We start from the raw sequence: 288,358 nt of genomic DNA, 5'->3' as shown, positions 1-288,358 counted from the left end.
AAGAATTATTAATAATGTTTACTAGAGGTTTTAGGCAAATAGGAATGCAAGCTTTTAACATTTTTATAGAGATCTTATCTACCCCAATAGCATTACCTCTAATACTGTTTATTGTTTTATAAACTTCATTTTTAGAGACTAGTTTAAAATGAAACGGCTCCCCATTGATTGAGGAATTAAGAAATGTATCCAAATAATCTGGATCAATCTGTAATTGAGGCACACTATCCAGAAAATGATTATTAACAAGTGTTGGCTTCCATAGATTAGGAGGAATTTCTGCAGGTGCATTGTTATTGACTTTCCAATTAGAGATTTTTTTCCAAAAGTCCTTAGTTTTATGTTGTCCTTGATACTTGTTAATTTCATGAGAATAATATACCTTTTTTTCTGCCTGTACTGCCACATTTATATAATTTTTAAGATCGATGTAGTACTTTCTATTATTATTAGCCTTTAGATAAAGATTTTTTTTAAAAGCTCTATGTTTTAACTCTATCATTTTTTCAAAATTATGTGTTAACTACAATGGTTTAGACCCTCTCTGTTTTAGTGGTTTTAAGGGACAATAAACATCAAACAGGATATTTTCATTGAATAATTGAACTATATTTATATCATTAGAATAGTATAGGTTATGCCAATCTACCTATTGTAAACTTGCCCTAAACTCATCAGAATATGCCAGTCTTAGATCTCTACCTTTTATCACAGAATTGTTACTTATGTTCAATTTATCACACCTTAATATACAAAATACTGCTTTATGATCTGTTGAAACTGGATCACATGTTACAACACCATGACTTTTGACTAGATTAGATAGATTATTTAAAATTATGAGATCAATTAAAGTTTCATTGTTGGGTGTTATTCGGGTTGATTCCTGAATTAGCTGAGTTAGACCAAAACTTTTTAAAATATCATTAAAAAACTTAAATTCTACAGATTTGTCTTATAAAACGTTACATTAAAATATCTACAGTACATACCAAAACATTACAATTACAAACAACCACAGCATCATTAGGCAACTGAGAGCAGAGTATGGCACAGAAGGTGGTCTCTACACAACCCCCATTGTTAGTAATTTTTTTATTATATTTAAAATGTATCCAAAGTTGGTCAGTTCCATTATTAAAATTGAGATATCAATGAGTGTTGATTTGAGTTTAGACTTATCATATATTGCAACTCCACCTCCTCTACCATCTCAGCCTTTCCGGAAAAAATCAAAACCATTAATTAAATAAATATCTGACACTAAATTACAATTTTTCCAGGTTTCTGACAATGCAACATAGTCAGATGTCTCAATCAAGTACCTGATGTCTGAAAATTTATTGCACGTAGACCAGAGATTTATATGCACCACTTTTAATGTGTCCTGGCCAATTGATATCACCTTTGGATTTACTTTCGATTTGGTCGCTGAGGGTCCCTGTGGAAATTTCGACTTCTAAGCATTTCTCGGGCTTTACTGTTACCATCATGTGTACAAGGCTTAAACTGATCGACATAACATCCATCAGGCCAAAACCCATCAGACAGATAATGTTGTTCCAGCTCTTGAGGTATACCAAGCTTAAATGCTGAACTACTGGGATTTCAATATTTAGATGGAAGTTTTGTGCAGTGATATGTATTAGCATACTTTGGATCCAATACTGCAATTATATCCTCAGGCTTGGTATTAACATCCAAATTTGAAAGATAAATCCATGCCAACTTAGCTAAGCTCTCTCCAATATTCTTGTTGGCATTTTTCAGCTTTGGTCGTTCAGGTCCAGAACATATTTTACCTGAAGAACTATTAGCAGCATTTATGCTTTTCTGTATCTGGTCTACATTACTAAGCAAGCTGAAAATTTTAAAGGCTTTTGGCTGTTTTTATTAGCTGTACCTGACAGCGACGCTTTCACTGAATTCAAATAAAAAAAAATCCTTTTTATTTGTCCAAAATATACACATAAAATACAGTAAGTAATACAGAAATAATCTTATCAATTCTTCGAAAAAGAACAAATGAGGAAAGCATCGCGATTATAAAAAACCGATACACAGATACATGCAACACCACAAAGATGTCGATATATTTGCGGGATGCTATTCGTTAAAAGTATAAATATCCTATTTTCAGCAATATAAAAGTGTCTAATACAAAAATCTTATATTTATGTAAATTAAAACCTAAGACTATATAAAACCTAAACCTAAACCTAGATTTACAATAAAACAAAATAAAATAAAATCCTAAAAACTTTTATGTATGAACACACAGAGTAATCAGTTCTCTTAAATTATTTCACTTAAAAAGCTAAAAGAAACCGTAGAGGCACGCAATTCATATTGTATTAATTAGTAATCTATAATAGATTTAATCAAAGCAATAACCTGTGATACACAGATCAATTCAATCACATACACATTCAATTAAAAAATAATGGAGGGATTCAATTTTTATTTTTTGTAAAACAACTATTTGTACTTATAATCATGTAACAAAAAATACAAAAAAAAAATTAAAATATATAAATCACAAGATCCTTGTCCTTTTTTGTATAAAGTCCTTTTTTGGTCAATAAGTTACTTTTAACACTCTTTATAAATGTATGTATATATGTATATGTTTGTATTTTTATTTCGTCCGCTAGTTCATTCCATAACTTAATAGCTACGTAACTGAATAATTTTTGGAAATTCGCAGTTTTATGTTGCGGAATTAAGAAATTATTTATATGCCTTGTATCATGGTAATGTCGACTACAGTAAAATAACTGCCTCAAATAAGGTGGCTGACCAGTTTTTAAAACTCTATGCACAAAACTCAGTGAATGACATTTTCGCCTGTTAGTCATTGGTAAAATGGAAAACCTATTCAAGTGAGGCGTAATGTCTTGTCTGTATGTTATATTAAAAGAAAAATGTAAACAGGAGTTCTGTAATTTTTAAATTGAATTTGCCGTTTCCGCTGTTAGTGAACTTCCGTAAACAACATCTCCATAATCCATAAAAAACAAGACCAAACTGTTACAGAGAAATAATTTTGTCTTTGACGGTATATATTTTTTAATGCTCCAGAGTTTCTTCAAACGCATATAGGCAATACCTAGTTTTCGCTTCACATGTGCATTAAAAGATCCAGAATCAAATCCAGAAAGAAATCCAGATAAATACCTAAATTTTTAACTTCCTCCACTATTGGAAGGCGTGTATCATTTATTTTAGGAACAAAATTCTCGGACACTCTCTTAAGTTTTAGTTTGGTACCACCAAGAAATATTACAGACGATTTAGAAGGGTTAAGTTTTAAATTGTGATTTTTGGCAAAATTATTAATATGATCCCAAGTCAATATTAAAACAGTTTTGTGCAGTTTGCACCTGACTTTCAGGGAATGATATATATATTTGCGGATCGTCCGCATACTGTTGTATCTTACAATATTGTAGATGCTTATCCATATTCCTGTGGCATAATCGAGTAATCTGATTTAGCTAGAAGGTAGTCACTAGTACGTATTGCAACACAGTGGGAACGGTTGCTAAGATAAGACGAAAAGAAATCCATCCAGGTTCTTGAAAGTCCAAAATATTGCACTTTTGCTAGAAGCAGCTAGAAATAGTTTTTACTGATACTGGCAGATTTTGGTGTACCTGTAAATACCTGTATCAGTTCAAGATTTTACATTTTATTTTATTGTACATTTAAAGTCAGTTTTATTAATATCCGGAAGGTGCTAAAAATGGGACCAAAACATGTGTAGAGGGTAAATATAAATAATTTTGGTTAGTAGCAAAACTGTTTTGTGTTTTAATAACTCTATAGTAAGGGTCTGATTTAGAATAAGTAGAGTTATGAGAAAGCCTATTAAATTTTCTCTTCTTTTTGTAGTTATTGACGTGTATTATTTTAAATCAGTATTAGTTTTTAAACATTTTATTGTTGCGATAATTTTGTCTAATACTCACTATACATACTGCACATGAAATGATCTTTACTTATCTTTGCATTAGGGATACCTCACTGGAAGTAATATTTTTGATAATTTTTTTTATGATTGTTTTTTAAAATTTGTTTTCTTGATAAATCATAATGTAATAGCAAATACTGTGAAACTAATGTTAGTTCAAATTGAATTTCCAGTGAATGAAATGAAGGCTATGCACAATTTTGCATTGATTTTTTGCAGCGCCTGGTTTATTAAATATTCTTAAAACCCTTTAGACTTTGGGATTTTTAGGATTTGGCTTGATAATTATGATGGTTTTGATGATAATTAATTTATCATAAAAACCACTTGACATATAAATGGTGGTTCAGGTAAGACATCAATAATTTTGATAGGTGACAGAATAACAAAAAAATAGTAGAGATTAAAATCATTCGTTGAAAATCCCCAATAGCGAAGATATAGGTGGTTGGCACTTTATCTTTATTCCCATTCTTTAGTATTACCGGCTATTTTATCGAAAGAAAATCGAATAAAATTTAAAACTACAAATTCACCACACATTTTTCCTAACGTCTCGCTACCTTATTAAAGATGGGGTTCTATAGAGGATAAAGCTTGAGAGTTTCTTCTTTCCTATTGAAATTGTCCGTTTATCTGGATTTCTATTGCTTTTTGTGACTATCTGCCAGTTCTAGTACCAATTTGTCGTAAGTTCCTTTGGTGTTCCTTGTTCTTAGTATCCATGGGTCACGGATCTCTTTGTGGGTATATACATCTTTTCACCTGAACTTGATGAACTTGATAGATGATAAACCCAGCTGATTGGAAACTGGGCTATTTTTGACTTATCGCTGGGAATTCTATCCCTAGAACTGAACGACCTTTTTAGTTGTTCTCTTTGTTGGTTTAGCTGATGAGAGAACGCTTGCACAAATTTAAAAGTATTTATTTAGTTAAAATATTTAAAAAAAACGTTTATGACTGTTTTATGTTTCTTGATTTCTAATACATATAAAAAGTAAACGACCAAAAAAAGGTAACTAAAAAAGGTAAAGTGTAAAAAATCTTAAGTAATTACATGATGTATTTACAGACGTAAATTATATATAGTTTTTAAGCACTTGAATATTAAATGTCAACAACTGGTTGGTTTTTCCTGGTTACCGTTAATAGAAATTAAACCATTATAGGTTATCAGAAATATTATGAAAGATGTAGAGAAGAGCCTCAGGGAAATTGTGATTGTTTTACAAGTTATTCACAGCGAAAATAATTGTGAATATAGTATGTATTAATAATAAGAGCTTAATTAAATTTAGTAACATAATCTTTTATAGTTCACCAAGCAATATTAAAAGCCAGAGAACTTTTTAAGGATGTTCAAACTGGATTTGACGCTTTGGATAAAGTCGTGCCTCCTGGGCAATATTACCGATTTAATGATCACTGGAGGTACTCTACACAGAGGCTGTGTTTTTTAGCAGCCCTTATAGTATTTTTAGAAAAGGGCATTTTAATTGATCAGCTTACTGCTGCACAGATTTTGGGAGGTAATTTAAAAATTTACTTGTTTGTTTAAATTATTATTTTATGTAATTTATTCTTTATTAGATATTTTAAAATTGGTTAAAATATAAATCAGTAGAAATCAGATGTACAATTACGACCAAATTTAGCATTGGTTCAGCACATGTCAAGGTTTTTTATGCTGTATACAGGATTTTAACTTAAATTAGGCACCCAATTGACCCTTCTTTGGAGGGTGATCCAAATTTTGTGATCATTACGATTTTATACACGGTAAGAGATACTCGGAGAACTAGCATTCTGTCTCCTTTTAATTACTTTGAACATGTACAAATCCAGGAATTTCCTGAGATTTTCCACCTAGTTTACTTAGGAGATTCAGAAAAGGTTGTAGGTAGGTACTACTGGGTTTTTACGATATAATTTTTACATAGGAAGACATACATGCTTTTTCATAATAAAAGTTTGACACAAATAATATGAATAATGTACGACGCGACTTACTGACAATAAAGTTACAAGTTGACTGACCATTATGATATTTCTATAGAATTATTTACATATTACAATAACGACACTGTCAAATCACGACTAGTTTTAAAAATTTTATTTTCCGTGTTTTACGAATAACCATGTAAAAAAATATCAGTATTCAATGTCCATATTGCTGCCAGTTTTTAGAATATTGTTAATGTTTAAGACAATACAAGTTCGACAAAGTCCGATTTTGTCATTTGCCATTGCATAATAATAGGTTACTCCCTTCTTATTAAAAGTTCAATACATAAAACCAAAAGATTTCCTTAGACCCTTACATCACAGCAGTGGCGGCTGGTGACTTTAGGAAGAGGGGAAGCGCAAAACCCAAAATATACCATAAGCAACAAAAACAAAATTTTATTATGCAAATTGGGTCATATAACGGCAACATTTTATAAAAAAAAATCCCGAACGCGATGGAATTTACTTCCGATAAACAAGAACTAAGTCAATAGAATAAGAACCTTGCTGTTGCTGGCAGCGGCATGCATACGCCGCGCCGTTCTGTAAATTACCCCGCGTGTTTGTCCGTCCGTTACCATAGCAACCGTCGTAAGCGCGGGGAGAGGTGTTGCATCGGATTATTGTTTTTGCTAATTGTGCTGCATTGACACATGCGGTGGTGGTCGCCGCTGCTCTTATAAGAATATGCTTAGCGCGCTCGGGTTTCTGAATACTTTTACAAATATATTCTTTATAGGATTACACTTATTTTGATAAATCAGATAAAATAAAGAATTAATTTGTTATAAAATATAAAACAAACTAAATTGTAAACGTAAAGATGTCGATTTTAAAACTCTTAAATTTTTTAAGATTTGTGGTGAAGCGGCGCTTCACCCGCGTCCCCTGACGAGCCGCTACTGCATCACAGATACAGTTTCTGCGTTAAAAAACTCGTCTCAATTTTATTTGGTAGTAGATCTGTCACTAAGGCTAACACGGCCGATAAAGTCACGGTGCGCTACACTGCAGCTGTTTTGGCCAAGAAATTTTGAAGCTGGAAAAGGGGCAAATTGGTTGTCGAAACGTTGCTCAATTAAATAAATATTCTTCTTCAGTCCTTTCTTTCCTGCTATCCTTTTTTCATTTTTGTTTTTATTATTTTTGAAGTTCCTGACAAGAATTATGATCTCCTGAAATTAAAGAAAGTTCATTGGCATTATTTCTCAAAGACTGCTTAAGTGTCGTGCTTAAACCCAAATTATTTCGTGCTGCAGTGAATTCCAACTCGAGTTTAGAACCGAGACTAGGTTAGTAACCTTAGTTGTTTATCGGATCTCTTCATATAGGGCAATATCATTGTTACCAAGGTTGCACGCATGCATCTCTTGAGCATAAGATTGTATCCAGTAATATTTGTGTTAAAAATGAGTCAATTAAGTTCAGGTGCTGGATAAATTAAAATCAAGTTTGTATGTTTAAACTCAATCAGTTTTTTGGACAATTCTTTTTCACTACCGAAGAAGCTTTTTGAAAAGGTTTTTTGAAATGATTAGTAGTTATCAAACGTATATGAATTTGACCTTTTTATCTTCACTCTTATTTTCTTAGAAAATTATCATGATAAAGAATGGATGAAATACAGAATGTTTTTTTGTCAGTCCTTTTTTTACCACTACCTGAGGACAGATACATTGAGATATGGAGTATATGAAAAATTTCAAACTAATATTTAAATCTCATTGAATTGAATTAACATAAAACAGATAACCCAAAGCCGACATTATGAGAAGTGGTAACAAGATATCCGTATTTGTAAAGTAAATTTTTATGAGTAAAATAACGTGTCTTTTTGAATCCCTACCGAAAACTTACGCAAATTGGACAATAGTTATAGCATACGTTAAAAGACAAATATGCCCAACCAATGAGAGCATTCTGGCACCACAGAGGCGTGGCTTGCGTACCGCCAAAATTCAAAATACGAATTTTTTAATGCATGTAGTTGAACAGCGAGGTTTGGCATTTCTGACCTATAAATATATTTGCTAATATAGGACTTGTTTTAAATTTGCAAAATATAAATGCCTCACGGATTTATATTTTAGATGGAAAAAGAAATGTGATATGCATATAAAAGACGTTCAATAAAGAAATATTTGTAGCTGTTATAGATTAGTAAATTAATGATTTTTTTATATATATTTACAGCGTGATAAAGATTTTTAAGAATATGAAAATAGGTAATTTATTAATAGCTGCCAAATTTGATTTTTATAGATATCTATGTAGTACCTTATTGAAATCATTTTATTATGATAGCGATAGAGGTATGAAAGCCATATCCAGTATTACTGGAGATAGTTGATGGATGAGGTCAGAAATAAAAAAAATACAGAAACCAGTCATCCTCAGGACACTTAGGCTAAAAACACACGAGGCGGTTTGCAAGCGGTTTGCGCCGCGACGGCGACCGGTGGACCGCCGCTCGACTTAAAACACACGCGACGGCTTTCGCAACTACGAACGGCACGAAAAATTACAAGATCAGTTTGATGTTGCCAAGCTTTGCGTACAGTTCACAGTTTTTTATTTACCGTGAGCAAAATGGACTCCGACAGTAAAGATGATTTTTTATTTTTGTTGGCGGCATCGGCACTGGCATTACGCAAAAAACCAAAAAAAAAAAAATAGAACTAAACGTAAGCTATGGATACATCCCATAGTTATGGAAAGAAACAAGAAGGGATATTTTAATACCATCTATAAGGAGATTTGTGAAGATCCGGAAAATTTAATTTAATTTCACCAGAATGTCAAAGGAATCATACCAGGAGTTACTTTTATTGATCCAAGAGCCATGTACAAAAGCTAATACCAAAGGAAAAATTATCATCACGGATATCCCAAATCGCTGGCCTCAATTGAACCTCAGTAATTAATTTTTCTATGTTGAATCCCTGGTTTCCATAATAAATGAACAATTTTCAACACTGCACAAAAAAAAACGCACCAAAAAGCCCTACGTGTGGTTTGCAACACAGAAGATAAGTAAATGATGTGCCGCGGTAGTGCCGCTAAAGCAATAAAAACCAAGCGGCGTGCCGGCGGCCCATGGTATCGAGCAGGGTACGCGCGACGGACGCCGCGTTTTATGGGATTAGGCGGCGCCGTCTGTTTCAAAGCTCACAAGTCCCATAAACGAGGCGTCGAGCTCGACCACGGCGCGACAACCGTCGCGGCGCAAACCGCTTGCAAACCGCCTCGTGTGTTTTTAGCCTTAAGTATTTATAGGGTTTTTTAGTTAAAGTTTAAACTTGGAAATAGGGAACCGAGTACTTCAAAGTTTGGTATTTTAGCTTGTTTTAAAGATGTTTTTTATGGTATTATATTAAAATGTAGTGTGAAAAAACCTCTTACATGTCATATACCTATGATAGGTACCTATAATTTATAATTTTCATAATATAATAATTGACAATGAACGTTTGAAGTTTATTTAAATAGCCCATTATACATTACTTAGGAAATTTAAACATGTGGATCAGAGAATATCAAGTGGGTAGATGATAAATATTGCTAGGCAATGAATCTATAAGTATATGAAATGCCAAAAAAACCATATAAATAACATATAAACTTTTATTTAACCACAATTAAAATCAAAATATATATTTCGAATCCTAAAAAAAAAGTGTGTTTATTTTAATTTTTGTATAATTGTTTTGATAAAATCCCATGGGTGTGATGCACTATGATGCATCATCATAGTCACCATAAGAAGTAAATATTCCATACATATTTTGAGGGAGCTTACTTGCTGAATAGTTTTCAAAGACGGCCAGAAAATTATTTTTCTATTTTTATTTTTTATTGTGATGACAGTGATATTACTTTAAAATTAAAAATTTCCCATCATATTTATCAAATATCTTAATGCCGACTAGCTTACTGAAATGTTTTAAATTTTAGCAAATATAGTAAATATACTTTAAATTTTATAATAACATATTTTATAATAATAATTTTTAAAGTAAACTGTATTATGGACTTTATATTATATTAAGATTGGTCAAAATGTATTATATTATATAATATCAACAACTTAAAACTAAAATCGTAGAGAAGAAACTAAATTCATCATGCTTGGTCTGTAGATTAGCACTTCTTTAGCTAGCATTGTCATCTCTGCTGGTCACGTACAGCCCAACCTTCCATTCAACAGATTTTTTTATAGTACCATGAAAGAAAAAGAAATGTTTTTTATACATTTTCATAAATAAATATATTCACAGAGGGTCTGTCCCTCATCACTCCATCTCCGTTTTAAAGCAATTCAGTTAGGTTTTCGGCGCTCTAAAAATATACTTATACAGGGTGTTTCAGAACTATGGGATCAAACTTCTAGGGGTTGTTCAGTGCAACAGTAGAATTCGTAGACTAAAGACTTTACATGTCCCCACAAGAAAAAATCGAGCGAACGTAAATCGGGTGACCTAGAAGGCCAATAAACTGCTCCACCTCTAGCAATCCAACGGTGCCCAAACCGCTGAGCCAAATACTCGCGTACTTGTACAGCAAAGTGAGCTGGCGCTCCATCATGCTGAAACCACATTTGCTGTCTAACGTTTAGTGGAACATTTTCAAGGAGTTCTGTGAGAACTTCCTCCAAGAAACGCAGATAAATAGGTCCTGTTAACCGTTCCGATAGAAGGTATGGCCCAATTAAATAATCATCAACAATGCCTGCCCATACGATTCTGATGTTTTCTTGGAAAAATTGCATAAGGATTTTCTTCGTCCCAAACATGGCTATTCCTACTATTAAAAATACCGTCTCTTGTGAAAGAGGCTTTATCGGTCCACGAAACATATCGTAAAAAATTTGGTTGTGCAATGATGTGATCCAGAAGCCATCGACAAAATTGAACTCTAGGATGATAATCGGCTGCAGTCATACCTTGAACTTTCTGGAAGTGGTAAGGATGGAGTTGTTGCTCGTGTAGTACCCACCAGACAGAAGCGTTACTCGTATTCATATTCTTAGCGACGTCACGTGTGCTATTTGATGGTTCATCGGCAACTCGCTGAAGTACCTCTTCTTCAAATTCGACCGTTCTTACGGTTCGAGCAACACCAGTATCATGCATCTTGGTCTTAAACATGCCTAGCCTCAGCGAGCCGCCGATGAACCGCAATAAACTTTTTGTATCCAGGATGCTGTCGTTCGAGATAACGTTCATGATACAACCGCGATGCAGCTCGTGCATTGCAGTTTATTGCTCCGTATGCCAAATGCATATCCGCCAATTCGTGATTGGTAAAGTTTTCCATTAGCAATAAATGTTTAAAAATTGTAAGCTATAACATTTTTAAACATGAAATTGAGAATTGACATTGATAAGCGTTGATTTTAAACAATTATTGTTGTTATGGTATCATGTACAAAAGGTAAAAATAAATGCAGCAGATCCTATTTAGGCAACTAATGTTTTTTTATAAATTTTAACGCGTCGTAGTGGCGCATCTCCGGACATGGGTTTCTATACTCAAATGGATTCTTCTGTTGCACTGAACAACGCCAGAAGTTTGATCCCATAGTTCTGAAACACCTTGTATAGCAATCCACATTTAAGTTACATTTGAAAATTGAAATAGAAAATAAGTAAAATACCAATAAGCTAAAATAGTCTCAAGATAAAAGATATGTACACCTATATACGTAGAAACCAATCTCAACACCTAATCTCAAACTCCTTAAAATTGATATTTACGATATTGCTTAAAAATTGATATCTACTGACCCTGCACCAAAACCGTTAAAGACTATATTTAAATAGAAACCCAAAATACTGAATAATACACAATCATATTTTAGTTACATACATACCTAGATAAAATATAGCCATAAAAGCAATTCATATTTGTTCCATCTATACAAATAATCCTTTTAAATTCTTCTAATTTCTTCTCCATAATTCCATTCATGTAGTCCACAGCAAAATTGTTATCATTCAGTCCCGGATAAGAATCCCCTACAAATGAATGCTTAATGAACAAGAAGTTCAATCAAAGTTGGTACAAGCTGATTCGTTTGACTAGTTGCTATATTTATTGCAAAAAAATCACTTTAAAAACTGCCACATCAATTTGTAAATGGAATTTTTAAAAAGACAACATACATGAAAATAATTTTTTATGCAATTATTTTTATGTAGTAATTTTTTAATTCTGAAAAATTAAAATAAATGTATGAAATTGGACAGAAAATCAGATGTCTTTCATTGATGGATCACCCCCCATATACATGAGCACTTTCATTATTTACATCATTATTAAAACACCCAAAACACTCTAATTTGTTATAAGTATTAATTGTAATTTTTAGACATATACACATATAAATTCTCTTGAAAACAAATGCATAATTTTTCCCTTGGCTATTCCATTCATTAAATTTCAAAGCTGTGGCTACCATATTATAACCATCTCTTTTCTTGTCAACATTATATTTCCTTATCAAATATGCCAGGTCACCTCTTGTTAGCATGTTTAGCCTTTTTATTGTGCCATTCTGAATTTTTCTAGCGCATCTTGAATTATTCGTTCATTTGTCAGACCTGCAAACTTGTCTACATGTCCTACATATGTTTCAAAAAATGTCCCATCAACTGATCCTCCAAAGGATTAAAATTATGAATTAGTCTAGGAATATAAAAATTAATGCAATATTATTACCATTCTTTAAAAGCTTAACTAAAATGCTTGAGAGGCATGTTTCTTGAATGCATATGTTTCCCCCAGACTTAACGCTTCTCTTTTTACATGAGCTATTGAATCCTAAAATTAAACAACAAAATATACAATTATATCTGATGACTAAGAGTTTATACTACTTTTGATGTTGCTCCTGTTACAATTGTATAATATATGTTCTTCTCCATTCTTAAATTTATTTCGGGTCTGACAATCATAATCGATCTTCCTATTACTTTGCGCCCTCCAAGAGATATATTATTCCTAAAATTTAAAAATGATTGTTAAATCGTTCTAATGTGTGTGTGAATATCAAGCAAATGTCTACTTTAACTATTAAAATAAGAAAATGCCTGGGTAATGTTGGTAGACATTGGACATGTAATGTGTTTCTTGTATTGCTGGCCAACAAATTCTGGGTGAAACTTCTTAAGAGGTCTGTTTCTTATCGATGTGCTTGAAAATTCCTTCTCACAGACTTTGCAGATTGCATTTTGTTGACTAGAAAATACATAATAATTATACCATTCGCGCGCGAAATTTCACGGACGTAAACGAAGGGATAAATCGGTTTTCGGTCCCGTCTTCGATTCTCATTGGCTGGGCATATTCGTCTTTTAACGTATGCTAACAGTTATTCGTCGGAAGAAACAGTCGGTTCTCCTTCACTTTCAATTCAACTGAAAATGACACTGACTTTCTTTTTTAAGTGACACCATCATCCAGAGAAGATAGTATTCTGACGAAAATGATAAAATTTTAAATCAAGGTGCCACGAATGCGTTAAAAAAATTTAAACGCGGAAAAACAGTTTTCATTGTGTTTTATTACTTTAATCTTTTACACGCCTATTTAAAATATCCAAAAGAATATTTTTGAAATTTACTTAATTTTTTTTAAATAGCACGTTATTAGAAACAAGTACTTTTGAAATGCAGTTTTTTTCCCAATAATTTTATATCTTTTAAAAATTGGTTGATAAATAAGCATGTAAGAAGAAAAAAAAATATTTAATAAATTAAAGTTAATAAAAACGCACAGGAATTGACGGAGAATAACGGAATATATCAAAATTAGCACCTCTTATAACGATACTATCGATATACCAAAATTCTATTTGTTTATCTTGAAAAGTAAAAAAGTTAATAAGAATATTTTTTTCCACACACTATACCGCGGCAAAACATCCTGGATATTTGATGTTAATTTTCATGGCATTTATGGTTTGAAAATCCTTAATTAAATTTTATTCTTTTAGTTCATGGAAAACAAAACATTCAGCTAGACCTAGATGACTACTTAATGGGATTGTTAAACCTTGCTACCGAACTGGTAAGCTATTTGTTCTGTTTATAAAAAATTGAGTTTTCAAATCTGATGGCATTTAAATTTTCAGTCTAGATTTGCAGTAAACGCTGTTACTTTAGGCGACTATCAGCGTCCTCTACAAATTTCTAAATTCGTTGCTGAATTAAACGCAGGATTTCGCTTGTTGAATCTTAAAAACGACTCATTGAGAAAACGTTTTGACGTATTGAAGTACGATGTTAAAAAAATTGAGGAGGTGGTTTATGACTTGACCATCAGAGGTTTGACTACTTCCGGCACCCAAGAGGGTAATGGAGAATCTCCGAAAGTGGAATAGAGATTTTTTTTAGTAAACCTGCGATTGATTTTTATTTTATTTTTATATACAAAAGAAACAGCTTGAAAAATCTGTTACTAAAGGTGATATTTGTTTATTTTTAAGTTCAAGTTCAGTACAAAATGTTTACAACCTTTGAATAAAGTTTTCCCTTTTTATGATTTTATCTTTAAAAATATAGATTGTTGCGGTAAATGCGCCAAGTGATTGTAGTTGGAATTACAGGATCTCCCTAATAATCAAACTTGCTTATCATCTAAAAATAACTATCTTTTCTTTTTAAGATACAGAATGACATCAGTTTAAAAGGTGATTAGTATTTTGAGCCTAATATATAAATAAAAATATGCCGGGTGACAATTTGAAAACGAGCAGCATTTAATATTGCCTCTACTAATGATAGTATGAAAATTAGGCGAAACACGTCAATTTACATATCAAGGGGGACCATTTTTAAGACATTCGTTGTGTTACTTTCAACCCTCTGACCCCCAGTGCACCTACCCCTAAAATTTTAAATGGCAACCCCTATTTCTTTTACCATTCTTGTGTTCCTTATAAAATTCTAAAGAAACTGCATTTTTTTTCAAAATCCTGACTTAACCTCCCAATGAGTGACATGTATTTTATGTACGTTTAAATAATGTAACTCCTTAAATTATTAATAAATTTACCTAAAAATTATGATAATGATAATAAAAAACTGAAAACCTTACCTTCACTACTTTATGAATTGTTCAAAATGGGTTCCACTCTTCTCCAAGCACAAGTCCAGCCGGTATTCAAACTGTTCTCGGACGTTTTGAAGAGTTTCAGGTAAAATACTTATACACTCCTGTACAATTCTTTGTTACAATTGTTGAATTGAATCAGCTTAAGTTTTAAATACCACCAATCCACTGCTCTGGGTAGTGATTATCCAACCAGTCTCTTACTGGTACATATTGCGGAGGCGCTCCGTCCTGTTGGCGGCTTTGATTTTTCTCCTCATGAACTATAAGAGGCTCTATAGTTGTGTCTCGCATTTCCGCATACATTTCACCGTGTAGAGTTCCATTGATGATGAGAGGACCGATGATGTTACTGCTTAATATACCCGCCCAAACATTTAATTTTTGAGGGTATTGCGTATGTCCCTCTCTCTAACAATATGAGAATTCAAGTCGCTCTAATAACGACAGGTTTGTGTGTTGACTTTGCCATTAAGTAAAAAGTGCATTCGTCACTGAAACAGATATACTTTATTAACTACTATTATTCTTCATAATGCCGCAAAACTCAATACGTCGGTGTGAGTCATCCCCTAATTCTTGAGTAATTAGGAGTTTGTATGGATGAAATTTCTGAAGCTTCAATACTTTCCTGACTGACTCACGGGACAGTCCAGTTTGATCTGCAACTTTACGAAGGGACGTAGTGGGAGGAGTCATAGTAACTTCACCAAGAATCAATCTGAGCGGCCTCATTGAGCGGTCTTGGCCCATTCCCTTTCTTATTGCCAACAGATCTTGTTTCCTTAAATTTGGCTACTAACTCACGGATGTACTTGCGTTCAGCATTTCTTTCATGATGTTTTTCGTTGATTATATGGGTGCCGTTCTTGCAAAGCACGATTAAAAAAAAAAGCAGTTTATGTATGTTCAGAATTTTATAAGGAATACAAAAATGGTAAAAGAAATAGGGGTTGCCATTTAAAATTTTAGGGGTAGGTGCACTGGTAGTCAGTGGGTTGAAATTTGATCCCTTGCTATATAAATGACGTGTTTCGCCTAATTTTCATACTATCATTGGTAGAGGCAATATTAAATGCTGTTCGTTTTTAAATTGTCGCCCTGTATATATTTTAAACTTCTTATTCGTACATGAAAATGGTCTATAGGATAAAACACCTGTTTTATTTTGAAACGAAAAAAATAGTTTCGAAGATAAATTGTATTTATTATTTGTTGGACATTCCTTTGAACATACCTTATCACATTCATCATAGTAAGTTCTTTTTGTTGATATTAAATAAATAGTTTAAATTCATATAATTTGTAAAAATAACAAATTTTGAATAAAAATATGCAATGTAAAATAATAAAAAAGCACAGGCATGTTGCACAATAATAATTTGGTTTTAAGGATTCGTAAACTTTTGGCTTTCTATACCTCGACGTCGGTATCAATTTTCTTGCAGAACTATTTTTGCAAGGATTATATTCAATACTTGCTAAAACTGAACTTTTATTCTGCATCATTTTGATGGTCTTAGCTTTGAAAACGAGCCATTGCCAATTAACTTGACTTTTATGAGAAAAATTGCGTTCCGAGAAAAAAGGTTGCTCTAGATATTTATATAGATAATAGAGTAGCTCTAAAGGAAGAAAATAATTTAAGTATGTCGTATATTATTTAGCAACAACAACAAAAATCCGATGCTCTATGACTATTTGCATGGTATTCAATCTAACGAACCAGCAATATTTTTCTTCATTATATGGTGGCACAGGAAAGATTTTCCATTTCCGGTATTTCGTAAAAAAATAAAAGATGCTCGAACCCGTCGATTTTTGATTTTCGTACAAGAAAATAATTCTTCATTTATAAACCTATAACATGACATCCTACGCGGGGGTGATAACTAACCTTAAAAATCTAAATAGAGTCTAGTGATACTTCGTTTTAAAGATCCTTTCATCCTGATTCTAATGCCCACGTTTTAACTCGCTATCTTTAGATTCCTTAAAATTATTCCTATATCATCCCGGTTATTGTTATTTTCAGAGATGTTGATATTTTTTAAAATGAAGAGAATAAGCTACTTTAAATTTAAAAAAAAAATGTTTTCTTTAAAATGTTTAGCTATTATTTCGTTCGTGGTCTGAGTTGAGTCAGTTGAAATAACTATTGTACTATTTCTAGAGCGACTACATTGGCTTATAGTAAATTACATCCAAATACGTACCGAGTTAGAGTAGGCCCATATTAACAATAGTCATTTAACTTTATTTTTTTGAGAAGTGATCTTTTTGTCTTTAATAGTAAGTACTAAAAGAGAGCAGTTTTCCCAAAATTTTGGACAGAGCCCGAACAAGACAAATCAAACTTCTATGTATATCTGCATCCGAAAATATATTAAAATAATGTGTTCTTATGCCACATTTTAATGATAAATTAAATATTATCTATATGAGTTATTATTGTTGTTTATTTGTTGTTACCAGTTTGATTAATCTAGTTTTACTTTAAATTCTCAAATAAAAATACGGACAATGTTTTCAAGCAGACTGTACCCCTTTCGCGTTGCTGAGAGATGTTGAGCGGCATACAATGAGGAGTGTAGTGTATTTAAAATAGGTAGGTAGTAATAAAATGATTAATTATCGAGAATTTTTTCTCGGGCTATTAATAAGAACACTGCATTAAAATATAAAAAATGGATCAGACGTTTACTCCAATGAAAAAAGTTCGAATAATAGATTACTACTCGTACTTCTTTATTATCGGTCAATGAAAAAGGTATGGTTTTAAATGTGCATGATTGCTTAAAACACGACGGCCCTTGTTGCGGTAGATGAAGTACAGGAATGTTACCGAATAACCCGAATAGAAAAATCCACCATTTATCGACTCGCGGGAAATAAAGACAGATTTTATTTCTTTACGATGCAGAGCAAGGATTAATTAAGGTCGAAAACCCTTAGAACTAGCTAGAAAATTATGGCCGGAAGAAGAAATCAAAGATCACTACAGGAATTAAACAACGTCATTGTAAAATTTTTATTTTTCAAACTTGACGATGTGTCTTTTTTATTACATTACATTATGCGGAATTTATTTCTTTGGATTGTAAATTTAGGAATGTAGTAACAACTTTCGGCAGTACTACTACTTAAAAAGATTACACAAGAAACTTAAAAACTCTTAAAAGTCTAAAAGTAAGACTCTTAAAAACGAATACATAACTTCACTTAGACTCAGATTAATAGAAAAGTCCATTCTTTAAAAAGTTTCACAAACCTAAAATATTTTCTAATTCAACAAAACAAAAACTATATCCCATGAACACTAAAACACCTCTATTGTATAAGTTTCCAAAAGTCCATAAATCTAACATGCCAATTAGACCTGAAGTTTCCTTTGTTGACTACCCTTATTACCAGTTATCATCATAGCTTAATAAAGTTCTTAGAAATGTTTCAAACTTTAAAGCCTCATATCCAATAACAGATTCAGTGAATTTTGCTAAGAGAATTCACAATGTTCACGCTCCAGATACAGCCCAACTTATATCCCTAGACGTGAAAAACTTGCTTCCAAGCATTCCACTGGCTGATTGTGCTGTCTTAGTCAAAGAGCTCAGGAGGAAACTTTATTCACTATTCGTAGAAAATATATTCTTACTTCTTTCTACTGTGTTCAGATCAATTTTATTTCTAATTTAAGAACCGTTTTTTAAACAGAAAGAAGGACTGCCAATGGGCTCTTACTTATCGCCATTTTATGATAACAAAAATAATGAACAGTAATTAAAAATTACATCATATTTTATAAACGGTATGTGGATGATATCTGTGTGATTTGGAATAGCAATGAGGTAGAGCTTACAAATTTCTCTAATTATGTCAATAAAAGGTTTCCAAAAATACAGCCTCAATTTCTCTGTACTTTTATTTTGTTGACTTGACAATACGAACCTAGGATACAAACAAACACTTCATACAGAGTAACAATTACAGAACTTAAAACATTTAGCAACAAATACGAAGTTGACCGGACATATAAATCGTTAAACTTAAAAAAACTATAGTATCAGTATCGACATTTATCAATTATGTATATTGTACCTACATAAAGAACAAAAACATGACCCACAGATGTAAATAGCTCCTCACGAGAGCTACGAGTGCACTACTACACACGAGTGCGGAGCTATTTACATCTGTGCATGACCTTCTGTGATGTTGGGGAAAGGTTCGGGTTAAGTCATCGTAAATCGAAGGCGTTAGAGTGGTGTTTACTTGCTTTATTGATGTCAAAATTACAACTAACTAATATCACTTCTAGAAGGGTATTCTAAGATTGTTAGTTAAGATCCCTTAACTAACTAACTACTCAGCATCTACGTGCTGGGTTTATGTGGTAATAATAACATAATTTATAAATATATTTGCTGTTGAATTGATAATCTAAAACAACTTACTAACCTACATACCTTGGGCTGATTTACTTACTAAAGACTAAATAATAATTATGTCCTACTTATTACATCTCACTACAAGACAGAAAAATTTTTCTAAATCAAATACTTAAAGCCTGCAACATTTTTGTATTTGTTTATATGACACGAATCTAGAAGTAATTTTTTATAAAGGTTATGAAGGATCATAACAATTCTGAAGTTGAACCTATGCCCTGTGGTTGTGGTATGTTCACAAAGGCTAGAATGATTATCGTTTAGATTTTTTAAACGATATTCGTAGGTTAAGCCTTTTCTGCAGTTACTAAGATGTTTGACCAATAGAAGAGGTATTTGACAAGAAACACAATCAACTTTATAAACCACATTACTTTGTTCATAAAAGGAATACAATCTTTAATGTTAAAAAATTACGTTGGTTTGGTTAGAAAACCAAGTCGCTGTAATATATAAGTGGTTTGAGAATATTACTCATTTCATTTTCTAAGAAAAAGGCAATTTTAAGTAGATTAATGCTACAAGGGTAGATTTAATTAATTTAATACCTTACCATTTTTAGATTTATTACTTAAGAGAGAAAACAATATCTCTTGAAATATTCCGTAAACAAGCCGCAGTAGATATTATACAACATAATTCAACATCACTACGCAATAACTTCATCCTTCTAAATCCTATATATAACATGTATTTTAAATATGTGAAATTAAGTAGGTATAAATTATTAAGTAATAATTATTAAATTATTATAAGTTTATTCCAGCAACAAACTCTATTAATAATTTTAAGTGGTTTACTTATTTTGGAGCAATCTCGTCAGAACTATCCCGCTTCTTTTCTCCCTTTGGCATAACCGCAGCTTTTAAAAATATTAATTCATTAAAAAGCTATTTAATTAAAACTATAGATAAACTACTCCTCCTATCTTTTCTGGGAGTTTATAATATTAAATTGTTTGTAAAAAATGACTTACTGACACCAAAAAATTTACTTGTTTTCACCGTCGTTGCTCTCGTACCAGTGCTTCGACCTTGCAAATCGTCCTCAGATAATTGGAGAAAAATGTCGTAGATATTCCGCGCGAAATGGGAGTAAATTTTGAAATGAGGCATTAACAATATGCGTAACTTTGCTTTCTTATAAAGTTGTACCCTTCACTTAAAATTATGTTAACAATAATGTTTATATGCCGATTACCATGAGATTAGATGCGGTTTATGTCGTCCAGTCTGGTAGGAAGATTTCTAATAGGATTAGTGAATACACGGCCTAATATAACAAATTTAAAAATACAGATATTCAGTGACATCGGCTTTTGCTAATTATCTCCTTGACTCGCAGCATAATTTTTCCGACAACGAAAATATCAAAATACTTCATCAATAAAGGTAAAAAGCTAGACTTGCTAGAGACAATGCAAACTAGTAAAACTATTGAAAGTCCAAATCTCTCCTGCGTTAATGAAAGATTCGAATTTGATTGCCTGATTGTTAAAAACTAAACAACCTAAAATAATTTTAGACACTCAAATGATTTGTTAGATTTCTGGAATGTATTAAGTATTTTAATTATTTAGTTAATTTCTTTATTAACTTCACGTCGATTTTTATTTTTTGTCCCGGTTTTTTTGATGATGAATTCATGTATACAGGGTGAACCAAAAATAAGCAAAGACTATCAACATCAATTTTTTAAATGGAAACACCTATTTTTTCATTCCATTTTTGAATTCTGCATAGAATTTCAAGTATATTTGGTATACCATATATACCTAATACTAACATTATTAATAAATTTGCAACTGTTTGGGTCATTTGAGCATAGTCAAACATGTTTTTTCATAGTTTTTTTAACAGGAATATTTGATTGTTGGCACCTTGTCACCATTTAATCGCATGGAAACAGTATGTATGACTTTACGTAAATGTCAGTAAGTGTCAAGTGAAGTTGCAAAGTTTATAAGTATGGCGCGTTTAACTGAAAAACAAATAATTGAAATTTTGATGATGTAGGATATGGCATCAAGTCTCGAACATAAGCCGAAGTTTTCTCTCTGTTTAACAATAAGTACCCGGAAAGGCCTATTACACGTTGGGTAGTAAGCAAAATTGAAAAAAAGTTTAGAGATTTTGGTCATGTTAGAGACAAATATGGACCGTACCGCGCTTCCAGAAAACAGTTAGGCAATTAGATATTTTGACTCGACTATATTCAACTCGACAAGTTGCTGCAGATCAGTCGGTTAGTAAATGTGTTTTAAAATATTTGCATAGGAATAAATGGCATCTATATAAAATTAATTTAATTCAGGAGCTTATTGAAAACTATCACATCCGCAGAATAGAGTTTTGCGAAATAATGATGAATAAATGTAATGCAAACCCACAATTTTTAAGTAAGATAATTTTTTTCCGATGAGGCAAAATTTTCGTTTTGGGTACCACAAAATCCACACTGGACTATGGAAAGTCACACACAATTTTCCAAGAAGTATACTTACCTCTGAAAAATATTTAGATTTGCTTCAAAATCAGATAGTACCTAGTTTAGTTGCACTTTATCCAAATGGTGAAAACCCACAGTACGAGATTACCTTAGTAACATTTTTCCAAATAGATGGATTGGGAGGAGGGGTTTTATTAAATGGCCAGCAAGGTCGCCAGATTTAACCCCATTGGATTTTTATCTATGGGTTTATCTAAAGTTTATTATTGAATATTTATAAAATATTTATTAAATGTTTTACGTGATGCTGTAGAGTTTGTGTTTTGTGTTATTGCTTTTTATAAAACGACTCATCAGCATCTTTGTGATAATGGATGAATTTTGTCGATTTAAGAAAGGCAGGACAAGTAGAACCTCCAAAGCATAGGGAGACCAGCCAGAGTTCTTGATGAAGATACTAAGCGTGCAGTTAAAAGAAAAGTTCATTTTTTTTATTTCAAAAAAGAAATATTAACTTTGGACAAAATTTTAATAAAGCTTGGCGAGACAGTAGTAGTATTGATTGTTGAGTTTATTGGTTGTCGAGCTGCGATTATTGTGTAATCGCAAATCAGTTCTACCTAAAGGCGATGAAATTCTTTGCTGGAGAAGAAAATGCCTAAGAACCATCAAGCAGCACCGCATTGAGCAAAAGAATTTTTTTTATCTTGATTAAACTTGGTTTAACGAAGAATATATTGTTCAAAAAATATAGCAAGATAAAAAGATAGCCAGTGCCCGCCAAGCACACATGGAAGGCTGGTCAACGGGCATCAAGTGCCATCGGGAAAAGGGAAAAGACTCATAATTACACACATTGGAAATGAATGTTTTGCAAAAGAAGATTTTGAGTCGTGCTGGACGACAGGTTATCCAAACAGCCCTATTTTCGCAAGTCCAGACAATCGTTAAGTGCCATGGGTGTTCAAAAGTTGGACATATAAAACAGCCAATACAATAGGGGGAGTACGAGAAGATAAACCAGGTCAAAAGTTTTGATTGTAAGAAAACGGGTCACTTGTTTTAGGCATGCTATTTTAGAAAAGCAAAACCCCGTGATAAAAGCAAAGGAAATATGAATGTACCGAGACATGATGAAAGTAATTCAAATGCTTTTATGATGCTATCAGATAGCAGTAAAAAGACCAATGATTGGTATTTGGACTCTGGATTTATAGTTCAACCTGTTTTCAGCAGGATGCGCTATGGACAAGGGATACTACATGTCTTGAGACAATCTTAAGTGCGAAATTATAGATAAAACCGGGAAAGTTTGAGCTGTGTTTTCTCGTGATGGCAAACTGTTTAAAATGGACTTTGTAAACCAAAAGACTTTTAAATCAGCCTTTTAAATCAGAACCGTGCAATGTACTGGACAATAGCAGTTTATAAGTGATGATGAGGAAGATGGTATCATAGGTGAGTGTATGCATGTTACTCATTAAAAGTTTCGCACTGTAAGCTTGCGCATCAAAATGTTAGGCATGTAAGAGAGTTTTTAAAAAGAAACAACATTAGTCATACCGGGTGGTGCGGGGCCAAGCGGAAGATAGGAAACCCATGTAAATTTTAAGGGTGTCAATTATTGGCTTCCCTGTACATTTTATAGAAAAAATGTAAGATAACTTTTTGAAGAGACCAATCTGGCAAACCCTTGTGCAAAGTTTCAAAAAATTTTAATAAGCGAATCTTGAATTATTCAATTAAATGTAATTGCAAAATTAGCAAATTTTCGGTTCAGGTAAAACCAAACGGGCACCAGTAAAATGAATATTGTCACTGACGTGGGGAAAAGTGTCAATAAATCAATGAAAGTCGATATTTGAAAACAAATATGAATTATTCAATCGACGAAAAAATAGCCATAATTAAGTGGCATTATGCGGAAAATAGATGAAAATAGAATATAGAAAATAGATTCCTGAAATCTTTTTAGTTATTTCCCCACCAAGCCCATTCCGTCCATTTCAACTATTTATTCGGCTGTACGTCAGATTTGACAAAGCCTTATAACAAATTGTTTGCTGGTGGCTGGTTTTACCGAAAATTTGGTAATTTTGCAATTACATTTAATTGAATAATTCAAGATTCGCTTAGTGAAACTTTGCACGAGGGTTTGGCAGATTGGTCTCTTCAAAAAGTTATCTTACATTTTTTCTGTAAAATGTACAGGGAAACCAATAATTGACCCCCTTAAAATTTACATGGGATTTCCTATGTTCCGCTCGGCGACGCACCACCCGGTATAGGCAATAATTCAGTTTGTGTGGGAATCATGTTTAGCTGGAAAACAGCATAAGATATTTTTCTAGAAAAGCTACTTCAGAGCAACTTGACTACTTGTACGCGCAGACGTCTGCGGACCCATGGAAAATCAGTCTTTAGGGGGAGCTCATTATTTCTTATTATTGAAGGATGATTATTCATCATATAGATATGTATACTTCATGAAGTTTAAATCGGAAGTTAAATCACTGTTACAAAAGTACATATGTTTGGCAGAACGAGAAACTGGTTGCAAGATGAAATCCCTGAGGACTGATAATGGCTTAGAGCACACAAATAAAGAGATACACGAAGTGGTTGAAAGTAAAAGGATAACACATCAGCGTACAGTGGTGTACACTCCACAGCAAAATGGATGAGCTGAACGGGAGAATCGAGCACTGGTGGAAGGAGCTAGAACATTGACGAATGGAAAAGAGAAACTAGATAAAATTTTCTGGGCAGAGGCCAGACCCAACGTAGCCATTTTATAGGCTATGGCGAAAACGTTAAAGGTTATAGGATCTACGTAAAAGATAAAAATAAAATGGTATTACACCGGGACGTTATCTTCCTTCCAGAAAAATCACAAACTGTTGTAGAAAACGCTGAATTACAAGTACCTGAAAAAGATCCAGAAGGTGTCTGTATTAATTTAGAGGGTACTCAAGAAGAGAAGGAATTATAAGAAGATTTGGAAACGTTAAGGGAAATATCAAGAGAAGAGATAGTGATTCAAGTTATGATTCTATTGATTCTGAATAAAACTTTAGTGAATCAAATTATAATCTAAGAAGGGAGCGCACCAGAAACAAAAGGTTTGATGACTATGAAATGGACTTGGATAAAATACTGTGAGACTGATAATGAGCCAAATTCTTATGAAGAGGCTATGGCAAGCAGTGAAGCCGCAAAATGGTTTGAGGCTTTGATAGAGCGGATAGAGGCCTTTGAAAAACGAAACAGGGTTAGTAGTGAATAAGGATCCGAGAAGTGTTACAGATTGTAAGTGGGTTTTTAAAAGAAAAAAGGATGAAAAAGGAAAAGTTTGTTAATACAAAGCAACAGTTGTAGCTAGAGTTTCAAGCAAACAGGTATTTATAACTGTGATTTATATAACCCTGCTGCCAAGCTAAGAATATCCTTATAGACGGTAATATAAGGATATTCTTAGCTCTGGGCAATAATTTTTAATACAAAATTTTTTATCTTGAAGTATGCAGTAGTTTTTTAAATGGAGATATAACTGATAAAATATTTATAACTTTACCAAAGGGGATAAATTTGAAGGCAAAATTCTGCAGCTAAGAAAATAATAAAATTTTAAATGAACATTTTAGAATGATAGATTTAGGGCTTATTAAATATTTTCTAGGGATGCTTATCACACAAAATTTGGGACAAAATTAAATAAAAATAAATCAACATACCTAAAAAGTATCTTGAAACCTTTCAATCTAGAAGAATGTAAACCTCTAAATATACCTAGAGAAATAAATTTTAAATTTGATGAGTTACATAGCGAGAAATCAGAGAATCAGGAAATAGAGAAAAGCTATAGGTTCACTTATGTATGATATGCTACATATGTTCCAGACCAGACTTATGTATATCCATTTCAATTTTAAGCAGATATCATTCTAAAGCAAGTTCACAGTTGTGGCATTGTATAAAAAGAGTACTAAGATACATTCGTGGAACAGTTGATGTGAGTCTAATATCTAGTCTAGATTGAGCCGATGAAGCGTGTGGCGTAGCTACTGAGGCAAATGCGACATGCGAGATTCATACACTTGTTGATTATCAAGTTGGTTAATTATTATGGCTTTTGTTCTTTTTTTTTGTCCAATATTCTTATTTTCTTCCTGTATTTTTCGTATTCTATTTTAATTTAATCTAGGAGGGTCTGAAATTGGTGAAATGGAAAAAGTGTGATAAAATAATAGCATATTTGTTTTATTTTTGTTTGTTATTCGCGGTATTATGACATAAAATATGTGTGTATTTATATGTATACGTGTTGACAAAAATAATAAAATTGTGAATATGATCTTATTATATTACTTTCAGTTTGAGATTTAAAAAAATTGGTAAAATTTTTTTAACCGTTTTTATGAGGAACTCGTTAGCATAAAACAGACAGAGTGCAAGTTGTTTAATACATAATTTTAAAAAGTTGCCATAATATGATAAGGATGGCTGATTAATCAAATGTAGAAAGCCGATTTTGACTGATTTGTACTTGTCCGATTGACATGAAATTTTCTATTTAATTTATTATTAATAATATTTCCTCTGCTAAAGAACCTAATTTTTCCATTCTTATTAGGAATTATAAAATTTCTTTTAATGAATTATTGGGTTAGAAATAAGGCTACATTATATAAAAGGGAAAAAATAATAGAAGTTAGACTATATTAAAAAAAGTACATTAAAAATATATTTTAAAAAACTATATTATAATAGAAACATATTTAAATATGAGCTTGAGAATAAATATTTTAAAAGTTTTCATAAAGGCAAAGGCTTATGACTTTTTCTCTGTCGTTTATTAAAAAGAAACATATATAAAAGAATCATAACATTTAATATTTGAAATCTACGAAATATCGCATTTAGATATTTTTAACAAATAAGAGATAATAGAAATAGAAAAAGATTTCAGTTTGTAAGTGCACTTAAGACAGGTGTTGCTTCTACCAAGTCATAATTTTTTCAGACAGCACACAAACACAACTGTTTAAATATTAAAATGTAGTATTTTCCTAAATTCTTAAAGAATGAAAAAGAGCTGAGATAATAATAAAAAAAATACTAAATTTTACCAATCGAACACTTTTTTGTGCTTTCTGTAAAATTATATTGCCTACTTGCGAGATGGGGTTACGAATGGGGTCAAATATTGCTTTCACTAAATATTTGAGAAAAAAAGTTTGTTTCAATAAATCAAAAAGCTGAGTTATTGCTAATGAACTTCTCAAAAATACTAATCCTTCATCTCCTCCTATTTACGGGTATCAATCAAAGTTTTTAACATAACAAGTACACTGTCAAATAAAACTTTCAATTTAAGTTTACTCTCTAATAGCCATTTAATATTTCTATTAATACCTTTTTTGAGAATGATATTGGCAACTTTCAAACGGATACAAGAAAAACATCTTGTCTCATTGGGTGCAGATTTTAGTGCTTAATTTAAGTGTTTTTTTTTTAATAATTAGCAGAGCTAAATTTGTCTTTATCCAAATTTTCATGTGATTTTCTATATTTCACTTAGTAATAGTATAGCACTGTAGAAGACTACCATGTACGATTTTGCAAAAAGCGCTTTTGCGAAAAATCTTGTACAGACTATAAGACGATAAAAAAACATTATTTAAAAAGCAATGCTGTTGTAATATTTTTAAATTGAAGAAACTGATAATCGACTTAAATTGCAAACTTCTACCAAAACATAAGTAAACTTAGCAAGAAATCATCTTTCTTTGCATAGCACTGTCACACATCATCATATCATTTACTGATGTTGTCAGTAAAAAGTTGCGGTTTGAAGAACTGGAAAAGAAACAATCTTAATTTTATTAACGACATTATTGAACTGCCCTATGACACCACAAAAAAGTAAAATGAAGGTGCATATAAAAACTCAAATGTTTAAAATAAAAAAACCAAAAAAAGCGAATATTAAAATTGCAAAAAAAACTTTATTGTCAAATGTGTTGTTATTTTTAACTAAACCAACGTAGCAAGAATTTTTGTTTTAATGCGATTGTAAGGAAAGTCTTAAACAGCAAGGTACTCACCAGAAAAAGAGCTTTGTTTATAAACCTTTAAATAATCTTAACTACGAAAGGCCTGTGTCGTCACTCAAGGCGGATATTCTAATCTGCCCCGGAGCGATACGGTACCCGTATCCTGCGTCTTGTCCCGTACCTCCCACTCTTGAGAGCCCGTGCCTTCTCTTAATATTCCGTTAACGTAGCCAAATTTTTAGAAAATGCTAACATGTATTAGAAATCAGCAGGAGCAGATTAATTTTTACGAGAAAAAGTTTTTATATTACCTTCAGTATCTTCTATACGAAGATGGATAGAACAACATCTATTTAAAACTGGGTCGAATGATGGAATAAGAAAAAAATCTTAAACTCAATTATTCAGCAATGTAAGAGAATGATAGAAAATGAGTCTTAGCTTTTGACGAAATGAGCATTAAAGAACTATTCATGCTTCGCTAAAGCACTTAAACTATCAAGGCACTCCTTTGAAAAGATTTCCTGTGAATTAGCGTTGCAGACATTTTTTAACGCCATGGCAGCTGCGATTAAATCATGCGAGCAGTTTCATCATCAGATTATAACGCCGAAGTATTATCAAACAAATAGCTTGCAATAATGGTTATAACCCAAACTTTATTTATAAAAAGGTTAAAATAAGAAAATATCAGATAAGGTGTCAAGTGTTATAAAATATATTTGTATCCCATTTTTAAATAATATTCTCACTAAAAATATTTCCCAACTAATTAAAGAACAAGTCCCTACTTCCCTACTATAAAAGTCTCCCACAACATAAATAATAATTTAAGCAAAATTTTAGTAAATTCAAAGTTAATAAAAGTTTAATGTATGTATGTTGGAAGAAACTCTTTTCCCTAAAATATAAAAATATAATTTTTGCACACATAAGTGGCTTCCATATTTGTTTAAAAAAATTATCTCTGCTTGCGCCAGGGATTAAATTTTTATAATACGTAGGTAAATATTCATATGATTTTTCGTATTTTATAGAAATAATAAATATCAACAGAAAAAAAGGGTCTGGTAAGGATTATGAACCCACAATTTTTAGGATGTTTTAATTTTTAATCGATAGTCTGTGCTTTATAGAGTAGATTAAAAGTGAAATTTCATTGCGAAACCCTGTTTTAAAGAAAAAAAAACATTAAAAAAGATCAAATTTTTCACTACTATTCAATGCAAAAACTCTCTATTACAATAAGATTGTTATGAACAGGTTTGCAGTGTTGCCAAACTGAAATATATTTCATGGTTCAAGGGCAAAATAAAAACAATTATTATCATTGTATAAAAGTGCATCACAAAGCAACAACATATAAAAAAAGTAAAAAAATCGTAAAAGGAAAAAAAAACAAATTATTTTTATTAAAAAATATTACAAAATAATCACATAATGAAAAAAAAAGTACATTATATATTCTTAAAAAAATTACTAAACAAAACATAGATCCTTTCTATAAAAATATATAAAATATTAATTGTTTACAAAAATTAAGAAGATTCTTAGAAGTAACTAAAACAAATCCTTTCAATAAAAATAAATCATAAAATAATTTTTAACAAAAACAAAAAAAAATCCAGAAAAAAACAAAATAAGTAAGAAAAAAAAAAAAAAAATTGTATTTTTCAGTAATTTGAAAAAAAATTTTTAAAGAATGAAACAATACACATATTCTTTTTACATAAAAAAAATTAAAGAAAACTTATTTCTAAGAACAAAAAAAAATCATAAAAATAAACAAAACAGATCCTTTCTATAAAAATATATAAAATATTAATTATTTACAAAAATTAAGAAGATTCTTAGAAGTAAATAAAACAAATCTTTTCAATAAAAATAAATCAAAATAAATCATAAAATAATTATTAACAAAAACAAAAAAAAAAACAAAATAAATAAGAAAAAAAAACTAAAAAATATATTTTTCAGTTATTTGACGAATTAAATTGCGAAAGCGCGTGGGTGCCATATTGCCATATACCTGCCACATAAACTGGTCAATGTACTCCGCAATATATATAGACTGCATGGCACCCAAGCACCTTATAAACTTCTTTAGCTGGGACTAATATCCTTCTACTTGATTGGTGCAGACCCCTGTTTGGGAATCTACAAAATTCCTAGCATGGTTTACTGTCTTATGACTATAAGGGGACACACCTGCCAAATTGGCAAGCCCCTTATAGCCTCTCCAACAGTCAGTCCAGATCTCCGTCCTGACAAGACATGGTTAGTTATTATTCCCTCCAGCGTTTCCGCCGATCTGTTGGGAATAAACCCAACATATCCTCGCCTTGCAGTCACATCATAAATGCCGAGCACCCACTTTTCAAAAGTGACTCGACCAACATTATATTTCCGCTTGGTTATGACGGAATCATCGATTTGAACTACATGATTTTCTCTACCTAAAAAGTTAAAATTAATAACCAGAGTAAAATTTAATATAAGTTAAGAACACGCAGAATCAAACAATTTTAAATCGGTGAGTATATTTTTTCATTCTGAATCCAACCCAACCCAACCCAAACCCAACCCTAACCCAACCCAAACCTGTGTAAGTCACAGAATACTGTTTGACTGTGTAAGTCACAGAATACTGCTGCAAAAGCTAGAAACCTATGGATTCAGAGGAGTTGCTCTCGACTGGTTTCGTTCTTACCTATCTGGAAGAACACAAAGGGTATTCTTTGACAATGATATGTCATCAGGTCTGGATATGGACTGGTGTACCCCAGGGTTCTGTTCTTGGACCAATATTGTTCCTGCTATATGTCAATGATATCTTTCAAATTCCAATTAGGGGCAAATTTACTATCTTTGCGGATGATACAACATTACTTTGGCATTACACTGACACCAAGAGATTAAGGAATATCGTTGATGAAGATTTAATTCTTGTAAAGTCATGGTGTAAATCTAATAGATTAACTTTTAATATTTCTAAAACTAATATTTTAACTTTTAAATGTAACCTTGGAACTGTCACTTTGCAAAATGAAACAATAAGTCCTTCTGAAACATGCAAACTTTTGGGCCTGACGATTGATAAGCAATTAAAATTTGAAAATCATATCTCCTCTTTATTAGGGAAGTTATCATCCAACTGTTATGCTATTAGAGTAATAACACATTCTCTGGGACTTGATGTGGCCAAAATTGCATACCATGCTCTTATTGAGTCTTATCTGAGATACGGTATTGTGTTTTGGGGTGTATTCTCTCAGTATTTGTTCAGCTCTCTATTTATTTTGCAAAAAAGAGCCAGCCATACGCTACATGTGTGCAGCTCCCTTTCGTAGCCCCTGTAGGCCATTATTTTTAAAACACTCTGTCCTGACATTTCCATGCCTTTTTATTTTAGAGACTGTCTTATCCACAAAAAATATCGCCATCAGCTTGCCGCCCCCTCCTCGGGTTACAATCTCCGAACAACCTTTCCTTTACCTCTGCCTATCCCAAAAAGTGAGCAGATTAAGTCCTCTTTTGTGTACGGGGGGAGAAGGCTTTTTAACCACCTATCCCTTTATATAAGGCTAATAAATTGTGAAAAACGTTTTAAGAAAAATATAAAGAAACTCTTGCTTGCTAAAGCATTTTATTCTGTAGACGAGTTTTTAAATACAATTTTTTGACAGTGAAGAGTTTTGCGCAGCGTAATGTGAATTCTTACTACCCTTTCTTTGGGTGTGTTCTATATTCTATGTATGTAAGAATTGTTAAAATTTTTATATTTTTGTAAAAGATTATGTTGTCAACTATCTTTAAGTATTTATATAATGCTTTGTTAACAACAGATGATGTTACTTAACAATAAAGCTATTTTTGACTTTGACTTTGAAAAACCCAACTCACTCCTAAACCAATCCATCACATCCAATCCCATCGGTAAGTGTATTTTTTCATTCTGAATCCAACCCAAACCCAACCAAATCTGAAACCAACCCAAAACCAATCCAATCCCATCGGTAAGTCTATTTTTCTAATCTGAACCCAAGCCACTCTGAAACTAACTCATGCTATCTGATGAGTGAGTATTTTCTTTCTACCTTATTTAGTTCCGGAACTAAAGAATCACAGAAAAATTGTTAGATTCCAGTGGGCCTAAATTGCAAACAAAGTCATTAATAAATTCTTACCAAATAAAAACAAATCATCCCTCCTCAGTAACTCCCAGAAACAAATATCTCGAAAATATCTGTATTGCTGGATGACAGCGGCTTTCGAACACCCAACAGACGTTGAGACACAACCAGCCCTTATCTCACAAGACCATTCCCACATTATGTATAAAATAGAGCGTACCTCCAATCTGCATTGCTCAAAAGGTGAACCTTTCAAAACCGAATATCGGCGACGACATCCAGGGCAGCGAAACGCCATACTCAATAGATAATGGTTATATTTTTGCAATGAGCAATTCCGCCGACAACCATTAACTGGGCAGGAAAGTCTCCTTCTCAACAGGTTACATTCCTGTAAGCGCTTCATTACAGAGGGACAGAATAAGCGTTAATTCAAAAACATTTGAAACATTTTTAGAGTTTAGAGGGGTTTTGAGTGAAGGCGTGAGGAACACGCAACTTGATGCCTTCTGTTAAGTGCACTCCGCCCGAGATCCACTATGAGTCTCGCGCGGGTGGCCGCTTTTGTGCTACACTGTGGAGATGGAATTAACAACAACCCCGAACATGAGATTAGGGTTTTTATTCACTTCTTTACAACTTTTCTGGCTAAAACTAAATTAACAAAAACAGAATTTCTCGAGATAAAACAAACATGACCGACTGACTTGCTCACTTCCTCACTTGCACTTTTTTGACAATCCTCACCATTGACGTCTACGTGACATCGGCAAGGAGAAGAGAAGAGACGGCAAGACGGCTAGAACTCGGGTCGCGGAACAAGCACTTGCTTGCGTTGGCGACGACTTGGTAGGGTGGCGCTGCTAGGCAGTGGCGCCACACATTCATCATTATGAAAAAATTTAAAAACGCGGGAAAAAAATAACAATACAAACCAACATCCAACTGCAAATTCAATTGAAAATAGAGTAGAGGCAGCACAAGCATGCGAGGATAGAGATGTGCGATTTAAAACGATCTTTTGAACAATCGATTATTTTAGTTGCGATTTCTGATATTTCGAATCGATTTTTTTTAACGAAATCAAATTTGTGATCTTCATTTCTTAGCAAAAATCGAAGCCGCCACGAATCCTCTTCTCAACCATCTATATAAATCAATTATTGGTCAATGGTTGCATCTAATTAAAAAATAAGTCTGGCAACACTGCGTCATGTTTAAAACTCCTGGGCATCATCCATAGAGAAATGAATATTAAAAGATTTTTCGAAAGGTAGCCTAACCTGATCATCAAGTTCTAAAACTTAACCTAACAAATTTAGTTCGGTTAGACCACATCGAGGGCCAAGTTCTGTCATAATTGTCATTAGATTATCGATTTTCTTTTGTTCCTTGCCACCACCCACCTTCGCATCATCGATCGTCGCGGCAGACGTCGCCATTGCTTATTCCTTTTTATTTTGGCGTCCATTGGGTTTGTCCTTTTGTTTTTTTTCTCAACAAAAAATAGTTCAAAATGTAGCTTAAAGTGATTAAAGTGTAATTTCATCATTGAACCTTTTTTGTTGTTTTATTGGGTGGTTTTAGATCCCTAGGATGGGGTAAGTGCAATTTTTTTTTATCAAATAGTTTTCACCATGTTGTAGGTCACCTAAAATTGTTGTTTACCATTTTAAAACTGCCCTAATAATGTTATCACCAGGAAAATTCATTTTTAAATGCAAGGCACCTACTTGTTCTAATACATACTATTGGCCTATTGAGGATTCATACAAAAATAAAATGTTCTTTAAATTTCCTGAAAGTGACATTATTAGGAGGTCCGAATGGTTTAAAATACTTGGTTTAAGCCCAACCTCAACAAGGTGTTATTTATGTCAAGACCATTTTGATGATATTTCATTTACTAGTACTATACATACTCATTCAAGAAAGTGTGCTTTTCCAATTGCTGGCTCAAGTATTATTCAAAATGCCCCAGTACTGGTTGAGGCACAAGTACCTTGGGAAGATACATTGACTTTATTACCTGCTATCATAATCCAGCAATCTCAATATAATGTTCAGAATGAACATAATTATGCTAGACCACTTTTTACTAGGTCTGACAAAAGGTATCATCAGTGCTTTGCTGCTAGGAAGTACCAAAAGCACAATAAGTGAAACAACTTCCATTCTACCAGATCACTACTCAAAGAGGTACCTCACCTCGATAAGGTGGGAGTAAGATCCAGGGATTCTCCTTGAATATTTAAGAAAAAGGACCTATGACATCTAGAATTTAGGGTATACATCAGTGTTAACTAATTTTTAATATCATACTCTCCATAAAGAATATTTTAATTACAGGGTTAGTTTTTACATATTACCACTCCCCTATCATTTTTGGGTACCCTCTGTACAAAAAAGTAGGTAGTAAACGTAAAATTTTTAGGGCATATTTTTGAGAAATATAGTTCTTATGTCTATAAATAATTAATTTATAAATTTGATAAATTGTAATTTTTGTATCATATCCTCAAAATGTAGAAAAAGCAAAATACATACCATGGACAGTGTTGTGCTAAAGCAGCACAAAAACAAATTGTATCAGGATCCCTTTTAAGACAATAAATTATAAACTTACTTGAGTTTAATTCTACCCCTACCCTTGTTAATTTGTTGATAACAGTGAAATTAACATTGTAAGTATCAAGCATTTAATTCTCAAAATAGGACTTAATATATTATACTTAAATCTCTAAAATATTGTCTTACATAATTGACCCATTAAATCTTTTTTTGATAGCGTATTGGGCTATAAAATCTCTTTCACATTCTCTTAAAAATCAATGAAAAAGTGCATTATTAACAATTTATTTTTTTGAAGGGCATTAATGCATTAACTTAACAGCTTAAAAGCAAATTTGATAAATTTAATGTCAAAAAACTAACGAATTCAATTAAAAAATGTAAAAAATAAACTTAAATTACATACATTATCACTCTTAGCCTCTTCAAAAATTAAATTAATACACTTGCACTATTTCATAATTTTTTAGAGTTTGTGATCGAGATTCACAGCCTTTACGCTGTTAAAAATTGATTTAATGGGTCAATATTTTAAATTTCGCGCCATTCTAAAATTTTGAATGGCACGCCTTTCATTTCTATGACGGATCGGTATTACAGTAGACTATTTTACCGACTGTGATAAATGTCAATTATTTCAGTTCGGTTAGACCGCAACCGTACGCTGCAATCGAGTTTAGGGAAAGATGGTACCTACTTGTCACTATAGGATTGAACCCTCTCATACTTTTAATTACTCTATGGCATCATCTCAATCATCTGTCAAACTACAATGAACAAAGGGGAGGAGAAAGTAAACTCAAAGTTCAACTCATAATTATGATATGTAATCATAATTATGAGACTTGGACTTTGAGTTTACTTTCTCCTCCCCTTTGTTCATATACTTAAGTCTCTTTGAGAATAATGGATGATTATTTTGGGAAACAACAATGATTCATCGAGAATTCGCGGATAGAAGTAATGGCATTTAAAGTTGTTTTTATATGTTTTTGGTGATTTTTTGCAAAAAAAAAACGGCCTTTTTGGTTATAGTTTGATCTCAAAGGGTTCAGTTATCAATACCCCCCAAGGAAATATCAAAAAAACGTAAGTTTTCTTATAATATTTACCTTCAGAATAATGGAATTTATAGGAGTTTTTAACCAAGTTTTTACTTCATTATTATAAAAAAAAACTACTCTTTCATAGTTAAATAGGTTTAGAAACATCTAATCTTTAATAATATTGCCAAATAATACAAAAAAACTGTAAATTGTATGGGTTCATAATCCTTACCTCAACCGAAAAAAGTTATATTTTCTTGATCCTATATGTATAATTCTTTATATATTGACTTTATAGCCGACGTTTATTTAGTACAAATTTGTTGATTATTAATAGCGTTGATTGAGAATATGCGAAGATGCGCAACTGTACGGGCAAAATCGTACCACTAAAAGCGGCCGGCGGATAGATGGCGCAACAAGAAGCGCGCCCCAGTCTCGTTTAAAAATCTCGTGCATCATTTCATTGCCTGGAGAGCGGACGAACAGGTTTAGGAGTTTTCGCACACACCTAAATTATTAAATTTGAATTTCCTTTATGATTTTTTAATACTTTTAATTAAGCACATTTACTTTGCTTGTTCTTCAGGGCCGAGCCTAGGGTATTTGCCGCCCGGGTGCAAGAGCTAATTTTGCCGCCCCTTCTGCAGTGATTTTTATAGAAAGTGTTTTAAAAAATGCTCTTACCAAAATACAACTTAAAAAAAAAGGATGTAATAAAAAAATAAAAAAATCATATTGAATTAAATTCCAAACACACATATATTAATCAATATATCAATATTATCTATACAAAAAAATATACATAAAAGCATATATTATTTACTTATATAAGTATTTCTATATTATTATGTAATTACATCGATATAAACACCTAAATACCTACCTACTTACATTCTAATTTAAAGAAATTAAAAAAAAGTAATTAGAACCCTGGTTTAAATGCTAACATTTACTTTTCTTGCCTTTTTATATGCAAATTCCCTAATTAGATCGGTAACATCTAAATTAGAAACAATGTCTTCCTCAATACTTATTATTGATAAATTTGATAGTCTTGATTGGCTCATTGTGGATCTTAAGTAGTTTTTTATTAATTTTAGTTTGGAAAATGAGTTACAGTGACTGGCATTGTTAAAAATATTCTTAAAGCTACGAATAAATTTGGAAATATGCCTTTCAAATCGTTAGCAACCAGATATATTAATATTTCTTTGGCCGAGAAAATGTTTCTATCATTAATGTAAATTGATAATATGTCGATTTCATTATAGAGGTCCAATCCATTTATGTCCATATTTTTTGTTTCAGGGTCAGTTAATTTAGCTTCTAAATTCTTACAATAGGTCATTATTTCGGGTTTGGAAAATGCTTTCAAATTGTTTAAAAAACCAAATAATTCAATATGTTTTTGTAAATCGTGAAATCTCTCATCCAATTTTGAGGTTGAAATATCGAGAATATTAAAAAAAAATTTACTTTAAAATTTATTTCTGGAGATTGGATTGGCTCATCCTTGTGTTCATAATCAAAAAACGTTTTTTTTTTCCTTGGTCTTATTGAGTGAATGGCTGGAAAGGAAATTTCGGCGTCTACTTCTTCCGCAATTTTCTTAGATTCATTTATCATGTCTAAAAACCCGTCTTCCGATCTCATTTGTGTCAAAAATAATTTGATTTATTTCAGCATCTGTACAGCTTCTGGTAAAATAACATTAGACTTTTGCAGTGTTTTGCTTACTATATTAATTTTTGCCAAAATGTTGTACCAAATAACTAACGAACAAATAAATTTAAATGATTTTATTTTATTTTATTTATTAGGGACATTGCAATATTCTTTGTTTCATTATCTCTGCTTTCATCATTCAAAAGCGTAAACAGAGCATCATACACTTTTTCTAACTTAAATCTAAGAGTTTTTACGGCTTTCCCAATTCGGCAATACGACTTTCCCAGCGGGTATCCGATAAGGGCATTAGTGTTAGTCTGGGCAGCTCTTTTAAGAGAGCATTCCATCTGTAAGTTGAGGCCGAAAAAAAGACATATATTTCCTGAATAATGCTAGATTAGAGATTAGATTAGATTAAAATAAGGGTGAAGTTTCACTGCGACCTAAAAGATCTATTGTGTGCCCCTTTCTAATTACTGCTTGATGTTATTCTCAAGTCAAATTACTTCGTACAATCCTATGGGTTTAATAAAGGCTAGTAGTTGTGACGGTTCCAGTAATGAGATATTTCCTTCTGGAATTTCATAATTACCGAGGTGCATGGCACGACTTTCGGCAACTGTTTCGCATGTAGTTACTAAGTGTTCTGGGGTCTCTTCCTCTTCCCCACAGAATCTGCATTCACCTGTCTGTTCTAGTTTTAGTTTCCTGCGGTGTTCTCGAAGGTGACAGTGCCCTGTTAGGAATCTTGTTACAATCCGTAGTTTAGTTTTAGTTAAACTTACTAGAGCTTTAGATTTTTTTGGGTCGAGGGTTCCAAGGAACATCTTGGAGTGTCTCAACCCTGGATGATCATCCCAGAGGCTTTCTCTGAGTTGATCCTCCATTTTTGTAAGCTCATATAGGTAAGTATTCTTTCCTATGCCGCAGAAAGGTTCCGGTCCTACAAATTGAGAACCAGATCCCTTTTTTGCCAGAATATTGGCTTCTTCGTTACCTTGCACGCCTGTATGTCCAGGTACCCACAATATTGTGACTTTATTTCTCTTTCCTACCTCATTAAGTTTGCCCAAACAGTCTCTTACCATTTTAGAACTGATGACATGTGAACTCAGTGCTGCTATGGCTGCTTGACTGTCGGTGAAGATTGCGATGTCCTGCTTGAGGTAGTCTTTGTTCAGGATTAATTGAGCGCATCTTTCTATAGCGTGTATTTTCACTTGAAAGACACTTACTCTCACTAACAAAGTGATATTCCCGAGTTATATCGTCCTTGGGAAGATCGAACAGGGGAATGGATCTTGTTTGAGATACCCAGGCTCTCTGATCAATGTCCCTACTGTTCGTTCTATCCCTTGCTAATCTGAACATGGCCCTTTTAGCAGCTCCCTCTACTGCCAGGAGAAGAGGTGCCAGGTCAACTATGACCTCCAGTGCTGCTGTGGGGCATGTTTTCATAGCTCCTGTGATGCATACGCATGCAAGTCTTTGAACCTTGTCAAGTTTACGCCTTACTATACTTAACTTTGTAGTGTCATGCCACACCACTGCCCCATATGTGATTATGGGTTTAACCATCATGGTGTACATCCATCGCAGTATTTTTGGGGAGCATCCCCAGTTTTTACCCGCTAGGTTCCTACAAATCATAATGGCTTTAGTGGCCTTGTTTACTGTGAATTCTAGATGCTTGTTCCAACTAAGCTTACTATCCAGTGTCACTCCTAGATATTTTACTTCATCCGATGTATGTACAACTTGTCCGCCCAGGTGGATGTCCCTGGTGGGTTGCATTTTCCTTTTACGAGTGAATGGTACGATAGTAGTTTTCGCTGAATTTATGCTCAGCCCCACTGATGTGCACCATTCTTCCGTGATGCTTAGGCTTCTTTGTATGAGGTCGTATAAAGTGCCCTTATACCTGCCTTTGACTATAATAACGATATCATCAGCATATCCTATGCAGGTGAAACCGAGATTTGTCAATATCTCAAGTAGTTCATCGACTACTAGACTCCATAGTAAGGGTGAAGTTACCCCTCCTTGAGGCGTGCCACGAGTAGTTTTGATGCCTGTGGTCTGTTCGCCCACAGTAGTCTCAGCCGTACGCGTGGCAAGCATTTGACAAATCCATCGGATTATGGTTTTGTTCAAATTTCTTTTTTCCAGGGCATTTTTTACCGCTACATGTGACGTGTTATCAAATGCCCCAGATATATCTAGAAAGGCGCAGATGGCTGTTTCTTTCTCATTTAGGCTTTTCTGGATGATTTGTGTCAGTTGATATAGTGCGATTTCTGTGAATCTGCCCGCTCTATAAGCATGTTGACACTGATGTAGAGGTGCTCTCTCCAGAATGTCATTCCTGATATGGTTGTCTACAATTTTTTCTATTGTTTTCAGAATGAAAGACGTAAGGCTGATAGGTCTAAAAGATTTGGGGTCAGTCCCATCTTTTTTTCCTATTTTCGGTATGAAGGTGACTTTTGCCCTTCGCCAGCTACTGGGAATGTATCCCGACGCTAAGCTCGTCCTTGCTATTCTACTCAGGTGAGGAAGGACTTTCTCTTGTCCGTTTTGTAGGAGAGCAGGAAAAATTCCATCCACTCCCGGTGACTTGTACGGTTGAAAGGTGTTTATTGCCCATTTCAACCTTTCTGTCGTAAAGACGGTCCTTGCAGCTTCCCAGTCCTCTTTTTTAGGATTGGTGTACTTTATTGGGACCGTTTCTATAGGTTCGCACCCTGGAAAGTGTGTTTGAAGTAATAGGATGGCTTGCTCCTCTTCTCCCTTCGTGTAGGTGCCATCTGGCTTTTTGAGGGCCATTATTGGGTATGTGCCTCCCTTAGCCATTGTTTTGTGCAGTCTAGCCGCAGTCGGAGTGTTAGCGATTTCTGCACAGAAAGTTCTGAAGTGCTGTCTTTTGATTTTTCTTATCTCTTTGTTATAAAGAGTAAGCACTTCGGCATATACCTGCCAGTTACTGTCTCTTTTCGCTGTATTGAAAAGATGACGCACTTTTGACCTTAGTTTTGACAGGTGTGTATTCCACCACGGGGCGTCTTTAACGGGTCTCTCACTGGTCACTGGGCAACTTGAGTCGAACGCCTCATTTATTGCACGTGTGACAGCTTGTGAGTCCTGCTCTAAGTCTAGATGGTGCGGTTTCCCATTTAAGCTTAGATAATTTAAGTTGTTTTCCAGATTGGTGTTGTATAATTCCCAGTCTGTTTTTCCTGGGACCCTCCTTTCGGGTCGATTGTATTTAATGCTGTCCAGCTTGAATTCGATAATCCTGTGGTCGGACAGTGATGGTTCAGGTGATACTCCCCAGTCCTTGATGTGGTCTCTGAGACTGGAGCTGACTAAAGTAATATCTAATACTTCCGATCTTGATTTAGTTACGAATGTTGGTGTAGTTCCCACATTCAGAACCTCGAGATCGGTTGTCGTTAGATATTCAAGCAGACACTCACCTCTAAAGTTAATATCTGTGCTTCCCCATGTGATATGGTGATCATTTGCGTCGCAGCCTAGAAGGAGTGGTAGACGCAATCTGCTACAGTATTGAATCAGCTCTTGCACTTCTGCTGGTGGTGTCATAGGCCCATCTCCAGCAAAATATGCTGACGCAATTACTATGATCCTGTTGGTGTCCCCAATGTCGAGATTTACGACAATAGGTGTTAGGTTCCGTGTCATGAGTTCTGAAATACATATGTAATTGATGTTATTTCTTATGAGAATGCAGGCTCTGGATGAGTCCTGCCTGGTATCATATATTACTTTTGACGTTTTGCTTGACAGACCCTTGATCTGCCCCTGATTGATCCAGGGTTCTTGGATCAAGACTAGTCCCAGATCTTGCTTGACAAACATCCGTGCAATCACATCGGAGGATGCTCGTTTGTGTTGCAGGTTTATTTGTGCTAATTTGCTGAATTTAAAGACTTCTGGTTTGGCAGAGTGAAGTCCTCTTATGATTTGTCAGGGCCATCCGGTCCGTCCCCCTGATGGTCTACATTAGGTCCCAGAAGCCTATCTTCTTCTTCGCTGCTGATGACATTCTCCTCAGCGGAAGTGGTCGGGTTGACATTGAGATCGAGGTCCATGCCCTCGGTCTCTTGTGTTTCAGTCGCCGTAGAGGTGTTCTCATTGGCGACTGGCTCGGAGGAGGTAGAGGCTGAAGTGGATGGATCAAGCTCCATCTTTTTGTCCTTTGCCTTCTCCTGCTTTCTGAGGCCAGATACGGGGATTTGCCCAAACCTGTAGTGGATAGTGAATCCCTTTGCCTGGATGCTATCCGCAGATTTGGTGTCGATCCCAACAGAAAGCACTTGACCGTGGCCATTTCCTTTGGCGCTTATTACTTTCCAGGTCTCGGTGGAGATCTCTGGATTCTGTACTCCAATGAGTTTCAGGAGAGCTGTGGTGTCTTGCCCTTTGCTCCGTGGAAGAAAAAGGCTGATGGTATGCGCTTTTGGGATGTCCTCTCCTCTTTTCGCTACCAGCGCTGGCCCTTTCCATTCCTTCAACCTAGGTGCCATCTGAGCCAGCCATTCTGCTGTCTGCTCCGACTCGCAGTCCACAAGTATCATTCCCGAGCGAAAATGAATACCTGAGAACTGCAGGCCCTTTGTTGTGCTGTTGATCATTTCTGATACGATTGCTTCCTCCACTTCTGTGAGTTGTTCGGAGGTTAGAGTTGCCTCAGGGTAGTCCTCCGGCAATACTCCGATTCTGATGAGCTTTGCCGCTTTTGCATAGCTGGTGGCTTGCCCTGCTATGTTTGCAGACTTGCTCGTCTTCATTACCCGGGGATCGTCACCGGTTCTTTGCTTCTTTTCCCCCTTTTTTTTGTTGGGGTGAGATGAAGTCACTTCCCCTCTTACCTTGGGGGTTTTTCTTAGGCGATGCCTTGGAAGTTTGAGGAGGTTGTTCTTCCTTTCTTTTTTCCTTGTCGTCTAGGACTTTTTTCCTCGCTTCTTCGGGTGACATGCCGTCGTGAAGAAAGCGTAGGTTTTTCCTGACGCCTGCACCACTAAGTCCACGCCTTAGTGGATCGTCCCTTCCCCCAGGCTTTCCCAGTTCTGGAAGAGAAAAGGAAAATCTCCTTTGAGATTTTGAAGCAGTTTCTTTTCCCGCTTGCTTTGTGGTGGAGGGTGTTGCCCCTGCCATCTGAAAGGAGGAGGTTGTTGCTCCTGCCACTTGCTTTGAGGAGGAGGATGTTTCTCCTGCCTTACTGTTATGTTCGGAGGATTGTCTCCGTTCTTTTGTTTTTTTTGTTTTCTTGCTCATGTCCATAATGTTCCCACGAGTAGCAAGGAAATGTAGGTCCGTCCCAGCAGAGCCCCGCATGCTGGGATAAGGGGTATATACAATGGGGTGCCCCCCGGTGCCCCAAGGTTGAAACCAGTTGCGGCTAGTCCTCTATCTAGCCACGCATCCTTCGACCTGGCTCCCCATCTTGGATTTAGGTTTTTGATGAGGTTGTCTCCTCTTGGTCCGGGCGGCAAAGCCAAGACTAATAATGAAAAAAAAGAATAATGCTAAAAAAATTAGTTACTTCTAGAGAGCTTTTTGCTGCATAATTAACTACTAAATTTAAACTATGGGTGGCACAGGGTACAAAAAAGGCTCTAGGATTAATATTAAAAATTTTTTTTTGTAGGCCATTGTGCTTGCCTTTCATGTTTGCTCCGTTGTCATAGCCCTGACCTCTCATATCGGCAATATCAATATCCAGTTCTTTTAAATAATTTAATAAAAAATCTGTTAACCCCTGACCAGTAGTGTTTGTAACTTTACAAAATCCTAAAAAATGTTCTCGAATTTCTATACTTTTAGAAGAATCATCAATAAAAACGAATCTAACAATTTGTTTGTAACTTTACAAAATCCTAAAAAATGTTCTCGAATTTCTATACTTTTAGAAGAATCATCAATAAAAACGAATCTAACAATAATGGTAATTTGTTCTTGGTGACTAACGTCAGGTGTACAGTCAAGAATGATTGAGAAATATTTGCATAATTTTAAACATTCAACAATACACTTTTTTACTTTTTCTCCTATTAAAAAAATCAATTCATTTTGTATTTTATCTCCCAAATAATGCGGCATTTTGTTCCCATCTTTTTGGACTCTATCAATATGTTCGGCCATTACAGAATCAAAATTTTGCAATCGTCTCAATTAATTTCAGAAAATTACCGTTACCCTGATCAAATAGTTTTTGACTATTACCCCTAAAAGCTAAATTTTGTCCAGGTAAAAACTGGATAACAGATATTATTCTCTCTAAAATCGAAGTCCATCTTTTTTTTTCCATTTGAAATAAATTTTGATTGATAGAGTCCACAGTTAAACCTTTTTCTATTGATTTTTTTAATTCAAGCCATTTCCTAACACTTTCAAAATGCCCCTTACTAGTTTCGTGTCTTTTTAAAGTCCGAGATAAATGTCGCCAGTCACTATAGCCATTCCCCTCAATAAAACTATTATCAGAAACTTTAAATAATTTACAAGGAAAACAGTACACTGAATCTTTAGATTTTGAGTAAATAAGCCAGATTCTAGGTTCAGGTTCAGGTTTAGGTTCAACTTCTTCATTGTTAGTTAATTTTTTTTCAAAGTAAGCAGCGCTAAAACGTCTAAATAAATTATTAATGGGATAATTAATATTTTTAATTTGAACAGGTCCTATTCCTAAAATCAATAATCTAATATTATCCGTTAATATTTCGGGCCAATATGCTAGATCTTTAAAACGTTCTTCATTTACCTGAATAGCTTCAATGTTCTCAGTTTACGTATTTGCTGGCGTATTCGTCGAGTGATCATCTTGTTTCAGTTCATCTCCTGATGGTTGTTGATCTCCATCATTTGGTTGTTCTACATCGGCATCGGCTTCAGTTGACGTCAAAGATTGAACATCCGGCCTTTAGCTTGTTGAAAGTTGAGGTTGTGCTGGTTGTGGGTTCGTTGATGACGCAAAAAACTTTTTTAACGAACCTGCTAACCGCCTGTCATCTTCCTCCTTTTCTAGCTTCCTTTTTCGGTATTGGGAACCAGAACGCCTCTTTCGACCATCAGCCATCTAAATCAACAAATATTTTTTTTAGAATTGGCACAAAAATCAGACATTACTTTTTTCAATGAAAAATTGCTTAAGGAACTTCATTTCTAAATATTTGGAAGATATTAATAAAATATTTTAAACTTACCGTTAACAACACAAACACAATTTTTATATAAAATGTATTAAAAATAAACACTAATCGACAAGTCGCTTTAAAACTCTCAAATTAAAATAAATTAAAAACAAAAGGGTGGGAATTTCTAAACATTACACCCCCGCTTATTTCTGCAGCTCCAAAATACATATTATTTATTACCCAAAAGTATTGAAATTCCGCAAGAAATAAATTTCGAGAAATTACTATTGGTGGTACTTTACGCGGCTCTTTTAATTACGCCGCTCTTATAACATCATCAGCACCTGGCTGAACCCACCATAATTGCGGTGCTATTGTGTTTATTACCTGGTCCTGGTACCTATTTATTTATCTATATAGATTATTATTATTATAGCAACGATTCGGCGAACAATGCTCGGTTTCAGTAAACATTGTATTCTGTTGGCGCCTTAATTATAAGTTTTAAATTTTATAAATTTTTGTTATTCATAATTTTTTTTTCATTACTTGGCACTTTTTTATTTTATTTTTCGGATATTTTGCCGCCCCAAATGAGCGCCGCCCGGGTGCGGCGCACCCCTTGCACTCGGCCCTGTTGTTCTTAAATAAAACTTGTTAATAGTTCGTCACTTAAAAAATGAATATTTGCGTTTTTCGTGGATGCAGTACCGTAAAGAAAAGGACAAACAATATTATAAGTTTTTTTAAGTTCCCTTTAAAAAAGCCAGAAATACTCGCTGCGTGGATAAATAATTGTGGAAACCATATTCAAAAAACAATGATACCCCATTTGCTACTTTTTTGTATTATAATCATAGAAAAATGTTTTTTTTTTAAATTTTAAATAGGGTGCCATGAATGAGATATTAAGTCTTAATTTTCAATTAAGTAATCACGCAAAAATAGTTTTCACTGTATTTTATTACTTAGATCTGTTATGAGTTACTTATTTTATTGGGTATTACGTCACTTATAGCAAAAATCAATTTAGAAAATACTATCTCACAAATTGAAAAAGAAGTCAGAAATTGAAAAGAAGAAGAAAATAGACTTATTCACGTATTTAAAAAAAATATGAACGTAAATCTTTAATGATATCTTTCGTTATACTTAATTTAATATAAGTTCAATAGGTTTTAAATACAATAATTTACTTAAGGTATAATAGATTTTTTTTATATACCTAGGAGCTGAGCTTTAATCTTTTATTCTCTGAGCTCGTTTTTTCCTTTCCCAGCTAACTTTGTTATGAATAATAAAATTAAAAACGATAAAGACAACGAAAAGACCTACTTTTTAAATAAAAATACCTAATTTGAACCAACGTTTCAGTAGTTATATCTACTACCGTTATCAAGGTAAATAAAGTTAAATTAAATTAAATTAAAGGTATGAACAAAATATATCTATCTTTTAAAATTCTCGTTAATACTTCCTTTACAAGTCCTCCCTTTAAATACTTTTAATAATTACTTTAAATATCTTCATAAAATGATTGCGTATCTTCCTAAATATTCAATCAACGTTAATATTAGCATTTACATACCTACATGTATTACAGTTCTAAACAAAAAACAATAGGTAAGTAATAAAAAACTAACTATTATACTTAATACTTAACCCAAACTCACCTATCCATCTATTTTATTCTAATATATTTAAACACAAATAAAGTTAATAAATCAACAAATTACATCAATAATACAAACCAAGACGGCTCAAAAAATGCAAACGACGAAAAACGAAACGATAAACTCTTTGAAAGAAATCCGTAGAACAGACCTGTGAATCCCACACGCGTAACGCAATATTTTTGTACAAATATTACTTAATTATATCAAATTCGTATAATTGTACCAACTCTGGCAACGTTGGCAGGCACGCAGCAACTGGCACATAACTTTGGCGAAATTCTCGGGCTCATCGAAAGTGATGCGACGGACCGACGGTGTCGCCATCCGATTGTCAAGTACATTTGAAGTTACATTTTCGACTGTAAGGTTACGCATCTTTCCATCTTTTAATCTGTCAATCACGCTATGAGTTTATAGGTCTTGAACTCAAGAAGACTGAAGAGAGGAGAGATATCTCCTATGAGTACCCCGCGTATTGCGCTGGAGCTATCTCACGGGAACCATCGTCTCTTTCCCTTCCTCGTTTTTCTGTCGCTTCCGCCGTCACATGTTTTCCCTATGTATGTTTCGCGTACTACGCTACCGTTCAAACGCTAGAGATGTGTAGTTCATGAACGAACTAGTTCGCAACAACCTTAAAGGCTCGTTCACTGCGAACTAGATAGGCGATCGCGATCGATGTGACAAGGATATAGGAGCAGAACCAAGAACGACTGAACGTAAAATCAAATGACTCATTTTGCATTTGCGCCGATCTTTCGTATTCGGTTCATTTCAGCTATTAGCTTGGTTTGTTTTGGTGGTTCCCCGATATTTAAAGGTTATGTTTTCAATTTTGTCCAGTTTATAGATTTCAGTTTAATATTTAATTATTATCAGCGACTAGTAATAGTATATTTGACTTTTTTTCTTTTCAAAAAAGTAGTCCATTTTTCTCAAGGAGACCTCTTGATAATAAAAATTCAGAGATTAGAGGGATACAAAGTCAATGGTCTCAAAAGATGTTTATTTTTTAAAAAATGATTACACGTGTTTCGCCCTAAGGCATCGTCAGATCTAAAAGAAAATAGAAAGCAACCCTAGTACAAAAACAACAATGCATAGACACAAATTACAATATAGAGATTTGACTTAAAACCGGTAAAGCTATTGGATTAACACCACAAACATTCAAGTTAAAACAAAAATAAATACATACAAAATAAAAATAATGTTGACGTTCACATTAATTTCGGTGTCAAAACTAATTAAATAAAAGTAAACAAAACAGAGTGAGGTTAAGTTGAACGGGAGAACGGAAAAAAAGCAAAAAATAAAATAAAAAATAAAAAGTGAAATATGACTTGGTCGAGAAATGAACCAGCGACCATCGGGTTCGTAGGCAAGCGCTTAACTTACGTGCTATCCAGGTCGTGATAAATATTGTTGAAAATTAAATGCGGTTCGAAGGTAAAAACATCATTCACGCAAGACAGTACAGGACTCCTTTTTGCCCTTGTGATTTCCATCTTCTCTAATAGGACAAGCTTCTTTCCCTTGGGGCACTCATGAAGCATTTTTACATTTTCCGGGATGGAAGGAAAGTGTTGAAAAAGGAAAAAGTTTGAGCACAATAAATGACTTGCAAAAGCCGATTTAGTCTCGATGATTTCGGTATCTTTGTGTTTATTATATTCTCTTAAGTGTTCCTGCACTCTCGTTTTTATTTTCCTTCCAGATGACCAATGTAAACGGCATTACATTCCCCGCAGTTAAGTGAGTAAACTCCCGATTGGGTTAAGGGTTCTCTTTTATCTTTAATGTTTACGAGCTTTTAAATAATGTGTTGGAAGTTTTGAATGATATCTGTAAATTATAGTTTTTAAAAAATTTAGCAAATCGGGAGGAGATACTACCAAAGTAAGTGAGGCAATGAATTCTAGAATTTTTAATGCTGGTGTTTTTCTTTTGTTAAGACCGTGGAAGTGTACAGTGAACTGAAAAGTTTATAATTGTATATAATAATTTTACATTATATAACATCGAAAAATGTCTAAGAAACGAAGTGATGCATGGACGCATTTTGACGTTGTGCCTGAAAATAGTAATAAGGCGAAGTGTTGCTACTGTAAGCAAATTTTATCAATTTCGGGGGGATCGGTTGGAAACTTGACCAGATATATAAAAGAGATTCACCCTACTATACCCGCTACAAGCTCTGAGCCATCGCCACATGTTTCGAACACTGATACTTCAGCTTCCTCTCAGTTAACTATGTCTAAAATCACAGAAGGACAAACACAAAACGGTAAGTTATATTTAATATAACTGGAACTGCGTATAATATGTTAACTTTAAAGTTTGAAAATAATAAATAATAATGTGTCAAGTAAAAACAAAATAACTGGAAAAATAAAAATAGATATTCAAAATAATTTGTTTTTAAAACGATTTTAAGAAAAATTAACTATACTTTTTAATCCGGACTAATTTTAAGTTCGTTAATTTAATATTGATAATTAATTATATTTGTAGATCATGACTATGACCCTGGACCCAGCGAGATCCACAATACTCAGAGTAAAAAATTTAAGGTGAGTCAACTGCAATCTGATATTTCAACATACTTACGAAGTACAAAGCCGATAGCTCTTTCTAAAAGCAAAGAACTAGATTTTCAGTTATTAAGGATGATTGTCAAAAGATACTACCCTTTTAGTATGGTGGAAGATCCGGAATTTATCAAATTAATGGAACTTGCTGTTCCTAGATACAAGGTACCTAGCCGAAAAATAATAAGCGAGAGTCTTATGTCAAAAAGTTATGAAAAAATAAAAGAAAAAATTGAAGCACAACTTTTTTCCGTCGAATATGTAAGTGTAACTACAGACTCCTGGAATTCAATAAATAATGATAATTTTACTGCACTGACAGCACATTATTTATTGGAAGAAAATGGCTTATTAACTCTTAAATCACATTTAGTTGATTGTTTCCAGTATAATAAAAGGAATACCGCTGAAAACCTAAAAGAATTATTAAGATCAAAATTTGAACAATTTCAAATAGATAATAAAATTGTCTGCGTTGTTAGTGACAATGCAGCAAATATTCTGGCGGCTGTGAGAAATGGTGGGTGGAAGTCCAAAGGTTGTTTTGCTCATTCAATTAACCTTCTAGTCCAAAATGGTTTGAAGGAAATTTCAGACCTTTTAAATAAAATGAAGGCGATAGTAACGTTTTTCAAACAAAGTTCTTCGGCTTAGCAAAGCTAAAAGAAATTCAGAAGCAAATAGGGCTTCCTGAACTTAAATTAAAGCAAGACGTGGTAACCCGATGGAATTCCACTCTAGATATGGTAGAAAGGGCGGTTACTATAAAAAATGCCCGGATTTCCACTTTAGCCCTTGTAAACGCAGAATTAAATACAGTTTCCGCCACAGATTGGGCTATGTTAGAAAAGTTGACAGACATATTGCGAATTTTTCAAGAAATCACAGAAGAAATTAGTGCTGAGAAAAACGTTACTATTTCAAAAAATCTAGTCCTTGTTTATGCAATGTATCAGCATATGTAGCAAACCTTTTACACGCAGAAAGATATAGAGGCAGAACTTAGGGCGGTACTTCACGTTTTCCGCGAAAATTTTTTTAAAAGATTTGGAAATATTGAAGACATGGACATATTAGCCGAGTCAATCGTTTTAGATCCTCGGTTTAAATAATTTGGATTTAAAGATGAAAGAAAATATGCCAACACAGTTGCAAATCTTCGAAAAAAATTGCCTCATATTTAGTTTCCTCTAAAAATGTCTTCAACCCATAGAAAATCAGGAAGCACCTTCAACAACTCCATCAGAAAAAAAATCATCCGTGTGGTCCATGTTTGATGAAACTGTTGAAAAATTGGCACCGGAAAAAAATCCAACTTTGGCCGTTATTATCGAACTCGACAGATATTTAGGCGAACCCCTTCTCAACCAAAAGGAAGACCCATTAAAGTGGTGGTATGAACGTCGCCATGTATATCCCACGATTTATCGATTTATGAAAAGGCGACTATGTATTCCTGCAACGTCAGTTCCGTGCAAACGTATTTTTTCAAAAGCAGGACAAGTCTTAAAAGAAAAACGTGTACAGCTGAAATCTAAAAAAGTTTCCCAAATTTTATTTCTTAACAGCAATCTTTAGTAGTTTTAATATTAGTTATTACTTAGGTTAGTTATTCATGTGTTTGAATAACAACTTAGTTGTTCAAACAACTATGACTCATAATTAAGTTTTGAAAAAACTTTATTTTTTTGTCTTAAAATTTAAAAAGCCTTTTAAGTTGTTTTAATAAAAAATTTTATTCACTTTTTGGATAAATAAAAACCGTTTTATTTGTCCTTTTTTAATTGTATTAGGTTTATTTATTCAGTTGTTTAAATTTATTTGAATTGACGAATTAAACATCTAAAAGTCTGAACTTTTTCATTCGAATAATTTTTAGAAGGTTAAAATTGTACATTCTAGTTATTCTACTATAAAAGTAAACGTGATCTACTGTGAACTAGTGAACTAGTTCAATGAACTATTCTGGATTATGAACGAGACCGAGTGAACTAGTTCACGTAAATGAACTAAAAATCCCATCTCTATCAAACGCCGCGCCGGTCCGAGAACAGCTTTGTGGTGGTAGCGAACTTGCCTCTTGCCTGATAGGATTTGGCCCACACAGCACAGGTAAGATATTTCTCCTCCCTCCGGTCTTCTTGCTTGATCTTTACCATCCACAAAGCAACCACAAATTTGTGGTTGCTTTGTGTTACCATCCCTAAGCTTGACTTTAATCAGCTGAGTGTTGTTTACAAGCAAACTATTTGGCCGTTCGGGACGTTAGGGTTATGTAATGTATTTTTCATTTGTCAACCTCATAGAGAAATGAATATTAAAATAATGAATGAATATAATAAGAAATGAATATTAATACTTTTAATTACTCTATGGTCAACCTGTTTGGTTTTGGTGCATGATCCAAAAACTCAAACTTGTAAATAATCAAACATTTATCCATATTATGCAAGGGATCTAAATAAGAATGGATGAAGATTTACCTCCTCTTGAATGTGAAACCTGTGGAGGCACAGATTTCTACAAAGAAGCTGGATATTTTTATTGCTATGAGTGCCAAACTCAATCCCAACAAGTTCGAGAACATGTGTTTGAACAGGAAGATGGTGCATTTAATAAGAAATCAACAAAAAAGATACAGGTAAGATGTATGTTTTACAATTTGGCAGTGACTATTCTGCAAACTTCTAAACATAGTTATACATGTTTAGAAGATGTTGAGTTATCTCATTGAAGTACATCACTCTTAAAACAATATTGGTATTTTGTTTTGTGGAGAACTTCCTTTTAAGAAAATATCTTCCTTATTATAACCATTCACTCTATTTTCAAAATGGAATTCTTCAATAAAAAAAATATGATCTTTGTGAGACACATTTTTAAAATTTTTTACACTGAAACAACTTAATAATAAAAAATTAATAATTTATTAATTTGTCTGATGAAATGGGTCATGAAATGTATCCGTCCATGTCTGTACTCTATTTCAGAAGTGTATAGAGCAATAAACTGGGGAATTCCGTTCTGTTTGGCTACATTTCATGGTAGTTCATAGGCGCAGGTACTTATAATATTTATGAATTTAATTTTCACGGATTAAATGCCTTTATTTTGAAAGAGATTAAATACTAAATAAATACTTTTAATCCTTTTGTATAGGTACCTATCTTTTAACGCTTTGTAACATGCAAAAATGGGGTCAGGTAATATATACAGACTATATTGTGTAGATCATGGAATACTGCTGTCTAAGCTCAATAATTATGGCTTTAGAGGTGTGGCATTGCAATGGCTGGAATCCTATCTGTCTAATCGTACCCAAAGAGTTACAGTATCTGGATGTTTATCCGATTCCAGATCCCTTAAAACTGGAGTACCTCAGGGTTCAGTGTTAGGACCACTATTATTTTTGCTCTATGTAAATGATTTGTGTTCATTAAAACTGCCGGGCAAAGTGGTTCAGTTTGCTGATGATACCACCATTTTATGGAATCATAGAGATTCTGATAATGTTAGAGCCCAGGTTTTTAAGGATCTTAAGATTTTATCGGAGTGGTGTGCTGCAAACAGGCTTGTATTTAATGTGGGCAAAACCTTTATTATGGGATTTAAGTGTGACGTTCAGGGCCTTATGTTTAGTGAAAACTCCCCCTTGCAAAACAAAGAAAGCTGTAAGTTCCTTGGTATTACCATTGATGGTCGCCTTCGCTTCGAAGATCATATCCTAAATCTTGCATCAAAATTATCCTCTGGATGCTTTGCAGTAAGAATGGCAGGGCATGAGCTGGGAGGGGTCTTTGCACGTTCAGTGTACTTTTCTCTTATTGAGTCGCACCTTCATTTTGGCTTGCCTTTTTGGGGTTTAAGCAACAAGGGATTATTAAACATAATTTTTGTGATTCAAAAAAAGGCAGTTAGATACCTATGTTCCGCTGGGTTAAGAGATTCTTGTAAACCTCTCTTTATATCCCAAAAAATCCTAACTCTTTTTATCTTAGAAACAGCTACTCTTATTCATAAATGTCCTAAACCTCCCTCTAACACTGGTCATATGACTCGCCAGGTTAACGATTTTCCCTTACCAATCCCTACATCCTCCCTCACCAAGAACTCACTTATATACCTTAGCAAAAAAATTTACAACCATGTTCCTCTATGTATCAGACAAATTTTAGAAGTTAAGAGATTCAAAAAGGAATTAAAATCACTTTTATTATCCAGGGCATATTATAGCCTTGACGATTTTTTCAATGATACCTTTTAACCTGTGCTCTGACATCATTTTAGTGTTTTAGTTTTGTTTCCTGTTAAATAATTTAATTTACTTCTTCTAAATTCTGTTTTATTGAGAGCTTTACTTATTTTTTAATGAAATTTATCAAAAAGAAGCTTTTTTTTTCTCAATCTGTTTTGTTATGATTAATTTTGGTAATGTGTGTAAATGTTATGGTAAAGTGTTTTAGATGTTATGTTTGTTTGAAATTTGAAATTTAAAGTAAATTTGGAATTTTTTAGTTTTTAGGATGCTTGTACACAAGATTTTGTTGTCTTATGTAATATAGCACATTTTCTTTCTTCTTTCTTTCTATAAATACTTTTAAATCATATTTTAAACGTTAGTAGTGACTGCTACGCTGTAGTGTAATCACAATATTATTATCCCAATATTTATAAATGGAGGTATTCAGTCCAATGAAAAGATGTACTAAAAATTCTCCACTATCGCTGAGTGAAATAGTATATTGTATACCTAGTAGGAAAAGCTTAACATTCCCGGGCGATCGTAAAAATTGCCAGTCGAGGCGCAAGCTGAGACTGGCAATACGGAGTCCGGGAATGTGGCTTTTCCTACGAGGTCTACATACTATTTTTCCGAAAATCGGGAATCATTAAAATTACGGTAAATTATTACTAATCAGTTTTCAATACTTGTACTAATTGTCAAATAACAGTAAATATAACAAATAATAAGTAATAATTTTAAAATATAATGTTAACCTTGCTTGTGCTGAAAGTTTTAAAAATAAAATTGTTTAGGAAAAAACCTGTTCGCATTTATGTTCTAAAGTTTACTGTATGGAAATAACATTTCCTTACAGTACAGAAATGAATATTTCCTTACTGTTATTTTCGGTTGCCAGGCAACCATCAAGTTGGAGGAAATATTGAATGTTTCTGTCAAATATGTTGTCAAAAATGTTATTATTTCTTATTGATTTTCGGAAAAAGTTATTATTTTAAATGTACATGATTGCATAAAACACGATTACCCTAGTTTTACTGTGCAAGAAATTGTTGAAAAATGTTCTTGAATGAGTGGAATTGGAAAGTCCACCATTTTCAAATTGTTGCGGGAAAGAAAAGTAGCAGGTCAAGTGGAATCTCCCAAGCAAAAGCCAGGACGACCTACAAAAGTCCTTGATGAAAATGCTAAATGTATAATTCGAAGAAAAGTTCACTCTTTTTATTTTAAAAAGGAAATACCCACCCTAGACAAAATTTTAATGGAGCTTGGCCGAGATGACAGTATTCCGTTGATAAGTAGAAAACTTTTATGGAAAACTTTAAAAAATATGGATTTTGCCTGGGAAAAGCATAACCGCAAAGCACTTTTACCGGAGAGCGACGAAATTGTTTGTTGGAGACGACAATACTTGAGAAGTATCAAGCAGTACCGCAGGGAGCAAAAGAAAGTTTTTTATCTTGATGAGACGTGGATTAACGAAGGTTATATAGCCAAAAAATGTGGCAAGACAAAAATATAACCAGTGCTCGCCAAGCTTGCATAAAAGGCCTGTCTACGGGTATTAAAGTACCTTCGGGAAAAGGAAAAAGACTTATAATCACACATATTGGAAGCGAAGAGGGATTTTTAAAAGAAGGTCTGCTAACCTTTGAGTCGACTCGCACAGGAGATTACCATGAAGACATGAACTCAGACGTTTTCGAGGACTATTTTGGTGAAATAATAAAATTTCTTCCGGCTAATTCGGTGGTGGTTATGGATAACGCAAGCTATCATTCACGGCGAATAGAGAAGACGCCAACTTCAAGTTGGAGAAAGCAAGAAATTATCGATTGGATGACTGCAAAAGGTATTGCGTTTGAAGCAAATTTGATAAAAAAAGAACTGCTGGCAATAGCAAACTTACACAACACTGAACCGTTTTCAATGTTTATCAGTGCGTAACAATGGGCAAAACTCATAAATTGACCCAAAACCGGGTGGCACTACCTGCAATCAACCAAAAGAAAGAATTTTACATTGAAACTAATACCCAACTAAGGTAGTGGCATAAAATATTGGTGGATCACCAGGTACCACTTTTGCATACCTAATGAGGTTTTATTGCTCTACACACTTCTGAAATAGAGTATAAACTATAGAATTAGTTCATTCTCAGGACAAGGGACTTTTGTCTTTTATTCCAATTTTCTTTGTTGAAAAAAAAAGGCATAAGAAATATTTCACCAGAATAAACTCAATTAATGAATATTATTACATTTATACTCTATTTCAGAAGTGTGTAGAGCAATAAAACCTCATTAGGAATGCAAAAGTGGTACCTGGTGATCCACCAATATTTTATGCCATTACCTTAGTTGGGTATTAGTTTCAATGTAAAATTCTTTCTTTTCGTTGATTGCAGGTAGTGCCACCCGGTTTTGGGTCAATTTATGAGTTTTGCCCATTGTTACCCACTGATAAACATTGAAAACGGTTCGCCAAAGGCGTGCAACTGGGACTTGTTTTTTACCTTATAATTAATGTACTTAAATGCTATTTTATTTTAGAAAGTTACTTTTGTTTAAATGGAATAATATATTTTTTTCACATATTTATTGAACATAATATGTAGTGTAAAACAGTTGAAAATGTCACTTTTGGCTCTGGCACTTTTTGAACAGTGTATAACAATTTTAAATTATAATAGATTGTAGTCTTCTTCGTCATCTGACGAACTGTCATTACCTCTTGACATTATAATTAAAGGATCGACTGTCTGATCGATGAGGTTGTCAAGATCCCACATTTTGTCCTCTTGCTTAATTACATGCTGGACTGCTTTTCGCAAATTCTCTGGTGTCGCTTCCGTAATGGCTTGATCAAACAGTAGCTTAACATCTTTCATTTTAAAAGTCGTGTTTTGTCTTGCTACAAATCCTTTTACCTGCGCCCATATCAGTTCTATAGGATTTAGTTCGCAATGATATGGCGGTAAGCGCAGTACAGTTATATTATATTTTTCGGCTATATCTTCCACGGCGTATTTCATGAAACGAGTTTTGTGTAAGTTTGCTATTGCCAGCAGTTCTTTTTTTATCAAATTTGCTTCAAACGCAATACCTTTTGCAGTCATCCAATCGATAATTTCTTGCTTTCTCCAACTTGAAGTTGGCGTCTTCTCTATTCGCCGTGAATGATAGCTTGCGTTATCCATAACCACCACCGAATTAGCCGGAAGAAATTTTATTATTTCACCAAAATAGTCCTCGAAAACGTCTGAGTTCATGTCTTCATGGTAATCTCCTGTGCGAGTCGACTCAAAGGTTAGCAGACCTTCTTTTAAAAATCCCTCTTCGCTTCCAATATGTGTGATTATAAGTCTTTTTCCTTTTCCCGAAGGTACTTTAATACCCGTAGACAGGCCTTCTATGAAAGCTTGGCGAGCACTGGTTATATTTTTGTCTTGCCACATTTTTTGGACTATATAACCTTCGTTAATCCACGTCTGATCAAGATAAAAAACTTTCTTTTGCTCCCTGCGGTACTGCTTGATACTTCTCAAGTATTGTCGTCTCCAACAAACAATTTCGTCGCTCTCCAGTAAAAGTGCTTTGCGGTTATGCTTTTCCCAGGCAAAATCCATATTTTTTAAAGTTTTCCATAAAAGTTTTCTACTTATCAACGGAATACTGTCATCTCGGCCAAGCTCCATTAAAATTTTGTCTAGGGTGGGTATTTCCTTTTTAAAATAAAAAGAGTGAACTTTTCTTCTAATTATACATTTAGCATTTTCATCAAGAACTTTTGTAGGTCGTCCTGGCTTTTGCTTGGGAGATTCCACTTGACCTGCTACTTTTCTTTCCCGCAACAATTATAAATGGTGGACTTTCCAATTCCACTCATTCGAGAACATTTTTCAACAATTTCTTGCACAGTAAAACTAGGGTAATCGTGTTTTATGCAATCATGTACATTTAAAATAATAACTTTTTCACTCAGCGATAGTGGAGAATTTTTAGTACATCTTTTCATTGGACTGAATACCTCCATTTTTTAAATATTGGGATAATAATATTGTGATTACACTACAGCGTAGCAGTGACTACTAACGTTTAAAATAAGATTTAAAAGTATTTATAGTCTGTATATATTACCTGACCCCATTTTTGCATGTTACAAAGCGTTAAAAGATAGGTACCTATACAAAAGGATTAAAAGTATTTATTTAGTATTTAATCTCTTTCAAAATAAAGGGATTTAATCCGTGAAAATTAAATTGATAAATATTATAAGTACCTGCGCCTATGAACTACCACGACATGTAGCCAAACAGAACGGAATTCCCCAGTTTATTGCTCTATACACTTCTGAAATAGAGTATAGTTATATTATTAAATGTATTTTTATTAATCATGGATTCTTTATGGTATTCAGTAGTACACATAAATATGATTTTTTTAGAAGGATAAAACAAAACCAGTTGACATGCTTACAAGTTGGGAATGTTACAATAATATTTTAAAAGGCCTAACTGAGGAATTAATACATATAGGAGTAAAGCCTGAAATAAAAGCTGTAGTGCAATGTTTGTGGCTAAAATACTTGCATAAAAATGAAGTATTTGATATTAAAAGTGATAGGGCGCCAAAAGTGTCTGTATTAGGTAAAAAATATTGCAATACCCTTACTAAAAACTTAATGATTAGTTTCTCAAAAAAATATTTTTTTTGCAAATAGGACCAAAAAAAGACATATTAATACTCTACAATGTAAAAAGACGCAAAAGAAAGAGAAGCAGAGCCTCATCAACTTCAACATTAAGTGCCAAGAGACAAAGATCAACTAAGAAGAGAGCACTGATTCACAGTGAGTTTGAGGAGTTATCTCAATCACAAACTTTAACTCAGGTAATTATGGTTGAAACTTTTTTTTATGTACTGAATGAAATGGTTCAAATAATAGGTGTCTTTTCGCAAGCATAATCCAAGTAGGTCTGCTAATCTTTTATGTCATTATATAGCTAAATTATACAGTGCTTTCATTTCAAAACAATCCACCCTTAATAACTTTCTTCCTAAAAAAAAAAAAAAAAAAAAACATGTCAAATTAGATATACAGGAGGTTGTTTAATTATGCATTTACTGAAGTTCAATCACCTCCTCACCTCCAGCTAACCTCACTTTAATATGTCAAATGGGAACCTCCATCATGTGATACATCATAGTAAGGAGCGTAACATTCTCTATTCAACGGTACCAAAAAAAATGAAATCAGTAAATGTGTAAGCAAATAGTTAGCGAAAACGTCTAGAAATAATGAATATTTTGTTTACACCAAACTTTGGTATGTCAAATGGCTACCCCAGGGTGTGATACATTATTTTAAAGGGCATTCATTATGCTATCAATGATTATAAAAAAAAATAAAATTGATTGACCAAGAAGCAATTAAAGTGTAAATCGGTAGGGTAGAAAAACAAATTTAATTAGTTTAATAAATTTATTTTATTAAATGTTCAAAATGCGCACTGTTATTAGCAAGACAATAAAAAAGCCTATTTTCAAACTCCTTACGAACATTGGCAAGGGTCTGCCTGCTAATTTCTCTGCATTTTTGAAATATTCTATTTTTTAAATTCTCAATACTCTCAGGTGGGGTTTTATAAACTTTGTTTTTTAAGTAGCCCTAAAGAAAAAAGTCTAGTGGGGTTAGGTCCGGAGACCGCGCAGGCCATTCGATTGCACCACGTCTGCCAACTTTTCTCGAAAATTTTCATCAAGCCACTCTCGAACTACCAAAGTGTAGTGCGCGGGAGCTCCATCCTGCTGAAAATGTATATTATTTTCATTCAATAATATAGCACCATGTTGATCTAGTTGATTTTCCATAGATTGGACGATGGAAGGGTATATTGCATTTTCTAAAAGGTTTAAATTAATTTCGCCAGTCAAATTTTCTTCCAAAAAAAAATGGCCCGATTATTTCATTCCCATAAATTCCTGCCCAAACATTAATTTTTTGGGGATATTGGGTATGGCCTTCCCGAAAAATATGTGGATTTTCATTATCCCAATATCTACAGTTATGTCTGTTCACCAGGCCATTTAAAAAAAAGGTCGATTCGTCACTGAAGCAAATGTTCTTCAATAAATGGGGATCGTCGTCAATTCGCTGGCACATCATTTCACAAAATTGAATTCTCAAATCAAAATCATCTTCTCCAAGTTCATGAAGAATATGAATTTTATAAGGAAAGAACTTTTTTTTTTTAAACTTTATGTATGGAACCAGTGGAAATATTTGTTAGTTTTGCGGCCTTTGGTATAGACAAAGTTGGATCCATAGCAAATTGTCCTAGTACAACTTGGCATGCTTCATCGACAACTCTATTTTCAAATTTTTTCTTATTGCAAATCGATCCCGTCTCTTCAAATGTTCGTATCAATTCTAATACGTATTTATGGCTCACGTTTTTATCTTGATACCTTTCATTAAATGCTCTGGCGGTTCTGCGAGTACAACGATCTTGAGCTCCATAAAGGAAAATTATTTCTATTTTTTTCCGCTAGTGTATACATTATTTTATTTATTAACTCACTGTTTTAACTAAAATTGAAAAATTGCACGCGTCAAACTGACAGTTTTAACAATAATAAATCGCCTGCTTTTTAAACGCCTTAAAAATATAAGGTATTGCAGTGTTTTTTTGTACCTATTAAGTAGGTTTCGCAAAAAATATAAGTGAAATAAATACACATACAAAGTTATAAGACTGCAAAGATTTTTGCAAAAAATTTGAAGACACTCTTTTTTCTCGCAAATAACGGTACACATTCTTTACTTAAAAAGATAAATAATTTTCTTGAACTAAATGTACTGTTTGTTACCACACATTTTAACTTTTAAATTGCTTGTATTTTTTTTTGATGATCTATTATAAAAAATGTAAGAATTTTAAAATGATGTAGGTACCACACTAAAAGTATTTATTTAAAATACCAAAGTTTGGCGTAAATAAAATATTCATTATTTCTAGACATTTTCGCTAACTATTTGCTTACACATTTACCGATTTCATTTTTTTTGGTACCGTTGAATAGAGAATTTTACGCTCCTTACTATGATGTATCATACGATGGGGGTTGCCATTTGACATATTAAAGTGAGGTTAGCTGGAGGTGAGAAGGTGATTGACAGAACTTCAGTAAATGCATAATTAAACGTCCCCCTGTATATCTAATCTAATGTGTAATTTTTTTTTTTTTTTTTTTTTTTAAGAAAGTTATTAAGGGTGGGTCGTTTTAAAATAAAAGCACTGTATGTGATAATTGCCCAGTGAAGTGACTCAATTTTTGGGTTTTTAAAGAAATTCTGTTGCAAGTTTTTCCTCTATAACTTTAGAGAACTTCTTGAATCCTATTTTTCTGAATAATCTCAAAAGCTTTAATTGAGAATGAGGTGATTCTCATGAGGCTCATGTTCTAGGTCAAGTTTTGTTTTTGATTTTCACAATCACTATCATAAAATCATGGTGTAATTTGAAACTCTTTATTAATATTTGAAGAAAATTTATGTTTTTGTAGCTCAATGTGACTCATAAAATGTTCTCTTTTAAGAATTGTTTGCATATAAGTTGTAAGTACCTAGTATCTTGGATTAAAAATTGTTAAAAAAAGTTTTGAAGGACACATTCATGTTATGAAGCTTTATATAAGATCCATGAATCTGAATAATAATTGTAATGAAATTTTGACAGTATTAATGAATAAATCTGCTGTAGTATCTACACATCTAGATAGTTCTATCATTGTTCTACCACTTACTAATTATTTTATTACTTTTAACTTGTTCTTCACTGATTTGTTTGAGATAAAAACTTCAAATGAAAGTTAAAATCTATAATCATTATTATATTTATTTATTTTTATTTATTTAATAATGATGGATAATATAATAATAGTAATTTACAAGCTAATTTAAAGTTATCCAATCTAAGTACCAAAAGTAGTAATCCAAAAATATAATAATAATCCTTCATAAATAATATAACAAAATGAAATCAAAAAATCATACAAAAGATATAATATATAAACCAAGATATAAACTTCAGAAGGTTCAAACAATAAACTAAATAACAGAATTGACCCATTGTTTCTGAAATAAATTCACTGACAGGTCAAACACTTCAGTGTTGGTTGCAACACTGAAGTGTTTAGAGTTTACAGTAACAATATATGAGAGAATTTTGACCAAAATTCTTTTAATTTTGACTCTAATCCTAGTTGGTAAATCTAAGTTTATCCACTCCAACAAACTGCTACAGTCTATACAACCATTAATTAGTCTCTGTACAAACATCATACCCGAAATATTCTGTCTACATTTGAAAGTAACCAGATCAAACTACTCTCAATTAATGCATATCCATTTTATCTTATAGTAGAAGGGATTCGAGATCTTCAGTTTTTATTAACTCAGATTTATGATAAATAACTGGGTTTTAATTGATCATTCTTTTTTTAATTTGATAGTCCTTATAGATTTAATTGATGTTCTTTATACGGTCTCTATAGAAAAGGCAAAGTGAGAACAATCAAATAAATGAAACTAATTAGAAATAGAATTTACTGTTTTTTACTCAGATCTTTAAATCTTAGAAAGACACTGTAAGCGATTTTATTTACCCTGACTTCACTGAATAATGTACTGGAATATTAATAGTTTTGATGATCAAAGCTATTTAAGTTCCACAATCATTATATGTACTTTTTTATGCTCTACACAAGCATTAGAAAACAAGTATTTTGAAGCTTGGTTTAACCCTTTCGCAACGACTTTATTTTTTTAAAAATGGTTTTGATTTTACTAATGGGATATATATGTCCCACACGAGCTGATGCATTCAAAATACGAGTTTTAAATTTTAATTTTTTTAAATAAAAAAATCTTGTTATAGGATAAGGTAACAAAAAATTGCTTTTTATCTATTTATATAAGCGTATAAAAGAAATACAACCTGGGACACGGGTGTCCCACTAGTAATGAAAACTAAGTAAACATCAGGACAAATGTGTACCACCAGATAAACATAATACATAAAATTTAATTATAGAAACCATAAACGCGCAAACTATTTATGGTATATCGAAAAACAGTCCGCGCATAACGGAACTTTGCAACCTGAACACATAATTTTTGTACGTTTTTCGATTTTTTTGACGAGCACGAATGGCATCTACGTTGAGTGGTTCCCTGAATAGGTAAATGATCGCCAACATTTACCATATTTCTTGACGAACTTGAAGGTCTGCCAGTACAACGTTTCCTTACCATGCCTGCATTTTCTCTTCCCAAATTAATAAGCGATTCAGCTAAGTTAACTAAAAAAACTATAAATGGAACATCACGATTGTGAGCTTCTTTGAAAAGTATCCACGCATTTGTGGCTGAAGTAAGAAAAAGTTTATAGAACACCTTTCTCCACCATTTCTGTGACTTCCGGTCTATATCATAAAGGCCGGAGAGTTGATCTGAGAGATCCGCTCCTCCCATATAGGAGTTATAATCTTTGATTGCTTTGGGGCACGGCACTGTAGCCTTAGTTCCATCCTTCTGTCGCCGTTCTACAGTTTCCATCTCAGAACTGTGGCAGTTTGAGAGAACAATTACTTCTTTTGAATCTTTCCATAAGTATGCAGCAACACCTACGTTGCTAAATAAAGAGCAAGAATCGCCTTTCTTCATGTTTTGTTTAGCGACAAAATCTTCAAATTTTGGAACATTTTTTCGTTTTGGCATACTCACTGCAGCAAATTTTATGGAAGACATCAATGAAACAGAAGCAAAAAATCTATCAAAGCATACCATTACCTCCGGGTCTCTAATAGACTTACATAAGGTCTTTACAACCCGTTCACCTAATCCTTGGCCAAGAGTGCTATCTGGAGTATCAACTTCTTTCCCGCAATATATGTTCATATCATATACGTAACCAGACTGTGAATCACACCTTTCCCAAACCTTGATGCCCCTTTTTATTGGTTTTAGAGGAAGATACTGTTTAAGAGCTGAACGGCCTTTGAATTTTACCATAGACTCATCTATGCTTTGAAATGTGCTCTCCGAACGCGCTTTTGAAAACGTATGCTTTAAACAGGACATAACTTCTTCAATGTAATAAAGCTTTCCTGAATTTTCTGGACGACTTGGATTATTATAATACATCTTAGATGTAAGAAGAAGAAAACGATCGCGTGATATGGCTTCTTTTATAGCTTCATTTCCAAGTGACTTATTAGAGGACCAGTAGTTTGCCATGGACGGTACTTTGTTATATGCCATAAGAATATAACACCCCAAAACTATCATGATCTCATAATGATCAGTTGGAGCATATGCTTTTTTTGTTTTGACTTCGAGAATTTGTAATCTCTGGTTGGTGCATTGGGAAATAAACATAAACAGGCTTTTAGGAAACAGTTTGAAAAAATACTTCCGTTCAGACGATTTATGAGTTATGTCGGAATACAAAATGCTAGGGATTTTTATTTTTGGTATGGTTTTTGCTGGCTGGAATAAGCTGCTACTGGTGGTCCAATGAATGTTTGTAGTGTCACAAATTGCATTTTCAGAATTCTCCTGGTTTTCTTCAATTACTTCAGGTTCAATAAGGCTTTCAGGGCTTTCGTTTTCAATGTTGGAAGTATTGTCGGTACTACAAATAATTGCCAATTCATCCTGGGAGACTCGTTTTGGCTTCTTCTTTTTAGGTGAATCCATTTCAATATCACTTTCAGATGAAGGCTGGTACTCAGAGCCGGAATCTTGAAAAGGATCTTCCATATCTGAATCATTGGATAATCCATACTGGTCAATACTCATAGCCATTTCTTGTAATTCTTTAGGTTTTAGCGGTTTTCTACTGCAAGCACAAAAAAGTAAGCATCAGCTGATGGGTTTTTAAAAATATATATCATGTAGGTCTTCACCAAACATAACGACTATAAATGCTGTAATTATTATTTTTTAAACGTACGTACTGTAAACTGTAATAAACGTATTATACAGTATTATTTTTATTATATTAATTTGAATTCTAAATACCTATTGGAACTTTTTATAAAATTATTATGTTCAAATTTTTACGAGGTGTAGAGGCATAAATTCCAACCGAAAAATATCAAAAAAATATTCACATATTCAAAAGGCTTACTAACTTTTTGTAATTTTCAATGATTTTTTGCCTTATAAATTGACGTTATAAGAAACATACAGCTAATGCCTAAATTTCCACTTTAATCTTAATTTTACGACTGGGACATATACGTCCCTAAATCTAAATATCTGGGTCTTATTTTATTCAAATACAACATACAATATTTTACCTTAACTAAAACTTACCTTGTCATAGTTTTAATTCACTTTTAAAGACAAAAAAACATCTTTAATAACCACAAAAACAAGAGCGCCACTTAACCGCTTGTTTACATTTCAAAATTTACTATCCAATCTAACCTCAAAATAAAGCCCACGAGTTATATTTAATTTCAAAAACTGGATAATACTACTGGGACAACAGCCGATATAAAAATAATACATTTTTGACCCACCCGTTTGTAAAAAGAATTGCCTGGGACATATATGACCCACTAGTATTTTTTAAACATTTAATTTAAAAATAAATGCGTATATTAAAAACAGTTTTTTTGGTGGGACACATATCACCCGTTAGTATCGAAAGGGTTAATAGATAATATTTAATAGTATATGCCAGGTGCCTTTTGTCCAACAGTCGAAAAATATGTTTCATCTCCCAGATAATTTATAGTTATAATGATTAATACTTAATTTATTAACTAATTAATATTGTACTAAATGATTTTGAACAGGACAGCTCCCTACAAAATGATTCTTTGTCGAGCCTAAGAACTGGATCAGAGTCATCAGAAAACTCAAGAATTGAATTTAATAAGCAAGTAGTCCCTGTTTTTTAATAATTACATTTTTCTAAGTCTTTTCATATTTCAGGTACAGCAATAAAGAGCTAAAGAAAGTTATGTCGAAAAAACATCGATTGGAACACAACGAAGATCTGTACAGAGACTTGAGTTGCCATAAATTAAAAACATCAAATTTCAAAGCAAGTTTTTTTATGGGGCCAAATAATTTAACATTATTCACTCTGTACAGCATTTTATATCTTGCCATGCTTATAACTGGAGATTCTGTTCAATTAGGTGACTTTTTGAGATTTATCAGGGAAGGACATGTAAGCTTTGGATGTTTTAGACACTTTTTTGATCAAGACATTGATGAAAGAAGCCTTAATTTACCCAAAAGACATGAAAGGTTGTTTTCACATGGATTTTTTAGGAAAAGAGCTGCTCAGTTGGCCCATTTTTTAAAAGTAGAGTCCTACTTAGTTCAGCCGGACCTCATTGCCTTGTGTGAGAGGTATTGTCATGAGTTAAACCTTCCTAAAGACATTTTTCAATGTTGTGAAAAACTAATAACACATGTGAAGCCTAAGCTGCGCTTCAAAAGACAAGGAAAAATTTTACCTAACTATGAAGGCAGAGCAATCTCTTTTATACTATTTGTACTTAAAATGTTGTATGGATTGGACGGAAAAACTGAACAAAACTTTTCTGAATATGCTTCCTTGATTAGAGGTTCTAAGATATTTTTTAATTTTGAGCACTGGTTAGAGTATATTCAGTATAGATCTCATATAGTACAAATTCATCATTTACCAACAAATATTAGCTTTGGTAAGGATTTTAGCAGTGAACTTTACTTATCTTACCTGAAAAACCAAAATATACAATTTAAAGGCTCTAACAGACGTATACATGGAGAAGTAAAAGACTATCTAACTATTTTAGAAAAAGTTCTAGATACTACTGAGTATGAGAAACATGGGGAGATGGTGTTTGAACCAAGTCTGATTCCATTTACAAATTATGTAGGGAAAATTTTAGAGCATCAAAACGTACCATGTAATGATATTTTGTTACATGACTTTCAAACGGAATCCGTTGAACATATCTTAAAGCCTCTAAAATATTTGGAAGCAGTTAATTGCATGGAAACAAAAAATGGTGGAGCCAATGATGATATAACTGTAAAAGAACTCATGTATCTCTACAAGGGCTCAATTCTTGAAAGAAAACATTCAAGGAAAATCGTGGCTGTAAAAATAACTAGCAAACAGAAAAGTGATAGTCATTTAGAGGAGTATCTTTCCTCTACGAAAAATAAGACTGATGTAAAAAGGGAAGCGGGAGTCTTACTATCAAATTGGCAACAGGGGAATAGTAAAAAGTTTTTACAAAATAAGGAATTATTAAAAATAGCCTCGTGTGAGGTTAAATTAGAAAATTATAATCAGTCTCTAAAACAGAATTACAAAAAGCATTATAACCCATATGAGCGTTATTGGTTAAACATTTTTACCAATCCTTTAAGTTATTATTTAGCCAATAAAGATGCTCAGGTAATCTTGAAAAAACTACCTTATAGTTTTCGGGTAGTATTTTTGGAATGCGCCAGGATAGTTGAACAAGATGTGGCAACATTTTATTCTGAGTTTTTGGTTACTGAGATGTACTTAGTTTATTTAGCTGAGTTTGGCAAAGGTAGAAAGGAAAGGGTGAAGCATGCAGCAGATTTTAAAAAGACTTTAGACTGTTGTATGGAGTATTGGTAAAATCTTTTTTTTACCAGTATCCATATACATTTTTGTTACTAAATTTTTTTAGCTTTTATAGTTTTTGTTCCTAGACCATAAAAAAACTTACAGTATAGTTTAGGTGAAGTTACTTGGTAAAGCTCCAAAATTTAGTATATACAAAATACAATCAACGATATGTAGTATACATATCGTCGACGTTCTGGCAAAAATCACAAAGTCCAAAATGATAGTTTCGAGAAAAATGAGATTTAATGTTATAATTGAAAGCAAAATTTCATTTTATAGAAAAGACTCATACTATAGAGAATATATTTTATATAGTATGATATAACAAGTAGCGACATGCAGACTTTTTAGAAATGACTAGATTGATTTTTGATGTCTGATTTTTGAGTGAGTTTTCTTGGATAAAAAAATTAAAAAAATCCTAACTAGTAAAATATTTTATTTCATCAAAATTAATTTTAAAGTACATTCTAGTTGTTGAAAAATGCATTTAGCTTATCACTAATAATAATTGATCTTAAAAAATCATAGCAAACCCAAAAAAAAACTAATCTTCTTCGCTTTCACTTTCTATGCTGGGCTTAGCATTTCTGTTCTGACAAGCTGCCGGTGTTGGTAGTGATACCAGTTATGAAATTCCACGGGGATTACTTCACTGTGCATAACTTCTTCAAGTCGTTATATTTCTGGACAGAAATAGGTAACATCTCAGTATATGTGGTATTTACGTGGTGAACGAAATAGTACAGCATAGCACTTTCACACATTTTTCACTTTTAGCATTTCTATTCTGCCCACCACATGTATCGGAAAATAATGAGACCTCTGTAACATGATTGGGAAGACTACTAAGGTATTCGTAAAGGCATGTTGCTATTTCTAAACTACCCCGTGCTCCATTAACTTCAGTCCATGTGTAACAGTATGCGTTGTTGGGTGGAGCTCCTTCATACACAGTTAAATTATAAGCGCATAATTTCCTACTGTAATACAATGGCGAAACGTCACTGCTTGGTATTTGGAGGACACTTTGAAGATCAAACGTCGCTGTAACAAAGTGGGGGTCATTGCATGCCTTTTCTTCATCAGACCTTTTCGACTCGTTTGCATCAGCTTCTCGCCTCTTATGTTCAATGTAGGTTGACTCAAGAGTAATCTTTTGTTCCCCATTTGATGATTGGTACTTCATACAAAGCGCACACTGATCTTTTCGTGGTTTGAAAAATGAGTAATTATATTCATTACTAAACACTCGTTTGTATGTTGTCAAACTTTTGGGAATATGGCCTTTCTCCTGACATAGTTCCTTGTAGAGGTAGTGCAATTTAGCTATCGACAATTTTGCATCTAAATATTTTCTATGAGATGACTTTCTGCAATAGTGTGACTCGGTTAAAGGGAAACTCCCGATGTGATTTGTAATAAGTTTTTTTTCTTCTTCAGTGATTTTGTTGGAGGGATTATGCCTACCTCGCATGTCATCTCCGTTATACAATCCTGTGGATTCACTTTTGTTTGCAAAAGCTTTATTTAGTGGTCCGTTACTTATAGAAAGAGTCTTTAAAAAAAACTTTTGGCAAACTCTCGTTGGTTTATCATTTTTCAAAAAATAAAACTCTTTGCAATTACTTCTTGTCTTGGCGGTCTCTTTTCGAAATCTTTGTCTTTGTGGAGTTTTACTTTTAACATTTTGAAGAATAAAATCTTTTTTTCGAGAGTATACTTCTAACTGCCAATAACTAGAACACAACTGAAATCTCTCCTGTTCACTAAATTCTTCGGAACATCTAAATTTACATTTACTGCAATCGACAGACTGTGGAATTTTAGCTGACGTTGGTCCTTTTTTTGTAACGTAGGGTTGACCAAGATTTCTACATTTTTTTTGTAATATTTCGAGCTCATTTTTGTTTATTTGCTTTATTCCAACGGCTTTTTTTCTTGCCATTTAGAGACGAATCTAGAAATTAAGACACAAAACTTCAGTATTGCTGTTCACAAAAAAACCGTTGACTTACCTTCAATTTCCTCATCAGTTGCAGAGCAGTTTTCATTAATTGGCTCGTAATTTTTATCTTCATCATCACTACATGCAAAAGGGTCACTACTTTCATCTTCTTCACTGATCTATAAATATTAACGTCAATCAAAATTCTTGTATAAAGTTAAAGGATGTAGGTTTTACGTGATTTTGATCATCAGTTATTTCAATATAGGACAATGATTGGACTGGACCTATCTTGGAATCTATTGCCTTTATTTGCATTGCCTTGAACAAAAATCAACTGCTAAATCAAAAGTTTCAACATCTGGTAGTTTTTTTACATACCTGATTATCTTAAATAATGTCTAGCTGTGAATTTTGAGGAATTGTTGATGAACAATGTGGTGAGGGATACTCATTACAGCTCCCGTCGCGGTTCGTAATAATCTAAAAGAACAAATCAATATTTACGAAATAAACTACAGAAGTGCTTAAAGTTTCTTACCTGTTGTTTCAGAGTTTCTTCTAAATTTCGGGGTGCTAACGTTACAACTGATTCCACAATTACTTTCGGTTTTTTATTGTTATATGCATCTTTACCAAGTTCTAATATACGCTTGCCCCTACAGTCTTGCATTTTTAAGCTCGTTTTTTGTAAATATAATCAAAACTCACGAATATTTACTAAACAATAACATTATTGTGATTAAAATGATAATCGTAAACTCAAAATCAAATGTCAAATAAATCACTAGGTCCAGGCTTAACAGTTGTTGGAGATAGGCCAAAAGTCTATTTAACGACTTTTGCCTGTCATAAAAAGGTTCGTATGTGACTTGATGATTAAATCGTAGGTATGCAACCAGCAATACATATTGAAATGGACTTAATTAGGTTTGCCTGTCGAAAATTGTTATTTTTTGAGAATGTTTGGTTTCATTAAGTCAAAAATACTAAAAATGGACTTAGTGACTTGAACGCCGACGATATACGCATTAAAATAAACTGCAAAATATATTACGATATTTAGTGATCGATTCCCGTATATATTTACGGTCGATTCGAGTCTTTCCACGGCACCCCGGCCCGTTCAACAATCAATATTTGTCAGATAAAGAAGATACGACATTCTCTCGATACTGCTGGGATTGAATTGTGAACGGGCCAGGAATATTAGCCAGAGTCGCGCGGTCAAAAATAGGAAATACAAATTATTTTTTACGTTTTATGATTGTTATTTTAAATTTTTCTTTAAATAAACGAATATAAGTAAACTAACTTGTATTGCGTTCTATTGTTTATACACGTAGTTTTTTACTAGATATATTATACGACGAGTTATAAATTCCTAGCTCACTATTGGGATCTCGGTAAATATAAGAGATATGAAGATGGTTAAATTTAGCGCAAAGTTTCGCATTTTTGAGCCTAAAAATGTGCCATTTGAAAATTTGTATAAAAAATATTTAAATATATAGTTCTTGTTAGGGCGCTATTGGACCACCCCTTTTGTACGTTGAAATAATGTTTCGAAGAATCAACCATTTCTTAAGTTGCATGCCATAATATATAGGTCTGTATATGGTAATAATTAAAACAATTTTAAATTTGGTCAGTATGTTAAAATTAGCATGGTGCAGACTTGGCTCACCCTAAAATCGGTTTTGCGTTTATACTATATAGTGTAGTTCTTGTTGTTATTCTATTTTTTATATACTGTTGATGTTTTGTTTTATTTACTTTCGTCTCAACTTTTAAACAAAAATGTCATTTTGGCGGCCTTTTGATACTAGGGATAATAAATCGAATAGTTGTAAATATTTTTAGGCATTTTATAATGTGTTTTGATCGTTTTACCGATAAAATTATAAGAGAGTATCAATTTCTTAACACGTGGCATTTTAATAAATATATTTTAAACCTGAATTATAATTTTTTAAATACAATATACGTTAAAAGATATATCGTTAATATTTTCTTAATATTTTAATACAGTACCGTTTTTTAAGATAAAAATTCAAGGTTAAATTGAATTTTTGACATTAAAATTAATGAGTCACTTATTTTGGGTATTATGTCACTTTTATTAAATATCAATTTAGAAAATACTATCTCATACACTCAAACATTGAAAAGAAGAAGAAAAAAGACTTATTCACTTATCGAAACCTTTCGAGCCATGTTTCCTTTAATGTAAGTCAATAAGTCTTAAATACAATTATTTAATTGAGGTATAATAGTTACCGCGAAGGAATCCAATTATAATTCATGCCAATGACGAATCCAGTTCTGAAGCAATAGATAGTGATGCTGAATAGGTAAATATTTTTGGACGTAAAAAATGTGGGTGCAAAATTATGAATATGTAGTTAACTTCACTTATATTTTTTCGAATTTATTTGCATTTTTGCTCAATTTAATTTAATTTTTTTGACAATTTTTGTAATAAAAAAAAATTGTGTAAAAAATATGTTAATAAATCTAACCATGAGTTTTGCGTGACTTGATAAATGTTTTTGTTGGTTGTAAAAAAACATATTATTTACTATTTATATTAAGCCAGAGAAACAAATTATATGCACGCCAATACCTTATAAAGAAAACGCCGGGTGCTAAACCTTTTTAGTTTTTATACTTGTCCAAGTAACTTCACCTAAACTATACTAGAACAGTTTTAGTAGTCTGTAAAAAAAAGTGATGAATTTTTAAGATTTGATTTATTAAAAGTATTAAATAAAGCTAATATTGTAAAATAAAATGAATTTAATTTATTTAATAAAACTAAGTTATTTTTAAAAATAAAAGTATTGCTTTTGAGCTTCTAACTTGCCCCTCTTAACTGTACAAGATGGGCTAATAAAGCAAAATAAGCGGTTGTATCTCAGGACGTGTTCATCTGGCAACAATGGCATTATTTAAAAATGATAAAACGGTGATTCTTTTCAAGTTCCTTATTTTACTGCTAGAGGGCGCAATCGAGTAATGACATTTCTCACAAAATTCCTATACCATGTGTTAATAAATAAGTGCGACAAGTTTCAGGGGTGACCACAGTTGGCTATATTAACTTACGTCCGCAAATGTTTCGTTCTCCGAGAAATAAGGTTTTTAAATTTTTTGTTAAAAACTGACTGATTTATTGCTTTAGAAAGTTAATTATTTCTCAATTTTTTTATATACAATTACGAATTTTATGTTCATTATTATTTTTTTGTAGAAAATAATGGTATAGTCCTTTTATTCTCACTTGAATGACGATAAAAACGATGAAAGCGTACCGACGAAAGACCGATAGACCGGGGCCAGTTTTAAACCTACTTTTTTTCCCGGAATTATCTTGAGATCGCGGTACACCGGCAGCATACTCTGCCCCGGCGGATTTGCAAAGAGAGACCGCCCGATGCAGGTTTGCGTCGGCATCGGTCCTCAATAGCAGATCAATGCCCATGCCGCCGTAAAAAAATTGCCTCTAATATTTTAATATTTAGATTATTTTAAAACAGTGGCGTGGGATTAAGTTATATCGTGAATTAAATAGACATAATAATATATTTAGATGAGACGTGGTTTTACGCATGACGTAATCAAATACCATTGGCTTGGGTTGGATTATTATGGTGATTAGGTATTATGAATTATATATTGGGACGTATTCACAAAACCACGTATTGTGTTTTGAATACTCTATGCTCAAGAGGTGCTCAAGTTATGCTGGCAGTACAGAAGGATTTCTTAAAAATGCGTTACTTTTTGTGCTAAAGATATTTCTCAATCTTCTGAAAAGAGTCTTTTAGAATATGAAATATTGGTAAGTATATATGTAAGTGTTTTATATTAATACAAGGTGTCTCAGAGGGTTACTACTTTGAGTACAAAGCAGGCCATCTCGTGAAAGATACTACTAGTTAATAAGTTCTGATGATGCTTTATTTTAAGCGAAACATGTAACCTTCGGGACATAAAAATATTTTGAGACCGAGACTTAGTATTTTATTTTGTCTCGACTAACGTAGGTCTCTTTGAGATAATGGACGAGTTCTTTCAAAAACTATGGACACAAATTGCACGTTATTGTGCATCAAACCGATTCATTATTGCATCTGTCAAATCCGACAATAAATTTCAACAGCCTTATAAGTTATAAATAAAATAAAAGTGCAAAACTCTAAGACATCTTGTATATTATGTGAATTTTTAAACCACATTGTATATTAAATTAAACTTTATGTCCGGAGAAGGATCTCTATTTTAAAAATAGCTGATTTTTGGTCTCCTAACTTAAAACATTGTATAACGTCAAAACCATAACCCATGTAAGCTTTACAATAATAAACATTTTGGTAGTATTGATTCCAAATCTGTTCAAAACTAAAAACAGATTTAGAAATGATAATAATTCAGCAACAGTTGAAGTGAATTTTTTTAGTAAAACTATTTTTATAAAAAAAAACTGAATTGGAAATATTAAGATTATCTTATTATATTACCCACTCGCTTTATTTTAATGGCACGCCTCTGACGGCGGCAGAGTTCAATATATTTTTTTGCGTTCGCTTAATATTTAGCTTCGTCAAGTAAGAATAAAAGGACTATTATATGCCACTAAAATATCTCAAATTAAAAGTAATTTTTAAAATTCCTTGTTGAATTTGCGACATATTGTAATATCTATTAGCATTTTTTTCATATCAAGGGCCGTCTTTATGCAGAAAGAGAAAACATTTAAACGCGTATTTTTCTTTTCATTAATACATCAAGAACTATCTAACACAACAAATTACCAACTAATTACACAAGTAAACCAGAACAAATTTTCAAAAAACCCAGTTTATTAACGGAGCTTAATTAAAGAAATAGGTATCATATTTATCCTTAGATATGTAAAGATTTCTTCCATAGAGAAATGAATATTAAATACTTTTAATATACATACAACTACAATAACATAACATACTTTTAATTACTCTATGATTTCTTCTAAGAAAGTATCATAGAGTAATTAAAAGTATGTATTTAATATTCATTTCTCTATGAAAAGTATCTTCCTTATTGATCGTTCTTCAATAAATGACTTCCTCAATAAAATATGTATTAGACAAGGTCATAGTTCATCCCCATACAGGTTGGGGAATTGAAAATTACGCATTGTGCAAAATAATGGCAACACCGCTTCCCCTCCTCGATGAGCGGCCGCCTCCGATCATCTGAAGGTATTTGGTGTTTTTATTTTTTACAGAATAATATTAATATCGGCATGCCTAATTTGGCTGTGTGACTGCAAGCTGCACTGTTGAATTTTAAAGAGCTATAATTTTTTTTTCAACCTATGGCTGTTTGTACTCACGATGCGACCGTGTATGGTCTCAGGTTCGAATCCTGGCACGGGCATGGTAGTTTGTGCTTGTCTTACAAAAATAAACACTGGTGGTTCGGAACACACGTTAAATTGTACATATTGGTTCATAATAAATAACAAAATTGGGCGGCCGTCGAAATACGACGCGAGTCCATTGTAAATGAGGAAAAAAATGGTTTTATGGAGGCAATTTGGCAGTAGCAGTTTACGATATAGGGATTTGTTTTCATGTGCATTTAAAAAATAGGCCGATTTTTTTTAAGTACGTATTAATAATTGAGAATAATTTTAAGTAAGAGCTATAATACTAATAAACTATACTTGGCCAACCTTAATCTAAAGAGTGAAGCTATGGTACTATCCCAAAGTAGTTTCCCTAGCTAAAGACTTAAATTTATTTAAAGAAGTACCAAAAAAATCAAGATCTTTTGCAAATCGATTCACTATAGAAGCTATTCTGTTAATAGGAGTGGATATTTAGTACATAGGTTGTTCTGCAAAAGGGAATATGCGGAGAAGGATCTGACTTCCATTCAGAACGTTAAATGCTTAATTAGCAATTAATACTCAGATAGGACATAGTCTCGGTGCAGGCTTAGGTCCGACTTCATAACACTGGCAAAAAACATTCATAACACTCGCTTCATAAATCTGGCAAACCTGATGATATTGCGCTGAACATTTTAAAGCCTTTCAATGTGCACTAGAAGATGAGGTGACTAAATTATATTGCAGTCAGTCAAGCAGAGATCTCACTAGATAAAAAACTATTTTGACATTTTCTCAGCGCTATCATTTCACCGCCTACTAGACAAAATCGTTAGGAATTTAATCAAAACCCATTTTTTAAATTTAAATATTGCAGAATCATTTATCGTTGTATTCAAAAATTTGCCATTTAATACAGGGTATATGTTTTACGCGCCATATAAAAAATAAAGTTGATGATGGTTTCTTCGAACGAAACGCCACACGGAAAATCTCTCAACGTGTTTTGTACCCATGAGAAAGCGCCTTTTGTTTTGTCAGAGAAAATCTCTTTGAATAACGTCAGAGAAAAATGTGTATATCGCATGTGTATGTGTACCATAACTATCGCCAAAGGCTTTAAAGATATAGTTGCTAAAAAGAAACATTATTTGCTGAATTTTTATTCTCAAATTTAAAAATAGGACATGTATTATGAAATAACTTTCAGTCATCTGGAAAAGTTCCAGAAGTTAGAAACAGATTGAAAATATGAAAAAGCAGCAGAAAAAAGGAATGTTAGCACTTTTTTAAAAACCTGTTTGGATTTCCATATTCCTCCCTTCCTGTTATCCAGTTTAGATAATAGCTATTTCGATTGCAGTAGTGCTATAAGGGCGCGTTTTGCTATCGTTTTATATGGTATTTTCAGCCCTCTCAATATAATGTCTATAGCATTCCCTAGATAATGAGCGACAATGTTGCTTCTCAAGGTATTTTGGTATTTGCTGCATTCACGAACTTAATAAATATACCTGGACTGCTAATGCATATGACCCCCATACCTAAAAATGACCACTGCCTGGTGGTCGCCATTTTTATAGTGGTTGTGACCTTTTGATGTTGGTCACTCTGAACATTTTCAGTGTTGCCAACAAAAAATATATTAAATAACGGTAATGAAGATGACGTTTGACCTAATTTTTTTTTGTTAGGAACTAATTTTTTTTTATTGTCATTGTTTTTAAACCATCATTGGGATTCTAAAATCACGACTCGACACGATCACTCGATATGACTGATTCTAAATAACAATTGTATAGCGGATTGCCTAATTCTTGACGATTTGTAAACGACACGCTTGGGTATATGGTCTGCATCAGGCGATATAGCTTCCTCCTTATTTAATACATGAATAATGTATCAGCATCCTTATTTAAACGTATTTAGTTCACTGTTTCTCAAAACCGAATTATTGTGAATTTTCTGTCTGTGTTGTTTATATATAGAGTTTATTTTTAATATATAAACCTTTGCTAATTACAAACCCTCATAAAATCATTTATATTTTGATTTTTATAGATGGTTGTATCTATTAATCTGAAAACTCTGTTTATAGAAAGAAAGTAGAAGCAGTAAAGTAAAAATAGAAAGAAAATCAAAGTGTTCTTAACTAAATTTGTTAAGTAAACACAAACAAAAATTTAAATGAAGATCATCATTTTCATGGTATTAGGATTTATAAGATTCAAATTTATCAGAATAATAAAACAAATATTTTAAAGTGCATGATGCATATATCCCAAGTTAATTGAAACTTCATTTTAGGTGAGGATTACTTTCTTTAATAAATTTTAACAAAATTCTTAAAGAACTACAAGAAAAATACTCAGATCTAAGAACGCAACTATCTTATCGCATATATTCTTAACTAAATGTAAATTTTTATTATGTTTTTTTAAACATAACTTCCTAAAAACATTAATTGTTTTATTTCTCTACAATTGGCACACCTGAAATTTGTCAGAGTGGCGAACATCGAAAGGACACAATCACGGAAAATGGCGGCCACCATTAAGTTCGTGGCTGCATTGCATCTGCCCGAGGACATCCACTGATGTATATCAGCTGCTTTTAGTGAAGAAGCTTCAGAAGAAGTCCCAATGATGACAGTTTGTGTGCTGGGGTAGTTCGATTGATTCGAGTCAAGTGGATAACTTTTTTGAGGATATTTTTTTCGCAACCTGGGTTAATCTTTTGAAAACTAGGGTAGTTGGAGGCATAATGGACACTGATCCAGTAATGAACATGTCCGTCTTTAAAAACGCCTAAATCTTCAAACCGTAACTTTAAATTATTTGATTTTCTACTAATTATGTTCGCTTGGATACGTCTCTGCCTCTCCTAAAAAATTAGGTAACCAGTATTACTCGCCTCTCAAATGCCAAAAAAAATTTAAATGGCCACACATAAATTACCTGCTAAAAGTTATCAGAAAGTTTTTGTACGTTTTGCTTAATAATTCTGTATAATTGGTATATTAGTGCAAAAAATAATTATTTGTATATTATTGGCAAGCAGTTAAGTGAAACTTTAAGAGTTTTGGTGGTTGTTATCACATTTGTTGATTACAAAGGTGTTATTGGGGTTGACCATTACGGCTTCAAACGTTTTTGTAAATGTTCTAATAATGGACACAGTGGCTATCCATTACTAATCAAGTAAATTTCAATAATGGTTATCTTATTTTATAACAAGAAAAGATTAGGGCGAACAGTAAAAAATACGGTAAATTATGCCAAATCCGAATTTTTTTATTCTAGTGTTTTTTTAAATAATCATGGACTGGACACGTAGTACTGGGTCTATTTTTTTGTTAAAGTTAATTAAAAAAAAAAGAGAGTTGACGTTTGATGTGGCCCTTAGTTTGGTCTTTTCAGAAAAAAACATAATTTAAATTAATTTAGCAAAAAAGTCAGTCACTACCTCAATGCTTTAGCCCCTGTAGATAGTGAGTAGGACTACGCAACTATGTAAATATTTTTCTTAAAGCACTTTTGTCACCATTACCAAAAATACAAAGGGGATCATCTGGTAGGTAGAACCGCTAAGCGAAACAGAACACCAACACTACAAGTTATTCTGCTTCACTTAGCAGATCTACGTGACCTCCCTTATATTCTTAATAACCCTTTGGAAATATTTTAGGGTTAACATGGGAAAATTTTCAAGAAAAATAAAGGCCAGGAAACGATTTTTTTTCATATCCTGAAGAAAACGTGCATAAAGCAATAGAGGCTGTAAAAAATGGAATGACCAAGAAGAAAGCTTCAATAGAATTTTCTGTTCCTCGCACCACCCTTATAAGAAAATTGTCAGGAAATTTTCCAATTCGAAGAAAAATGGGACTCTCAACTGAGCTTTCCGAGGCAGAGGAAACTGTCTTTGTAGATTAGATATTAGCAATGGGTAAAAAAGCGTTCCTAGTCCAAAAAGAAAATTTAATACAGTCCATTAAAAATTATTTGCTAGAACACAATAAAAGTTTACGATTTTTTAATCAAGAGACTCTTTAACTCCAGGCAGAGCCTGGTTTGAAGGTTTTTTTAAGACGCCATCCAAATATTAAAGTGCGGCAGTAACCAAAGACAGGATTCAAAACTGGTTCGATGAAATACATGATTATATAAAAGCCAACCATCTAGAACACGTTCTTACTATACCGAGTAGAATATTTAATGCGAACGAAGCTGGGTTTGCTTTATGTCCAAAAACTGGAAAAGTTTTAGGTCCATCGAAAGAAGATTTCTATGAAAGAGTTTGCAATCAAAAAGAAAATATAACAGTAATGGTAACGTTTTCTGCGGATAGCAAAGTTCCACCACCAATGTTAATATTTCCCTACAAAAAGATGCCAAAAGCTATAGTGGAGTCTGTTCCTATAAACTGGGCACTTGGGCGTTCAGATTCTGACTGGATAAACTCGGAGGTGTTCTTTAAATATATTTCCAATCATTTTTTACCTTATTTGAGAGACAATAATATTACTAAACCCGTTATCCTTTTCGTTGATGGGCAAAGATCTCATCTTGATATAATTGATAATGGAATAGTTCTAATGGCTCTGTTCCAAATACGACACACATAACACAACCTGCCAATGTTTCAGTGTTCAAACCTTTAAAATCTGGATGAAATTCTGCTGTCAGAGATTGGAAATTTGAACATTTTCCAAAAGAGGTAACTAGATACACATTTGGTCAAATCCTTAAAGGTGTTTTTGATAAATATGCCACAGCTACAACAATAGTGAATGGCTTCAGGAAATGCGGTTTGTACCCTTTTAATAAAAATAATGTTGACTATTCAAAGTGTATTCCGAGTCGAAATAACATTTTCTAAGGAAAAAATCTTCCGAAAGACTTTAACCTTAAAGTTCTTGAAAGAGTAGAAAGTAAAATTGACGAACATGAGATTTACCAATTTCTGGAAACTTATAAAAGCTAAACCACCTGACAAGGATGTTCTAAGTCACGCAAATTATACACACTGTGGTATCCTCTAAAGGAGGATTTGGTTCCAAGGCCCCCTATTACAGCTAAAGATAAAATTGGTTTGCTTGAAATACATTCACCTACTCCAAATATTAAGGAAGATGAAGCACAAGAAATGCCAGAACAAACTAATGGTTTTTCACAAATTTCGAATTCTCCAATAGCATCCACAAGTAAAATCCCAGTTCATGTTTCCCCGACTAAGTTTTTACCTACCATGAAAACCGTAGAATGGAATACACCAGAAGATAACGCCTAAAAGAAAGGTCACTATTTTTCCTGCTGTGGTATCAATTGCGGCATATCGAGACTTTTATGAAAAAGAAGAAGTTTAAAAAAAATGTGCTAAAAACTAAAGGAAAATAAGGAGCTATACCAGAAAATGATAGTTCTGAGTCAGACATTGAAGTGCCCTAAAAAGTAGTAGAGGGCATTACAGCGTGCGGGAAATCGCTAATTTTGAATAAAATGCAATGCCTTATATTTTATATTCAAAAATGCAATAAAAATTTATATTTTTTCTAAGTGTCCATTACTGCCTCCAAATAATTTCTCCATTACTTCAATTATGTCCATTACCCCAACATTTGTCATTACTTAAATTTTTATTTTTTTTTGAAACCCTTAATAAAAGTTACTAATAATACTGTATCCTCCAGTTAGGACACTAATAACCGTAATACCTGCTGTATCAAGGCAGCTGATATCTTAATTCATATCTCAATAGAAGGAAATTAAATTAAAAAATCGCTCCCTATTGTCCATTACTCCCTCAACTACCCTATAACTTTTTCTTACAAAAAACGGTACTTTTGTTTTACATCGCCCAGAGCGATGTTGAGAAAATTGAAGGTAAAGAGTTTGCTCTGACGGATTGATAACTGGATAATCAATATACACTTATGAAATTTATGGCATTTAAAAAGTAGTTATAAAATAATTATTTGAAAAATCAAAATTTGATTATTTTTTAAAACACCTGAGCTTTAAAAAATGAAAAAAACCAAATACCAAAATTCTGGTTCACAAGTATTTTTGTCGAAGTGTGCGTAAACGTAAAATTTGACAAATTATGGAATACACTGTGCGTGAAGTGCAGATATGCATTTTATGGAAGAGCGAACGGAAAGGGTCTTTGGGCTAAACGCTTGTTAGTCCAACAATATCCAAATCGCAGGCCAACTTTTCACCTGATATTTGCGAAGATTCATCAGCCCCTAACCTGTGTCTCGGTTCATTTGAACCCAGAAGCCAAGATCGTCACTGTAATTTAACAACACGTACACCTGACGTTGAGAAACGTATTTTAGCACATGTAGAGGAAGATCCGGAGATACCTGTAAGGAAAATTGCAGCGCGGGAAAACATAAGTGGCCATTCTGTGTAGATGACTCTTTATAGACATGTATATTATATGACTCTGTGTAGACAACTCGTGCATCCATATCACATCCTAAGGGTACAAGCTCTTGCTCCGGCAGACTATACCACGCAAGTCATCTTCTGTCGTTGGTTATTAAGAAAATCGATAGAAAGAAGAAAGAAAATGTGCTATATTACGTAAGAATAATCTTGTGACAAGCATCCTGCAAGCTAAAAAAACAAAATACAAATACAATTTCAAAAATTGACAAAACAATGAACAAAATTAAACACAAGAAGACAAAACTTTTTGAACATACTTAAATTAAAGATAACTAAATAAAACAATCAATTACTAAATAAAGGTAAACTTGTTGACAAAACTAGAGAAGAAATGTCCAAGGTTAAAACCTATCATTAAAAAAGTCATCTAGGTTATAATATGCCTTAGCCAATAAAAGCGACTTTAATTCTCTTTTAAATTTCTTCCATCAAACATCCGATATATGTCACACACAGAGGAACATGATTGTAAATTTTTTTACTTATGTAAATTAATGAGTTTTTGGTAAGGGAAGACGTAGGAATAGGTAGGGGAACATCATTTACACGACGAGTCAAATGGCCAGTGTCAGAGGGTAGTTTGGGAATTTTGTGAATAAGAGCAGCTGTTTCTAAGATAAAGAGTGAAAAAAGAGTTAGGATTTTTTCAGAAATGAAGAGGGGTTTGCAAGAATCTCTTAACTTAGCAGAACACAGGTATCTAACTGCTTTTTTTTGAATAACAAAGATAATGTTAAGTAGCCCCTTATTGGTTAAACCCCAAAAAGGCAAGCCATACCGAATATGAGATTCAATAAGTGAAAAGTACACTGAACGTGCAACCACCCCTCCCAGCTCTTGTTTTGCCATTCTTACTGCGAAACATCCAGAAGATAATTTCCCAGCTAAATGTAAAATATGATCTTGAAACCGAAGGCGACCATCAATGGTAATTCCTAGGAACTTGCAGCACTCTTTATTCTGCAAGAGGGAATTTTCGTCAAACATCAGACCCTGAACATCGCACTTAAACCCCATAATAGACGTCTTTCTTACATTAAACACGAGCCTGTTGGAAGCACACCACCCTGATAAAATCTGAAGGTCTTCAAGGATACAAGTCTTAATATAGTCAGAATTTGTATGGCTCCATAGTATGGTGGTATCATCAGCAAACTGAACCACCTTGCCCTGCAGTTTCAATGAACTCAAGTCATCCACATACAGTAAAAATAACAGTGGTCCCAACACTGATAGAAGAAACCCTTTTTTGGCAAATGTTTTATACAGGGTCCGATGAAAACCCTCATACTGTTGTGAAAACCAAATTAGATCTTTACTTTGGGCGAACGTTTGGGCGGGAATTCTTGGCGATATACTTATTGGACAATTTTTTCTACTCTTGAGGTTAATTTCACTTATTCTTACTTCTTATAATAATAAACATTTTAGGCTGAATGGTCAAAGTTACCTTAATTTTCTATTACCTACATGGCTTACCAGCACTTTTGGAGAAAATTTCCATGGAGGCAGATCATGTATTTTATGCATGATGGTGCACAAGCTCATTTTCTGTTAGCGGTGAGAAATCATTTAAAGCAAGTTTTTCAGAGGCATTGGATAGAGCGTGGTGGTCTACAAGCTTGGCCAGCAAGATCACCAGATCTTAATCTACTGGATTTCCACCTCTGGGACCACTTAAAAACTTTGGCTTACTCAGTGCCGATTAATGCTGAAGAGCAACTATGGCAACGCATTATTGACGGTTCCAACGAAACTCGTACAACACTAGGGGATATTCCACAGGGTACACAGATCGTGGAGAAGAAGAGCAGATGTCTGCATTGAAATGAAAGGTGGTCACTTTGAACATCTATTATGAATAAATTAAGGAATGCATTATTTTAATAAGGAATTTTGGTAATTCGTTTATTTCGTTTTTTAAAGCAATAAGATGCTTTAAAAATCATGAAATTTTGATTTTTCAATTTATTATTTAATATCTACTTGTTTATTTTTGAAACGCCATAACCTTCATAAGTTTATGTTAATTAACCAGTTAAAAACCCATCAGAGTAAACTCTTTGCCTTTGATTTTCTCGAAAACCATCGCTCTGGGCGATGTGCAACAAGAGTACCTTTTCTACCCGTTTGTAGGAACAAGTATATAGTTTTAAAAAAATGATGCCACGTTGCAAAAAAAATTACTTTAAAAAAGTTATTCACAAGTTTGTTACCTTAAATAAAATACGCACTATTGTTTTATTCAAGGACTTTGTCCATTTCGAGCTATATATAGACATTCTTTCAGTCAGTGCTGGCTGAACTGCCTGCCCAGCATCTGCTTGCACAGCAGGTGAGAGCCTTGTTGCTGTATAGCCTTCATATGGTTCTCGGAATTAAAGTGAGTTGTAGCTTCTTGCATGACAGATGTCCCTCCTCAGCACCAGATATTAGCAGATTTTCAGCGTGGAATGGTTCTTAGTTGGTATATACCATTGCGTTTCTGCGATTCTGGTTTTAACCAAAATAGGGGAAATCGTGACGTCACGGATCAGCTGTTTCGCGTTTGGTATTTACCAATTAATACCCGGTTTTGAGACTTGGATTACGGGTTATTTTTTCGGTTATACAGTCCAGAAGAAGGCTATGCTTCGATTGTAAAAAATTGTTTGGGGAACGATATGGTGTGTGCCCTTTATAAATTAAGAAAAATAAATACCAATGAATTTTAATTAATTTTAAAGAACAAGTAGTAGTTAAGGTTGAAGACCTGGAAACGACAATCAATTTGCTTGATGGTACCTATTTAAAAAAAAATATTATTATGTTATATTTGTTACGCATACATATTTTATATATTTTTTCAATTATTTCATAGTAAAGTATTAATACGCTACTTAGTAAAAAAAAGTTAAATTAAAGGAGAGAACTTTTAAAATTAATTCCGGTAATAAGGTGTTGAATTGACGAAACAGTGGGCTGCCAAGGCAGTTGTGCATATAGGTCTCCTGATGGACCCGTCATGCCCCACCGGGGGTTACCAGAGCCCAACGGCCTTAGAGAAACCTATAAGGCTCTCTGGTCTGAAGGACTTAAAGTCGCTCGGTACACTGAAAGTGTTACCCAAGTATTTGAACCTGGCGCGCGTGAGTGCTGGGCACTCCCCGACTACATGGTCAACGGTTTCATCCTCCTCACAGCACCATCGGCATTCCGGGTTGTCCGCAATACCGATAGTATGGAGATGGCTTCTTAAGTGCCAGTGACCGGTTAAAAGACCGGTCACTAGCCGAATTTCGCGTCTTTTTAGGCGTAGTAGATTTTTGGTGAGAAAGGCAGAGGGCCCACCTATGTGCGCTTTGGCCTGTCTCATACCAGGGGACTCAGTCCATCTTCGGTGAGTCTACTTGTCCAGCAGACCGTTCATTGATGCGACCGCAACGCATTTGGCGATACCAACTATGGGTTCCGGCCCCATCGGCACATTCGCGGATCCCAGTCTGGCAAGAGAGTCCGCTTGTTCATTACCTGCATGGCCAGGTATCCAGACGAGCTGGACCCTGCATCCAACCTGTACCAGTTTTTTCAGGACTTTTACGCACTAGTACAAGCTTGGAGCTTACCTTTGCGGCCGTGATAGCCTTAATGGCAGCTCTGCTGTCCGAGCATATTGATACGACTGTATTGCGGTGTCCGCAGCTTAGGATTTTCTGTCCGCATTTTAATACAGCGAATACTTCGGCCTGGAAGACAGTGGCGTGCTCCCCCAGCGAGTATGCCCTACTGGTATGTGGGATCCCACCAATAAGCCCTGATCCAGCTCTGTTATTCATTCTGGAGCCATCTGTGTACCAGATGGTCCCCCTGTTTAGCAATGCAGGTCTGTTGGAATGCTGCCACTCCTCTCTGCCTGCAATATGCGTCACGAATCCCTCGCAGTCCACAGTCACTGGAGCCATGCAGTCACTGCCCATCAGAAGGAGAAGACATTCCTGTATGGCCCGTGACCAAATTTTTGCGTGACCGGTTTCGCCAGCACGTAGTTCGCCGAGGACGTATAGCCTGTACGCAGTCGTCATTGCCTCGAATTGCACAACAAGGTCCAGAGGCGGAAGGCTCAGCAGACTCTCAAGCGCTCTAGTTGGCGCCGTCCGCATGGAACCCGTGTTGCTGAGACATGCAAGACGTTGGACTCTGTCCAGTTGTGCGCGAATTTTCGCTTTCTCAGTACATGGCCACCAAACGATAGCCCCGTATGTGAGAAGAGGTCTCACAATGCGCGAGTAGATCCAGTGGAGGATCTTAGGAGACAGACCCCAGGTATTGCCGAAAGCCCGCCTGCAGGCCCATAGCGCGCAGGTGGCCTTCTTCATTCTGGTGTCTGCATGATCGTGCCAGGAGAGTTTGGGATCCAACTTGATTCCCAGAAATCGAACTGTCCTGGAGTAATGCAGCTGCTCGCCACCCAGAGATATAACAGGGGGCGTGCCAGAGTTACGTCTCCTCGTGAATAGTAGGAGCTCTGCCTTTTTGGGGTTAATCCTGAGACCTCCCGAGAGGCACCATGTGTCCACCATACGCAGGGCTCTCATCATAGGGCCCCGCATTGAGACGGCGTCTTTCCCTGGGCCAAGGATTACCAGATTATCAGCGTAGGCCTGTGTGTATAGGCCAGCATTGTTTAGAAGATTTATCAGGCTGTCGACCACAAGGCACCACAAGGTAGGGGACAATACTCCTCTCTGCGGGCAGCCCCTAGCCGCCAACGTTTCGACAATCTCGTTGTTGAGCTGGGCAGATACATGACGTTTTGAGAGCATGGCCTCTATCCAGCTAACCAAACAGGGTTCTGAGCCGCGGCTCTCGAGTGCTTGGCAGATTAATGCAAAAGGGGTGTTGTCGAACGCCCCTTCAATGTCTAAAAACGCACCCAGACAGGCCTTGCCACTACCCAGAGCGCCCTCCACCTTCCTAACGAGGTGGTGTAGGGCCAGATCCGTGGATTTGCCCGCCTGATAGGCGTATTGGTGCACATGTAGTGGTTTGTTGACCAGGATGCTTTCCTTAAGGTATCGATCAATCAGCCTCTCCATCGCCTTCAGCATAAAGCTGGTAAGGCTGATAGGTCGGTACGATTTGGGGTCTGTAAAATCGCTTTTTCCGGGTTTCGGAATGAAGACGACTTTCACTTGACGCCATGACTTTGGGACGTAGCCCTGAGCAAGGGACGACCTGAATAGTCTGACTATGTGTGGGGTTAGTATTTCTAACCCGTTTTGCAAAAGGCATGGATATAATCCATCCATGCCCGGAGATTTGAAGGGAGGGAATGTCTTGATTGCCCATTTCACCCTCTCGTAGGTAATTATTCTTCTAGCAGTCTCGAACTCTAAGCGAATTGGAGCCCGAGAACAGCTAGGAGGATCGCGAGTTGAGTTGGAGTCTGGGAAGTGAGTGCGCAGCATGACCTCCAGTGACTCCCGCTCATTGGTAGTAAAGCCGCCATCTGGAAGTGACAGCGACCCCAATTTAGTTCCAGGTTCCTTGGACAGTACTTTGCACAGTCGTGCTGCGGATGGTGTGTTTTCAACATCATCGCAGAACCGCCTCCAGCACTGTCTTTTGGAGCCCCTGAATAAGGTGTTTATGGCTTCACCACGAACTTACTAGATATACCTGGAATGTCAATACAATGAAAAGTAAATGGCTACTACTAGCGGGCCGCCATTTTACGTGATTGTGTCCTTTAGATGTTGGTCACTCAGACAATTTTCAGTTGTGCCAATTGTAGAGAAACGAAACAATTCAAGTTTTTAAGAAGTTACGTTTGCTAAAATACAAAATAGAAAGTTATATTTAGTTAAGAATTTAAGAGAGTTGCCTTAAATTCCTAAAATGTGATTTTTCTTGTACTTCTTTAAGAATTTCGTTAAAATTTATGAAGGAAAGTAATCCTAACCTAAAATGAGACAAACTTTTAATTAACTTGGGATAGATGCATGCATTTTAAAATATTTGTTTTATTTTCTGATACTCTTGAATCTTATAAATCTAAACTTAAACTCGAATCATATAAATCCTAATACCATGAGTGATGAAAAATTTTAATAAGCGAATCTTAAATTATTCAATTTAATGTAATTGCAAAATTACCAAATTTTCGGTTCAGGTAAAACCAAAATTTACATGGGATTTCCTATGTTCCGCTCGGCGACGCACCACCCGGTATAGTAAAAATAAAAAACTCTATATATTATTCTATCATAAACAACATAGACGGACAATTCCCTATAATTCGGTTTTGAGAAACAGTGACGTTTAAGTAAGGATGGTAATACATTATCCACGTATTAAATAAGGAAGAAGCTACATTGCCTATTGTAGACGATATACCAAAGTGTCATTTAAAAATCGCCGAAAACTAGGCAATCCGCTATACACACGTCAAATGTCAGCGTCGTCAACTTCATTACCGTTATTTAATATATTTTTTGTTGGCAACACTGAAAATGTTCAGAGTGACCAACATCAAAAGTACACAACCACTAATAAAAATGGCGGCCACCAGGCATGGGTCATTTTTGGGTATCGTGGCCATATGCATTGGTAGTCCAGATATATTTATTAAGTTCGTGGGCTTCACCCATGCAAATTTACATGACCATTATACATAATTTATTTTAGATCCAATAAAAGCACAATAGTTTATTCGAGAGAAAAGAGTGGCTAAGGCTCTAGAAAATAAAAAAAATCGAGTTCCTAATAACTAATTCATTTCAGCGACTGTTTCTTTAGATCAAAGGGACAATACGTCATACTTACCTGTCAAAGTTGTAAACCAAAAGAGTAACCGCGATTCTTACTAAGTCAACCATATATGTATAAATTACCTATATATATGTATATATATTATATATATATATAAATATGTATGTATTTATACATATATGAAGTCAACGCTGAAAATCGGCTATGATTGGCTTTTCCCAGGCAGATCTTCTCCGATGCTTTATATCTCCTTTTTCATGGGGTTACCAGCGTTTATTCCCGGTAGCCCAAATTGATATTTTAGTCGCCTTTTAAGACAGACAGGGCTTACCAGAGGGCTGTTCTTTTCCGACATCCTTAAAGGTATGGTTCCTTCCATGCGTCTGCCGCACTGCGACAGCCGCAGCATACCGGTACCCGTATTTTTAAAGGTCGGAGCACACATATCCGTACCGAGACCGCACCGTGCCCGCAGCGTAGCTCGGCCGTGTCTCGGTGCGTTATCTCCCAAAACACACATCTCCGACACACGGCCGCATCCCGCATCGCATTGGACGGTCACGACGCACTTCAAAGTATTCAGTTTGGATCGAAACTTAATTGGGTTGGTACATTAAATTTATTTCAAAGAAAAATGTTCTCGAAATTTGGTAATGATCAACAAATACAGCATTCGCAATACGAGAACAACTAAAAGATTTCTTTAGTTCTGTAGAGGGCAGCGTAGATTGGCAGGAAAATATAGCCCTGGCAATTTAAATAATTTCATTAATGGATCATATTTGCCAGTTTTTTTAGATGTTGCATCTTGTTCGCTAAAATGTAGTAAATAAAATCTAGATCGTATCAAATTCATGTTTTTTTACTAGTTATTTGGTTTCTTCGCCGTAAAAAAATATTTTCTAAGACGAAAATCCCAAACAACTAATGTATAATCTAGTGGTAAAAATATTGGTAATTAAACTTTGTAACCTTTTCTTATGTAAATTTAAAACCTAAATTTTGGAATTTGCGTATACAACTATCGTTACGAGTTATTTAAGTAAAAATCAAATTAAAATTTTTGAATAAAAACTTTAACTTGAAGAAGTTTTATTTCGAAAAATTAATTAATATTTTTTTATGCATATAGAAGTACCAACCTTAGTTAATTTTAGTACTAAATAGTACTATATTTCATTGTCTCCGGAATTACGTATATGTTCCCAATTTCACCAAAATCGGACAACTAGAAGTTGGTCAAATTTGAGTTTCAAGATTTGCACCGAACATACATAGTTAGTTACATATGTACATACATACATACATACATAGATTGCAAGTTAAATAAAAGCTTTCAAAAAACTGCATGTCTCCTATCCTAAAATATGAATTAGAACATTTTCTAGGTCATTTTTTTACACCTGATCTTACACACCACTTCAAATATCAACCTCAATCTTCGTTTGGTTTTTGTAAAATGGGCTGTAATGCATTTTAAAAAAAAGAATCAATTTCACGGTGTATAAAATAATTACAACTGGAACAAACTATAATAGCCGCTTACTAAAACAAATTCGCTCATCTAGACAACCGGATGTTGCCAAAATCTACCTAATATACTACAAATTATTAAACAATTTTTCGATTTAAATTTATTAAAAATATGGTTTATAAATTTAGACCCACCTTTTATGTTCAATTCCAAAGAAATTTTCTTCCACACTCTGTCCTTATAATCTGTATTCCTATATTTTTCATTTTTTTAATCATACAGTGATAGAAACTTCCTTACTTCCTCTATTAACCTTTCAATTTCCATTTTGAATAGCTAAATTTTATTGCTCGTTCGAGACCGTCACCGTTGAAAATTAAACAAAACTATTCCCACTCGTCACGGATGCGGTGCGTGCTACATGTTTCTTTCCACGCGGCCGCCACGAGCGTCAGTCGTGAAGGACTGCGATCGTTGCGGCTGCACAAGCCAAGAAGCAGTGTAGCCGCAGCCGCGAGAGCATGATAGTGTTGTCTTCTTTTCAGTGGGTTTGTTTCTTAATATTATGTTCAATTTTCACTTTTTTTAATAAAACTTGTTTTTACAGTTCATCAAAATGTCAAAGTGTTATTTACCGTCACTGAAGACGAAATATTGGTGGATTTAGTAGCAAAACACCCAGCTTTGTATGATCTAGCCCATAGTTTATATAAAGATCAAATTGTCAAAGATAACACCTGGAAAGAAATAAGCGAAACATTGAGCAGTTAAATAATATAACATTTAATGTTTAAAAATTCATTTATTATTAATGAGTAAAAAAAACCATTAGCCTTGATCGGTTCTTCTGACAGACGTTGTTTGCCAAGGTATGCTTCCCTGAGCACTACTAAAATATTCTTTAAACATGTCTCTTACATAAAATCCATCACCATCAGCGAATCCACCTCCTCTAGCAAATGGAATAAAATATTTTGTGGGTGGCAACTGCTGGTCGACTTCATAGAAAGGTTTATAGGTGGCCTCAAGAAATGCATCTCGAAGAAGGTTATGTAGACAACATGCCACTATAATTAAATTGTCCACGGTTGATGAACTTAAATCAATCGTTATATAAAAAACTCTTTGGCTGAGTAAAGCAAAGGCATTTTCTGAAACACGTCGTGCCCTAGAGAGCCGATAATTAAAAATTGCCTTTCGGTCATCAACGCTGGCTAGTGGTTGGGAAAAAGGTTTCATCATATGTGTACTTAGTCTACAAGCTTCATCACCTACTAAAACGTCCGGAAGAACGTTTTAGTAAAAAATAAATTTATAATTAGCGTCGACTACAGCCAGCAAGACAATAGAAAAAAAATCCTTATAGTTATGGAATAGTGAGCCACTACGCGAAGGGCATCGAATGCGTACGTGTTTGCCGTCTACAGCTCCCAAACAGTTAGGAAAATTCCACTTGTCCACTGATCAAACTCCTTAGCCCTTTCATCCGATGACAAAGTCGGTATATACATTGGAACAAGTATATACTATATTGGAACAAGGTAATTTCTCAATGATGCAAATGACTTTTTCACAATTCTACTGACATAGCTAGTTATGCGATACTCTAAACGTAAACGCTTGAGAGCGGAATGTTTCACCAGTTGTCCTAAATAAACCTAAAAAAAAAACATTTTTTTTAATAAACTATTTTTTTTAAATGAGATATTTTGGTAAAATAAATACATTTTATTGTGCAAACGGTAAGTAGTTAGAACGCAATCTTTATTTATTTTCTATTTTATTTTAGTTGAGGACTGCAAAAAACGTTGGCGAAACATTAAAGACACATATAATAGAAGAAAGAAAAAAGGGAAAAGTACAGGTTCTGCTGCATTCCCCAAACAAACGAAATGGGCTTTAGCAGACAGTTTGTCATTTCTTGATCAAACAGAGCATAAACGTTTGTAAGTTGCTTTTTAATAAATACTATAAACAGATTGAATGTCTTATTTTTCTTCGTAGGAGTACATCTATCGGAACTGATGAGCTTGAAGAGGTGAACCAAAGTGAAGACGAAACTGAAAATAATCTTGATTCTGGTGAAGTTTCTAAGGAATCTCGTCCAAGCAGTTCAGCATCTGTCCTGACAGCAGGCCTTAACACAACACTAAGCGATGGAGCCAGGAATATAGCAGCTATGGAGAAAATACAATTTTCTTAATCAAATCGTAACAGCAAAAGGGAGAAAACCAATAATGACATAGTTGCTTTAATTAGGGAACGAAGTGTTAAACGCAATAAAATTTAAAAAAAAAATTGGTCTAAGCAAACCAGATTCCGTAGACTTATTTTTCCAAAGTATCGCAGCTTCGGTAAAATCTTTAAGGCCAGATCTAATCAACGAAGCCAAGTTGAGAAACTTGCACCTGGTATTTGAACTGGAACAGCGAAATACTTGCGAACCTTCGCTATGTTCAGCACCTCCTCCTCGTCCTGCCACATCGAGTTCAGTTGATACCGATATCACTACCAGTTATACCTCCCCAGAACATAATAGTCATGTTAATACCGATCCCCCTAGCAGGTACAACCTATTGGATCTAGACAATTACTTAATTACTTAAGTTAAAATTGTTCATTTATTTGAAATTTAAAACTAGGTGTATTTTATTACATTTTTACTTTATGTATAATAAACATTTTCTTCACATTAATTAAAGGCATGAACAGAATTAGTAAATTTTGTTTATTAATACCGTAGTCTGGTAAAATGACATTTTATTTAATACACACTTACCTTAGTGTATAATAGCTAATTTTTCATCTGGTGTTAATGGATATTGAACTCGGTTGTATGGCTCAGATTTTATATCGTCTTTTATTAAGTCCAGAATAAAGTTAAACAGTGCTTTATTCAACCTAAAATATTCTCTAAATTTCACTTCATCCTGAATCAGATGTCGATTTATCAGTGTATTATAACATCCCTCAGAACGCCTTTGTTTAAATATTGGATTTACAGGAGCATTGCTATTTTTCTCGTTGGCCAAATATGATAATATTTCGTCATCGTCTTTTTCTTCCAACAATCAATAAAGCACGAGATCATCCATCTTGCACCTAGCACCTTAAACCTTGAACTGATCTTTGCTGTCGCGTATAGAGTAATTAAAAGTATGTATTTAATATTCATTTCTCTATGCTGTCGCGTAGCATCCGAAGGATCCACCCGATTGACCGGCCGCGTGCGGCAGACGTATGAAAGGAACCATACCTTTACAAAGTCCGAGTTGGCAACACGTTACGCATCACGTGTCACCTTGCAAGGACAATGTCAAGTCAAGAATTGCAGTTTGTAGGTTATAAACTTATACATTTTCCTTTCAAAAACATTCCAAACATTCAAAAGCGGCTTTTCCTTTTCCCTAGAAAAAAATGAAACTACTTACTCTACTGTTTCTATCAATATTAACCCTTCAAGTCCGTTCACAACTAGAACTTATTCAAGACGACGAGCTGGTAAACTTAATAAGAAGTGAAAAATATGTAGTGGCACTTTTCACCAAAAAATACTGTGAGGAATGTGAAAATTACGAAAATGAACTGACGGGCTTGCGAGAGGATCTTGTGGAAACCTTAAATGCCTGGGTTGTAAAGCTGGTTGACAGTTCTATGTTAAGGCTCTACACCCCCAGTAAGGTAGGTCCTCATTAAATCTTATATGTCACATCATTTCATTAAACTGTTTTTAGGAGCCCCAAATAGTTTTTTTCCGTCATGGCATACCACTTCTCTATGATGGTCCTCTAAATGATGAATTAATACTACACACTTTCACTAATAATAAGGAGCCAGCTGTTAAGGAACTAAATGATGATAATTTTGAGCATTTAACACAAGCAGCCTCTGGGGCTACCACAGGTAAAAAACAACATCTAAAGTCAAGTCCAAATAATATAAATTTAACTATTAGGTGATTGGTTTGTCCAGTTTTACACAACAGATTGTGTAGATTGTCAAAGACTTCAAGCAAGATGGGAGGCTGTTGGGGCACATTTAAAATCTCGTATGAATGTTGCCCGAGTGAATAGGGCAACAACTGGTGCTAAAACTGCAAGAAGATTTGACATCTTCGAAGTGCCCACTTTTGTGTTATTTAAACAAGGGAAAATGTACCGATACCATAACCAGGACTTTGAAATTAAGAGTTTTGTGGCTTTTGCACAGGATTGGTAAGTTTTGTAGGGCTATGGTGGGGTGTATATTAAGAAATAACAGGATGAGTTCTGAGGTAGAGTAAATTAGAGAAAGTCCATATGTTCGAAGAGTTGACATGTTAAAAAATACAAATGGCTTTAACTCCTAAAGGAAAAGTTTTATCCATATCATTGTTAATATCTGGACAAAAAATTATTAAAATTCCTTGGGAATTCCAGGAGATATGGGCATTATATTGATTAAATAACAATGGGTGCAGACTACAAATAAGTTGCTGGTAAACAACATATGCTGCATTCTTGATTTTGGTTTCTGGATACAACCGTACACCAGCTTCACACATATTCTGTTTATAATCTATAAGGATGACACCTAACTCTCCTGTGAAAGGAACCATTTGAATTTCCCTTTTCCCAATATATATGACCCACTTCAGACTTCTTTATCATTTTTCAGCAAAAAGGAAGTTTTTAACTTTATTATTAATTAAAAAAATGCACTGAAATAAAATAAAAAAAGTGCTTTAACCGATTTACGGCCAAGGATAGAAATAAAACTTAAAATTTTTAAATTATATATGTTAATTATGAAAACACATATGTGAAATCAAAAAAGAAATAAATCTGCTACTTTCTGAAATAAGTGGTGTTCTATCGGCCTATAGTGTTAAGTGATATTGCCAAAAACAGCAGAGTTTCCAGGAATTGACAAGAGTACTGTCTATTGAATTTTTAAATAGTGGCCTCCATCATTTCTTACCCATCACACCGATTCTATAATTTGCCACGCCATTATCATGCAAATCTACTGCTCCCATGTATTTATTATATCTTGAAATTATAGCTGGTTGTGGAATTGACACTTCTTTTTTTGATTTTCTATTATATCTTTTAGCAAAAGTAAGAGGTTCTACATGATAATGGGTACTAAATGCTAGACTTGTCTAGACACATTTGTGACAGGCAATTTTAGTTATTCGGCCGGTGATGCGAGAATGCAACAGCATAATTTATGACCTAATTAGGAAAACCCTGGTTCAACTAGGCCCCAGTTTTCAAATTTATGGTGTAGTTTGGAATGTAATTAGTGTTAAAAAAAATACAAAACTTTGAAAATAAAAACATTAAATAGGAGTATATGATTTTTAAAAATGTGCGGCCATATATAAGAAAAAATCCGGCTTTTTAAAAAATTCGTACAAGAAAGCAAATGAAAAAAATTGTTCAAATTTAATTTTGTTACTTTTGTTCAACCTTGCGTCAATGGTGCCAGCCCATATTTCAGGCGAAAAAAGCACTATTTTTTTGTAAATAAATCATTGTTGTGTATATGCATCACTGGCCATAAATGGGTTAATACTAATACTATATGAAATGTACACTGTGTCCCATTTTGGATGAGATTGCAGGGTATCTCTGTCATTTTTTAAGATATAAGTTTGTGGTTTTCGCGACCCTGTATCATTTTTTTGTAAAACTTTTAAAGCGACAAACAGAAATATTCCAACTACTTTTGTTCCTGAAATACAGAGTGAAATTCAAAATGTTTACTTTTTGACATTTTATTATTTCTCAGGCCCTGTATCAGTTAGAAAAAAAATAATACTGCTTATAACAGATATTTTTACATAAAATTCAGTGGCGTATTTAAAAATCTTTTTTAGAATACCATTTGGTTATTTTACTGTATCGTAGTTGGCGGAGAAAACTGAAATGCTTCTAAATGTATATATGTCTGAAGCATGCAACAAAAAAATAATTATTATATTTCTCACTTTAATGTACGTTCACTTTGTTCACAGTTTGACAGCTTTTACGAGTTTGTGGACGCCGAGGAATATGATATAATTGGACTATCCGAAACTTGGTTAAACAATTCGATTAAAAATAGTGGTATTAATCTTTCTAATTACAATATTATTCGTAAAGATAGAAATGGACGTGGCGTGCCGGTGGTGTCGCTTTTTATATACGTAGTTCTTTAAAATTTGAAGTTTTAGACGTCCCACCACAAATTAGTGCTTTAGAGCAAATATGGTTCCGCGCAAAAATTAATGGCAAAGTTATAATCTTTGATTCACTTTACCGATTCCCATCTATTAATCTTGGTTCTTGTTTCGACGATTTGGAAAATTCTATAGTTAGTTTTTTAACTCATTCTGATAATGTTGTTTTTGGGGGAGATTTGAATGTAGATATGTTGGATACTGGCAGCCCTGGGTATATTTGTGTTAACAGTCTTTTAAATAAATATAATTTAACCCAAGTGGTTCAGTCTCCAACTCGAATTTCAAGTATTGGAGCCAAGTTAATTGATGTTCTTTTTGCTCCTGGCTTAATCACGGATGTGCAGGTTATTAATATGGATGACATATCCGATCATTGTTTAGTATTAAGTAAATTAAAACTTGAAAAAACCCGTACACCAAAGTCTTTACGTACTTACAGGGGCTATTCAAATTTTGTTTTCATAGATTTTCTTAATGACATTTTAAAAATTAACTGGCAAAATATATTTAACTTTACTGATATTGATGAAATGGTAACTTTTTTCCAAAAAAACGTAATTGATGTATTTGATATTCATGCGCCCTTTAAAACCTCCAAGTTCACTAAAAGTAAAGCTCCATGGATTATTGACAATATACGATTTATGATGAAACTTAGACAAAAAGCCCTCACGAAGTATAAAAAATTAAAAACTGATGCTGCGCTTAATGAATACAAACAAATTAGGAATTTTGTAATGGGTGGAGTACGTAGCGAAAAGAAAGCCTACTTGAATGAACAATTTAAATCAAACCCTACTTGTTTTTGGAAAACATTGAACTCTCTTAACATAACATCTAAAGTTTCTCCTTCCACAATTATTAGCGATTCTCGAAACGCACCTGATGGACTTAAAACTAAGTGTACCAATAAAGTACACCCTAATGTTAAGAAACTATTTCAATTTAAAGAAATTTCTGAAAAGCAAGTTGAAAAAATAATTTGTAGTATAAAATCTACTGCAACTGGTTCTGATGGCATGGGCATTAAAATGATTTCACTTTTAGGCACTTGTATTATCAAAATTTCCATCTGAATGGAAGAATGCTGATTTACTGCCCATCCCAAAAAATAATACCCCTACGGAATTTTCTCATTATCGACCTATAAGTATATTGCCAACCCTTTCTAAAATATTGGAAAAGGCCATGTATATGCAATTAAATTATTTTTTAAGAGTTAATTCCATAATTCCTATTACTCAGTCAGGGTTTCGATCGCAGCATGGTACCACGACAGCACTATTGCATGTATGTGATGATATTTTTAGTGCTTTGGATAATAGAGAGGTTATTGCATTAGTGCTGCTGGACTATAGCAAAGCGTTTGATACTCTGGATCACTCTCTTCTTCTTACCAAACTAAAATATTTTGGATTACACGAGTCGGCGCTGAGTCTACTTTGTGATTACTTAAGTAATAGAAAGCAAAGAGTGCGCTTAAATTCCATCTTTTCAGAATATTTAAATATTAGTCAGGGAGTTCCTCAAGGCAGCATTTTGGGGCCACTACTATTTTCGATTTATACTTGTGATTTTTCTGAATTCCTGCAACCAATATGCAATATGCACCATATTCTCACCAATATGCAGATGACGTCCAACTCTACTCAGCTTTTCCGATAATTGAACTGAATACTGGCTTAGCACGCATTAATACCGATTTAAATCAAATTGTACAGGTGTCTAATTTTCATGGGCTGGCTCTCAACGGTACTAAATCTAAACTATTACTTTTTGGAATGCCTAAATCTTATCATTTGAATTTAAATGTATTATCGATGAAAATATTATACAACCATCTGACTGCGAAAGAAACCTAGGCATTCTTCTTGATAATCAGCTTAATTTTGTAAATCATATTTCCAGTATTTTACAAAAAGCCTATTATAAATTGAAAATTCTATACATGCATAAAGATATTTTATCTTCTGATGTTAAACTCAAATTAAGTTATTCGTTGGTTCTCTCTTTAATTAGCTATGTTAGTGTACTCTTCTGGCCAGCTCTTGCTCAAAAGGACAAGTTAAGCCTACAAAAGCTACAAAATGCTTGCCTAAAGTTTTGCTACGATAGAAGAAAATTTGATCACGTTACCCCGTTATTTCTTGCCTCTGGCTGGTTGAATTTGGATGAACGTTATAAAATCAATATGGCTGTTTATAAGGTACTCCATAATAAACTTCCCCAATATCTATATGACAAATTATCCAGTCATAACAGCATACATGGCCGTGAAATGCGCCACTCTGCAAACCTTTTGATACCAAATCATAGAACTTCCAAATTCCAGGAGTCTTTCAGTTACAGTGTGGTTAAGGTATAATATAATTCATTACCAAATAACCTTAAAGCTAAAACCTCGGCTGTCTTATTTCGAAAAGCTGTCAAATCTTACTTTTCTAACACTGCGAACTAATAACTAAAATATGAAAAATATATTTCATTTAATTTTAAGTTATATCACTAATTACTTTTTTCTTTTTTTTTTCTTTCTTTTATAAACTAGATATAATTATAATTATTTTAATAATTAATTACGTCATGTGATGTAAGCAAAATTCTATTTTAGGTTTCTTATAATTTTAGGCTTCTCTTCTTATTTTTTTTTTCTGTATGTTTTTCATAATGTTTAAAACTTATTCAATTTATTTATTATTTACATTGTTATGCTTTCGTATGTTAAGTTAGCAGTGCGGTTAGATAGAGTAGCCCTAGGCTAGATCTCGCCGCATTTTTGGTTAATAACTTTTGTAACTATTTTCGTAATATAAAGGCATTTTATTATTATTATTTTAAAATTGGGCAAAAACTTGTTATTTTTTAAATGGAACAGTCTTTATATTTTAAAGTCAAGTTTTTGCATTTTTTTTTCTGAATACATTTATGTATCATAACCTATTCTTTAATAAATTTATACCTTCAAAAATCAGAAAAAAAAAGCATATTTTAATTTTTTTTTTAATTTTTGGTTTTTTAATAGTTTTTTAATAGTAGGCCATGAATTATTTCACACATGCATAAAAATGTTTTGTTTATTGCATTCATGGAAAACAGATCAATACAAATCAATAATGATGGTTGAGGCGAAACATGGAATTTCAAAATTTTTAAGAGTATAAAATGAAAATATACAAAAAAGATATTGATGTAAAAATTAAATGTTTAAAACTTTCTACCCAAAATCTGGAAGCAGTACTGCAATTATGTTTAAACAGGTAAAGAATCGGCTTATTTTATTTTGTTACAAAATTCAAAAAATAAAAAAGATCTTATTAATCAATCATTTTTCCGTCGTGTGTGTGCAACGGCGTGTTCTAAATCTCTGTGTGATTCTTTTGCTGTTTTCATGTGCTATATAAGACTAATATAGTTGTGCTGTGTATCAACAGTTCTGTTGAATGACAAACTACGTGATACAAGTGATTACAACATATAATTTAAAGTAGTTTTCGCGTAAAAGCGATTTATACAAACAACAATATCACCCATTGTATTAGACAATAGATACATTTTTAAGCTTTAGTCAGAAAATTCTTGGTTCCATTGTATCGTGTCGCATGTCGATAAATTTTGAACGTTCGTGAGCTACGGAAAAATAGTGTTAGCGTTAACGTTAAGATACTGCCTCACTTAAATTTCCTTTAAAGCGTCAAAATGGGAACTTCTTCCAAATGTCAAATGGATTGTGTGCCTAAAGAGGAAAAAAACGAGTTGTTCGGTTTTCCATGTGACCGATGCCGGCAACTCATCTGCAGGAACTGCTCAGGTGTAAGAGTCACTGAAATAAGGGTTCTTATCCTAAAAGGAAGGTGCCTTCGATTCTTTTGCGCTGATTGTCTTAATAGCAAGTGATCAGATGATCAAATTTCTGGCACTCTGGTGTGCCATTCATCCTGATAATGTGGAACCAATTATTAATGACATAACTACCAAATTACTTTCTAATTTTGACCAGGTAAAAGTAGACTTAGAAAACACTCTCAAGACTTCTTTATCTAGTATGTGTGACTCTATAAAATACTCTTATGACAAATTTTGATAAGCAATTTACCGGAAAGCCAGACTGAGTTTCCCCCAGAAAGAAGGAAGCCTTCTCTGTCTACATCTGCTTTGTCCGGTATTACGGTATTCCGGTTAAAATCCAATCTAGCGGGTTGGGAAGGTGACTGACATGAAAAACAATAATCATAATAATGAGGATCGGACACTTGCATTGTATTATTATAATTATTGTTTTTCATGAAAAAATCACAGTTATGTAGTGCTAGAGTCTGATGAGGATGAGTGAACTCATCGAAATGCATAACTCTTTGCTTGTCGAAACAGTGGGCTGCCAAGGCAGTTGTGCACATAGGTCTCCTGATGGACCCGTCATGCCCCACCGGGGGTCCAACGGCCTTAGAGAAACCGATAAGGCTCTCTGCGAGCGAACTCTCTAACTCGATAGAAAGAAAATTTCTTTTTATTATAGGAAAAAAGTCTAAACTCTACTCACAATCTCAACTGGCTTCGATCGGGTAGAGTTCGGGTTGCCGTCGGCAACCTTCGGAATAGAAATATAGAAAGAGGTTGTATGGTCTTGCTATTACTTTCGTCTCTTTTTAGTACATTGAAAAAAAGATGTATTTATCTTTGTTGTGGGGATGTTTTTGTAGCAGATTTGAAAATCAACGAATTATCATATTCTCATATTAGACCATTAAGCCTTATTGTGCAAGGACCAACGTTTTTAAGAAGTGATAAAGGGAATAGGGTCGGCTTGAAAGTGATTCTAAATGAAACTTACTAATTAAATAAAGAATAGTATTTTATTAGAAAATGTTAAACCATAAAAGTCCACAAAAAATAACTTACTTAAATCCCTTGGTTACAACAAATAATTAGGGTTTTATTGCGGTCAAAAGATCAACGGTATATCTTTGAGTGAACTATAATTTGTTAACTACTTTTTTCAGATTTAAAAGGATCATTAAGTTTATAAGGTCATATCCACGCTTATTTACGCCTCGAAATTGGGAAATGTCCAGTGATTCCACAGAAGGGAATAAAATGGGTTTTATTACTCTTCATAAATTTTGAAAATTCTATATATATATATATATATATATATATATATATATATATATATTATATATATAATCCTTTTATCCTTAATTCAATCGTCTGTTCTTTTACTTCCATTTCTAAGGCAAAATTAATAATATTATTATCTTAAATCTATATTTTAAGACAAATATTAAACTATCAATTTAATAGTAAATATATTTAAATAAAAAAAAAAGAAAATATATTAAGCTATTATAAATACACACTAGGAAAGAGATAAGATAAAATTAGGAGGATACATCATAAAATTCGCCGTCTTATTGATACTTAAAATTACTTCAAAAATCTATAAGAAAACTTTTCCCTTATCGGCATCCCTTATGGATATAGGATGAAAACAATAACAAAGCATACTTATTACCTCAAAGATCGATAATGTCGAATGACTATAAAAATAGGCTAATGTTTGTAGATTAGGTAGTATAAGAATGCCGAGTGACATAGAGAAAAGGTTAGCGAGTGCTAATCGCGCATAGAAAGATATTTTCTTTCTATATTTCTTCTTGTCTATTTCTATGTTTATCGAGTTAGAGAGTACCGCTGCTGGTCTGAAGGACTTGAAGTCACTCGGTGCACTGAAAGTGTTGACCGGTCTCGCCAGCACGTAGTTCGCCGAGGACGTATAGCCTGTACGCATTCCTCATTGCCTCGAATTGCATAACGTGGTTCAGAGGCGGAAGGCTCAGCAGAGTCTCAAGCGCTCTAGTCCGCGCCGTGCGCATGGAACACGTTACTCTTGACAAAAGATTGGCATTTTCATTTGTGGAGAAAAGTCTTCCCGAACTTCCCAACCCGCTATATTATAGCCACTCCACTTTGGATTTCTACTTACAATAAAATCCAATCTTTTAAATTAGGGCTGCTATTCAAAACCTAGGCAACCTCACAGAAATGAAGCTGGCGAAATAATTGTTTTAACGTGTGTGGAAGCAGGACCCCAAATTTCCTGTAGGAAAATAGAGGAAGAGAGGAGCTTCAAAAACAAAAGTGCAAAAAATTTAAAAAAGGCAACTTTAAACTATATAAAGTAAATATTGTTCGAGAATTGTATCCTGACGGTCCATGTGAACGATTGGAATTTTCTAATTGGTATTTAACTAAAACTAATGAAGATCCGAATTTTGCAAAAAAGGTAATATGATCTGACGAATTCCATATAAGAAGGAGCGGCATATTCAATATATTATTTTAGACTTCTTCGTAGGGTCACATTTGAAAAATAAAATGTATGCAAATCGGCATATAGAATAATATAGAACTCCGAGCCTCAACTGAAGAATCAGACAGAAACTTACAAAGGCAACCTTTTATAAATTTAAATGCCTTAAGGCGAATTGAAACTGTATGTCGTAATTACAGTTTTTAATGTTAAATCTTCTTTTTTGTTTTCAACATTTTTAAGTTTATGTTAAAGAGTAATATTTGAATTTCTGATGAGTTTATGTCTAAAATATTATTAAAGAAATAGGTTTAAATCACATGGTAGCCTAAAAAAATAATAATTAAATGCATAAAGTGAAAGATTTCATGGCCTATAAGCAGTTTTAATTGGTTTTCTATCTTATACAGGGAGTGAGAAATGATAACATTTCCAAAAGTGAACATTTTCGTTTTCGCCCTGTATTTCAGGAACAAAAGTAGTTGGAATATTTCTGTTTGTGGCATTAAAAGTTTTACAAAAAAGTGAAATAGGGTCGCGAAAACCGCAAAGCTATATCTTAAAAAATGACAGAGATACTTTGCAATCCTAGCCAAAATGGGTCACAGTGTATACCATCCAAACGTAAAAAACGAGCCCAGTTGTCATATACCTTTCTCAAGAGAATATTTCCGGTTGAAATTTAGAGCGTTGCCGTTCTGTGTGGAAATTTGGCGATTTAAATAATCCAAACTAAAAATATTAATTATTATTAGTGGTTATATTTAAGTGTAGTAGTTTAGTGATTATAATAACCATGTGTGGCAACAAAATATTCCCTCTGCTCACTGTGTAGATGTTGCGTTCAATCCAAAACAGCCAATGTTTATTCTAGTGTATTCGATGTTCTAAGGGTATGGGGAGGTATGATTAAAAATGACTCAAAACGAAACAGGGAATCAAAATATCGAAAAATATATAGAGTATTCCATTAGAAAAGTTAAAGGTGTCGCCATTTTTCTATATTTATAAGCGGCCGCAGTGCTGGAAATATTTTAGACCGATAGAGCATTATTTGTTACCATGGTTACAAAATGTTCAGAAAAATGCTACGTTCCGTTTTCCATATATGGCTAACGTACCATCAGTCGTCAATCATCCTGTATTTATATTTTGTATGGATTGAACCATGTTTCTCAAACATATTTTCAATATCTTTGTCAATTATATTTTGCTATTTGAGTTCTTTATTATTTTTATTTTGTAATTTTGCTTTTTAAATTTAATTTTTTTCTTTTGTAAATTGGTTAGTATCAATCACTCAGCAGCTTCCTCCACTGTCTGAAGCTTCTCCGTACATGCCACCTAGTATGGATACTGTTTTAACTGAAGTCAACGATAGAGCACTGAGGGCTAACAATATTATAGTATACAATGTACCTGAATCTAATTGTAATAAAATTCAAGACAGAATCCAAGATGATCAGCAGAAGGTATCTGAATTCTGTTATCTATAAACAAAGAATCGACTGTAGACAAAAGACAAGGTGATTAGATTGGGAAAGCAAAGAGATAATTATGTTCGGCCACTTAAGGTAGTGTTTTCCGAGAGCAGGATAGTTAAGGATATACTGTCGGCTGGACGAAAGGTGCCTGGGAATCATACATATAAAATTAAAGGTGATTTAACCATGATGCAGAGAGAGTGCATCAAACGGGTGGTCACTGAACTCATAGAAGGAAGAATAGTGGTGAAACAAATCTTTCAATTAAATATAAAAATGATGCACCATATATCGCTACGACTACTGATACTTATAAATCTGAGAATACAAGAAAAAACACTGTTTAGCCCCATTACAAGTATTTTGTTATAATGTTGGTGGTTTGAGGACTAAAATTGAAGAACTCCGTAAACTAGTTTTATGTTCTCAATACAGTGTGTTGGTGTTTGTGGAGAGTTGGCTCTCTGATAGATTCTCGGATGCTGAGTTGGCTGTAAAATCATTTAACCTGTTCCGCTGTGATAGATCTCGTGTCACTAGCAGTAAGAACCGAGGTGGGGGAGTATTAATATATACAGGGTGTCCCAAAAGTGATGGATCAAACTCAAACAGGAGATAGAGGGAGTCATTTACAATCAAAATCACCCCCTATGTTGTTATGCAATTGTGAATAGGTTAAAAGTTATAGCCATATATGTGTATTTTTTTAATTCCAGCACCTTTGTCAAATAAAAGCTTTTAAAAAAATCATACAGTTGATTAAACAATCTGTTTTTTTTATTGTACCTAGAAATGATGTGCGTCTCCAACAAAAATATGTTTCTTAAACATTACTTTTTAAGAGCACGAGAAAAACAATTTTTTTGGACTTTTTACAACTTTAAAAATAAGTACTTAACTTTGATGCCATTTTTTTGCGAAGAAAATATAAGACATGCGAGTGACCCTGAACCTTAAAAACTTCTTTAAATCATACTGATTCCAGCAAAGTACAACTTGAATAGATTATTAAAATTTCTTATTGTCTAATTAAATTTTACTTTTTTTAAGAAATAAGCAAAAAAATATTCCATGGCTAAATCAATATTTTGCTTTATTATTTTACGAAAAAATAATAAAATTAAGATAGTAAAGTGTCTCAAAAATGTTTAAAAATACATAAGTATGTCGACTTCTAATACTGACCAATTTATCTGCGGTTATTTTGAAGAATGTTGATTTGTCGTGTTTTTTGTCGTAAACAAAATTTAAAAATAATTTAAAATAGGTAGTGTTGTGTTGTCCAGGTGCTGGCTAAGTACATACAATTTGGTATTATTTATACAACTGAACACATAATGCCTTATACCGTCCGTGAGTATGCAGAAATGCATTTATGTTTATGGATTTTGTAATGGAAACACTCGAGCGGCTGAAAGGGAATATCGTGAACGATTTCCTGATCGTGAACGATATCCTGACTACAGGGTGTTTCAACGAGTGCATAACGCATACGTGGAGGGGCAGATTCCTGGAAATCCTCGCAGAATAGGAAGACCTGATGAAAATGCTGAGGCAGAAGATGACATCATTGAAATGGCATTAGAGGAACCTTCAACTAGTGTTCGCCGCATATCAAGACGGTCTGGTATTCCGAGAACAACAGTACACCGCATTCTACGAAGAAACCAGTTGCATCCCTATCATGTACAACGGGTTCAATTCTATCTATTACCGGGTGATTATGACAAGAGGGTGGAATTTTGTAGAGAAATGCTTCATTGTAATAGGCAGGATCCACAATTTTTTAACAAAATTTTATGGTCAGACGAATCTAGTTTTCAGAGGGCGGGAATATTTAATATTCACAATTTACACCACTGGGCATATTTTAACCCCAGAATTGTTAGAAATGACCGCTTTCAACATCAATTTAGTGTGAACATGTGGAGTGGCATTCTTAACGGTTCATTAATTCAGCCGTTTAAACTCCCAGCCAGATTAAATGGTGAAATCTATAGGAGATTTTTGGAAGAAAACTTACCTGTTTTACTTCAGAATATTCCATTAAATATTCGTCAATCAATGTGGCTGCAGCACGATGGAGCGCCCGCCCATTACAGCCTTCAGGTGAGACAGTTTTTAAATGAGGCCTACCTTGGTCGTTGGATTGGACGGGGAAGTACAAGCGCGGCGTTGTTGCGGTCGTTGGCCACCGCGCTCTCCCGACCTCAATCCAATTGATTTTTTTTTCTATGGGGGTGTGGCGGTTATGTTCCACAATAATTTTAGCGCTCTACTGCACGGAGCAGAGACCCTCCTAATTTCTTGAGGGATTTTTATTATATTTCCAATCACTGGTTTGCCCAAGGGTTCGCCTTACTTTGGGAAATAAATCAAGCACCTTTTGGTTCAACACAACTTTATTAAACCCGATTAATTCATAAAATGGTCCAAAATATAGTGTACAAAACTATACGTTGTACAAATCACTACTAAAAACATAACTAGACATCTAAAAGCTTAGTTAAAACAAACCGGGGAAGTACCGCCGCGAGCTATAAATAGCACATAAAAGATACCGATCGGCTATTGCGCGCCAAAACCGGGAGCATAGTTCAAGACGGAGACCGACCTTGCGAAGGGCGACCGCGACCTACTTTTTACTTGATCGAGCGATGACTTCATACTGCATACTTATTGATTGATTTGGGGTGGACGACGGACGGCGACGCGCGTTATTAATACGTCACAGTTATATTATTTAAGTCCAAAGTTAGATGGCGTCACTATAATTGTTTTTAAGCATTTTTCTGTTATTGTCCTTATTACTAAAGTTGTGTTGGTCACAACATACTCCCCCGCGTTGAAGTAACTAAGTTACTTAAATAAGAACAGAAAGAAATAAATCTAACCTAAACTAAGGTACAAGTATAACGTAGAAGTAACTTAGCCTAACACATGGAGAGGTTCAAATTAACAGTGTCTAATTTAGGTTAAAACGTTATTCGAGTCGATGGGTAAAGGACAAATCTTAGATATAGACCTAGTAAACTCTGCCTCCTCAGTTCTGAGTTTTACAACTTTTTGCAAATCTGATACAGTAAGCTAAAGAACGCTGTAGTTTAGAAAACACAGAACATCTTTGAACTAAGTTATTATAAAAATCAGAGCCTTCCTGAAGATTCAAATTGACTATCTTCCTTTGTTCAGGAGGATCTATGACTTGAGGTTTTTCTGGAGAATTATTTACATTAAAATTTGGGTCCTTTAGGAATCGGGGCCTTGCCACCATAATTCCGAAGTTATTAGATCTGAAGGTAATATTCCACGCGATAGAATATCGGCGGGATTTTCCTTTGACTTTATATACCTCCATTTAAAATCTTTGGAAATATTTTGTATTTCAGAAACTCTGTTTGAGACAAATTCTGACCAGCGTGATGGATGTGAGCGCAACCAGGCTAAAACTATCTCCGAATCACACCAGAAATTTACAGAGCGAAAGGCAATACTTTCTTTTAAGATAGCTAAAACTCGTTGAGTAAGTTTGCTACTAAGAATAGCTCCCATGAGCTCCAAACGGGGCAAAGTTATCTTTTTTAAGGGAGCAACACGGCTTTTTGAGGTTACCAGTGTGCAGGAAACCACACCAGATTTATAAATGACTCGAAGATAGGCACAAGCAGCATAGGCCTTTAGACTGGCGTCTGAAAAGGCATGTAGCTCTATAAACAATATCTCATTCCCATTAAAATAGGACCTGGGAATCTGAAGATCTTTAAGATTTTGAAGGTTATTTAGAAAACTTAACCATTCCTTTAATGTGTCGTAGCTCAGATTATCATCCCAATCAATTTTTTCAAGCCAAATTTTTTGCATTAATAATTTGGCTGTTACTGTTACTGGATTTATTAACCCAAGGGGGTCAAAAATCTGAGATATTAAGGAGAGGACTTCTCTTTTGTTAAAAGTTTCTTTAATAGAAAAATTAGGAATTGATATGGCAAATATATCGAGTTGAGAATTCCAAAGAAGGCCTAAAACTTTGGTATTATTTTCGGGCAATATCACATAATTTTTATCAGAGGAATCTGCTGATATTTCCTTTATAAATTCAGGGGAATTGGAACACCACTTATGTAATGACATTCCTACCTTATTAAGGAGAGTAGTAAGCTGCTTTTGGGCAAGCAATAATGCATTGTTGTCATTAACTCCATATAAAATGTCATCAGCGTAACATGACTGAAGTAAAGCTTCAGATGCAAGGGGTAGGTTATTTTTATGTAATTCTGCTAATTGTTTTAGGCAACGAGAACTCAAATAAGGGGCACAGTTTGTTCCATAAGTAACTGTCTGCAATTCAAGGCATTTTAGTTCTTCATCATGTGAATCACGCCATAAAATATTTAAAAGAAACGTTTGATCGGGGTTTATTCTAATTTGCCTAAACATTTTTTGAATATCTACTGTAAAAACCCATTTGAATAGTCTGAACCGTAATAAAATGTCAAAAAGCTCAGGCTGTGTGGTAAAACCCTTTAACATGATATTGTTTAGGGAGACACCAGTTGAAGTCTTCATTGACCCATCAAACACAACCCTTAGTTTTGTGGTGAGGCTATCTTCTCTTAACACACAATGATGGGGTAAAAAATATTTAAGGTCAAATTTATCATTACAAAGCTTTAAAGGGACATATTTTGCATGTCCAAGAGAGATATATTCATGTATAAAATCTTTGTACTGCTCATAAAGGGAACTGTTTTTTATAAGCTTCGACTCTAAATTCAAAAATCTTTTATGAGCAGTGTAAAAAGAGTCACCCAACCTTTTGTGCTCAGTGGGTGTTATAAGTGGTAAATCTACTTGAAATCTACCAGAAGGTAAAATCTTTGTAGTATTTAGAAAAATTGCCTCTGCTAACTCATCAGGCGGAGAGAGTTGGTCATTTTTAGGAAGTTCTTCTATTTTCCAAAATCGTTCAATTAACATGTTTAAATCATTTTCAACACAGTTTGACTGAACAAATAAAGACACTTGATGTGGAAAATTACTTGTCAATGAATGTGTTGTAACAACAGGGATGCCATTTAATACATTTTCTTTTTTATTTAAGGGTAAACGACCGGAGATTATATAACCTAAATGGGTGTTTTGTAAAGTAGGAAGTCCATTTCCTAATTTAATAATACCATCGAGCAGTATATCACAGTAGATATCTGCACCTAAAAGGATATCTATCTTTCCTGGAACTGAATAGGAAGGGTCAGCAAGAGTTATATGTGAAGGAATAACAATTTTACTTCTATCTACAAAAGTCTGAGGTAGTTTACAAGTTATATTTTCTAAAACAGCACAAGAAGCTGAAAACCTTTTAATTTTAGCTTTTAGAGGGGAAAAGTTAATATCTACCATTTGATTTGACATAGAGCAAATTTCAGATAGAGTAGATATTTCTAAATTCTGCTGATAGGGAGTTAAATTGAGTTTAACTAAGAGCTCCTTGGTAATGAACGAGCTTTGGCTGCCATTATCCAGTAAAGCTCTAGCATGAACAGGTTGATTGTCTTTAGAATAAATAGTTATTAGTGCTGTAGCTAGCAGTATTTCATTTTTCATTTGAAGGGCAGACAAATGTGTGGTTGTATTACTTGTACTCTGAGTTTCTTGAGCAAAATCCATATTTCTTGACAGAGACTCAGTTGGGGTAGGTAATTCTGTCACCTGGGAACACGAATCATTGCGAACAACAATATGGGTTTGAGGTCTTTGCTGTACACTAGGTGGTACAGTAGGTTGCATACTGGGTGTGGCTCTAGAGAGGGTACTAGGTTCGACATCATGCGTAAAGCTATGACCAGGGAGGTTTTGAGCACTATTTGGCAAAATATGCAAAAGAGAGTGGTGTCTTTTGTGGCAATATCTACAATTTAATTTAGAGCGACATTGGTCAGCAGAATGTTGGCTACCTAGACAATTTCTACAAACCTGGTTTCTCTGTACAAATGCAAACCTTTGAGGCTGTGACAAATTTTGAAACTCATTGCATTTATAAATTTTATGTGAAGTTTGACCGCAGTACTCACATTTTATTGTGGTGCTATCCTTAGAACGAGCTGAACTTTGAGAGACAAAATGTGAAGTCTTAGCAACTGGCTTATTATAAGCCTTGGATTCTGATATGTTTAGTTTCTCCAGAACATCACACCTTTTCTCTAAAAAGTCAAAGAATCTTTTAAGAGTGGGAAAAGTTTTAGGGCTAATTTCATATTCGAATGCTTTATGAGAGGCAAAATCTAGTTTTTCTAAGAATAATTCGATTAGTATGAGATCCCAGTGCTCAACTGGTACTTCCATATTATGAAGAGCTTGTATACTTTGTTTAGATTTTGTGATAAAATCTCTTAGAGTTTGCACATTGCATTTAGCTAAGGAGGGAGAATTTACAAGACGTTTAATCAACAGGCTAATTATTCTAGGTTTATTTTCATACCTATCTCTTAAAGTGTCAAGAGCTATATTTAAGTTATTTTCTATAACTTCTATATTGTCAATTATATTAAGAGGCTCACCCTTTAGAAAAGATTTTAAATAAATAAACTTCTGCAGCTGATTAAGATCATTATTTTTTAAAATCAGAGTATCAAATAGTTGGAAAAAGGAATTCCATTCAGAAAAATTACCTGTAAAGGGGCTGATGGACAGCTCTGGCAATTTTACAGGTGTCGCTACAGTATGGTGAGGGGAAGGCGAGAGCAACTGGGGCACAGGTGTAGATGAGATACTTATGTGAGATTGAGGCTCCTTTAACTCATTTATTTTTCTTTTTAGACTTGACAAAGCAGAACAATATTTTGTCTCAGTCTCATCTACATCCGTGTTGATTAAACTTTCATCTATAACTTCAATTTCCTGTCTAAGTAATTCATAGTCTTTAAAGACAGAGGTGAGTTGTTCATACTTAATTTCAAACTGATACAAATCATTTTCTACATTAATATTAGTGTGAACCCAGTTATAAATTCTAGTTACTCTAGATTTACATGACTTAATTTTCTTTTGCAAAGTAATAAACAGAGACCGAGAGTCAACTTGCTGCTCGACTTGCTGGGTTCTTTCTTCAGTGTCTGACATTTTAGAATATAAATTGAAATGCTTAATTTAGAGAAAAGAAAATCTGCATAAAGAGATTTATGAAAGTATTTAGTCTTTTTCTGTAATATGTAGGATAATACCGTACATTGGAGACCAAATTTCCTACTATAAAGTAGATACAAGTATACATCTAACTATAAGAAACTAAAACCTATAGTTGCCAAGAAAAATTCTAGAGATAAGAGATATAGATGAAAAGTTAAATAAACTAAATCTAAACACACGAATTATAGATAAACATGCACATAAGAGTTACATAGTTAAATTGGAATAAGCTCACCAAATTATCAGCTTAATGTTGTGGCAGATCTTTTTTGCACAAAGACAGCACATAGCACAAATTCACTTTATAGTTCACTGCTACGCGAGAATGGTAGAAACAAACTGGAGAAAGCAGGGCACTGGAAAGGCACTACTGGAACTAGAGAGGCACAAACTGGCAATGGAGAGGCGCTAATGGCACTAAAGAAGCACAAACTGGCATTGGAGCGGCGCTAATGGCACTAAAGAGGCACAAACTGGCACTGGAGAGGAACTATATTTTCCAAAGCAGGCTTGTAAACATCTGGGGGCGAAAGACGTATCGGGCACGAAGGACCAACTTAGTGTGGCGGTTATGTTCCACAATAATTTTAGCGCTCTACTGCACGGAGCAGAGACCCTCCTAATTTCTTGAGGGATTTTTATTATATTTCCAATCACTGGTTTGCCCAAGGGTTCGCCTTACTTTGGGAAATAAATCAAGCACCTTTTGGTTCAACACAACTTTATTAAACCCGATTAATTCATAAAATGGTCCAAAATATAGTCTACAAAACTATACGTTGTACAAATCACTACTAAAAACATAACTAGACATCTAAAAGCTTAGTTAAAACAAACCGGGGAAGTACCGCCGCGAGCTATAAATAGCACATAAAAGATACCGATCGGCTATTGCGCGCCAAAACCGGGAGCATAGTTCAAGACGGAGACCGACCTTGCGAAGGGCGACCGCGACCTACTTTTTACTTGATCGAGCGATGACTTCATACTGCATACTTATTGATTGATTTGGGGTGGACGACGGACGGCGACGCGCGTTATTAATACGTCACAGTTATATTATTTAAGTCCAAAGTTAGATGGCGTCACTATAATTGTTTTTAAGCATTTTTCTGTTATTGTCCTTATTACTAAAGTTGTGTTGGTCACAACAGGGGGTACTTTAAGGAGTTGGTATACGCCAGGGCAAATCGTAATGAGGAAGAGCTACGCCACCAAATAATTACAGCAACTAGATTAATTACCCACAATGAACGTTCATTCAGAATGATTAAGAGAAATTTTATACGCCGATGTAGGTTATGCATTAGATTTTGCGGCAGACATTTTGAACACTTATTGTAAATGATAGCAAAACTATCATGTAAAACAATAAACCATTTTCTAATGTTTTTTGTACCTTATTGCAATCCACCAACTCAACAAAACACAATTATTTATTTTAAAAAATTGGTAAATATTGATTTAGCCATAAAATTTTTTTTTGCCTCTTTTTTGAATAACTCAAAATTTAATTAGCCAATAAGAAATAATGTATTTAAGTCATGCCTTGCTGGGATCGGTATGAAACGTAGAAGTTTTTAAGCTACAGGGTCACTCTTATGTCTTACATTTTTGAGAAAAAAATGGCATCAAAGTTAAGGGTACTTATTTTTAAAGTTGTAAAAAGTCCAAAAAGAAATTTTTTTTTAGTTCTTTCGAAAAGTAATATTTAAAAAAATATTTTTATTAGAAAGGTACATCACTTCTAGGTAAAAACAAATAAAAAAACGCATTGTTTAATCCACTGTATAATTTTATTATAAGCTTTTATTTGACAGTGTGCTTGAATTTAAAAAATATGTAAAGTGGGTAACAATAATCTTATTATTGGAGGGGTTTATATTCCCCCTAATTCTGAAATCAGTTTGTATGAAAGCCATTGCCACTCGATAGATATTCTCCGGCAGGAGTATTCTGAATACGATTTTTATGTCTTCGGTGATTTTAATGTACCAGATGCTTGCTGGGGGAGTGACAATCTTGGCGCTGTGGTTGAGTGCAGTCCTAACTCTCCAGGTTTAACTTTATGTCAGTTTTATGCTTATTTGAATTTTTTTCAAAAAATAATAATACCTAATGATAGATTGGTTTATTTGGATCTGATCTTCACTAATAAAAGTAATCTTGTGGTAACAGAAGCAATCGACTACCTTTTTGATAAATCTCAAAACCACAAAGCGTACAACTTTCAATTAGATTTGTGTGGTGAATTCAAGCCAAATGTAGAGTATGTAGAATTTCATTATGATTTTAAGCTTGCAGATTATGATGGCATTAATAATTACTTATCTGGAATTGACTGGACTACAATACTGAACGCGACTGATATTAACATAGCTGTCTCTCAATTCTATCACATTTTAAACATGGCAATAGCCCTTTTTGTTCCTCTCAAAAGATATAAGACATCTGATTTTCCCATGTGGTTCTCGGGTGAACTTAAATATCTAGTTACACAGAAGAAGATTGCTCACAAGAATTACATCAGTACTCATGATCAATCTGATTATGTCACTTTTTCTAATGTCAGGGCAAGGTGCAAAACTTTAACGAATATTTGCTACCGTGATTATATTTCAAATTTAGACCAATTACTGTGTACTGACCCTAAAAGCTTTTGGTATCACCTCAACAGTAGGAAGGCAGTAAAAAAAAATTTCAAATTCAGTGTATTATGGTGATAATGAATTTTCTGGTTGCGAACAGATAGCGGAGGGTTTTGCCCAGTTTTTTTCAACTGTCTACAATACTAATAAAAATAAAAATAACAATTATTATATGGGTCAACAGGTAGGAGAAAATATGACAATTCCTAATACCCAACTGTCTGTTGGTTTGATTTTTGATAAAATTTTAAAATTAAAGGCCAAAGTTAGTTCAGGTCCTGATGGGATACCAAACTATTTTTTACAAAAATGTGTCTGTACAGTTTCTCGCCCTCTATTCTTCCTTTTTCAGAAATCCCTTGGCTCAGCACTCTTTCCGTCATTATGGAAGCATAGTTTTGTGGTACCAAATTTAAATCAGATGATAATGACCAAATAGGCAACTATAGGGGCGTTTGCATCCAGTCGGCCATTACAAAACTGTTGGACAGTCTTATCTACGACCAAATTTATTTCTATTGCAAGGAGCCGTTGCTCAATCAGCAGCATGGGTTTAGTTCGGGCAGATCTACGATCACTAACTTGTTGATCTATCAGCAGGATCTGTTGGATGCCTTGGAGAGAGGATGTCAGATGGATGTGATTTATACAGACTTCTTCAAGGCTTTTGATAGAGTCGATCACAGAATCTTGCAGGAGAAACTTAGAGTGTTTGGTTTCTCCAATCATATAGTTGCCTGGTTCACAAGCTTCTTGTCAGGCCGGACTCAGCAGGTTAGATTGGGTAGTGCTAGATCTAGCAATATCAATGTATGTTCTGGTGTACCTCAGGGTGGACACTTCTCACCATTGCTCTTTAACATTTTCATTAATGATATAGCTATATGTTTTGAAAATAGTGCCTTTTTATTGTTTGCAGATGACCTGAAATTTTATAGAGTAATCCAGACTCCCAAAGGCCAAATTTTGTTACAGAATGACCTCAATAGGCTAAATGATTGGTGTGTCAACAATATCTTATTCTTTAACATAAAGAAATGTAATTATATTAGTTTTCACAAAAGAAGTAAAAAAGTTGTAACATCATACAATATAGAGGGAAGCCCTGTTCAGTATTCTGATACAATCAAGGATCTTGGCATTTATTTTGACGATCATTTAAAATTTAATATACACATAAATAATATAGTGGTTAGGTCCTTCAGGGTTCTGGGTTTTGTTCTGCGTAACTGTAGAGAGCATCAGTCGAGACCTGTAAGAGAGTGTACATGTCTTTGGTGGTTTCTTTATTGGAGTATGGCTCAATGATATGGCCCCCTATTACATGAACAGCTGTCTGGCCCTTGAAAGGATTCAGAATAAGTTTTTAAGATTTTGTCTATTTAAATTAAATTTGGAAATACCGAATGATCATGTTTATGATGATGCACGGGAAGCGCTGGCTATCACAATATTGAGAGAAAGACGTATTCGTGGTGATTTAACCTTTGTATTAAGGCTTCTTAACGGTCTGATTGTATGCCCCGACCTTCTCGGTACAATTAACTTCAATGGCCCCTCAAGACTCTTGAGGCGAAACCGACTATTTGCTTTGCCTTTTCACAGTACCAACTATGCCACTCACTCCCCTATCGAAAGAACCTTAAATATTATCAACCATGAGGATATTGAAGTTGCGGGCATTGGCTTGTCTAGTTGTAGGAATCAAATTAGAGAGATTGTGTAAACTCTTCTGTTGATTTTATGTTGGTTTGCCTGTAAAAACATATTTGTATTTTAGCTATTTTAAGTTATGGTTAGGTGTAACTATTGAACTTTGTACTATTTTTTTTTGTAATGGGGTTGATCCCGTCTATTAAATAAATAAATAAATAAAGATAATTTATTGATACAATTTATTCTTGGTCTACTTTTATTTTGTCTATTTCCATTTTTTATTGTTTACTTGAATTTTTTTGATGATTTCTTTGGTTTTGCTATTAATTTAATATAGTTAATTTTATGATTTGATATGTGATCAAATCATAAAATCTCATTATAGTTGTAAATAACTCAGAAGCGCGGCTATTACCAGAACTGGATTCTGAAGTTCAACACGTCAATTTTTTGTATTCCCTTGGAGAAGCTTCAAATCAGTTGAAAAACTTAAAGCTTATTTGCATAAATCACGATAATGCACTAAATTAACCCTAAATTAAATTGTTAGAAGTAAAGATACCAAAAATGAACAAATATGTCATATTCCTGTAATTTAACCTTTGACTGCGTAGGTCTTAAAGTTTTCATTCAAAACCGGCACCTTTAGATATTCAGAATTTGCAAATATTTTTTTTTGATTATAGGTATAAAAATATGAAGTCTGAACGTGTTCCGGTACCAAAATCCCCATTTGATGATTTGGTAGCTGCCACAGTAACCTTCATGAAGGAAAACCCCTACCTCTGGCAAGTAGGCTTTGGAAGTTTGTTACTAGGCATTTTACTCCCAACTATAATGAAATTCTTTAAAAAATCAACGAAAGAAGAAAAATCCAGTAATAAATCTAGTCAGAAAAAGGCTAGTACTAAGAAACCTGTTAAAAAAGAGTAGAGGCTAGTTGGCGAAATATATACGGTTTAAAAAATTCCTAGACAATATTTTTTACAAAAAAAAAAATGAAAACACACTTCAGTTTGGTAAGAAGTGTGTGTCTACTAGAAACTAGCAAAAATTATAATTGTTTATAAATATTGACTTTTTTTTTAAGTCAATATTCTCTTACTTTGATTGTTGCCGGGCAACAAAAAATAACTGTTAAGGAAGTATTTATTATTGTACATTTAGTATAGTATATCCCTTGTAGGCAGTTCCACATTTCCAGACTTTTTTGCATTTACTTAAACTTTATTTTAAGCAAACTTAAAATTATAGAAACACATCTTTTATTACATAAATATTGGTTCCCAAAGAGTGATAACCTACAGTGTTCTGTAATATTTTTTTGTCAGAATAAAATGTTTTGTGATAGAAAATCAAAACTTTTTGATCTACCTTTTGATAACCTGAAACTAAAAATATTTTCCATTTCCAAGTCTATCAAAAATTCGGTTAAACCTTAAAAGAAAATTTTACGATTTTGTTTTTTTGTAGAAATGAATAATAACCGGTTAGGGATATGTATAAATTATTTAATTTTAAACTGATTTTCAGCCGAAAAAATTGGTGAGCTCTTGGTTAACTTAAAAATAAATTATTCCAGAATATAGAGAATTAAATAATGTGATTTTTGTTGATAAAAATAGGTTACTGCTCATAAATATGCTAATATTATAATTGAATCGTTCATTTCAAAAACGACTTAAGTCAATAATTTTGCTTTTTGACATTTCACTACCAAACATTTCTTCGACCATAGACGCACATTCTGTGTTAAAACGACACAAGTCTGACGCTTCCGTATATATAATTCACAAGTAGATTTTCTACGTTCGCTGCAAAAACATCCTGAGTCGTCGACTTGGGTCGTTTTAACACCGAACAGAAATGAAACAAAAACTGGTGGAGGGACATTTTGTTCATCATAGAATGCCGTGTTTGGGATTGACTACAGTTTATATAGTTTATTTTACAAGCTCAATCACGCGTGGCTAGTCGATTATTGCAGTGTCTGTTGAACTAGAAACGTTAAAATATCAGGCTCTAGTAAAGGTGTTAATCCTGACCCGTTTAAAAAAAGGAAACCACATCCTGAATTGTATAAAAAAAATATTATAAAACATGCAAATGTCAAAGGGGACCAACACGTAAACTGGAAAGTTAGTTCTGTCTCCACACGTAGTACAGGTCCCGATTGCAAGTAAGTTGATTTTTTAAATACTTTTGTTGAGGATAAGTCTTACAATATTTTTTTATTTTCAGCTGTAAGTGCACTGTTTTCGCACGTTACTTCAAGCCGACTTCAGTAACTGCATAACAAAACTAAACGGTTTTAATACAAAGGCCAACCTGCAACAGGTAATAGAAAAAAAATCTGTAAAATCATACAGACCTCGTAAAGGTGACTTAAGCATTCCCCGTGAGTACTCGTTTAAATATTTTATTGACTTGTCCTCGAAAAAACAAGTTGTTTGCAAGAAAGCTTTTTGTTCAATCTATGGCATTACGATTGCCCGTGTAAAGCGTCTACTTAAACTAAAATCCCAGTCAGTAACACCACACGATAGACGTGGTAAGCACCCCAAGAAGAACACCATACCTCCAAATATCCTACAAAAAATTAATGATCATATTATGTCTTTCCCAAGGAAATAAACCCACTACTCTGGGCGTCATATGGAATATCTAGACGCACGGTTGGACGTCAAGTCTATGTATTTACTTTTTAAATCGAAATACCCCGACCTGAGTATAAAGTACAAGTTTTATATTAAGTATTTTAAGAAAAACTTCTCACTTCGTTTTGGCAGGCCCCAGGTTGACACATGTATAACATGCGAAGAACTTATGGTGAAAATTGAAAGTTCTAACTTGGAAGATCATGCAAAAAGGGCAGCTGAAGCCGAGCTAGCAGTCCACAAACGATGAAGTAAGAAGTTCCATAATAAAATATCCGAGGTCCAAGAGCTTAAATAAATCCCGGGATGACGTCGCGGCAATCACATTCGATTTCATGCAAAACTTGCCCCTCCCGAATATTCCCATTCAAGAAATATTTTACCTACCACAGCTTTGGGTGAATTGCTTCGGAATAAAAGATCTCAAAAGCGGCAAGTCGGTATTTTATGTGTATCATGAAGGTATAGAAAAAAAATTGAAAACATCCGACAAGTGCAGAACAGTATTTTAGAGGAACATAAGGGCTTCTACGAAAACATTCTGCGTTGGCCAACCGATGAAGATAATATAGAAGAGGCTAAAAATGACCTTAAATTAGACTATGTGCCCTAATTTTTTTTTTAATTTGGTTTATTTATTTTTATAATGCGGAACTACAATGTTTTTTTTATGTTCATACTTAAATTTTACATTAAAATATATTTTTCTTCTAATATTTGTTTTTGTTCCTTGCAATAATGACTTAAGTAATTTTTTGTATCGTTTAAAAAAAAACGGTTGATTTTTTTTTCTGGGTGGTAAGTGTTTTTCAAATAGCTTAGTATACAGGGTGACAATTTCAAGAGTAGCCATGGCTTATAATTTTTAAACCGTAAAAGATATAAAAAAATGTTATATATTGTATAATGTTATATATATAAAAACCTATTGAGTGGCCGCCAAGATCGCCAGATCTCACCCCCCTCGATTTTTTTCTTTGGGGTCACCTAAAATCGGTCGTTTTCAAAACGCAGCCTGCCACCATTGAGGAGCTAAAACAAAGATATACACAAGAGTGCCGATTATTAACAACTGAAGTTTTTAGAAATGTTCGTCAAGAGTTTGAAAACAGATTGTACTTTTGCTTGCAAAATAATGGAAGCCACTTTGAGCATTTAATAAAATAATTAAAGTTCAATGCAGATTTTTATTGTTTTAAAAATAGAATAAACGCAATATTGCAGAGTGTTTTCCTAGTTCTTAACCATTTGTACTAATGTTCAAATGTTAAATATTTTATGACATTTTCAAAATATGTTAATTTTATAAGAAATTAAAAAACACTTAAATAAACTTTAATAAAATATTAAAATTGGCATAACTCTAAAATAAATGCATTGATTATTATAAGTAGGGTCGCATAATATAGGGAATTAATAGACCTTTCAAACAAGGTATCACTCGACTACCCTTCCAATTTAAAATTTTTAAGGGGGTGGCTCTGGGGGTTAGGGGGATATCCCTAAAAAAATCATCATTTTGGTTCCCCCTTGTTACTATAGAAACGGTTTTAAGCATTTTTTTATATCTTTTACGGTTTAAAAATTATAAGCCATGGCTACTCTTGAAATTGTCACCCTGTATATACTATGTTTTTCCGCAATGCGTTTTTATTAAAAATTAATTTATTCTGTGTAGTATTAGTTTTTTGCTTCTCCTGTAAAATCTACTTTTCTGACTTAAGTCGTTTTTGAAATGACCGATTCAATTATAAAATATATAAATATCATTTTGTGCCTAGTAAAGAATTCAAAACTGGTTTCAAAAAGGTTTTCCGACCTTATGTTATTTTATATTTATGTTAAAGTGCAAAATAGTTTTACTACTAACCAAAACTCTTTATTTTATTTTCGAATCGTTAGCGAAACACGTGTCGAGAATAAAATAAAGAGTTTTGGCTAATGGTAAAACTGTTTATGATTTGAATGTCACCCAAGTTCCAACCATAGTACTATGACCTTTTACGTGTATAATTTTTTTCTATATATAAAAGAGTTTGTCCTGACTGACTGACTCATCATCGCAGAGCCCAAACTACAATAGCTAAAAACGTGCAATTTTGCCAACGGGTTTCTTTTATAATGTAGGCACCGGATAAGAACGGATTTTTCGAAATTCCACCGATAAGGGGTAAAAAATGGGGAAATTGTTACCCGTGACCTCGAGAACTAAGGGGGCGTGGCTTCGGAGTGGCGTTGACTTTCGGAGCGATTAGCATGAAGCATCAACTTAAGAAAAAAAAATTAACTGCAACAATGTTTTTTTATAATGTAGGCCCCGAATACGAACGAACTTTTTGAAAATTCCACCGATAAGGGGTGTTAGCGATATGATAAATATTTCTGTATTATTTATATTTTTGGTAGACATAACAACAAGGCGGGTCCATGCGAGACTGATACCCGAGAGGTGACTCGACTCAGTCTTAACGCTCGCTCTGCATCTAACGAATCATTTTTTAAGATTATTTGTGTCTTGGTTTTATAATAATTATATTATATTAATCGCGCCCCTTGACCTCAAGAAAAACGGCGTGGCAATTGTGGGTTGCATGTACTATTATTGGAGGCCTTCTTCGACTTTTCTTTTATTTTCACGCGGGCATTCAGCTAGTTATACCATAATTGCTGCCCTTCAAAAGCAGCTGTAAACTATTAAAAAAAAGCTAACAATTACAAAATCAAATTAAATGTAGCTTTATTAACCAAAGAAATATATAGGGTGGCCCAGTGAAAAGGTCGCACTCCTATTTGTGACTCTCCTGGTATATTTTCGGAAAAACGCTTGGACACTTCAATTTTGATTTCTAGGGACACATCTGTTCATCTATAGCCGTATAACATCGGGTGATCCAAAAATAGAATATTGCATTACACTTTAGATTTTTAAATGCAAATCCCTATTTTTTTTTTAATTTTTAAATTCTTCATGAAGTTATTAGTAACTCACCTTCAATCAGATAAAAACAGATCAGCCATTCTTTCTCCAAGAGAAAAAAGTTAAACAAAACAAAAGTAAAAACTCCAAAAGTCAGGGTCGCATTAAATATGTATATAATTTTTAAAAAGCTACACATGATTCCATCCTATCGGAGCACCATCAGGCATTAGTCGTTTATATGTTTACATTTATAAATTTTTACTTTTGTTTCATCTTCAATCGTTGTGAAGATATTTGTGTTAATAACATTCAACTAACTTAACTTACTTAATACTGCTAATAATGGATTGCAAACAATTCTAATCTTGGATACCAGCAAGAACATTTAGTATCAGTCAGTGTCATTATATGTCATCAAGAAACCTTTGGCTTTGATATCAAATTATTAAGGTACCTTTCTAGTTCTGATAAATATCGAACAATGATTTATACAATTTAAGAATCGAAAGAAGCCTCAAAACTCTCTTACCAAAACTAAAATGAGAGTGTCGCAAGGGCTACTGCCTGATTGTTTCATGCGTTGCATCAATACATCAGTTTAATGCGTTGCTAAGTTAATAAGAAAATTTGAAGAATCTGGATCTGTGTCTAATATTCGCCGTAACCGCAATCGAGAAAATCGACCAGTTAGAAATGAAGTCGGAAAAATCGCAGCTTTGGGACACGTAGCACTTGACAATATTCAAAGCACTCTGGATTTATTCTTCAGGATTTACACGCTCAACGGTACAGAGATTTTAAAAGAGATTTCACCCGTACAAGATAAAACTTGTCCATGGGCTTCATAAAGACGATTTTGGTAAAGGGTTGTAGTTTTGCTAACTAATATCCAATCTGTTAATTAATATTTGTTTCTTGGATAACTGTACGTTCCATTTACATAGTGATATAAAATAGACATAAATGTTCTGACTCGAATTTACATTTGTTTCGAAGTTTTTTTCGGATATCATATTGTAGAACTTTTTTTTATTCCTCAAAACCTGACAGGCGAGACGTACTTGTGTTAAAAAATACAATGCAGAGCCGAGAAAATACGAATTATCAAAATAATATAAAATTACTTTCATTTTAATGAAAATGACATTCACTATATTGACCGCCGGAGTTAGTCCTTAAAATTTACTTTTTTTGGGGACATTTGAAGTTTTTAGTACGAAGCCAGGTTCCATTCAAGATATTTGGGAATGGAGTGCGGTTAAATATAGACAAATAAGTAAAGACACGCTTGAAAATGTTATTATATGGAGGTAAATGGATACCACTTTCATACATTCACCACGTACATACATAGTATGTACGTGGACATAGTATGTATGCACGTCTTTATAGCAAATTAATGTTCACTTTCCCTTTATGTACGTGTGGACCCTAAGCTGTTATTCGTTTTTTTAATATTTGAAAAGTTGTTTAACTTTAGAGTAAAGTTTTGTTACTATATGGGAATTATATTGATTATTACTTTTAGAATATAATCCTTTATTATCACAATTCTAGAATTTTATTATAAAATCAAATAGGTCTTAGTATCTTATCATATTTTTATACTAGCCAAAATAAAAATTAAAGTTTCTAAATAAAAATAAAATTTATTAAAATTAGGGCCGTCAAGAATTTTTTTTTTCAAGTAAAAGTGCTAAAAATATATTGCAGAGTAAAATTTCTAATGTGTGTAATGATATAAAGCAAAAAATTCAGATAGATTTCCACCCAACCATAAACATAAAACAAGAACAATTTTGTAAATTTCACAGGTTAATAAAAATTATGGTTGGGATCCTATGGTATAGAAGCTACAATTTGCTTATATCGCCTTTCTTTCGTGGTCGACTATTTTTTCGCCGCAAGAGTACATCTTCCAAAATTAGAGAGTTTCATTGTGACCAAGATGACTTAACATTGGGAGAATACTTGGAAATTCTCTTCACAAGCTGGCTTTTCCCCTTCCTTTATCCAGGTTAGGACTATCTGGATATTAGGATCTTTCTTCTGGTCTCACAATTGAGTATCTTTCTTCTCTTCGCGCTGACAACGTTTGCAGTTCTCTGAAGAGGGTCTTCTTGATAGAGATTTTCTTCTTCTAAATTATTACTAAAGGAGTGGTGGTTAGACATGTTGTTGGTGCCATAATAAATTGAGTTTTTATCAAGGCAGATAAGCATATAGGTTTTTTTTACATATGACCTTCTTATGTTTGTCTGATGACTAGATATTATGGCACTATATTTTCTGAATTTTATGTGTCCCAAAAATTGCTATACATATATGCCAGACACCTCCCCGATAAAATGCAGACTAGTGTAAGAATTCAGTTTCAACATGTGGTCAACATGTAGTTTACGTGACTGACAAGGTCGTAGTCCACATAAATAGATTACTGCTCTCTTTTGAGTTATGAAAAATTGTTCCAAGCGGTAAGCCGCGTAAGATTTCCAGAAACAAATGCCATATCTATAGCATAGTATTTTGGTAATCGGCTTATTTAAATTGTCACTCAAACTTAAGCCGGGAGTAGGCCAAACATAAGAAGTAATAATATAATAATAAATCAGTTTATTTACACCAATGGAAAAATATTACAAAAATTCAATTTACCAGTTAATAAACAATAATCACAGAAATAGTAGTATACTCCTTGTACGTGTGAACTTATGAAACCTAAGCATATACGTAATAATAAACGTAGATAAAAATATATAATAATAATAACAATTGTTTTTTTGTCTTGGATAGTAGCTACAGGTAATTTAGATTTTGAAGAGTTTAGTATTTAATGTCTCTTTTCGGGATGTGGGTCATGTCCGAAAATTAATAAATAATTTGCTTTGTCAAAAAAAAAATTAGAAATTTTGTAGACAAAAACAGTTTTGAAAAAAAAAACAATACAAAAAGCACATAAAATATAAATGCATAATAAAATACAAAATTTAATTATAGTACATAGTCGTAGTACAAATAAATAAAGGTCAAACATTTAAATAAAAGAATATTTATAACGTTCAATAAAATTATTAAAAAAGTGGTTTAGTGTGAATAACGAACAGGTCTCTTTTGTAGTTTAAAAATTCGGTCAAATTGTGTGGCACTTTTGCACAGGCGCACTCATTTCGAAAAGATGATTTTCCGAAGTGAATGATGACCTAGTAAAGCTAGAAAACTCAGCATCGACATCATCAGAGAAGTGAATCCAATTAGTTGTTTGACATAAGCATTTAAAGAGTAGAAAATATTTATCTGCAGAAATACGCATAGAAGAGAAATAGCATAGTTTTCGCGTGTTATTTGTATTATTAAATTTTATAGAATATTCAGTACTGCTTCATGATGAGAGAAACCAGCATGACAAATAGTAGAGTTAGCGAATTCCGGATTAAAAGATGACGACTTAGGCTATACTCGTAGAGCTAGTTTTAGCTATTTTCGTACGACAATTAGTATAAATAACTGTATCATTAACAGCTTCCTTACATCTTTATGATAGTGAGATGGATCAACATGTTTATTTACAATATAAACAAGGTAATTGATATTTATTATACTTTTTATTATAACATTTTTCATAGTGGAGGTATCAATGGTAGATTAACCTTCATATGGCTAGTTTTACCTATATTACTAAAATGTTCATATAAACAATTTAAGAAACTAAAGTGCATATTCCAACAGCATGCATGGTCCCAAAAAATGCTAATTATAGCCTTTATTTAAATTTCAGGCGTGGTTTTTCTGGGAAGCTACAAATTGCTTTCGTATTCTTCACCTCCCTTGTCACATTCCCCATATATATTTAATTGGAAATTGTATTTCTACCTAGAGAAATTAAGAAAACCACTGTTATAATAACCATATGTTTTTTTCACTACTCTCTATCTCTTTTCTTTAATTTTCAACTAGGGCTTCTAGATCTTCCTCTTCTTCTTTATTCTTGAAGTCAGTCCCTATTACGCTGGAAGAAGCATAATAGCGACTGACTTCCGTTTCCTTCAATTCTCTTAATTATCCGGTAATAATCTTAATAACCTAAATCCTGTAATATTACAACTTTTATGAATTAAGATAAATATGATTAAATTGTAACATATTTGCATAAGGAGAATGTGATTTTTTCATGTACCATTGCGGACATCCTGTCTACTGTATAAGGGAGTAAAATCCTCACATCGGGTCAGGAAAAGTTGCTCTTTAGCAAGTTTAGGATTCTCTCTGGATACCTACAACCAGTAGCGTAGCTACGAATTTTAAGGCCCACGCAATTTTTGCCATAAGGTTCCCCATATTTTCACATTACAATAAGGGGAAAGAAATTTGAATTTATGTAGTAAATTTTAATTGATCCCCTATTCAATTAATTTTTTAGTCTCTTTCAAAACTCTCAGCAATTCAAGGTATTTTTAAGCGTTTAAAGTATCATTAATAAAAAAATGGTCTATAATATGATCGCCCAAAAAATTCAATTTTTGAGGATACCTACTGAGTACCGAATTGAAAACTTTTGTGCTCGTTTTCCCGAGACCAATATCGAATAACGAAAGGATTGTTTTCCATGTAATGGAAAAGAAGATAAATCTGAAAACAGAATATTTCGTAAAGAAAAATTGATATTTTGTAAAACTGTTCTATTCACCTATAATTGATATGCTGAAAAAAATAAAAACCGCAAATATCTATGCTATATCTATCGATGCGGTGTGGCCATTATTTTGGACAATGCGTAATCATCATTTCCCCAACCTGTATAGATTTTGGTTGGTTGCACACAGCACACGATGATAGACGAGTAGTAATGGTGGAAAAAAACGCAGTCAAAATTGGAACTGCTAAACATCATGAAGTATTGCTTGCAAACAAAAAAGGAATTCTGAAAGGGAAAAAAAAGGTTAGTCACATAACCTTATTTCTGTATCTTAATTGTTTTAAAAACAATTAAGATTACATTTTGTAATAATGAAAATGGCAAAGTACAAATATTTTAAATAGGAATGGATCCAAATTTTTATGAATTTTTGATAGTTTATTTTGTATAAATATAGAACTGATTAACGGAATATTAGCAACAGAAAAAAATATTAAAAAAGCCTTTATAAAGCAAGTGTTGTTGATGAAAATTGTGGCATAGGAGCCTAAGGTCATACAAATTTAAAATTATCCAATAAAATCCAATTTAAAAAAATTAGGATTAATAGTTATTTAATTTAGATATTTTTAGTATTATATAGAAGGTGAAAGCACTCGAAGAAGTACAAGTATTGGTCAGTTGATACACTCTGATGTGGAAGTCCGGTATCACCAACACCTGAAGGTTCTAAATATTTCCAAGTTTATTAAATGATTTTTCTTATTTTTTAGTAGATAAATTACTAAAGAATAAACATAAGGCATTTAAAACAATCTTGATTTCAATAAATTAATTAAAACAGGGCATAATTAATACAAAAATAATTGGTAACTAGTAGAGTTGATAATGGTGGGTAATTTTTATCCAAGATTTTTAAAGATTTTTGTTGAACTAAAGGTATTAATTTGAAATATACGATGCCTTACTCTCCACAGAAAAATTAAATTTAAGAGAGGATAAACAAAAACTTGGTTTAATTCAGGCAAATAATGGATAAATACCTGCTACAAGATGGTATAAGAGAAATTACATATCAAAAATGAGTTTTTGGAAGTGAAGTCTGGGCAGTCAATTAACCAAGGCAAAATAAATGTCATAGAAATTGAATTTCAAATTATATCATCTCAAATGAGGGTAGTAATGATATATCAGAAATCACTCGTGATGGATTTTAATGAGTGTTTTCTATAAGTATAATAAACTGAAAAACACTTAAAGGAGTATGAGACCTACATCATATCGCTTAATATCAGCAGAAGAAAATGATCCTATAACTTGAAGATGCAATAAATGATAAATAATGGTTAAAAACCACAAGAACATATTTAATATTTGAGGCGGTCCATTCCAAAACTCTTTCAATCCATGCTTGGTATTGTGTGCTTTTTATAGAAAAAAAAAGGTTAAAAGTAATTAATTTATATGACATTTTACTAATTAAATATTAAATAGTTATTTAAAAAAATAATACGGATTTAATAAGTTTTGTTTCCGGACTATTGAACTAAAAAGTTCTGCTTACTTAAAATTAAAAAAAAAACAAGTACACTTTATTTTCTTATGAATACAGGTTTATGAAACTTAAATTCTAAGATCATCGCCTTATTACATATACTCAATCTCTACATCTGAACATTCAATCATATTGACAATAGCTTTTTTTATAAAAAGAAAAATCAATACCTTCAATCTTGTTTCTCAACCAAAAAGCTCCTGTAACAATAAATCTACATCTTTTAATTTTGCTGGTTTCACAACACATTGCTTTAGGATAGGATTCAAATTCAAAAAAGCTTTTCCTTTTTTTAAAACGGATTTGTACACACCGATGTCATTGACTTTACGAATATTGCAGTTGTTCTTTTTGAATTCCATTTCTTTGATATCAAAATTTTTTTGCTTGCTGCAAATCGAAAATGCCATTGACCAGGAGGCTTTATAATTGACTCGATAGCCTTTTTCCACTGAAAAACTTCAAAATCTGTTTCTAAGTTAAGAACAGTTGAACACTCCGAAAATATCAATCTATACTCATCAGGATGAACTATGACCTCTTTTTTCTTAACTTTTTGTTCGATACGTCCAAAAACACGATCTGCTGGTAGAAATGAATGCCCTACTATGGGATAAGTTACCGCAATTTCATTTACTGCAGAGTTTGTGTGATACAACCAATACACAAGCATACCCATCATTGTTACATTTTTATTTTGACCCGGACATCCATCGCAATATAGTTTTATTGATGTTCTATTAGCCAAGTCTAGCATCGGAAGCTTGTAACATACCATTGACGATATTTCGTTGGATCCCTTAGCGCACATATTTTTTGTCCATGTATAAGCAGCAGTCCTGGATTTACACTAGGGGCAGTCGGGGCAAGTGCCCAGGGCGGCAGAATTTTGAGGGGCGGTAAATCTCAATAAAGAAAAGAAAATATTTTCAACGGTTATACTTTTGTTTGTTGTTTATACTTACTACAAAACTTTTGTACCATGGGGAATGTTTACATGTCAAATATTAAGAGTAAAATTTGCTTTAATGAAGTAAATGGAAGGACTGATAAATACTTTAAAACGTAAACTAACAACTGGCAACATCTTTTTGACGTTTTTTGACCCAAATATCTATTTTTGCTTCTGAATGCAAATCCATATTGATAGTAAATAATGAACTTTTTCAATATAATCTAAATTACTTATTGAAAAGTTCATGCATACATAAAAAGCAGACGCGTCTTTTGATGAAAACGACACGCTCATATACATCTTTAGATTTCTATAGCTGTCAGATCGTTTTTCGAAACAGTTATCGAAACAATAATATTTTCATTGTCTACATGATTAAACAAGTCTGTAATTAAAAATCCGTCTCCATTTTGCAATTGTACTAAATGACAGAACATTTTACATCTTTCAATTCTTAATAAAAAGTATTTTTCTCCTGTTATTTTATATATTTTTTTTCTTAACCTCCCTCGTGATAAAAAAAAAAGACGAAAGCAAATTATATTTAATTGGATACAAATTAATTTCTAAAATAAGGATTTTACCAGTATTTCAATATGATAGTTTTAGATAATATGCAATCTAATATTCAAATTGATCTAGCAACCGCACTCGTCAGGACAATAAAACATATATAAACACCTTAAAAAAAAAAGAATGATAAGCTAGGATGTTGTATTACCATAGAGGTCAGATACTGAGTTTTCCTTCAACTACAGTAGTACGGCACGTTATTATATAAGTAGTGTTACAGATTTGTGAATTCTTCTTTCAAGTTCTTCAAAAGTTATGTTAGTTTTTTTCTTAAAGTTAACTTAGGTCAAAAAAGGAACGTTTGACTCTTAAAAGTGTAAAAAAAAGATGGAATAAAAATTTATTCATTCAGCTTATTACAGATCGTATGAAGCAAGAGATAGATCGAACGATAAAATATAAGTTTCTTTACATACAAGTATTTTTATATGTAGAAACTTGAATAGAATTTGCTACTTCTAGATCGTTATTGATAAGGCACAGTTCACAGGCCAGATATAATCTTGTCACTTTTTACTGTTTATTTTGCTATTCCTGTTTTGCACAAAACACAATAATATGTACATCTGTGATATAAACGTAAATGTACAAAATAAATCAATTGACCAGAAACAAGTAACAAACCTCAGCATACGATTTTACCTACCCTAGTTTCGCAAGCTAAAATCACCTCAAAAAAAGGGCGGCATTTTTTGTAAATCCGGGCCTGATATTGAAATTGAAAAGGTAAAGTTACCGAGAAGAATAACCTGATTGATCTGAAACACGAGGCAAGACCATATTTTTTTTGGCAATCAAGTGGATAATTTCAATGTGTTTTCTTCAGGTCTTTTCAGAGGTTTGTCAAACCCCTTAGCTTTTAATTTGTGCACTCGCAACGTGCATATTAATTTAGCTTTATGATTGGTATTTTTCTCAGTAGTAATTCTGCTTTTTAATCTAATTCATTCGGAGAATGCATCGGTAGCAGGACTCTTGAAGCTTATGTTAACATCTTTAGTAAATATTTCCCTGAAGTAGCCATACTTAACTACCAAGTTTTGATTTTCATCACAATATATTTTCTATAGTTGCCATGCAGAGGTCACACGTTCTGACTTGTTCCTAGTATAATGTGATTGGACGTATTTTAGTTTTAGAAAACGCCTTTACTTTTTCTTTCTTATCCATGTATTTTCACTTATACTATCTCCTCCTCTATTTTCTCTGGGTATTAAACTATGCGACAGGTAACGTTTTGCTATGTTCTGAACCTAAAGTTCCCAAAATTGTTGAAAAGGGCTTACTGCAAATTGCCAAAGTTGCATCTTTAGTTTTAATAAAATATGTCAGTGAAACCGTATTATTACGAGTTCCTTTTATACGACGTGGTCTTTTTGAAATATTTTTTTATGTTGTATGTTTAAGGATAAAGTTATCTTTCTCAATTTTAGTAGTATTTTCGTAAATTTTTTAATGGAATCTTCGAATATACTGCATAGACAAGTTCTCGCATGCAATTTTTTTTTATGGCTACATCTTGGATAGCTAGGTTAAGTTTTAGGCCTATACCTATGACAAAGACTATACTTCTTAAAGTATATTCTTTGTCATATTTTACAAAGTCAAGTGTCAAATCTACAAACATGCATCAAGCACATTACCTTTCTAGTTGATTTCTGGTTTTGGTCCAGTTCGAAGGATTTCGTAACTTTTTTCGACCTTCGCCAGGTGTAGTAAGGTTAATAGTATTTTAAATATCACAAAAATTTCAAAAGTTGATTTAAAAATAGCTTAAAATATAATACTTCAAGGAGAACAACACACTAGGCATTTAATTAAACGGTGGGCTAAACTAGACTAAAATAGTTTTTTTTACAAGAATAATGTGCTCTCGAAGAAAAGAGTTTTGATTACGTCTATTATTACAATGACACTTATTGTATTGGATGGAAACAGTTTTGAAACAATATTTACGTTGGATTTAATAAGTTTTGCACCTGTTATTACTTTTCTTAGCTTATTTTTTTAGGGATTTAAAAAGTTTTGTGGCGATATAGTTACGAAATCATACGCACGTTGTTTTAAAGAAGTTAGCAGCACCAATATGTCAAAAGTGAAAAGTTTTTGACAAAAAGTTAATTTAAGCAGTTTTGTAACCGCACATCTCATTTGTTTCTCCCCATAGAGCAAAATTTAAAATATATATCTAGGCGGTCGATTTAGCGTCATCCATATGCCGTAAGAGTATTACGCATATATTCGTTTATAATAATTCGTTTCGTAAATATAATTCGTTTCATCGAAGTCGCCGATAAGTTCATTTTTGCAATGAAGTTAAATATTCGAATTAAATGTTGTCAAATTTTAATTTTTATTTACGAGTCGATTAGTTTAGGTTCCGAAAGACCGCCCCGTCACTAATAAATAAAGCTAAATATTTTACTGATTTTTGATTTATATAAAAAACAACTTAGCAACATAATTTACTTAATAATAAATTTTACTTGGTAAAAACATTTTTCTTAAGGCTGCCTACAAAAAACTTTTACATGAAGAAACTCTTATTATAGTTTAAAGCCTAAGCTACTTAAGTAAATTTCTCTTCCCCTTACAGACTCGTACATGCGCCTCCAAGTCTTTGTTGGACATTATAACACAATCACATATTTGACAAGATATCCTTTGAGTGTATACTGCTTGCGGAAACATTTCTTCTCCACAGGTTGCAGCATGTTCCTTTAAAAAAAGAGGAAATATAATAACTTATAATATAAAGGAAAGAAATATAATAACTTTAAATGTAGTTTGAAATTTGATTATCATTTTTATGTTTCTCAAAAGTATACCGGATAATATTTAGTATTGGGAATTTTTGGGAATTTGGGGTTTTCGGACCCGTTGTCTCTGGGTATGCTTTGGAATTTAAGAACTAGATTCTTATAGTCCTATGGTTGGAACCTTTGGTGTGACACTCAAATCACAAAAAAAAAACTAAAATTAAACTACTTACAAGTTGTCTTATATACTGAAGATGTAACTAATAGCGCGAAAAATGCAATGAAGCATGATCGAACAAATCTTAAAAGGGATTGGACCTGTACCCCATAACAGAAGTCAATGAAATTAGCTATTATTTACAACTGCGTCATCCCGACCAATAACCAGAAACCTAAGCGTTAGAAAATTTTACAAAATAGTCTGCAGAGCAAGCTAATCCTTACTAACTCTTGTAATAATTCAATTCAATTCAATTAACACTACCAGTAAACTACATCCCGTTATTCATTAATCCCAACTGGGCAAATAAATTTTACGCAAAGGATATAAAAGAGATATAAGACTGCTTTCGGCCAATAGGAGACGGGATACAATCCCGTAAAAAATAAATATCAGCTCATATATATAGTACTCTTATACCACCACAGATCTTCAGGAATTTTTTCTAAAAGTTTAAAAACAAATTTAAATGGCAAGAGTACTTATGTATGTACAGGGTGGGCCAATTTAGACGTTTTCTTATGGGAAGTCATGTCCCTGTTAGAGATAAAAAAATTTTGACCTACATTTTCCGGGCTCAAATTTTAAAAGAAGTTTATTGAAGCAAATGAAATTTTGCTATGGCAAACAGTTTGGCCGCTAGAGGGCGTTTCTGAAATTTGGTCATTTTCGTTTTTCGGCTATGGCTGTTGTGTTTTTAAAGATAAATGATTTCTGTAAAGACTTTCTTATAGCACTTTTGAGCGCTTAACATGCTCACGATATTTAAATTTATACAGAGTGCTTCATTATTAAAATTTTTTTTTTTTTTTTAAATGGAATGCATATTATTTTTTTGCATTTTCTTGTAGCCCTTAAAATTCCCTTTTCAAATATATATAAAACTAATAATCTAAATTTAATAGTTTACGATATATAAATAAATTTCTTAAATATTAAAAACACGTAGGTAATGACCCGCCATTTTAATCGCGTAAACGGAAGAGTAGGCGTGTTTTAAACTGCTATAAGTGAAGCTTAATATTTACATAAACAAACTTGTTTTTATAATCTATGTTTTCCTTTGTATTTATATTTTGATATTAGAATCCAAAAACGTATCAATTTTTCAACAAATTCCATATGATTAGATGTTTTATCAAATATAATGAGAATTTAAGGGCCTGCGATATCAACGTCCTTATTAATAATAAGTGCAGTTATTTAAGACACTCAAAGATTAAAAAAGGACGTTATAGGTTCTGTATTTTTTATTTGTGATACTTCAGTAAGCGCTTTTAAAAATCAAAAGTAAATTAAACAATAGCTCCTGTTTTATTAAATATTAATTATATTAATGGACAAATACAGTTATAAAAACAAAATAATACTGTAAAAAAATTAAAAAAAAAAAGTATTTATTTATTTATTTATTTTAAACTTAGAATATGAACTAACAAACAAAAAGTAAAAACCAGATTTTATTTTTTTATTGATATTTTAACTAAAACTGCAACTCTATATATTACGTACTTATAACAAGTGTTCAAACTGAGCTCCTTCCTGATCAATGCACCAGCGGCTACGTTTTTCAACATTATCAACAGCGTTTCTTAATTCAATATTTGTTATTGTTGCAAATGCATTATGTAAAGCTTCTTCCAACATTACTCTTGAAGTAATTGGCTGTTGGTATACCAAGTCTTTTATTCTTCCCCAAAGATAAAAATCTAAGGGTGTTAAGTCAGGGAATCTAGGCGGCCAACGTATTGGACCTTGATTTCCTATCCACTGCTCACCAAACTGCTCATTTAAATAATTACTGACCATTCTAGAATTGTGCGGTGGCGCACCATCCTGCTGGAAAAATATAGGATGCCTCTGCTGGGCTAGAGGCAATTCCTCTAGGAAGCGCTCAACTTGCGTTTGCAGAATTTGTAAATATCGCTCTGAATTTAACTGTCCATCATAAATATAGGGACCAATAAATCTACCACGAAATATGCCTACCCATACACTAAAACTGTAACGGCCTTGATTTCTTACAGCCACCGTTGCGTGAGGATTTGCTCGAGCCCAGGTATACCTATTATACCTATTAAAAATGCCTGCACTACTAATCGATGCTTCATCCGTCCAAATACAATTGTAGCCAAATGTTGTATCTTGACCACACTTTTGCAAATACCACCGACAGAATTCCAATCTTCTATCACGATCCGCAGGAAAGAGATGATGAATTTTTCGGGTTCGATAAGCTTTATACCTATATTTTTTTTAAATCCGTCTTGCAGAGGTCCTTGGCACACCAGTTTCTACTTCCAATTTCCGGGTGGATAGATTAGAGTTATTTTCAATTGCGCCCAAAACTGTTATATCCAATAGTTCTTGATCGTCATTTATATTATTATTAGCATTTCTTCGCGGTTTAGCAAAAGAACCAAAATTAATAAAGTTTCTTTTTAATTTCTCAAACAGCGTACTATGTGGCTGCCCCCGTTCTGGATATCGTCGTTGATATAAATTACAGGCCTCTCTTGCATTTTCATTACATTCAATAAAACATTTAATCATATCGAATTTTTCATAGTTTTGATACATTGTGATTATCACATAAAAGAAATACAAAGCAAAACAGATTATGAAAATAAGCTTGTTTATGTCAAAATGACGTATTACTCAAAGCAGTTTGACAACCGCCTACTCAACCCTTTACGCAATTGTTTCACCCGCAATTGTGTCACCCGCCTACTCTGTTTTTTAGGCGTTTTAAATGGCACGGCATTATAATTTATTGATACTTAAGAAATCTATTTATATCTCCTAAACTAATGAATTTAGATTATAAGTGTTATATATATTTGAAAAGGGAATTTTAAGGGCTACAAGAAAATGCAAAAAAATAATATGCATTCCATTAAAAAAAAAAAAAAAAAAAAAAAAAAAAATAATAATAAAGCACCCTGTATAAATTTAAATATCATGAGCATGTTAAGCGCTTAAAACTGCTATAAGAAAGTCTTTACAGAAATCATTTATCTTTAAAAACACAACAGCCATAGCCAAAAAACGAAAATGACCAAATTTCAGAAACGCCCTCTAGCGGCCAAACTGTTTGCCATAGCAAAATTTCATTTGCTTCAATAAACTTCTTTTAAAATTTGAGCCCGGAGAATGGAGGTCAAAATTTTTTTATCTCTAACGGGGACATGACTTCCCATAAGAAAACGTCTAAATTGGCCCACCCTGTACTGTTTTAGTCATGTTGACTTCAAGGCCATTGCCCATATTCCGCTATTAGCTTCCTTCTCATATACTGTAGGTGGTCATATTCTTGGGCCACCATTATTTCATCATCTGCGAAGCATAGGGTATATAGTGTAGTTCTATTTAATGGGATGCCCATGGCGTTACATTTTCTTTTTCATGATTTAAGTGCCTGTTCTAAATATATCTTGAATAATGTACTTTCTGTTGGAATCAGCTAAGAAGCAAATTAAGTGGTCTGTACCTGATATTCCCGCCCGGAATCCTGCCTGTTCTTTAGCCTCCATTTTACGATATTCCAGCTCGATCTTTTTGTTTACAATTTTTACGTATATTCGGCCAAACGTACTAGTAACGGTAATCGCTCTATAATTATCGTAATCATCCACGTTCCCTTTGTATGGATTGTTGATATTAATTATGTTTTCCATTCTTTGCGGTCATTCCATTTATGCATTTTTGAAATAGGATTGCAACATGTTGATACAGTTTGTTAGTTCCATTCTGCCGAGATGTTTCCAGGCCATGGAATTTTTTCCATTTTTCAAACATTTGCATACTATTTTAACTTCGTTTACAGTTAATCTAATTGGGCATGTTGGATCACTTGGACATTTTGCCGTTACTGTTCTTGGAACTAGGCCCTGTCGCCCTAGTAGTTTAGAAAAATACTCATCTCTTTTCTTTTTTCTCTTAGACACTTATAATTTTCTAGCTCTCTGCCCACCTAGAAAAGCGTTCACCCTGATACACCTGGCTTCCCATGTTTCGTTTTTTTTCTGGGTTATATTTCTCCGTACTTTTGTTAGGGATTTCTTGTATTTTGTTTTATCTTCATCGGATTTTAAGTTGCAGAAATGGGTAAAATCCATTTATTCGTAGCTCGTTTTGCAAACTGTTATTAGTCGCATTCCATTGTCATGGACCACTTCTTCGCCGAATGGGCCAATGGTCTTGTCCTTTTGGTTCTTTCCTGTTCTTTAGATCGCCGTCTAGATCTCCCAGCAAGACTATTTCTCTTGCGTTTCCAACTGTTGTTATTACTCGGTTAAGTTACTCAAAAAATTCATCTCCTTCCCAGAGACTACACAGTCGTGTACATAAACACATAGTGTTTATCCTTTCCTTCACCAATAAAGAATTGATCATAGACTCTCCGAGCCTTTCTTATCTCTATCTCTTTCTGTTTGATTCTGTTAGCACCACTAGATCCAAGTTTTGTTCTTTAATCTCAGATTCAGTATTTCGTTCATTTTCTGGGAGATAAAATAGTTGCTTCCATATCCACCATTCTGCGTATCAATGAATCCAATCAGTCTCTTGGAATTCTTCCCAACAAGGAGATTTTTCAATTTCAATTGCAATAATCAAATTAAGTCAGTTCGTTTAAAAGGCAGTTTCCTCTTTAACGTACATCAAAATTGTGAAATTGTCACCAATCAAGAAAAGATCCGGACCGATGAACCTATTAAGCAGCCAAGCAATGATTTTTAAAAAAATTATGACCTGATCGAAGAAAAATCTTCAAGCTTCAAGATTCACCTTCAAGCTGGATAAACTTCATGCTGTAAAACATTATATGTTGCAAAATTCGCCGTTTTATATTTAAGTGCTAATAAAAAAATATATGTACAGTTTTTATATTAAATAATAAAAATAATTTCAACCTTTGTTGAATTAGGAATATAGCATAATTCTTAAATACTCCTTTCATCCTCTTAAATAATTTATTACAACTTACCTCAATTTCTCTCGATGGAAACGAAACTGAACAGAGAGGACAAGGCGTCATATTAGCATTTCTTTTAGAAATTGCCGCTTTTGGTGAATGTGCAGGCCTGAAAAATATATTTAAATTAACACATTAGTTATTATTAAAATACCTTCTTTAAAATATAATTAATATCAAGATATTAATAAACGCTTTTTTATAAATATTGAAAACACTTGTTTCTGCTTTAATTTTGTATAATTTTTATGAATTAATTAATAAAAATATATTTCAAAAAATAATATTGCTGAATAAAAAAATAGAAAAAGTTTGCTCTGTAATATTTAAATAGAATCTCTTTAATATTTAAATAGAAGAATCTTATTTTACAAATAGTAGATTGGCTAATGAGACTTTAGCATTCCTCTCTTAGACTCTGACGCCCTAAGAAAGATTATTTTTAACTTAAAGTCTAACGGCAACCGGTTCGGATGGAATATCAATGAGAGATCTAAAGTTGTGTCCATTTCCATTGAGCTTGGTCATTTTGCAGAAGTCCATAAAATTCTTTCAGAATGCCAGTCAGGATTTCGCTTGGGGTATAGCACAAGTACTTGTCTTACAAAAATATTAAATGATGTTCGCTCCAATGAGTAACAGAAATCTGGCACCTGCATGGCTCTACTCGACTTTAGTAAGGCCTCTGACATGGTAATCACTTGTTCCTAGCGAAATTGCATTATTTTGGCCTCTCAGTAAACGCTGTAAAATTTTTAATAAATTATTTTAACAGTCGAGTTTCAAGTGGCCATTCCCAGAGGTGCGGGCATCACAAAACGCAAGTTATAGTGCTAGGAAGTAAAAACATCAGAAGAGATGTTAAACATAATTTAAATATTAGCATTTCATGTAATAAAAAGTCCAGCTGTCAACCAAGCAAAAAATCTCGGTATTATTATAGATAATACTGTTACTTTTGAGCCTCATATTAAAATAAAATTAAAACCTGCCTATTTGCGTCTTAAAAATCTATATAAGCTGAAAAAATATATTCCCTCTAGGCAAAGTATTTGTTGTGTGACACTTTAGGTCTGTCTCTTTTTGATTATGGTGACACTGTATACAATAATTATTTGCTGTCATACGTAAAAAAAATGATACAAAAGGTACAAAATACCTGTCTAAGACTTTCTTTTAATATAAATTTTAGAGAAAACATTACACCGCATATGAATAGAGCAAATATTTTAAATATGAAAAACCGGAGAAAACTTCAGATGTATAATTTTATTTGCTGCATTATAAATAATAAGACTCCCTATTTAAGAAATATTTTAAGACTTGCCAGTCATATTCGCAACAATAGGTTTAATCACAAATTTTTAATCCCTCAGCATCATACGGCATCATTTCAACGCTCATTCTCTTTTGTTGCTGCGCACTTGTGAACCAACTGCCGGAACAGATCAAAACACGTAGCAAAAAAGGTTTCTCAAAGCATATCAGATTAAAGTTACTCTATGAACAAGGTTTTCAGGCTTAGTAGAATCATACATATCATTAATAACACGACATGCTGACTTCAGCGTCATATTATATTATATTATAATAATCTTTTTTTTTTCTTCGCTTTTCCCGCGGCCAGGCTACCCTTATTGTCGCCCCTCGCTTCTGCCTCTCTAATTGCTCATTTTTTTTCATAACTTAACATTATATTTCTTGTAATTGTTTTAAATTCTTTCATAGAGTAAATACTAATGATAGTGCTTGCATCGGCCATGCATTGATTCTTCTTTTAGGTTAGTTTTTATTTAGAATTATTTAGCTGTTTTGTTTGTTATGTATAGGATAGTTCACATATGCCTTTCTTAATATAAGGAGCATGTGAAGGTTTTTTTTTTAATCGATGAACTGTCCTTTTTGTCATGCTGCCTTCTTTTTTCATAAAATTTATTTTTTTTTTCTTTTGACAAATAAGCGATTTTGTATTATATTGTTATTGTAACAACTATACTCTATAGAATTTTTTACACATCACTCATAACACTCCTCTCCTCTCAAATTTTAACGTCCCTCTAAGGCTAATTGTCACCTTAAGATAAGGCGCCAGTCGGATGATATTTACAATTTTCATCTTCGTTGTCGGACGTCGCTGGACCTGGTACCTTTGGTATCTTTATGGAGCTTGCTTACTTTGCTCTTTGTCCGTCGTGGATTATATAACCTGACTCTACCTTCAAGATTAAAACCAGTAGACATCTCCTTTATGTGATCATAACGTAATTCCATTGTGTTACTTTCCGCCTGAAGTTTGTTTCATCACGCCTCTTCATGAACCATTTGCAAACGCTGTTATAGATAGATGTTCGACATACTGGTTAAGGATTTTAGCCTTGTCAGGTCTCCCAGTAATACTGTCCAAAGGTAAACGAAGATCATATCCCGAGGTTTTTTCTGAGTTTTTTTCAATTGACTCATGGATAGAAGACAAATACGCTAATAAGAATGATTGTATCCCAGTTAGTTTCATAGAGTTTACAACAATTTTCCCAATAACTGGCATATTTGTTGGAATACTTGAGACTGAAAGATTTTTCATCCATGGTAATTCGTTCAAAGGTGCGCAACACTGCATTACTTTTCCTTCAGGTTCGAGTTCTCGGACCCTTAGCTAAAGAATATTCCTCGCACTGTCTTCACTAACGTTCAACATTTTCATCGTTCAGCATTCTTAGGTCTAAAATTTCCTATGCATTTTACCACCAACAGCTGCTAACTTCTGAAAACCACATTCAAAGAAGGTGTTCACATCTGTTAAGATGTGAAGGTGTTCACACATGTTATCTGCCGCTTTACCAGACCTTTTCTTAATATGCCAATTTTTCTAACCAAAGAATTCCATTAAGCCTAGTAAGCTTTGAATTTTGTAGATTTGTCAGGCCATGATCATAGATTGGAAATGGCCATGATCATGGATTATACTAGTCTACGTCTCACTCCTGTTTTCAAATTTTATGAGAGGACAGCTCCAATTCTAACATTGCTCGTATCTGTATCCAAAATAAACATTTGTCCAGGAACTGAATACGTTAAAATTAAAGATGTGCACTACTCCTTTTGGTTCTTGGAACGCTTCTTCAGAATCTGCTGACTAATTAAATACTATTTTGCCGTTGGCGACATTTTGTAGAGGTTTTGCAAGGTAAGCGAAATTTCATACAAATCTTCTCCAATATTTATAAAGGTCCATAAAGTTTCTTAACGGATGTTTGTCACTGGATCGTGACAAATCTGTTTTTGATTGATTCTACTTAATTTGGAATAGTTTCGACACCGTTTTCTGATATACAGTGAGGACGCGCAAGTTGGAACAAATTCATTTAAAATTCAGGAGTGTGTTCGAAAAAAAAAGAGCGATTTTTTCTCTCTTTTAATTCTTCTAAACTTTCAGGTTTATCAAAATAAACTTTAGATTTTAGATAGCCCCATAGATAAAAATCCAATGGGGTTAAATCTGGCGACCTTGCTGACTATTCAATAAAACCCTCCCTTCCAATCCATCTATTTGAGAAAATGTTGGTAAGGTAATCTCGTACTGTTCGCGAATAGTGTGGGGGGCGCCACATCCTGTTGAAACCGTATCGAATCTGCCGGTATAAATAGGTTTTCACCATTTTGATAAAGTGCAATTAAACTAGGTACTATCTGATTTTGAAGCAACTTTAAATATTTTCCAGAGGTAAGTGCGCCCTCAATAAAATAGGGACGAACAATTGACGTGCCCATACGTTTAACTTCTTGGGATATTGTGTGTGACTTTCCATACTCCAGTGTGGAGTTTCTGGTGCCCAATAACGAAAATTTTGCCTATTTACAGAACCATTAAAAAAAAACTTGCCTAGTCGGAAAAAAACAATCTTACTTAAAAATTGTAGGTTTACATTACATTTATTCATCATTATTTCGCAAAACTCTATTCTGCGGATGTAATCATTTTCAATAAGGTTCTGAATTAAATGAATTTTATATAGATGCCATTTATTCCTATGCAAATATTTTAGAATAGAACACATGATTTACTAACCGACTTATTTGCAGCAACTTGTCGAGTTGATTTATGTAGATTTTCTTATAAATGGAGTAAAATATCTAATTTTCTGTTTTTTTGGAAGCGTGGGACGGTCCAGGTCATATTTGTCTCTAACATGACCAAAATCTCTAAACTTTTTTTCAATTTTGCTTACTACCGAACGTGTAATAGGCCTCTCCGAGTACTTGTTGTTAAGCAGATCGCAAACTTCGGCCTGTGTTCGGGTCTTGTCGCCATATCTTACCATCATCAAAATTTCAATTCTTTGTTTTTCAGTTAAACGCGCCATACTTTTAAACTTTGCAATTGCACTTGACACTTACTGACATTTACGTGAAGCAATACATACTGTTTCCATGCGATTAAATGGTGGCAAGGTGTTAACAATCAAATATACCTGTTAAAAAACTATGAAAAAACATGTTTGAATATGCTCAAATGTCCCAAACAGTTTATTAATAATGTTAGTATTAGGTATAAGACATGGTATACAAAATATACTTAAAATTCTATGCAGAATTCAAAAATGGAATAAAAAATTGGTGTTTCCATTTAAACAATAGAAGTTTATGGTCCTTGCTTATTTTTGGTTCACTCTGTATATTAAAAAATCGCAAGTTCATCAAAATTCATCGACAAAAAATAAAAATTGACCTGTCCGACCGTTTTTTTTTCGAACACACACCTGAATTTTAAATAAATTTATTCCAACTTGCTCGTCCTCACTGTAACGAAAAACTTTATTCAAAAGATTAGATACAGAACGCAAGAGAGTAAAATAAAAAAAGAATAATTTATTTAAAATTTATCTAGACCATAAAAACTATTAACTGATCGACAGCAGCAATATATCAAGTAATGCTTTACTCCAAAAATACTAAAAATAAATCCTTCCCCATAAAACTATTGTATAAGCAACTGAGCACCGAGCGAACACTAAATCAGTCGGGTCAAAGTCCAGTGGAAGCCAACTTTTCAGAATTCCCTTACTTTTTTAGTAGGTACATCTTTTTAATGCATTGGAGTATGTATCTGTTTGTCTCAATATACGTGTTAATATGTAAAGATGTTGACAAATATTGAAAATTATGTACTTTTATACTTTAATATTTTAATTTCAGAGCTGTGAGAAGGTCTCCAAAACGTTAGCTGTTATGTTAACGATGTTGTAACGATATTTAAACACAAATTTAATATCAGAAAGTCATGATATTAATATTTTACAGTTTTTTCCAATATTTTTACTTACTTTTTTACTGAAGCTGCCTTTTTTGCGGACCCGTTCACACTTGTAACCTTTGATACGTCTGATATGTTTAGATGCGGCTTTTTAGTAACTATGTTTAAACTTTCTAATGGATTTACCGCACTATCTAAAAAGAATCAGTGCCCTCCGAATAAACTACTAAATCGGCAAAAATGTTGGTTCTCTTACCCGCATTTCTTTTTCTTCCATTAACAGGTCTTCTTCCCGGCAGGGGTGGTATTATTCTTCTTTTTTCAACAACATTTTCATCATTAACAAATTGATCAGGTTCAGTTTCCAACGATTGCACTTCTACTTCTAATGAATTCTTAAACCTTTCTATTTCATTTTCCTGTCGCTTTTGCTTCTCAGTAACTTGTTTTGCTGAAAAAATCAAACGAAAATATTTTTGTAAAAAAGTAAAACTAATACGGATTTCATGATTTACCAGCATTTAAAAGAGCATTTGTCCTGCTATTTCTAGGACTACCTTTCAGCAGGGGACTTCCGCTTATACTTTCATTATTAGATACTCTCTTTTTTTGTTGTGGTTTCGGGCTTTCTATTATGGAGCCTATAGAATCTCCCATAGGCTTGTCAAAAGCATCTGGATCTATGAATACGATTGAAAAATTTAAAAGAACAAAAAGTACCCAGTTTACCTTTTTTATCCAAAAAACCTCGAAGCGTAAGTTCTTCGCTGCTTACTGTACTTTCTGGAGACTCACTTCTCTTAGTTTTCAGTTTCTGACTCCGATTAGTACAATTTTCCTTATTATTTTCGCCAAAGTTACATTTTTTATTAGAGGGTTTTGTTATCTTAACATTTCCTTTGATAAGCCACTCTTCATTATTTTTGTCGTGATTCGCGGAAGAAATTGAATCTTGGCTTGAGTCATCTTGTTCTTCATACGAGAATATCTACAAAATTGCGAAATATATTCCAATATTTAGACAAGGTAAAATGTCGATCAGATGCAGTCAATCCGGTTCGTTTTTACGCAGAACGATTTTTCAAAAGACTTAGGTTGAAGCGTTGAAGAAAACATCGGGTTATTTGGTTTTCCTTTTTATAATGTACAGTGCATTCGTAAAGTGGTAACTCAATAGAAATTAAATGGAACGTTTCTGAAAAAAATGTCCGAACCCGTCAAATTTTAATTTTAATTCCGATGTCAACAATATATCGTATTATTAAAGCGCGAGATGTTGTGTAGATCATTCCTTAAAACGGAAAAAATGTAACCAAAAGTTCCTTAAAGTTTATTATTCAACTAAAGATGTTATTCGGCGAGTCGTTTACGATTTTTACAAAGCAAATTTAGTGCCAACATCAGAAATGATTCGTGATAAATTAAGTATGTACCCAAAAATTCATACAAAAGTTTGGAGACACTTCGAGGCATTTTAATAGAGTGTGGATTTAGGCACAAAAAGTTGGACAATAGAATGATAATTATAGAATCTCGTCATATAATTGATTTGCGACAAGAGTATTTAATGAGTATAAAATAATATAGAGAATCAAATCAAAACATTTATTTGGGCCATTATATGAGCCTTGGTTTAATGCCCATGATGTGGTAAAATATGGTTGGGTAAATAATTTAAAAAAATGCGTCTTAGATACTCCATGTTCCAGGGGAAGAGTCATTATTTTGCACCTACCAGCGTGCATAAAGATGGTTTTATACAAAATGCACTTCTTGTAAAAATAATTGCCAAAAATATTTCTCAGTCATCTGCCGATTACCACGAAGACATGACTGCGGATTTGTTTGAAAAGTGGTTTTCTGAACAGCTTCTGCTTAATATTCCACAAAATTCAATTATTGTAATGGATCATACCGCTCCAGAATCCCGAACAAAATTTCTAATACAGCGACTAAAAAACAGGATATACTACATTTTATGAGAATTAAAACATGGAAATCCCAGCAAAACATACCCATAAAAAAAATTATTAACCATTACTAAGAGACATAATTTAAAAAGCGAATACGTAGTTGACAATATTGGCAGATCATATGGGCACACAATATTAAGATTGCCACCGTATTACTGCGTATTCAGTTCAATTGAAATGGTATGGGGAACTATTAAAAAACGCTTAAGAAAGTGCAACAGTTCCCCAACGTTAAGTATGGTAGTGATCGACAATATTCGCAGTCATTAGTGGACTAGACAAAGATGTATGGAGAAATTGTGTAGAACGTGTAATAAAAAAGGAAAATGAATATTTAGTTTTGCCACCGATACCTCCAGCGATAATTGAGCCTGACCAATATTGTAACTCGTTCTGAAATTTCGCAAGGAAAATAGTTTCTATAAAGCGAAGGGGGAACAAAAATAATCATATTATCTCACCCTTATCTGCAACCTCTTGGACAGGGTGAGATACACCCTTAAAATCCGAAATAAAAAGGAGGGTCGAGTGATACATTATCTTGAAGCTCTTAAAAAATGATAGTATAATTAGAAGCGGCCGTAGGTAAACATTGAACTAAATTTAAAAGTATCTCTTTCAGATTAGAAGTTCAATTCGAAAAATTTTCAATAGGCGGTACTGGTGGATTTGTGTGAACCAAATTTTCGAAAAATGCTGCACCGTTCTTAATACGTTTTTTTATCCTTAAATTTAATCAACTTAGTTTTTGGCAAATTTACTTGGCTCATTCACTGAAAAGGGTTCGTAAGATTTAAATGAGGATTGCACATATTTGTATCTGATGACGAGAAAGGAAGAAATATTTCATTGAATAAAACTTTATTATCATTATATATAGACCAAATTATAAGCAAATATTTCGTGGCACTAATAGTTACTTGAATAAATTATACAGATTTATATTATGTGTTTAAAACTTGTTGTATATTTTAATGTTATTCTCATTCAACAGTTTTATATTAAAAGCATCTTTAGGATATCAAATTTATTTTTTATTATCAAATTAAACTATAATTTAACTCTTAAATTATAGTTAATGTATTTGTAGGTTAATATTAGCCAAAGGTATAATAAGTCAATATAAGGCTACCGCTCTGAGTATGCAAATGCGTGGAAACATAAACTTACCTTTCTTTTCGTTATTCTACCAGACCTAGAAATATATGTAGGAAGCTTAGAAGCATCCTCATTTGGGTTTTCAACCATATCCGTTGATGTTTCAGAATCTAAGCTAGAATCGAACCCTTGAAACACAGTGGGCTTGCCTAGAGGAGCTCTTATACTAGATAATCTAAAATAATAAATAATCAATGTATGCTTAAACTTGAATATTCAATCCATTACCTTGCATATTGGGCTTTCACTTTTTCAACGTTTCTATGGTAGTCCCTGATAATATTTATTTTCATTTCGGTACTTCCTATTATAAAACTTTTAGTGTTTTGAATCGCTATATACTTAAGGTTGTGACAGGTGATTTTTAACGTGTTTTTATTAGACTTATCACTTTCTGGCATATCGTTAAAACCGATTTTATTGATATCCTTTAGGAGGTCAGCTTTCAATTTTGTTTTTATTTCTAAATTAATAAAACATTTCTTTTAAGTATAAGTATGTTAATATAAGCCCCAGGGTATAATATTTTAAATACATAACGATTTTAAATAAACCTCTCAGGTTTTGATTATTTAAAATAAAATTAAAAACTAAATTAAATTTAAAATTAGATAAAAAAAATTAAAAACGTTTATGAAAAAAATGAGAAAATTTAAAGAGTTTAAAATTAAGAGTTAGGCCGTCGTCCCACCAAAGATACGCGACGGCGACGCGAAGGCGATACGATTTCGCCTGGACACATTCAGACGACATGCAGTGGCCCCACCAAAGATACGCGTTTCGTGTTTCCTACGTTTAGTTGTTCAGTTTAGTTCAAAATGTCATCGGAGTGAAGACGAGGATGTGGTTGCAATGTATTGGTATTTGCGGAATAGAAAAAAAAAATAAAATGGCAAAAAAAAGAAAATGGTGTGTGCATCCTTTTATTGAGAAAAAAAAAAGTTTGTTGCTGCTAAGGAGCTGCACAGACAAATCCAGTTTAGCATTTTGTTGTGCCATCATAAACAAAAAAACAAAACTTCGATAAATGAAAAAAAACGCCAACACACACAGCTTGATTGTTGCTTCGCAACTGACACGTCCAGTCTCCCGGCAACACGAAGGCGACACGCTTTTGGATGTGTCTTCGGCGCAGCGTTGGTGGGGACAAAATGATTTTAAAGCATGGGTTCGACACGAAAGATACACGCTGGCGACATCGCAGAGATATGGCGTCGCTGTCGTGTATCTTTGGTGGGACGACGGCCTTAGATATTAAATAACTAAGAAAGGCAAATTAGTAAAAATTCTGAAGTAATACTAAAAGAATAGTAGTCCAGTTGGTATATTCAAAACCTAACAAATTGTTGTTTTTAAATAAATTATGCCATTTATCTTCAAAAATCAATATCTCTTTAATAAATTAAAATAAAAAAAACCATTTAAGAAGTTGTTCAAAAAGGCAGTATGCTCATGGTATTATCATTAAGATATATACCAAGTGGCAGTAACAGACTCTTATTTTTTTAGGTTTTGAATTTTTTTCCTGACATCTTGGATATGACGTGTATAAGGCATGATTCTGCTTAAGTTACATAAAAAATATTGTAATATATTTTTTTAACTTCCTGTTTAACCGGAAGTAGCCACACCATACCTATTTTTTTATGAAACCCTGCATATTTTTAACGCATTTCGCTATGCATTAAAATTCTCTTTTCAGTGATATTTCACAAGTTGACATTTAATTGACAAGTGACAGTTAAAAGTGATTTTAATATAAACTATCTATATGGCTATAGACACCGAGTTAGCACTTCTTTTAGCTAAGTGTGCTGGTATTTAGAAATTGTGAATTACGGATTCAGAATGATGGACAGGCTATTAACGTATCGCAAATGTCAAAAAAGCAGTCGTAGAGCCGTTCAATTATATGCCGAAAGATATCCCGAAAGAAATTTCCTAGCAAAAAATTATATTAAGAGACTTGAAGAGCAATTTAGGAGAAGCCTACAGCCATCCAGAATCGGTTTAATGGACGCGAAGAACAAGAAGTGACAGCCTCGGCATTTGTTCAAACTGATCTAACAATTTCGCTGAGACAAATACAACGTGAAATTCTAGTAAACCATAAGATAGTTCGCCGCATTTTAAGAAATAATAAATTTAAACCCTGCAAATATCACACACACTTATAGGAAAACTACCATGTAAGATGGTTAAATTATTATAATTTATTTGTTATTATCTTGATCATTTTAATGGAAAAAAATTATTTCCATTTTAATATTCTTTTTTCTGGCAAATCAAGATTTACAAAATTCACATTATTTAACCGACATTATTTTAAATAATACACAGTATTTCGCATGAAAATCCCAGAATTATGAGAGGACGTGGTTTTCAACAACGATTTGGGTTTAACGTGTGGTTGGGTGTACATGGAAAAAAATGAGTGGCCTCATTATATTTGCGAGTATATTGAATGGCGAAAAATATTTAAATTTTCTCCAAAATGAATAAATTTGACAATTTATTCGATGAACTGTTATGTTTGGAATATGGGCCACTTAGCTGTCTGAAATATGAGCCAGGCCCATATTTAGAAAACTTTTTCCAAGGGTAAATGGAAGTCCCAGCCAAAACTTCCAAAACAAAAAGATCGAGAGTCAGACGATTCAAGTCTGACTCTGAGACTGAAGACGATGAAATATTCATTCCTGATGATGAACATAACGCCTTTGAATTCGAAACTCCTCCTGAGAACGAAGATGCAACGTGTATTTATTGTCAAGGACTTCTATCTGAAAATGTCAAGGGCGAGTCGTGGGTGCGCAGTTTGATGGCTAATATGTGGTCACATGAGGCTTGTGCGGACACAGAACGCGGCGAATATATTTGCGAATTTAGTAAATGAGTATTTTTATATCTTGTTTTTTGAAAATACATATTTTCTTACGATTAAATACGACTTCCAAATTACAGGTTAATTTGTCCAATGACACCATTAATATTTTCAAAACACAAATTGGGGCCCATATTCAAACCTTCTCCTCTAATATTGTTATAAAATTTATGAATTACAATCTTAAAGTTCTTTGAAACGTATTAAAACATTTTATTAAATAAAGTGGTTCAGTTCCTAGTTTATGAAATATCTTAAAGAAATAAAAAACCTTATTTGCAAAAATAACATTTGAGTAAAAACGGTAAATGAGTTTTGACAAGAAAAAAAATGGTAATTAAATACATGCATGTCCACAAATTCTAAATACCAGCACTCTCTTTTGCCCTACTCGTATTGAAAGCTGTCAAAAGATTTATTTGCTACTTTCCTAAAATCGGAGATGGACACTCAGCAGCATGATCCGGGGTCAGTTACAAGCTGAGCAAAGTCATGTTTGGAAGACCATAACTTTTGAACTATAATAAATCCTATAATATAGGGTGTTACAAAATTCGGTGCCAATATTTGAAAAGCGTATTTTGGAATCAAAATAAGACTTTTTTTTCTTATAAACATGTGTCCTAAAATGCTCCCTCTCAGACATACCGGGTGGTGCGTCGCAGAGCGGAACATAGGAAATCCCATGTAAATTTTAAAGGGGTCAATTATTGGCTTCCCTGTAGATTTTATAGAAAAAATTTAAGATAACTTTTTGAAGAGACCAATCTAACAAACCCTTGTGCAAAGTTTCAAAAAATTTTAATAAGCGAATCTTGAATTATTCAATTAAATGTAACTGCAAAATTACCAAATTTTCGGTTCAGGTAAAACCAGACACCAGCCATCAGGAAACAATTTGTTATAAGGCTTTGTCAAATCTGACGTACAGCCGAATACAAGAAATGTTTTTTTTTTTTCGTTTTATCAATGTCACAACCATACATTCAAAGTAACACACGTTAACATTACTTTTTTATCTAAACTTTTATTTAATATAACTATGAAGTTAAACCAATAACAATTATTATTATCGATTATTAAAAAAATAATTTTATTATACTTCCATCAAGCCTATCTGGTCCATTTCAACCATTAAACCGATTGTTAGTAAATTCATAGAGTCCAAAGACATTGCAATAAATAATTGTAAATGTTTAACTCAGAAGATCGAAAATAGATCGAAAAAGAGAGAACAGAACTCTTAAATGACCCCACAAAAAGAAGTAATTCGGTGAAAGATCAGGTGACCTGCCTGGCCAAAGTATCAGGTACCGTGGACCAATAATATTGCCGTTAAAAGCATTTTCCAAGCACTCTCTAACCATACGGGCATTATGGGCCGAGCAACCATCCATTTGGTACCAGATCATTTGATCTTCCTGAACAACTTCTTCCAAGGCGGGTCCAATTTGATTCTGAAATAAGTCCAAATAGGTTTCAGCTGTTAGGTTATAGTCCATAAAAAAGGGTCCAATGATATGGTGTCGGATAATTCCCACGAATACATTTTGTTTTTTGGGGATATTGTGTTCGAGTATGAACGAAGCGATGTTCATTTTCTTGGCTCCAATAACGGCAATTCTGAATATTTGGTTCATTGTTGAGGGTAAATGTACATTCATCGGTAAAACAAATATTTCTTTAAAAATTCCTATTATTATTATTTGCTCTTTCCATCATTTCAAAACAAAATGCCATTCTTCGCTCTTCATCTCCTTCCTGCAGCTCTTGAGGTTTTTCGAATTTATACGAATAATATTTGTGTTTTTTTAAAGTGCGCAATACCGTTGTATGATGTTCATTTACCTCTTGCCCAAGAACCCTCGTACTAACCATCTTGTTTTCCTCCACACTCAGTAGAATATTATGATCTCTGTTCTCTCTTTCTTCGGCTCTATTTTCGATATCCTGAGTTGAACATTTACAATTATTTATTAAGGTACCTTTGGACTCGAACTTATTGACAATACGTTTAATAGTTGAAATGGACGGAATGGGCTTGGTAGGGAAATAAAATGAAAACATTTCAGATACTGCTCCAAAACTGTTTCCCGCATAATGCCACTTAATTATAGCTATTTTTTCGTCGATTGAATAATTCATACTTGTTTTCAAATATCGACTGTCACTGATTTATTGACACTTTTCCTCACGTCAGTGACAATATTCATTTTACTAGTGCCCGTTTGGTTTTACCTGAACCGAAAATTTGCTAATTTTGCAATTACATTTAATTGAATAATTCAAGAATCGCTTATTAAAATTTTTTGAAACTTTGCACAAGGATTTGCCAGCTTGGTCTCTTCAAAAAGTTATCTTAAATTTTTTCTATAAAATGTACAGGGACGCCAATAATTGACCGCCTTAAAATTTACATGGGTTTTCCTATGTTCAACTAGGCGACGCACCACCCGGTATAGCCCGCGCAAATTGCTTGAAGAAAATGGAGTATTTGGAACACTGTTTATAATTATACGTAAAATCTTAAAAATTTGCAAGACAGTTTTTTTTGGGTTTTTTTGAGTGCTTTTCACATTTTCCGTCTCAAAAATGCTATAAACCAGATTCAGGGTGGCTTACCCCTAAGATGGACAATATCTTAGGTTTCCGATAAGAATTTTGAAAATCGCAGAATTTTAGGAGACTTGACGTATTACTGTAGCCACGGTTCCAAATAATCGATTTTCATCAATCTGAAAGAAATCATTTTACTCTGAAGAGAAGCATTTTACGACATGTTTATAGGAAAAAAAAGGCTTATTTTGACCCCAACAATATACTCTTAAAATATTTGCACCGAATGTTGTAACACCTTGTATAATGAGTCCTATTAAGGGCTTATTTTCAAGTCACAATTAAACAGAAAGAGCGACAAAAAAAAACGACTTTTTCAAATCTTAACCTCTATTGTACACATATAATAAGTGTTTTGTAACTCCTGATAAAGTGTACTGGGAGAACCACAAGGAAAAAAAATGACTAAGAAAATGTTCCTAACATGTGTCTCCCAAAATGTGTGTGTATATAGAAAAATAATAATGCAAATAAAACTCACCCTTTTCGACACTCTTCTTACTAATATCAATATTATTATTATTGCTTTCCTCTTTCATCATGAACTGTTCCCTTTTTGATTCCGTCGGAGATGCACGATCCGGAATAAGATCAAACTCAACCAAAGTCCCACTATTTTCAATTCTACTTTTCTGCCTTTTTTGTGTTGGAGCTATAGATTCAGAGTTGTTAATAGCTTCCAACAGTTCGTTCGCACTGTCATTTAAACTTTTTTCTGCTTCATTATCAAAACTGGATTGTCTTATGGACTCTTCATGCATTGAATTCTCTGAATCTTTTATAGCCTTATAATATTGAGCCATAATTTCGTTTGACATGTTTTCCTCATACAGATTTGCATCTAAAAAATTTAAACAATTTAGTACTAAAGTAAGTTTAATTTTGCATTACCTAAAATGTTGTTATTTATTGCTTACAACTAAGTCAAAATCAAAAGGCTGAAGAGGCAACTTTGACATAAATATGCCTCTTATATGATTTTTAATATGCAAATCTCCTTTTTTAAATAAATGTAATTGTTTGAATTTGAGTTTGAACAAAACTAATTGTATCCATATAGCATATGGAATTGTTATATTTTACACACAAACGATTTTTTTTTGAGAACAATCTAAAAAATATCAGTACTTATATATAGATATAAATCTTACTAAATTTGACAATTGCATTTAATAACTTTTAAACAGTTTTAAAGATACATTGTCAATAAATATGTATAATCTTAACTTCATAAGAGCTGATGTTCGTTATCTGTCAACCACCCTAATCATTATTTAGAAATAGCATTAGTACATAAAAAAAAAATTATATTATTATTGTTATTTTTCATTCTTAGTACTGGATATTATTTTTAATATTCAATAAAGAGGGCAACAAAAATATATTAATGCATTTTTTCTGAAAAATTGTTTTTGTACCTATCTCAAAAAATTATGGGTTTCATAAATAACAGTTCATTTCATAAACTGTATAAATAATAATACAAATATCAGAAGTGTGCCGTGGTTAAATTAAATTGACAATTCAAGTTTGCAATAGTTTTGAGATTATAACAGGCATGCCTGATTGATGTCATCATGTATTCGCATATTGATGTATTTAAAATCTTGTTTTCATAGCAACCAGTGTTTGTTTGGTATAATAGTAAATTTTATAATTTGTTATAAATCAAAGATTAAAACGTGTAATTTCATTAAATTCGAATAGTACAAATAATGTTTTTGAGAAAATACATGAAAATTGAAATATAGATATTTGATAATGGGTTTGTAGACAGCTAAAGGTTAAAAAAACACATCTTTCATCATAAACAGTTCCAAGAATCTTAAATTATCCCAGTAAAGTATCATTTTAATCTAGTACACAAGTTATTAGAGGGAATTTGGAAATAAGGGTGGAATTTTATGAACAGATAATCACCTTAGTGAACAAAATCGAGTGAATGTTTAAAATAATTAAAAAAAAAATATTTAAAATCCAGAGATATTTTAGTATAATTGTTACAAAGGATATTTCACAAAAAACGGAAATGTAATAGTCATATGGGGCTTAACCTTATTTTCTTCTCTGAGCTGTCTCTTCACAAACAAAATATCCTTTGTTGCTATTATTACTACTAAGTATTCCTACATACTACTAAATTTTATAATAATATATTAAAACAGCTTGATTAAAGTAATTAATTAAACAGCTGTTAATATAAGTAAAATTAAACACACAATAAAATTAAATCAAATCGTTTATTTCCATCGACATCATAACAATGTATAGAAATTGTCAATAAAAAACTACAATACTAATAAAAATAGAATAAAATTACAAGATATGAAAGGAAACAAATTTAACTAAATTTAGTCAATAAATCTACAGTTAAAGAACTCTGTCAATGAGTAAAAAGGACAGTCAGCTAACATGGTCCTAAGAGCTTTCTTAAAAGTTGGAAAAGTCTTAGCTCTCTTTATTCTATACAGGAGAATAAAAATTTTGAAATATGTAATTTCTGGACTATCCTGTAAACAATTAAATTGATTTTCAAACTATTCAAAAAAGACCATTTCTCTAGCACCACAATATCAGCTATACACTTGGTGGCTTTTGAGTGGATAGTCAGTACCTGAGAGAACTGCTGGTGTATCGTCGGCAAAAAGTGTTATGAAGCTGTCATTAACCAGGAGAGGCAAGTCATTAATAAAAAGTAAAAACAAAATGGGCCCAAGAACACTACCCTGTGGAACCCCAGTGATGACAGTTGCCAATCAGATATGGTCACCTGACCACTAACTTTCAATCTAACAGCCTGGGTTCTACCTGTCAAATATGATTCAAGCCATTTATAAGCCGGACCTCTTATATCATAATGAAAGATCTTATTTAATATAAAGCATGATTATTGGTATCAAATGCTTTAGTAAGATCAAAAAATATACCAACAGATTTTAACTTCAATTCAAAATTATTCAATATATTTGTATAAAGAGATATTATAGCATCTGATGTAGAGAGTCCTGACCTGAATCCAAACTGATGACATGGAGTAAGAGATATATATCTCTTATTATTTCATTACTATACCAAGGAGGATGTTTCCACACTTGGAGTACTTGGGAACCCATTTATTTAATATTGTAAAAAGACATTTATAGCATTTTAATGCATCACAAGTGGGGTCTATATCTGTGGAACTATAAAGGGGAGACCGATCAATATAGAGTAAGTCACTATATAGATCATGATAATTTGCTCTTTTGAAGTTGAAAATGGGTGATTTCAGGAATTCAATATTTTTGGGTTCAGGCAAGGAGTCTTTTCTCAATCAAGCTGATCAAGTCAATAGATCTCACTGTTGGGTTATGTAGGTTGCAGAGTAAAAATATAATGCGTGAAAAAACTTAAGGATTGGACTAATTTTTTAAAAGAGAAAACCCCAGTCTTCGATTAGCCACGTGCAAGTGGCGTGAGGCTAGTAAAAAAATAGGTTAGATTACAGTAACAATGACGCGTGGTCTTCCTACGCCGCTAATCGTCTCTCTCCTCTCTTCACTGTCGCGAGGGGAATCATTCTCCGACGCAGGCGAACCAGTCAGGAGATAGCGTTCTAACTCGCGGCGCCCTCAACAACCGGGTACGAAACTACGCGTTACGGGGTGCGCACAACAACTGTTTATTTACGGGGAACATTTGCAAAGTTCGCTAACACTCATAACATCACAGTGACCCGCATTAAATAAGACAAGGTCTAAGAGCTGATTATTTTCATTTCTGATTCTGTTGTATTGTGTAAAGTCAAAGGTACTGAAGATGTTAGTAAGAGAGTTTATCTTGCTACTTACCAGAGAACTGTTATCAAGATAATTGGCATAATCAGTCACATTAAACTTTAAAGTCACCCAGTAACAAGACATTTTTACCATGTATATATTCTTGTGATATAAGCTAGTCACACACCAATTCAAGATCAGTGGATTGGCTAGGAGAAGGAATGTAGATAACAAACATATAGATACTCCTATGTTTTAGTGATAATTTAGCACTAGTGATATCTATTATATATGAGACAATCAACTGTAAGTTATTTAACTTTAGAGGAGTGAAAGCTATTTTTTGGTTTACTGCCAAAACCACAAACCAAAAACACCTCTGTCTCTTTCCAGGTCAGTTGCTATTTGAGCTTTGTCTTGCCTATAGACATCAAAGATGGCAAAGGAGATAAATTAACTAGTACAAATTGATTGACCAAGCCATGACTCAATGACAGCCAAAATGTCATAGTCACAATTAGTTGATGTGTGAAGAAAATTTGTCAGTTTAGATCGCATTCCACCTGTATTTTCATAGTAGATATTAAGTAGGTTTTATATACTGGAGCTGTGAGAAATGTTACCAGCAGATGGTGAGACTATATTATTATTAACATTATTAATGATTAATTCTGTTGGTGATTAATTATTCATGGTTTTGCAGCTTTCAGAGATGAATTATGTTTTTTAGTTCCTTCTACACATTGGTCTTATTTTTGGATCAATGGTTTTCTTTTTGTTTCACAAATAAACTACTTGAGAGTTTAGATAAACTCTTTAGATAAACTACTTGTTTAAAACCATCACCGCCAACATCCGTTTGTTGTTTTGATTGGTTTGGGCTGGGGCACAATGGTTTGTTCCACTGTTCCTTCCAATTATATTTACATAAGAATTTAATATCAAATAACAGTATTCATTGGTAAAAATACATGAATGAATGAATGAAACTGTTAATGTTTTCTAGTTCCAAAACATAAATCTAATAAATTTTAGTTCTTCTTTAGTTATCATAGGTGTATCTTTTTTTTTGTTTGTGGCACTACTTTAATTTTAGTTATACAGTTAGAGATAGTCTTATGATAATCTATTCATGTTTTATTCACTTCTGTGCCAATAGTTTATTAATTTTCTAATTCACTTCTTAAACTTATCAAAAAGCAGTTATTAATAGATTTCCCAATACAACCAACAACACAATTCAATACTGATGGATGTTTGAGACCCAACAATTTAATACACAACAACTTTCCAAACATTTTAATTTAGTAGAAAGGACATGGTCTATAGAACAATTCAAAACAAAAAAACTTTTTGGATGAATCATATCTTTTACTAGAAAATCAAAAAAACTTTTTAATAAATGACACATTTTCAAAACATTTGAAAAACCTCCCCAATTCATCAGTTTTTCACAAGGATATTCGGCAGTGTTGCTGTATGTAACAAAAGTCTATAAGGTTTAAGTGAAAGCCCGCAGTTATTAACAAACTCTATGAGTAATTCTGGTTTTCAATTGGAATTTCTTGTAGTGAATTTCTAATGTTCATATTGCTAATATTAAAGTATTGAAATTATTACTTAATTTAACAAAAAACATACACTACCTAACTATTTCTATTATTTTTTGAATTAGAAATGGTAAGGATTCCTGAGTGGATTTGTAAAATTTAAGAGTGTATGGACACATATGTATTCAACCCGACCCTCACATTCTGGCTTTAGTTATTAATTTGATTATCTTGAATAGGTTTTGTTAATAATTTGACAATTAATTATAAGATTCAACATTCCTAAATTAAATAAGGCAATTTGGTAAGTGACTTTAAAAAGTAGTGTTTTTTTATCCTAAAATTTTATTTATTTAATATAAAGTAAAAATATTTTAAATGAATATAAATGTGATTAGCCCTAATGTCTATAGTATAAATTTAATATTTGTGTCCAGAAGTAAATAGAAGCAGAGGAAACTCAATGTCCATATACAACCTTGTTTTTTTCTCCCTTTGTTTTTGTAAGCGATTTAATTTATATGTTCTTTGTGTTTATAGACCACCCACAGGAGATATTGGTATGTTCCTGGACAAACTTGATTCTCTATTATCCCAATTGTCTCTACACTCCATAGTTATATTGGCTGGTGACTTTAATATTAACTTCACTGATGTAAGCTTGCCATCATATCATACATCTCTTTTAAGCATATTGGAATCTTATGACTTGAAGATTCATGTTCTTTCACCCACACGTATAACATCCTCATCTGCAACTACTATTGATTATTTGTGTACAAATTTAAATGATGTGTCATGTAGAATACTCTCATCTGGTATTTCTGACCATGAAGCCATTCTCGCTAGGATTCCATGCAACACTGTATTTCCTTCATCTCATTATATAGGAAGAATTTTCAGCAGAGCAAATTTTAATGCTTTTTCTTCTACTACAGCTTTGGTTAATTGGAATGCAGTTGAAATGGCTCCTGACCCGTTTACTTTGTTTTTTTATGTGCTATGTGACAAGATCAATCAGTGTTTTCCTAAAAAGAGGCTTAAAATGAAAAATAGAAAACCATGGGTCACAGCAGGCCTCAGAACTTCAGCTAAAAACCTCCGTTTTTTGGCTAAGCTGTGCAAGTTTACAACTAATGCAAACATTATTCTTTATCATCAGAAATATCGTAGTCTATACAGAAAGACGATAAAAGCAGCTAAGGTTAAATATTATAGTGACCACTTGAATATGTCCTCAAATAGGCAGAGAGAATGTTGGTCAATTATAAATGACTTCAGGCATTCTTACAAGAAAGTTTCAGAACCAGAAGTAAGACCAAATAGTTTAAATGATTATTACTGTAATATTCCTCATTTATTGCTCAAGAATGTGAATACTAATATTGATCCTTTGCATTATATTCAACAAGTGTCAGTTCAAAATTCTTTTTTCTTTTATCCTGTTAGCCTTACTGATGTAAGAGATGCAATTAAAAGCTTAAAAAACCATAAATCAGCTGGAATATCATCAAAATTACTACTCCTTTTGCCTGACTCAGCATTGAATGCCTTAGCTTCTGCCATAAAAAATTCCTTTCATAATAGCATCTTTCCAGCATGTTTGAAGGAGGCAGTGGTTATCCCTCTTTATAAGGGTGGAGATGTGAGTGAGCCTTGTAATTTCCGTCCAATTTCTATATTATCTACCCTCTCCAAGATAGTTGAAAAACTTGCAAAAATCAGAATTTTATCTTTTTTGCAACAAAATTGCATTTTATCTGCAAATCAGTTTGGATTTCAAACGGGAAAAGGGACTCATGACGCTGTTTTCGGCTTTTTGGAGAGTGTCTATGTGTCCTTAAATGCGATTTATCCAAGGCATTTGATTGTGTAGATCATGGAATACTGCTGTCTAAGCTCAACAAGTATGGCTTTAGAGGTGTGGCATTGCAATGGCTGGAATTCTATCTGTCTAATCGTACCCAAAGAGTTACAGTATCTGGATGTTTATCCGATTCCAGATCCCTTAAAACTGGAGTACCTCAGGGTTCAGTGTTAGGACCACTATTATTTTGGCTCTATGTAAATGATTTGAGTTCATTAAAACTGCAGGGCAAAGTGGTTCAGTTTGCTGATGATACCACCATTTTATGGAATCATAAAGATTCTGATAATGTTAGAGCCCAGGTTTTTAAGGATCTTAAGATTTTATTGGAGTGGTGTGCTGCAAACAGGCTTGTATTTAATGTGGGCAAAACCTTTATTATGGGATTTAAGTGTGACGTTCAGGGCCTTATGTTTAGTGAAAACTCCCCCTTGCAAAACAAAGAAAGCTGTAAGTTCCTTGGTATTACCATTGATGGTCGCCTTCGCTTCCAAGATCATATCCTAAATCTTGCATCAAAATTATCCTCTGGATGCTTTGCAGTAAGAATGGCGGGGCATGAGCTGGGAGGGATAGTTGCATGTTCAGTGTACTTTTCTCTTATTGAGTCCCACCTTCGTTATGGCTTGCCTTTCTGGGGTTTAAGCAACAAGGGATTATTAAACATAATTTTTGTGATTCAAAAAAAGGCAGTTAGATACCTATGTTCCGCTGGGTTAAGAGATTCTTGTAAACCTCTCTTTATATCTCAAAAAATCCTAACTCTTTTTTCTCTTTTTATCTTAGAAACAGCTACTCTTATTCATAAATGTCCTAAACCTCCCTCCAACACTGGTCATATGACTCGCCAGGTTAACGATTTTCCCTTACCAATCCCTACATCCTCCTTCACCAAGAACTCACTTATATACCTTAGCAAAAAAATTTACAACCATGTTCCTCTATGTCAGACAAATTTTAGAAGTTAAGAGATTCAAAAAGGAATTAAAATCACTTTTATTATCCAGGGCATATTATAGCCTTGACGATTTTTTAATGATACCTTTTAACCTGTGCTCTGACATCATTTTAGTGTTTTAGTTTTGTTTCCTGTTAAATAATTTAACTTACTTCCTCTAAATTCTGTTTTATTGACAGCTTTCCTTATTTTTTAATGAAATTTATCAAAAAGATGCTTTTTTTTTCTCAATCTGTTTTGATATGATTAATTTTGGTAATGTGTGTAAATTTTATGGTAAAGTGTTTTAGATGTTATGTTTGTTTGAATTTTGAAATTTAAGTAAATTTGGAATTTTTTAGTTTTTAGGATGCTTGTACACAAGATTTTGTTGTCTTACGTAATATAGCACATTTTCTTTCTTCCTTTCTTTCAACATAAATATTTGTATTTTTTGTCAAAAAATAGCTCAAGGGATTTTTTTGTTTTGATATAATGGATTTATGGTAAGCTACCTAAACATACCAAAAAAAATCTAAAAATTATTAGGTTATAAATTGCTCAATCACCCTGTGAACAATGTGTAGTGCCAAAACAAAAATCTGCTAAATTTCATAGCCCTTCAGTTATAATGGATCCATGATATACAGCTCATTACTTTAGGAAATTACCTATAGTGCATAATAATTTTTAAACAATTATTATAATTTTATCATATTTGAGGAGCAATCAAACAAAAACCGATAAATCCATTTTTTGGCTAAAACGAGTTTACCATTGAATCCTATTACATTCGATTTTGATACATCGACTGACCATATCAGATTCAAGAAAACCCGTTATATCCTATTTAAAATCGGCACCAAAGGCAACCAAATCAAGCAAAACACGTTAAATCCATGAAAAAAGATATTTTTACCCTGTTTCATGCAAAATACAATAAATCCATGTGCAGCATATTTTTATTTTTAAAAGGTAGTTTTCTATTCTTGGCTCGAATAATAAATATTATTCACAGGTTACATTAGGTTTCTTGTCAAGACTAGTTTAGCGGGGAGAACTTTTTTTTACCTAAGATCGGTTTGTTCGTCACATAGTCAGTATTTCAAGGATTCTATTTTAAGGAATGTTGTGGTAGCAACATTACTGATTTTGGTATCAGTATTGTATCATATATCAATATCAGTATTGTACTATGCATTAATTTAGTCTTCGTTGCTTGTTTAATAGGGTGGGCGTTTAATAAGTATTTACTTGGGTGGTTGTTAGGTTCGGTAGTTAGTTTTAGTAGTTTACTAGTTAAATTTAGCAGCTTCCTGAAAAAAATATGGGAGATGAGGAAAGGGAGATAGATATACCTGCATGGAAAGAAGAAGCAGACCTGACCTGGTACCTAAACTTATTATGCAAGCCCAACAAAATCAATGCTGAAGAAAATGATAATGGAGAATTTCATTGTGACTGTCTAGAGGATGACGCCGGAATGCTGATTTAAAGTTTGTTGTTAAATTTAAAAGGACTGTATTAAGGTATCATTTATTTTTCTTTGCTAAACGCATTACAGGGTAGTAGCATTTATTTTTGTTTATTTAACATTTTCTAAAATTATGGAAAAAACTTTTAGGTAAAAAACATTTTCATTAAATATGTTTGCGCAATGTATTTATTTTTTTTTTTAATAATTTTTAGAAGATAATATAAAAAATCTAAGTTTGATTAGACTTATTTTGGTTAGTACTGGGCAAGCAAAAGTAGACAAATCTGTTTCATTCAAGCAAAAACCGATAAATCCATTTTTTAAATTGCAATAACTTTTTTATTAATAAACTGAAAAACTTACAATTTTCTATTATAAAATGTTTATTATAGCACCTATTCAAAGCAAATTTAAATTACCAAAAAAACAGTTCGGATTTAGCACCATCGGTTTTTCGCGAATATCTCAAAATCATTTTAAATGGATTTATCGGGTTTTGTCTGATTGCTCCTCATTTATTTTATTAATTTTGTATGTTTGAGGCACTAGTTAACTTTTAAAGCTGGAGTAGCCTCCTTAGGCGAGATCTCCATCATTTTTTACCCTCTAAAAATGTAATGAGTATTAAAAACTCATTTATTATAATGATAATTATTATTATTATGGTTGTTACCATGAAATAAAGATTAGAGAAGACTTTGCTATACTCTAATAAATAAAATCAAATACCTTTAAGACATTTTCGCATTTTTTCTTTATCCACTTCCATGGCAATGTTCCTTTAAGCTTCCGATTCAATTATTAAATTTTTAGAACTTATTAATAAATTGCCCCTTACAACATAATTCAGCACTAACTCCAGAACTCCAGAAAACTCCACAAAACAAATCAAATTTCAATGAACTTAGACACAGACAACGAAAAATCAAAACACAACTTTAGGTTAATCAAATGTTTGACACCTGACATTTACTCATTTGCGCGCTAAACATATACTGATTTCCATTTGCATGTCTGGCGTGCTTAATGCGCCGTTAACCGACACAGCCGCCGTATTCAGTATTCTCAAGGCTGCTGCACAATTGCCCGTGAACTAGATCGAGAACCGGAAGAAAGTTAAAAGACATAATTTTCATAATATGCATGCACAACGACTTTCCGATAACGTGAAGAATCCCTGGAACGGGAACGAGATGTTTCAGCTTACCCGGGTCCAATAAAAACGCTGCATTTCTCTTTTTAGGCTCCGATGTCTACCCATGTAAATTTATAATCTGCATCACCACATGTAAATAATAAATAAATAAACAAATAAATAACGTCTTTATTCAAGTATTGTTTTATTAGTTATTTTATTAGTTAGTTATTTGTACATACAATGCAAAAAACATATGAAAATGTACACTCACATCATATGCACAAGAATAGCGCAACTGGCGAAGTTTAGCCTCCTGGCCATTCTTCCACTCAACCAATTCTCCGGATATTAAGTTCACCATCTTTAAATGTTAACAGAGAAAGTCCAATAGAATGCTTTTAAGAGATAACACTGAGGATAAAACAGTTTTAACCAACCATAACAATATAATAATGCAGTACATACAGTGAGAGCCAAAAGTCCGGAATAAATTCATTTAACATTCAGGGGTATGTTAAAAAAAAACGCTCGGACACGTCGACTTTTATTTTTAACTGCGGGTTTTCTTACTATAATTTTATGTATACAGGGTGGTCCAAAAATTAGTTACGACCATCAACTTCAATTTTTAAAATATAAATCCCTAGTTTTTATTCTGTATTCCTAAAGAACAGAAAATTCTAGACATATTTCATGTACAATGTCCTATACCTATCTTCATTTATTTTTGAGTTATTGACAGTTGAAGATCGGCATATTTGCACTTTTGACATGTTATAAAATCCAAACGGTTAGACATATACAAATGCGGTTTGCACTTTTTATCGAAGCTTTTTTAAAACCATCTCTTAACACTAGCTAGTTAGTGTCAACAGGTACTGAGAAATTTACGGTTGAATTTCTGAACATACAATAATTCATGCAACTATGTAACACCCTTACTAAGGTAACCTTGTTTTTTTGTGTTTTTTCATCCATTGTTGCAATGATGTTCTCATCATTTTTTGAAGTGACAGGTATCAAGCAGTCTTATCCTTGTTTATTGTAAAATTTAATATTGCCTGAAAAGATGAATAAGTTAAGTGAGAGAATAGAAATACTAATTATGATAGGATGTGGTGATCGCATTAGGACCCAACACCAGGTTTGTAAAATGTTTAATACCAAGTATCCTGACAAGACAATATCTCAGTCTACCGTTAGCAAACTAGAAAGAAAATTTATGGAATTAGGTCACATCAGAGATCGACCCAGATCGGTTCGTCCCTCAATTTCCGAAGAAAAGAAGTTAAATGTTGTTTTGTCCATTGAAGAAAATCCTCATACACCGACTAGACAGGCAGCACTAGATAACGATGTTGGAAAAACATCTTTAAGAAGGATTTTGAAAAAGGCAAAATATCATCCCTATAAATTAAAATTAATCCACGAACTTAACGAAGATGATACAGATCGTCAATTAGAGTTTTGCGAAACTATAATGAATTTCTGCCATAACTACCGTCTTTTTACTCGTAGAATAATTTTTTCTGACGAGTCGACCTTCTGCCTCAATGGTACAATGAACAGACAGAACTGCCGTTACTGGTCTTCCTCCAAACTAAATTGGGTGAATGAAGCTCATACCCAATATCCTCAATCTGTGAATGTTTGGGCCGGCATTATCAATGACAGAGTCATAGGTCCATTTTTCTTCGAAGGTACCTTAACAGGTCAACGTTATTTGGAATTCTTAAGGAACGAACTGATTCCCGCTTTATGTTTGATGTTTCCAAATGCAAATAATCTCAATATTCCAGAAGCTTCAATTTGGTTCCAGCAAGATGGCGCGCCGCCACACTTCAGCAGAGCCGTGCGCCAATATTTAAGTGAGGTATTTCCGGGTCGATGGATTGGGCGAAGGGGTCAATTGGAGTGGCCTGCTAGGTCCGCCGACTTGACTCCTTTGGACTTCTTTTTGTGGGGTTATTTAAAGCATAGAGTGTATGTAAATAAACCCAACAATTTAGAAGAATTGAGAAATAATATAAGAAATGAGATTCAACGAATACCTCAAGAAATGATACGTAACGTTCTGAGAGAATTCGAATCAAGACTCGCTTACTGTGAAGAAGTTAATGGGGCTCAATTTGAACATTTAATTTGGTCTAGATTAGAATAGTTTCTTTTTGTTCAACGTTTATACAATACTTTTGATTAAATACATTAATATTTTGAATGTTTTTTTAGAAATTCAACTGTAAATTTCTCAGTACCTGTTGACACTAGCTAGTAAGTGTCAACAGATGGTTTTAAAAAAGCTTCGATTAAAAGTGCAAACCGTATTTGTCTATGTCTAACCGTTTGGATTTTATAACATGTCAAAAGTGCAAATATGCCGATCTTTAACTGTCAATAACTCAAAAACAAATGAAGATAGGTATAGAATATTGTACATGAAATATGTCTAGAATTTTCTGTTCTTTAAGAATACAGAATAAAAAATTGGTATTTCCATTTCAAAAATTGAAGTTGATGGTCGTAACTTATTTTTGGGCCACCCTGTATACATAAAATTATAGTAAGAAAACCCGTAGTTAAAAATAAAAATCGACGTGTCCGACCGTTTTTTTTTTGAATATACCCCTGAATTTTAAATAAATTTATTCCGGACTTTTGGCTCTCACTGTATATACATACAATATACCTGTCACTAAAAAAGTTATAAAAATCTACTGCACATCTAATACATTCCTTTTGTACTTCTTAAATAACCAGTATTGCATACCTTAAATTGAAAAGGTAAGTTATTATATAAGTTAACAGTGTTAACACAATTATAACTGAAGCTCTTTTTAAAAAAAGAAGTTCAATGTTGTGGCATTGTTAAATAATTTTTATCTCGCTAAAAGCGATTAGGCACAGCCTCCCTATAAATTAGTTTTTTAAACAAATATACTGGTTGTTGACACATATTTAGTTTTCTAGAAAATAGAGTCAAGTTAAAATTATACCAGTTATCACACTTAAGCCAACCCAACTCTTTTATATTTTCTGAGATCAAATTTTCTTAATTTATAAACAAATATACAGCATGCATTCTGAACATATTGTATCCGTTTTTTATTTACAATATGTAAGAATGGATAATATACTATGAAACAATACGAATAAATAGACATAATAAGTGCTTCACAATTTTTTTTTCTGTTTTAAAATTTAAAAGGTGTCTGCTAGCATATAAAAGCTTCATTCTCACATAACTTATTTTAAGTAAAGATTTTAAATGTTGTTCAAAATTAAGCTGTACATCTATGCACAAACCCAAATTTTTACCGCAGTTAGCAAAAGTCAACCGAGTATTTTCAATCTGAATATTAAGTTGATTTATGAGTATGCCCCTTTTCTTTTCAGAACAAAACAGTAACATTGTAGTTTTTGCAGGATTAATTGTCAGATTATGTTCCGTTGAGTATTGCAAAATATTGGATAAATCTGAATGTAAGATCTTAGCAGCATTATCAGGACAGTCTGGATTAAACTGAAATAATAATTGTGTATCATCTGCATATGCTTGCATGTGCGTTGATACAATAGAAAACATATCTGCAGTATAAATAACATACAACAAAGGGCCAAGTATGGAGGCTTGTGGCACTCCCAAAATAAAAAGCTATTTGTATTAATCAGTGATCTGAACATAAACTCTTTCCAGAACCTTTGATATTACAGGAAGCAGACTAACAGGCCTCAAATCCGTAAAACTGACAGATCATGTTTTTTATCATCCATGGATATGTCTGTGGGTTTTATGTTGATAATCTTAAGCTTCGGTTTTCTTTTAACTTGTTGATCAATCTCGTACTTATTACCTAATTCTTTTTCCATTCTATTTTTTAAACAATTAATTTCGTCTTCACTCTCACAAGCAATTAGTACGGCTTCATCTCTAGCAAGTTGAAACCTTGACACACTAACCCCGACAGGACTAATTTTCTGTTGAATAAACTTTTTGGTTAATAAACTTTCTTGAGTTTGCTTAGGATTTATTACTATTACAGATTCTGATTTTTGGCTTTTAAGTTTTTCTACAAAAGTCTTTTTCTGAGTGGCACATGGTATGTTGTTTACCTTTTGATCTTTTAGTTCATTATATTTCTTACGAAATATATCCAATTCACTTTTTAACTTTACAGTCTAACTGCTAAGTACCTCCCCTTTCTCCTGTAGTTGCTGTACTAGCATTTTTAACAAAAAAATTTCCATATCAGCTCCTTTTAGTTTGTTTACATCAGAATTGTAGGTTATGTTTTTGGCACAGCAAACAACTCTAATATTATCGATTATTCCACCCTTTTTTTCTTTGGAAACAACTTTGATGATAAATAGCACCACAAACTACACAAATTACATTTCCATTTATTGCAGCAGCTTTTTTTTTTACACAGCATTTAAAGAAAACGTCGGGAGGTTCGGCATCAACAACTACTTCGCCCGCCATTTTTTCTCATCCTTATTTGAACTTTAATTTTATAATACTATACTAAAATTAAAGTTCAAATTATATACAGGGTGTACCACATAAAATCGATATAAGCCAGTATGTTGGTGGTTTGTTGAGCGATTTTTTCATTTTTGGTAAGAGGCTGTATGGCTATAAGAGGCATATTTTGCAGTGGTAAGAAATGCAATATCTCTAAGACGTACGGCTTAATGGGGTTTGATATTTTTTGATTCAGCAGTAAACTACCTTTAGGACACTTTATTTTAAATCTGTTAAATTATATTGAATTATCCTTATATAAGTTCTAATTTTCATAAATATTGATACATGGTGTGTCATTAAAATAAGAAATTTTTATTTTTATTATTATTTTTTTAAGTACATACTTATGATGCTACTGGATAAAAAACTGGTTTATCTCAATATAATAATCGATTTAAGTTTCCAGATAGCTTTCTTAGTTTTCAATTCTTCTAATGTACCTAAATGGACGGATTAAACTTTATTTCTGATAGAACCCCACAAAAAAAATCTAGACCTAGAAGGTCATGCTACAAAAGGACTATTGCGATTAATCCATTTGTCTTTGCCGTTAACTTGTAGAGAGAATTAGCATATGCAGCTATATATTTGTGTTTTGAGTCTAGAAGGTACGCCGATCCGTAATGCTGCACCTAAGAGAAGATGAGTCAATGAAAATATTCAAGATAAATGGACTGGTCACAATACTAATATTTTGTGCGTCCCTTAGCTTTTCAGATCTTACAGCTCTGGATTCCTTTCTGTGGGATGCTATCAAAAATAAAGTATATAAAATCCATCTAGGAACATTAGAAGAATTAAAAACTAGCATGTTAATAAATTTCTAGCCAACAATTACGAAAAGTTGGATTTAGAAATAGGAAAATTTATGAAAAATTCATTAGAAATTATAATGGTTTGGTCGAAGATGTTGGCTTTTAGTTTTTTTTATCCCGTTGCGTCGTAAGTATGTGGCCAACTAAGAATGCGAGGTACTGTGTCTCGGAACATTCTTATCGTAGCGAAAATATTTTTAAGTTTTTAAAATGAACGTTAGGAGGCGTACCTGAGATCTTGAATCTAAAAAAATAAAGTTTTTTTGAATTTCAATATATTACCCTAACAAAAAAAGACTTGAACTTTAAAGTAGAGGACGATCTGAAAAATAAATTTTGAAGCCACAAGAAAGACAAATCACTCTTCGTCTCTTATAGATAATATTTTTATTAGTAAACAATGTAACTTTAAAATTTATGTATTAAACTATAATAGCTATAGGACTATATAAATATAATATTTTTAATAGTTATAGGACCACTATCCAAAATTACTTAAAACTACCCCCGACAAATTCATCACCTAAAAACCTTTAATTTTTTCATTATTTCTTCTAATGTTTAGAATGCTTGTAAAATTATTTATTCAATTTCATTAAAAAATCATGTGTTAACATAACAATATAAGATATTTTTAAATTTCAAAAATTTAAAATTAAAATTAAATTTGTTGTAAAAATGAAAATAGCAAGTTCCTTTTTAAATTCAATTTATTTATTAAATAATATTTTAATATTATATTAATCTGTTCTACAAAATTTTGATCTATTATTTAATTAAGTGCTCAAATTGAGCTCCATCAGCTTCCACGCAAGCTTCATATCGTCAAAAGATTTCTCTTGTGCAACCTGCAGCAATCATGGAAGCAGTTATTGTTCAACAGGTTTTTGAAGCTTTTTAAGATTATTGGATGGTCGTTGATAAACAATATCCCTTAAATAACCCCAGACAAAAAATCCATTGTGGTCATATCTGGAGAGCGGGCTGGCCACCTAATAAGACCCCTATTTCCAATCCACCGATGAGGAAATCTATTGTCTAAATAATCTGATGTAATAATTTGAGCATTATGGGGTGGAGCGCCATCTTGTTGCCAAATCATTAAATTGCGCTCTAAAATAGGCACGTTTTTTAATAGTTCACACAGTGATATGTTAAGAAAATTTAACTACCGCTTTGAAGCCGTACATGTACGTACAGTACATACACGTACGTGTAAAATAAATAAGTTGACTATTTTTGTCGTTCGTTTTATTTAACAGATTATCGAACAGTAAAAAACTAGAAATTTTAAAACAAAATTTAAAAGTTATATCAGTGAGTTAATCTAAGGTAAGTCTAATGAAATAAGACTAAAGCTGAGTTCCAGAAGTTAACGAATGAATTAGGGAAATATTATTTCCATCCCCTGGTGTTCCATATCTTGGTACCTTGTATATTTGCATTAAATATAATGGTGCCAAGATATGAAAATGTAAAGCCGTTGTATGGTAAAATTATCTAAGGCCACCAGATCTAAGGCCCTGAATCCAACAATATCTTCTAATGATAAGCCTGACAAGATTTTAGCCTATGTCAAAAGCACCAGGAAGAAGATGGATGAGATGAATCGTAAGCTTGAAAAACTCATTGCTTTTTATGATGAACTAAAAGTTGCTATGACTAAAAACTCTAAAGACATTAATTTCTTGCAATCAAGAACTTATGGTATTAAACAGTTTTCATGCAGATACAATCTAACATCCTTTAAGATACTAGAGAAACGAGAACATCACCCAGGTAATCTCGAATTTAATATATTCTAAGCTTAACATTCCTGTCGAAGAAAATGCATTTGGAAACAGCTACCGCACAGTAGAGATAAAGCCAGAGAGTAGTCGAGTCGTACCTATTAAATTTGTGAATTATAAACATAAAGAACAAGTGTTTTAAGCAAGAAACTTTTAAAAGGAGAATATATTAAAATAAAAAAGGATCTTACAAAAATGAGATCAAATGTATTGTAACGAGTTGCAGAAAAATATGGAATCAAATTTTATGGACACAGGATGAAAAAATAAAATGGATACAAGACAGTACTATCAAAACTGCAACTGCGCTATATCATTTATACACTCTTAGCTGGAGGATATTTAATTAAAATGAATGGTGATGTTGCCATACTAATTATAAATATACAGGTGTTACTGAATACAAATTTTTCTTCATATACATGCCTATATACATACATATACATATTATTTTTTAGTATATAAAAATTAAGTAAATTAATTATAATAATTATAATATACATTACAAATATTATTTTCCAGTGGTTTGTAATTACTTTTATGCGTCTTATATTATAATATACAAGACATGAGTAGTGGGCAACAAAAAAAAATCTTTTACTTTTCAAAACAAAAAAGAAAACACTTAGACATTTTAGACTAATTACATCTAAGTGTGTTATATATTAAAATAGTATAGCGTATATTTTCACATACTTACACGATTGACCTAGTAAATATAATTAAAGTTATTATTAAAAAATTTACAGAAAACTCGGTAAATTATCAATGAATGAACGCACTCGAATCCAATAACTACAATAATAAATTTAATCTAATTGATGAAAGTAATGATCCAATAACTAACAATATTGACATAACTAACGCCTTTAATAAATAATAATAATAATTATGGTTTATTTATTCCCAAATATACATGCTTGTAAATAAAATAATACATAATAAAACTATGAACTATTTGGAATAAAAAGCTACATCAAAAAACAGGCAGCTACTAGAACAAAGGAAAAATTATATAAAAAAATACATGGCCGCAAAGCAGTGAGCAACGAAAAACAATATTGTTTTCAGTTTACAAATTACAAGAGAAATTGAAGCGAAGAGAAAGAGAGAGCGAGAGAGAAGGAGAGAGATTAATTTAAAAAAAAAACGAAGATAATATGTAAATTAATGCTCTTGACGCAAATTTGGCTTTAAACTTTCTTTTGAAGACTGGTATCGATAAAGAAAAGTCCATTATTTTGTATTTATTAATTACAAAGGCAATTTGATAGGTAACTGATTTCTTAAATGTTTCAGTTTTATGGGGTGGTATAGTTAGATAAAAGGTTTAATTTTCGAATATTGATGTTATGAACATCGGTGTAATATTTAATTTTGAGGTGGAGATATGGAGAACATTGAAATTTAATAATTTTATAAAAAAATACTGCTGAATGTAAATTGCGCCGTCCACTTATATTAAGGCCTACCACAAAAGGCCCATATACGTGATCAGCAAAGTTGAAAAATGATAAAGCAAGTGTTTCACAGAGCATAGCCTTAGTTTTTTGCGATAAATAATATCTATGTGAATAAGTTTCAACATCGAATATGCTTTTTTTAAACAAAAAGTAATATGTTCTTTAAATTTTAATTTACAATCCAACATTAAGCCTAAATTTTAGATAGATTTAGAGTCCTGAAATTCTATTATATTGTTGCCTAGTTTAAGTTTTATACTATTGTATAAGTGGTTTTTATAAGTTTCATTGCAGAATAGAATGACTGTCGATTTGCCAGGATTTATTTTCAGTAAATGATCTTCCTAAGATTTCAGTAATTCCCTTAAGTCATTATTTATTTGTTCTGTTGATATTGCAGCTAAACTAGGTATAAATAACGAATAAATTTGAGTATCGTGCTCATAGAGATGCACACAGAAAAATCCCGATGGATTTTTTCACATTTTGTTGTGTAAAAAAAAATGTTTAATTTTAATACACAATTGTTAGATAATATCTCACAGTCCTGTATAAAAATTCTCAGGCATTTTGTATATGTTTTAATGTGTATATTTCATACAATTATTGCATATTAAATTAATACACCATAAGTGGATAATAATTATTAAGATAATGTGTATAAATATTCCACATTTTTTTTTTAAATCCAATGCAGTTTGGTAAAAAATCTAATAACCAAGTATATTTTTACTACAATTTTTAATTATTTTTTTATTCTGGCTTGTGTTGATTTTATTTACAATTGTGTAGAATAAAACAGATTCTTGCTAATAGCCCTTCACAATTATAGAATTTTAAACTATGTATTGTGTAGTTATAATACACAATTGTGTATAAAGGAGGACGCGCCCGACGCTCTTGCGTTTGCCGCTAGAACTTCGTTGTTAGTGTTAATGTTGCCAGATTCAATATTAAACAGTTGTAAAGGTATGCATCAAAATTTGCAGTCGATTTAAAGTTGTTAATTGAAAATGATTTAATAGGATATTTAAAAATAAGCTCAATCAGCATAGCATCTAATTTTATTTATTTAAATAATATCGTGATAACACGCGTAAGGAAAAAGGAAACGTAACTCTTTTAATTGGCGGTGTAATCTTTAAGATACATTTGATGGCAGCATTGCTATAATTCCCAGTGCCACAGGTGCTCCACTGTTCATTCTTCAGTCCTTCAATCAATCGGCCGGCATTAATTTGTTTTAAGGTTTTTTCGTTTCGTTAAGTGTTAAAATTACATAAGAAAAAATGGATATATTCGTTGAAGATAAACTTAAGGAGTGGGGTTTATTGGACCAACTCCAGGAGCAGTTTGTAGGTAGGTAATTAGGTAAGCACCATATTTTTTTTTGCATTTATTGTATACTTTGGAATTTACTGGATATTTTGATGTTTAGACAGGTAGCTGGTACCTATTTAGTTTTTCAGTGATAACTGATAACTTTACTTATAGAATAGATAAGTAGGTATACTTACTTTTTTACATCTTTTTTTATCTTTGTACCTATCCAATTTTTATGTAGAGGTCGGTTAAATTTGTAACCTTTATTGCATTTGTATTTCAATTTGTATTACAAAATGGTATCTACTTAATCATAGCATTGTCTGACAGTCCTGTACTGTCCTTTTCAAGTCCTGTAGTAGTATTGTAAGGAAATTTTAACACCTATACCTACATATACCTACTCACTGTGGGCAGTCACTAGCTCTCACACTCTCATCCTTTGGTTAACTTGGTTTAGAAAAACCAAATATTGTCATTGCATTGAAATACTTTATGTAAGTCTTTATAAATGTGGTTTGTTTAAACTTAAATTAAACTTTTCATAAAAGTGAACCGCAGCCCACACATACTAAATCTAGCAAGTATAACTTTCACAACTATATGTAGGTAGAAATATACCTACTAAAGTTCCTACTAAATTATTAAAACCTTAGAGAGGGGGAAAGATACGATATATACAGGGTGAGCTTTTTTCGATGTTTAGTATCGGTACTAGTATCCATGGTAACTAAATTATTATCAACAAACTAAAAACCCTTTAAAATTAAATTTTAAAAATTTATTAAAAATTACCTAGGCTATTACTATTAAAACAAATAATTAAGATTTTTTTTATTGGATAGGAAGGAAGGCTTCTGTAGATATATCGTGTCCACCAAGATCCCCTAAACTTACATGGAGCTATAAAGGAGACAGTGTAAAATATCTATGGAAAAAACTTAGGTTTGAAACGATTGAAGAAAAGATTTAATATATTGCTTTAATGTATTAATGGTGGAATTTTCGAAAATATTTCATACAATTAAACAAATTGTTAAAATAAAAAAACAGCTTTTTTTTATCCTGTTTTTCCCAGGCGCACTAGAATTTATTATTACACAGATTTATGACGAAATTCTCTAAAATGTATTTTAAATTTTTAAATAATTTGTTTATTTTTTTTATACAAATATATTGAATATTTCTAATTTTTTATGGATATAAATACAAAACATTGTAATAAAAAACTCCAGTTCTTATGTTAGTTTGATATACAAACCTAAAATAAGTAACCTACACTATATTTAAATTTATAAAACAATATATAGTATTATTATACACAATTTGTAATAAAATTTAATAGTTGAAATGAAAGAAAATAAAATATATTGTTAAAACAACCTACACTAACGTGTGTATTTAAAATGCACAAATTGTGTTTTTTTCCTGTACATACCATGTTAAAAAAACACTAAGAGTTTGCTTTTTTACTGAACAGTTATATTAAATAAATATAAAATATTGTCGAATTTAAGTACACAAATAGTGTACTATATATACAAAAAAATAAATCAAATTGATACACAATTTGTTGATTATAGAACCACAGTTGTTTAAACACAATAGCATAGAGAAATTCTACACAAATTGATTCTGTACCATTTCCAGAATCAAATTGTTTGTAAAATCTATACAATTGTTGAATTTTTATTCACCTATTTTTAAGAGTGTGATATTATCAATATTTTAAGGAATTTGCAACGTTAAAGGTATATATTCTATATATAAATGGGCCAAGTATACTACCCTAAGGTACTTCTGATTTGACACTCACTCACAAATTCTGATTTTTTTCTCTAGACAAACTCGCTGTTTTTTGTCTGACAAAAATGAATTAATTGAAGAAAACGAAGCCTCCTTAAAGCTTAAGCCGATATATTTTAAAATCGCATTCAAGATATTATGATCTATTATATCAAATGCTTTGGAATAATCTAATAGTATCAAGACAGTTGCATTTCCAGAATCTTGAGAATCGACAATATCAGGGTCTAAATCCCGACTGTTTGGAAGGAATAATATTAAGTCTGTAAACATAGTTGATGATCTGAGTTTCCATAGCTTTTTTCAAAATTTTTGAAAAAGTTGATAAAATTGATATTGATCTTAGTTGACTTAATTCAGTAGGGTTATTTACTTTAGCCAGAGGCAAAACGTTGGCTGTTTTTCAGTTTTTGGGAAAGTATGAGTTCTTAATACAGCTATTTATGATGTGTGTAATATATATGGTATTATAAAAGAATAGCAAAGAGAGAGAAGTGTTGTATTCAATTTATCCGCACCAAAAGCTATAGATTTTATATTTAGAATAATTTTATAAATTAATTCTTCATCAACAGGAGTAAATTGAAAAGTCGTGTTATGTAATAAGTTATTATTATACAAATTCAGCAAATCAGATTTAGCATTTTTATTTTTTGTCCTATTTCAGTAAAATATTTGTTTAATTGGTCAACATTTTTTAGGTGACCTGGAATTGTTTTATTCTTATTATTAAAAACAATTAATTTTTAAAGCTCAGCCCATTTCTCCTTCAAACTACAATTCTTAAACTTGTGATTAAGATATGCTTTTTTTGCAGCTCTTATAGCACTTGTTGTAAGATTTCTTAGATTTTTGCAGTAATTCCAATAGACAGGATCCTTAGTGAGCTTAAAGCGATTAAGTGCTTGATTACGAAGATTTTTTATCAACCTGGTGTTATCTGTTATCCAGGGATTATACAACTTTTTTTTAACATTTTTTATTCTTAGCGGTGCATGTGTATCAAAAATGCTTAATATTGTTGACATTAAAAAATCTACTTTTGAATCAATGTTGTTAATCAGATAAATGGAATTCCAAGATACACTTTCCATGTCGGCCTGAAACTGAGCATAATCAATACGGTCTAGGGATCTAAACAAATATGAAATATTGGGTGTTTCGGCATTAATTAGATTCAGATAGACATAAACAAGTAAGTGATCTGAAACATTAACATGTCGAGTACCAACATCCTGTATAATGTTAGGATTGCAGCAGATCAAATCAATTAATGTAGAAGTTAAATGAGATACTCTTGTTGGTTCTGAAATCATCTGACTGAGACTAAAGGTATCCAAAATATTATTTAACTAAATAACCTGAGAAGCATCATTATCCAGCACATTCATGTTAAAATCAACAAAACACAAAGTCTGGTTATAACCGGTGTAAAAATTAATTAAAACATCCTCAAAATAATTTATAAATTCCTGGCAGTTGGTTCCAGGTGGTCTGTAAATATTTCCGATAATAATTGATTTACCCATTATCTCGACCTTTACCCAAATATCTCTGTACTATTAATAAATGTTTTATGACGTTACCAGCAAACGTCTTACTGCAAATATTCCTAAAAACCCCTCAATCTTTTGATGAGAATCTAACAAATTCTGATGAGTATGTATCTTACACAATCATATAACTGCAAAAGCACTAAACATCTGTGGTTCATATCTAAAAACGCCTCTTACTCATATTATAAATCTTATATTTATAATTGGTTCTGTTCCTTTAAGCTTCAAGATGCCTAATAATAATAATTATTATATTTATTAAATTTCTTTCAACATATAAAAGACCGTAACGGCGTGGAACAATGTCAACAAGAGAACATAGTATTAATATATATTATTAATAAATGACCTAATAATAATAAGATAAAATTGTTTAATAAAGTTAAAAAAATAATAAAAATAATTACACAATCTTAATAAATAAAAACAACCTAATTTTAACAAACTTTTCCACAGAATAGAATACATTTTTTAAAAAAAATCTTTTAAGGTTTTTTTCAAGGTATTTTTTTGAAGGTCCCGCGCTCTGTTTGGTTTGTTAGATATGAAAAACTTGTTTTGGTCGATATGAAAAATTTTATCTTTGAGTAACCAGACTACTCCTCGTTCTTGTATCATAATTATGTGTTGGATATGATTCACTAAAATGATCTTAATTATTTTTGACAAACAAAATACAGTCTAATATACACTTTGAGTTAAATGTTTTGTAAATATAGGGTTACATCAATCTCTTTGTTTAATTGTGTCCGCAAACATCTCTTTTGAATAGAAACGTATCATCCATTTTTCACTAAGAGACCAAACGAAAACAAAACAAAGGTAAAAACACAAAGTCACGGTCTCGTCTATCGGAGCATCATCAGGCCTAGACCTACACAGATCACATTAAAACTAACATCTTTTAAAGTAAACATACCCTTCCTACCTCAGCAGAATTTTCCCTAATATGTCCGTACCTCATTCAAGAATGAATAAATGCGTATGCCATATACTTTTAACATCATCTCTTTCCTGCAGCTCTTGATGTTTTTCGAATTTATGCGAATAATATTTGTGTTTTTTTAAAGTGCGCAATACCGTTGTATGATGTTTATTTACCTCTTGCCCAAGAACCCTCGTACTAACCATCTTGTTTTCCTCCACACTCAGTAGAATATTAAGATCTCTGTTCTCTCTTTCTTCGGCTCTATTTTCGATATCCTGAGTTGAACATTTACAATTGTTTATTACGGTACCTTTGGACTCGAACTTATTGACAATACGTTTAATAGTTGAAATGGACGGAGTGGGCTTGGTGGGGAAATAAACTAAAAACATTTCAGATACTGCTCTAAAACTGTTTCCCGCATAATGCCACTTAATTATGGCTATTTTTTCGTCGATCGAATAATTCATACTTGTTTTCAAATATCGACTGTCACTGATTTATTGACACTTTTCCTCACGTCAGTGACAAAATTCATTCTACTGGTGCCCGTTTTAATTTAAGATTCGCTTATTAACATTTTTTGAAACTTTGCACAAGGGTTTGCCAGATTGGTCTCTTAAAAAAGTTATCTTACATTTTTTCTATAAAATGTACAGGGAAGCCAATAATTGACCCCCTTAAAATTTACATGGGTTTTCCTATGTTCCGTTCGGCGGCGCACCACCCGGTATATATGTTGATCTCTTATAATACTAACAACATATCTTGGAACTATAATATTAATAAAAACTTAATTCAAGGACAGATGTTTACATAAAATAAAAAGAAACTCCTAAAAAAACACAAGTTGTAAGAAAAACATTAATTCTGATCCATTCCGGGTGCTCAGATCCCTTAGTCTCTAGTCACTACTTATGTCTCGTCTCAGTCAACGCAGGAAGTGGTATGATATGAGCCTGAAATAAAATAACAAAATAGGCAGTGCAAACCTTATAAATCAATTTACTTAATGATTCATGCGAAAAAAAGACAAAATAAATATATATTGTAGGGTAAAGCCAGCAGTAAGTATCAGCATTATTAAAATTTGTGGAGAGAACTGATTAGAATTCTATAGCTCAGTCTTAATAAAATTTACATTACATATCGCTTTCCATGTTTTTCTTGTAATGGGAACTGAAGGAAATTTAAAAAATATTTTACTTTTTACTATGTTTCTTAGAATCATTTAAAATATACAATACACTCTTACATGAAGGAAATTTTCAGAAAAAAATTCCTTTCTCTGAAAATTTGCTTGTCCTTAATCAATTTTTAATTGTGGAATAGAAAATGAGAGGCCAGACATTTTGTAATATGTATTTATAATAATCAAGTTAAAAAAATACCTGAAAAGTGAAACTTCTTCATTAAAATCAACTGAATTTGATTTTATTAAATACTAAAGATTGACAATACAAAAACATAATAGTAATAAATTAAATCAGATTTTCTTACCAGAAACCTGGAATTGCTTGTTGCAAATCAATTAAAACATTACTCCCAATATTGAAAGAGAACTTTTTAGAAAAAAAGTCATGAATTTAAAATAACAGCGACTTACGATTCCGATTTTCAACATACAAGCTTCATACATGTGTGAAAAAGTAGCTCATGTTTAGACTCTGACAGCTGTTAGACATGACGTCATTCGAGAGCAAGCATATGATGACGTAACGCTTTAGATATCGTAAGGCAACAGAGTTGACAGAATTGACAACAGAGCTGCATACAGACTACTCTGACGTGACGTGGTAACACATGTACCCACATGATAATGCGTGCAATATAAAATTCCTGCATAGGTTTTGTGTATGTATTTTCACACTAAGCTGACGTGACGTGGGAGCGCGTGGGATGATGCAATCTGATGCCATGTGCCTTAATGCGCGTCACAATAAAATCAAACGGTCTAGATTTTTTGTCAGTCGTGTGAAGGCATTAGAAGCATCAGGTAGTTATTTCGTGTTCTATTGCCAGTTATATGCAGATTGTTTGAAAATGGAAGATATGCTGATTGAGCACGTTGGAGCAAATCCTGTGCTGTACGACCCTACCAATCGGGAATATTGGAATCAGTATTCTTGAAAGGAGGCTTGGGATGAAATATGAGAAAAATTGGGCATTCCAGGTAAGTCGAGACAAACATTATTATTTCTCATATCATATTTCGGTTTTTTCATTGATCTATTTATTTACACTATATCTATAATAGTTAATAGTAGTTTATATAATAGTTTAGTAAATTTATAATAGTTTATTAGAGGAAAATATTGTTTAGTTAGTCAACAACAATGAAAACTGGCAAAATTTCTAGGTTTGACAATTTTTATTTCTTGAAAATAAAAGGACTCTTGAATGTCATCACGGTGCAATTCTGAACCTTGGTCAGAAACAAAATATTTTTTGTACTTATCTCTGACTGTGGCCGCTTGTCGCACAAAATTTCTGCGGATGTGTCCAAGGTTGGTAATACTATGAATGTGTTCATTTTCCGTTATAATTGGTTCCTCAAATCGTAAATACTGATTGTTTTACTACGGAGCATGTTGTGTAGACAGCAGGTGGCTAAAATGATTAAATCGGCAGTTTCTGGTTGAGTTTCAATAGGTTTTAGGAAGATTCTCCAGCGCCCGGCTAGAATTCCGAACGCATTTTCAACAGTGCGTCTAGCTCTTAAATGGCGGTAGTTGTATATCTTCTCTTCCTCATTTGTTATTGCTGCTTTGCTGTATGGGCGCATTAAGTAGGGTTTAAGAGGGAACGCCTCATCTGCAACAATTATCTGTGTCTGTGGTATCAGTTGTCTGTGGTAGCTCTGCGTCTTTTGGAATGGAGTATTTGCTGCTCTCGAATTTTTCCTCATTTTAGATCGTTCAAAAGTTCCTCCGTCGCTGCTTTTGCCGACATCAATGAGCGTGAATTTGTAATTTGCGTCTACCAAAGCCAATAGAACGATGGAATATGAGCCTTTGTAGTTGTAGTATAATGAACCAGCGCCAGCTGGACATCGGATTTGTACGTGTTTGCCGTCCAAACTTCCTATGCAATGTGGGTAATTCCAGTGCTTATTAAAATCTTCGGCGATCTGTTTCCATTGATCTTCGTTTGGTTCTGATAGGTAAATCGGTTGTAGAGTTTCCCAAATTGCTTCACAGCACTCTTTAACAATTTTACCGATGGTTGAAAATCCAATCCGATATGAAAACCCCAATGTTCTGTAAGAACTTTCCGTTGCCAAGTATCTGTAAACAATGAAGCAAATGCCTGAAAACGAATGTTAAAAGATCTTAGGAAATGAGTTTTCTTATACTTTCTTTTTTCGCATATTTATAAACTACTAGAAAAACTCGTGGGAATACCGAACACCGCCTCGATGATAACGATGAGGATGTCAATGATCCACCCCCGGAAGAAACCGACTCAAATTTACTTGAAGGTACAGAGTCACAAGTAACCTGGGATCGAACGGATCTTCAGTTGGCAGGAAATTCTCAATCCAACCCATCGGGAAACGATCAATTGCAAGTAAGCGCAGCCCCTAGAATGGTGGAAGTCATAGGCAATTCTACGACCAAGGTATCAGATTCTCCAAGAAGTTTTGTTCGTCCTGCGGCCATGCACGTAAAGCCTCATACTGGAAAAAAACGTTTAACGGCAACGGTGGAAGAAATGGTTACAATTATGAAAGATAACCAACGTTTACGGTCTCAACTACTTCTTCCTAATTCACCGGCTCCTTCAAATATTAATGTAGAGGACGAATGCGAGAATTCTAAGCCTGGCTAAAAGTGTGAAAAAACTGCGTTCCGATGAACAGATAAGAGTGAAGATGGAAGTAAGTCAAATTGTTTTAGGGGCAGCGTTGTCAGCTGCACGTTGTCATATTTTTGGAAACAATTCTTACCATCACAAGACAACTCCACCACTCCTATCACCCTCATCATTTCAGCAATGTTCCTCAACACCATCTTATCTTATCACTCTTATCACTCTGAAATTAGTTTGGACAATTCATCGGCTTCAAATTCCCCTTACAATAATTGTGAAGGGAATCAGCAGCAAGATTCTAATACAATATTCACTACATTTTAATGTCATTAAAATGTTTGGGTATATCGTATACACCAGACGATATAGTTTCTTCCTTTTTTAATACGTGCATAATGTAACAACATCCTTTTTTAAACGTATTTGTTTCATTTATTGTTTACCAATAGTTATACCAGGCATTTTTAGTTATTATATATATTATCTATGGTACCAGGTTTTCATTAGTATATCAAGAAGCTTTCTTAAACACAACAACTAATAGATTTATTTCGACCCTATTTTCCACAACTTTCTGTTAATAATAGAGGCAGAGGAAATAGAGTTACCATTGAATGGGAAGTTTTAGTACATATATCAAGATTTTATGCCACATATTGTTACCAAAGAAGCATTTGACAAGATTTTAAATTTGAAATTAGCGACACTACTACAAGTCATTCGATCCATAAAATTCCTGAAGTTATAGACCTTGCTGACCGATTCATTAATTTTTCAAATATAAGAGATTAGAGAAATTATTAAATTAACATTTATAGAGAGATCCAATTTCCCTGGTGTTCTAGGTCCTATTGATTGCAGTGATGAAACAAAACTGGATGAACACAACAAGTTTTTGTGATTTTCCATGAATTCAATTATGATTTTCCAATGGATAGTGATGGTTTTAAACGAAAATTTTTTATTTTAAAGAAATAATATAAATATATATTTAAATAAAAAAACACGAAGGCGAAAAAAATTAAATAAATAAAAATTCTTAGTGTTTATCAATAGAAAAGACAATTGACGCTTCCATCTGTCAAATATTAGGGAAAATAACAAATATATACCAAGAAATCTAAATCAAATCGAATAAAACGAGTTTACCCGACGATTGAAATTTAGAATCACCCTTGTCGTCACGACTGAGTCGCGATCGAATTCGAAGTCGTGATCGTATCGAGATCGAGTCGTGATTTTAGAATCCCAGCCCAGGCTTAGGCGCTTACTCGCCAAAATATGGCTTTGTTATTTTCCCTAATATTTGACAGGTGGAAACGTCAATTGTCTTTTCTATTGATCACTAAGAATTTTCATTTATTTTATTAATTTTTTCGCCTTCGTGTTTTTTTATTTAAACATATGTCTAAATTATTTCTTTAAAATAAAAAAAATGCCATTTAAAACCACCACTACCCATTGGAAAATAAAAATTGAATTCATGGAAAATCGCAAAAACTTGTCTTCATCCACTTTTGGTTTTAATATGGCAACATGGGTGCAATCAATAACATCTTTACACGAACTTAATAAATATACCTACTTACGTTTAGCTTACGTAATATTTTCACCTATAGTGTCTAGTTCTTTAAGTAGTTTCTTGATTGAGGGCCCCAATTTCGGTTATTTAGGTTATGTTATTGTAAATCATTGTATTTTACACTTTCTAGAGGTTTTATTTTTGTACACAAAAATAAGGAAGAAAATACAGAGGACAAGCTCAAGCCTTGAAAAAGAAACTGTTAGTTTATTTTTATTTTCTTTAAACAATAAGACTTAAAGATTTAGAGGTTATGTCCTATAATTCTTCGTCTAAACTCACTTCACTACACCGGGATCTTCTTTTCCATCAGGGATAAAAGAGGTGAGAGGTCCTTTATTTTAGTTCTGTTTTTACTACCCAGGCCACTCTGCCTTTTGAGTGATTGTGCTAGTCGGCTTCCTTTTAGAGTTAATCCCTTAAGCACCTGTTTTTGATTTCCTCCTCCTCTTCCTTCTCTTCCTCCCTTCCCTTTTTATCCCATTTCTAACATATTAAACTGAGTACACCAGGATATCAGGAGGTTTTTCCGTTTATGTTGTGCGTATTTTAAATTCCTGAAATAAGATCTTCTGATATCTTTGACGACGAAATACGTGTGACCTGTATTGTTTATTGTGTTTTTTTAAATAAATGCACGACCATCTTTTCCCAAAATATTGGTTGGAATTTCTAGGTTGTTGCAGAAAAACTAAGAATAAGTATACAATAGCAGCCATCTGAGATTTAAGCCTCTAAGTTAGCAATATATTTAGAGCATTAACGATTTAATGTAAATGTACTAATTCTTTTTAAAACTTTAAATTTACTCTAATACAAACAGACAACATCCCCTGTTTTGACAGAAAACCAAAATTTTCTATCGTTTAGTACTATTGGGGAAAGGCTGTATATAGTTTTCCCTGATTTTTTTGTAGTAATAATGTTTTATCTGTCATATGCTGATTAGTATAAGTTATATTGGAATATTCCTTTTAAGTCTGTTTTTTAGTCAATTCAACATGCCCTAATAACAAAATATGAACAATTAATATTAAAATAGATATTTTGTAACAAAAACTATATACCATAACATTCGTTTTTTACTTTTCTTTAAGTTTTTTTCATTAGAAATTCATTATTCATTAAAAAACAATTAATATTAATTATTATTACAGTTTTTTTCTCATACATAAAATGTCGCCTTAAATAAACTTCAGCCTTAAATTTTTCCCAATAAAATCCGGAACACCGACCGGAAAATGTAATTTTCACGTTACCGGACGAACAGTTTTGCTTCATTTCCCAGAGTTCACGGCTAGTTTCCCTTTCTTTGTGGTGAGTGCGATAATAAGAAAAAGGAAGTAGAGTGCGTGTATTATGTAAAGGCGGCAAATTCTTACACACAATAATTTATTTGGGATATCATAGATTTTTTTTATATAATCTACAGAAATTACCTGTTAGCAACGAGTTAGTATAACAGGGTATCCCAATAAGGCACTAGAAAGCTTTTATTCAGGTTGATTCTATTGAAATACTTTTACTTTAACAAAACATAGAGTCATACAAATGTGCAACTTTAAAATATATTTTATGCACTCCCAAGTGACCACTAACAGTTGTATTATGCCAAGAAGAAATGATTTCTTGTCTTTTTTCTTTAAGGATAACAATTTTCCAAAAATCATCACCAAACTGGAAAAGAAATAGGACCATATTCTTTTTGATTCCCCAAGTCCAATGAAGACCAATCAAGTCAGGGTCAACTACTGTACTCTTTCGATAGACTATCTCAAAGTTGAAGACGTAGGCACCAACGATCCTATGACTTTTTGATGTTATGTAGCTACTTTAAGGAAAAATTTTCAGCTGTTAGCTAAAACTTTATGTTTTCCAAAGAGCATTTCAGTTTTTCAGTACTTCAAATGAAACTAAGATGTTCTCTCTCAGTGGCACTATATACTCTTTCTGTATGGTTTAAAGTTCCTAAAACATATCAGATGACATATGTTTATAGTTACTATAACACTGTGTAAGAACAGCATCAATACTATAAGACGGAGCAACAGTTTGCAAAAAACATTTACAATACATTAAACAATGTTTGAAAGCTTGTTCACAACTCTCATTTAAGCCAAACTAACATTTTTACGAACAAGATTAGTGAGAAGAGTGATACTTAAGTAAAAAAAGATACAATCAATTTTCGACAATATCTAACATGCCAATTACTAGTTTGATATCGTAAATACATTTTGGAGTTGCAATACTACCTTGACTGATTGGATATTCCTTGCCAATTTATTATTTTACCTTTAACTCAGTTCTCCAAAATTTGCATTTCTCTCTATTCATAGTTTAATCAATTTCCAAAAGTCACGTAAAAACCTCACTTAACGGTCAATATGTGATTCTTATTCAGGAGTTATCATATTACATCAGCAAGACATTAAAACAAATAATTTTGTAGTGAAGAAATATTCCATACTTGCAGTGGAGTCGTAGATTAAGGTAAAATGAAAATCCTGCGGTCTTTCTTCACAAATTTATTAAACATTTAGTTTTTTTAAATTCCCGACATGTTTCGAACATAATGGTGTCCATCATCAGGGGATAAAAGGTTTAAAATTGGTATAAGATATACGCCCCAGGGTTTGATTTCATGTCAAAAAACTCTCTATTTATTATTAAAAACTGAATGTTTAATAAATATGTGAAGGGAGACTGCAGGATTTTCATTTTACCCTCAATAGTTTTGTGTTGAAGTATTTCCACTGTTTGCGATCAACTGAAACAATAAAAATCTTAGTTGCCCCAGGGAAACAAACAAACAAAAGAAAAATTTTAATTCAGTTTTTTTTACTATATTCAGAAATTTATGCTTTAATATCAATTTTATAAATAATTTTAAGAGGATGAACAGTGATCTTGAGCCAGAATATTACGAAAATGCTTTTTCTTACTTCTACATCACTATCTCAAGTAGTAACTACAAGTGGTGATCAAGCAGACTAGGATAGCAAGCACCTTCTTGATTACCTAATATTGAACGATTTTATTTTTAATCTATAAGAAGTTCAAAGGGATTTCCTAAGAATAAGACCATGAAATGATCGGAACAAAAATACAAATACTGAAACCGCCAGAGGCGAAACCACGTTTTTATATCAGGAACCTGAGTGACGAGAATATAAGTAATATTGTATTGTTCAAGAACTAGTAGAAAAAATGTGGAATTATACCTCTATAAATGTAGGTCTTATTTATTCGGATTTTATTACTAATATTCAAACAGTTTTAGATAAATGTGCACCTAAAATGAAAATGAATCCCAAAATGACACATGTATAAATCGAGATGTTAAACAGTTACACCAAAAAAAAAGACAAGACTTATATATAAAATATTTTCTATAACAAAACAAGAAATAGATTAAGATATAAGAGGGAGAACTATAAAAAACTTATAACTGAAGTTATATCTGTGATAAGAAAAAACAAAACACGGTACTACGAACAAAATATTGACTGTAAGGGGGACAGCAAAAGAATGTGGAGAGGTTTAAAGGTCTTAGTTGGAACAAAAAAGCAATGCATTGGACAGTTTATTGAGCTAAATTTTGACAATAGTAATGGTTTATTAGAGGAAGACTTTAGCAAAATTTTTTTAGACTCTTTGTATGAGGTTTTTGAAATTATAGAGTATGGAGAGTGGAAAACGCCAAAACTAAATATTCAATTAAGACTTTCTTAGTTTAAAACAGTTAACATCTCGCAGTTGAAAAAAAGTGTGTATGGTCTAAAAAATAAAGACTCAAGTGATAATTGTTTCAATGTTAAACTTGTAAAAAAACTATTTCGGGTGATTGGATATCCTCTATTATATCTAATTAATACTTCAATAGCCACTGGAAAGGTATGTACCTCATGACTTAAAAACTAGTGTTATAATTCTAATTTCCAAAGTGAATAAACCAACTGTTCCTTCAGACGTTAGGCTTATAAATCTCCTACCAACTGTACATAAGATGTTAGAAGCTATTATTTGTTATCAGTTAAAAGATTATCTTGAATTAAAATTATCTATTGTTTGAGGGACAATCAGGATTCAGAACTCAACACTCTTGTGAATCAGCAATCCAGTATGTTTGTGCAAATTGCAGAGAGAAGATGAACAATGGAGAAATAATTATTGGTGTATTTGTGGATCTTAAGCGTGCATTCGAAACTATTGATAGTAAATTTTTTTTTTAAAAAATGAGAATTTATGGGATTGCGGGTTATGCTTCAAGTTGGATTGATAAATATCTGAAGGCTAGGTTTCAAAGAACAAAAATAGGACCTAGAGACCTAGATACCTCAAAAAAGAGTCTTCGGACCCTTATTATTTATTGTCTATACAAACGACCTAAATAGAATTTAGGAAAATTTTAATTCTAGACTATATGTATGAAAGTAGGTGCATCGACAAATTTTAAATATTTTTTTGATTTAGGATTATCTTTATTTATAAATGGTTACCCTATAGAATTTGTTAGTGATATTAAATACTTGGGTGTAATCTTGAACCATTAGTTAAACTTTTATATACATGTAAATTAGTTGTGTAAAAAAATAGGAAAAAAGCATGGGTTTTTATTAGAATATTATATTGTGTTTCTAGTTGGTCCAAAATGTTAATTCATAAAACTATAATTTAACCTGACTTTACATATTACACTATGGATTTCTTACTACAGAGAAGAAGTACATAAACTACAAATATAAAATAATTCATGTATTATTGACCTGTAATAAATATATGCTGATTAAAGAAATGCTAAATCCTTTAAATTGGCTAAATGTTGAGGAAGACATAAAAAAGGCAAATTTTTTTTATATAAAATAATTTAATGCCAGAGTAACTCAATGTTTATCTAAGAAGAAGACTACAGTTTCATATTTATAACATTCGATATTTAATATTGAACAGCTAAGAATATCAGCATTACAAAAAACTTTGTTTTACGGGAGACTTTACCTTTTTAATAAGTTGACTGATGTAAATAATGCACCAAATGAACATATATTTAGTAGGAGACTATTTGTTTATTTATGCAATCCAAATTGTTTTTTTTTGTTTTTAGATATAAGTTGCCAAGTACTAAATAAAAACTGTTTTCATTTCATCTCCATCAGAAATACTCCTAGTTTTCAGTTAATACAAATTTTGTCATTGAACAGTCAACAACTATAATATCAGTCAAGTCTAAAAATAAGCTGAAGACAGTGTATGAAATAAAATATTATTGTTACTGAAAGTAAATTACAATTTCGCACAATAATGAGAAAAGAATTTACACTAGAACTATAAACCGTCAGTGTAACAATAGTGTCAAAATGTAGCAATAAATTTTCCTTACTTACTAACTTAAAATTACTAATTCAGTAAAATTTTCAAAATATCTGATACAATTCTACTTTCTTACTGATGTCCAAGAGTAGACAAGATTCAAAATTCAAAATATTTAGCTATCCGAAAAGGTTTGAAAGTCGTGATTTAAAATCTTAACAACCAGAAAGATCGGCTTTAATTTAACTCTAATCAAGGGAGAGTTTTTTACATCCAAAATTTTACCAGCTTATTCAGTTAAAGAGAGGATTTGAAATATATTAGTGAACGCCACGAATTTTTTTGTCGAAAGGCCTAGGGCATTATTGAAAATTTTCACTAAAGATCACAGAAATGTGAAAACTAAAAGTCAATATTCAATATGTTTACAGGCCAATCATTCAATGTCACTTCCGACTAATTAAAAAGCTAATGTGTGTAATAACAGTGTAAGTCAAATTACTTAACACGTTCACTGCCGTATAAACTTCAAAAAACTTTTTGAAAGGCCAGTATATATATTTTTAAAATCAATGAAGAAAAGGTGTTTTTTGGCTTCTCTTATCTATTATATTTGTTTTTTGGACGTCTTAAGGGTTAAAATTACCCTGACTCAAGGGTGGAGTCATCGGTCTTTCAGATACGTTTCTACGACTAGAGGCCGCATGACTCAACGTTCGAGTCATGTAATAAATTCAGTAAATTTTTTTAAATAAAAAATTACAACAAACAAATAAAGAAAAGTAATAAAAATTATGGCAATGTAAGAATTAGAACTTTGTATTTCGAAAAGAGAACAAAAAAAAACCAAACAAAAAAATACCTAAGTTGTAGAAACTAATAACTAAACTAAATGCAAATTAAATCTCAAAAAAAAAACAAATACTAAGTATAAACTGAGTAAACATCCATTTAAAATATAAACATAAACAAACAAAACTTTATTTCTCAACAAAAACATAATATCACACAAACTTAAAAGTAAAAAAGTAAGTTCGCACTTACTTAGAAGTACGATATATTTGAAAACAGTTTTCAAGACACAACCCCGGCTTATCTAAGCAAGATGGACAAAAAAACGAAGTATTTTTGCGCAATTTATTATGATAACACACTCTACATCTTTTTCTCATTTGTCGTCCTGCAGCATCTAACTGGTATTTTTCAGGAAAATGGCTAGATTTTTCTTTGGGAACTTTCATTTCTTGGGATGGATCAACTTCAGGTTTTCCTTCTTTTTCAGCCAATAGGCTTTCTATAATGTTATACCGAAAGTCATAATAGTTTAGTTTCTTCTTGGTTGAATATTGGTTATACAGATGATAACTGTTGAGAAACATTATTGATATTATATGTATACCCATCTTTTTGTACCACCTAATTGTTTTCCGTTCACTTGCATAATACGCAAGCATTTGGTCTTGCCTATCTATTCTGGACATGTACTTATTGTACATAATGATCGCTTTCGGTTTTTGTTTTTCTTCTCCTCGTCTATTTTGCACTTGTACTATTTCAATATCAAATTCGGTAGAAATGAATAGAACTTCTCTCTTATCTCGCCACTTTCCATCGGAATATTTGATAAGACTCTCACCTTTAGCCAATTTCTTAGAAGTAATTTCTTCTGGGTTACCCTTCCTGCTCGCTCTTAGAGTTCCAGTCACGTAAGTTCTTTTCAAAAGTAGTTCGTTAGCTAAACGAATACTATTGTAATAATTATCCATATACAATGAATGCCCTCTTTCAAGATAATTTTTTACTAGACAAAACACAACATTTGCAACTCTCTTTGCATGTCCTCTTCATCTCCAGTATATATCCTCATCTTCAACACGAAGCCATTAGGTTCCGATAAAACATATAATTTTACGCCAAATTTATGCTTTTTATTTTTAATATATTGCTGGAAAAGCAATCTACCCCTCCACAAACGGTCATCGTATCCTGGCTCTCCTCGTTCCGGAATTTTGGCAAAATGTAAGCATTTTAGGATCGTCAAAAAACGATTCCTGCTCATATGGATTCTAAAACATTGGATATTGTACAACGTGTGAGTTTTCCAATAATCCTGCAGCCGGTTTATTTGTATATTGCCCATATGAAGCCATAACCCTATAAAAACTTTTAGAGTTGGAACTGTCAAAGGCTTCCGGTTCGTTATTCTTGAATTTTCTCTTGTTTTTTCACTTAAGAACAATTGCTCGGCGTATCTGTTTGTCTCAACTACGATATTTTCAAAAAAATTATCCGTAAGAAACAAATTGAAAAAGTTTATTGGATCGTCAGATACTAAATTTACTTTTAGTCCTGGGTTGCCGGAAAATGGAATATTTTTTATATTTGAGTTGTCAGTCCACATTAGAGCCTCAGGCTGATCGTCGTCGTCGTATTGGGTGGTTTCAGCGGAATCAATAGGGTCTTCTACGCCAGACATACCTTGCCCTCGAATTTCCTCGTCTTCGCTTGAACTCGTAGAATCAGGCTCATACTCGCTGCCACTGTCTATAAAAGGATCCTCGTCACTTTCGGAACAGTTTAATATTCCATCTCCAACTCCAAATCACTCAAAAAAGTATCTTTTTTATAATCCGCAAGCTTTCTTTTCAGTCTAGATGGCCCTGCCATTCCATTGTCCATTGTACTAAAGACAAAAACTTAACCTCAAAACCAATCACGCAAAAACACGTGTTTCGTATAAACACGTGTAGTTCAGTAAAAGGCCGGCATAATATCGTATTACCCGTCCAAAGGCCGAAGCTGTACTGACTGGTAAAACAACGCATTGCGCTTGACTCAACTGTTGAGTCATCGGCCTCTTTCGGGAAGTCGCCGTGACTCAATAGTTGGGTCATCGGCAGTGAACGTGTTAAAATATTTGGTTTATATCTTAGTGTCTCACCCAATATAGGTACCTTTTAATTATAAAAAAAAGCCGAAGGAAGCAGTTTAATTATTAAATTTTACTTTGTTTCCCCCTTTGTCAGTAGCGAAGTATGATCGTACGTACTTTACAAGTATAGAGATAGAAATAACAGACAATAAATAAGTAAAACACCAGATGTTATAGGGTAAAAATTCTTAAAATAAAGACATGTGCTGTAACAATTACAACCTCTAGTCAACTGAGAATGATTTAAAATCGCTATTCTCTCATAAAACAGAATTCCATTTAAAAACTCATTGTATATAAGTTTCAAGTTGCTGAAAATCAATAATTCTTTTACGGAACACTCTACATTAAGGAAAGAAGAATTTTCTTAGCGCAATTAGATGGCAATAAATTACGTTTTTCCCTATACAAAAAATACCACATTTTAGCTATTTTTAAGGAATTAAATAACCATTCACAATCTTAACACTATTTTTTCACTTATAATTTATACTTCCCCAGACAATAAATGTGCAAAGAGCAAGATAGAATAGAAACATGTATGGCTGTATTTCCTGCTTGGAATCTCTTCATATAAAAGTATAAAAATTAAAATAATAATGAAATGTTCAACATATAAAATATAAATGTTCTATAAAATATTTAAGTTCTATAAAATACTGCTAATAAAGTCTTGAATCGTCATTATAATGATATTGAGACTAATCTAAAAAAAACTAAAATCAAGATTCCAGGAGTTTCGACAAACTGTGATAACTGTGAAGAGCTAGAACAGATACAAAATAATCAAAACCTATAAAAAGGATACATTAAATGAAAAAGACAGGCTACATTAAGGATGTTTTAAGTTTTAAGTATATTAAAGTGCTACAATTGTAAAATCTTATGGAAAGATTCTACAGGGTGAATCTTTGATGTCTACCATTTCTTTTATCGAACTATCTCCGATGTAAGTTACAATAAAAATTCTGCCCTTTTCTAGTCCTCATTTAATTCTCTTATAAGTTATGCAAAAGTAGCATACTCATGATCTGAGAGCTCAGAATTTTAAACTTCTTTTGTTTTATAATACTTTTATTTTTATTTGAAAAAGTGTTTAGTCTTATACTACTTATAATTTGTTTTTTTATAAGTTTACTAAGATTGTTCCTGTAATTGTTGTAATCGTTTAGTATTTCAGTTTGGGTTAAAAGTATATTGTTTCTTTATTTTATCTCTTTCTGTGGAAAGTAGATCCTGAGTTATCCAAGGTCTCAATATCACATTGTTACTATTATTAAACTGCGTGGGGACTAACTTTTTTTCTAACTAACTGTTTAGAGGTATGACAACTGAAAACAAAATAGTCCAATGTTAAATCCGTATTTTGTTTATCTCCTCTCCTCTGTCCGTATTTGTCCAATCTATCTATTGCGGAAAAAATGAGAAGTTGCACCATCTTGCTGAAAGTAGATTCTTTAATCAAAATTTCTATTTTCAGTCGGAAATAGTCGTGCTACTTCTGGTACCGATTATATTGTAAAAATTCAAGATATCGGTCACCACTTATATTTGCAAAGAGCATTTGATAAGATTTTGGCGTAAAACCTAAAACGGTATCAGCATACGCGCACGTATCTCTCGATTACCTAATAGTAAAAGTGACTTCGTCAGAAAATGACACCCAGGCTGAAAATATTTGTCAAAAGCAGGAACGAAAAACTCTCAAAATCTACAGCATCTGTATAATTTAAATACCGGTTACATATGTTTCACCCGGTTAGGGCATCATCAGACCTTACAAAATTATTAATTTAAAATAAAATTACAATAAAAAATAAGGTTTTCCCTTACCAAAAATAGGACGATACACATACATACACGTATACGAACTCTAATTGTATACAAACAAAACATTCCAAATAGGTACAAAGATTAAAACTTTTTTTTATTTTTTTAATAATTAATACACATTGTGACATCTACAATAAAACACATTAATTTACTAGAGTGAAGTTAAGTTAGTTGCAAATTTTTATATTCTGATGGTGCGGAGTTCTATAGTTGGTTATTGGATGGCGCTGCGTCTGTGGCAATGGTACTCGTTGTAGGCGATGGAGATGTACAGTTAATTTTGTTAAAAATATAATGATTCTGTCCCGTAATTTTGTCGTTCACACATACAAAATCGGGACGTTTTATGGCTTTATTAATCTCCATCGTCTCTAAGAGATCGAGCTTTCTACCTTTATCACATTTATGTAGAATTCTGATATTTTCTTCGAGCGGGAAAGTGTGTCTATTTTCTAATAAGTGGTTGGCAAAAGCTGACTTGCTCACTACAATATCGGTGTTAATATGTTTATCAAACTGGGATTTATGTTCTTTAATACGAATTGCTACTTTCCTGCCAGACTGTCCAATGTACACTGCGGGGCATTCAACGCATTTAATTTCATATATCCCCGATGAAGTGAGCGGGTCCACCTTATCCTTAACAATATGACTTTTAAGTGTGTTACTTGTTTTAAATGAGGTAATTTCATTATATTTTTGGAAAAAACGGCCCAAGATATCAGAGATTGTACCAAAATATGTCAAAGATATGTAGGTAACATTAGCTTTAATATTTGTTTGAATAAAATTGAATGAAAGCTTATATTTATTAACAAATTTATTGTATAATTTATGTATAGATTTTAACGGAAAAGAATTGTTTAAGGCAATTTGTTTGATAATATTAAGTTTTTTAAAGGCGTCCCTGGAAAGTGGGATGTTGAATAATCTATAAAACAGAGAATTAAAGCTAGCAAATTTGTGGGTTGTAGGTAAATTTGAATGGAATTTTATGATGTTGTCTGTCGTACTGGTTTTTCTAAAAATTTCAAACTCAATAGAATTGTTGTTCCTTTTCAAGAGGAGATCCAAGAAAGGCAAGCACTGATTGTTTTCATGTTCAACCGTGAATTCTATTTTAGGGTGGAGGCCATTCACAAAGATTAGAAATTCTCTGAGCTTCTCGTCCCCCCGTTCCAAAGTATACAAATATCATCTACGTATCTCTTATAAAATACCAGATAATTGGAAAATTCGCTAGATGTTATTGTGCTCTCCAAGTTGCACATAAATACCTCACTCAGAAACGGCGAGAGACAAGAACCCATGGCCAGCCCCCCTTTCTGTCTGAAAAAACCATAATTAAATTGAAAAAAGTCCTGTTGTAAGACGATTAAAAGGAGTGATAGTAAGTGTTCAATGACCAGTGTTGGAAGTTTACCCCTTAATAGTTTAACCACCAGCAACACACAATCATTCGGTGGTATACTCGGGAATAAGTTTTTGACATCTAGTGAAATTAACTGTGCCGAAGGGGGAACTTGTATATTTTTAATTGATTTACAAAATTCCACTGAGTTTAACACCGAACAAGGAGCCCTGAACTGAGTAACCTCCCTCAAAATATTATTTAGCCATGCTGATAACTTGTAGCATGGTGATCCTACAAACGACACGACCGGTCTTATTGGTATGTTAGGTTTATGGACCTTTGGAAGTCCTTAAAGCAAAGGAGTCCTTGGGTTCATTGGATATAACCTTGATTTTAAACATTTAAAGAATTCTATTGTAGTGAGACAATGGTCTAAGGTTTTTTCATTTTTTCAAAAAATAGGGATGTTGGATTCCTGTTTAAAGGTTCGAAGTCACCCGAATTCAAAAAATCATTGACTTTATCAACATAATGTGGCCTGTTCATAGCAACCAAACACGAACTCTTATCTGCCTTTGTAAAAATTAAATCGTTAGTCTTAATTTTTCTTTTAATAGAACTTAAAGTTTTCCACAAAGAGGTATTGGGATTATTGAAAAAATTAGTGTGCAATAGTGTTATAATCTTTGCTCTTAGAACATTTTTGTCTGATATGTCTGTTGATTGTAAGATGTTTTCAGCTTCTATTGCGAGGGTTTTTTTATCCTCTGTACTTATCTGTATATGGAAATTAAATTTCAAATTTCTGTTTAGTAAATTCAATTCTAAAAGGGAAAATAGTACATTAGTAAGGTTAAGAAATCTATTATGAAAATCGTGATTGGGGTAGCTCGACAGGTTATAATTCGTTAAACTAACTCCAACTTCCTGTTCTCTTTGTTTAAATTTCAGGTTACGTAATTTATTACAAAGTCTACTAAAAGTCTTATTACCGAAACTCTCCACACCATCGCGAAAATTCCTATCTAAAGATGAGAACTCAATAATATGAAGAAAACTATTTAAAGTAAAAAAGAGATATTAAAGTTTAATATTAATTCTACTTAGCTTCTTGTAGTGATCCTTGACTTCCTCCTTAAGCCAAATCTTCGTTGTTTCTTTGACTGCAACTTGCGCTGAACTAGAGTTGTTTTTGCATTTTATTTTCGCAAACGTAGGGGTAAGGTTGAACAGCAAGCACTGTTGTAAAAACCATATTTTCAATAGGTAATTCTTCCTTGAAATAAGGTTTTTTCGGTACATATGGATGAGAGTAGCCTGATTGGCATCATATAAATTAAAAAAGTCATCCATTTTCTCTCTAAGGTGCTGGTATAATATCAAAAGCAGGAACGAAAAACTTTCAAAATCTACAGCATCTATATAATTTAAATAACGGTTACATATATTTCACCCGGTTAGGGCATCATCAGACCTTAAAAAATTATTAATTTAAAATAAAATTACGCTAAAATAAAAAATAAGGTTTTCCCTTACCAAAAATAGGACGATACACATACATACACGTAAACGAACTCTAATTGTATGCAAACAAAACATTCCAAATAGGTACAAAGATTACACATTTTTATAAATACTCACGAATAAATACAGGATTCTTACTTTACCAAAGAACACGTTTCTAATACTCAATATGTATCTATTCTCTAATTTGATATATCTTACAAAAACCTATTTATCTGTGCGTTTTTTATTAAACAAATATTTTAATTATTATCACTTAAAGGTGACTTCAGGATCATTATGTATGGTGACATGTATTACAATAGTGATTTAATAGCCATAAATCACCTTGTCAAGATAAACAAAATACACATTTAATGTCAGGATATTTTGTTTTTAATCATACCGCTAAAAAGTTTTTTTTTAATTTGAAGTCAAAGACTAATTTATTTTAAGAAGAAAAGTACGCCGTAAATTTTGTTTTTAAAAGAGCTTTCCAATAAAGTGGTACAAGTGGCATCATTCTATTTAAAAAATCATTATAACTGTGACACAAAAATTTTAATTTTTTTAAAATCAATTTTTTTAAATAATTTTTTTTATGCAATATGTACTAGTTTGTCATATAAGTTTAATTAAGATGATGGGGGAGGAGTAGCGATTAGCACAATGGTATGCTGCAAAGAAGAATTTAACTGCAGTAAAGTTAAAAATTTATCTACACCTACACCTTTATCTACCATACTCAAATTTACATTCCCTTTAAAAACTTATTTATTCTAACATCCTTAGTACACTTTTTAAAATACTCTTTACTTTACTAACAAAAGTATTTAGCAAAAATCAACAGCAATATAATTTTTAAACAAAAGGACAAGTTCTTCGGACAATTATGCAGATACGGAAGCAGAAAAAAGTATGACTTGCTATATATAATACATGCATGTTCGTGCTTACTGGCTTATTCACGGAGAAGCCGAAATAGGAGTATTCCGAACGAACTGTCCTTTTGTCATTAACTATAATAGTAATAATATTAATAATAATAAAGAGTTTATTTTCTAAATTTAAGTTAGATAATATCCTACTTATATCCTTTTATAATAATAGTACAATTATATTAAGGATAACTATATACTTAACATAATTGTACTATTGTGAAAAGAGGCGTCAAAATAAAGATGTAGAAAACCTTTACAAATAGGTTTATCTACCTTGCTCTACTTAACCTTAGATATCCATAGTACCTTAATTCAAGAGAAAAATCTTACAAAACATAACTAAATATATATTATCATTTATCAATAGGGCATACATTTTAAAATTGCAAATAGAAAGGACACATTATTTGATTTAAAAAGTTTGAAGAAAAGAATGTTTGAAGTTTTATTATAGGCATATTCTTTTTACTTAATTCTCTTGCTGTAAATAACAATTAAAGATTTTATGTTTAAAGATTCGCGGTTCCAAAATCCTGAAACAATCGGGAATAGAGTTATTCACGTCATAGTCACCTATTTTAAAAAGATGCACACTGCACTGTACGCCTGGTTTCCATTTTAAGCAACAACATTTGCTTGGATTTAGATAAAGAGAATGCTGTAGGGAAATAAATCTTAAGTTTTCTAATTCTGTATTAATACATTGAAGTGACTCACTAGATTGCTCTTTAAAAAACGAGTAATATAGTTGTGTATCATGCGCGTAGTAGTGAACTTTACATGTTTTTATTATTTTTTTGTTAATATTTGATGTATATATGGCATATAATAATGGACTTATAACCAATCCCTGAGGGACCCCGCAGAGAATATGCTGTGAGCCAGATAACATTCCATCAATCCTAACACGCTGACTTCTTCCTGTTAAATAATGGCCCTTTCGAAATCCAGACTGCAAATCCGGTAGTATTTTATTATGTTGAACATGTTTGGTCATTTGGTGGCAAATAATTTTGAACACCTTAGCCAAGCAAGGGAGAACACTAATTGGTCTTAGATTCTTATAATCTTTTGGGTCACTACATTTGGGTAGGGGTGTTATTATAGCACATTTCCATTGACTTGGAAAAGTTGAATTTATTAAGCAATAATTAATGAGATGTGCTATATAAGGAAAAAGAAAAGGACAACACAAATAAATAATCCTTATATCCAACTCATCGGACCTATCGCTTTGGACTTAATCTCTGAGATTAATTTAAGAATTTTAATTTCTGAGTCTGGGGTAAATGTCAAAAATTATTATAAGTCTTCCTTAAAATTACTTTTGTGAAAATTCATGACATCTTTATTATTGACTTGGTTTTGTGGAATAATAGACTGGAATTTTAACAGAGATTAAAAAAATATTTATTTCATTAGGATTTTTTAAGAGATCAGGTATTTCAGTGTTATTTTGTTTAATTCCATTACAATATTTTCGTAAGTCCTGCCAATAATTTTTCGATTTTCATAGATGATTTAGAAATGATTTTTTGTCTTGTTTTAGAGTTGTTACTATCTGTAACTTTCTTGATAAAAACTGTCAATGTTTTTATCCAATATTCAAAAGAGTGAACGTAAATTTTTTAATTTAATAAAACAAATTTGACTATTGGGCTTTTAATTAAACTAACCAATGAACTAGAAGGCAATAGAGTAACTGCCTCCTATATTATGTTATTTTTAGCCCCTTCTGCTTTTTTTTTAATAGAAGCATTAATAGACGGATTTGAAGTTTTTAATATGTATGAAACATGTCTCGACAGTAGGTGTACTGGGCATTTCATGGCTGAGGAAATATTTTTTCGACATTTTTTTGATACTTCCGTATAGCGTAAACCGTATATTCCTCTTTAAAATAAGGCTGATTCAAGTGAGTATAAAACTCTGGACGCAAGAGCTTTTCTCGTGTACAATGTCAATACAATCTCCCGCCAAGTGTGAATCTCGGGCTGTCATCCGCCAACTTGTAGCGAACGAAAAGACTGTAGGTGAAAACTGCTTATCGTGATAAAGTTAGTATTTTACGAGTGCCACAACTTTAAAAACTTCCAGTATTTTTTTTATTTATAACTCGATTCTGCCTATAGCATTAACTTATGTAAAATTTATATTGTAAAAGGTAATGATGCGTGATTTGATACAGAAATCTAATGTTATGTAAAATCAAACATAATTAAAAGAAACAAACTAGAATAAACGTTGGTTAAATTCCCCTTCCGATCATACTTGGCCCTTTGGGCTGTAGCCGCAGGCAGGGCGTGTCTCAGTGCCTCACCTTACTATTGGCCAAGGCGGAGCCCTCGGTCACAAGCTCCCTTCGGGCTCTCGGTATTCCCACATCCTCTCGCCCTTTACGACTTCAACCCCCTGCCCCGTCGTCAGGCAAAATCTGCCCTCGAGCAGCGCTCACTTGTAAAGGATATAATAGACCGTCTGCTTTTATAGCTCCTCTACTTTACTAAAAAGGGATTGCGAGCCGTATTGTGACTATGACAGATCTCTAGATGGGATGTTTTTTTGAATTAAAGGGTAAATAAACAGTGGGGAGATTTTTAAACAGTTTAGATTTATTTAAATGGTTATAGAAGGTTTTAAAATCGTATAATGTACAATTTTTTAGTCTTATACTGTATTTGTAATTTGGTGGATTCGATAGATTGATTGGGGGGGACTTCGAAAAGGAAATAAAATGCCTTGTTGTATAATTATGTTGAAATTTCTTTACGAATTCTTATTCAATATTTTCCAAGAATATTAAGAATATATTCTTCCAACTTCAAAAAAAAAAAGAATAAATTAAAAAAAATATACAAATAATATTTAAGTCAAAAGCAAACAAACAATGCTTCTCGTATGAAATTTGTCGTATAAAATCAAATAATCGGGATTAAATTAGTTAAATTTAACGAAATGAAACAAAACTAGATAAAAGTAGATAGCAACATGTAAAAGTGTATAAAAGAAAATAGATAAAAGCCTAATGCTGCTTAAATGTTTTCCATATCCATCAAGGTACGAGATATTTTTGTTTCTTTAATCCAGTACGAGATAATATTTTTTCTGAAATCCTGCAAATCCGCTCATACATAAATGCTGTTTAAAATACTCTTAAGAAAAACATTTATGGTCTGAGAATTTCCTAAAGTGACTTGCAAAACATGAAACGAATCCTTTGATTCTATTATCTCTCTAACTGCGAGAGGTAGACCTAGTTTTATGAGAACATTTTGCATGCTTTAAATGAACTTGTGTTAAAGCACTACATATAATACGATGATCTATTCTTTGGGGTTGTTTTAGTTCTAAGTATTCTACGTTCATTGCTTCAATGAATCCGAAGGTAATTCCTATAACGCCAAAAAACGTCTCCATCTTTTTTAACATTTGGTCTAATTTGTTTCAGGGGGCCGCTAACAACATAAGATTATCGATATAGATTAGTAGTTGAATAAGCAGGGCTACTCTACTGGCATTAGGTCTAGCAACGTAGAGTGAAAGCCCCGTTTAGGTCTTCGGCGCGTCGGTCTCTGCTCGTTTTCAGGGATCCTCTGAATAACCTGCGTGTCTACGCCAAGCAGCCTACCTAGAGCATTCCGTGGACAACCTGAAAAACATCTTTGTGGGGATTTAACTTCGCTTTCTTAAGACCACAGACCTAAAAAAGAGGCCAAAAAGAAGCGAGTTGCTCCTCGATCAGGCCGAGGAGCAGAGAGTCTCTTTCCATGATAAGAAATAGTGGCCCGAAAACCTGGGAGTAATATCTACTACAAGAAAAATTAAAAGCGGTAGAAACTGTTCTAGTCATACGATGTCGAATAACAAAAAAAATTATTTTTAACCATAGTCCCTTAGTAATCGTGGAACTTAATTCCGTAATAAAGATTTTTGCAAACTCCATAAAATAAATTTACGTTATACTACCGCAAAGCAGTAATTCCAATTTACCTTGGTACCTAGTTGAATAGAACGGTTCTAGTGAACTAAAATAAAAACTTGTCTTTTTTTAAGAGAAACAAAATCACTTCATAATTGAACAACTCATGAAACTTGCTTTACTCAGTTATAATAATTCCATTCATAGTGTAACCAAATATTACTCATTTTCAAAATATTAAAGGCCATCTAAATCACACCAACCCCTATCTTAATGATTATATTATTGTTTTCAATTATGTGTAAAAGCATAAAGAAAATTGCCAAAAGATCTATGATAATATAACAAAAACACGCCAATCAATCAAAGAACAAATCATAAATAAAAAAATATAAACCGTGATGAACATTCAAATTTCGAACCCTCTAAATCAGCATAATTCAGAGCTAAGCTACGCAATAAAATATTACCTAAATTTAAGAAAAATATAAGTAATCAATATAAAAATTATATGTATATCATAAAAGAACAAACTTCAATAAAACAAAAACTTTGAAAAATCAACTTCTTAAAACACAAGTAAGTTTTTCAGATAATAAAATAATTTTTGATATATATATATGTATACATATATTAAAACCTAATTTTTTTTTGGCGAAGAAATGTTTCATGAACCGCTAGAACAGCTAGTTCTTAAACCCTCGGTAATGTGGAACTCCGTGCTCGGTTACCCACTAAAACTTCTTCGTTGTGTGATACCAGTTCGTTTCCTGCACCGCGCTCTGCTCTGTTGCAGTCATATTGTGCCCCATAGATTTACTCCCACATGTTCAGGTCTGTTGATTCTATAAAGTCTAGTATTTTGCACAGTGGTATAGTTAGTGGAAATACACTACACCACTGTGCAAAATACACATATTACCAAATTATCCTCTCTGGTGAGGGTTTAGTTTCACCCTGCTTCACAACATCTACATAGCGGTGTATCTACTTTCTCGAATCGGTGGAGATGTTTCCTGCATGGTGCAATGCCTGTGAGTAGTCCTGCTTTCTTTCACAGCTGTTGTCTGAAGTGACCCAGTATTTTCTGAAAGGCACATTTCATTGTAAGTGGGTTTGCCTTTTTGCAGCATCATGGTTGCCTATATTATGTATAGGATTATCTCTGGCCTACTTTCCTCTTCGGCTAGGTCCGCGAGATCCTCCCAGCAATTTTGTACATTCTTTGATCACAAATTGCCCTTATGAGTTTGTTGCTGCCTGGTCTCCTGTAATGATTGCGAATATTTGTCCCTTCTCTCATCAGTTGGTCATAGGTCTGCATTACTATTATGTTTGCCTGTGAGTCTGTTGCTTTCAGGCCCAGATTCAGCATGAGTTGTCTGCCCTATTGGTCATCATCTAGTACGCGTACTGCTACCCCGATTTTCGATCGTAAAGCCGCAGTGTACCATACTGATAGCCGCCTTACATAAGCCGGGTAACTTCTGTTCCCAGTAGAGGAACCACTGGGTCCATTCTTTTATTAAGGCGTCGGCGATAGTGAAGGCCTCTTGGTTTGATAGAGGGTACGCCTCAACCCATTTTCTGAAATAGTTCATCACCACCACGATGTACTTGTTCGCTGCTTCTGATTCGGGAAACGGACCAACAGCGTCAATAGCAATCCTTTCAAAGAGACGTTGTACTGATGCATTTTCTGCATCAATTTTTTGCGTCTGCCTTGTTATTGATCCAGTAAAGTATTTCCCTTACTTTTGACAGAATTTTTGTAACTCTCAGATGTCCTGCTGACATACCGCCATGGACTTCCTTTAGCAACTCTGAAATCCAACAGGCATAATGATTTGTCTTCTTTCCTGTTTGCCATCGTGGTCAAATATTTTTCGCTGCAAGAGTGCATCTTCCAAAATTACAGAGTTCCATTGTGGCCAATATGACTTGACATTGAGAGAATACTTAGCAACTTTTTCCCAAGTAGACTTCTTCCCTTTCTTTATTCAGGTTAGAACCATTTGGATATCGGGATTTTCAGTCTCCTCACGGTCTTTTGTAAGATCTCCATTTTACCAAATATTATCAACGCTTGCGGTTCTTAAAAACTGAGTATTTTTCTCCGCTGGTCGCTGATAATGTGCAGTATAACTTGCAGTCCTCTGAATAAGGCCTTCTTAATACAATATCTCTATTTCCATAAATCCTCCCTGCTTGATGTTCAGTATCAATGTGAAATTCCTATATCCTCTCTATCCATTTTGCCACTTGACCCTCTGGATTTTTTAACAGACGAAGCAGAAGGAACGTTCTCCCACAGAGAATTTGTAGAAGTGCTTTACCAGCTAGCAACTAAAATTGACTTTTTCTTCTTGGCCCTCCTGGATTTGGGACAACACAGCTCCTGTGGCGAAATTTTTAGCGTTTGTATTTAGTACAAATTTTCCTTCGGGTCGAATAGCTCAGGATAAGTGCCTTTGTCAGAGCCTCTTTTAGGTGAACAAAAGCTTTTTGACAATTTTGGAATTATTGGAATTTTCGTTCTCCTTCTGGTTTTCGGACGTTGGCAATTCTTTTCACCTAGCGTTGGTATAAATGCATAATACCAAGAAGCTGCGTAGCTCATGCTTGTCTTTAGGAACTGGCCAATCTTGAACAGTCTGGACCTTTGCATTATCAATCACAACTCCTTAGCTAGAAAATGCACAGCTGTTTGAAACAGATGACATTTGTTTGGGCATAACTTTAATCCAGAACCTCGTAGGAAGACTCCTAGATTTTTTATGTGGTCCTCAAATGGTTTTTCTACCACAATAATGTCATCAATGTTAACCAGGCAAGTCTTTCAGAATAGTCCTCTTAAAATAATTTCTCTCAGCTATTCAAAAGTTCAAATGGCATGACGTTAAATTTCCACATTTCAGCACTCTTCATGGTGGGTACTGGATTATGGCAGCCGTCTTCTGCCCACCTTCAGGGGCTAATTTAACTTGCCAGTATCCACTTTTCAGGTGTAGCGTAGAAAAGATCTTCGACCCAGCCAGGGTGTCCAAAGTATCATCGATGTAAGGAAGAGAATAGGTTCTTCCTTTTTAGTCATGTTATTAGGCTACCAAAAACGACGCAAAATCTGGTCGAACAGTTTATTTTCTTGACCAGTACCACCAGTGAAGATCATGGACTGCTAGATTCTATGACGCCTTTCTTCGCCATACTTTCAATAATCTTATCAGCCTCTTCTCTCTTGACCAGTGATAGTTATTAAGCTGTCTGCTGGATGAGACGTACATTTTCTGTATTGATTTTGTGCCAAACTATGTTGGTCCTTTGGATTGGTCTCTGCATGGCTTTCCGTTTGATGTTTATAGAAAGAAAGAAAGAGAAAGAAAATGTGCTATATTACGTAAGAATAATCTTGTGTACAAGCATCCTACAAGCTACAATTTCAAAAATTGACAAAACAATGAACAAAATTAAACACAAGGAGACAAAACTTTTTGAACATACTTGAATTAAAGATAACTAAATAAAACAATCAATTACTAAATAAAGGTAAACTTGTTGACAAAACTAGAGAAGAAAAAAGGAAAAAAAAACTTTCCAACATGTCCAAGGTTAAAACCTATCATTAAAAAAGTCATCCAGGTTATAATATACCTTAGCCAATAAAAGCATCTTTAATTCTCTTTTAAATTTCTTAACATCCGATATATGTCTAACACTTAGAGGAACATGATTGTATATTTTTTTACTTATGTAAATTAATGAGTTGGTAAGGAAAGACGTAGGAATAGGTAGGGGAACATCATTTACACGACGAGTCAAATGGCCAGTGTCAGAGGGTAGTTTGGGAATTATAGCAACTTGTCGAAGTTTTACTGAAACTGCAGAGCAGTATCCAAACTACGTGCCCTTCTTTTTACAACAAAAGACAATGATTGACATTCATTACCCTCGCATGAATACTCTTTTCAGCGCGTATAAGGGTGTTTCCGACTGCTATCCCTCGATCAACATCATCTTCATGCATTGCAGGTTTGCGTAATACTATTTCACCATCCGTGGTCTTGCTATCAACGTGGCCCTCCAGAACGATTTCGCTTTGCTCTGGAATTTAAGTTTCCTCCGGAAGTAGGACTCGAATACTGTAATCCCTCTAACGATGCAAAACAACTTTGTCATTGTCTACCTTCAGGACTCCCTGCTTACAGCTCAACTCGAAGTCTTTAGTGTCCATTATGTCGGTCCCGATGATCAGCTCATCCTCAATTTTAGCCACTATTACATGTTGTTCAAATGTGCCTTTTCCTATGGTGAACGTGGCGTTTCTTTCACTAAGGACATTTGGTCAATCTCTCATGGCTGTTTGTAGACGCCATTTTAATTGCCCAATCTAAGCTGCAGATTTTATTATCTCGGGTCTTATAATTGACTTTGTCGCATCCGTATTCAGCAGCAGAGTGTGGAGGGTTCCATTCACACACGCGTCGATGAAAACACTCTTCCTATAGTACAGCAGCTGACATGCTGAATACAGGTCGACGATCGCATCGATCTGCTTTAGTTTTCCGATACTAGCGCCTTCTGGACCAACATTTCTACTTCCGGTCCTGGCGGCTACGTCCTTCTTTAACCTGATCCGCTTAATCGATTCCTCGAAGTCGTCCTATTCTAGAATCATTTTCCCAACATAAGCTGGCCTCTGTTCGTGTTCTTGACAGGTTCGTGTAAGTAATAAGGCCTACCTCATTTCACCATCGCAGAGTCAATTCAAGAGAGTCAATCAGAGAAATTATAATCCTATATAATTTACCTCCTTTAATTTTACGAAACTCTTTCTACACTAAAGAGTTTACTCTTTACGTTAACTCCTAATTTCCAAAATTTCAAATAACTTAGAATATTCTACCGTATGTGAAGACAATTAATGTTTTTTTTTAGACCTGATATGTTTAGATTTTTCATCTTTAAGGTTAAGGTTTTTGGTAACTTTTTTGGTAGAATGAGTTCTTTTCTATTGGGTCTCCTTCTTTATCCTATTTAAACTATAAGGAATGCCCGTTTTTCTTCTTGGCGATAAGGTTCCCGCCCGCATCTTCACTGGTTTGATTTCTAATAGTTTGTCTTTTTATATTAAAAATTCTCTCATCCAAGATCTCGACGTATTAGGACATTTTGAGATATTTAGAACATGGAGCTCAATAAAATAATAAAAGATAAATTAAGAGAAGAAAAAATAATAATATAACCCTTCTTTGCGTATAACTATAATTAATAGTTATATATTATTAATAGTAGTAATAGCCTTATCCTTATATAAAAAGAATTGTGATTATTATAATTAGCATTAGTCCGTTACGTTACCGTTGCGTTAGATTATTGTTTGCCATATCTAGAAAACTCTACGTTGTATTAAGTTAGGCACTAAGTTAAGTCCCTCACTTAAATAAAGGTTTTTTTAAAGGAAGGGCAAGGAAAACACATCATATTTTCTTAAATAAAACGTCGCAATTTAATATTCTCGTCCATGGTAAAATTGGAAGAGTGTTCAAAATGTTTCATCAATATACAGGTAAAATATATGTAAAGGTCTACTTAAATGACGAATTCCATCAGCATTTGCCATGATTGTGACTACTTTATAGCATACGCCAAAGTTCTCTCCTTGTTTTAAGTGTTTATCATATCACTGCAAGTTTACCAATGAAACCAAAAAAGTAAATTCCTTTTGGGTCGATAACGTCTTTGCTGAAAGAATTTCTTAACCATATAGTTTACAGTTTTCCAGAGATTCAATCAAAACAGTTACCCCATCTTTTCCACCACCTCTGAATTAGCTGGTATAGTGATATCGTGAAACGACTCGGGCATTTCCATTATTTTTATACAGATCGCTTATAAGGAGATTAGTTTTTGTCATCAGTATACGGTAATATATATTCAGTTTAAGCTGCTGAGTATTCATAACATCTAATTTCAACAGCGTCCCAATGACCTCTTGTGTTTTCAAACTCTCTGGCCTCAAACTGTTGGGGAGACGTTCCTCCGGTTATTATCTCCTAGATTTCAATTGGGCCTGGTAGCGTATTGGCATTCTATACTATTATTCAGATCGGCCTTACTTTGAATCGTGGTAGACTATGTCTACGTGATATATCACAATTTTAAAGCCCATTCTATACTTTGATTCAGAGCGTAAGTAATATTTAGTATTCTGAAATGCAGTATATAATAGGTTTTATTTTAAAAGCAGTTTTGTAGTTCAATATATACTACGTCTCAGAAAAACAACAACAGAGCGCGTATTCTGTATTCTCCTAGGAAGGAAATTTCTTTCTATGCAATACAAATTTATATAGCACAAAAAGATATTTATTTCTTTCCTATGACGATACAGAATACGCTCTATTTTCCTAAATAGTTTTAGGGGCATGTTTTATTGCCCATAATATTGCCATCTTGAATAAAGTAAGAAAACAGTATTATTTATTTTAAAATTATTACATAAAACATGAATTAAAATGATTCTTCTTCTGTTAAAAAATATTTATTAAATGTATTTGTAAAAATGTTTATTCATATTTAAAAATGACATTAAGTGAAATAACATAAATATTAATTTATGAAACTATTAGGTAACTAAAATGTAACTTTTTTCATTCATTATTCTTCAGAGAAATCTGAAAAAAAAATTATTCGATCAAATGTAAATAAAACAATTTTTGTACAAAAATTTTCAATTCTGAAACTTTTAATAAAATATACATTTTCGTACTTATAAGAAAACCTAAACTATGTTATCTATGTATTTACCTTAAAATGATATTTTTAGATATCAATAGTGTTTTCTGCCTTAAAAAAGAATAACAACATGGCAAAAAAATTAACAGCTATCAAAACTAGCTACAAAGGAAAATTAAAATGTAAGGCATTTTAATAGAAATATTAACATATACTGCTGTAACTCAGTTTTCTAAAGAAAATATGTAAAAGTAATGAAAAAAAAAATTAATGTAAATTTTCTTTTCTTTCGTGACATTTTGCATTTGGTTGACTCTTAAAAATATTTTCTTCTAATTTATGTTTCCTTTTAATGGTCTTTTTTAGTTCCTTGTTGGAAGGTCTACCCGACTGAATACGCTTTTTTCCAGATACAAATCCCTGTCTTATTCGTCTTCTACTAATGGAAGTAGGTTGCACGCCTATATATTTTGAAGAACGTCCCTTTCTTAAATTGTAGAAAAATGTCGCTAGTTGTGTCGGTGTTACATTTGTGTTTTTATTTAACTCAGCATTTCCTTTAATAATGCAGTTTATTAACTCCACAGACCCATTTTCAGATACCATTTCTAGCAGCCTGTCGAAATTATCTTTTAAATTATTAAGAGCTGAAGAGTGTTTTTTGCCAGCTTTTGAATCATTTGATTCTTTGTCTAGAACATTAGATTCATATATTTTTTCAGTTGCTGCAATGCTCTGCTGCATGGTACATTACTTAAATGGCTTTCAGAATGATCACCTAAATCCATATTTTCAAAAAAAAAACGTTTGAAACACTGCGTCCAAGAGCAAAATGTTAGCAAGCCCTAGCTTTGCTAACATTTTTTTGTCAGTTGCAGTAAGTAAAGGAGCATTTCAATGAAAAAGTCCAAATTGTTGTTGCACGGCACAAAGATGCTTACAAAACTTGCCGCCTATTCCGAATGTACAATCATACGTTTCCAAAGTGGTATCTACAGTGTAGATAAGTGTGTTATCATTGCTTGTTACATAATATATATTTTCATTATTTTTTTCACAGTAGAGCTTTTCTGTTTTATCGCAAAATTTACTATACAAAATTTCATTTTTCGATGATCAACTACTAGCAAATAACAGCAAACGTCTCTTATGATAAGATTCAAAGACGTTAATAACAAAGTCAACTAATGCACATATGTTAAATGTCTTGCATCTTTGCAAATCGATATCTTTAAATATACGAATTGACGCTTCTACAAAGTTATTTGTATTATTTCCCCTAGTGATTAATGATGCACGAAAACATAAACACCACTCTTCTCTTCGTTGCCAAAAAGCACTAATGTGATTTTTTAAATGTGGGTACTTTAAAACAATATAATTTTTCATCAGATCGTTTAAAGATTCTTCTGCTTTTTCTAAAGTTGATGCATACATTATGACACGAAATAAAATCATTACAGTCTTCCTATTTTCTTTGGGTATTTCATTGTGGCTATCCCACAACCAACGCCAAAAAGCTTGGCAAACATGAAAGACACAAAGAAGGAGCTTTGGCTTTACATTTTCCGATGAAAACATAGATGTCAGTGCATTTCTTTCTGCTGAACTATCATCGGTCATGAATATACTAGGACAGCCAGAATTACAAAAACTTTCATTACCTAATGTTTCTTTAAGCAAGTTAAAGGCTAATGTATAATTTGCTTCCGTCTGAGCTGTATGTAATACACAACCTAATTGCAAGGCTCCAAATTTGGAAGCGCAGAAGAAAAATGTAACGCAAGTGTGTGTTTGATCACACGAACCACTAACACAATTTCTTTAGAAAAATCTTCCTTATGAGTACGCATCATGATTGGTGTGAGTATAATTACAATCAAAGGATTCTCTTTAACCGCTATTATGTTCTGTCCTTTTTTATGGTAAAATTCAGCCTTTTCTTTTAGGACCCTCACCACTGAAGATTCATCTCGGCCTCCAAAATTTAAATTTCTAAAACAAGGGGAAAGTTCTACGTAAAATCGGTAAAATTTAAAGATATTTTCAAGGCAAGGCGATGTAAATATACAAAAAATAACTTACCTCCACTTTTCATACAAATGTTTTACTTGCCGTTCCGTAGGATTTAATTGTGCATTGGCTAATACTAAGGGTAATTTAGTGTTGTCTGCTTCATAACAATTTTCAAGAAACATCTCATGATAGCTTCGTGTGCTGTAGCATGTGCTGTAGCACTTGTCATCCCTTCATTAAAGTATTGAAGAAATGTTTCACGAATTTCAGGTGCTATTCTCAAATAACTAAAGGCTTCAGCAACGAAGACTCGGTGGGAATGTATAAATGTAATCTGAAAATATTTTGCCTTTTTTTGAATTTTTGTCATATCTGTAATAACAGATTTTCCAATTCCTTGGCAGAAAATTCCGAGATATAAGGATGTTACAGTTTTTTTTTAAATATTTTTAAAATAACTGGCTATTTTTGTGAAAGCTCACTTCGAAGCTAACATATGTAGATATAAACCATTTAAAACTCCACATCTTGTTTTTTGAATGAATATTCTAGCTCAAAAAAATAAAAAAGTTTTAATCGAATTTTATTTGTTTATTTATGTTTTTTTCAACGGAACGCTGACGGTCTATAGTCCTAAGGATGATCTCATAGAAGTCGAAACGTCGACTGAATATAATATTATGATCGTCTAAGAGCTTTTTTATTACATTGACTTTAATCCAACGAACACACTTATTAAATTATTATAGTGAGGTCACGAATAAGCACCCTCTAAAAAAGTTTAAGGGTTTAAAAAATGGGACAATATAAAATGATAACACTATACATAGGTAAAGTAAATTAACATAACACTTACCGTAACACATCCATTAAAGCCTCGTGTCAAATACCGATCGTTTTTTATAGTGTTTTTGTTGATAATTTTTATCAAAAAATCAACGGTGGCATTACATTTCTTGTCTCTAACTCTAGTGTCTTCCCTTTTTCTGGTTTTAGCTTTATTAAAACCGCTGTGCTGGCATTTAAAAATTTTTCGATATACGTATCTCTTTGCTGATGGGTATGTATAACGCACAATCCAGTTAGTACTTGTTTTATTACTAAATATAGCTAACCATTTGCCACAACAACTACTATTGTCTTCCACATCTGGTTTTTTAAATCGAATTTTAGCTTTAAAACCATCATTTGTGAGCTCAAGATATTCGATTATAGAATCGTCCTCACTACACATTTCCACTAATATATTTTTATAATCCATTCTAAATTAAAAAAAAAAAACGAAAGATAAACTCACTTGTTTGATCACGTAAATAACAAATAATATAACCCACCTTTTATCCCACATGCATCACCGAATCTGAGTCGCGGTATAAATCGGCTACGTGAGGCGCAGCAATTGACATCCATTGCGTACTGCGTTTCAGTATTGCAGTGCGCTAAAGTAATAGCGAAGCTCTGAATTGTAGTATAGGATGGCCTATGAAATTAGATAAAGCATATGGCCATAGTCTACCACGATTCAATGTAGTGCCCAGCTGAATAATGGTATAGAATGCCAATACGCGGCCTGGTACACGTGAGTGATGGAATTATTTATAAACACTAACTTTAAAAAAAAAAAAATTATTTTGAAATAATTCTACACAACAAAAGAGGTTTGACTATCTATTTAACTACGATCTTAACTATTTGAAACTTAGAGGATAAGTTACTGGTAAAACTAATATTAAAAATGCTTATTTTGCAATACAATAATATTGCAATAATAATATATTATTCAGGAAGGCTGTCCGGTCATCGGGGTTATCGGCCAGGTTGCATCACATAACTCGTATTGTAAATGGGCGCCACCATATTTCATCTCTAAGGTACGCATCAGCACGTAGAGAAGTATTTCTGTAGCTTACCATCTCAGGCATGGCTTAAGCTTGATTATCTTTTCTTCGTTATCCCAGCGGTTTCCCCTGGCAGCGGCCTCGAACTGATTTAAGTAGGTACTCCATGCTTCTTTGCCACCGAATTTTGGTGTTCTTCTTTAACTGTTGCTCTAAAGTGGGCGCCTCAATTTTGTGTCCAAAACTCTCTTTGCTTCATCTTAAAATCTTCTCGAAGTTGTGAATCCTATTTTTCTTGTTGTTGGTCTCATTCCTTCTTTGTTTTTCATATTACGTTCTTCTTCCTCCTTTTTTATTTCAATTTAAAAGGAGCAAAAGAATAAGGAGGAGATAAAAACCTTAAAAAAATTAGCAAGTCTTCTTTTATTGTCTTCTTCAGTTTTTTTTGTCTTCTTAAAGTCATATCTTTGACTGTATGTATGGCGAAATAATGAAATTTGGCATGTGGCCTCTCAATGCATTGATCTCATGATGGATCGGACGGGAGCGGTACCGCGTTAAAGTCAAAAAAAGGGTAATTTTCCATTTTTTCACGAGATCTTAATTTTGACGTACTCAAATGACTTGAAATTTTTAGGCCTTAATGCCTATAGAGAGAACTAGGTCTGTATATTTTTTGGAATAGATGAATAATTACGGATGTGAACAATTATATCAGATCAAATTAAGTAAAAAAAAACCGGTCCAGAGGCTAAAAGATACTTTTTATAAAAAAAGTGTTTCGGCAAAAAGACTTAGTTTTATGGGAAAAGTGACATATTTAAAGCTTTAAAAAAACATTTTACGAGTTCTGGCTTTAATTTTTTGGACTTCTCTGGGTTTTTTTTTAATTCCTTTAAGACTCTAAACATTTCAAACTCGTCCCCATGGACCCGAAATATAGGAGTGAAGCGACTATACTTGCTTTTAAGGAAAACAACAAAACTTATTAAAATGTCCTAAAACGAGTCGAGCTTAGAATTTTCTACATAGTTTCTGTTGATGGAGAACAATAATTTTAAGAGAATAGTGGCAGTTAAAGCAAGCAAGTATATAAATTCTAGAAAATTTAAACTACCAAGATTTACAATAAAATAACATCAATTGGAGCCGACAGGGGGCCCTTAAACAAGATGAACTACAAAAAACTAGCCACTATGGCCAAAAATAATAAGCTTAACGTAAGTAAAATCCTAAATAAACTTAAACTTAAGTGCAGTACAAAACAACAATACAAACAACAGTACAAAAAGCTTAAGTACAATTTTTTTTTGCTTTAAATGTAGCGTTTAGGTTTTTTCGTTGGCTTGTTTATGAATATAACGAAATACTGATTTTGCAACTATATTAACAAATAAGTGCCAATTGTTCTTGACTGATAATTTTTAAATATTTATTAGATTTCTAGTGCTTTGTAAATTGATTAATGATAATTTTTTTTTTACTGAAAGTTTTATTTTGAGTTCTTCCTTTTTGACACTTTATGATCTTAAACTAGTCTTCTTGTTTCTTATCTCGTTCCTATATTGATCTTCTTTGAGTTGTTTGTCAACCTTTCAATTGTTGTCAAGGTAAATCACAAAATTGACTGAAAATATCAGGAAACTCTTTATTTCTTTTAAAGACCAATATATTTAGAAGCGCTTGAAACTGATTGTTGAATGATTGACAGTCAGAACAAATAAGTACATAAAATCAGGAATATTCGAACTGTGCCGACTACAATACAATAAAATAAACTTAGGCTTAATTTGGTCCAAATAGGGATCCAAATTCGAATTTCATTAGTATTCTTCATGACTACCAGTACTTCAAAGCTTATGCAAATATAGTAAGTTAGAAAGGGAGGAAGATTTTTTTGTCCACAAATGAAAATGCCAATTTTTTAATCAAGAGTAATGCATTTCGATGAGCTTACTCATCATCTGATTTTTTTAGTTGAATCCATATTCTTTTGGTTTGGAATAAAGCTTTTTCAGAGCTTTTTTGATTTAGAATTGTTTTTAATAGAAATGTAGTTAGTTACATTATTTTATTTATTACATTATTTTTTAGACATTCGGTGTTAAACCATATCTTTTGAGCAGTTATGATACGAGCTAAGTAGAGTTTCCTATAGATATGGACTTGGTATGCCAGACAAGCAGATTTTATTTATAAGTACCCAATATATTAAAATATAAATTATATATTGATTTCAATGAATTGGCTAAGGAGGTTCTATGCAATCCAAAGTATCCTGCCTTCCTAATCAGGATGTGTATAGACTTTTTGTATAATCGGTATTATTTCATTTAAGATCTTCTCCAACCATGGCATTTAGTAACAATTGGTAAGCTAAATGCTTATACAGGTATAATTAAAATTTTAATTTTGTTTTATACGTATATTACAATTTTATATAACTCTAAAATGGAACAATGAAATTTTATCCTAATGGCTGAAATAGACAAGGAAAGCAAGGAATTCTTCCAGCAAAGACGTCTACCCAGAAGAAATTTAATATTTTTGTTCGAATTGTAAACTTAAAAAGATAGGATCAAGATCGGAAACAAGAAAGGAACATTTACATATGCTTAAGTAGAATTCCATTCTTGAAGTGGAGTGGCTATAATATAGCGTATTAGAAAGGGCTGGAAAAAAAACATAAATTATATCTGACTAGAAAGTCTGATGATAAGTGAACTCATCGAAATGCAATATTCTTAAAAGTCTTCCCGCCCTCTCTAACCCGCTATATTATATTTCTCTCACTATATTATATTGAGGGAAATTTTTAACTAAATAAATAATACAGAATACAAAATTTTAAAAATTGAGAAATACAATCACGAAAACAATATGTCAAATATGGTTTAACCCTGAAGCTAATCTAAGTTTGATGTCTTATATTTGGATTAAATACTGGCCCTTAGAGGTCAGAAATTCCAGGTATGAAAACTTTTTAGTTAAAAACATCAATCTAAACAATCATAAGTGGTGGCCCTTGTATTACGTCCACTAAAGCGGGGATTTTCTCAACAACGACGCACTCTGTTTCCATTACACAATTTTTACGTTTGAGTGAACACTGGGTAATTCAGTAAGGAAACTCCGACCCCTTGTAATTTAATTACTTATACTTTGAGAAGTTTCGGAAGTATATTTCGTAACCCCATACTAAAAGTTTTCTGTTAAAAATATACGCAATTTTTAGGGTGAGTAACAAATATTTAGTTTAAAAGCTTAAAATAATTATAAATAACTAGAAAAGGTTATTTGACTAGGAAACTAAACCGTCTGATAAGAAATTCTAAGCATAAACAATTTAATTTTTGTTTTTATCTTTCGTACATGAAAGAAATGTTTAAGCATAATAACGTTGATTGAATATGTACAAGATATAATAATATGTAGATATAGAAAGATAATAATATACATATGTACATAGTGGTATTTGACTTATAAAATGCCGAAAGCGCCGGGGCACCCGCCACCATAGGGCGCGAATTAATTTAAAATCTTTAAATGTGTCGGAAGTCTTAATAAAGAGAGTGTCCACTCACCGAAGAAGGACTGCGCGGGCTCCCGGATAGATGGGGTGCAAAGAGGATGCAGAGGAAGCATACAAATAATGGTTTGTAGCGTGGGGCGCAATGCGTCAGTTAGAATTTGTGACGGACCCCCAGGGAGAGGGAAAGTTGCTCAAGAGTGTACAATTTTCCAGGATCTTTGGTGTCGCTCCTACCTGGATCTCAACTCGGACTCGCTACCTTCACGAAGAGCACCAAGTTCTCGGGCGCACCCTGTTAAGACTCAACAGATATTCATTGAATTGACAAAATCAGGACGGGCCTGGGAAATAGCCCCGTCTTGATTTTTTCGCCATTTTTTAAAATGGCTTACCAGTACTCTCTCGCAATATTGAAGAAACGAAATGGTAATAATGCAACCATCAAATACTCAACCAATTAAGAATTAATCAAACATAACCATAAAAACAGAGGATGTAAAATCAAAATCTATTTGCATACTGCAAAAAAACAATGGGTAGTTTATCCTGGGATATGATGCAAATTCTCATCACACATCCTGGAGTAGCACAAACATTAATCACAGAGTACAGGCCAATACAGTCCATGAGCTAAGCTTTATCGTTAAAAATAGAAAATAGGTATTAGACTGAACTAGTAGAACTAACTATTAGTTCAAACTTTATCAGCAGCAAGGTCAGGAATTGGAGCCATCATGCTCAGATCATAGACATATACAGTTTGACATTACTATAGGTAACAGACCCATAGTTGATTACAGGAACCTGAGAGGTACTGACTGCGCCGGATATAAATTGTCCCTACAGAAAAACATACTATCCTATGACAAAACTATAAAGAATCATGATCAGCTAAATTACATGGCTAACAAGTGTCTGAAGCTATTGTAAGAGCATATTATGAAAACTGGCCACTGGAGGTGAGGCGGGAGGATCGCGGCACACCTTGATAAAACAACAACCTTAAGAAAATGCGGTCTGAAGTACGCAAACTTTTCAACCGTGCCAAAAGCAGTAACAACTGGGATTTATCTCGTAGGGTGCTAACCGCCTACGCACTACGTTTTACGCAAAGCTATGACGGATTTATCACCAGAACCATAATCTTCCCCAGTGCAGTTAAAGGTGCTATTAAATCATTTCAGCCCTTTAAATCACCAGGAGAGGACGGAATCTATCCAGCACTTCTTCAAGTTGGGCTGGACAGTTTAAGAAATCAAGAAAGCAAAACTATCTCTATGGAACTGTAGCGGGATATGCGGCACGACCTAGAGAATGAACCCAAAACAGAGAAGGTGGTTAAACTCACAGGTCATCAAACCTACGATTGGCTCTGTGATGTGGTGGACCAAAGCAGATAACAACTGGCCAAAACAAAACTTAGCAGCCTTAAAAGGCAGGCCTGCTTGCTGCTTCATTACAGGGAAACGATCGGAACCACCACGACAGCCGCCATGGAAAAACTAGTTAGCCTGACGCCTCTGCACCTATACCTGCAGATGGATTATAGCTTCCTTGATTCTGAGAATCACTTGATTATGAGAGGCTATACCATCTTATAAATGGTTCTCGACACTTAAAGTCTAGATGGAAACAACTGAACCGGTTGCGAAGGTGTGAACTGGTTAAAATAGTTTTAATCTTCTCCCGGAGATGCTAGACAACGTTAGCAAAATACCTATCGAGAATAAAATAAAGAGTTTTGATTAGTGTCTGACTAAAAATTGTCTCGTAATTTTACTCTAAAAATGAGCCTTTTACTGCTTGGTCTTACATCGCCTACAATATGGCAAAATACACAATCACAACTCAAGCAAACTTATTAAAGGTTTTAATGCGCTCCATAATTTTCTTGTTTCCTTCTTTTTTTTACTCAAAAAATCTATATAGGCTTTCTTTTTGTTGCGAACCATAGTTTTAAACATATCGCTGTTAATTTAGTTCGTTTAAATTTTGAGAAGAGGGAGTTGCGACACTTTTTCATAAATTGCAGACCATTGGTGAACCACGGACACCCCAGGGTTTGATTCCATGTCAAAACCCGGTATTTATAATTTTTTTTTGCTAATTTTATTATTCTTAATTTTATTTGTTTATTTTCTGTTATTGAGAGGAGCCGAACAATATGCTAAAAAAGCATACGAAACTCAAACCTAGATGACATCTATGTTGAGAAGTCTTAAAAGTCCATGGTACCTGATGGTGTGTTACTAAATTTTTTGGTGAAAGCAGGAGGAAAGTAGAAGGTCCATAGAGAACATATTAGATCGCGCGGTTAACATAGTGATTAGTACGTTGTTAAGAAGGAAAGCAATTAATCAGTACCATAGAAAAGAAATTGTAAAGGGCAAGAACGATTTATTAAAAGACTATGAAGAGTTAAAACACAGTGAGTTAAAAAAGTGAGTGTGATGTACTTGATCATTACCACGGTAATGGTGGTTATTTTGTGTAGCTTTATGTATTTCGAGTAATTCCAGCAGATCAAGTTTATTGCTTTTGCGGCAGAAATGTAAAAACTTTGAGTCAGTAGCTAGGGAGATTTATTTTCTATAAAAAAAACCACTCAACTAGTTCAAAAACTTGAAACATAATAGAATCTTATTTAGCATAAGAAAGAAAATAAAAGAACACGACTTAGTCATTTCCAAGCCAGACAAAGGCAATTTCATAGTCATACTAAATAGGATGGATTACAAAACTAAAGTCTTTAGCTTCTAATACATTCACTAAAATCAATAGAAATCCACTACCAATTGTTATTAATAAAATTAAAACAAATTTAAAAACATGGATCCCTCTCCTTACAGAGTATAAAAAACAATCTAACCACTTAATATCCAGTAATTCCTGCCTTCCTAGTTTATATGGCTTGCCCAAAAATCACAAAGTTAATAATCTTATTAGACCAGTTGTAAGTTTTGACAATACACCCGGCTTCTTACTTTCTAAATTTGTCCACAACATTTTACTTAATCTTTTGCTACGTCCGATTTTCACTGTTAAAAACTCTAGAAATAACAATTCTAGAATTTTGCTTATCACAAGACTTTTTCATGTTTAATAACGTTTTTTACTCGCAAAAAACAGGGTTGGCAATCGGGAATCCTTTATCTCCTCTTTTGGCCGACCTCTTTATAGATTGGTTAAAAGGCTCTATAATCCCCCTCCTATTAAAGAATAATTAAGTTAAAAAGTGGTTCCTTCACGTGGATATAATTGTCTTGCAATAATTAATACTAAAAATACTAGCTGCTACAATATTTTGGCTTCTCTTAATAATTTACATCGCCTTGAACAACAAAAAAGTATTAATTTCCTTAATTTAAATATTTTAAGGATAGAAAATATTCAAAATTTTTAAAAAAACCTACACAAATAGACCAAATAATTCTTGCTAATTTTAACCATCCTGCAAGTCACAAAATAGCAGCCATTAATTGTTATATACATAAATAGAACACTAAAAATACGCCTAAGCCCCACAGACTTGACTTGACAGAAGATGAAATTAATATCATTAAAAAAGTAGCTAACAAGGGTTGTAATATCAAAACAATTGAAAAATTACAAAGAAAGCACAAAAACAAAAACAATTTACTTAGTGCTTACCCTCAAATTGAAATTTCATCACCAAAAAAAATCTCTCAGTACTTACCTGTCACTGTCTGATCTTGGCCCTTTTTCACGTCTGGTTTCCAAAATATTAACTAACAACGTCTCCAACATCAAATTTCGTTTAAATGAGTCAATGTTTTAAGGTAAACTTTAATTAATAATAAACTAAAAAATCTTTCATACTGATAAAATGCGCGGTATATAAGCTAAATTGCCCAGACTCTACTGCCACTACATACATCAGTAAAACCACTAGAAAGCTCGAGACAAGAATTAAAGAACACTTTTCTAAACCCAATAAATTAGCTTTCGGTCTACATTTAACACCCTCTAACCACAATTTTTCTAATTCAGAGAACAGCAGAATTATATACCCATTTAACCATAAGAACATTAAATAGGTGAATGGATTGGAAGAATTTGAAATCGAAAAATAGAAATCAAGTAACAAAAACCAGACTGCTTAAACTTGATCGCGTACAATCATAATAGTTACAACCTCATATACAAAAATATCCTTTAACTTTATTTATGACTTTCCTTCTCTTTCTTCCCTCCTCCCTACATTCTATCTTAATTTGGGATCTACACTATTTTATTTTTATATCAACTTATTTTATAACCCATTTAAATTTGATTTTCCGTTTTCCGATAATTCTAAGTTTTGTTCTAATCGAAGCTCTATTTTTAAAATTTTCTGTGGTAATACGGGTTTTTAATTCCATGTTTTCTAACTCAACTATGTAATTTTACCTTAGTTTATTTCTACCTGACTGACAACCCCACCGTACCTTAGGCATTTGGTTATAGTATAGTATTAATAACAATATAATGAAATTTGAAATTTCTATTTCCTTCTTTTTGAACACGGTATTAATATAAGTATGCAAAATCTTTGTTGCTTGGTTGACTTCGTTTTGTTTAGTACTTAAGAAACCATGGGTAAACCACAGGCAAATATGCTATATACCGTTTTTTATTAAAATGTGTCGTTTCTTTGACAAGTAAGTTAATCTTAGGTTTGTATTGATTTATACAGGGTGTCCCATTAATAATGGTAAATATTTTAACAGCAGATTCCTCTCATAAAAATAATGGGTTAAGTTAAATTTTCCTAGTCCGAAAATGAAATGCAACCAAGACACAGGGTGATAAACATTAAGTATTTTTTTTGAATTTTATCTACGAGTATAACTTTAGCAGTTGTTTTTTGTTTTTAACCCTACAATGCATCATGTAGCATATCTGCTACATATAAAATATTCAAGAATTCTATTTTCATTAAATGTTTTATGATACACCTAAATGCAGTGTAGCATACTATATACACACTTTAAATCGGGTTTCGCTTTGCTGGCAATAGATGGCGCAGCAAGTATAGAATTTTAATTCTAATGTCAGCTGTGTTGTTTTGGCGGTTGGTGTGTGTGTCTGACGTAGTAAATTTGTGTTTTTTTGAACATTTGAAGCGGTTTTGGCAGACAAACTCGATAAATTTGGTAAATTAGGTAAGTATTCAAACTATTTGTTATATCAGTGCGTATCCAGAATTCATAAAAATAAATTACCGGGTATTCTAATAAAATGTAGCAAATATGCTACAACATGCATTTTATGATTGTTTTTTAATCTCAGGGCGATAGACAAAAAAAGGGATTTTCGAAAACCTTTGACAATCCAGGAGTTGGAAAAGTTGACACAACGTTTTTTTGAAAGTGACGATGATCTGGAAGAATTGGACGAAGATAATTTAAGTGAAAACGTTGATAATTGCTTAGAATTGGCTGCAGAAAAGTTTCAAGATCCTGTGGATTACGCCAATTTGGACATTGAAAATACTCCAATTATTTTTGAGCATGAACTAGATGATGTAGAACTAACCAATTCGAACGTTGAAAATAATAATGAGGCAGATATTGTCGACGAAATAATACCTAAGAATGAAGACGCGAACGGTACAGAAGAAAATATATTTACACTGGATAAAGACGCATTCAAATCTATTTGCTGGAAGCAAGCATCTTTTGAACAAAATGTTCAAGGTACAACATTTAGAGGTGATGAAAATCTTCCAACAAATATAATGGAGTTATCAACACCCTATCAGTTCTCCAGGTAAAACCTAATAAGTCAATTATTCCTTTTGCAGTTTAGTATGTAATTTGTTGATTTTTTTTTCAGATACTTTTTTACCGATGAGCCATTTGAGAAAATCACTGAAGAATCGAACCTCTACAGCAGTCAAAAAAATATTTCGAAACCGGCAAACATAACGACTGGAGAAATAAAGAAGTACATTGGTATCTGCATTTATATGTCGGTAATAAATATGTCAAATATCAGAAGATACTGGTCTGAGGAATATGGATTTGAAAAAATAAAAAACACCATGAGTATGAATCGATTTGAAAAAATTCGTGAAATGCTACACTTCAATGATAACACGAAAATGTTTCCTAAAGATCATGCGGATTTTGATCGTCTGCATAAATTGAGGCCTGTTATCGACTCTTTGAACAAAACGTTCCAAACTGTTCCCTTTGAAAAGTGTCTATCTGTAGATGAGCAAATGTGTGCAACAATGGCCCGACACTACATGAAACAGTACATGCCACTAAAGCCTCACAAGTGGGGCTATAAATTATATGTTTTATCTGGTGTTACGGGATATGCGTACCAATTTGAAATATACTCGGGCCAAGAAAATTCTGAGAAATACCGTTTTCCAAATGAGCCTGACCTTGGGGCTTCAGCAAACGTTGTTATACGCTTGTGCCGGTCAATTCCCAAAAACTGCAATTACATTGTCTATTTTAATAATTATTATACAGGAATTCCTCTGATGTCATATTTATTCTCAAATGGCATTCTTTCGCTAGGAACAGTGAGAAGAAATCGTTTGCCCAACTGCAAATTTTCTAGTGATACTGTTTTCAAAAAAAAAACGCGAGGTTCTTTCGAAGAATATGTAACTTCTTTTCAAAATACTCCTTTTGCCTCAGTTTTATGGCTGGATAATAAAGCAGTCACATTACTTTCTACACACTTGGGTTCTTCTCCAGTTCAAGAAGTGAAAAGGTTTGATAAAAAAGAGAAAAAACGAGTGGAAGTACCATGTCCAAACTTAGTGTTAGAATATAACAAACATATGGGCGGAGTGGATCTTTTAGATAGTATTTTAGGGCGTTACAAAATCTCAATGAGAACCAGAAAATGGTACTGCAGAATTTTTTATCATTTAGTTGACATTACCATCATCAACGCATGGCTTCTCTATCGGAGGGTAGAGAGGCAAATAGGAACTACAGCCACAATGTCAATGGAAAAATTTCGTGCTGAAATCGGCAATTGTCTGTGCAACGTTGGGCAGAATGATTCAAAAAAGAGGGGAAGGCCATCTTCTTCACTTGACCGAAATTTAGAACAGAAAAAGAAAAAATCATCTTCAACCGCAATTCCTCCAAAAAATGTAAGAACTGACAACTTTGGTCATATTCCGAAATGGAGTAATACCAGGCAACGATGTAAAATACCCGGCTGCAAAGGATTTTTTTAAATTTTTTGTGAAAAATGCAAAGTTCACCTATGTTTGAATAAAAATAAAAATTGTTTTGGTAACTTCCATCAATAAACTGTTAAGACCATTTTTCCTTTTTTTTGTATCATAAGTGCGTCTTGTAGCATATGTGATACATTTAAACAAAATTAAAAAAATATATAATAAAAAAACAAAAGATTTTTTAAAATATTTTTTACCCATTCACAACACTAATACCTAACCAAAAATATTTTTTTGAAATAAATTTAAAAAATCATGCATTGTAGGGTTAATTAAATTTGGCATTTGGAGGTTTTTTTATATGCCAAATCTAAATTTATTAGTTTTTTTTAAAATTATCTCATAGAGGGCGCTTCCAGCCATATTTTAGTGGTTTTTTGAACTCCATAGCTTTTTTACGCCCTGTATAATTTCATTTTTTATTTTAAATATGCATTCTGCAGGCATTTTTGCTTACAAAAGCTATACCTTAAAAATTTCTCTAGGATTACTCTTTTTCTAGATATTTACATTTAAAGATTTTAAAGACATCCATGAAAACCATATTTTAACCTATATTACACTTTAAATGTTTGATAAATAAAAATATAAAACCTAAATATTTTTATTTATCAAACATTTCAAATATTTGCCATCAAATGTTCTACATGGCCTCCATTTTAAAATTCTTTTATTAAAAGACCGCCGAATCTTAAAAAATAATTGCTCATTTCGAAATGACTTGGCATCGGCTTGAATTTTTTCTAATAATTGTTCCCTTGTGTTTATTTGATTTTCGTAAACAATGGATTTCATGTATCCCCATACGCAAAAAACCCAATGAGTTGAAATCAGGACTTTGTGTGGGTCAAGGTTTTCCACGTCCTATCCAGTTGAAATTAGCATTAAGATATTCTCTCACGGGTCTAGCAAAATGCGCAGGAGCGCCATCTTGCATAAAAATCATATCTCTGAGCAGATTTAAAGGCAACTCTTCCAAATAATTAATGAGTTTTGTTTCATAAAGTTTAAATATAATTCACCGTTTAGATTTGTAGGTAACTCGTAAGGTCCTAAAAACAAATTGTCTATAACACCACACCAAATATTAATTTTCAATTCGTGTTGAAAGTGTCTTTCAGTAATGAGGTTTGGATTTGCAATATCCCATGAATGTGTGTTTCCAAAATTAAAAATTCCCCGTCGGGTAAAAATCAATAAATAGGGGATCTTGATTTTGTTGTTCCTGGATATAGCAGGCGAAATCTAATCTCGCTGGAAGATCTGTTTTGATTTTGTACTGGCGTAAAATGAAAAATTCTTAAAACTGAGGACTTACTAATTCCAGTTCTTGCCGCCATACGCCTTACACTAACACTTCTTCTTCTTGGTCCACATTACGTCTATTTGGACGCCCAACATCTCGCTTTGGCCTGAATGAATCCGTTTCCCCAAGTCTCTGGTAAACGTTTTTAAAGAATTTAAAATCTGGCTGCCTTCTATTTGGATACAATTGCGCAGAACGTCGACAAGGTCTTAGTCCGCTGTAATTTGCTTGGGCATAAACACAAACCATATCTCGCATTTCCGAATTAGAAAAATATTGATGTCTACTGGAACTAACACTAACGCATTATGTAACAATTAATAACGGAACTATTAATAACTAAGAAAAATAACGCAATAAAAGGTAATAAAGTAACTAATCGTGTGAGCTATAACGTTATAAAATGGATGATATTATATTGTATGCAGGGGGCGCATTTGCCCTGATAATATTGGCATTGGCTGCAAAAGTTAAAAAGACAAGACAAAAGCGCCGATTTAAAATCAGGCCTATTAATAGATCTCGGAGGCTAAGAGGTGGCTTCAACTATTATAAGAATATGAAAGCTTTGGATGCTGACCAATTTTTTAAATTCACCAGAATGAATGTTGCAGTATTGGAAAAACTTTTAAAGATTGTAAAATCAAGAATCACAAAAAATTAAAGAAGTGATGGAATTTCAGCTGAAGAGAGGCTTATCATAACATTGCAGTAGGTGTCTATAACCAACCATTTTAATAATGCTTGGCATTAAAATGAACTAATGGCAATTCAGCAATATATTTTTTCTTATTGCAGGTATCTTTCACAGGGAACTAGTATGCAAGTCTTGGCATGGACATTTCAAATAGGCCATACAACAGTTCATAAGATAATTAAAGAGACCTGTAGTGCTCTGTGGAATCTTTTACATGAAGAGTATATAAAAACTCCTACCCAGCAAGACAGCTGGATGGAAGTGGCTCAAGGATTTGAAAGAAAATGGAATTTTCCCCATTGTCTGGGCGTTATTGATGGAAAGCACATCAATATACAAGCACCGGCCAAAAGTGGATCCAAGTTTTATAATTATAAGAAGACATTTAGTATGGTACTAATGGCTGCTTGTGACAGCGAATACAAGTTTTTATTTGTGGATATTGGTGCTTATGGCTCCCAAAGTGATGGGGGAATTTTCAGAAATAGTGCCTTTGGGTCACGGCTTGAAGATGCTACTTTAAATATACCTTTAAACTACCTCAAATTAGGCTCAAACCTAATACAGGGCACAAATTTGTCTATGCCTTATATATTTGTGGCTGATGAGGCATTTCCGCTTAAGCACTATATAATGATACCTTACGGTGGTAAAGTAAGCCATAAAGAAAAAATCTTTAATTATAGACTTTCAAGAGCCAGGCAAACAATAGAAAATACATTTGGAATTATGGTGGCAAGGTGGAGAAGACGTGTATCAATGCCAAAGTTGAAAATGTTGATTGCACAGCAAAAGCTGTGACAGTTCTCCATAACTTTTGCATGATGGAAATTGGTAAACCAGAGGAAGAAAGCATTTATTGCCCTCCTGGTTATGTGGATTCTCCTGATGATGCTAATGGTGGGTGGAGGGCAGATGAATTGAATTCCCTTTGAGTTCGGTAGGGAGACTCTGAGCCAATATTGCAAAAGCACAAATCTATAAATTGAGGGATGCTTTTGCAAACTTTTTCGTAGGGACCGGTCAAGTCCAATGGCAAGACCATATTGTAAATAGAGGATGTATATAGTACCTATACATCCTCTATTTATATAAAATTTTTACCTCACTGTTTATTTTGAAAAGTGTGAGAAAAGTGACATGTTATAATTATAAAAGCTATATTTAATTTTTATTTGTTTTAATACCAGTTTCAAAAATAATCTGTATTAGGAAGTTTAGTTATTTCTTTACTTGACTAGGATAATAGGTTTGTGGTAAATATATGCATGCTATTATATACAGTATAATAATATTAATGTGTTTTCTTTTTTCTCAGTTATAAATTCAATATCTAAGGTTCTAGCAGCTCTTTCTTGTGATGGTAGGTGAAACATGACCTTTATTGTAGTGCTAGCATTTTTTTACATTAAACATTATTTTATAAATTGACCTGTATATTTAAGATTACACTAAGTTGTTTTAAGTTTAGTTTCTTTTTGTTTTTTGTCCATTACATTCTAGTTTTTGTAAAGTTTAGTATTTTAAGTTTAAATTGGTGGGCTGTGATTTTATTATTTTTAATATTTTCCTTCAGCTTTGTCAACAAGATGTAATTATCTTAGATATTAAAACTTTTATTGGTTGATTGACTAAATAAGCATATGTAATATCCTAATTATATGAGGAAATATACCATAGAGATTGCATATTATTTGAAAGTACACAAAAATAAAAAACATTTTTAAGGTATATTATTTTTATTATTTTATTTTAAAAAGATTTCCAGGATCTTAGCCCTTTTGGCCTTCGCTTCTTCAGCTGTCAGACATTGTAGTTCTGAATAAAGATACTTTACAAATGTCCAATTTCGATTTTCTATATTTTCTGTAGCTTTCTGCATGGTGGAGTGAATATTTTTGGCTAAGTCGATTATCTCGCTGCTCTGGGTCTCTTCCCTGCACCTAAAAACAAAACCCATGTTTTTTTTTGTTTAAAGAAAATTACAAGAACTATTACTTAATTATTTATTTCTTTTGCTGATTTTGGAGGTAGACATATAAGGCAAAATTTTAATAAAACACTATTTTTATAACTAACAGTTATTTTGATAACCATACCTTTCTTGTTTTTGCTGGGTGTACTTTCTATAAATTTAGATGTAGTAGGTGTTATTTTGATACTCTTCATCTCCAATTCCTCAGATTGCATCTCAGCCTGTATATTCCCCGGAGATGTGAGGTACTCTAGGGTATCCCAGACTGAATGCCCTTCACCCGATGGGCTTAACACCGAAACTCGAGTTGTTGTGCCAGAAGAACTTTTCGACTGGATACTTGAATATGTTCTACAAATGTAAAATTCAGTAAAATGTTACATACTTTTTTTTACTTTAGTATTTACTTTCTTGGTTTCGTGCATTTTTCATAAAATGACATTAGTGAAAAATAATGCCACTTTATTTCCTCTGGAGCCTCTGATTCAAATCTTGGTTGATCCCTCTTTAAGCGGGTATATTTATCCCTTAGGCTTTTCCACAGTTTTTGGCACTGTTCCACTAAAATAAATTTCATTAATTTTACTTACAAAAATGTGAGAATGGTTTTTTGGGCTAAACGGGGTGTTCCTTTAAAAAATTGATTTATTAAATAACTAAATAATTGATTTATCTAGAGAAATAAGAAACATAATTAGCTAGCCGTGTTATTATTATTCCTTCACTTTAGTAATTTTATGTAAATCAATATTGTAAAACCCAGTTTGGGCATTGTCTTGGAAAACATTGTACAAATAACTAGTGGTAATCATATTGTTTTTCAACCAGAAGTAAAGAGAATTAATAATAATAAAAATGTTCCCTCAATAAAGATTGTCTCGGAGCGCCCCTCTATGCATATCCACCAATCTTATCTTTATTTACCTGACCACCCCAATGCTTCGCTTATGCTCCTCCATGCATAGTTTTTTATATTATTGTCTCTATAATCTTTATGGCTAAGATCATAGAGGTATGTATAATTCTGAATAAGCTCTAGGAGCAATGCGGTTTTATCCATGTCCTGGGATTCCTGGGTGGTGGGATTCATGTTATCCATGTCCATCTCTGAGAAATTCTCCTGCATTCTCACTATGATGAGATGGATGGTATGGAAATAAATTTTTCAACACAGAAAAAAGGTATAAATAAATGTAAATTATTAAGACTTTAGAACTAAAGGTAAAAAATTCACTAGAAATCCTACCATTGGTTTTACCAAAGATCCTACAAATAAATTGGTCAGATCAAAGGACTGAACGCTGTATTAAAATTAAATGATAAACCTTAACCAATCCCAGGTGTAAATATTTAAGGGCGGCTAGATCAATAGGCTGTTAAAGTGAAAAGTGAAGTATAAAATGCTCTTTATAAAAATGAAATGTTGAATATTAAAATCAGAAACATAGATAAATAAACTACTAAATTAGAAAATCAATAAAAACAAAATGGCAAAATGCAACAAAATATCTGTTTGAGGTTGAACTGAACTCAACTCAACTGCGAACGCGAACTGCGTTTATAAATCCAGCTTTAAGTCCAAATATCTCGAGAACGGTAAATCCTAGCGACATTTTTAAGTTATACCTTTTTTAAAGAAAAACATTTGCAGAATAGAAATTTATAATAAAACATTACATTGTACAAAGTGTAAAGAAGTTATGGAGTTTAAAAAATACCAAAATAAGGCTGGTGGAGCCCTCTATGAGATGATTTAAAAAATATATATATTTAAGTTTTATTTTTGGCATATAAAGAAACCTCCACATATCAAATTTCATTAAAAACAAAGAACAAATGCTTAAGTTATGAGGAAAATTAAAAAAAAAACTTAATGTTTATCACCCTGTATCTTGGTTGCATTTCATTTTCGGACTAGGAAAATTTAACATAACCTCATTATTTTTATGAGAGAAATTTGCTGTTAAAATATTTACCATTATTAATGGGACACCTTGTATATTTGTATCTTGTCGCATATTTTTTCGTGCCATTTTGTGTCTTATTACGATTTATATTTTAAAGATGTTTGTCTAATTCTAAAATACTCCTTCCTGTTCTAATTTTTTTGTATCTTTTTATAGTGTCCTAAGCCTAGATGATGGCCTATACCCGAAAGCGCTAGGCAGCAATTTTCAATTTCAATTATACGTTGAATATAACAAGTAGTTGTTTTATTTATTAAGTAAACACAGCGTACAACTGATACACTCATTAGTTTTTAGTAGTTGATCTTGTTCGAGGGTCCCATTTGTGCCCCAATTTAGGTTATTTAGCTTGTTTGATTGTAAGTCCAAGTAGTTTAAATTTTCTACACTTTGCGTACTTGCTTGCTTTGACTGCCAGTGTTCTCTTAAAATTATTGGTCTCCATCGGAAAAAACTGCAAACTAGAAACTTCTCAGCATTTAAAAATTATTTCATGGGTCTTTAAAAGGGACTGCGTTTTATGACATGTTAATAGTTTTGTAGTTTACGTTGAAAACAATTAAACCACAGTCCATGCCAGTCATGGGGAGGTCTTGTAATTTGACGTTGTTAATAAAAATAACGTGTTCCTGATAAAAAAGTGTATTCCTGGCATAAGTGGGATCCAAAATAGAGTGTGTTCCTGAGTTACATTATAGTAAACATTTTGAAAACCCACCCGATAAATATTTCTGAAGTTTTTTTTCATGCTCTGAATGTATCCTACGGCTAGATACGCTTTGAACCTCCCCACTACCTGATGTTGGGATGATTACGAGCGGCAAATACTGTTCCAGGCCCCACTAATGTAGTGCTGCATAGATGCCATCAGGTCACGGGGAATTGAAAGGAAAGAATCAAGATAGTGCACACTTTAATTTATCGTCGTATATTATTTAATCGGATCGGTCATTTCGCATATGAGCGTAAGTAAGGTACCTCTATCTGGTCCTCTGTAATATGGGAGTTGGAACCAGAAAAGTGTGAGTCGAATAGCGTGATTGCGTCATGTCGTCGATTGCCTACTTTCTTATAAAAGTCTTTATTGAGAGCTTTCTAGAGTCTCGCAGCATCAGTACACTTCTATATTTCGCTGCAGTCATCCATGTTTCTCTCTGCTTTTGTCGTACAACGGGACCGATTGGCTTGTCAATTCTCCGGTGGTCTAGTGTTTTTTGCTTTATTGAAGACTTGCCCCAAGGTCGTCTAGTTCTGGGAATCACCAAACAAAAATTTTACCAATAAAGTTATTGTTCAAAATATCACTCTAATGGCTTTTATTTTTTTATTTTTTCAATGGCTTTCTTTTCTTTAAGCCATGGGATTAACAAATTTGTAAATTTTTTCTCATGTTTTAATATTCGTCCTGAATATTTAAGAATAAATTTTCGAAGATGGACTTCTTGTATCTATAAAATAATATACTCTATGTATTTATAATAATAAGTGTCCAATGGCTTCTCAAGACAACCTATCTACTAGACTCAAGTAAACTTAATATACTTTTCACGCATCTTTTGGAAGATTAATTGAATTGAAGTCCATTCAATTGCCCCTAATTAGTATCCATAGGATGTCCATTATTAATCCATAAACATTTCGACTTAATTTCGACCAATACAAGACATCCTTGGAGGATGTGTGCTGCCTGGGACCGTACTATCGACTATATATTTTGAACTTTAATTAAATTATATTAAATGAAATTCATTCAACAAAATGTATTCTGGAATTAAACTTTTGCACTTTATTTATTTATTCAAGGTAGAAGACAACTAAAATTCCGGTATATATCTCTTTATTTTTTAAAAAATTATCTTCTTAATTCTTCTTAAAAATGTTAAAAATGTGTAAACAGGAGATTTAACTGGCTGGTAATTTATCTTTTTTGTAGGGCGTATTTTTTCTTCTGTTAACGTAAGTGTTACCAGGAAGTTTAGGTTAACAATCACTTTGCACAACAGCCTATTGATCTAGCCGCCCTTAAATATTTACGCCTCGGATTGGTTAAGGTTTATCATTTAATTTTAATACAGCGTTCAGTCCTTTGATCTGACCAATTTATTTATAGGATCGTTGGTAAAACCAATGGTAGGATTTCTAGTGAATTTTTTACCTTTAGTTCTAAAGTTTTGGTAATTTCCATTTATTCTTCAGTAAACTAATTCACGAAAAAGTTAATTTATAATTAAAATTCGAAGTTATATAAAAGAGTTGACATAAAAACCCTATTAGATATATAGCTAGCTGAGCACTTTTATAATTTTATTTTCTCAGAAAGCATACTATTACTAAAGACATCATTAAAAAATCTTTTTACCTAGCAAACCCCTACAGAAACATTTTATTAATATGAACGACATATCAATCTCAACCGCACAACTGTTTGTTTTTTAGCTGAGCGCCCTTTGCCGATGTTCCGCTCATTATTCATTCTATAGTTGGTAATTACGGTAGGCGCGCACACACACATGTGGTCTTTTATCTCAATTTCACGGTAAAAGACCCCTTCGCCAAATTGGGGTGGTGTAATGACACGCTTTCAAGCCTTGTCGCCCTTATATATCAATAAAAGAGAACAAAACAGGGACAAATATCTGAGACCCAAGGATACACAAGAGCATACTAGATGTTAAGTTTGGTGTTTAATAACGTGATGATACACCAGCTAATTATATTAGCTTGAGTATGGTCTTTCCATTTTTTAAATAAATCAATCAATATATTACAAAATATTAAAATTAGTGGTACTTTTGTATAAATAGACTAAAATTAGTTTTAAATTACAAAAAACTTTATAATTAGCACCTAGACAATCTAATGTCTGTATATGCTCAATTAACATAATTACAATTGCTTTTACAAATAAAACTAATTTAAATTAAATACCAACAAAAATCACCAAATCCAAATGAGAAAAAAAGAAAACAAAAATATTAATTTTTACTTATTAAAATTACTTCTTATTTCCATATTAAGCTGAAACCTAGTCAGCCTGTAAGCTATGGACCAAACTATCCACCATCAAACTATAACACCATCAAATAATCCATTGTTTTATATCCAATAAATTGAACAAAACACCATAACAAAAACTGGATACAAATGTATCCAAAAATATCACGTTAATAATTGAAATCTACTAGTATTTTTTATGTATGACGATTTTATAACTTTCCTTAAAATGCTTTTTATTTTTTATTTTGCTAATTTTAGTTGGAAGTAAATAATAAAATTTAGGACCTTAATAATTTAAAGATTTCAAATGCAGAGTTTTTTGGCTAAGAGGGATGATTATATTATTATTGGATCTAGATCCTGTATTATGGCAATGAATAATAGTTATATCTAAAAATATAATTAAGGGTTAAATTTAATGCGCACAAACTTGTATAAAGGATTATTGTTGTCTGATGGTAACGTTAGATGTATATGCGACGGGACAAATAATTTTATTATTAGTCCACATTTGCTTTCCAAGTAGAATTAAAAGTAATTTAATTGATGGTTGTTCTGCGAAAAGTTGAACTTAAAAGGCATAAAATAGTGCTTAAGTGAAAACTAATAATTTTATACAAAAATATTTTATTTGTTTAGACAGTATAACCTCTTCAGTCCACATGTCCAGCCCGCTGTACATTTTTCAAAATATATTAGTACGGGCTCACGATGACTTAACGTGATTTGGAGCCCGCCGTGCAGCGGACTGGACGTGCATACATACGCCAAAAAATATTTGGTTAAAAATATTTGGCAACATTGGATTTTTTTCAGTTTTGTTTTGACGGAACAGGTGTTGTGTTGTAAATCATGGCGTCGTATCAGAAACTCGGTAATATTTGCATTATTTTCGATTGTTTTGATAAAATACTGATTAAAATCAAATAAATTGACTGCTATTTAGTAAATCAACAAATATACGTACAGAAAATGTAACGTCGCTCTACAGAGTGTCCGGCTTTTGATTTTGTGCAGTATTTTGGACGTCGGGACTGTATTTGGTTCAAGTTTTTACTTTTTACCCAAAAATTTTAAATTTTATTGTTGTTATTATTTCGTCTTTTTTTTAAGGTGGTATGCAACCACTGACGGATAAAGATCTTGAAGAGATTCTAAATGACAGTGACTTTTACTTGAGCGATGATGACGGGCAATTGAGGCAAATAATAATGAAGACGACGAGCCGGCGCCGGCAGACGCAGATTCGGTTTCTGGTACCATTGAAGAGGAGTCTGATGACGATAATGTTCCCTTATCCAGAATAAGAGAGCAGGTTCTCCAGGAGCAAACAAAAAATAAGACCGCAGAAGTAAAATGGAAAAGAAATGTTTTTGAAAGTCGAGAAGATGTCTACATTGATCCGGAATGGCAGTTACAAGATGATCATGAGTATTGGACACCCCTGAACTATTTTTATGAATACTTTCCAGATTATTCTTGGAAAAATTTATCAGAACAAAGTAATATTCGTGCCATGCAAGCAAATGAAAAAAAAAACACTAAAGTCAACAGCCAAAGAATATCGAATATTGACTGGAATACATATTTTAATAAGCATTTTTGGACTTCCACGGCTGCGGTTGTATTTTATGAAGGGAATTGAAATATCTTGCATTACTCAGCTACCTAGAGAACGTATATAATTAAGAAATTTTCTACATGTTGCTAACAATCTTAGTGTTCAAATGAGGTAAAGCAGTCAAATCGGCTATGGAAAGTTCAACCTATCATCGATGCGATTCGTAAAAAGTGTATTACTTTACCAAGGAGTAAAGAATTAAGCATCGACGAGCAGATAATCCCCTTCATAGGCACTACTGCTCTCCGACAGTACGTTAAAAACAAGCCAAATAGGACTCAAAAATTTTGTTTTAGCTACACCTTCTGGACTGGTTTTAGATTTTATGATTTATCAAGGTGTAAAAACTTGGCCAGATGGTTCTCCCGATCAAAATTTGGGAATAGGTGGACCGGTTGTAAAGAAGCTTTCAGAAGATTTGTCGCCAGGACACATCATTTATTTTGATCGTCACTCTACTTCAGTCAAGCTACTGGATCATTTACTAACAAAAGGAATTTTGGGAACAGTGACAATTATGAACAACAGAATTCCGCGAGATTTTAGGAGCAAAATAAAAAATTATAAAGAGCTCCTCTCGAATGGTCGTGGTTCCTTTGATGAGTTTGTGCGAGAAGACAAAAAAATGACCATTCTGAAATGGATGGACAATAGATCAGTAACAATGGCATCAACATCTTCAGGTTCTGTGCCAGTAACAGAAGTACGCCGATGGGACAAGAAAAATAATAAGTACCTTCTTGTTTCATGTCCAAACTCTGTCATGAGTTACAACCATCTTATGGGAGGAGTGGACATGTGTGATAGACTAATATCTTACTATCGCATTTGTATGCGAACAAAAAAATGGCCGGTAAGAGTTTTCTGGCATTTTGTGGACTTGGCAATTACAAATTCGTGGGTTGAATACCGCCAAGACTGCTTCGCTCATGGAGATAGAAAAAACTCTATCATGGATTTACTTGCATTTAAACTGTATATCGGCAAATCTCTTGCCCTTGGGGCACAAGCAAAAGGTTTTCAAGATACAACTTCTTCATTAGATGAAGAAACAAGTCAACCTGCTAAAAAATGCAAGAAGTCGGAGATGCCACCAAGAGATGTCAGGACCACTGGTAATGACATCTACCAATATGCAGTGTTAATAACAAAAATTCCTATATGCGCTGCCGTAATCAAGGCTGTACAAAGAAAACAAGATTTTTTTGTGTGAAATGTAAACTTTATTTATGTATTTCTCCAGAAATGAGGGAATGTTTTTTTGAGTTTCATAATTAGAGACTTAAGTCCAATTGTCTAAAATACTGGACATGTCATATTTTTTTCTGTAGTAATTTAAAAAAAAAAAATTTTTTTTGCTTTTTTTAAATCTTAATAAACCTATTTTATTAAAAGTTTCACAAAAAAAAAGTAAAACAATTCCTTGGGACTGAAGAGGATAAGGACATAAAAAGGTTTAAAAATAGATATATTAATAATAGTGAACTTAAGAACCTTGATTAAATCTTCAAATTACGTCTATTAGGCTTAAAAATACTAGAAAAAAGTTATATAAGAAATAAATACATTACTTATATAGGTTTCATTGCTTGCTGTTTTACTATTTCAACAAACATTATCTGCTAAGGCATGTTTTCGATTGTTAATAGATGCAAAACTCAAAAAACAGCTAAAATTTACAGAATAAAAATTTAAAATTTCTATCGATATAAAACAATTCAAATCAGATTTAATTTTTTTATTGCGGTCTCAGCAGTATAATAGATAAAATATATCAACACAATGCTGTAATTTTATCTTTAAATTTAGTTTGCCAAGTTACTTCAGTAAATTTTTGGTTTATTCTAGAGTCTAGAATCTATTTGTTTCAAATTAAAATACATTATATTTTATCGAATGAATTAAATAGATCAAAAGCACAAACTCCCGATGCAAGAGCTCATAGTAATTAATCTGCTGAAATAACAAGCAATAAACCTTTAGAATTTTTAATTAAGAAAACTTAAGCCCTGATTAAAAATATCAACTTTTGGAAAGTCCAAAATCTATTATATATATTTACTATGTATTACAGAACAAATAAACAATTTCATTTGTGAATTTATGTTATCTGATTCAATTCAACGACAAAATCTTTATATATTTCTATGATAAAGAACTTATCTTAATATTTAATAATTAGAATATTTAAGAGGATCCAAAATTATCCAAGTTGACTAGGATGAATTATAAGCACAAATTATGATTTGCTGTAAAATATCAGAAGGATGAGTTTCAACTTCTTCCCGATAAATTTTCAGAACATCTATATGCATTGGGTAATTTAGTTCCATGTTATATCCCATTATAAAAAGGTAAAGGTAGATCTTCATAAAGAAAAATATCTTTAAATTCAAAGCAACATTTGCAAATTTTGTTTTTTTGCAGTTTAAAGCCGTTGGTATAGTCAAAGTTATTTCCAATATTGACGAGGTATTCAGTTCTTTCCCAGGGTAAAATTGTATACTTAGAGTAATAAGATGTTTTCATAGGAACTTTAATTTGTTGTATATATCTTGGTCAAATAACTTAAATAAAACTTTCTTATCAAATAATTTAATTTTTTAAAGATATTTAAATCATTTTTGAGTAGGGTGGTTGCAAGGAATTTTGAAATGAACAAGAGCCAAAAAACGTAGATTTAGTCAGAGAAAACCACTCCTTCCATGTTCAGAGTGTTATTATTAAAATATTTCTGTGGAAAAATATAAAGCAAAGACTGTCTTCCAAGTTACCGTGCTCTATTGCAAGTAAAAAAGAACTGTTTGCCATCAAAAATTGTTTTACAGAAAAAATCAGCGGAAATAGACCTTTAAGAGTTCTTAAATAAACTCGTTGACAGTATATTTAAAATTTCAAACTTCTCCTTTATTAGGGCGACAAATTTAAAACTTATTTGCAAATAGGAATTTGTTAGCGGATAGTCTATACTGTGACGATAGTGAATGTTCCGGAACTATGGTCTGCCGAGTATGTAAGGAGCCGCGTCGTCGCTGGGAGATCAGTTTACAGTTCAGTTCGGAATATTGGCGCGATATTTAAATCGGACATAAATAGGAGTAAATTAATACATAAATATATATACAGGGTGTCCCGTTGAACTTGCAAAACCTTTTAACTGGACTTAGGTTTCCTATGGGCTTTCGAAATATGTCAATATGACCTTAGTGAAATGTGTACGGTTTTCGAGTTATAAGTTATAATATAAATTTTAATATTTTTCAAAGATTCTGCCCAAATTTTTTCAAGAAATCGAAACTACCCCAATGACAATATATGTCTAACTTTAATAACTTTATAATATTGTCCAATCATGAAATGCCTTAGGATAGTAATCACCTTTTCAAAGTTCTTCTTTATTGTGGAAATAATACATGGAGTTCCCAGGATTATTACTATTTGTTTTGCTCTTATAGTGTAAGAGAAATAATGAATGTTTTATCGTGGCCATCATTTTAAAAACTTCCCTGTTTCATTCTACTTTCATAATGGTAAAAAAATATACTATTATCTCATAAAAAAGTTATGCTTTTTGATATACTACGAAACACTCTTTTAGAAACAGTTAAAAGTACGAAAACCCAATATCATTATTATTATTATGTTACTGACAAGAATAACGATTTCTGTTAAATCTCATATTATTTTGAATTCAAGGAATTTTTGACGAGAAAAAAAAATTTGACTTAGCGATCACATTTGTAAATTAGTACATAACAGAAATACTTAAAATTTCACTTCCGTCGCCTCATAGTCTTAATATTATTATTTCAAACTTTTATTAAAAGCTTGCTTTTGTTTTGTTGCAACGCATTGCTAAGTTAAACAAATTGTCCAGTTTGAGTTGTCACACTGACATTTGGTGATTATAAGAAATATTTGTTCAGTTTGTTTTGGAATTAGTTTACAATGCTTTATGTTAAGTACACAGCGCGTGAGTATGCAGAAATTCATCTTATCTACGGAGAAAGATCGATTTCCTCTAAGAAACCTCAATTTCAATAAGAGCTATCTAGAACGGAAATTTCAGAAACTATTGTGCATCGTACATTAAGAAAATACCAAATGCACCCATTTCATGTTCAAAGAGTACAAGTAGTAAAGCTCTGCTTCCAGCGGATTACAGAGAATGGGTAGTATTTTGTCAAGATATGCTGAGAAGAATGCGTGCAGATCCAGACTTTTTTGAGAGCATTCTTTGGAGTGACTAATCCTCAGGTCTTTGGACGGGAATAGTCAACAACAGGGTAATTGGTTCAGTCGAAATTTTCGATAACTTTAACGAAGTAACTTATTTGGAGCTCCTTTAAGGTCAACTGCCAATTCTGCTAGAAGATGTACCTTTAGAGGTGAGAGGGCGAATGTGGTTCCAGAATGACGGTTGTCCTGCTCATTATACTGCCTTGGTTCGACAACATTTGGATAATATGTTCCCTGGAAGATGGATAGGGTGGTTCGGTCCTATTCTTTGGCTACCACGTTCCCCAGATTTAAATCCTTTGGATTTTTTTTATTGGGGTTGGTTAAAACAGATTGTATACTTAAGAGTGGTTAATAAAAGAGAGGAACTAGAAGAAAGAATACTTGAGGCGGCACGAGAAATTAATCAAGCAGGAACTCTGCGTCGATTAAAAAGACATTTTGTAAAAAGATGCAGAACTTGCATAAGAGCTCATGGTGAACACTTTGAAAATTTATTGTAGACCTTATCCTTAGGAGCAATTAAAATTAAATTATTCGAATATTTTTGTAGCTTTGTTTTCTAGCTTTTGTTTTTTAGGCATAAGTTTTAAAGCTCTTGTTTTTAGGCATAAGTTTTGTAGCTTTTATTTTTAAGACAATAAAAAAAAAGGTTTGATTTTTAATGCAAATGTAGGTTTTAATAATAGTTTTCCTGCTATGCCTTTTTGTGCTATTAATTGTTTCTAAAAGAGAGTTTCGTAGTATATCAAAATGACATAACACACTCGCATATTTTTTCACCATTATGAAATCAGAATGAAACAGGGAGGTTTTTAAACTGATGTTCACAATAAAACATTCATTATTTCTCTTACAGTATAAGAGCAAAATAAATATTAATTAAGTGAAAAAGCAATAATCTTGGGAACTCCCTGTATTATTGCCATAATAAAGAAGAACTTTAAAAAAGTAATTACTATTCTGAGGCATTTCATGATTGAACAATATTAAAAATTTATTAAAGTTGGACAGATATTGTCATTCGCGTAGTTTAGATTTTTTGGAAAAATTTGGTCAGAATCTTTGAAAAATTTTAAAATTCGTTTATAACTCGAAAACCGTAAACATTTCACTAAGGTCATATTGACATACACTACCGCTCAAAAGTATTTGCCCACCATGTATTCTTTTTATTATTTTAAATTAGCTACAAAAATCTTATCTTTATACCTATATTTAGATTGTATCTTTTTTGTAAATTGCATATATGCTTGAACAGCATACCTATTAACTATGGTTTCTTAAAAAACACTGAGTTTTTAAAAATAGTCTTGCAAATAACAAACAATGTAGTGAAAATATGTACTTCTTCTAAAAAACTAATTAGTTTGCAGCTCGTTTCCGATGAAATTTGAAACATTTAAAGGTGTTTAGTCTTCAAGAATTGATTTTGTGTAACATTGGTAAATAATTTCGCTTGCTTATTGACGATTGTCACCATTTCTTTGCTGGGTTTTCAACATTCTTTAAAATGGTTAAAACAAAAGAGTTATCGGTAGAAACAAAAGGTATTATCATTGGACTTCATAAGACTGGAAAGACTAACCATCAAATTTCGACGGATTTGGGAGTTCCAAGGCGGACTGTCGATTATAATGTTAAAAAATTCACTAGAGAAGGGACTATTAGCAACAAACCTCAATCGGGAAGGCCAAAGGCAACAAGTTCAAAGGGGGATTTAAATATTATAATTACAAGCAAACGCAATAGACGCCTTACCGCCCCTGAAATCACAGCAAAAATCGTCAAGGAGCGTAAAAAAACGGTCAGTGTTTCGACAGTAAAACGGCGATTTTATAATGCTGGTCTTAAAGGACGTTTAGCTGTATCAAAACCGCTACTGAAGGATGTTAATAAAAAGAAAAGACTTGAGTGGGCCCAATTACACAAAGAATGGACCATTGATGACTGGAAGAAAGTTCTCTGGAGTGACGAGTCGAAATTCGAGGTTTTTGGAACGAGGAGGAGAGTTTTTGTTCGCCGTTATGCTAATGAAAAGATCGCTGAGAACTGTACGGTGGCCTCAGTTAAACACGATGGTGGTTCGGTGATGGTGTGGGGTTGTTTCGGAGGATCTGCAGTGGGCGATCTAATTAGAATAGAGGAAATTCTTTGAAAAGAGGGTTACAAAACAATTTTAAGTGACAATGTACTTCCTTCTGGTACTCGAATAATTGGGGAAAACTTCATCTTTCAACATGACAATGACCCCAAGCACACGTCGAAATTATGCAAGCAATATTTAGGTCAATTACAAAGGCAACATCTTCTGAAAGTAATGGTATGGCCCCCACAATCACCGGACCTCAATCCTATCGAATTCATCCAAGAAGAGTGGCACAAGATACCTCAGGAAACTTTGGACAAATTAATTAGAAGAATACCGAAACTCTGTGAAGCTGTTATTAAAAAACGAGGCGGACATGTAGATGAATCCAAAATTTGATTTTCTTAAATTTAATTAATTGAAAAATATATTGTTTATATTCTTTTTGTTATAAACAAACCGTTTCATAAGAATAATTGATGGGTTTATTATTTTTAGTTATAACTTTAAAACAGTCATATGTGGGCAAATACTTTTGAGCGGTAGTGTATTTCGATAGGCCATACGAAGACCTAACCCCAGTTAAAAGGTTTACAAGTTAAACGGGACACCCTGTATAATTGATAAAACTTTAGTACCCATTATTGCTAAAATATTTAATTGGCTAGGAGTAAATTGACGCTTAAAAATTATTCCAATAGTCCATAGTCCCCTTTGAATTTTTGTCTGAATTTCATTGCAATGAATGGTCTTAAATTGGAAAAGCCCATCACATGTATTAAAAATATACAACACTTCAGAAGTGATAGACAATTATATATATGAAACGTGAAAAGATGAAACGAAGAAATCGTTAGAAATATTCTATCATACTATTATTACGTTTAGCATGATTATTTAGCCCTACAGACTTAAATAATTCAATAGGCTACAATTTGTATGTTAAACATTGATTGTACAATAAAAACTGATGGAGATATTGAGAAGAAACTAAATATACATAATCATATAACTTTAGGTCTAAAGTTGTTCGGCCATACTATTTTGGGTTTACGAAATTTTCTTAGAATTTTTTTATAGTATCTAACTGTCGTATAGTAAACCTAAAATCAAATACCAAACCAATCATTTTTCATATATTTTTCCAAATTTGTAAAGTATGTTAATTATTTTCGTTATTGTTAATCCCTTTACAGACACGTAAAGGGATTAAAACAGTACGGAGCAAATTTGTGCGGTCTCTATATCTGTGTTTGCTCATCGGATCTGTCCCAGTGTGTCCGGTCCCACGCTATGCATTATGCATATCACGTGATAGTTGCTCTTTTCTTAAGGGGCAGGGGTGATAAAACTGTATTATGTACAGTTGAGCTTATTAGAAGCTTATTTTATTTGGTTTCCGAAGGTCTCTTGAGAATTTTGCGGTGCTGTAAATTGATTACATTTTGTTCCTTTCATTTCGAAAACTTATTTACTGTAATAATAATAATATTGTTATGACGAATGCATATTTAAATAAAATTCAATTCAATTGCACCGAAAAAAAGTTTCGTTAACAGTTACAATACATAATAAATATACATATAGAATTTATTTCAATAAAAAGCGATACAGGAATTTACGAATAACTTAAAAAGGACATGGCGTTTAAGTGGCGACTAACTATATGGATAGATTTTTTTTTTAAAGTTCTGACTTAACATTAATTATATTTGCCTTATATTTTAATAATAGTTGTAACTTATAGTGAAGCGTAGAAACGGAAATACCAAACTTTTTTGTAAATTAAAAAAAAATTTTGTTCTTTATGAAATTGGGATTAGCAGATTAACCGGATCCTCGCCCTTTTGGAAGAGCTTGGTTTTGGGGTATAGAGGTAGGATAGTTGACCTTTCGCCTTGTCAGCTTGATATATGTTGTTCCTAGGTGAGCTTTTAGTCGAATACAATACCTAAACAATGGACCTGAGTAAACCTAAATAATGGACCTGAGTCATCGGCATACTGAAACAAGGTATTATACATATTGTAGTTGTGGTAATTCGCGCATAAAGTGGTTAAACAATAGGAGGGATAGGAAAGCAAGGAAGGAATCTTGACGAACTCCTGTTCCTATAGACAGTAGAGGGATGCAAATCCGTTTTAACATATATGAAATGATCCGCTGGCAGAAATGAGTGAACAAGTTTAACAAGGTAGTCGGGAAAATGGGCAGCGCCGTAACTAAAAAAATCGTTTATATAGTTAAAGTTTATGTATTAAGCCATAGTGACATATTTTGTGAAAAACCTTGCCTATGTTATTTCTTGTCTGTTGCAGAATAAGCGGAACTGATTGAGAATAGCTTTTCCTCGATTTTTCCCATCGCTGAGAGAATACTGGTCTGTAAATCGATGGATTTTTCACTGATTGTCCCTTTTTAGATATAAGGATGACATCAGCGGATTTCCATTTGTTACAAAAGTATGAGAATTAAAACACAGTGTGGAGTATGTTGGTAAGATCACTAACCTGGATGTCGACACGGTGTTTCAAAGTAGGGTTATTAATAGGATTCGCACTGGAGGCTTTGTTATTTTTGGTTGTTTTTATTAGAGTATTAATTTCGACCGCAGCTGTCTAGATACAATTTGAAATTCTGCGGGCTATTAAATGATTTTTTAGGTTTTCCCAAACTCCCCAAAAAATCCTGAGATTGACCATCGAGAGAGTTTGCAAAGACCTTAACCTTTTATTGCGGATCAAAAACCTTAACACTATTTATATTATTGAAGGGAAAGGGTGCCTTAGCCCCTTTAAGCAAGTTCAGAGCTAGGTGCAAAAGTTATGAGGGATATTTCATATCTTCCTCCTTGTGTAGATATTGGGATGGTTCTAAAAAAGATAGCAAGAAAGGAAGGAGATTAAGGATTTTGAATGAACCATGTGTGAATTGGTTCTTGAGAGGAGAGGAGAAACATATTAAATGTTTGCGCGAGTGAAAGTCCTACAACCTCTTTCATCTAGCCTGTCAGAACTAATACCATTATAATTAACCAGTTAAAAGCGATGTTAAAGCCTCAACAACATTTTTTGAATCAGAAGAACATCATCAAAAATCATTTTTAGGAATCTTTTCTTAAAAAGGATTTCACCCTCTTTTTTGGCAATACCGTTTATATTGAGAAAATATCAATCTCAATCAAGTTAATGTTCCTTTAGTTTAATTTATTTTAATACAATAAAATTTAAAAAAAAAGAATGACGAGAATGCACAAATATTTAAAGAAGAGCATACCCAGTACCTTCGGAAAATTAATGTTTGGGCTGGTATATTTATATACTAAATTATCGGCCCAATATTTATACTAAGAAATTTAAATAGTAACATGTATGCTGAAATGCTACAGATCGAAGAAACAGAGCTACCTATCGAACCACTAATAGTTCGTGAACTAGAAAATCAGAGAGATCTACACGCAAATTTATCTTTAGAAGAACGCTTACTATAATTCCGACAGTATGGAGCACCTCCTCATTATCTAGTTACCGTTAGGCAATGGTTGGATGGTCATTATCCTAACCAGTGGATTGGAAGAAGAGGTCCTATTGAATGGCCACCAAGATCCCCGCACCTAACACCTCTTGACTTCTTTTTGTGGGAAATTTCAAAAGTTTATTATTGTCTCGCGAATAACGGAGCACATTTTGAGTACTTAATAAAATAAATTCTGTGAACTGATTAAATTTTTTTTTACACCCTTACTGCTTATAAAACTATAAACTTAAATTTTTCGTACACAGTTGGGTGGTATGCCTTTTAAAATTGTGTAACACACTATAGGACAGCCATTTGAAATACAAACGTTTGAGGTCGATAAAATATCCATTATTCCAAGACATTTTTAGTTACTATTCGCTGGTACGTCGATGATTTTTTTTTTGGTTCTGTTGAATAGACATTTTAATGCTGCTTACCATGATGTGTCACACGATTTTTGTTTGACATATCAAAGTGATGTTAGCTGGAGGTGAGGCGGTGATTAACAGAACTTGTCAAATATAAAATTAAACATCTCCCTGTATATCTAATTTGACATGTTTTTTTTTTGACAACTTTTTAAAGTGGTTCGGTTTGAAATAAACGCATTACACACTGTACATATACAGGTACAATATAGAGGGTATCTGAAAAGTTTGGAAGTCTCGAAACTAGAGATACTACAGACCAAAATATGTGAATTGATCGAAACATACCTTGGTGCAAAGTTAATAGTTTGCGAGATACAGGGTGTCAAAGTTACAATTTTAATTTCTATTTTTCCTTATTGCTTGAAAAGCATTTCAGATATTGGCATAAAACTCGATATAGGAAAGTTATTTCAAAAAATAACTTATCATACATTTTTTTGTGCTACCCTTTATACCACTGACCTACAAATCTTATTTTCTCGTATTTTCACTACAAAAAGGTCCACTTATTAGAAGTGTTTAAAGTTAACAGTTTTAGAGATATTTGTTTTTAAAATTTCCAATGATTAATGCGTACCATGATGATAAAACATAATAATCAACTTGCATTGGATAATATCTGAGTAGTGTTGCTATGATTTCTAATAATTAATTGATTTCTATTTTTATCATAATTTAGAATAATATTGATAATAATAATAATAATAATAATTAAAGACCGACACAGCCGTGGGAGAGGAGACGACTAAAAAAGATTGAAGATATTAGGAAAAATATTAGCCGGTGATGAATACCTTCATCAGAGGTATCAGAACCAGAAAAATACAAGAAAGAGTAGAGGTATTATTTCCTCTGAGGCCCAACAACATACACAGCAGGGCCCAAAAAATTGTACTCCCGAACCAATGTCTAGACACACTTAAACAAAAGTTATCTATTTTTTCAGGTAGTTTAAAAAGGTATAAATCCAGTAATAAAAGGAAATAAGATAATTTACTTTTTGAAGAACGCTCAGAGAACTTTTATCGATAGGTCAACGACACTTCTCCAACAAACACTGCCATTAGCATTTACCCTACTAAAGAAAATGTAAAGGAGTTCTCGGGCACTCAATTAATAACACCTAGTGAGTGCAACCTCGACACTGAATGGCTGGATGAAGAACGAGCAAATTATCAAACATATAATCAAATGGTATTTTTACCATTTTCAGTTCACGAACTGACTAACGTCATAAAAAAGCTACATAACTGGAAAGTTCCAGGCTCAGATTATGGTCAAAATTACTGGATTAAGAAATTGTGATCGACACATCAATAACTGACCTAGTTTCTAAACGACGTGCTTATGAATCCTCAGAATATTCTTAATTTTTAAGGCACCACTTACCTCTTGTCCAAGGATTGCTAAAGCATTCAAGATCCGGCTAAATATCAATAATATGCTTACCCACACTCTATAAACTAATTATATCTGGCATTACAGAACGTATTTAGAGACATTGTAACCAGGATAGCATCATTACGGCTCAAAAGGCAGGATGTATCAGAAATGCCTTGGGGTGTCAAGAACAGCTAACTATCAACTCCGTAGTTGGCAATCAGGCATTTAACAACAAGAAAAACCTTTCGCAGCATACATTGACTTCCGAAAAGATTTTTACGCAGTTCTACAGAAAAGACTTATCAATGTACATAAATTATACAAAATAGATAATCAAGATAAAATAGATAAGAACTAACAAGAGTAAACCATCTACTTTACATGAATAATGTAAAATTCCTGCGGCAACACAAAATCAACTAGAAAAGATCCTTAAGATAATGAAAAAAATCTGATGATATAGGAATGATCTTTGGACTGCCTAAGTGCTGAACTGTGAACATTATGAAAGGTAAAATACAACCAGGTGACTTTCAGATAGACAACGATCATATAATTAATGCTATGAACGAAGAATCCTACAAGCATCTGGGAATGATGCAGGCGCAAAGAATATACCATAGAATTATGAAGAATGAGCTGACTACTAAGTTTACTAATAGCAGAAACTTACACACTTTGGCATTATAAGATAGACTAAAATGAACATCAAAAACTTGCAAAGAAAGGCTAAAACACTCCTAACGAAAGCCAATAAGCATTACCCGCGTAGGACCGTAGAACCAACTACGCTACCTCGACATATGGGAAGACATAGGGAAGCAACTAACTCAGCATTTTAGTAATTTGAGATCAAACATTTATCGTACCATGAAGCAGACCACGTAAACTCCAGACGCTTGAGCTACCCATACACCATAGCACCGAGCAAGAAAAGATGTAAGCTTGGATGAGAAAACTACTACATGGAGCGTATGTTCAGGAAGTTCAACAAAAGTGTGTCGACATAAAAGCGTCAAACTGCTGGATAACTTCAGGACAGCTTTGTTTGTCGTAGGTGATCCGATGGTACAAAGTGACAGATATAGGTATGGATGTGAGACAACAGAGCCCATTTAGTAGGTATGTCACCAGTGGATGTCAAATTTTTGCACCAACGAAATATAAAGAACGGTATGATCTAGTTGCAAAGATACTGCATCAAGATACCATCTTAGAACTATAAGCCAGAACCAGTTATTGAAAATGAGCAACACATATTGTATTGGGATAGCACTGTACGACCAGACTAACGAGTTCTAATACTAGTCGATAAAATTTCTTATTGATGTCTAAGAATTTCTAATAATAACAAGTTAAGAGCGAAATATAATGAAAAGTACAGGGATGTAGAACACCAGATACGAAGAGAATGGGAAATGAGAGAAGTGCGGACAATTCCAATAATTGTGTCAACTACAGAATTAATATCAAAAAGCCTGATCGAAAACCTAAAACTGCACAACGTTAAGGAAAGCATCTATAAGTTCATGCAAAAGTCGACGCTATTATCAACATCTGGAATCGTTAGAAAGTTCATTGAAAACGTAGATAACGTCAACTAGTTTAAGTAACATATCTTGCAATTTTAGTGTATATGTAAATAAAGGTAAAAAACTGAGTTCGATAACATCAAAGAGACTCCATCAGAGCTTTATCTGATATTTTAAACTTTTGGGATAAGTGAAATATCCCTCCTTCCCCAGAGGGAGATTTTTAGAGATTTCCATTTGGCAAGAAATCGATAATAAATACATTAAGTATTAATATTAACATCAGAGTATACGTTTGTTAAATATTCTAATATGCATTTATTATACAGATTGCCAAAATGAAATGCTTTAAAAGCACAAAGATTGTACGCTCACAGGTTCCCTAATAGACACCAGCCCAATTCAAAATTTTCCAACGTATCAATTAGTGGTTACGAGAAACTGGTAGGACATGAGTATAGCTTTAGTTTGAGACAAGTTTTGAGTAGTAAAAGCAATTTGGATTTTAGGTAGTCTTGCTCTAAATCTGGGCCGACATAGTGGAGCTCTCAGTACGTATATCTGAAGTTGAAGAATTTGTTTCAGATGGTGTCGTTAAATATTCTACAGTTGGGATTAGAAATGTAGCTCGAGAATTTAAAGTTTCTAAATGTACAGAAAATACGATTTTTCAACAGCAACTGCTCCGTCCATACGACTTACAAAAAGTACATGATTTGAGCGCAAAGATCTTTTATTATTACGAACAGGCGCTTCACCTCATGTTAGTTTATCAGTTAGTGAGCTTCTAAATAGAGTTTATCCAGATTCCGTCTATCAAATTTAAATTTTATGCATTTCTTCTTCCAAGGTAATTTAAAACGACGCGTTTATGATACGCCAGTCGAAACTGAAGGTGATTGGACAAAGAATTTTTACCATACCCAGAAAATGAAAAATAACATCCAAATGCTTGGAGAGTGCAGGCAAGGTTACACTGAAAATATAATGTAAGTAGTAATTAGTATTTTCCTTTATTATTTTTGTTGTCATTCTCATACTACTCAGATATTATCCAAAGAAAGTTGATTATTATGTTATACATAATTAAGTTTTCTCATTATGCTACAAATTGTGCATTGGAATTGGAATTGGAAATCAGCAAATAGACCTTTTATGTTGTGGAAATACGAGAAAATAAGGTCTTTAGGTCAGTTGTTTTATAGGTATATGGTAGCACAAATAATTTAGAATAAGTTACCGAAATATATTATGTTGTAAGTGGCACTTTCTAGCAGAGGTTTAGCGGTAAAAAAAGTCTTGTTTTTCAAACCAGAAAACCTTCCTATACCGAGTTTTAGGTCAAAATCTGAAATGCTTTTCTGACTATGTTTATTAAAAAGAGAGTTTTGTTGTAGATAGTAAGTAAAAAAATATTTTTTAATGATTTGACAAGGATATTTTTAGAATGTATATTCTACACGTTTTGTTTCATGACTTATATCATTTACTTAAAAAAATTGAACAAAAGACTAATATTCTGCTGCATTTTGTGTGTTATTATGTTTAAGTAATAGTAGTCTAGGATTCTAGTGAAGATAATAAAATTTGGGAAGGGATGTTAGTTCCGCTCATGCGAATGTGTTCTTAATTCTTTTACATAAATTACTATCACTTTTTTTATTTATTCATTGTCCACTTTTACTCCGTCATTTACTTACGTCATTTTTTTTTAAATTTCATAAGAGTTTTTTTCTTTAAATTGTGAACTTCTTACTTAAAGGGATCTATAATGTCCAAGGGTGAACGCTTGCTTAAATGTATAGAGTTGTTATAGGTAATTATTGCATAATTCATTTTTCATTGCGTTGGGATGTAATCTATTCAACGATTAATTTCAATAATCTCAAAATTACAAATATCGTCGTAAATTTCTATTGCCTCAGTCGAGTTGAGAAAACTCGTGTAATAACTATTTGCTTAAGGAAATTAACTCAGGGTTGTAGTATTTCTGAATCCACGAGGCAACGCTGTTCTTGAAAACATTAATATGAAAAAGTTCAAAAGGTTTTTTTATTATTTTTTTCTCAAAACGAGAGGAACATATTAACATATGGGGTTGTGGGAGGTGGTCTGGGCCTTAATCGGCACAGGACCGCAGCACATCTCTCGGGTAAGTTGATGGACCCACACGAAAGCCTTATTGGCTTTGTACCTCCTTCGTCATTAAACTTTTAAGACTACAGGATACTCTCGACAATGATCAGGTGTAAATAATACACGTAGTCAAATCCTGTATATCTACAATCAATCCTGTATATCTAGATTGAACGTTGATAAACTCAACAACGTTTGTGATTGTCGGACAATAATTACCCTTTCTTCCGCTGTTCTTAGGTTTGCTCCTGCTTTCTCTTCTTTCTGCTCTATATTTGCCGCCCTACGTATTCTTCTTTTTTAGTGTTTGTGTTTGTCCCCCGTTCCTTTTCTTCAACCCAATCCAAAGTGCCGAGGGATGGCTAGCCGTGGGGCCTAATACGGTCGTTAACGTTTCTTCTGAAATACCAGGGACCTTCCAGAGTATCCAGCCTTCCCAAGTAACTGGATCTGCTTGGGTGGACCACTACCGATGTATATATCCATTTGTTGGACGAACATGAACTATGCTAATCATAAAAAAGCAAACCTCCCTTCGCCCCTTAATCTCCTTCCAGAGATCTGAGAATCTTCTGAGACCTCAGAGCTCACCATCCCTTCGATCTTGTTGCGGAACCCTTCCGCTGGAGGGCTCACAAATATTCCTACCTCCGGAGGCTCTGCCAAACTAGGAAGCTTGGTTTCCCTATCCTCTGTTGTAGAAAACCTGGCTCGAGCCCAGTCAGCTAAAACGCAAAAATCTAAGCGGTGCAGAGAAGAGAAGTAGGAGGAAGGCTAGGGCTGCCGGTGAAGCCAATGATTCCCTGGGCTCGGCTCCCGTGGCGCCCTTGGCCATCACTCCTTCCGCGAAACAAACCTGGGGCTTCCACCAAGGAGGAACAATGCATACGTAATAAGAGGCACTAGACACCTGGGTCCACACCTACCGAGCATGCTGGGGACCGGTCATAGGAGCGCGGACTACTAAGTCCGGGCCTCAAGCCAGCTATGCGCGATCGGTGGGCAGCGCGAAACTGCAGTTAGCAATGAGCCGAGCCGGACAACCCAATGGTGGTTGACTGACGAGCAACTGCTATAATGCGTGGAGTTGGTAGCTGAGGTCATCCTGCGGACTCCGTTTAGCAGTGGGATTAGTCGCGGCAGTTGCACCAATGGAAATGCATAGTAATAATCTCTTAATCGCGGCAGCGAACGAGGAAAGTCTGGAGTGGCTCCTATGAATGTTATACATTAGACATAAACTGACCCAGACTCAAGGTGTCTTCTGAAGCTTTAAAATCTTAGCCTCCCGTGCTCGAGCACCTTGTAGTTTCTTGCACAGTGAAATATTTCATTGACTTCCTCGCAGAAACTTCTCCATGAATCTGTCTTAGATTTACGTATAAATGTATTGTAGTCGGTTAACGCCATAAGATATGGCTCCCAGTTGTTACTGGTTTTAGTTGAAGTGTTTGCGTACTTCAGACCGCATCTTGTTAAGATTATTGTTCCACCAAGGTTTACCGCGATTTACCCGCTTCACCTTTAGTGGACAGTTTTCATAATATCCTATTAGAATAGCTTTAGATACTTTATCAGCCATGTAATTAAGCTAATTATGATTCTTTATAGTTTTATCATAGGATACTACGTTCCTCTTTAGGGTCTATTACCGATAGCAATGTCAAACCGTATGTGTTTGTGAACTGAGCATGATGGCTCCGATGACACCAATCAGTTCCTGACCTTGCTGCCGATAGATTTTGAACTAATAATTAACTCTAGTATCTCTTTTCTGTGATAAAGTATTATTAATTGTTATTCACTCCCGAAGTATACAGTTTGTAACATGTCAATGTTACGTTAGAATAACTTAATATATAACAATCTCAATATTCCCTTTTACGCATAGAATGGTGAAACTTAAAAAAATCTATAGTGCCCTTTCCTCGCTCACAGTGTGCATAGATGGCATTGGTGGATGTGCATGGAGTACTGGCTATTTAACAATGGTAACCATCTACGTATAGCGTTTAAGGCCTTCACTCTCTATATTGTGATGCGGCAATGGTTAAGATAACTATGTATTTTGGCATTTAGATAAGTTTTGATTTATCATTTATATTAATTTTGTATTATGTATCACCTGAGTTGTATGACCTTACGATAACGTAATTTTGTAGATATTTTGTTATTATCTATTTACAGGAACTTAATTGGAATCCTATGGCATTCACCGTTATTTTATACTTTTCGTAATTTCGTAATATTATTTGTGATATTATAAAGAACTAAATTCAGGTTTTCTCTCTTTAACTTGGCAGAGTGCAAATTGTCCATGCTTCGGGATGTCTGTCTGAACATTTCACTATACGTTTATATTTCATGTCAGTGGTGCTCATTACCTCTGACCTTATCGGCCGTCATGACATTGACGGATTGCGGACAAGTAGTCAGATCAGATGGAATTACTATATTTTTAATAAGCTTTGTTTTTACAACAATGTAGATTCGTCGGACTCATTTAATTATTTTATGATTTTTCAGTATCAATCTTTCTCTTTAATTTCAATAATTACAATTTCATCGATGCAAAAGACACTCATTTGATTGTCTGGAAGCATCACGCTTAGGTGGGGGGTTTCCGGGCAATCCTTATTTTTTTTATATTATATTTGTTTTTATTATTTATTTAAACCATAATTTTTTGAGTTCCACTGAATCTATGACCGTTTAAGTTGTATATTCTGTGACGGCAAATTTTTATATTTTTGAGCTTTTTTTTTTAAATAAAAAGAGGTTAACCACAAGCGTAGTGAGTACCACCGATATTCCATTAAATTGATTTCTTTCATTGTTTTTCTAAATTTGATTTAATTTTTTTTTAATTTCATATGTGTAATTCTATTTTATTGTTCTGAAGCATGAGGTAATTTGCATTTTATTTCAGTTCATCCGCTGTTCTATGTAATCTGCTTTTTGTCATGATAGCTTTTTTATGATGTCTGCTACCTGATATTTGTTTGAAATCGACAATACTACATTCCCCTACAAATTACGAAGAATTGAATATTAAAAATAAATACTACCAAAATCAAAAACCAAAATTAAATATTTAGGTCTAATGCTGGACTTTAATCTAAAGTAGAATAAGCACAAAAATACACTACATAAAAATTGAGGTGCTTGATGCGTAGGTTTAAAGAAATAATTACCTATTCCAAATCATCTTACCTTAAGGCCTTATATTTGGCTCTAGTTCAATATCATATACCATGTGGCTTAATAGTTTGAGATGAGGAACTAGGTGTATATTTTTAATCTTCATATAAATGAAATAATTTCTTAGTAAAAATAATTTCTAAACAGCTAAAACTATATCTTTCGGACCTTTTCTTTAAAAAAATGGAACTGTTAGGTATAAGGCGGCTTTTTAAAGAAAAATAATGCTTTTTAAAAAATAACTTTAAGGTAATATGTTTAAAAAGATACTTTAAAAATAATACAACACAATCTAAATACCAGACTTCAACATCTAACACTCTGCGTTCCGAAAGTGAAAACATCATTAGTTAAAAGATTCTGTTTCTACATCAGTCTGCATATTCACTTCGCTTTACCAGACAAAATTTAAAAGTTATATTCTTTATACAGGGTGTTTTCAAAGATAAGTCATGTATTTTATAACCTTCTAGAACTCGTGAAAAGAAGTTAATATATCAAAAATTGCATATTAAGAGAGTTACATAAAATAAAATTATAAATACAGGGTGTTACTTAAAGGTATGTCATAATTTAAAAGGGACATTCCTGGACCGATTTTAAGTCGAAAAGTTCATATAAACATGGGTCCTAAAATGCTTAGTTTTTAAGATACAGGGTGTTAAAGTTTTTTTTTTTGGTTTTTAATAAATTTTTCAAATACGGTTTAAAATATTGAAGTGAATTTTGGCACAGGATATTATGGCATAAAAACACATTTTTTAGATGTTCACCTACTTTTTTTTAGCAACCAGTAGCGTAGCTGTGATGAATTTTTAATACAATTTTACAAAAAAAATACTACGCCATTGACTTACGAAAAAAAATATGATTTTATCTTAATTATCAATCAAGTATAAACAAAAATTTCTTTATGACTTTTACCGTAAATCTTACCGTTTGGGTGTAATCGTTAATTAAAAAAACGTCTTTTATGCATAAAACGCATCTTTAAAAATTATGGAAATAAATCAAGTTAGCTTTGCTCGTTGCCAGAAATTGTTTTTTGTTGTTTTAAACAATATGACACTTGCGTTAGTGATTATTCTTGACAGTTTGTTTTAGTACCCTTTGGATCTTAAAACGTGAATTGTACTAGTTAAAAAATGGTAGATTATTCTAACTTGGAAATTATGCAAATGCATTTCCTTTATGGACTTGCCAATGGTAATGCTATGGGGGCGCGGCGTTTGTATCAAGAAAGGTGTGAAGGTTCGATTTAGGAATTATAAATAAGAATGCCAAATGCGCTTACACCATTGTATATTACTCTCTTCGATGATATCTGGTATATTAGTAGTTATTTAAAAACAGTGTTCTACATAATTGTCGTGCATACGTGTGCAATAGTATTGCATAAATATTTAACAATAATAATATTTCATTGTATAACAAATTAATATACAGTATGATACTTGAAAATAAATAACATATATCACTATTATATTATTGTACCACATCTCCCCCTTTTGAAAGAATGAACTACATTTTTAATGAAATAAAAATGGAGTACTTTCGTACAAAAATAAATATTCATAAGGTATATGCGCTTTTTTACTACATTTTACAATTCTATTTTACAATAAAAATAAAATTATTAGAGGTTCAAGGAAAGTGTTAAGAAAAAGATAAGAGGAATAATAGAAAGAAAATAAATAATAAAGAAAGGATAGAAAAGAAAAGTATTTATCGATTGAGTATAGATTTAAATATTTTTTTTTGTTTAATTTAAAAATGAAACCTAAAATGTTAACCCTGATTTTACTTAAACAAACTTATTACCTAAATAAACTTATTACTTAATTAAAGTACACATGTACTTAAGTTGTTTAATTTAAATAATGTTACATAATTCTTAACTATTTCGAAGCCTAAACAATACGTGTTAAGTTATTAAATTATGAACCTCAATTTTTGCGAAGCTTTGCATTGACTTATGAGTACATAATATGTATTATAAAATATTAGGTTACAAGGTTAGTAAATTAAAACTAGTACATGTTTTCTTTTTCGTACAACTGCTATAATTGACATAATTAATTATTTTTCTTTTAATTTTTCTACGATAAACACTGAAAATGGCTTTTTCACTTTAATCACTTATAAAAATGCTGTAATCTATTTTTATGCACTTTCACTTTAGCGTCACTTTTACTATTACTTAATATACAATTTACACCTTCTACCTCCTCTACTACGAAAGGGCCTTTATACCAAGGGTCAAATTTCATTCTATCTTCATTATTTAAAAGTACTGAGTCACCGGGTTTTAAATATATTTCTTTAGACTGTTTATCGTATTCTAATTTTCGCTGAACTTTTGCTTTTTGAATAAAATCATTGGCTCGTCTATTTGCAATTTGTAAGCGATATCTGACTTCTTGATAATATGCGTCGATATTATATACAGGGTCTATCAAAGTACCATTTAAAATATTAGAAAAATCAACCTTACGTGCAAAAACTAATTCAAATGGCGTATATTCGTGATATACACTGGGAGTTGTGTTATAACAAAAGCTGAAATAGTTTGTCCATTCATCCCAATCGTCTTGCATTTCGTTTATGTACATTCTAAGAAACTCATTTAAGACTCTATGATTTCTTTCGCAACCACCTATAGTTTGACTATGGTAGGCTGTCGAAATAGAATGTTTAATTTTTAGAAGTTCAGAAAGTGATTTAAGTACTTCGTTTTTATACTCAGTGCCCATATCGGTTCTGATTTCCTGCATTGGGCCATAATTAAGAATAAATTCATTAAACATTGCCCTAGCTATAGTTTTAGCTTCTTTATTCGGAATAGGGATAATTTTGACAAATTTAGTTAACTCGCACTGGATTGTTATTGCATACATATTGTTGTTAGGAGTTTTTCTAAATGGTCCAATCGTGCCGATACATGTGATGTCAAATGCTTTTTGTGGTGTAGGTGTTATTACCATTGGCTCTGAATGAGTTATTTTTCTCTTATTAATTTGACACTTTTGACATTTTTTAACGTATTTGTTGACATCGCGGGACATTCCTTTCCATCGGTAATTTGCTCTTAGCTTCTTAAGCAATTTTTTCTGTCCACAGTGACCTCCGGTAAGTGGATTATCATGATATTCCTGTACTAACGCTAACTTGTCATCATTATTTTTAATTATTTTGGGCTCTTCATACAGAAAAATAGTAAGATTTTTTAATTTACTTAAAGCAATATTTTTTAATTCGTTTATTGTGCACAATTTAAATATTTCATCTGTTATTTTTAGCTTTAGTTCCTTAATGTTGCAATCAGCAGCCATTTTTTCCAGCTTAGACAAAACTGTTCCTAAGAATGTTTTGTCATTACTGATTAACATTTTATCCTCGATTATAAAATCTTTATTCTTACCCATAATTATCCATAGATATTTATGCTGAATTTTAAATTTTACATAAGCTAATTTTAAAACATTACTATTTTCTAAAGTCTCTAGGACTTTTGGTTTAACCGTAAACGGCATGCTAGCATTCTCGCTATTATCTTCTGTTAAGGTAGTATCCTTTTTTGCCATTGCCCGTGTTACTGCAAATACGTTGACTGTTTTGTTATTTATCGCCAAATCGCTTAGTTCGCTAATACAAATTCTCGATAATGCATCTGCTCCTACATTGTCCTTTCCTTTAATATATTCAATTTCAAAATTATATTCTTCTAAATCTAATCGCATCCTGGTAAGTTTTGAAGATGGGTCTTTCATAGAAAAGAGATACACTAAAGGCGTCACTAAAGACACTTATGGTCAGATTTTACCAAAAATTTATTTCCGTACAAATATGGCCTAAAATACTGAATCGCCCAGTGGATGGCTACTAATTCTTGTTCTATAGTCGCTTTATTAGATTCTCCTTTAGTGAATGATTTTGAAGCGTAAGCTATTGGCAATTCTTGCCCATTAAAGTTTTGTGATAATATAGCGCCACAAGCATTTTTTGATGCGTCTGTTGTTAAAATAAATTGTTTATTAAAGTCTGGGTATTGTAAAATTTCGGGTTGCAACAACGAATTTTTAAGATAAATAAAAGCTTGTTTACATTTTTCACTCCATTCGAATTGCGTATTTTTTCTTGTTAACATATTAAGAGGTTTTGCAATTTCTGCGAAGTTTCGAATAAACCTGCGATAATAGTTACAAAATGCTATAAAGCGTTTTACTTCATCAGCATTTCTAGGCTCTGGGTATTTATTAATAATGTCGTGTTTTGACTCGTCAGGCAAAATTCCATTACTAGTAATCCTGTGACCTAGGTAAGTAACTTCTTGCGAAAAAAAATTGCATTTTTCGGGATTTAATTTTAAATTGTATTTTCTTCACGTTTCAAATACACTACGTAAATTTTGTAAATGATGATTTTTTGAACAACCAATTACAATTACGTCATCCATGTACAAGAAAGCCTTTTCAGGTGTTATTCCAGCAAATGCTATATTCATCATCCTCTGGAAACTGTTTGGGCTTATTCTGAGGCCAAATGGTAACCTTGTAAATCTGTAGCTACCTGTACTTGTACTAAAAGTTGTAAAATCTCTAGATTCTTCTGCAAGTAGTATTTGATGAAAGCCCGCCTTTAAATCTAGGGTTGAAAACCATTTAGCACGGCCTAGTTGGTCTAAAATATCGTCAATTCGAGGCAATGGAAATTTATCAGGGATAATTTTCTTATTTGCCTCTCTAAAATCCACTACTAGTCGCCATTTTTTATCATGACCGTTAGATTTCTTAGGTACCAAAAGGATTGGACTATTGTAAACGGCATTAGATTCCTCTATTATGTTTTCCTCTAACATTTTACTTACCTGTGCATTTATTTCTTTAGATTGGGAAAGCGGTGTTCGATAATTTTTTATATAGAAAGGTTGCTCATCAGCTAATTTAATTTTTTGTTTATAAAAATTGTTTGTTGTTAATTTATCACATTTTAACCCAAATATATCAGCAAATTCCATGCATAATTCGGTGGTTTCCTTTTTCGCGCATTCCGGGATGTTTTTATTTAATTCCTTTAATAGTTGATCTTTTCGGTTATTTTGATTACAATGCAATTGATAACACGAAAAGTTTTTTAGGGGTTCGGTTACAGTTTTAGGATTATTTATGGTTATGGTTTCGCATGTTGTATTTAGAATTTTAATTATTGGACTTGACCTAGAAATTATGGTTGATGCTATGAAAACGCCTGAGGATATTTCGTTATTTAATACAACCGAATCTTCTTTAAGATATTTTAACTTTTCTACTTTTCTAATTATTTCACATCTCGGGGGGATAATTAACATATCTTTTGCAGGGCTGTCATGAATTGGTATAGAGATTAAATTATTATGAAGTCTTATTTGCATTGTCCAATTAGAGTAGTCCAATTGACATTGATATTGTGTAATAAAATCTCTACCAAGAATTCCATCTGCTGGTATGGGAAAATTATCCTCAACTATGTGAAAATTTTGTTTTAAAGAAAAATTGTCAATAAACATTACAGTTTTAGTAGTACCTATGGAAGTTATATGTCCTTCTGTAACACCGTTTATCCTGCTAGCATTTGCTCTGTCAACTATTTGGTTTTTATCGATTTTTGTTCGCTTAATTAAAGAAATATCGGCACCAGTATCTACGATTAATGTTATTGTTTCATTTTGTGTCATTTGTGTCTGAACGACGATAAAATTTGACAACGATAGGTCCATGTTAAAAATATTTATTGCTCCCCCAATGGACCTGGTTGGGGTGATAATTCGTTTCCCGAATTATCTGTCTCAAAGCTGCGCACAGAATAGTTTCCTCTGCCTCGTTGAGAATAGCCCCTGTGACCTCTATATCTGCTATGGCCACCATGATAATTATTATGGATAGGAACTTCAGGATTTCTATTAAATCCTCTTTTCCATTGTCCTTGCGCCCTAGGATAATGACCTCTATAATTTGGATTTCCTCTATTGTTGAATCGATTTTGTGTAAAAAGGACTGTAGAATTTTTTGATTCAGTTTCGACGCTAACAAACTTTGTCAAGGCGTCTTGAGATGTGTTGAATGTGCCTGCTTCCATTATCAACCTGGATCTTTCTGAGGTTGCATTCGATTTTAGGGCTTTAACTGCAATATTAGTTGTATAACCCTCTGCTACATTTACTGGTACACCTTCATTTATGTACGCTCTTTTTAAGCTCGTTGCTAAAGCTTCTATGTCGGATGCATATTTTGATGTATCGCTGGATCCTTGTTTAAGAGCTAATAATTTTGCCGAAACTAACTGCGAACTTTCACCCTTAATATTGCTTGTTAGTTTTTAAATTATAATTGGTATGGTATCATTATCGCCAATAAGGTCTCTTGCTTTACCAACTAATTTAGTTTTAATAAGAGCCACGGCATTTGCTTCGTGCCCTTCGCAATTTTCTTGGATTAAAGTTAGTGCGTCAATAAAAGATCGAAGTTTATCCGCTGAGCCATCAAAATCATTGCACAAAACCCTGCTGGTGAAATTAAAAAAATCCATTTAAGTCATCGCCATTTTGCCAGTTTCAATTTTAATTTCAGTGTTTGTATTTTCTTCGTCTGAACCCTCTGAAGAGTTTTCACTGTCAATAATATCCTCCTCAATCACGTTTGGATCAATTAGTTCAGTGCACGATGTAGGTATTTTATACGAAACATTTAATACTTGATATACCCTGACTACTTTATCTCTTGAGACGGAAAAAAGTTTTTTAATAGCAAAATACTGTTCTTGACTTAAATTTTTGTAATCATGTAATACAAGTTGCACAAAGGTATTATAGTATTTAAGTAAATTATCCCTAACTTCTTTTTTAATTTCCTCTGATTTAGGTATTTTTTTCTTTAAGACTCTTTTTGATTCGTTAGTAATTAATATTTTTAAATTTGATAACTTGGTATAAAGTTCTTCCCAAGCTGATGACATAAAAATAACTAAATTTAGCCTAAATTACGGTAAAAAAATCTAACATAATAGTAGTACATGAAAAATGTAAACAAAAATCCAACATAAAAATTATTATTCAGCTATATATATGTAATATGTAACTTTATAATATATTATAATATTATAACTTTCGATTACTTTATGAACTAATAAAAAAAAATAGTTTTACCCCCAAAAATATTTTAAAACTGCTAAATAGCCAAAAAATCTTATCCTAAATATACACAAATAAATAAAATTACATACCAACTATAATATAACATTTGTGTGGTCCATGTCCTGGGACGGATGCAAAATCTCCATTACATCTCCTTCTTCCATCTTCCAATAAACAGGTGGCGTTTAATCGCTCGTCCTTAATGTCACTGCTTTCAGGTTTTACTAAAATGTTTTTCTACACCAACACATTGCTTCTTCTTTCACTAACACGAACTCACAAACACAAACCACTATGTAATAGTCTTACTTAGACATCACCAACTGGAGCTTTTAGCATAAGACTTCTTGACAAGTTTTTTTTTTCATGTTTCTGCGGTAAGCCTTCCTAATTTTTAGTAACACCAAGGTTACAACAGCCACAGTGATTATATAAAGCAGAATACGGATATCCATAGGGACATTTATAGCTTGTTCTTCCACTATAAAATTGGAGTTTACAACACCTGTGTCCGTAACTTCAGCATGCTTGGTGTTAGTAGTACCCATATTGACTCACACTGTATGTTACTGTACATTAGCACACTTTACAGCAACTAGCTCCCATACTTTTACCACGGTTTTACTATAAACATTTTTCTTCTTGTACTATATACATATAGAACAATTACTACTCTTACTGAAAAATGCACTAAAAAATGGTGTTTGGCACTGGCAGGGTCGCCATGTGAAGGTTCGATTTAGGAATTATAAATAAGAATGCCAAATGCGCTTACACCATTGTATATTACTCTCTTCGATGATATCTGGTATATTAGTAGTTATTTAAAAACAGTGTTCTACATAATTGTCGTGCATACGTGTGCAATAGTATTGCATAAATATTTAACAATAATAATAATTCATTGTATAACAAATTAATATACAGTATGATACTTGAAAATAAATAACATATATCACTATTATATTATTGTACCACAAAGGTATCCTAATCGCGCTGTCCCAGATAGAAGAATATTTATAAACATTCATCGTCGTCTGGCTGAATCTGGGAGTTTTAAGGCTAATTCTGCCGAGGGAAGGCCCCGTACAGTTAAGACACCGGTAGTCGAAGAGGATCCGACCACAAGTACACGAAAAATTGGTATGGTAATGAACATCTGCTACAAGACGATATGGGAAATTTTAAGGGATTCTTTGTTATATCCTTTTCACATACAAAGGGTTCGGGCATTGCTTCTTGGAGATTATGAACCGCGTACGCAATTTTGTAGATAGTATCTCCAAAAAGTAACACAAAATCCTCAATTTAGTGCGAACATCTTGTTTACGGACGAAGCTCCAGAAATGCAATAATCAATTTCCATAACAATCATTACTGGGCTCAAGACCCTCATGCGATTACAGACACATATTTTCATGAACAATTTTCAATAAACGTTTGGATCGGTATCGTATCCGATCATTTAATTGGACCATCTTTTTTACCAGAACGCCTTAACGGACAGAATTATTGTAATTTTCTCCAAAATGATTTGCCTTTGCTTCTCGAAGATGTTCCTCTTCAGTTACGGCAACGACTTTGGTTTATGCATGATGGTGTTCCAGCCCACTTTAGCATATTGGCTCGTGAGCATTTAAATAGAGTCTACCGAAATAAATGGATAGGCCGTGGAGGACCACAGTTTTGGCTACCTAGATCACCTGACTTAAATAGCCTAAAATTTTTTTTGTGGGGACTAATTAAGACATTGGTTTATCAGACACCAATTGTGACATTAGAAGAACTAAGAAATAGAATTATTGACGGATGTGAAACTATACGAAACACGCCTGGAATTTTCGAAAAAGTTCGTGATTCTATGAGAAGAAGAGCAGAAGCCTGCATAGAGGCAAGAAGTGGTTATTTCCAACATTTCTTGTAAATTATGTATGTATGTATTGTATTTAATTGTTGTTGCTTTTTGTTCACCACTTTGTAAAAAATAGCGTGAAAATAAATATTTGAAAAATGTACCCAATAAAAACTGAAAATAAAATCAAACTTAACACAATCAAAAATAATCATTAATGTCAGTGTCATAATGTTTACAACAACAAAAAAACAGTTGCTGGCAATGAGCAAAGCTAAGTTGATTTATTTCCATAATTTTTAAAGATGCATTTTATGCATAAAACACGTTTTTTAAATTAACGATTACACCCAAACGGTAAAATTTACAGCAAAAAATCATGGAGGAATTTTTTGTTTATAATTGATTGATAATTAAGATAAAATCATAATTTTTTTCGTAAGTCAATGGCGTAGTATTTTTTTTGTAAAATTGTCCAGGAATGCCCCTTTTAAATTATGACATACCTTTAAGTTTGTATAATTTAAAAGGGACATATATTATATATATATATTTATATATATATATAAACTTCAAACAACTTTTTTAAAATTTTATTTTATTTAAGAAAATAAAAGAATAGCGTACGCTAATGAAGCAACCATATTTATATCCTGTTTTACTAATGCCCCGCAGATGCAGGTATCGTTGTCGGTCTGTAAATGCTATTTCTCGTGCAAATAGTATCAAAATAAACATCAACTGTAAAAATTCCAATAACAGTATTAATTCTAAATTCTCTTCGCCTCTTAAAGTAAAAAAAGGAATACCAAAATATCTTTCAAAATCGCATATAATTATGAAACACCATTTTTTAAGACTTATCACCTTTTATACGTCTTAGTTACGCCTAAACTAAAACAATATTTTGTCAATTTTTAAATAGCCGTGCACGTGAAGTTAAAGTATTAGAATTTCCATGTCAAGAGGTCAGAGAGGATAGAGAGAGATTTTATTTCTAATAAACTGAGAAATGAACTAGAGAAATCAATAAAAAGATATACAATATTTATAAAAAATGATAACTCTATGTTATTTTATTTGAGACCATATTTTGATATAAATAAATTAAATAGTTCAAATAATCATAATAAAACTGCCTGAGATATTGTAAACTTGGAAACAGTATAATAATATACAGTGTGGTGACTTTAACTGGAATAAATTCAGTTAAAACTAATCAAATTTTATCTCGCAAAATTCCTGAGACCCGCCGATTTTTGTTTATTTTGTTTCACATTTCAAGATAGTTTTTGTATTTTTTCACCTACAGGTGGGATACAAATTAACCCAAACTTTTTTTTTTCAAATGGAAAACCACTTTTTTTAAACTCTCATTGAAAAGAGCCGTTTTTCCTGATTAAATTGCCCTATTTACTTTTGTGATTATCTAAAGGAGAAATACGAAAAAAAAAATAAAAACCATTAAATTATTAAAAGTCTCGAAATATTTTGTGTTGGTAAATTTTTGGCATGTTTGTTTATTTTATTGGTATCGAGACATTTCCTGACATTGTTGTAGTGTCACTGTTAAAGTGAATTTTAACCAGTTGTTAAATAAGTTAACTTATATTGAAAAAATGCCTTATTTATCCGAATCCCACAAGATTGAAATCTTAATGATGATTGGTTATGGGGACAGAAGTCGTACTCGGCTAGAGGTTGTCCACTTATTCAGGCAGAAATATCCAGATTTGCCACCTATTAACGGTTCAAGGTACGGTTAGTAAAATCGAAAGCAGATTTCGAGAAGTTGGGCACGTGAGGGATGTTTCAAGACAAAGGTCTTCTAAAATCGATGAAAACATCCAATTAAATGTATCGTTAGCGATGGAAGAAAATCCGGTAACTGCAGCCAAAAGAGTAGCTCGCGAAAACTCTATTCATCATAAATCTGTGCTAAAAATTTTAAAAAGTGCAAACAAACGGCCCTATAAAATGCAATCCGTTCAAGAGTTATTGGAAGACGATCCAGATCGCAGAGTTCAGTTCTGTGAATTAATGATGAACGCCATTGACGAAAATTACATATCTTCGGAGTGGATCCTTTTTTCTGATGAGGCTACATTCACCCTAAATGGCCATGTTAATAAGCAGAACTGTCGCTACTGGTCTGACGAGAACCTAGACTGGGTAAGGGAAACTAATATACAATATCCCCAGAAAACTAATGTTTGGGCTGGCATAATTGGCAGGCAAGTTATAGAGCCCATATTCTTCAATGATACTTTAACTGGGGAAAATATCTAGAATTTCTTGAACATAAACTAGTTTCAGTCTTACGTGCCTTATATCCGAGTCAGTTCGATCCAGATTTGTATGAGAATCTGGATGCAACAAGATGGTGCTCCCCCACATTATGCCCGTAATATACGCCAGTGTTTAAATGACAATTTTCCAAACAGATGGATTGGTAGAAGGGGTGCAATCGAGTGGCCGGCACGTTCTCCCGATCTCACCCCACTTGACTTTTTTCTGTGGGGACATTTGAAAAGTCAAATTTATATGAGCAAACTAGGAAACCTAGACGAACTCAAAGAACGTGTTAGGCAAGAAATCCGACAAATATCTCCAGGTGCTCATTTTGAGCATCTTATACATTAAACGCAACTTTTAATAATTTAATGGTTTTTTTTTTTTTTTTCGTATTTCTCCTTTAGATAATCACAAAAGTAAATAAGGCAATTTAATCAAGAAAAAGGGCTCTTTTCAATGAGAGTTTAAAAAAAGTGGCTTTCCATTTGAAAAAAAAAGTTGGGGTTAATTTGGACCCCCCCCCTGTAGGTGAAAAAATACAAAAACTATCTTGAAATGTGAAAAAAATAAACAAAAATCGACGGGTCTCAGGAATTTTGCGAGATAAATTTTGATTAGTTTTAACTGAATTTATTCCAGTTAAAGTCACACTGTAAACTGCTCAAGTGCAAGCTATATCCAAAAAGGGTAAGAAGACGATGCCGTCCAATTACCGCCCGATTGCACTAGTTCCAGTAATATCGAAGATTATGGAGAAAGCAGTCAACCAACAACTGTTAAGATATCTGGAATCATCTGGACTAATCAGCGATCATCAATACGGCTTCCGAAAGCTTAGATCCACCGGCGATTTTCTGACTTACGTCACACACTTGTGGACGGAAGCCATGGAGAAGCATGGCGAGTCCCGCTCAGTCGCTCTTGACATTTCTAAGGCATTTGACAGAGTGTGGCATAAGGGACTACTAACCAAGCTCTCCTCAATCGGCATAAAAAACTCATTATTGAATTGGATCAAAAGTTTTCTTGAACAACGAACAATCCAAGTAGCCGTCGACGGACACCTCTCCGACAAATTTAACATTAACGCTGGAGTTCCTCAAGGATGCATTCTATCCCCCACCCTTTTCTTGATATATATCAACGATTTGCTAGGAACCACTGTCAATCCAATTTACAGCTTTGCGGACGATAGCACACTTATTTCCACATTTAAGTCCGCCAAACCAACGACAGCCGCAACTTCTCAGAATCTTAGGCAGCAACAAGTAGCTTCAACCAACAACGATATTAGAGCAATCTTGGAGTGGGGCGGTAACAATCTGGTCAATTTTAACGCTAAAAAAACGCAGGCTGCAGTATTTACGATGAAGACTAATGTTGATGGCCCGGAGCTGGTTATGGCAGGGAAAACATTGCCAATGAAATCATCTTTACATCTTCTAGGAGTCGAAGTCACCAACAGTGTGTCCTGGCATGACCACGTTGCCGAGATCGCCAGGACAGCTTCCAAAAAACTCGGAATGCTTTTCAAAATGAAAAAACTGTATACACCAGAACAGCTGCTGACTCTTTATAAGGCTCAAATACGCCCTTCCCTCGAGTATTGCTCGCATGTCTGGAGCTCTGCACCCAAGCATAGTTTAAAGCTGCTAGATTCTATACAGAAGAGAGCTATTCGTCTTATCGACAAACCAGAACTGACAAAGAGTCTGGATAGTCTGGAGCACAGGAGAAAGGTGGCTGATCTCTGTTTATTCTACCGTTATTATCACGGTAAGTGCTCCTCTGAGCTGGCGGGCCTGATTCCACCCAGGGCTGTTCCGGCAAGAAGGACGCGTCTAGCAGTGGCGGCTCATCAACATCGAGTCCACCTGCCTACCCCAATAACGTCGCTGTATCGGGACTCATTCATCTGGAGAACATCTTCTTTGTGGAACGGGCTTCCACCTCACATATTTCCCGACGCATACAACCTGCAGCGATTCAAGATAAATGCCCACAAATATCTTCGCGCAAGCACCACTCCAAGAGTGACATAGGACTTCCCTCTTGTGCTTGTGTTTACCATAAAAAAAAAAAAAAAAAAAAGCTTAAGAAAAAGCTTAATTATGTGCAATATTCATAAAGGAGTAACGATATTGGAAAAGCCGCAAATATTAGCTATCATTCGCCATTCCAGAATGATCGCAATGACGTAATCGGACATATCCCACGACATCTCTGGAAAAGAGATAAGAGTGAGAGAAGGCCTTAAAATTTGTAGCTGAGATTGCGCTTTTGATTCGATTGGCATATTCAGATGTCTCAGAAAGAATCATAGAGCGTTTGGCAGTTTAAGCAATACTGGCTGGACTCCGCGATAGTGAAATGAGGCAGTACGTATTGCTAGCTTATGCAACTAAGCTAGTTGATGCACTAACACGGGCCCTTAAGTTTAAAGATGCCAAGAACACGAACAAGGACTAGGTTCGTCTTCGGCAAGTAATCTCAGAAGACGACACTTTTAAGGAATCGGTGAAACATAATACAATAATACAATAATAAACCGGGACATCTCTACTATCGTCAGTGCCTTAATAAGAGAATAGCTTACCGATTTGGTGTACAAGGACTAAATTTTAAGTTTAACTTGTACTAGAACATCTGTACGCTGGGGATCAAAAAAACAAGAAGTACTGTATTGCACTCGTATTCAGATGTATGATAAGATAATTATAAAAATAATTGTCCAAAGTAGTCGCTAGCCACCAAAGAAACTGCGATATCTTTCTTTATTTATTGCTTCTGGCTTATCGATCCATGGCAGGAGAGTCTTCGGCTTGAATAGTGTTGGGACGAGAACTCCGTCTCTCATGCGATCTGAAATTTGGTTGCCCATCAGAAACCAATGTTGCCGGGGAGGACTGCGTCAGTAAGCTGCGTAAGAGAATAGATATCATTCATAGTCAAGTGTGCAGTTCCATTTCAGTCATGCACTTCAACGACTGGTTCCTTATTATAAAAACTGCGAAGATGCTGAGATGAGCTTACCGAAGGAGTTTCACATCAGAAGCCAACTTTTAGGGATATTTGGGACGCTTTGTTTGCTCTAAAGGAGTTGCTTCCTGAGGATCTAAGAAGCCTAGCAATTACTACGCTAGTTTGCAGATTCGATAACTTGATGCTTCGCAGTATGCTAAAGGTGGTCTTCAAGTTAACGGCCATCGAAATTCTGTTATGCTGTTATACCCTTAACGTCGTCTCTGGAGAAAAGCATAAATTGTTATTTCTACGAGAGATCCTGTTGCAGGAGGAAAACCTTTTCCCGATATCGAAATCCACCGTCTTGCACCGTTTTATTTTTTTGGTTGCTTTTACAATGTAATAATTTAATATGGTATGAAGATAGTATTGATCGCGACAAGTAGTATAAAATCGGTTAATGACCTTGTAAAAACTCTTAGATGGCGTTAGCTATTCTTCGCTTCCCAGGTTGTTTTTATCTCTCTTTCTCTGACTATCGTGATTTTTCAATCTGTCTGTCTTTGTTATTGGTCACGTACGCTATGCTCAAAGATCAACTTTTTACGTATTCGCATTTTAGATATCGGACTGTTATTGCTATTGTTTTTACTGTAATTTAAATACTTTGGCTTTTGGGATTAGATTAATCTATATTAATTTAACGTTTTCTTATGGTTTTTAAGGCCGCCATTTTTAAAGTAATGTGTTAATCGTATGTTAAATTTGGGATCTTAAGTGAGATCTTAGGTAATGTCTTATGTAGGGCTTTAAACAAGATCTTAAGCCAGGTCTTCAGCGCAGTATTAAGTCTTAAGGGTTATCTCAAGACCATCCCCAGCCATCTCAGGTGCTCTTCCCATTTCCCATCATAAGTTAGAACTTTATCAGGATTTATTGCCTCTTCATGGCATTATTGATTGAACGTTAGTCAGCTGCTGGTCTTGAATGTGCACAGTGGGTTATCAGGTTAAACTAGATAAAAAGAATGTGTATTGCTCCCACATGCGTCATGATTTCTGATTTGTTATTCTTATTTGGATTTTATGACTAGTCATATTGGCTAAATTATCTATATATATTAAATCATTTAATGGCTCCTTAATTTATTAATTATTGTCTAGTGATTAAAGTTCTTTCTTAGCACTTACCAATGTAATGTAATTTGCTACCTACCCAAATAATAATTTATTCAATATCTTTTCATTTCACTATCCTGATTTCCATAGAATATTATATGTAAGCAATCGCACTGAAATTTAAAAAAGGTATATTTATTTTTATTTGATTTAGTGCATAAATGTTGCATAGTGTACTGTGCGGTAGGTTGCTGGCTTTGGCCAAAGGGTAGTTATGGTCAAAGGTTTTAGAACTTTGGTGCATAGAGTTTTGATTTTAGGGGTTGCACTTTCAAAAATAAACTGTCTTATAATTTTAACAACAATGATTTGTTTAAGTGAAAGGTTAAACAACAAACATTGACCAGTATTTGTATATTTTTATAATATAGTAACGTTAATAATTATGGCTTATTTTGTGTTTTACTATGTGTTATATTTCTTAGTTAAGGTTCTTTTAACTGCACAAATAAACACGTCAAACTGGATGGCGTCCAGAAATTTAAAAGGGAAGCTACCACTCTATTAAAGATTTTCAACGTCCATCGATTTTAATAAAAAGCAAAAATTTAATAAAGAGTGATAACAATCATAAGGATTATTTCGGAGCATGAAATAAGCTTAGAGAGGGAGCAGTGTAACGATATTGGCAACGTCGCGAATATCATTTGTCTTTCGCCATTCCTGAATCACCGCAATGACACAAGCGGGCATACCACACGACATCTCTGGAGACACGTGGAAGGTTAGGCAATCTTTCAGAACCATAGATAGCCTAAATACTCGGCTATTACCCGCGCCGCCGAGAGACCAGTTGAAGTCAAAATATTGGCGTAAATTTTAAAATCGACATAAATAGTAGTGAATACATGTTTCTAGTAGTGTCTTAAGTGGTCGAGTTTAGTGTATACGTGTAAAATAAATCTGTTGACTATCTATGCATCGAATGTTTTAATTGACACTTAACGAACGGTAAAAACGCTGCAATATATTACCAAGTGAATATAGTCACATATTCACTTGGTATTATGGCTTCACAAAAAAAGGGAAAGTTGTCCATTAGAAATGATTTAGGAATTAAAAGTACCTTAGGGGTCTGTTTTTGATGCACTTTTCCTCTTGGTTTATATAAATGACCTGTCAAGAGCTTTTAATTATTGTATCTCCCACCCTTTTCTTGATATATATCAACGATTTGCTAGGAACTACTGTCAATCCAATCTACAGCTTTGCGGACGATAGCAGACTTATTTCCACATTTAAGTCCGCCAAACCAACGACAGCCGCAAGTTCTCAGAATCTTAGGTAGCAACAAGTAGCTTCAACTAACAACGATGTTAGAGCAATCTTGGAGTGGGGCAGTAACAACCTGGTCAATTTTAACGCTAAAAAAACGCAGGCTGCAGTATTTACGATGAAGACTAACCTTGGTGGCCCGGAGCTGGTTATGGCAGGGAAAACATTGCCAATGAAATCATCTTTACATCTTCTAGGAGTCGAGGTTACCAACAGTGTGTCCTGGCATGACCACGTTGCCGAGATCGCCAGGGCGGCTTCCAAAAAACTCGGAGTGCTTTTCAAAACGAAAAAACTGTATACACCAGAACAGCTGCTGACTATTTATAAGGCTCAGATACGCCCTTCCCTCGAGTATTGCTCGCATGTGTGGAGCTCTGCACCTAAGCATAGTTTAAACCTGCTGGATTCTATACAGAAGAGAGCTATCCGTCTTATCGACAAACGAGAACTGACAAAGAGTCTGGATAGCCTGGAGCACAGGAGAAACGTGGCTGATCTCTGTTTATTCTACCGTTATTATCACGGTAAGTGCTCCTCTGAGCTGGCAGGCCTGATTCCACCCAGGGCTGTTCCGGCAAGAAGGACGCGTCTAGTAGTTGCGGCTCATCAACATCGAGTCCACCTGCCTATCCCAAGAACGTCGCTGTATCGGGACTCGTCGCAGTCATCTGGAGAACATCTTCTTTGTGGAACAGGCTTCCACCTCACATATTTCCCGATGCATACAACCTACAGCGATTCAAGATAAATGCCCACAAATATCTTCGCGCAAGCACCACTCCAAGAGTACTTTCCTCTTGTGCTTGTGTTTACCATAAAAAAAAAATGGTTTAAATGAACTGATTTGGTGCTTGCTTAAAACTAAAATTCTAAATGGTAAAAGTTCTAATCGGACACTGATGTCAAATTATTGGCGGTTTTCATGGATAAAAATTTATTGTGGAGTAAACAAACAAAATAAACAAAAAAAATTAACTGTTAACAAAATATCCAGCAAGCAGGTTACATAGCTGGGTAACGTCTTGTAATATGCTGTTTTTCTGATCCTAGATATATTTGTTTACAACTCGTAATAAACATACAGATGATGCATTAATCCTGTTACAAAGTATAGCTATATCATTTAGGCATATTTAATCAACCCCAGAATATTTATGCACACTCAATATAATATGTTAATATTGCTCAGATGTTAATAAACTTTATTACAAGGAAATATTTGTTTGCTCCCGTAGAATCTCAGCATAGATTAATAATTTTCTTCTTCAATTCTGTTTCTTTAACCTGAGTTTGATATTTAGGTGAAATTTACTTGTTGATAGGCAGGAATCTTTTATATATTTTAAGCTTGGTGTTCTTATTCTGCTGATCGAGCTGAATCTGTTTTCATCAAGTTTTACGGTTTTTCTCGCATATGTTCTTTTTTTCTTTTGGATTTTTTCCATTGTACTAGACGCCAAATCTCGTCTGTGCCATAGCAGCTAGTAAAAGTTGAGGTTAGGTAGATAATTTATATTTTGTTTTAAAACATTTTAAGTAAAAGATAGCATAAACTTCTAATTTGTTTAAGCTTAAAATTGTTTGAATTTTGTTAGATAGGCCAGGCCATATCAAATAGTATATGATTATATAGGTGATTCTTAACCTATATCCTAAAAATAATAAACTTATCTATTTTCTATTCACAAAAATTTATCAACTTTATCAGGTGTAATTTTGTTTATAAAGTAAAAAGTAAACAAGTTCAAATAATGTCTATTATTTCCATTGCTGTTTGCAGCCAAGACCAGGGCAATATGGGGAGGCCATTAGACCAGATTATTTTGAATCTGCAGGAAGTGATTTTAAATGTGATCAAAGAGCACCCTGAAATAAGCATTAGAAAAATATGCACGCAATTTGGAATATCACAAGCCACGGTTTGGCGAATTTTAAGGCACGATTTATTATATACCGGAGTAAACTTTTGCGAGTGGTTGTTACATCGCCAGCAGTTAAACCCAAACTTTAACATGAACATTTTAGTTACGGATGAAGCACTTATCACAAGACGCATTATTGGACAATGGAAAATCTGCATGTTTTTCGGCGAATATGCTTTCAACATCGATTTTCAGTGAATGGAATTGTGCACGAAATATTTATTGGCCCTTTCATTTTGGATAATCGTCTAAGTAGTGCTCTTTATTTACAATTTTTGTGACATAATTTACCGGTACTTCTTAACGTAAGACGGAATTTGTGGTTTCTTCACGATGATACTCCACCACCTTTTGTGAAACCAGTGCAAGAGCAGTTGGATCAAATATTTCCCGAACGATGGATGGGCCGAATTCGCTTGACTCCTATTTTTGGGATAAGCTATAAGCAATGGTGTATGTAACCGAAGTTAAGAGTGAACAAGAGTTAAGAAATCGGATACATGCAGCCGTCGAGAAAATTTGACTACAACCAGGTTTAGATCATGCATATCGCAACTCGTGGATTAGGCAATTATATATTGGTTACTATGATGAGTAAATGCACATGCAATTACATAGAATTTACGTTTTTTTGTTTTTATTTCATATAGTTTATTAACCCTAACATGTTTTTGAAGTTTTATTTTTCTTTATACTATTTAGCATACATTTAAGCTTAGAGCAGGTTTTAAAAACATACTTTTTTATTTTTGTTTAGTGCCTCAGAAGACATGTAAGTACTTTCGAAAGGATATTGAGAAAATAGTGGCACAGTGGCTGAAACATACCGAGCAACCTCTTCTGGGGGAGATATCACTTTCTCAGTAACAAAGTGTTTTTTTTTATTTAATATTTGAGCTGTATTAAAAGTGTTGATTATATTTTTTGAGCAGGTAAGAATTTCACTTTGTTTTCTTTAGTGTCCTAATAGTTAAAATATTTTTTACGAGATCAGATAGTTTATTAATAGTTCCAGTCACTCAAAGTTACATTGTTACGTACTCGTGATATACTCTTGTAATATTACATTATTTGCTCATAGCCACATACTTTCAGTATAACTTTGCAGAGCGCAGCTACGGAAAATTGGCACTTGCGGATCTGTCTATGTTATATTATATTAGATGGGTAACTGTTGCCACAACATATTATAGCTTATTTGAACCAACATTGCAAAATACTAATCTTTATTAAGTTTTTTAGAGTTCAAAAACCTGTAGGACGATCTATAGTTAATGTGCAGCCAGATATTTCCTGTAGACCCTATTCTAATTTTAAATTATGACTTTATTATGCTTTGACTATTTATTTGAAATTGGTTTTGGTTAAACAATATATTATCAAATATGTGACAGCAGATATACGCATCCGCAATACTAAGAATAGGTATAATATAAGATTGAGTAGAAATGTTGAAAAAAAATTAAATAAGGAAAATTACTTTAAAAAATTAGTATTATTAATCTTTTTTAAGGTCAGTCTTATTTTATCTCCTCGAAAAATCTTTTTCAACCAAAACCTTAACACCCATCATTCTTCAATCGCGGCGGAGTCTAAAATTCTATGGCTACCACCCCCGCGGCTGCGTGTCGCGTGTGGCGGCTGGTCGTCCGATCGGGCACGGTAATAATTACCGCACCGTACTCCACTGTAGAATGTAGAATACGAGGGGCCGCGAATCATGACTGCCTGGAGAAGAACGTGGGTCCACGAACGGGCCTCGGGCTCCCCCGGTTTGCATTCCGTCTCTCTGATGCTCGCTGTATTTCGGTGCCCGGAGCGTTTTTTAGAACGGGTACTGCTTTCCGTTGGAGTTTTTGCAAGAAAACTATTAAGATCCTCTCTTTGCAGGGCATGTAGATAATCGACTTAACAATGTTTTTTATTATATAAAATGTATATACCTAAGTGCTCTAAAAATCACAAGCTTAATACAATTGCTCTAAATATTGACGGGATCGAAATTCAGTGAAGGTGCCTTGTTTTGCTCTTGAAATTTTGCAGTTCCTGATATCATATTAACAAGTCCTATTTTGTATCAAAGTATGTACATTTTTAGAAGCGACTTCTTATGATGTAACATCTAGAAATTACAACCCTCAGAATACAGGAAAAAGGGTAAACCCTAAATCATTTGTTTATAGACATTATCACAATATAACACCAATTATTTTAGCAAGTCCTCTATACTTGGCGTTAGTTACTTACAGTATTAACTTATTATTTGAAAATTATTTATTTATTTGTTAATACAAAATCTTTTTTTTTAAATAGGTGCTGCTGGCAATATACTTATAATGACATGCACATGTCAGAAATCTACTAAGCCACAAAATAAATGAGAAAAGCCGGATGCTAACGTAATCCCTGGATACGGCTTCTTGCAAAACCCTGGCGGGTTTCAGGTTATGCTGAGTCACCTTAAGTCCTCCTGAAACATCTAAACCCCAAAAGACAGTACGGGAAGTGGGATATGGGTAATGTAGATAAGCCTGAACTCCAGTAGAGCAGTTGCATATAAGCCAATGGAGTCCTTCGACATTGGTCTTTTACAAGAGCCCTGGATAAATAAAGTTGAAAGACGTCGTCGATTTTGCTTAAAGACACCTTGATTCAATTTACAACAGAATGAAAAACCGCAAGGTCTAGGTCTCAAAAACTATATAATCAAACAATTGAATAAAAATTATGGGTTACCCATTTCGCTTAAAGAATTAAGCAATATCATATCCGAATAGTCAAAGACCATCACACATACCTACTATCTACTAACAACAAGATAACCTAAGAGATAAGGTATTAGTATTTATTACACAAATATCTGTCCAGAAATCACAAGTAACTCATCGAGGTGGGTGACTTAGTGGAACAAAGACCTGAAAAAGACCAGAAAGACAAAAAAAAAATTATAAGGCAAAAAATTCAGGTAAACTGCTTCTGAAGAAATATAATAGTGAATACACACTTATAGGATTATCACAATAAACTCCTCTATACTTGGCGTTAGTTACTTACAGTTTAAACTTATTATTTGAAAATTATTTATTTATTTGGTAATAAAAAATAATTTTTTTAAATAGGTGCTGCTGGCAATATACTTATAATGACATGCGCAGAAATCTACTAAGCCACAAAACAAATGAGAAAAGCCGAATGCTAACCTAATCCCTGGATACGGCATCTTACTCCTTAATCAAATTATTTTGGGTTAATATTCTTATAATGGAAACTGTAGTAACTAAGGTAATTGAGGTGTTTATGAATGTTATATGAATGTAATAAATAATAATATAATACCAAACCGATATTGCCTATTTTAAGAATGTATGTATTTGCATGTAATATATCTTTACTAGAAAATTCAGAAAAGGAACATAAATGAAAAAAATTATATTATTGACTAACATCACTCATATTTTTCAGCTTATTGGTTATCAGCTCATTCGTTTAAGAGGCCTAAAATAATAAAAACCTACAATATTTTTTAAGTTTTAAAATTTAGTATGTTGAGGTGTTTACTTATCAAAGCCCTGGGCCTGTGTGGAACCAAACAAATAATTTGTGTAGTAAAGAAGTGAAATAGCAGAACATTTCTGCTGCATTTTAAAGTTCAAATTCACAAATGTTCGTAATTCCTTATGTTTTTTCTATTTTTCCTTCGATTTGGAAGAAACACATGTTAGCAGGTACCACCTTTGTTCTTTCTGCTTTACGTCTTTCGATAAGACAAACTAATCATTATGAACTTATAGGATATATCTTTTTAGCAAAAAAATCATGAATATGAAATAAGAATCTTGAAACATAAATGAAAATATGCATAAAATATATATCAAAGATTTTAAATTCAAACCTGCGCAGATCAAAATTTGCCATATTTTTTCAGAGTTCTATTATATATATTGAATTGTTGTAAAAAGTTTTATTTCTTTAAAGGAAAAATATTTTGTTTGTTTAGTTGGTTTTGTAAATACTTTGGGTTGTGTTCTATAAGAAAAATTGGTATTTGTAAATATTGGTACAATTTGAATATACAGCAGATAAAAACTGACATAATTTTAGAGCATTTTGCTCAGATCAAAGAAAATAAATTATCATTGACAACAACTATACCCACAAATACTTGGAAGGAAAGCAGACGTCAGTCAAATGGTCTTATTTTAAATGAGTGTTATTTTTGGGTTATAGATGTACCTTTTCGTTTGTTCGCAGATCTCAAACAACCAAAAGGTACATCTATGGTCCTCTATAGTATCACACATCCATAGCAACTCCCTCTTTCTTTTCTTGAGGATTCTTCTTTCCTATAGGAATCATTTTGATAAGAATCCTTACACTGGATTTTGCTCATAAAATGATTGTTGTCTGAAATAGCAATATTAAAGAGAGTTGTTATCCCAAAAACTTTCTCTTTATAATTTAATTCAGGGCTATTGTTACTTGCTCGCTGATCTGTAAGTAAAATCCGATAATTTATGCTTGTCATTTTTAATTATTTCATTTTCTGATCTGTTAACATAAGGATTAGTTTCCTAGCCCTATGTGGATTATTCTTGCTTATAGATTGTATAGCTTTTGATGTTTCTCTTTAAATGTTTGACAACCTCCTATAATTTATCTATATAGATACTCCAATTTTTTCCATCTATACCTACATCTATCACATGCTTGAACACTGACAACAAATTTCATAGTTCCTTGTTGAAATAACTTGATCTTGAATAGCCACTAGAAATATTTATATTTAATTTAAACCAATAAAACTACAAAATTAAAACACTAAAAAATACTGTTTATAGTATAACAAATACTATTTATAATATATATAATTACTTTAAGCCTAAAAGTGCCATGATTCAATTAAGCATTATAAACGACTAATATGTTATTTATGGGAGATAAACATAAGACAAAAACAAACAAACTAGTAATTCTGTCAATATCGTTACACTGTCCCCTTCCTTTATTTCGTCCTGAAATCCCAAAGATAGTGGATTTCGATGTCGGCATCAGCATGTCGTGTAATCATCCTTCAGTCCGACTTCTCGAAACTGCCAGGCTTCTCAAGTCCTCGGCAAGTCCTCGGCAACTTCGCGGCAACTTCTTCTTAAGAAAACACAAAGCGTTATAAACATCCTTATAAGTTGGTTTCTGATGTGACGCCTCTTCGGTCACCAGGTAGAAGATCTTTCTGCCAGTTTCGTTATCAGTTAACTTAAACAGCATTTTTGTGGTTTTGATAGTAAGGAGCCAGTCACTTTATCATCTTTTTCTTCTCCATGGTGCTAATGTTTGCAGTTCTCTAGATAAAGTCTTCTTGATGCCTCTGAATTTTTATTCTCTGTGCTCACTGTTCAATGTCAAAATCAAATTCCAGTAGCCTCTTATGCCACTGGACTCTCTGGATTTTTAAACTGAAGCAGCAGTTTTGAAACTGCATGGTCATCTCGCAGCATAAGCTTGCTCCTATGAAGATACTTGTAGAAATGCTTCATCGCATCTCTTTGTCAATAGCTAGCAACTCTCAGTGGCTAACGCACTAGTTACGCTCTGGTTTGAACATCGTCTTTCTAAAATAACCAATGACTTCTTCTTGGCCATCCTGGATTTCGGGCAGGATGGCTCCTATACCCACATTGCTAGCGTCGGTGTCCAGTACAAATTTTTCTGTGCCTTATAAATGCGCTTGTCAAACTTCTTTTATGTGGTCGAAAGCTTCTGGACAGTCTTGGAGCTATTCAAATTTTCGTTTTTCTTGTTTTAGCCTGGTTAATGGTTTTACGATGTTGGCAAATCCCTCTATATATCGTCGGTAGTAAGTGCAGATCCATGCAAGAAGTGGCATAGCTCATGCTTGTCTTTGGGAACTGGCCAGTTTTTGATAGTCTAGACCATTGCCTTGTCAACCACAACTCCTTGAGTGGAAACGACGTGACCTTGATGCTGCATAGCCGTTTATAACAGATGACATTTGGCTTAACTTTAATCCATAACTTTGCAGCCTCAGGGACACTTTTTCTAGATTTTTCATCTGGTCCTCAAACGATTCTCCTACCACAATACTGTCATCAAGGTATGTCAGACAAGTTTTCCAGGAGGTCATCTTAAAATCGTTTTCATCAGCCATTCCAAAGTGGCAGGAGCATTGCAGTATTGCCGTATGGACAGCATTGTCATAATCTAGCACCCACTGTAAAAGCCGTCTTTTCTGGATATTTAGGAACTAACTGAACTTGCTTTGCTTGTGGAAAGTAGGTACCATAGGGTGTATGAAATAAGACCATAACAAGGTTTTGTAATAGACTGCTTTATTGTATGCTTAATTCCTCTGAATACAGTTTGTTTGTGACGCATTATAACAATAAGACAACCTCGGAACAAGGTTATAATCGAGGTTATAATAATATAACATAATATAACAAACCTTGTTGGCACCACATCTTTCCCTTTCGAAAGAATGGCTTTCATCCGCGCATGATGGAGGACATCCGTTTTCCATTTGAAAAGATACACCTTAAGCCTGAATCTAAATTACCTTTTTGATTTTTTTTTCAAACTACCATCTAAATTATACAATGTTAGGATTTATGAAATAAATTGTAATCTATAACAATAATTCTTGATACGAATATAAAGTAAATAAAACAATAGTTCAAGTACATAGTAATGATAATATTAATACTATTTACATATTATTATGACATGCTCCTCCGCCCTTGAGGAAAATGTTTGAGAAGCAATTTGAAAACAAACTACTATTATTATTATGTCATACAGTGACGTTAATCTGTAACTATTTTGCCAGTGGTACCACTAAAGTTAATTCTTAAAAATAGAAAAAAATAGAACAGTTTTTTTAAAAAACTGTTCTATTTTTTAAAATTCTAAAAAAGAATTTAAAGTTCTATTTTCTAAACTACTCACTATCACTTTTGGCACTTTGGCAGTACTTCTGCACTCGGTTTTTATGTACTTTAAGTTCTTTTCCGTTTTCACTTTTCACTGTACAGTTTACATTATCAATACTTATTACTACAAAAGGACCTTTGAACCAAGGATCAAGTTTTGTGCGATTTTCGTTGTTAATCATAATCAAGTCACCTGGCTTTAAACTGAGATCTTGAGATGTTTGATCGTATTTAACCTTGCGTTTTTCTTTCGATTTGACCAAAAATTCCCTAATTCGTTGTAAGGAAAATTGCATGCGTTGTCAAACTTCTTTGTAGTAAGCGTCAATCTTGTAAACCCTGGTCAATTTTATTTGTCGATTCATTGGGAATTTCAGGGTTTTTTGCAAAAACTAGCTCAAAAAGAGTATAGGTATGCAAAACTCTTGATGTTGTATTATGACAAAATGAAAAATATTTAAGACAACTGTCCCAGTCTGTCCGCGTTTCATTAACGTATGATCGCAAGTATTCATTTAATACCCTATGAGTTCTTTCGCACCCCCCAATGCTTTGATGGTGGTAAGCGGTAGAAAATTTGTGGCTAATATTCACTAAGCTAGACAACTTCTCCACAACTTAATTTTTGTATTCGGTACCCAAATCCGTTCGGATCTCTTGCATGGGGCCGAAAACTAAAATAAAGTTGTCCATGATAGCTCTTGCTACAGTTGATGCCTCTTTATTTGGCACTGGTACGACTACGAGGTATTTGGTCAACTCGCACTGCATAGTTACAGCGTAAACATTGTTTTTATCACTCTTAGTGAATGGTCCAATTGTGTTGCATAGACTAGTTTCACTATGTCGAAAGCCTGTTGCGGAGTTGGTGTAATGATCATGGGTTGCTTATGGGTAATTTTGCTTTTATTTATTTGGCACTTTCTGCAGTGTTTTACGTAGCTTGCAACGTCACGCGCCATATTCTTCCATCGATACTTGGTCCTTATCTTCTTTAGTAGCCTCTTTTGGCCGCAATGGCCTTCAAAAAGCGGGTCATTGTAGAATTTCTCTATAACTCCCTGTTTTTCTTTGTCGTCATTAATTGTTTTGGTGTCACCATATAAAAATATTTCCAAGTTGTCTAAACAATCTTGTCCTACTAATTTGAAATCGTCTAATGTATTTAATTTTAATTTTTGCAAATTGTTTTCACGAACCAAAATTTGAAGCTGAGACAAAGTTTTCCCTAAAGAAAAATTTCCATTGGTGAAACATATTTTGCTTTCAGCGCTGATTTTATTTTTTCCCCATTTTTCCACAATTATCCTTGGATAATCTGGCTTAAGCGTAAATTTTACTGATGGGATTTTAAATAAATTGTAATTGTCATTTGCGAATTTTATTTTATTGCAATTTTCTTGAATTGTTGTAGCATGAGTTTTTGCCGAGGTTTCTGCATTGTCAGCTAGGACTACTTGTTTTTTCTGTGTCATTGACCTGGTGATTGCTAAAATTCTGTAGCAGTCTGACGTCATGTTTTTGAGATCCTCAATTGTAATTCTTGACAATGCGTCTGCTACCACGTTATCACTTTCCTTAATGTATTCTATTGCAAAATCATATTCTTCCAAGTCTAGTCTCATACGCATAAGTTTGGATGATGGATTTTTCATTGAGAATAGGTAAACTAACGGCCTGTGGTCAGATTTAACTAAGAAGGTTTTTCCATATAAGTAGGGTCGAAAATGGATAATTCCCCAATGTATTGCAGCTAGTTCTTTTTCTATGACGGATTTATTAATTTCGCCTTAAGTAAAGCTTCGTGAAGCGTATGCTATTGGGAGATCTTGACCCTTTGAGTTTTGAGAAAGAATTGCCCCGCAGGCTTCTTTTGACGCATCCGTTGTAAGAATAAAGGGCTTCTCAAAATCTGGATATTTCAAGATTTGTGGGTCGATGAGCATTTGCTTCAGTTTCCGGAACGACCTTTGGCATTCTTCAGTCCATAGAAACTGCGCAATCTTTTTTCTAAGCTTCCTTAAGGGTTCCGTTATTTCAGCGAAATTTTGTATAAACCGTCGATAGTAGTTGCAAAAACTGGTAAACCTTCTGACGTCATCACCTGATTGTGGTGTAGGGTACTTAAGAATTGCGTCATATTTCGACTCATATTCTTTGGCACGTATTTGATGACCTAGGAAATAGCAGTTGTTTTGGAAAAATTTACATTTAGTTGGATTTAGTTTTAATTTGAATTTTCGACAAGTGTCAAAAACGTTGGACAAATGGCAAACGAGTGAAGCGATAGGAAGCTGTGTTTGTGCTGAAGGTGGTGATATCCCGTGAGCTTTCTTCCAGTGGGATCTGGTGAAATCCTGATTTTAAGTCGAGTGTTGAGAACCATTTGGCTCTTCCCAGCTGATCCAAGATATCATCGATTCTCGCTATGGGAAACTTATCAGCACAAAGTTTCTTGTTGATTTACCTGTAGTCAATTACAAGTCGCCATTAGATTTTTTAGGGACAAGCAGTATTGTACTATTGTATTCTGCTTGAGACGGATCAATTATGTTATCCTTTAACATTTTGTCTACTTGGGAATTGATTTCGCCTATCTGGGTATGTGGTATTCTGTAGTTTTTTATGTACACAGGGGTATCATCTGCTAGTCTTAGCTTTTGCTTATAAAAATGATTTGTAGTTAATGTATCTGTGTCTAGTGCAAAAATATCCGAAAATTCCTGACACAAGTTTATGAGGTCATTCTTTACAAAATCTGCAGCGTCGGCTGTGTTTAATTCCTTTAGTAACAGCTTATTTCTATCTTGTTTGTTACTGTTGTTTTTGCTATCCATGTGAAAAATGTTGTAATTACATAAGTTTTGGTATTTAATTTTTGGGTTTCTGATGGTAACACTGTTGAAATTTGTATTTAGTATCCTTACAAAGGGTGATTAGCTAGATGCTATGGTGCTGGCGGTAAAAACTCCAAGGGCTATCTTCTCTTTCTGAACTACAGAGTCTTATTTTAGATTTTTAAGTGAGTTGAGTTGCCTCACAACCTCAGATCTTGGTGGAATTATCAAGACGTCTTCCTCTGGACTATTATATATTGGTATTGTTATATATCCTTCTTTGGATTTTATTGTCATAGTCCAGTTGCTATAGTCTAGACGACATTGATATTTCGAGATAAAATCCCATCCCAAGATTCCATCTGCCGGTATCGGAAAATCGTTACCCACGATATGAAAGCTATGACTGATACTGTAGTTGTCTATATAAATATTGGTTGTTGTAGTTCCTATAGAGTTGGCATGCCCTTCTGTCACCCCCTTTATTTGGCTAACCTTGGATCTGTCCACGATCTGCTCTGGATTTATCGTTCTTCTTTTAAACAGTGAAATATCCGCTCCCGTGTCGACCAATAACGTGACATTCTGGTAGCCTGTCATCTCTGTTTGGATGGATACAAAGTTAGACAGTGTTAGGTCTATATTAAAAATTTTTAGGAGTGCCCCAAAGGACCGTCTTGGGGTTCCTGTGGGTTTTCCAGACCGATCTCGGTGTTATATGCCCTTATATAGCGATTTGTTTGTCCTCCTCGGTGAGTTGATCGCCTGTTGTTATCGTTGCCTCTTCTTTGGTTATTATATTGATTGTTATTATATTGACGGTCATTGTACTTATTTTGCCGCCCATTTTGATTGTAGTTGCTGTTCTGCGTATTTCCATTGTAGCGGTTGTTATAATAATTATTATCGGGTCGGTTTGAAAATCTTTCAGTACCCCTTCTGCGAACATTATTTCTTATAGATCCTTCCCCGATAATTATTTCTTTGTATGTAGAATACCGTACTGGTGGTGGCTTCAGTACTCACACTGGCGAATTTTGTCAACGCTTCCTGCACATACTGGAAATTTCCAGCTTCCATTATTATCTTTGCTTTTTCGGAAGTTGCGTTTGTGACCAGAGCTTTGATGGTCGTGTTGGTGGTATATGTCTCTGCCAGTTGTTCCGGTACGCCCTCGCTAACGTATGCTGTCTTCAGCTTTTGACATAGTTCCTCTATTTCGGTAGCGTATTTTGAGTCGTTTCGCTGCTTCAAGTTAAATAGCTTGGCTGTCGAAATAGGGTCCTTTATAGTCGACGCGAAGAACCTCGAAAGATCTAATAACTCTATCTCTACAAGTGCTAAATAAAACTTTTATAGATTGATACTGATTATCGCTTAAGTTTTTACAAATACGCGCTATTGTCGAAATAAACTCGCTATATAATTTTATCAAATTATCTCTTACTTAAATTTTTATACTTTCTGACTGAGGTACCTTTTTCTTTAAGACTCTTTTTGATTCCCTGAAAATTTCGTTTTTTAAACTTGATAACTTGGTTAAAACGTCCTTAAATGTCACTTTTACGCTACTCATAGGTAGTCAATTTAACAAATAATGTTATAATATTAAATACTAATATAAAGCTTAAATTCATTACGTATAGAAGTTTAGGATTGTTTGCTCAGACAATGGTTTCCTATTATTTGTCTATTTTTAAAATGTTTAACTAAACTCGTACAAAATTATTACCTAACTAAAAAAAAATGTAATATTTATAAAGCATAACAGCTGACCTATAAATTTACTTCTACTAGAATAATACAATGTCAGCATAATTAATTAAAAATTAATTTGTTCTGCGAACTTGACACTGTCGTTACCCTGTTGCCCGGGACGACCTTTGCAAAAATGTATATTATCAGCGTTTTCTACCACGCTTATAGGTTGATTGTTGTTGTCGAAAACGATGTGTCCGGAAAAATTCACAGCATAGGCATAAATGTACATACCAGAGGGTCAGCAGCTGTTTACTCGGTTATCTTATTCTCTGCTGCCTTCCTCGTGAGCTCTCGCTGGTGCTCTCAGGTAAATGCTCCTACTGATGTCTCCTTCGGTATAACTTTCAGACACTTAGTACAGTCAGAATAAACACACAGCTCGCAATAATGTACAAAACGGCACGAATATCAGGTGGAACTGATAGTTTTTCATCTTCGACTATAAAGTTTGAGTTAACCACACCCGAACTGGTTACCTCACTTTCTTTCGATATGGATTTTCCCATAATTACTGGTACTTAGCTATTAATACATAGACTATACTGGGTTTTGCAGTCTGCAACGGTTTTACTTCACGCCGGTTTTAAACGTTCCCGAATTTGCCTTGGATCTTTAGGCAGGATCGCCATGTGGAAAGTAGGTACCATAGGGTGTATGAAATAAGACCATAACAAGGTTTTGTAATAGACTGATTTATTGTATGCTTGATTCCTCTGAATACAGTTTGGTTGTGACGCATTATAACAATAACACAACCTCGGAACAAGGTTATAATCGAGGTTATAATAATATAACAAACCTTGATGGCACCACAATCCACTTTTTAGGTCTAGCGTGGAAAAGATCTTCGATCCCGCCAGAGCGTCGAAATTGTCAATAATGCGAATCTTTCTTTTAAACCAGTACTACCGGTAAAGAATATCGACTAATAGATGGTTGTATGACGGCTTCCTTAGCCATACTCTCAACAATGTTATCAGCTTCGTTACTCTTAGCCAGTTGTAGTCTTCGCGCTGTGTGCAAGATGAGACGAATATTTTCCCAATTGATTTTGACCTGGGCTATGTTGATCCTTTCTTTCTTCCCAGTATAAAAACATCTCGATATCTATAGATCACATGCTTTAGCCTCCTTCTTTGGTCTGGCGTTGACCGGTGCCGGACGACAAACTGCAGAGCAGTATCCTAATGCCATGCCCTTCTTTAATAACACAGAATAAATATTGATATTCATTACGCCCATATAAATATTCCTTGCAGTAGTATAAGGGTCTTTCCGCCTGCTATTCCTCGCCCAACAGTCTCGTCATGCATTGCAGGCTTGAGCATGACTATTTAACCATCTGGAATTTTGCCATCTAAAACGATCTCGCTTGCTGGTATCTTCTATCTTAGATAATTTCTCTTACGATGTAAAGCAACTTTTTCATAGTCTTTTTTTAGGCCTCCATGCTTAAAGTTTAGTTCGAATCCCTTACCTTTTATCCGTTCTAATGATCACTTCATTCTCAATCTCAGCCACTATCACAAGATGTTGAAATGTGGCTGTTCTCACGCTTACTCACGTTTCACGACACCCTTGCGAAGGAAGGAAAACCTATCCACGATTGCCCCTTCACATCGACCTTCTTTAGTTTTTCAAATGGCGGAAGTAGAGTTATTTATTTATTTATTTATAAATGGGCAAAGCCCAATTACAATTAACTAAACTTTTAAATTCACAACAGTAATACATAACATAGGTAATATACAGAGATATAGAAAATCAATAAGTAATAATAATTAATAATATCTAACCTATGCTTACTAAGACTTGACGCCTTCTAAACAGTGTTTTCTTATGTGACCTTCTTCGCCACCTTTCCAACAGTTTAACTTTTGGTCCTGGCAGCTACGTTCTCCCAATCGGCTTCCTCATCATCCGCTTGACCGATTGCTCACAGTTGTCTTCTCTTGGAATCACTTTTCGGACATGTATTGACGGCAGCGAGTCGAAGTGAGTTGTTCGAATTCTTGGAAACTGTGAAGTATTCTTGCCTCATTTCGCCATCGCGGAGTCCAATAATGAATGCTGGAACCGGCAAACGTTTTATGATCGTTTTCTGAGTATGCCAGTCGAACCAAACATGCAAAATATGAGCTGAAGTTTTTGCATGGGCTCCCCTAACTTATGGCACTGATTTTTCAACTGCGTGTGGTAGATATGTTCCAGGTGTGACTGCCAATAACGCATCTCTAAATGCCTCACTGGTGCCTTCCAGTTATGTACTGACTTAATGATAGAAACTTCTTCACCTGCAAATGCTTCGTGCGAAATTTGGTTATATGTTTGGCATTTTTATCATTCGCCACCCATTCATCTTGCATTGCAATTGCACTTACCTGTTGTTTGTTCAGTACTGCAAATATTGTTAATGTTTTTTTGAGACAGGTATTGTAATTGAATTGTAAGTATAAGTATTGTATTTGTAATTGGATCCAGAAAATATCGAAATTTTAAATGTGCCCTGAACATGGCAAGATTAAAAAATTAGCTATAAGAGGCAAGGAAGAAACTAACCTTGAGGTCTGGGATAAATCCTACTAAAATAACCGACAAATATTGATAACCAACCACCGGTGACACAAAAAAACTTTTTATTCTATACACTAACGCTGATAGATCGGATATAGTGAAGGAAACAACAGAAGCACACCTAATGTCAACTTAATGGAGCAATCTGCATTGATTACAGACAGCGTAAAAATGTGACGCTTAAGTTTACAAACCTAAATATTAAATACGAACACAGTTCCCTTCCATTCAAATACAACCCTAGGGCATAGAATTGGAGATCTTCGCAAAATGCTAAGCGAGGTCAGTATTCGATAGAGACTGGAGGGAGATTATGGGCAAGATATACACCATAATGAATCACCAAGTTTTATATTAAATAGATGCGCATTTACATCTTAAACGCATCACAACTTAATAACTAGCGAGAAAGGTCAAAAAGTGGCAAGTATTGGGAAATGATTCAATATCATCCAATCTTCATGTATTTATTGATATTTGGCCAAAAACAAGGTATATGCCGATAAGCAAAAAGTAAGGGAGAAGTTGGATTAGATAACCGATACACTAACAGATTATAACGTTCTCACTGAACTGCTGATATTATATACGTCGGTGAACCTTATGATTTATACAGACAGAGCATTCCATATTGATAGAATCAGTTATAAGTAGAATGAGAGACGAATTTGTTTCAGCTAGGAGAATAATGTATAAGGCAAATAAATAAATATTCTAGCTCATGGGAGAATAAAGCGAAAAATGAAGCGAAATACCGCCAAAAATACATAAACCAGTTAAAGAATGTTAGAAGAGTAATAAAGAGTGAAAAAGAATATTATGGAAGAACCTCACATAATGAGATAGCGGATATACACAATAATGAAAAGAAATATAAAGGGATTCACTTTTCTCATAAAACCCCCAACAGAAAACATGGAGTAAATTGTAAGTGCATTATTATACCTATAGGCTAATCAAAAGAGGTAGCATAAGAAGAAAAATGAAAAGTTTTAAGAAGGGCTGCCTTCGGATACAGAATAATTTCCAGACAGAAGCCATACAAGTAAGGTGCAGTGCCGCCTCTGATAGAAATAGTCAAGGAGAGGAAACATATCGTGAAAGAGTAGGAAAACAAAAAGCTAGTTTTTAGAGGGCTGGCAGATATCATGGCACGAAGTTTGATACTAACTTTAAAGGAATGGGTACAATATAGAATGACTTACTATTCTCTTATGTTCTCTCTAAGTATTGTCTGGCTAGTTAGTTAGTTATACTAAAAGGCTTAAGAAAATCGCAGGTGGCTCTTATGGTATATGTGGTGGAGAACAGGATACACCTGAACATACATTATTTACATTCAATAGATGATTCAAAAAGGAATTAAATATATAACTTGCAACAGAAAATAAAGACAAAAATTGAAATAAAAGCGAAAGTGTCACATGTGCACACAATGATAAAAAAACATACAAAAAAGAATCAGAAGAGAGAGAACATGAGAATGGCTTAAGGCTATAAATCAAACAAAAAGTAGACAAAACATGACTGACGCAAACTGCACTTATAAAATTTAAACTGTTAAATATATTCGTTAGTCGTTTTAATTTTTTTTAATAGGTAATATAGACAGGTAGTTTATTAAGAGTTATGTCCTTATTTAAATAAATATAAGTTTAGAAAATACTATGTTATAAGCAAGTCCTCTGTAGTTTGTGTTAAAATATATTTTTTTTATATTAATATTTTTGGTCACAATTAGCAAAAACAATTCAAATGTTCCAAACTTTTGTCATGAAGGCTCATGAGAAAAGTTAGTAACAACATATAAACAAGTAGAAGGGACTAAAAAATAGAATGGTTTGGTGACAGTTGAACCGATTTTGTGGTATATCCTAAAAAAATTGACAGTTAACCCAAATTAGGTCATGACGTGAGAAGTATTTTGATCTGACACGACGTTGAGAATTAGACAATAATACACCTTACATAAAAGTAGTTTCTGAATTTGAGAGCTGCATCTTGTAATCAAAGTATATTTTCATAAATTAGAATTATCTCTTGTTATTAATTAGATAAGTTTATTCCTCACGGATTTTTCTTTGTCAGAGGCGTACTGAAAAAACTAAATATTATGATAATAGAGTTGATCAATCTAAAGATGATGCAAAATAAAGGTGAGTCGCAAAATGTGGAGGACCTTAAAAGGTTTACTGGGTTAAAAGATAAAAAAAATTGTGATAATGTGCTTAGTGTGAAATTAGTAAAATATTTATTTAGTGTCATTGGATACCCTTTATTACATTTAATTAATTCGTGCCAATAGACTGGAATAATTGCAAGTGATTTCAAAACTAGTGTAATGATTCCAATACCAAAGGTAACCACTCCAAAGATTCCTGCAGATTTTCGACCAATAGATTGATTACCTGTCATCACATAAAATTATAGAGACAATTGTATGCCAGCAGTTAAGACAATACTTTAAACAACATAAACTGTTATATATTGGAAAGTCAGGATTTAGGAATGATCACTCTTGTGAATCTGCTCTTCAGTAGGTACGTGTGTGGGACATGGCGAAAAGACATTAATGAAGACAAATTAGTTATTAGTGTATTTGTGGATCTTTAACGTCCTTTTAAGACAATAGATCGTAATATTCTCCTTAAAAAACTGTTATCTTATGGTGTGTGTAATAAAGCTTTGGACTGGATTAAAAATTACCTAGATAAGAGTTATAATAGAGTATATATAGGATAAAAGTTTTCAAATAAAATAGAAAGTATTATAGGTGTACCACAAGGTAGTGTTCTTAAACCGCTGTTGTTCGTTATTTATATAAACGATATCTATACTGTTTTACAAAACTTTTTCGTAAATTTATTTGCAGACGATACAGTAATTTGTGTGTCAGGTCAAAAATTACAGAGAAGCTACAAGTATTTTAAATTCCGAATTGAATATTTTGTATTAGCGGCTTTGTAAAAATAAATTAAAACTAAACGAATCAAAAACAAAGTGTATGCTAATAGGTGCCAAAAAAAATTGTAAAAAATTTTTAGATCAAGGTTTGAATATTGAAATTAATAAATCAAAAATTCAATTTGTCAGTGAAATAAAATATTAAGGAGTACTCTTAGATCAACAATTAAATTTTTATCGTCATGTAAATAATTATATTTGTAAAAAGATTGCCAAGAAAGTTGAGTTTTTTAGGAGAATGTCTAACTGCTTGTCTCAATGGGCTAAAATGTTAGTATATAATACAATTATTTTGCCGCACTTTAATGACCTCGTTACTTATATCTTACTCTCAGGAACATATAAATCAATTACAACTTCAACAAAACCAAGTAATCCGAATTGTAACTATTTATTACTTAACTGTAATAAATATACACCTATCAATCCGATGTTTCAAATATTAAAATAGCTTCCTGTGAAGCAAAATATTCTTAAGGCTAATTTTATTGCTATCATATCTGCAACATTTTTTAGAGAAAAGATCCAACTTTCAACAATATAATATAAGGTCAAGAAATGATTATCATATTTCAAGAGTTAGGTCAACTTTATTGCAGAAATCATTGTTTTTGGAAGGGTTGCAAGTTTTTAACTCTCTTCCATTAGAAATCAAAAATGCAAATAATCTAATAAGAATGTTAAAAATCATTTATTTAGAAATAGCGGTCTGTGATGTACAGTTTATGTATTAATATAGGTTTTACTTATTCTTTATACTACTAAATTTAGCAAATTGAATGTATTAGCCAAATGCTAAATAAAGAATATTATTATTATTATTATTATTATTATTGTTATTATTATTATAACTCCTGAGCTATTCTTTAGGTTGAGCGTGAACTTGTTATAAAAATAAAACTTTGAGTTATTAATAAGAAATACCTTTTTTCATTTAGTTTTATAAGTTTATTTGTAATAGAGGCTACTGTAATATTTTTTAATTTTAAATTAAATGACCATTTTGGTAGTAGGTGTAATGGAATGGCGGAAAGCGGCATGAGAAGCACCAACATGTCGAAGCCCCTCTGCGTGCCCCGCTGGGCTTTCTTCCGAGCATATCGTATCGATTTACGCCTGGGGCCTACTCTGCGTTGGGTCTGCCTCCCCAAGTATTAATTAAACCTGCGAATGAACAAGGCTGGTAATGATTTGCATATTTAATCGCCAGAGTCAAAGGTTATTCCAATACTAAAGTAGAAAAATAATCTTTAATACCTTATTGACAAATTTTTTCACAAAATTTGCGATATACAAGGTGTTTTATTAAGGTATAGCGATGAATATACAAGTAGCCTTAGAAAAAAACGGTAAATAAAGGTGACCACAACAAATGGCTCTAAATAGGTATTTTTAAGTCTACTACTAAGAGGCACAATTGCTATGGCTAAGGAGACCTTTTTTGCTTTGCACATTTGCACAAAAGGGCTCATCCTATAAAACCCAAGTATTACGAGTAGCGCCAGTGCTACGAAGATCTCGGTGGATATGTTCAGAGGTACCATTTTTCATTTAATTTACTTTCTATTAAAACAAGGCAGATATAATATAGTTTGCTTTATTGAATAGTTTACAAACATACTACATAACATAGATTATTTTCTATTACTAGTATAACTAAAAGAAATTTTTGTTGCTCATCTCAAATTTATAAGTAGATGAAGGGTTTTTTATACTGGCGGCACGAGTATTACTACACTATGGATTTCTTGTTTTATTTATTGGAGTTTGCCCTCTTATGTTTTTTTTTCTATGGGTGGCTAACTTCACGTTTGCCTGCTTTGAGTGTCGAAGGGGAATCATTGACTTATCAAGATCGGTATCGATTTTCATTTTCGACCTTTCCACTGACTTGGTTCCCATTTATTGGTAGGAGCACACGTAAAATTTTGTGGCCAACACAGAAAAAAACGATCAATATTGTCTAAAATATAGTGTACATTTAGTTTATTGGAACCTCTTTTAACTTATCAAGGTAATTTCGTAGCAGAATGCTTTCGTAGAAGATTTAAACGAAAGCTTAGCATGTGATTACTATGAGACTAAGGTGAGTGATAGACCATTTCTTTATTTGTATCGACATGGTGACATTAGGCTTTGTTACTATCATTGCAAAATTATTTCAGAGTTTTGTTTTCTTTTTTTTCCATTTCTTCTGATATTGCTTGTTAACCTTACCACTGATTTTGCCTCTATAGAACAGAGACCAGTTTTTAAACTGTTTATCGTATATAAAATAGGTTGTTGTTAAAAGCTGTCACCTCTTATAGTCATAGCATATTCCAAATTGTCTTAACAGAGATTGAAATAATCAAGATAAAAATGTTCTTAGTTTTAGTAAAACTAAGTGGCGCATATGTGGCTATTTTCATTTTCTTAATATACAGACTGCGACTTATATTAAATCGTAACTTATGAACACCCAGCCTCCAGTAATTCTCCGTATATACAATTTAAAATTGTGAGTTAATTCCAGACTTGCACTTCTCCATAAAAAGGAGACTTTATAAAAGGGTTCCTATAAAAAGGACATTCTAGGCATCTGCAGATGACTCGATATTCATAAGTTGCATCTGCCTGTCGAGTAGATCTTGCGCGATCTATAGCTCTAGGTGGAATGATATGGGCCAGTTCGGAAGAGCAGTTACTGTAATGATATCGATAAATCAGTTTAGAAGTTTTTCAGAAGCCACTTTAGCTATTCTCAATACATGATCAAGCCAAGATGTATTGGTTTCAACCTTCACAACTATCAAGCAAACTGATAAAGACAGCGGTAAAGTAAGCCCAGTTCTAATAAAGCTTAGCGCGGCAGAGTCAGCCTTCTTTGTAATTACAGCAGCCTGAGTCCTAGCTGCGTTCAACTCAATCAGATTGAGCCCCACTTCGAAATAATGTTTAGATCGGCATTAATAGTTATTACCTGGCGACGCCTATGGCACTGTATGTTGGCTAAGGGCATAGGGGTTAGGCGACTTGAAGATACGACTACAATGTACTGTCATCAGCAAAGCTGTGAGTTAAATTGGTTAGATTAAGTAGTCTTGTCGAGAAGGTCGTTGATATATAACAGGAAGAGAATAGGGGACAAAATGCATCCCTGAGGGAATGTCCGACGGAAGATAATCTGCGTTAATTTGAAACATCTGCGAGGTATGTCCATCAACGACAACTTGGATAAATCGGGCTCGAAGAAGCGTCTAAGCCAAGCAACAAGAGTTGGTGGCTGTTTTTTTAAGTAAAAAACATTAAAAATAATTGTAAAATTCTACATTTATTTCATTTAACACTTTTTACTCTAAAATGGCCAATTAAATTATTAAGGCCAGGAAGGAAGGGGAACAATTGATATTTATAATTTTGGTTTAGCTTAACCAAATTTGATAAGCTTGGTCTCATTTCAGAAAATGTGATAATGAAATTTTCAAAAAATGGAGTTCGGTAGTTAAAAACAAAAATTATCGCTATATCATATTTATGCTTGCTTCTCGCTAGAGGTCGTTATTTGAAAAACTTTCCTTCTTTCCAGTTGGTTTCTGGAAATTGAAATGGAATAATATTTCCGTTGATTTAAAAAAACTTCTTATCTCAAACGACCCCATATTACATTCGGCTAAACCAAATTGATAAATACTTTTATTAAAACTTTTCTCTGCCCCACCCCTGCTGTTATTTGACACTGTATTGAAATTATCGAGCTAATATTTTTTATGTCTTATTTCTATTTCAACGAGATCACTTAGTCAAATACTTACTAATAACAATAACAATAACAACTAAATAACAATACTTATTATATTATTTTCAATAGGTTCACCGGATTTCACTTCACCTGTAGTGACTATAAGGTTATTTGAAGAATTAAGCTTTGCTAGTTGCATATTTAAAAATACCTAATCATTTGTTGCGATGATGCTTTTTGTTACTTTTGTCAATTTTTATTAATTTTAAAATTGCTACAGTGCCGATTACAGTGCTTTTTAATAAAATGTATTTCAGCTTGTACTGTTAACTGTAAGTAGAAACAAATCCAATTAACTGCTAAGCAATAAATCGGAAAGCGCGTCAAATTCTAAAATTTGTAAGACAGGTAACTAAAGAGCCGACCCTGATATTAATCATATTATACGGGTTCATAAAAAATGAATCGAAAAGGTTTTGTTGCGTTTTGTTTCGCTGGGGCTCCGTCATTATAAAAAGTTTAGGATTTAATAAATCACCCTCACGAAAACAGAATTTTCGTCTGGTGTTTATGGTTTAAATTATACTTAATTTGTAGGCATAACGATATATGAGAATGGTGTTTTATGAAGCCGAGTACTGCTTGTATTTATTGTCAAGGAGTGGGTGGATGCTTTAAAACTTCAACACGATATTGTCTTAGATATTTAGATTTTATTTAAATTATTTCCAAAAACATGTTAAATTAAGCCTAAATATATCCTTTTTTATCCATTATGGTAAAATGCGACTTTTAGAAATACTACGTATATACTATCTTAAATTTTATAGGAAAGGTCTATGAAAGAAATTAATATAAGATCATTATCGTCCTAAAATCTAACATTAACATATGTG

General features: G+C 33.1%; 5 protein-coding genes and 1 long non-coding RNA gene across 12 annotated transcripts in view; 3 read left to right on the top strand and 3 right to left on the bottom strand.

Moving 5' to 3' along the window:
• Positions 1-14,527, top strand: part of LOC126736475 (translin) — an 18,287-nt gene extending 3,760 nt beyond the window's left edge. For all 3 annotated transcript variants that reach the window (XM_050440857.1, XM_050440855.1, XM_050440858.1), the window contains exons 3-6: positions 5,146-5,239; positions 5,293-5,505; positions 13,980-14,053; positions 14,118-14,527. In XM_050440857.1, coding sequence (XP_050296814.1) covers positions 5,146-5,239; positions 5,293-5,505; positions 13,980-14,053; positions 14,118-14,366 — 630 coding nt within the window. In that variant the 3' untranslated portion in view covers positions 14,367-14,527. The remainder of the gene's footprint in view (positions 1-5,145; positions 5,240-5,292; positions 5,506-13,979; positions 14,054-14,117) is intronic.
• A 26,920-nt stretch (positions 14,528-41,447) lies between these two features.
• LOC126736141 (uncharacterized) lies at positions 41,448-42,468 on the bottom strand. Its single transcript, XM_050440371.1, has 2 exons — positions 42,363-42,468; positions 41,448-42,253 (listed from the first exon to the last, which is right to left on the bottom strand). Exons 1-2 carry the CDS (start codon positions 42,466-42,468, stop codon positions 41,448-41,450), a joined length of 912 nt encoding a protein of 303 aa, XP_050296328.1.
• Positions 42,469-50,691: 8,223 nt separating this feature from the next.
• Positions 50,692-51,416, bottom strand: LOC126736488 (uncharacterized). Its single transcript, XR_007660676.1, has 3 exons — positions 51,276-51,416; positions 50,878-51,193; positions 50,692-50,823 (listed from the first exon to the last, which is right to left on the bottom strand). It is a non-coding gene; the product is annotated as an uncharacterized LOC126736488 (long non-coding RNA).
• On the top strand, positions 51,200-89,614 carry LOC126736457 (TATA box-binding protein-associated factor RNA polymerase I subunit B). 3 transcript variants are annotated; one of them, XM_050440813.1, is made up of 5 exons: positions 51,200-51,535; positions 57,584-57,785; positions 57,860-58,029; positions 65,011-65,093; positions 65,150-71,576. In XM_050440813.1, exons 1-5 carry the CDS (start codon positions 51,362-51,364, stop codon positions 66,828-66,830), a joined length of 2,310 nt encoding a protein of 769 aa, XP_050296770.1. In that variant the 5' UTR covers positions 51,200-51,361; the 3' UTR covers positions 66,831-71,576. The 3 variants fall into 3 exon arrangements, with proteins under 3 accessions (XP_050296770.1, XP_050296772.1, XP_050296771.1); XM_050440815.1 differs by lacking the exons at positions 65,011-65,093; positions 65,150-71,576 and adding an exon at positions 89,439-89,614; XM_050440814.1 differs by lacking the exons at positions 51,200-51,535; positions 57,584-57,785 and having other exon boundaries at positions 57,982-58,029; positions 65,016-65,093.
• Positions 89,615-92,133: 2,519 nt separating this feature from the next.
• Positions 92,134-115,607, top strand: LOC126736469 (thioredoxin domain-containing protein). Its single transcript, XM_050440847.1, has 4 exons — positions 92,134-92,512; positions 92,566-92,734; positions 92,787-93,045; positions 115,006-115,607. The coding sequence occupies exons 1-4, from the start codon at positions 92,249-92,251 to the stop codon at positions 115,250-115,252; spliced, it is 939 nt and encodes a 312-aa protein (XP_050296804.1). The 5' UTR covers positions 92,134-92,248; the 3' UTR covers positions 115,253-115,607.
• A 14,411-nt stretch (positions 115,608-130,018) lies between these two features.
• On the bottom strand, positions 130,019-189,894 carry LOC126736461 (uncharacterized). 3 transcript variants are annotated; one of them, XM_050440829.1, is made up of 10 exons: positions 189,855-189,894; positions 149,930-150,289; positions 144,177-144,411; positions 143,961-144,123; positions 141,547-141,805; positions 141,333-141,497; positions 141,074-141,268; positions 140,888-141,011; positions 135,579-135,675; positions 130,019-130,330 (listed from the first exon to the last, which is right to left on the bottom strand). In XM_050440829.1, exons 1-10 carry the CDS (start codon positions 189,877-189,879, stop codon positions 130,178-130,180), a joined length of 1,776 nt encoding a protein of 591 aa, XP_050296786.1. In that variant the 5' UTR covers positions 189,880-189,894; the 3' UTR covers positions 130,019-130,177. The 3 variants fall into 3 exon arrangements, with proteins under 3 accessions (XP_050296786.1, XP_050296785.1, XP_050296787.1); XM_050440828.1 differs by lacking the exon at positions 189,855-189,894 and adding an exon at positions 159,767-159,978; XM_050440830.1 differs by lacking the exon at positions 189,855-189,894 and adding an exon at positions 150,366-150,482.
• Positions 189,895-288,358: the final 98,464 nt, after the last annotated feature.

This window comes from Anthonomus grandis, chromosome 5 (genome assembly GCF_022605725.1).
Source record: "Anthonomus grandis grandis chromosome 5, icAntGran1.3, whole genome shotgun sequence".
NCBI classification, from domain to species: Eukaryota; Metazoa; Arthropoda; class Insecta; order Coleoptera; family Curculionidae; genus Anthonomus; species Anthonomus grandis.
The sequence above is the reverse complement of the archived record's forward strand: the minus strand, read 5'-3'. Positions and strand labels throughout refer to the sequence as shown.

What these genes read in the sequence shown, in the direction of transcription:
- LOC126736141 (XM_050440371.1), bottom strand. Translation starts at nt 42,468, where the DNA reads ATGTCACCCGAAGAAGCGAGGAAAAAAGTCCTAGACGACAAGGAAAAA. An exon ending in GCCTAAGAAAAACCCCCAAG is followed by an intron (nt 42,254 to 42,362) that starts GTAAGAGGGGAA and finishes CTGCAAACATAG; the next exon opens with CAGGGCAAGCCACCAGCTAT.
- LOC126736457 (XM_050440813.1), top strand. Translation starts at nt 51,362, where the DNA reads ATGGATGAAGATTTACCTCCTCTTGAATGTGAAACCTGTGGAGGCACA. An exon ending in AATCAACAAAAAAGATACAG is followed by an intron (nt 51,536 to 57,583) that starts GTAAGATGTATG and finishes TGATTTTTTTAG; the next exon opens with AAGGATAAAACAAAACCAGT. An exon ending in GCCAAAAGTGTCTGTATTAG is followed by an intron (nt 57,786 to 57,859) that starts GTAAAAAATATT and finishes TTTTGCAAATAG; the next exon opens with GACCAAAAAAAGACATATTA.
- LOC126736469 (XM_050440847.1), top strand. Translation starts at nt 92,249, where the DNA reads ATGAAACTACTTACTCTACTGTTTCTATCAATATTAACCCTTCAAGTC. An exon ending in AGCCTCTGGGGCTACCACAG is followed by an intron (nt 92,735 to 92,786) that starts GTAAAAAACAAC and finishes TTTAACTATTAG; the next exon opens with GTGATTGGTTTGTCCAGTTT. An exon ending in GTGGCTTTTGCACAGGATTG is followed by an intron (nt 93,046 to 115,005) that starts GTAAGTTTTGTA and finishes TTTTGATTATAG; the next exon opens with GTATAAAAATATGAAGTCTG.
- LOC126736461 (XM_050440828.1), bottom strand. Translation starts at nt 159,806, where the DNA reads ATGGAAGTGGATAAAGAAAAAATGCGAAAATGTCTTAAAG. An exon ending in AATGCGAAAATGTCTTAAAG is followed by an intron (nt 150,290 to 159,766) that starts GTATTTGATTTT and finishes TAAATTTTTTAG; the next exon opens with ATGCAAATCTGTATGAGGAA. An exon ending in TAAGAAGAGTGTCGAAAAGG is followed by an intron (nt 144,412 to 149,929) that starts GTGAGTTTTATT and finishes TTATTAATTTAG; the next exon opens with AAATAAAAACAAAATTGAAA.